This window comes from Arvicola amphibius, chromosome 7 (genome assembly GCF_903992535.2).
Source record: "Arvicola amphibius chromosome 7, mArvAmp1.2, whole genome shotgun sequence".
Classification (NCBI taxonomy): Eukaryota; Metazoa; Chordata; class Mammalia; order Rodentia; family Cricetidae; genus Arvicola; species Arvicola amphibius.
Window position 1 is genome coordinate 70,658,867 of NC_052053.1, and position 288,358 is coordinate 70,947,224.

General features: G+C 45.8%; 1 protein-coding gene and 1 pseudogene across 7 annotated transcripts; one reads left to right on the forward strand and one right to left on the reverse strand.

The window, feature by feature from the left end:
• Positions 1 to 3,211: 3,211 nt before the first annotated feature.
• Ppp2r5c (protein phosphatase 2 regulatory subunit B'gamma) lies at positions 3,212 to 130,887 on the reverse strand. Of its 7 annotated transcripts, XM_038335893.2 has the most exons (17): positions 84,840 to 85,052; positions 50,857 to 51,056; positions 40,573 to 40,683; positions 39,150 to 39,242; positions 38,939 to 39,069; positions 33,928 to 33,987; positions 32,184 to 32,292; positions 29,542 to 29,595; positions 24,899 to 25,069; positions 19,272 to 19,399; positions 18,203 to 18,304; positions 16,539 to 16,611; positions 12,473 to 12,595; position 11,937; positions 8,722 to 8,782; positions 7,344 to 7,350; positions 3,212 to 5,867 (listed from the first exon to the last, which is right to left on the reverse strand). In XM_038335893.2, the coding sequence occupies exons 1-17, from the start codon at positions 84,931 to 84,933 to the stop codon at positions 5,736 to 5,738; spliced, it is 1,650 nt and encodes a 549-aa protein (XP_038191821.1). In that variant the 5' UTR covers positions 84,934 to 85,052; the 3' UTR covers positions 3,212 to 5,735. The 7 variants fall into 7 exon arrangements, with proteins under 7 accessions (XP_038191821.1, XP_038191815.1, XP_038191814.1 ...); XM_038335887.2 differs by lacking the exons at positions 7,344 to 7,350; positions 8,722 to 8,782; position 11,937; positions 84,840 to 85,052 and adding exons at positions 106,399 to 106,570; positions 130,152 to 130,217; positions 130,779 to 130,887 and having other exon boundaries at positions 12,479 to 12,595; XM_038335886.2 differs by lacking the exons at positions 7,344 to 7,350; positions 8,722 to 8,782; position 11,937; positions 84,840 to 85,052 and adding exons at positions 106,399 to 106,573; positions 130,152 to 130,217; positions 130,779 to 130,887 and having other exon boundaries at positions 12,479 to 12,595.
• LOC119818481 lies at positions 59,712 to 60,198 on the forward strand (annotated as a pseudogene).
• Positions 130,888 to 288,358: the final 157,471 nt, after the last annotated feature.

Sequence of the window (288,358 nt, forward strand, 5' to 3'; positions counted from 1 at the left end):
TTGCAGGCCTAAGATCACTGGAAAACAGAGATATTTCATTACAAATCATAACAGTAGAAAAATTACAGTTATGAAGTGGAAACAAAAATAATTGTATGGTTGGGGTCACCATAACACGAGGAATTGTATTAAAGGTTAAGAACCACTGCTCTATGGAAAGCTGCCCCCAGTGGAAGGTGCAGAGCCCAGGGTTCCCAGGCTGCCCTAGCCCTCCACATCTGTTCCCGCCTGCTTTATGGTCAGGACCCTTGGTCTAACAGCTGGTCTGTTAGACACCACTTTCTAAAACTACAGACTGGAAAGCTCTAGCTTGGCATAGCTCGTATTTGGTCAATTTCCCACAAGCATAATACAGGCTGAGTTGGCCTTGAACTAGATAGGACCAGGAAAACAGGGAGAGAAAAAGATATGTCCTAAGTTTCTTTTGAGACGGAGCCTCCCATAGCCCAGTCAGGCCTTGAACTTCTGGTCCTCCTCCTTCACCTCCCAAGCGCTGGGATTCCAGGTTTGGGCCAGCATGCCTGCCGAATTCTCGTCGTCAGCCTAAATTTCTTCAGAGTTCACATGCTTTTGTGAAACTGGGCATGATGACCCAGGAGGCTAAGGCGGGAGGATTGCTGCAAGTTCGAAGCTAGTCTGGACTATGTAGTGAGTTCAGATCAACTTGAGCCACAGAATGAGATCCTGTCTCAAAAATAAGATTTTGTTTGTAAAGATGCTGTGAAGGAGCTGGTGAGCAGAGCTGGGGAAGGGTACCTAGCTTCCACCGGCATGGGCCAACCTCTTTACTCAGATGGGTTCCTTAAGCCAAACCCAAACAGGAAACAACACCTCCTGCCCCAAAAGCCAATGTTAAGGCTGGTGGATTTCAAACTTCTGGTAGTGGAACCCATTTCCACTGAATCGTGTAACAACATATAGATTTAATTATGAGGTGAATTCTTGATGATTTTCACAAGTTTCATGTTAGTAACAAAGACAATGAGAACAGAGTTTTGATGGCTGAAATTTGGTATAGCATGTTTGAGACTTTGCTTAAATTTACATAGAAACAATATTCCTAAAGCACCATGAGGCATGGATTGATGTCTGAGGTTCTCCTGGTTCTGCCAGGCAGGTGCCAAGTCCAGTCCACACTGTCCTATGCCCATACCTTCCCTGGATCCTGGGGGCCTCACTGAGCGTTCATGGTTACTCAGCTCTCAGTCTGGAGTATATAGACATGAATTCACACTGTTTACCTGGATGTTTCCACAGCTTACTGTCCTTGTGGTGCCTTGTTTATGGGGCCTTCCTACCTGTAATAGGTCCTGGTGCATGGGCTGAGCCCTGGCTCCACTCAGTGCTTTGACTCTGGGGCAAGTGACTTATGTCCTGGTCTCTCCACTGTGAATAGAGAGAACAGCCAACACTCTGGTTGGCCAAAGGAGCTCCCACAGCACCTCCCCCTTTTGCTTAAATAAGAGAGTTCCAAACCCAATATAAAACTATGTACGCTAGGAACAGATATCAAGTATAAAGTTAGAATTACAACCAGCATAAACAATATTAAGCAAGGAACATATCCTAATGTTTTCTTTTTTTTTTTTTTTTTTTTTTTTTTTTTTTTTTTGGTTTTTCAAGACAGTTTCTCTGCAGCTTTTTTAGAGCCTGTCCTGGACCTAGCTCTTGTAGACCAGGCTGGCCTCGAACTCACAGAGATCCGCCTGCCTCTGCCTCCCGAGTGCTGGGATTAAAGGCGTGCGCCACCACCGCCCGGCTCATATCCTAATGTTTTAACAAACATTCTATCCTAAGGAGTCTTAAGTCTTGTATTGAAAATGACTTGTCTAGATCATAAGAGGGCGGTAACTACGACTATCTAATCTTCAACCCATCAAAAGCCTGAAAAAGGAGATAATATTACTCGAGTAGGCAGGAAGTGCAATCAAGCAGCTTCCAATATGTGCAGTAGATGACAAGACAACTGGCTGCCTGAGCAGTCACCCAAAGTCTCATTTGCAATGTTGAAGCAACCAACTTTGGCTAAGGCCTAGAGTAACTGACAGGCCATTTTCAGAGGCAGGAAAATTTTCAGAACCGTCTTACCCTGTCTTAGCAAGGTTTGGCAGTCTTTTTTCTTGTGTCCTGCTTGTTCAGTCTGGACATTGTGCACTTGTCAGTGGTCGAGGCCAGTTGTGCCAAGAAGAAAACAAATGGAGATTAGCCAAAGGGTGAGAGGCATCTACAGATCAATGCCTGGGCACAACGATGGCCACCACTGCTGACTTGGTACACCAGTTTCAGGGAGGGAAACACAGAGCTTTTCCAGTTTTCCCGAGAGCCTCTTGAAGCACTGTGGCTCTGGCAGCTGTCAATCACAGCACACCTGTGCTCTGTGTGTGTGTGTGTGTGTGTGTGTGTGAGAGAGAGAGAGAGAGAGAGAGGTTACCAAACATGATATCCTTCTCCAGCTGGCTCACCACCCAGTGCTAGGAGGCAGTAATCCTAGTCATTCCCCCAGATCTAGTATCTTCTGATCTGTGAGCCGTTTCTGGTAGGAGTACTTTCCTCAGACACCTGCAGTCTCTCTGCCTGGGGTTTGGCCTCCACTGCTTAGCTCCTGCCAGAAGGGATGGAAACCCAGAGACCGTGTAATGCCCTTCCCTGCACGGATCAAGCACAGGCAGAGTGAAGCTCCTGGGCTGTTTTCACAGGCGTCAACAACACATGGCCGAGCACGGACCTAAGCTCATACCCTCAGCATGTCTACCCTCTCTGGGCACTTAGTTGGCATCAAGGTTAGAACTCCATTAGATTTCTAACTACCAGATTCGTATACACATTGCCTATTTAAAAACCAAGTGCTGTGTGTCAAAGCTGCGTCTGCCTTTTTTCTCTCCTCCTCTCTATATAACCCTGGAGTTCACTCTGTAGACCAGGCTGGCCTCGAACTCACAGACATCTGTCTGCCTTTGCCTCCTGAGTGCTGAGATCAAAGGTGTGCACCACCACTCATCTGCCTTTTCAGTCAACGAGGTAATATGGTAGCTCACAGGTTCAGCTTCTAAGAGTGGAGACGTGCTAATGGACAGTTGGCACTCAATAGGGGGACACAGGACACCTGCTCCCAGTGTCCCTGGAGTGGCTGGTCTATTATGACCTGACAGTAACAGCGTGCTGAAACCAGACTGCCCAACGCCATGGCTAAATTTAGTTTCATGATGAGCGATAAAATTCACATGTTCTTTATTTAGTCCATATAATACACCATTTTAAAGAGGTCTTTAAAATCAGATAAAAGAGCATATTAAATGGCAAGTGCATGAAGTCTTTCTTCATAAACAATGTCAAAACAAAAAAAGTTTTGAATTACAAAATGTTAAAAAATATGTTGGTACTTAACATTTCACTAAAGCATAAAGTTACAGATATTTTCTAAAGAAAAATAACTGTGCCACTTACCTATTTTTGCTGTTTCTATGAACTTTTTTAAATTCTGTACATAGGACATTTTGTACAAAATACGAAGTCTACATTTTTATTACTTATTACCATAAAACAAAGATACAATGTATGTACAATGTTCAAAGGAAGCCATACGAAGCCACATTAGAAAGACACTTGGAACTGTGACATCTCTGGCGCACAGATACATTTTGGAAAGAGTGAAGGTGCCAAACTTAGAGCCTTATGAAGAAAAACAGTCGTCCGTTTATTTTCAAGGTGGTACTTTTTTTTTTGAAACCAGTTTGGTACAGAACCAACAGTGTCTCTATAACAATATATAAGTTGAGCAATTAGCACAGGGAACTCAAGTACTAACTAGGGAAACTTTAATAGGCCAAAATATTGAGTAATACTTTTGTCAAAGAAAATTAGTTTCTCTCAAAACGCTTTTTTTCTTCCTTACTGGTGACGTTTGTCTTCAATAAAGAGCAGAAATAAAACCTAGACCAGCTGATGTTCTGTGCTGAGCTTTGAACAATCACCCGGACACTGATAGCTTGCGTTCCACGCAGGGCAAAGTCTTCCGGGACCTCTCCCCATATATGGAACACCCCACATCAGGGCCATCTGAGACTCTACCAGCTAAAGACGAGAGTTCAAACAATGGGGTTCAAAACACATAGACACTGCTTTAGACAATAAAAGCACCCTTTTTCCCTCAAAAGGAGAAGGCATCTCAACTTTTTTTTTAAATGATAATTTCATAATGGTAAAGTGGATAGATACTTGTCAAGTTTCTCAGGAAGTGTTCTTCTCACCCAAGCAACCAGCCTGTCCACCCACAGCTGGGGCCACCTTTCCGTTTTGCGTCCTGATGGCTCTCCCCTCCCTGCAGATGCCTGTCTTTCTTGCTGTGTCGAGTGAGCATCAGCAGTGAGCTAAGGAGACCCAGGACAGGTTCTGTGGCCACGTGAGAGCAATCTCTTTTTTCCCCGTGGATACCCGAGACCACAATTAAAAAAACAGATTTTAAAAGAAGCCACGTTTTACCTCTTATGCATCAAGACATTTAACACTAAGTTATTTTTATGCGGAGACACAAGAAACTAGCCACTGTTCAGAATAGCAGTACACATCTCACGTAGCTTTCAAGCAGGGTAAGTAAAATACTGGCCACCCTGAGAGAAATAAAGAACACACAAAGCGCTAAGTTTAAGGATTTTTCTCCTCGTGCTATTCCACCTAAAACAGAAGCTTAATCCATGCAGGAAGTCTGGGAAGCCTGTAGCAGCATGTGTAGATGGGCGGAAACGCAAACACTGCACTTTTCCTTATGAGTTTGGTAATGTGTGCTTTTTAACAGAAAGGCTCACCGAGGGCACCCTAACAGCACAGCCTGCAGAACGCCCAAAGGCAGATGCAGTTTGCAGTAGGCCAAGTGGCTTAATTATTGTCATGTTCTACCAATGTGGAATTCTTAGATCCGACAATTTTATCAATTCAAAAGCCTTGTTGAAGGATAATGTGTAACTAGATGAAAAACTGATTCTGCAAATGAATATGAACACATAATTCCAACACTGTGATTCTAGTCAAGGTGAACTGAGAAAGCACTTCTCAGAGCTTGCCTCTCTGAGCTTAGGTGGAACCCTGGCCTCTACCACAGACTAGGAAATATGGCTTTCGGTAGGCATTAAGGGGAGCATGACACAGTATGTATGCCATTCATCAAAGGAAAGAAACACCTTGGGAGGTCCCAGCGCTGAGGATGTTGGCCTAGTAGGCAGCTAGAACGTGAAAGAAAAGAGCCATTTCTATGAGGGTTAACCAACAAGCACTAGCTGTTGGCCCAGCAAATTGTGGAAATGTGTCAAAGGTTGTAAAGTCTTAAAAAAGGAGGCGATGCCTTCTAAAGTGTTCCTTTGATTTGAAAACCATGGTGTTACCATAGAACTACCTACTTCGTAGGCACACGGGGTCCACTTGGGTAGGACAAGAAGACAACCAGGGTGCCTTCCTACAGCCCTGACTTTGGGACACAGTCTTACTCGGGGCTAGGCTGGGGAGGTGACAACATGGTGACAATACTGTCATCAACCCCTGGCTTAGCCAGCAGGGCCAGAGAAGCCACCATTGTTTGAACTCCTAATCTCGAGCTGAGGCAGACGAGCGTTACTGCCCACAGAACGGGTCGGAGGGAGCTTTGACTTTGAGAGTAGCTGATTGGTATGGCACAAACAGTACGGCTTTTCTACAGCATCCAGAAGAGAACTGACAGGCCCAACTCGGACGTGCTGCTCCACAGGCTAGTGCCCATCCTGGGAGAGCAGCTCACTGGCTCTGCAGTGAGCCTCCAAGGCTTTCTCGGTGTGGGGGTCCTGAGGCAGCTCAGACTTGCGGCGCACAAGGGGACGGTCCTTCTTCGGGTCTTTCTGTGCCTGGAATCACAAATGCAATGCAGTTGGCTACGCACCAGGCTGACTGAGAAGGGAGTTCGCTTCTGAGTTACAAGTAAAAGGAAAGTATGAAGTAAGCAAGGATCAGAGATGTGCTGCAGCCTTGGCTGCTGCAGCCTTGGCTGGCCACAGGATATGGGCCCGTTTCTTATTCGCTCACCCCAAATATCCTAAACACTCTGTGATGAGTGTGAAGTCTGAAGAATCTCCAGTTCTTATTACCCTCCTAAGTACCCTCTCTTTTGTTTTGTTTTTTGAGACAGGGTTTCTCTGTAGCTCTGGAGCTTCTCCTGGAACTAGCTCTTGTAGACCAGGCTGGCCTCAAACTCACAGAGATCCGCCTGTCTCTGCTGGGTTTAAAGGTGTGCGCCACCACTGCCCAGCTTGTACCTTGTTTTTCACAGAACATCACCAATGTCACTTTATGATCATGCCTGTTACACACATTCCAGAAAGTAGACACTTCTTTAGGGGAAAACAGAATGAATAGTAACAAACTACATTTAAACCAGTTAAGACGACTAAAACTTCTGCAAAAAATTCTGAAAGTTTCTTACAGTAGGAATTGTTAAATGGGTCATGCAACTAGAAAAAAAAATTGTACCCAGAAGTCACTTACATAAAAGTTCCCAATATCAAGTCTAGGAAATGAAAAATTCCTTTCCATTCTTTCTGAAGTTTAGGAACTCCACGTTACCAGGAAGATTTAGACTGCGCGCGCACACACACACACACACACACACACACACGCACATATGTACCTGTTTTGAGACAGGATCTCATTATGTAGCCCAGGATGGCCTTAAATTTATTATGAAGTCCATGCTGGCCTTGACCTCATGGCAATCCTTCTGCCTTGGTCTCCCAAGTGATGGGATTATAAGCATGAGCCAGCAGGCCCGGAGATTTAGCTAACTGTATCTGCAAAGAACGGGGCCCGAGGGAAGAGCCTGCACTGAGCATCTCTCAGCTTTAGCGGAGGCTGTGGTGTTAGCATCAGCACTCTGGACATAACAGACCAGCTCAGCTGTCCACAGCAATGTGCTGCGAGAAGACTGGGGCGGCCAGCGGTGCGTTTGGACCCAAGTTCCTTAACCCCAACTGTTTTCCTTCCCATCCAGTGTCTCCAACCAAAGACACACAGCGTTAAAGACAGTAAACCTTTATGATGTAACCTAGGAAAAAAAGAACTACTGAAGCCAATTACGTGACAACAGAGAGAGCATGTATGAATGGCTGCTCTGTGTGCTGATGGCGGACTTCCATATCGTGATAAGACATGCTCCTATGCTCCGCTTGGAAACTCAAGCACCTGCAAAGCCACAAACAGAAGCCTGTATTTCACAGAGTTTGGTGTCTTAGCTGGGTTCTCTGTGGATCTGCTTATGAAAGCAGCAGTGGTAAGGGCTCTGGTGTCTTGTTTGACACCAGGATTATTGCTAGAGCTGTCACTTGAACCTTAGCACTCAACATGGTGAAGGAAGGTTTTTTGATTTGTCTGCCAAGAAACCAGTCAGCAACCTCCATACAGTCTCCTGTCCCCATACAGACTATCTCCTGTCCCCATACAGACTGTCACCTGTCCCCATACAGACTGTCTCCTGTCCCCATACAGACTGTCTCCTGTCCCCATACAGACTGTCTCCTGTTCACAGACTGTCTCCTGTCCCCATATAGACTGTCACCAGTCCCCACACAGACTGTCACCTGTCCCCATACAGACTGTCTCCTGTCCCCACACAGACTGTCACCAGTCCCCACACAGACTGTCACCTGTCCCCATACAGACTGTCTCCTGTTCACAGACTGCCTCCAGTCCCCACACAGACTGTCACCTGTCCCCATACAGACTGTCTCCTGTCCCCACACAGACTGTCACCTGTCCCCATACAGACTGTCTCCTGTCCCCATACAGACTGTCTCCTGTCCCCATACAGACTGTCTCCAGTCCCCCCATACAGGCTTTCACAAGTACACATGCTTCTAAGAGTGCATTTGTTGATTTGAATTTTGCTACAAAACCCAGGCTGGTTTCAAATCCATGATCCTCCTGCCTCAAGCTCCCAAGTGCTGAGATTTTGGGTGTGCACCACCACAGCTGGCATGTAAAGAGTGGTTTATTTCTAACCCATCAGAAATTCGGAGGTAAAATTCTACCTTGAATTTTGGGTCCATCCTAATGCAAACCAACATTTAAAAATACATGAAATATGTAATTACCTCTGACACAGGCATGCCATAGACAAGAAATGCTGTAACATACAGACCATAGTCAAGGCCTTCGAGCTGGACCCAGTGAAGGTGAACTGAGGAAAACAGAACTGACCAGAGCTTCTGGACATACACGAGGGGCCTCTCTGCTTAGCATTGCAAACAGATGCATGAAGCAGAGGATTTGACAAACTACAAGAGGAACAACGAGAGGAAAGGAGGCAGGGATGAATGAGACACCATACAGATGGTGGTGTAGCATGAGCAAGGTCTGGGGGCGAGGACGCGCTGGCAGCATGCAGGCAAGGGTGGGTGGATGAGGAAGCAGAAAGTGCTGGCGTGGGACACAGCTGCAAGCGTCCAGTGCGAGAGGCCCTGTAGAGAACATGGGTTGCGTACACAATGGAGCACACCTCCTTTATCTCGGAAAGGTGTTGAATTCAAACTTTAGAATGAAATTTGGGGTAGAAATAGTCAACGTTCTTTAGTTCTGTCTTGCCCATCACGAGGTGTGATGTTATGAGAAGGGAAAATACTTCATGCACGCCATGGTGACTCATCACGCTCTGGCAGATACAAAGCCTTAAGTACACTCTATGCATTTTCCAAGGAGTACCTGCACTGCCTGCCTTCCGTCTCTACACCTTCCTGACTTGCGTGGTAGACACTGCTTTTCTCCCGACCAACTGTTAAAAATGAAAATTGTTAATGTTTTAAACATCTCTGATATCACCGTTACTCACGTGAAGCTCACACACTTTTCAGGGGTGTGTTCTGTATAGGGTTCCACAGGTTCCACAAAGGAAATCCAAACATTATTGAATTTCTCCACCTCCCCCATCAACCACATGCCTTTCTTAGCATTAACTCTCGTTCCTTCCTAGTCTTCAGCAGAACCACCTTATTTGCCTCACCCTGTCCTGACCCAACAGTCAAACCCACTTAGAGAAACATGGAATCTTGCTGGAAAAGCAGTGAAAATAAATCTGAGGGCCACAGAAAGTGTTCACATTATCAAACCCCAGACAGTTTTTAGCTATAGCTTTGTTTGGTTTTTGAGCCAAGGTCTTCCCATGTAGACTGGAACAATCTAGCCTTGGTCTCCAGAGCACTGGCACCACAGGCATGGGCTACAACATCTGGTACTTGGCACATTCTTTTGCTGCCATAACTGAGAATTCCAAATGTTCTCAAATGAAGAAGAGATTACCATTTCACCTGGTGGTGGTGGCGCATGCCTTTAATCCCAGCCCTCTGGAGGCTGAGACAGATGGATCTCTGTGAGTTTGAGGCCAGCCCGGTAACATAGTGAGTTCCAGGAAGCCAGGGCAACACAAAGAAACCCTGTCTCAAAAAAACAGAAACAAAAACAACAAAAAAGAAGTTTATCATTTCAAATATTACCTATGAGCCTGTACCTCTCAGAAAACCTTCATCTAGACACTGAGACTCATGCAACTTCATGTACTAAAGCTCAGAGGTTTAAACCACAGACATCTTGACACTGGGCAGTGCTGTCTGTTTTCAGGGTCGCTATTCTAGGTCTTCTGAATTTCCACGGATTTTTTTTTATTCTATTTCCAAGGCAGGCTCTTTACTGTTGCCCAGACGGCTTCAAGCTTGAGAGCCTCCTTCTCTGTCTTTGCGCCATACAATTTCAGAACTGGTTGGTTTTTGAGCCTGGGTTGACCTCTGAACGTGTTATATAGCCAGGAATGACTCTGAACTTTTGATTTTCCTGCCTTCACTTCCCAAGTGCTAAGGCTCCAGGAGTGTACCACCATGAAGGGTTTATGATGTGCTGTGAACCACCCAGGCTTTTGCACACACTAGGCAAGCACTCTACCCACCGAGGTATATCTCCGCTTGTCAGTTTCTTAAGGGATTAAAAAAAAAAACCCTGCTGGGATTCTAGTGGAGAAATTAATTTGGAGAGAACAAACTTCCCTGTGCACGGTGTCTTCTGACTCAGGAGCATGAGCCACAGAACTTAAAAATAAGGTGGGGGACCGACTTTGTAAGAATGTCAATCACACAGAAAACTCAACTAGACGATGTAATTTAAAGAGTCACAGAAACAGACAGCCACAGGAGCCTCTCAGAACAACCTGCCAAGGCTGCTGAGAATGTCCAACTGCTTTTACCAAAAGGGTACCTGTCACCACAATGGATAATAGCGGGGAGGCTCCATGATCCCAGGGCTAACAATGTCAGAGACACTTTTCAAGGCATTTTTGCTTGAGGTGTAAGATGAATTTGGTGTGTTCTTGATCCAGTTGCTGATCTTGTAAAGCACACGGTGTAAGTTATAGTGAACTGTGACCAAAGCTGAAGGATGCTCCAGAAGAAAAATTCCTCTCAACTTTCAAGTACTCATTGTGCAGTAAATGGCTTACAAGCCTTCAACTTCTTCTAAATTTTATATGGCCCAAGTAGAAGCCCTGTCTCAAAAAGCCGTCCCCCCCCCCCCAAAAAAAAAAGAGAGAAAGAGGTCACCAAATCCCAGAGAACATGGGCATCTCAGATAAGCATTCAGCTGGATTGCCATTGGCAAATTCAGGGTTGCAAAATCCAAGTGAAAATAAAAAAGGTGACCTTAATTCCTTTCAAAGTTACAAAGAAATCATACAGGAAAGCTAGTGCCTACAGGTAGAACACAGAAAATACATAGGTTTTCTTCCTTTTCTAATCATCCCTCTTCCCTCTCCCTCACTCTTCCTTTTTCTCCAGGATATGAGTCTCGCTGGCTATGTGGCCCAGACTGGCCTTGAACTCTCAATTCCCCTGCCTCGTCCTCTCAAGTGCTGGGATTATGGGCTTGAGTAACTAGGCCCAGTTGAATTCTTTTTTGTTGTTGTCTGTTTGTTTTCAAGACAGGGTTTCTCGTTTATCTTTGGCTGTCCTGGAACTCACTCTGTAGACCAGGCTGGTCTAGAACTCACAGAGATCCGCCTGCCTCTGCCTCCTGAGTGCTGGGGTTAAAGGCGTGCGCCACCAAGCCTTGACCAGTTGAATTCTTGCTGAGATCTATTCATTGCCAAGAATAACCACTATAAGGAAAGTGTAGAATTCAGCTAATTCCTGAGTTTTTCCTTTACATTTTTAGTTCTTTCATGTTTGGATGAGTAGAAAGAACTATTCACTCATCTATTTAAACAAACTTTAAGTCAAGGGGCTGAGGATGAACATGGATTCCCATGACAAGTGCTAAGGCTGAGTCCTCCTTGCTCAGCACTGTGACCGGGAGCTGTGACTCCCAATCAGGCAACCAAGTCGCTATGGTGAAAAGAAATGGCCCCAGGCACCTCTGCTTATGGTATTGACATAAAAGCCACAGCCTTTCAGGGCCCCGTCACCAGTAATCATGAAGAGATGCTGCCACACCCTCTCTTCAGGCCAGGTCTTGAAGTGCTTCTGTGTGCTACCCTGGGACCACAGCCCAGTTCAGAAGGTTCCATGTCTGGTGTTCTGCAGACACGTGTGATTGGGACTGATGGAGGCTCAGCTGGCTAAGCTCACTCTTAGTAATGCCTCATCCTATCTTATCAGGTGGGGATTTACTGGAACCAAACAAAACAGATTAGAGAACCCTTCTGTTTATTTAACTGCACTCCAATAGAAATCGTGAGCAGTAAGCGGCAATAAGGTTCCCTCCTACATTCTAGAATCTGAGTGCTAATGTCTAGGGATCCTATCATTGGTCAAAGGGGGCAAAAATTTACAAGTCAGAATAATCAACACCTCTAGGCATTCAAGGCACTGTTTACACTTGCCTGGAACGAGGAGCATGCCCAGACGAATGCAGACTCTTAAGACCCGCAGAAGAACTCAGTGGATGACCCTCCTTAAGACCTTTCTGCATGTGTTCTCAGTTTGGCAGAAAGAGATCTCTGGATCAGAACTGCTCTAAATGGTTGCATGGAGTTGCAGTTACTGGAATCGCTGCTGGCACGGCCCTGGCCTGCCACAGGGGCTTTGGTTCCTGGTTGAGGCTAAGCTTCCCCATTTGGTGTCCTGGGAGGTGAGGGATGTTAACACCTGCTATGAAGAACTAAAGGAAGTGTCTCTGAGCCAGAGCAGGAGTGAGAGGGCTGCAAAGGGAAAAGTGAATGGCAGGATGCTACTGAAAAGCTTCAGATTTTGCTCATGCTCATATAACACAGAGTTAGGAGTTGGGTTTCTGTTACTAAGGTAAATGAAGCAACCAATTGCAGACATACACTTAACTGTTAACTTTTCTAGCAATCTGATCATTTAGATCTACAGATGTTTCCTAACAGGTGACTACATTTCCCTTTATAGCATTAGCTTAGCAGAACGTGACGGACCCGTCAAGCACATCTGTAGCGGGCACAGCCCTGCTGAGCTCAATGCACTTTTACCTGACGAGTCTCGTCGCTCACTGTCTTTCTCAGCATCTGCACATCTTCAAACTGAGGCCCATCTGTCTCCATTGCCACCGGAATGCTCATGGCGCTGGCTTGACTATACACTGCATACTGCAATGCAAAGTATGGAGTCACTCTCTGTTAGGTGCCGGGTCTGAACTTAGGGCCCTCATACTGCAGGGGTCGCTTGCCCACTGTCCTTCCCTGTGGCCCTCTCCCACAAGAAGCCATGTGGTAGGAGACAAGCTTGCCAACTTGTCCACTGATGAAGCCTGTTGGATGCTGGAAAGGGGCTCACCCTCCTTCAGTCTAGGCTATGGGAATGACCCTCTGCTGGCCCCAAGATGACTTCTATATCTACATCTTCCTAAGTTCACCTCAAACCAGTCAGCCCACAGCCCTCCTGCATCTCTGGAGCCAACACACTGAAGGGGGACTGCCCACGGCAAATGGCCACTTCTCACCCCGTTCTCTGCACACAGCCTGTCAAGCCCTCCCCACCCCCAGCTCTCTTCCCTTCTTCACATCCACCCTGGGGCAGCTGCCCCAAATCCTCCTTCATTCCACGTCCTCAGTATTTTCTTAATATCTCAAACCTTTCAATACATCCTGATATCCTGCTTGTCACCAAAAACTAACGCAGCCTGGATTTTTGCTGATCCCTCTAACCCGGTACCCTGTGCCCCTTGGAATCAGGCCTGCTCTGCCTTGGGGCCCTGTGCTCAACTTTCCTACCTTTCTACTTCCTTGTGTTCTGGGTGCATCAGGCAGGTTGTAATGGCAGATGGCCCCCACCCTGGCCCCAGTGACTTCAGGCTTTGTGAGCAGAGGGATGTAGCCCACAGCTTGTTAGCTGCTGGCACCTGTTCTCCCTGTGTGGTCAGCCGGGGTGGCAGGGACAGTCAGTGTCTGTTGCAGGTTGGGGGTTATGCTCAGTTCTTCCCTTGCTATGTATGTGCTGCCAAGAAGCCCAAAGCCTGGAGGATGCTGGGTCCTGTGTCCCAGCCATGGCCACCCACATACTTGGTCTCTGCCACCCCTTTGGCTAGCAGCTCTGTTCAGGCCAGTCTGGCTCCTGCTCTTTCTCTAATAAGCCACCTCCTGGACACTAACCATGTGTCTGCTTTACCCTCCAGGCCCTGTACTTGTAACCACACTTGGCACTCCAGTTTCTTCTTACAACTGCAGAGCCCTCCTGCCCTTCGTGCTACCTGTTCTGCTCAGTAGCCCCCTTCACACACTCCTCTAAGAGGCAGCCCCCTGTAGCCTGGCCCTTCTGACACACCATCCTGCTGCTGACTGAACTGCAAGTCTGCCTGGGCCACTGTGCTCCTTACATACATTTGGAAGGATAAAGGCAGATGGCCTCTGCCCTCTCTCCAGTATTATCACAGCTCCCTCAAGGCCGACCCTGGGTTCCTCTAATTCCTTCTGACTTGCCTAGGTCTTGGGCCCTTGCCTCAAATGCAGACTGTGTGACAACTGTAGAGTCAGGATTCCCTGTTACCCCCGGGCTAGACCTCATCCAGTACCAGTGCCATTTCTTTCTGAACGTCCCAACAGACACGAGCCACACCTGCCTCTGCAGTCTAGAGCAGTCCTGTCCTCGGTCGTGTGCTGTGCTCTGGCTGCACCGGCCACCTTATCACCCTATGCTTGTAGATGCCAGGCTGTATTTGGCTCTTATGTTTTTATCACTGGCAATTTCCATGATTTGATTCTGGATATACGGCACCTCGTCCTCAAGGCGCTCAGAGGCAGGTGGGGAGGAAGAGAAAGTAATGGAAGTCTACCTGACACACTACTGGGGGCCGTGCTAAAGCAGAGGCTTCATCTTGATACTCCAGGATAAAGCCAGTGTTTCCCACAGGAGTTGCACGAGCCGTGGAAAGGATTCTGTGCTCATGGGCTGTGCTGGTTCACAGCAGATGAAGCTCACTCCCAGTAGGCACAGGCAGGCTTTCCACAAAGACCATAGGAACTCAAGAGGCAGCGGCTCACGGAGGATGAGAATGCACAGGCCTCCATAGAAGGCAGAGGACCTGAGGCACGATCCCTTGCCACAGTGGCCCAGCTGCGCTCACAAGACATCCCTGCTGGGGGTGGGGGACGAGCAATAAGATGCTCTAGAGTCTATTTATTTAGGTGGTGGATTAAAAGAAACACACCATTGTTGGAAATGACCAGTGTTTTAGAATTCCACCCAAAGCATATGGCATAGAAAACACAGGGAAGAGCCACAGCTGCTAAAACAATGTCTTTTAGGCCAGTTTCCAGATTCCTTCTCCACCAGCCTGTCTAGGGCATGAGACACTTGCTTGGCTTGCAGAAACAAGGGGTTGCTTCGGGAAGCCAGTGAACACACTGAATTACTGGTAACCTTCCTTTGGATGGTGAAGCTGCATGTTCAATCTCACCAAGGTTGATATGAAAACAGCTCAAGAACCCACATATCCAACACCACACTGAACCCTGTAGTAACAAGTACAGACCGGAAATTAGTTAGTACTAACTTTTCTCAAGAGAGTGAGTTCCAAGGCTATACTTTCAGCTCTGAGGTCTTAGCACATGAAGTATTTTCCACTTTAGAAACACTGTGTCACGGGGCTGGGCATGTGGACAAGACTCTCGATGACTGTCACAGATGGCTCCACACAGAGATGGGGGTGAGGACAGTGGGAAGGGAGGTCACCAGAGCTTCAATGCCAAACCCACCACAGGTATGGTATCACCACAGACAGTTTAAAGAGCCATGAAAGGGGATAAACCAGGAATCTTTGCTGCAAGGCAGTGGTGACCCCAGGCCACATGTTGACACAACAACCAGCTCTTAGTTTGTATGAAGAAGTTTTAGGCAGTTTTTTTTCCCCAACAGATTATTTCCATATTCTAGACAAAGCACACTTTCCAAGGCTCTTCACTCCTTAGCTAAATAAAACCTTCCAAACAAATCAAGATCCTCAGGGCAATGTCAGCAGGGCTGAACCACCTAAGCCTGTCCACATATGCTTTTCCCACGTTTTACAACTATCAGTACTTCAACCTCACTTTCAAAACATAAACCTAACCCATAAACGCAGATCTCTATAAATAAGCTACAGGCCTTAGAAGAACTTCTCTGTAGCATGGACAGTAAGGCTGGGAAATGCGGGCTATTTGTCCTAGGTGGAACCACAAACCTGTAACAGACTGCCATTAAGTCTCTTTTCATTGCTGGGATGCAGGTCAGCATGTTGCTTTATAGGAAAGTACACACTGTTATCTTCATGGATCGTTTTTATTAAATGACAAAGATTAAAAAACCCACATCCAACTTATATAATAATTTATACACACTTCTCACCAAAAAGAAATACACGGTTAAGTAAAACATTTTCTTCCCTGGAGAGCTGAGAGAAGCCTGAGAGATCTTAGTGTGGAAGGTCAGACATTTCATCAAGTGACCGATAGAACCAGACATACACAGAGCAAGGAGAAACACCCCGGTATCACCGATCATTCAGTCCGGCAGACACAACACCAGGACCACGACTGCAAAGCTGTCCCAGGCTCTGGCAGCCTAAGAGCTAACATTGGATGGAGGCTGCTGACCGTTTGTGTCTCGCTTCACCTGGCGAGAGCATACGGGCATCAGCTAGGGTAGAGGAAAGGTTAGTGTGAGCAGGGCGGAAGTCAGTTAGTTTATCAGCATACTTCATCTGTTTCAGGTATGAGAATAAAAAAGAGAAATCTGGTTCAAGCGACAGCATTTATGACATTTGAGCAAGAAAGGACATTACAGTTTTAAGAGGTTACATCCTCATTTTCTTTTTACCACATCATATCTTACTTTTAAAAAGAAGAGAAAAAAGTCGATTTTGTGGTAAAAATTCTGTGTGGCAAATAAGTACTTATACAAGAGGAAGGTTACAAAGTTGGAAAGTGTTTTATTGTGGACATTTGCACATACAGTGTTAGTGACGATGGCCTCCCCTCCTGGGGTGGGGCCAGATCCTATTTCATCAAACATTCAAGCAACGCCTCAACACTCCCGTGTTACTCTCTTTTTTAGTACCTGGGGATTCGCTTTGGCTAGATTTTCTATTTTAACCCATGCTTCTTCTCGCTCTTTCATTTTTAGCTTCTCTCTGAAAAACAGTAAAACGTCATTTGTATTAGAGAAGACTTGCATTCAGGCAGGATAGGGGGTGAAAGCTTGGAGATGTTAGCCACACAACCACATTTTCCAGGGCCTTTCTGGTTTTATTCCATGTCTTTTACTGTGGCTCTCAACCCATGCGACATGAAAGAAACCAAACCTAAAAACTGGCCAAGAGTTAGAATAAAGATTTTAAAAAGTAAAAAAGTTAAATATTAAACAATAATTTAAAACACACCCTATCTCCTGCAAGTAGGTTCCTAGCCTGGCCGGCTGGCTGTTTTTATACCCACTGGCAGGTGGGTCTGCAGAAGAGCCAAGGAAGCCACAGCCAGCACCCCAGTGGTGCCAGTATCCCAAGGGAGACCAGGGTTGCTTCTGACACCATCATTAGAGGCACTGAATTTAGGCCACTGTTTTGAGGAAAAAAAAAAAAACAAAACCCTACCACAGGCAACTTCTGGAGCACTGTGACTCTCTTAGGAGTGGAGGGGACACCCGAGAGCTCTTTCTTAGACACTTACATCACACTGGCTTTAGCCATGTGCACTCTGCCCTCGAGGGCTGAGACCTGATCTGGCGCAGCCCTGCTACACTATGCTTCACTGACACGCACTCTGCATTTCACTCCACCCAGCCTGTGACGGCACGGGATTTGCTGCATTCACTACCTTATTATCAGACACCAAAACAGAGCCTGATATGCAGCCAAGACTCATACATCATCTAAGGAACAAAGAAATGGTGGTTGGCTAGACAGACACCTGTAGTTTCTCTAACTCAGTCACTTTTACGTGGCAAGCGGAACTAAAATCTGCCAACAGTTCACACTGGGTTTGGAAGGGTGATTTTATTTTACTTTTTTTCTTTTTCTTCAAAAGGACAAGGTCTCACTATATAGCTAAGGTGACCTTGAACCTTATAGTACTCTTCCTGCCTCAGCCTCCAGAATGTTGGGGTGATGGACTTGTGCTGCCACGCCTGGCCTGAAAAGTGACTTATTTAAGTAAATAAGTAAGATGCACTATTATTACTTGGGTGTGGGTAGGTACCTGCAAGCCCTGACTTGGGAAACAGACGGAGTCAGAACTATCAGCTTGTATAGAACACGGCATGAGTGTGGAGGTCAGAGGGCAATGCTGTGGAGCCCACGCTCTCCTGCTTTCATACAGGTTCTGAGCTCAAGTTATCAGACATAAGGAACCGAGCCATCCTGCCAGCCAGTCATTACAAATCAGCCACAGGACTATGTGCCCAGCCTAGGGACAGAGCACCTGGACATCTAGGCAGTCTCTGCCAAGTCCTCAGGTGCACAGAAGCAGCACCATGAAAAAGGCCAAGACGACTCAGCTAGTGGAAGGGTGAGGACCCTGGTGTTAGACACATGCTCTTTGGTAATAGGCTACCATCAACCTTTACCTTGCTTCCTAAACAAGAGCAGAACAGGGTTTCTTTTTAAAAGCTCAAAATGAAGAATAACTCTGTAGGACAAACAATGGTGGTGGCAGACAATGGTGGGATATTAAGGAGCATGGAAAACAATAAACGCCCACCCTGGAACCCGGGTGAGGAGCACTTACTTCAGTTTCTCTGCTTTGAACTGCTGGGTACAGTCATCAAAGAGTTTTTGGTTCATCTCCATGAAGAGTTTCAGGGCGTTGTATATCAAGCCGTGTATTGTCCTGCAGAGTGAGGGCCACAGTGAAATGCCAGCACGGGACCCTTCTCATCCCTCTCCTACCTCCTGCCATTTCCCCTTCCCCTCTAAACCGCCAAGTCTCCCTTATTTCTGAAGTCCTGCCCACAACAAGTTCACTAGGTTCTAATGCAATCTGCCAGCTCTTTCTCTATCTGTTTTCCCAGTCAGGGCCTGGAGGCACCTGCCCGGCCAGGAAGGTCACCTTCCTGGTAACAGCAGCCAAAGTCACTTTACCTGGAGACCAAATAGAAAAAAGAATTGCAGGTAAATTATTCAGATGGCAGCAACTGAAGACTGACTGTATTTATGGTGCTCCACAGAGGAAAGAAAAGCTCCGGGGTTCACATCTGGCTAACGCTGAGTGTGCAGCTCAGCATCCAACACATCTGGCATCCAGATGGAGCGCCTTGCAAGGCATCAAGAGCTTTCATTGGGTGAGCTAATTTTTTTGCCCTCATGAAGTGAAATGAAAGGGAGGAGACAGAACACTCCTCAGTCACATAAGCCACCTGCTCTTCTCTTTCATCCTTGGGTAATGTCCACGGCAGGGCAGCCCTGGAGTTTAACCCATGGGCTCCCGGATGTGTCGTGGGACTTAAAGGAATGACGTGCCCTACCATGTTCTGGCAGGACTGATCCTATGAAATTTGCAGTGGCATTCAAACTCCCCTGGAGGCTCTAGGAGAGGCCTGGAAGGTGCTACTGTTGAGACCAGCAGGGAACTGGGTGCAGACAAACAGGCCTCTGTACTGGTTTGGCATGGGGTAAGGAGGCCAACGACAGGCCACAGAGACAATGAACACTGCTGCTTAACTTAAAGAGTCACAAAGAAACTGATGTTCATTATGAAAGCTGATGGTGAGTTTAGATTTCAGCTCTAACTGCAGTGATAGCTATCATGGCACGTGCTACTTAAAAAAACAGGAAGCGGATGGGCTGCCGGTTCCTACTTGTTCCAGTGAGTCTTCGAGTTGCGGTACAGGGATGGAAACATGATGGGCAGGATCTTCGCTGCGTTGTCACTAATTAAACTCATGATGTACTCATTGTTCCAGTAATACAGCGCCCGCTCGGCCACCTGGAAGAAGGGGCAGAAATGTGGATCATCTGCACAAAGACAGGAGACAGACATTCTTACTGTTAAACTTGTGAGTAGAGTAAGTTATGCTGGACCAGACAATTTTCATCAATTCTAAATAGCCTAGATTGTGATGTTGTACAGTCAATGAAGAGGCAAAAGATAACTTACGTATCAAGAAGTCAACACTCTCGTTCACTTTTCCAATTACTCGATAAACATTCATATGAGACACCAGGGTGGCTGCCACACTAAGTCCAACGTGTGTGTGCATGAATGCATTAAGTCTGTAGTGTATGTGTGTGAGCACATGTGTGCGCGCACACACACACAGAAGCCACTGGGTGTCTTCCAAGTTGCTCTCCACTTTATCTTTTGAGACAGGGTCTCTCACTAAACTTGGAGCTCCCCAATTTGGCAGGGCTGGCTGGCAACACCCTCTTATTTCTAGCCCCTCAGTGCTGTGATAATAGGTGTGGTCAGATGATCCAAACTCAGGTCCTCAAGTTTGTGCAATGGGCACGTTACTGATAAGCCACCTCTGGAGGCCCATCCGTAGCCACTCACTCCAACTCGTCTCTAGTGTGCGAATCACCCACTTAGTACAGATACTGACGCAGAGCACACATTTGGCTGGGGAGTAGAAAACAGAGATGATAACTGATTTACTAGAGGTGACAAGGGTAGTCAGAGGCAAGAGGGCTGTTTGTCAGCGTGGAGGCTGTATCTAAGGCAGATCCTGTGTCAGTCAGAGGGACAGCAGCTGCCAGGGCTGCAGAGCCATATCACAGGGTCTGTGAGCCAGCTGGCCCTCATTTTGGGTAAATTGGGAAGCCAGTGTGTGTGTGTGTGTGTGTGTGTGTGTGTGTGTGTGTGTGTGTCTTTTATATTAGTTACCACTAGTTCCCATTACAGAGAGCAAGAAAGCCAGGATAAGCACCAGATATGCTGTTGTCCATGCCTCTGCCCTGACTGCTGACAAGTACACGCAAGCGCCAGACTTCACAAAGCCACCAGGGCATGTGGTCAGTGCTGTCCAGCACACAGTCCTCAGGCAGAGCTGTAACCGCTCCATAAGCTCGGCCAGAGTGCAGTGTAGTGGCCACGCTCAGACGCGCAGAGGGGAGCAGGACTACAGTTCTGCCATCAGAAGCCTTGAGTGAATGGGTGGGGCAGGAAGAGGCAGCTGTGGAGGGTTCAGGAGGAGGTGAGGAGAGGTGAGCTTTGTAAATGGGAACAAAAAGGCACATACAGAAATACAGAACACGTAAAATGGATGGGGCAGACTTGTGACCAAACTTGATGACCTTAGTTTGATGTCTGGAACCAACTCTCCCACTTACATTCTGTGGCACACACTTCTCTCCGTCTGTGCCCATAAAAAATGTAAAACATACATGTGCACGCGCATACACACAGTTTTGGGATGTCTCACTATCGCTCATGCTGAGTCTCTTGCCTGAGCCTTTGACGTGCTGGAAAAAAAGGTGCGTACGACCGTGAACGGCAGGTAATTCTTGTTTAAGACTTCAAGACCTTCTATGCTTTCATCTTTTTTTTTTTTAAACCACGTAGGTCAGGCCAAACTCAAGTTTATAAACTTCCCACCTTTGCCTCCCAAGTGTAAGGATTATAGGTGTACCATCATGTCTGACCAACACCTTACCTGTATTACTATTTTTTACAAAATTACATTTATCTATTATGTGTGTATATGTCTGTGGTATGGCATAACTGTAGCCCATAAAACAATATGGAGGGGTTGGTTATCTCCCTTCAGTATGTGGGTCCTAGGGATCAAACTGATTGTCAGGTTTGGTGGCAAGCACCTTTCCCTGCCGAGCCATCTTGCCGGCTCTGTATTTTAATTTACTGTATGTGCATTGTGCATATACACGAGAGCATGTGCTATGGTAAAGGCTAACTCTGAGTCCATTCTCTTTCCCCACTGTCACATGGGTTCTGATATTGAAGTCAGGCCACCAGGCTTGCAAGGCAAGCACCTTTACTGGAGAGGCCATCTTGCTGGCCTCAACACCTTCTTCTCTTTCTTTCCTTTATTTTTGAGATGGGGGGGTGTCTGTGCTGCCCTGATTGGCTAGGGCTCGATATAGCCCAGGCTGGCCTTGAACTCATAGAGACTAGAGAGAACACTTATCTATCAATAAATATTTTTTGATATACTATTTCAAGACTGCACATTAGAAAACAGAAGACAGGGTGCTTAAAGGCTCAAATTATAAATTCTGTTTTAGCTTTTAACACATTCTTTTTTTCTCCTTGAAAAACAGTAGTCTGGAACTTGTGACCCTCCTGCCTCAGTTCAGGGATTAACTACTGCATTTAGTTGTTTGAAACGAGCTCTGGCAGTTTGATTAAACAGAACTTTCAGTTTACTCTGCCATGTTTCCAATGATGTCAGTCTCCTGGCTCAGCAGCAGCCCATGCACACTCAGGACCTCTGCATGTCCTTCCCAGTTCAGTAGTACTGCCACCATACTGCCAGGTGCTGGCTTTTGACCAAGTGGCACAGTACTCCATTTCAGATTTCCTCAGCACAGGGCCCTTGATGGGGACGTACAACTCATTCTGTCCGGTCTACTCATCTTCAGAGTTGCTTTGTACCAACACATGTACCCACATGTACTTTTGACTTTATTGATTGTGTGTGTGTGTGGGGGGGGGGGGTGGCAGAGGTGGAGGCATGTGCATACCAGAGTGTGTGTGTGGTCAGAGGACAACTTTGAGAAGTTGGTTCTCTCTTTTCACCATGTAGAGCCCAGGTATTCAACTCAGATTATCAGGCTTGGCAACAGGCACCTTGATCTAATGAGCCATTTCACTGGCCCCTTTCTATTTTTCACAACAAGTTTGAGTGTAGAGTTGACTGACTCCAAAAATGTTGTCTCTTCTACAGCCACCATTTCCCTGCTTGAGGTGCAGGACAAACTCCACCAAGAAAAGCTACCAAGATGGCCAGGGGAGGCAAGGGGTGTGTGCGAAAAAAAAAAAATGCATAGAAAAATACATCTAAATATTAAGAACTAGCCACATGTTTCTGGAAGATTCTAGAATGTACATGGTATTGACCTGGGTCTATTAAGAAGGAAGAAATGGGGGAGGCCCCTACAAGAAAGAGCAAAGTGTCTTGGCAGTGAATGAGGGCTGCTAGGCCGGTTACCAATGGAAAATGAGGGTGGCCAAACCCTGCAATCCTTTAGTCACAATCACCAGCACAGGTGCCTGTGTATCTCTGGAGCGGACTGTCTTGGTGTTCCTAAATACTTTGCTCTTGACAGGATTGCTTATGGGAGGAATGGCCCCTGTGCACAGCTGGGGCGAGCAGGCCTGAATCACTCAACTGTGCCCCACTAAACAAAGTCAATGCCTTGCATACGACCTTCCCACCCATGGGCTTTCTTCCTACATGAAAATTTTATGGTAGCATGCACCAGTAATCTTAACACTTGGAAATCTGAGGCAGGAGGATGAATTTGAGGTCAGTTTGGGCTACAAAGTAAGAGCCTGTCTCAAAAGATTTAAAAAGATATCAATAGCATATACAAATATGTATATAAAACTTGGGGAGTCCAATCAGTGTTGCCCACATGCACACGAGTAGAAGGCTGTCCATTGTAGTAGCAATAATCTACTAGGGGATATACTCCTTGAGAAAGCTGACTCCTTTCCCTGAAGCTGTTGACTATCTGCAACTTTTAAACAGTAAGTGGGGCCTTGTGAACCACGCCTCCACCCATACGGGAATATTGGCTATATTGGCCTGGGCAGGACTTGTGTGGCAACCACAGCTTGTCCAGACACACTGTTCCAAGCAGGTGTCCCCGTCCTCTGACTCCTACATCTTCCCACTTCTTCTGTGACATTCCCTGAGCCCTGGAGGAAGGTGACACGATATGGATATGATAGCAAGCACCCCAGTCACCTATTCTCTGCACTTTGATCATTTGCGGTTTTGTGTTAGCCTCTGTCCACTGCAAAAAGCAGCTTCTTTGATGAGGGTGTGAGCTGGGATGACCTAAGGATATAAGGCTAAGTATTTAGAAGTCAGCTAAATACTATCAGTTTAGCAAAATGATAGTAGTATGTTCTACCCTATGGTCAGTGTTTTCTGGGAGAAGTATTATCTCCCTGTGTAGAGATAGTCCAGTTAAACTCTATATCCCCTGCCTCCAACACCTCTTATAAACTAGGTTTCCATATGGTTAGGCATTTTTCTGTCACTGGGGAGGTTCAGGTTCCCAAACACTCCTGGTGTCTCTGACTCTTCCTGAGGTTCTGACACCTGTACCTTGGCCAGTGGCCTGAGGTGGGGATGGGGAGATCCAGATAGTTTTAAACACTGGTGCTCCTTTGTAAAAACTGCTCACTCCAAGCTTTGGAAACAGAATTTTCCTGTTCTAGTTCAACTATAAAATGCCCGTGGATGTCTACAATAACAGTAGCTCAGCTGTGTGCAACAGGAGAGACTGTACTAGAGGTTCCTCTTCAGCAGAAGCAAACCTGGCCTTTCTGCATGGTGGCTGGTGGCTACCACACTCCCCGAGCAGATCTATCAGGCTTTCTTGTCTCAGTGTTGCTAGTCCCAATGATTCCTAACTTGGCCCTAACTCTTTCCTAACTCGGCAAAGGCTTGCATGGAAGATCCTCAATATGGAGAGAATCAGGAACCCCAGAAATCTCTCAGGACTGTTGGTCCCTTCATGAAGTCCTGAGTCCTCAGCTGCATGGTGCCTAAGTGGTTATGACTTCCAGCTTCCTGGAGCCCAAGGTTCTGCGGATTGTTACATCTTTACCATGCTGGTAATGAACATACCATACACAGCAGCTGGAAGGGGAGGAAAGCCAAGCAGCTCGGAGAACTCAAGAGTAGAAAGTGAGTGATGGACACTAGCCTCCCAGACAAGATTATGGTAGTAAGAAAAATCAGAATACTATTTTTTAAAAGATGTAACGAGATATAAACTTACATGCAAGAAAAGAAGCACGTATGAAGGGAGAGATTTTCAGAGTTGAAGGTTCTTATTGTTGAGTTATTCTCATGACTTTGACAACTCAATTATGATAAATAAGGCCCTATGAACCCGGCAGCATGTCACACCTGAATGCAGAGCTTTATAGACAATGCTGCCAATCATGCTTGCTAAGAATATACTTTCAGTGATGAGAACAGGGGTCAGAATTGAAATTACACAGAAAAATTTTTTTTGTGTGTGTGTTGGGGTGGGACAGGGTCTCTCTATAGCCCAGGCTGATCTCAACTTGTAGCAATTCTCCTGCCTTAGCTTCCCAAGTACTGGGATGACTGGAACAAGTCATCCTGCCTGGCTCAAATTTAAGCATATAATTTTGAAGTACATGTCAAGTAAAAAATTTGAATTTCACCCTTAGATCACAGCAGAACCAGGGTATACGCAGCTTCACACAGAGAACGTCATTTAACAGGAGCACCTGACCCATCACCCAAATCTGCATACACACCTGGAAGTGAGGGCTGGAAACACACTTGGCTAACTGTCGAAAAAGAGGCTCCATGATCTTCACAAATTCTGATGGTTCAATTACGTCTAGAATTTCTTCTAATTCATTTAAGAACATTACTTCTTTTGGACTGTGAGTCTTTGGCCAGTATTTGAGAAGTGCCATTACCACCTATAAAACAAGAGCGGCGAATGAAGTGATGCCCTGAGATGCCCAAGAGGAAGATGTCTGTGCTTCCATTAGATGTCCCCACTGCAAAGTAACACAGGAGACAATGCTAAGAACCAGCACTAGCATGCTTTTCTTTCATTAACAGTCTAGTTTTACACATTTTAATATCTGCTTAATGTGGCCCACTCCCCCACCGATCATCAGTGGAGACCATACAGACTGTGTTCTAGTGTGGAAATAGGCAGTTCTGACACTGTTAGCAACATTCACACATATGCACAATCCACTTCTCAAGTTAACTATTTGTGAATATGTATATGTGCATGCGCATGCACGCGCACACACACACATACACTGTTTCCAATTTTGTTAAAATATACCAAAAAAGGTTTGTCAGTGAGGCAGATGTAAGTTTGCATTCACTGTAGGTGCTGGACCTGAGCTGGGGTCATGATGCTCTGTGTGATTACCTGGAGCTTAAGAACGAGTGCTCGGTCAGAAGGAAGCACATGGCAGCCATGGCCTTGATGGGGAGCAATACTATTTAGTCTGAACCAGAGATTGAATGCTATGAGGTCACAGTGCTTTCCTAGTCTGTGGCTACTGAACATTACTCTCTTTGCCTAGGTCAGACAGCTATAGTGTCTGCTGGGAAACTTTAAAAATATCCTTTTATACTTTCAAAATGTCTTACCAGATTATACCAGCAGAAAACACTGGATTTGAGTCAATGAAGATTAACTAGTTTTAGAGTTTCGCTACTTTAGTTCGAATAAGTACAATGAATACCAGCAGGTGCATTGTCGTAAGGACACGTGTGTACATACTGTGCATGCACACACCCCTGCACATGCAACTGGACAGGTACAACTTGTCCCTCTGAAGCAGCTGTGAGGCCCTGTCTGTGAGGCAGGCTGAAAGATGAAAAACTAAAGAGACATGGGAAAGGAAGCCCTCACCCTGGGATCTGGTTTAAGTTTCCTGTTGGTTGAGGATTCAAGAAATCGCAACACAACTTGCAAAGCCAAGGCTGTGAAGAGAGCACTCCTTTTCCAAAGTAAGCATGCCTTGTTGCATGCTTTCTTGGAGTCGGGGCTTGTGGCCCAGATTTGACAGTGTTAGCATTCCCCTTTAATGCTCCAGTCTAAACAATGCACTCCATGAAGCCATCCATATATATATATATAAAAGTTCCTTTTCATCACGTTTATTTTATGTGTGAATGTCAGAAGGAAGCCTGCAGGAACTGGTTCTCCCTTTCACCATATGGGCCCCAGGAACTGAACCCATGCTGTCAATCTTAGCATCAAACACTTTATCCACCGAGCTACCTTAATGACCCACAAAAAGAAATTCTTAAAGAGAAATAAGCAAACAGTTCATACTGTTTAAAAACTTGGTTTAATTTTTAAAGTTTTAATATGTATGTATGTATGTATGTTATATTTATTCATTGGTTTTCCCGAGACAGGGTTTCTTAGGTAGTCCGGCTATCCTGGAACTTGTTCTGTAGCTCCAGGTTGTCCTGGAACTCGGAGATCCACCTGCCTCTGCCTCCTGAGTACTGGGATTTAAGGAATGCACCACCACCGCCCAGCATGTCAGTGGTTTTAAAGCCATGCAGGAGCTACACAGTACCACCAATTTGAACTGATCTGCTGGAAAACTCATAGTTCTTGAATCACCCTGGACTTTTCCTGATCTTTGGGATCTCACTACTGTGAGCAGCACCCAATCTTCTGGGCTGTATGTGGGGGGCAGGACTCTGCAGAAGGAGTGCATTCCAGGCAGTATAAGGCTAGACAACAGCAGCTTTAGGCTCCAGGTTCACGGCATGGTCCCTTCGTGGGGTGGGGGAAGCATGCCAGGAGTCCTGCCTTGAGTCCTGGGGAGCCTGTCCTTGCCTAGGAGCAAAGTACTGGCTGCCAAGACGGCGGGACATTCTATTAGCTGACGGAGACAGACAGGCAAAAAAAGACACAGTTGTATAAAATCTCCCACGAGCCTCTATCCTGGCAACGAAGTAAATAGTAAATATGTCTAATGTGCCCAGGACACGCTGGAGTACACGAAAAGTATCAATTATACAGTCAGCTAATGCCCTTCATAGGCTGCAATCTTTGAAGTGGAACATTGTGACGGGCAATTTCCACTGTCAGTTTAACTGGTTTAAGGAACACGTAAGGCATTAATGAGGCACATGAGGGTTTGTCTCTTTGGACTTTTCCAGAGGACTAACTGGAGGGAAGACTTGCCTGTGTGCTGGTGACACCACACTAGGGGCTTGGGTCCTAGACTGAGTAGCAATCGAGAAAGGAGGGCAGCTGGTTCTGGCCTTCCCTGTTTTCTGCTTCCTGACTGCCGGGACCAAGGAGTCTAAGCTACATGCTCTGCAGCCCCAGCGCTGCTGTGCTCTCATACCATGAGTCAGACTCAACCTTCCCCTAAGTCATCTTTTATTGGGAATTTGACTGCAGTAACTGACATGACTTATATTTAAAGCAGTTCCATATGGCAACCAGGAGCCCCAGGGCAGCAAAGCAGGTCTCTGTGTGCTGAGTGAACACACTCCTTCCCAGTCCACACTTGCATCTTAACAAGTGTCCACCACTAAGTCAGACACAATGGCCTTGCATTTTCATAAAATGGGCATTTCAAAGGAAGACATTTGCTAGATGAGCCCGGAGGCTTTGCATATACTGAAGACAAGCTCTGCTCTCTGTAGCTGGACAGTGATGTTCTGTCATCTCTACAGGAACTATCAAACAACAGCTCGGGTGTGTGCGATTTGTAGCTTGTCTGTGCAGGGTCCTGCCAGAGGCTGGCAGTTGATGTTGATGTGACACAGCATGTTCGCTGTCTCTCACAAAGCTGCCCATCAGTCATGACACTGCATTAGTGGGACAGAAACTTCAGAACTGTCACCTGAGTGCAGTTCTGTGCAGATGGCTGAGGAAACGGTCAGGCTGGGCTAAATACGCCTGGGGTCAGGCTGGGACAGGGTCCAGCTGGCAGAGGTGCTTTGGTGGGAGAAGCCTGTCTGTGACAAAGGTGGATTAACACTTGGTGAATTCTCTAGCTATCAAAGAATATGAGAAGCAGACACACACAAAAATCATGAGATGAAACAGTATACCTTTTCTATGTCTTTGATTTCTTACTATAAAAGGAGTAGTGACAGCAGGTGGAATTCCTTTTCTTTTAAAAGGAGTGTGTGTGTATGTGTGTGTGTGCTTGTGTGTGTGTGTTTGTGTGTGCGTGTTGGGCAAATAAACCTGAATGATAGCTCATGCATGTGAATGCCTGCAGAGACTGTGAATATAGTGTCTGATCCCCTGGAGCTGGAACCACCATCTGGGTGCTAGGAGCCTCTGAAAGAGCAACAAGTGCTATTAACGACTGAGCCATCTCTCCAGCTCCTCTTTCTCTGAAACAGGGTCTTGCTATACAGCTGAGGCTGACCCCAAACTCATGGTAATCTACCCACCTCAGTCTCCTGAGCTACCACAGCTGCCTTGAACCACATACCTTAAACAGATGAACTGCATAGGCTATAAACTGTATCTTAGCTTATTTTTAAAAAGTGAATTCAAATACTTATTCTGGCTGACATCTGACAAGACAGATTTTGTTAACCTTGGCTACATTTTTGACTGATTTTTAGTGGAGATGCTAGGAATTAAATTTTAAAAATAATTAGTAAAGATAGTTTAGCGGTGGTGGTGCACACCTTTAATCCCAGCACTCAAGAAGCAGAGGCAGGCAGATCTCTGAGTTCAAGGCCAGTCTGGTCTACAAAGCAAGATCCAGGAGAGCCAGAGCTACACATCACAGTGAAACCTCTCTCAAAAAACCCAAAAGAATAAAATAAAATATATTTTTTTTGGGGGGTGGGGTGTTTCGAGACAGAGTTTCTATATGTTGCTTTGGAGTTTGTCCTGGAACTAGTTCTTGTAGACCAGGCTGGCCTATAACTCACAGAGATCTGCCAGCCTCTGCCTCCCAAGGGCTGGGATTAAAGGTGTGAGCCATCACCACCAAGCCAAAATAAAATAAAATTTGATAAAGATAAAATACCAATTAGAAATCCAACCCAAAAGTCAGCAGCCTAGCCTTCACTTGCTGCTCAGTGATTGTAAAACAGTAACACTAACTTAGAAAAAACTTCTAGAACAGAAAGAATCCTCGAGCACAAGTGACTTAGCCTCTCACTTCAGTGCGTGTGAGTCAGGACATGTGCTGTCAAATATGGAGGACTGAACTGGGCCCAGGCTGGTGTCCACAGCTACTCAGATGCCATGTTGCCAAGCAGTAAGAGACAAGGTGGCAAGCTTGTTCCAGAAAACCATTATTGCAGTAAAGGAACTTGCAGCCAAATTACCACACTCAAACTTCCAACCCAGGAGTGAGCTCAGCCTCTGTCAGTGTCACTCACGGCATGCCGGGTGCTCAGGGCCTGGGAGAGCACTTACTGGTTCAGTGAGGGTGCTGTCCTTCTCCAAAAACTGCACAACGCAGTACGCCAGCTGGAAGGGACGGGGGAGAGAGCGTCAGCAAGCCACTTCAGCACAGAAATGCTTCTATACCAACCTCAAACACCAGCCTGGGGAGCACGACCGCCACAACTAACACCCGTAATGCTCTGAGAGGTACTTCAGGGAGGCGCCTTTGGGGCTGAGGCTCAGTGGACAGATAATTCTTTCCCTATTGACTTCTGACAGATTTTATAGCTATGCTCAGTCCCAAGAACGATAAAAATCAGAGAAAATTTTCAGACACTACCAACAAATCAAGTGGAATGAGGGATGTGTGTGCGCACATGGCATTTTTGATGATTAGAATGGACAAGTAATATAATAACTGGAAAAAATTTTATTTTGGCAACCTATCAGAAATTCCTGAGCTATTTATCCTTTATTTTCCCTTGAGATAGTTTTGCTGCAAGCCTCCTGCCTCAGTCTCAGAGTCCTGAGACTATAGGTGTGCACCACCATGGCCAGCTTTTGTTCAACAATGGATATGACAACAAGCCAACTGAACCTGCTGCCATGTGATACTTATCCCACAACAAGTGGATATTTCCTAGGAAGCCAATGCTATTCAATTAACGAAAGAACGTCCTCTCTGTAATGTATCCCATGCCACCCACTTCCAAGGAACTCTCAAGAATGAAATCTCCATTTTATTTTTAATATACATTAATTTGATATACAGCCCAGGTTGGCCTCAAACTCATGATTTTCCTGCCTCAGATTCCAGAGTGCTGAGATTATAGTTATGAACCATAAACTTTGATAAGAATCTTTGGGCTTTGTTTTCTTGCAGTGTTGGGAACAGAACCTAAGACCTTGCACGTGACAAGTACTCTCCTACTACACCCACAGCCCTTCCATGTGCTCTTCTTCTCCCTCACATGTGTGTATGTGGGGGGGGGGTGTAAAATTGTTTTATGTTTTGTTATTTTATGAGTATGTGTAACTGTGCACCATGGGCATGCAGTGTTTACAGCAGCCAGAAAAGAATCCACTGGGACAGAGATTACAGATGGTTGTTAGCTGCCTTGTGAGTGCTTGTAGGTCCATATTTCTATATGGTATAGCAGCCAGGCTCTAAAGCCATCTGAAGTATCTGAAGTGGTCACATAACCTTCCAGTCAGGCTGTTGCTACCCTAACTAAAAGGTCAGGATGTTGCCCCTTCTCTGTAATTTGGAGGATGCCTGAAAAGAGGTGCTAATTCAGCCTATATGATAGCTAGCATACAGAGCAGGAAGATGTGACAGCAAGCACAGGTAGATGTGGACGTGACTAAAAGCCATTCACCTGGTTACCTAGGAAACAGAATGCTAATGATTTTCCCACTCAGTTTATGTTTTGGTATAAAAGCTGTTTGAAGAATAAACAAGAGAAATTCTTCAGCATGTAGACTTACTCAGGATTTCATGAGGGATCATGGAGAATCTCCCTTCTGATAAAGCCATGTGAGTTGTGTCTTTACTCCTGCGCCTCCATGCCGGTCAAGAGAGATAGTTTATGTTGGGGTCCAGTCCAGAGAGAAATAACTTAGGGTCTGGGCAAGCACCGGACCCCGACAGGTGCTGGGAAACATACTCGGGCCTCTGGAAGCACAGCCAGTGCTCTTAACTGCTGAGCCAACTCTCCATCCCTCTGTCCATGTGTTCTTAACACATATGGCATCCTATTCTGTGTTCAGCCATGTGGCAGCCAAGAGTAAAGGATTATGGGCTGCAAATGAGAGTGGCCACCCTTTGAGACTCAGCATAGCTCAAATTCTGTCTATTGAAAAGCAGATTCAAATACAGACAGATAGAAACTAGTCAGGAACCAGCAACCAAGGTTCCAGCACAATTACAGTTAGATTGCTGCAGTTTAAAAAAAATCCAGTTTGTACAAGTTGTCATACGTCTTTGACATTAGGTTTAGATCATGTTGTAAGAAGCCTCTTTTCCTCTCAAAGTAGACCTCCTGTCTCGATACAATCTATATTCCAGAGATTTTCCTGAACTCCCCCCGCCCTTCTCTCTCTCTCTCTCTCTTTTTTTTTTTTTTTGAGACACGGTTTCTCTGTATAGCTTTGGAGCCTGTCCTAGAACACACAAAAATCCGCCTGCCTCTGCCTCCTGAGTGCTGGGATTAAAGGGTGTGCCACCACCACCCAGCTTCTTTCTTTTGTGTATGCATAAATCTGTGTGATGTTTGTGCATGTGCAAGGCTACAAACGTTCATGTGTATGAACACACGGAAGCCAGAAGTCGACATTGGGTGTTTTCCTCGATTCTTTCCACCTTGTATAATTGAGGCAATGCTTCTCTCACTGAACCAGGAGCTGGCTACATTGTCAGTCTAGCTAGCCAGCTTGCTCCTGGGATTCTGCCTCTACCTTCTAAAGCCGGACGCACAGGTGGCCTAGCACATCATGCTATCTGCCGTTTATGTGAGTTCTAGGGATCTTAACTCTGGTCCTCACACTTGATGGCAAACATTTATATAACTAAGCCATCTCCCTACCCCTCTCCCAGTGATACGGGAAAGGAATCACTCCCACAAATGGCTGGACCACCGCAGAGGTGTGCAGCTGTGCTCAGCTGGCCTCACCTGGGGATGGTAGACACTCAGAGATTTCACTTTGTGCAAGGGCAGCAACACCTTTAACAGGAAAATCTTGTGCTCTTCCTTTAGTGGTAAGGCAAATCCATTAATTATACTGTGAAAAGAGAATTCAGCTTGAGTATTTATACATTCTGGAATATGTAAATATGTATAGTCAGGTATCTTGTTCTTTCAGTTTTTGTTTTCAGCATGAAAAGCCAATGGGCGAAATATTTCAGAATAAAGAGGACACTGAAATGAACAAAAGCTACAACAAAGGCCTCCAGGAGCACAGCCACTTCATCTTTTTTGTATTGGGACTTAAGTTACAGCACAGGGGGAAGAAAACAGCAGGGAACTGAGCAGCCTGGGGGACGACGATGGGATCCAGGTGTTCCCACCCAGTACTTTTCTGTAAGACGTCTACATTCCTGGGGGTAATTCCAGATCATTATCCTCGTGTGACCTGGTGTGTCCCTCCACTCTCACCTCCTGTGTGCAGACTGGCTGCTGTTCATCTGCAGGAAAGGCGAGCCACTGAAGGGGCACCAAATGAACATTAACTGGCCTATCTGTGTGGTTTTGTGCTTAGACAAAGAGAACAAATGCTTCCCAGAGCCAGAGTCAGAACAATGGTAACTTGGTCCTCCAGTCATGCTGCCACCGTACCCTCCAAGGGTGATGAGCACATCTGCAGGGGAACCCTGGGTGAACCCTGTGTTAGAGGAAGGGTTGAAAAGACAGTGTGGGAAGACTTACACTTAACACAGTTCACATCACTCCTGATACATGGCAGAGGGAAACACCAGAAGGAAACTCAGCTTTCTTTCCATTTCACAGAGGGAACTTGCCCAAGGTCATATGACTGGGAAGAGGCACCCTTAGCCATACTAAGTAAGCCATGCCAGGAGGGACAGACCAACCTAGGTACAGCCATTTTTTTCAAATCACATCTTTAGCAGCAACTCGAGAGGGACAAAATCTACCAGACAACAGTTTCCTTATGTGTGTGTGTGTGTGTGTGTGTTGAGGGGGGCACACAAAGACAACAGGTTCAGAGGCTGTAGGGAACCACTAGATTCTATATATACTAGGTATCTTCACTTTAGAGCAACTCAGAACTTTAAGGTGCTAATAATGCCCATGGATTCCCCTCGAGGCACTGGAGAGAGCACTGTCCAGGTCGACCTTCCTCTTAGCTCCACTCCAAGATGAAATCTTTCGGGAAATAGTGGGTCAGGGAATCTTATACTATATTTACAGGCCATTTAAAAAAATAAGTAAAAACTTTACTCAGTTTAAGATGATAAAAAAATCGAATCATAATATATATATATATATATACATACATGAAAAGTCAACATGTTGAGACAATTTAAAATACTAGCCATTTACTCAACACCTCATGTATATAATCTATTCTTCAAATAAGCTTGTAATACCAACATTCTTCTGTAACTATTTTTAACACTACTCGAGGGAAAAAAGTTGAAATTCCATAGTTTCCATAGTAATAGATTAAGGTATATGGAGAGGGCTCTGCCTATGGAGCCACAAAGACGGAAGCTGTTGTTTGTGCACTCTGATATGTGAGTTAATCAACCTTCCTTCTCCTTACGTGAAACTCTCTTTCCGTCCTTTCAGGACCTGGCTTGAATGGCTGTGCTCTGGGAGGGGTCAAAGTCAACGAGTTAGATCATCTGGTGTCAGCTATAGCTGCAGCCATGCACTGTCAGTGACAGGAACTTACCTTCCCAGTATTTCCAGTAATTCTGCTATGCCATTGTGATGCTCTGTCTCATAAATAAACCTGGAACATATAATGTGTCATCAGCACTGAACCCTGAATAAAAGCTATAGACACTACAGCGATCTGAACAAGGAAATTCAAAGGCTACAGGAAGAACCAGCAGTGCCGTGCTGACACCTTTCAGGGACATATTCAGGTGCTTTCAGAGCCCACAAAGCTCTGAAAGCCTACAACGGAATACCCTTGAGGGCAGACAGCCTGTGTAGCCCAATTTCTTCCAACATTTTATTCTGAAAAATTTCAAGTATCCAGGAAAGCTGAAGAAGTTTCACAGCCAACACCTGTGCTCTGACCAACAGTCTCAGGCTACAGTAGTTTGCATGCTGTCTGCCTTGTGCTCACATCTATCCAGACTTCTATCCTAGCCTCTAATCCATCTTGTTTCTTTGTAGCTTTTCAACATGAGCCTCCAATCTCCAGCACACTCCCTGCCATGGCTAGAGGCTCCTCTCTGAATACCCATGTTGCCCTCCTCCCTATGAATACTGTCCCTGCTTCCCCAACACCAGTTCCAAGGGCAGTCCACTTCTCTTCTGAGCGCTCTCTGCCCATCATACCCGACACAGGCTCCTACGGGAGCTCTGGAAATATGCACCCCACTCTCTGTGCCAGCTTGTCTCCCTCCAGACAAGGACAAGGACTTCCTGTGAATGTGTTCCTGATACTAGGACCAAGCCTGGCATCTGTGTAGTTCTTAAACAGTCTGGTGAGCGAACTGAGGACAAGAATAGGGAACAGGGGAATGTCTACCAACCCCTGCCCCTCTGCAGGAGTCCCATGGAAACTGAACCCTAGCTACTTGGTTGTTGGTGGTCTACAGCAGCAGGGTAGTGCGCTTTGGACATGTGACGGTAGAAGTGGCCCCCACCCATCGGTGAGAGAGCCTCCCTCAGGTGCTGCTTAGTGAAGTGTCTGGCCCAAATATCAGTGTCCTGAGACAAACTGACTAGTAACCTTAAAGTACAGAAGAAGTAAGTAGCCAGGTAGTGGTGGTGCATGCCTTTAATCCCAGCACCTGGGAGGCAGAGGCAGGCGGATCTCTGTGAATTTGAAGTCAGCCTGGTCTACAGAGCGAGTTCCAATTCTGTATTTTCAAATGGTCAAGCCTCCCTGATGGCTCTTACTTACTAAGCCCCAAGGAAGGTACTGACAGATCCACGCAGAGGGGAGAGAAAGGGTCTGTGAATGCAGGCCAGACAGGCTGATAGCCTGGACAGCACGTCGGCAGGCTCCAAGGCCACTGGCCGCCAGACACAGAAGCATGAAGGCGTGCTTGGCTGTAATCTGAAAGTATAGCTGCGAGGGCACTGGCTGTGGTCGTGAGAATGCGCGTCACATTCGCTTCCTACCCCTGCCCCAGAGCACAGGAGACGCGTATCAGTGAGTCTGCGGGAGTCAGTGCAGGAAAGGGGTTTCCTCTTGCTTCACAGGTTTTGCCCACGGTTATAATTCTGAGCTGGTGCAGCACCCTTGCACACAGCTCACAGTGACCCTTGGGCCCTGCTGCTCAGCCTTCTTGCATATTATGGGAGGACGGTGGTCACTGCAAGCCACATGGTTTTCACATTAGTATCATTGTATGAAAGCCTCTGTCTAAGCACCTATGCTGACTGTGTAAGAGAGAGAGAGAGAAAAGGGGACTAGTTCCCAGATAAGACAGTCTGGGAAGCCGAGCAGACATCAGAGCAAGCTGGAGTGCTCCTCACTCTACAGCAAAAGCCCAGACTGATCTGAACCTGGGCTGGAACTGCTGCTCAGAGCAGTCTCTCATTGGATGTGTTCTGTACCTTGGACCAAGAGGCACGATCTACTTCCCTTCCTGTGGGGATGAACTGTCTTGTGGCTTGCCTTGACAATACCAAAGATGGAAGTAAGGGGCACTAATTTGGGGCTAATCCCTTGAGGAGACTGGGAGCTTCTCCTGACTCCCATGGAGGCAGCTGGTGCTCATAAGAGGGTGCACTGAAGCTGGAAGAGGCAGCTCATGTCTGTAATTCCAACACTGGGAAGGCAGAGGCAGCAGTATTAGTGTCAGTTCAAGGTCAATTCAGGCTACAAAAAAAAAAAAAGAATAAAAAATAAACCACAAGGCTCTAAGCATGACCAGAGAGGCCATGTGAACAGAGATGCACAGCAGTGAGAAGCCACCCAGGGCATCACTGCCCTAGATGACACCGTGGCAGCACAGCACTTCTGCTGAGCCCAGGCCAAGGACAGAACTCAGGAATCACAGGTGGTGATGTAGCCGTGGCACCGGGTGGGGCAGCAAGAGAAGGTCTGGCCGCTCTGCTGCCTGGCCAACCTCCAGTGCACCGCTTACTAAAACCAGCCCTGGGGTCACTGTTTGCTCACATTAGTAAACTGACTCACTGAGAAATTACAAGTAGGAATCGTAGCTTCTAGTAAGCTACCAAATTATTTAAAAGTGCCTTTTCTTACAAGATATAGGTGTGGATTAAGAACCTGGAATGCTCCGGAACAGCAGTATACAATATCAGGGATCATTCAGATTCACATCTGCATATGTATGAGCTATATTTTGGGCTATGATTCAAGCTAAAACCAAAAATTCAATTACTTTATGCAAATACTCTTGGAAGGTAATGCTATGTAATATTTTTAGGTTGGAGACAGGCTCTCTTTACGCTATTCAAGCTGGTATGCAAGTAACTATTAGGTGCAAATGATCCTTCTGACTCAACCTCCCGAGGAGCTGGGACAAAAAGTCACCATACCTGGCTACTCTTGCATTTTAACTATGACCCACAAGTCAAGTGTGGAATTTTCCACTGTGGCATCATGCGAGTGCTCAAAATGTCAACTGTTTTCTCTTTTTGTTTTTTCGAGATGGCTCAGCTGTTAAAGACTCACAACCAAAAGTATTCAAATTTTTAAGTGTGTGGATTTCTGGGTCAGGATACTCAACATGCACAGGACTTTCATGATCTGGGAAACTCTGAGCTGTTTGACTCTCTTCACATGAAACAATGACAAAAGAGCCAAGCCAGTTAGGGGTTCTAAGTAACATGCTTGCTTTGGAGCACACATATATAAAGATAAGTACAGAAGAGACGACCTAAGGGAGGAAACCCAAAAGTGCCAACTGCACCCTCATCCATTTGTGAGAACTGAACCGAATCGTGTGATGTATTCTGAATAAGGAGCCGAGCACCCCAGTAATCAAGGTAAGCTCTCTACAGCAGGAGACATTTCCACTTCCACACGGCAGGTGTTAACGGATTTGGGGTTCTGCTGCCTGACCAAAACCACTAGTCCTGAGGAAACAAAACACTATAGCCAAAGCCTGAATTTCAGGGCTAACAGACTGGAATTTAAGTTGCACCCATTTTGTGTAGAGAATGACATCAGCTGAGTAATGATCTTGCAAGAAAGCAGAGCACCAAGAAGTGAAACACAGGAGCTGAATATGTAGGAGCTGACATCATTCCCTCACTATAATCAGAGCAAGTCAGGGCTGGGCTGGGCTCCATTACAGAAACATTACATATTAGGAGGAACTGGAAGGGGCTCAAAGGGAAGACACATGGTGAAGGCCCCAATATCACAATGTGCCATCAGGCAAAGGATTCGACTGCAGGGATACACCAGGCCTGGAAGGACCAGAAGGACCACATAGGCTGCTCAGTCTCACTGTCTCAGCTCCCCTTTCTTGGCCACTTTCAGTCACTGTGGGGAAGAAGGACCAGGCAGGCATAAGCACGCCCTGGCCCCATAGCTAGATTGTGTGAAACTTACTTTATATCAGATGGATATCATACTGTTTCTATCACTGCTAAGATTTGCTACTTTTAGGCTTCCCTGGAATCAGATATCTGAGAGCAGAAAGTCAACCCATGAAGCCAACAATTACAAGATAACCTTAGTAAGTTTTCCTGGTACTAGGAAGAAAGCTACACAAACCAGGCTGAGCAGTGACACACACCCTTCACCTTAGCAGAAGCAGGAGGATATAGGCTAGCCAGGGCTACAGGGTGAGACTATTCCATAAAAGAGCTACACAGACTTCCACCAGCACCCACTCTGTAACACTGTGCCACTGAGGCTGTTCCTGGGGAAGAGGGGCCATGTCAGCTCAGATGAACTTTGCTTGGGGAAGCAGGTCTGAGGGCTCAAAGCAAAGCAGGGCAGACAGGACAGCCTGGAATGACACATGGCTGCACAGCCTGAGAGTGCGAAGAACCTGGAAGCACAGAGGTAGCCTAGGAAGCGGTGTTAATCAGACAGCAGCAGTGGTACAAACCATGTGAATGTAGCCCTGACTCATCTGGATCTCTATGTAGATGAGGCTGGCCTGAGCTATGGCAATCTTTCTGCCTCGACCTCCCAAGGCCTGGGATTATAGGCGTGAACCTTCACACACACCTGGGATGTTAGACCTTAAGAATCATGAGGCGTGGTCAGAGATGAGACAAGGGTGGGGGTCATAGCTATCAATATACTTGAAGGGTTTAAGATGTCCTTTCAGAGCTACAGGCTGATATAGGAAAGTTGTCCTGCTCTGTCTGCCGCCAGGGCTCTCTCCTCTCTCTGCTTGGCTGGCCCTCAAACTGCTCAACTAATTCACAGATCTTCCTAGGCAAAGGCTGACTACTTCCTTCCCTCTTCCTTCTTGTCTTCCTGTGACTGAGTAGCAATAATAAGGTAAAAAACAGGTGAATGGGTCAGGGTCAGTCCACCCACACTCAGGACAACTGGACAGTTCTACAGGAACTCAAGCAAGGGTAGTGTGTGGTAAGACATTGGGGAGGAGAAGCAAGGGTGGACTAACAGAACCAAGCAGTCAAAACTGCACAGAGGAACACAGAGGGACAAGGTACAGTGTGGTGGTGTGGTAGGGTCACCTGCACATGACTAGCATACTGCTCAGCTCCCCTCCCCTGTCTCTGACGTGACAGCATTGAGGGTGGGTAGCAACCACATGAGGACTTACCTATAAAATATATTATTTATCTGTTTCCTGATGTAAGCACGCAGACCTAAGAACTTCCCATAGATTCTGTGAAGGGTAGTTTTTAGAAAATCTCTCTCCCGAGGATCCTCGCTGTCAAAGAGTTCTAGAAGCTTTAAGAAAAACATAGCACTTAGTGACAGTGACCATCCTGCACTTAAGGCTGCTGAGGAACACCTGGCTGGAAACTTACCTGTAATACAAACTTCTGATCAATATATTTCTTTGCTATATTGGGCTGGAAATCTGGAGACTCTAAAAATCTTAAGAAAAATTCATATACAAGCTAGGAGAAAAAAAAAACAAGGAGTCAAATAACATGGCACTTCATTAGTTGGATTAAGAACACCTCAAATTCAGTCTTTATTTGCTTGAAAACACTAGACTTAAAAACACACATGCATTCAAAATTAATGCTGAATTGTGTGGCTTAGCATAATTATAACTGCAGATGGAATTATTTATTGAGAACCACAGACTATCTCTTAAATGGCACACAGTGCTTCCCATGGTGCTCAGTTGTGACACCTGGGACCATGACTAAGCTTGGGGGTGGGATCTGCAGAATGCTATCTGCAGATATGTATCATGGAGTTCTAAGGGGACAAGAACTTAAGGACTGCCTGGGAGAGGAACACAAAAACAGACACTGAACCACAGCCATTGGGTTCCCTTTGTCAGTAAACAGCACAGCTGGCTGGACAGCATGGATGGTCTGTCCTAAACTGAACTGTGTGGAAGTCAGATGCCTTAAGGGCAGAACATTTGGCTCCTCCTTTTCTTTTCTTTTTCTTTTTTTTTTTGCCTCCTCACCAAGGACATATGTAAATGCTCTGCTTGGGCTGGCCTCATAACCAGTCAACCTTGTACCTCACAGGTGTGTGGGGAACTATCTGTTAGGAATTTGGGGCTATGCTCCCAACTTAACATATCATTTGTCAGCAAGGAGCTGGGGATGCACAGGGACATTAGGTTAAACACATTCACTGCAAACTGCAAGTACACCTGGGAAATGCTCTAAAACTTGACTGAGAAAATGCCTTCGTAAGACCCGGGTGTACACAAGCCTGTAGAGCATTTTCTTAATTAGTGATTGATGAGGAAGAGCCCAGCCCATTATGGGTGGTGCCACCTCTGGGTTGGTGGTTCTGGGTGCTATAAGAAAGCAGGCTGAGCAAGCCATAATGAGCAAGCCAGTAAGAAGCTCCCCTCCACGGCTCCTGCCTCCAAGTTCCTGCCCTGCTTTGGGTTCCTGTCCTGATGTCCTTTGATGGTGAGCAGTGGTGTGGAAGCCTAAGCCAAATAAATCCTTTCCTTCCCAAGCTGCTCTAGTCATGGTGTTTCATCACAGCAGCTCTAACTAGGACAAAACCCAAATTCAATGTTATTAGAAATGCTAGAATCATCACTGAGGACAGAGAAATAAGTCTGTAGCTTGTGCAATGGGCTTTCATAAAATCAATCAATCAATCTCTTTCTTTTCTTCCACCTCTCTGCTCTGCTAAAAAGAGATCCCTTTAGGTCAGAAGCCTGTCGGTCAACAGTTACAAAGAGGCCCTGGGCCACTACCCACATGACATACACCATTCTATCAGGGCTGGTGCCAAGTCCAGTACCTGCAGATGAGGCCAGGCTGCTTCTAACGTTGGTTCATCTTCTTCTGGGTCGAATTCTGCTCCCGTAGGATTGGAGGAAGGTGGCAAGGTTCGAAACATGTTAACTGCAAACTAAAACCCACATATTCCATGATCACAACTAGGTTACTTAAGTATTATCAAGAAACATTCCAGGAAACACTAAATAATCCTAGCGATAGATGCTTCCCATTCTAAGCTGTTCTTTTTTCTTAAAATTCAGAAGAGGTACTAAAAGTGGATAGGAAGACATGGTTATGCCCCTCATATAAAGCACTTGAGCATCCTCAGATGTGCAAATCCCCTTGAATATTGAGAGCTGACTTTACTAAAGGGAGGCTGGGAGATTGGCTGCTTCAACCAAGCAGATCAGGAAAAGGCACATGGAGCCTTGAACATCAAAAGGGCCTTGCCTTGGTAATGGAAAGTTGCTATCCCTGGGCTAGTATGGCTCAGGTGCTTCCTAATGCATCTTAAAAACAAGTACCAAAAAGATGCAACTACATCCATATGACCTAATTGCATCTCCAAGTATGCCTCAAAAACATTAAAAGGAAAATCCTAACTATATAGGCCTCAATGGGACAAAATCCACAGTTGCACATAGTTAAAGATGACCAGACAGGTAGAAAAGCAGGGGAATGTGGTTTACAGAGAAAGGACAGGCTGTTTATCTGAATGGACCTGACTGATGTGAGTATCAGCAAACAATGGTGTTGAGGATGCATTGTGTCCAAAAGCTGAGGTATAGACAAGATACAAATCCACCAGAGACGATGACCACAGTGGAGAGACGAGAACTACAGGGTGGAATTAACAGATGAGAGACCACGGGAGAGACTGGGAGCCTGAAGACAGAAATGAGCAGGAAGCCTGGGAACAGCAGAGAGCAAAGAAACAGCACCAGTGAGCTCAGGACAGCTCCAAGAATCCTAACGTGACACGGATCCAAAGATGGCAGTGTCTGAGAACAGAGTACAGTGGAGTCCAGAAACAGACTACTATGGTCAGCGGATATACAACAAGGGGCAAAGCTGTTCTATGGAGACCGACAGTTTCTTTATGGATTGTTCAATGTCCATATGCTGAAAGAGCCTGCAGTTAAACAGACTGTAAACCTGTAACAAAAACATGAGAAAAACCTTTCTGAGTTCCTCCACCATGACACCACATTATTACCAATTAATGAGTCAGAACTGACTGCATATAAATGAGGAACAGAGTTTTTGGGTGCGAACATGTTCGGACCCCAGAATCCATCAACGTGCACCAAGTTTATGAACACCTGTGTGCAAAGCTCTATAAACACAGCAGCTTTATTATGGTCGAAGCTAGAAGCACACCAGCATCATCAGCTGGGTTGGGGTAAGCACTTGCATAGTGAACAGCAAGCAGGTATAGGGAATTAGGAACTCAACAACAAGATGAATCTCAAACACTTGATTAGCAACAGAAACCAGATTCCAGTGGTCACATCAGGATGGGCCCCCTTCCCTGACATTCTGGAAAAGACCATGGCACACAGGTATGTAGAGAGATTAGAGACTATCACACAGTTTTAGAAAGACACTCACTAGGCCAGCAGCTTCCCTCTCCCCAATCCCAGTCATTTAAATCTCTTCACTGTGCTCCAAGAGCAAAAGAAACACCCAACAACTCTGATGACCCGAGGGGGGTTTGCTGCGAAGACCAGACCAGCTTAAAACTTGCTGCCATTTATCTTCCTGCTTGTGCCTCTCAGCACTGGGATTGTAGGGGGAGCCATCATGATGGGTATTACCTAACAGCTCTGGAGCTTAAACATCTAGCTTTACAGAGCTGTCACTCACTATCAATTACCTATGCACATTCGACACACTGGACATGTTCCTCACAGAGTACCTGTGAGCCCACATAGGACAGATAATCATCCCCAAAGGTTCCTCAACAGTCTTCTCAAAAACAAAACAAAACACGCATGAATTATTTGGTTAGAAATGGGAGACGGACTAGGGGAAGGGTAAAGTGAAGGAAAAGCTGAGTTGTTTTTTTAATTTGCTTCATTCGTTATAAAACAATCATGTATTTCTTTTACTATTACCAGAGTTAGCTAGCCACTGTCATCCAGTCTTCTTCAACCCATGTTACTGTAAGGCTGGTAAAGTAAAAGCTATGAAGTAAAGCGGGCCACATGATTGAACGCTCACTTGAAGGAGGTTTTAAACTATCCTGGAAACTTCACTGGAGATTATCCTTTTCTTCCCAGTTCTAAATGCTTTTTCCTTTCCCACTGCAGACTCATCACCCTCACAAGTGCTCCTTTCCACTCTGAAACAGCAGAGAAGGGTGTCTGAATCAGCCATCATATGGAACACAAGGTGAGTGTCCTGGGACGTGGGTACAAAACATCACAGCTTTGTTCCAGTATATCCTGAGGAAACCTGTAAGCCAATGAGCAATCAAGTATGCAACAATGACTAAATTAGTGGGGCAAGCTCTAAAATAATAGGATGAAAATTTCACGAAAACCAAAAGGAATCCCACATAGGCAGTACCGCCATCAGGCTACACAGATGACTGCTTTTAGTTTTTTTTCTTTTTCTTTTTAATTTGTGGATTTTTGATGAAAATAAATGTGGTACATAACCGTTATCAGAATGTTTTAAAATCATCAAAATACACAGCAAACGGGAATTTCCAAGGTCACACTCTCCAAAGACAGGTATTGCTAACAGCTGGGATTGTACCCCTCTAGTTTATTTTTAGAGCCTATTAAAATAACTCAGTCTCTGGTATGAGTGACACTTTTCTGTTTATTTCGTGACTCACTTTCTCTTTGCTGTTTTGATTTCACCCTTACGAATTCATTTCTATGTCACGGACATAAAATGACACTTTACACCACGTGTTTTTAATAGCCCACTCACCACTTAAACTAATCTGACTGACTCTCTGAATAGTGTTGCAGCTTAATATTCTAAATACAAACAAGCAACAGAAAAGTTGGGCCGTGGTATGCCAGTTTGGGAATGCTTGCCTGGCATGTATGAGGCTTTAGGTCCAATCCCCAGCACTGTAAAAACAAAACAAACAAACAAAAAAAAAACCACTCACACTAAACCAAATGCCTAAAACCACAAAAATTAACCCCATTTCAAGGTATCAAATGACAATTAGAAATAAGAGAGTGTTGGCTCAGAGATTTAAGAGCACTTGTTCTTTCAAAGGACCCGGGTTCCCAGCATCCACGTGGAGACTCACCATGTGTATGGTGCACAGACATACGTGCAGATAAAAAAATGTTTTTTCTTTTAAATGTGCCTCATAACGAGAGGTGGGGAGGGAATTCATTCTCTCTCACACGTGGTCTTACAGGCACACTGTGAGGAATGTGCCTACAAAAAAAATTTGTGAATAAAATAAATATAAAACAACATTTAAAAAATTAGAAACAAAAGCTAGACTAGCTCCAAGAGAGGAAGACATGTTTCAGTGTCACCTGGAAAGTGTTCTTCAAAGCCTTGGAAAGATGGTTACTTTCTGGTCCCTTCAGAGGCCAGAGTGGAGCTGACAACTTGATCACAGTGACTATCCATCTTTCTCACACTTCCCGTGTCATCATGTGGCACAAGACTGTGAGAGCTTTCTGTATGTGGAAGTCAAAGGCCAACCTGGGTGTCATTCCTCAGATGCTGTGCAATCTTTTGGCTGTTGTTTAAAGACAGAGTCTGTCACTGGCCTGGTCACCACCTCCCCAGTTTTGCTGCTCTACCATGTCCAGGTTTTTTTTTTTTTTTTTTTTTTTTTTTTTTCATGGGTTGTGGAAGCTGAACTCAGGTCCTCCTTGCAAGGCAAGCACTTTACTGAGTTTTTTTCCCCTCTGCAGTAATTTGCACTTAAGAGAATTAAGCTATCAGCCTAAAGCAACACAATTAGTGGGTGAAAGCAACAGGCATGAGCAAGTTCCTCCCCAACTTCATCATGCTGTTTGGTGGATCATGATCATTGGACCTACTCCTTGGTTATGGTTATGGATCAAAGGCAAGCAGGAGACGTGGGCATCAGGCTAGTTGTCTGAGGGCTAGTCTTTTCTTGGAGATTGTAAGAGCCATCATCATCACGTTGCTGTGACCCATGCTTGAGCCCAGAAAAGCCAGAGAGTTTCTGTTAAACATGTGGCAAGCAGGTGTATCTGTCAGCAACCTGGATGGCAGATGAACACGGAGTGCTGCAGGGCACCCCCAGGGGTCTGCTTCTGCAGGATCCGGGGGTACCTGGGAACCTGGACCTCTGACAAACTTCTAAAGGGTATGGGAGACATGGCCTCTGATGATAGCTACTTTGTAAGGTAAGAGCTATCTTTAACTTTGTTGGAATTAGGATCCTGATAAGCTCCTAAAAATGACCATGGATCCCAAAGAGCATTTTATCATTCTATCTACTTGGGTCTGCTATGTGAGAAATTAGCCAGAAGTTAGAAGAGTAATTATGCTTAAACATAAGATGCTTATGAGAAATAGCTAGTTCTTCCCTAAACCTAAAGGGTCTGGCCAGAGGAGTGGCACTCTTTTATATTTTCAATAGTTGTCATGGCTGTTCTTGGTTGTCAACTTGACTACATCTGGAATTAACTAGAATTCAAGTGGCTAGGTATACTAAAAAGGGGAGGGGGTTTCTTAATTAAATCATTTGAAATGGGAAGCCCCACTTTAAATCTGGATCTTTTGAGGTGGGAAGATCCCCCTTAATCTGGGCCACACCTTCTGCTGGCAGCCTATGTAAAGGACATGGAAGAAGGAAGCTTGCTCTATTTGCCTGCTTGCTCTTACTGTCCTTGGCAAGTCTATTCCTCCACCGGCATTGCAGCCTACTTCTTCAGGATTCTGACATATGCTGAAGACCAGCTGAGACAGTCAGTCTCATAAATTAAACAGCCACTAGATTCTTGGACCTTTCATTGCTAGAAGGCCTAGTTGGACTAGTTGGATCACAGCCTATAGTCCCCTTCTATGTATATACACGTTCATTCTACCAGTTCAGTGCCTCTAGAGAACCATGACTAATACACTAGGTGTGGCTATACAGAAAACAGCTGGGTCATCCTGTCTCACCCACGTACGTACTGAGAGGGAGGAACATTCAGCAGACAAGTAAATGGATTTCTTTGGTACTGCAACAAGACTAGACCAGCAGTGATTTACTACAGGTGACATGTTATGGGGACAGAGACCTCATCTGGGGATGATCTGCCCCTACTTCCAGTCAAACCCAGGTGGGCCACATACTTTAAAAAAAGAGAAAGAAAGAAAAGAAAAATGCTTGCTAAATATCGAAGTCTGAATCACGGGTTTTTGTCAGTAATTTTCAGGTAAAAACAGTTTCCATGCAAATAGTGGCAAATTTTGTTCCACTCTACTGCACACCTTCTCTGAAGGCATTGGTTCAAGGCCCCTGTGCATCGTGCAAACACCACAGTCATCTTCCATAGCTCATCAGACAGCATTAAAAGATCGTGACGTAATGACATTGCACCACTACATTACATTCAGTTTCAACCAGACCTGGAGGTTTATGTTCCTCACTGTGAATGTGTGGGTACGATGAAAGCAGTAGTCAACAGGGCCACTGGCTGGCTTCTTGCTGTCAGATGTTGTACCCACTATTGCCCCTACATCATCAGCACAGTGGAAGAGTCAAAGTCTTGGTGTTACTATGAAAATGTCTGACTTTACAGAGTTTCTGAAAGGTCTTGGGAACCAGGAACCTGTGAAGCACGGATCAGGATAAAGCTTGAAGCTTTGGAAATTGTATGTAAAAACTGGGGCACAGATCCATTCTTCTTCAGATTTTAAAGGGTTCCAACTCCTCATACACTGCAGATGAAGTGGTATCACCTTTATTACTTTTGAGCATCTTAAATACACCACAACTTAGTTCTGCCACCTGCATTTTGACCGTTAGAAAATGTTCATGCTTAAAAAAACAGATTAACCAGACAATTTAACTGGAAATACATATGGCTTGGTTATGTTTAAGGTCTGAAATAAGGACACGATGGAGCTTTGCAATGCATGCCTAAGAACCAGGAGGCCGAGGGTCCTTTCTGTATCCCACTGCCCCACCCCATCCGTGGCTTGGAACTTAAAGTTCTTTAGTCTGTAAAGGGAAAGGGTCACACTAGCTGTCTGTGAAGGTCTGGTTTGTAGTGAACCAACACCTTTGGTATATGAAAACACACAGCCACACGAAAGGATGTCAGACAAGTGCAAATAAAAGTCACAGTGAGTTGCCAGGTCCCACTCACAAGGACATCTGAAACAAACAGGCAACAAAGTACTGGAGATGTGAAGAAACTCACACCCAAGACTGCAGCTGGGAGTGTGAACTAGGGTAGCCATTCAAAAATCAGCCTGGCATTTTTCCAAACTGTGAGCCACAGAGCACTGCACTGCTAGGTACACGCCCAAGAGAGACAGGTTTGCACCAGTGCTGCTTCGTAGCAGCTTACAGAAAGAGGCTCGAGCCCAAACTGGCAGGGTGATGCATGTTTGCAATCCCAGACGCAGGATGATGTCTGTGAGTTCCAGGCCAGCCTGGTCCACATACAGAATTCCAGGTCTGTTGTAGAATATTTGTATGCTGTGAAGATGTGTCCTTGCCAAGGTGCCTTCTGATTGGCTTAATAAAGAGCTGAATGGCCAATAGCTGGGCAGGAGAAGATAGGCCGGATTTTTGGGGAGAGAGAGTTAGAGAGGAGGAATCTAGAGCAGCAAATTTTACCATCACACTCAGCAAGTTGGCAGTGTGGTACTGAGGAGAGGCAGCTGGGCTACCAGAAGGTAGATTTAAAAGTATGGGTTAATTTATAAGAGCTAGTAGGACAAGCCTAAGCTAAAGGCCAAGCTTTCATATTTAAAAGTCTTCGTGCCGTTATTTGGGGGCTGGCAATCCAAGAGAGTCCCATAAGAAAGCTTGCTACACAGGTCAGCTAGCATTACAGATATAACCCTAATGCCCACCAGCTCATGAAAAAATGGACAGAGGTGGCTCAATGGTCAAGAGCACACTGGCTGCTCTTTCAGAGAACTGAGGTTTTATACCCAGCATCCACATGGCAGCTAACAATCAATCATCTGTCATTCTAGTCCCAGAGGATGTGACATCTTCTTCTGGCCTTTGAGGATACTGCACACATATGGCACACAGACATACAAGCAGGTAAAATACCCATATACATAAAATAAAAATAAAATGAGTGTATCTACATAATAGAATATTATGACAAAATTATTTGTCTAAAAAAGGGAATAAAATACAAGCATAAACTATGACATGGATTAGACTTGACCACACTCTCTGGAAATGCCTGTCATGAAAGACATGTTGTATTGGTTCATTTCATGAAATGTCCTGGACAGTCAATCTACAGAGACAGAGAGCAGGTCAAAGGTCTCTCAGTTCAGGCAGTGGTGAAGGAGCAGGACAAAATTTACTTTGGGGGGGGGGGAATGTTGCACTACTAAAAAAACTCAAATTCCCCAGGTAGTGGGTGAGCTATAAGAAAAATAATATCTTTACAGCCATTAAGCCATACAGTACTCCAATCAAACAGGCCATATTTGTACAGCTACCCTGTTGTGAACTCTTTAAAATTAGTGGAAATTAATGTCTCTAAAAACACTAGGAACAAAATCTATACATACTCCAAAAAGAAGAAACAGAGCAGCAGGTAGCAGTTAAGCATAGGCAAAGTGCTGTGTGCGTGGCCACTGGCTGAGGCAGAGGGCTGCAGAGCTTCTCATCGTGCCGGGAAGGAGGCCTTGGCGGCCTGAATTCTGCAGTTCTCTGTCTCAGAGTATCACATGCTACAGCGACATCCACCCCACCACACTCTTTCTTCACTGCACTTTTCAACATTGCTGTCTGTAAGTTTGGGTTTGAAATGTCCCCCAGCTTATGGCACTGTTTGGGGAGAGGTGGAACCTCTGAAGTGGGAGGTGTGGCCGGTAAAAATGAGTCACTGGGAGTGGGACTTTGAGGGGCACAGGGTGGCTGGAGCTCTCGACTTCTTGACTTATCAAGATGAACACACGTCATACCATGGACACACTGCCACCACCATGACCTTTCCCACAGTCAGGCAGTTTGCCATAGTGATGAGACAGTAACCAATATACCATCAGTCCATACAAATACAGCAACAAATAAAATGACACTTCACTCTCTCTCTGTTCCATTCTGCTCAGAGAGCACCAGACACAGGAGGCCAGGGAAAGCACACACAGGTATCTGGCAGTCTGAGTAGTTCATGACTCCTTTTCTCTAGATCGTCTTGGCCGCATGGGAAAAAAGCAGAAATTACACTCTCAGTCTTGCAACTGACTTGTCGTCAGGACAACATCATCTGAAACGATGCAGTACTGGTTGGCTTATTTCACTCTTGTCTCCCACCTCGGATGAAAGAAAGCTTCGGGAGGGTAGAAATATGTCCTTTCTCTGTGTCTGGCCCACAGAGGAGATTCAGGACATGTGTGTCAAATTCTTCTCACCTCAAGGGAGGGCATGATATTCAAGAGAGGGAACAAAGTTAAGACAGAAGCAGCAACTCTAGTTAGGGATCCACTACACAGGAGAAGCAATGACCAACCCAAGAAAGCAGACTCCAGAGTGCTGGGCACCCACGTGCCTCTGGTACCGCCCACTGCTCCAGCGAGACAAACACGATACTGGGTCAAGCAGCCTGAAACTTGTTCGACTCAAAAGCAGACATTTGACCCAAATGAGGCAGATGCTTCTTTCTTGGATTAAACAGTATAAATTAGGCAGTATTGGCTGCCAAGACTTCTTAAGAATAGAAATTTGCTGTGGGATAATACTCTTGTACACTGTAAAGATTTGTCACTCATATTGGTTTAATTTAATAAAATGCTAATTGGCCTGTAGTCAGGCAGAAAGTATAGGTGGGACAACCAGACTAAAGAATTCTGGGAAGAGGAAAGGCACAGGGTCAGTCACCAGCCAGACGCAGAGGAAGCAAGATGAGAATGCCTCACTGAGGAGAGGTACCAAGTCAAGTACTAAGCACAGACAAGAATTATGGGTTAATTTAAGTTCTAAGAGCTAGTTGTAATAATAAGCCTAAGCTAACAGGCCAAACAGTTTATAATTAATATAAACCTCTGTGTGTTTCTTTGGGACTGAACAGCTGCAGGACCAGGCCGGAGAGAAACTTCTGTCTATAGAAATCTTCCATACTGTAACTGACTTACTAACAAATTTAATAGGTTCCAAGAAACAGACTTAATTTTAAAAGAAAGTTGAGTTCAATATATTAATCTTAAATGAATGGAGGAAATGGATCTCAAATATCTAATATAAGAACACATTTAATAATGACAGAAGAAAATGAAGCTATACTCCTGATGTGTGCCATAAAAAATGTTTCAAGAGGACTGACTATAAGATAAACCACAAAAGCTGCAGATGATACTTGACGTGGGGGTTCCCCTCGGTATGTGTGAATATGTTTTACTATCATTGGTTAATGAAGAAGCTATTTTTGGCCTATGGCAGGGCAAAATATAGCTAGGTAGGAAAACTAAACAATGCAGGGAGAAAGAAGGCAGAGTCAGGCAGACGCCATGTAGCTGTCCAAGAAGCAACAGGTAACAAAAATGAGCCTTGTGGTAAAATATAAAATAACAGAATGGGTTAGTTTAAGATGTAAGAGTTAGTTAATAAGAAGCCTGAACTAACAGGCCAAAGAGTATGTAATTAATATTAAGCATTTGAGTGGTTATTTCCTAAGAGGCTTCGGGAACAGGCAGGTGGAGAAAACCCGGTCCTGGAGGACCTGGGATGGAGAATATTTGTAGCTATAGATACTAAATACCTCTCCTTAGGGTTCCAGACTTGAGGCCAGCTTCCACAGTGTGTGAGTGATGGCGTTAGGAAAGACCAAGAGCTCTGCACCCTACCCCGGGCATCTGCTTTCTGCTGAGTGCTAGGATTTCCCTGTACACGGATGGGCAAGATATTTACTTCTAAACTACACGAGGATACCAATACTAATGTTATATATGCTTAAAAAAATCATGCCAAAGGCTTTAGAGATGATGTCACAGCAACAGAAACCCACAAACAGCTCTCTCCCCATTACGGTCCTGGGGCATGCCCAAACCTTCAGGGAAGAGGGAGGATCCCTAAGTGTGGCTGTGTTGGGCTAGGGTCTCAATGAACCCTCCTGCAGCTCACTTCGGGGTGTGCTGTGTAAGCGCTGTCACTTACCATGTGGACGACCTCTGGGTAAATGGGTTCTGTGATCACATTCCGGTTGTGGGTGATATATTCTACCATCTCACTTAATGCAGCTCGCTTTACTTCCTTCCACTTCAGGTCACTCAGTGGGTCAGAAACAAAGTCAAAGAGGACACAACATTGACGAAGCTTCTGGATGAAAAGCTTCTCTTGATCCGCAGGAGGAACATCTGAAAGGCAAGGCACAAAGCTTCTTAACCCACAGCGCCCAGACACACTCTCAGCCTCCCATTTTTGTTTTGAATTAATAGAGGGGCAAGAAAGGAGATGGGTGAGGTGAAGAGTGGTTAAATAATCCTTAAACAGTGAAAAGGGGTGGTGGTGGGGGCACAGCTGTTTACTGCTGAGGTCACAGGTTTGGAATGATTGAGAGCACCCGTCACAACCAGCCCTTCTGAAGGCACTCAGTGACAAATACTTTCTAGTAGCAAAACTCACACGCCAGACTCTATGCTGGGCAAGACAGGGTAAGAACAAGCTGCAGACAGTAAGGCTGGGTCTGGGTGATGCTACAGAGGGAGGTGTGACAGGTACAGGATCTGGGGAGGCTTCTGGTTGCCCAAAGACCTGCAGTAAGGGTGACCCTTTGGTGTTCTCAAAGCCCCTTCCATTCTTCACTCTCTGTGATAGTGCTCATGATGACGGAAATACAGTCGCTGCAACTGTAATAGTGACTTACTTCAAGATACTGACACCTTTCATTTCATTTTTAATGAGACAACTGAGATATAAAAACAGGGTCACAGGATCACTGTCAGTCTGGTGGTGGGCAATGAAGCTAAACTGGATTCAAACACAGCTCCACATGACAGTCGAGTATTCTGAGAAGTTTAGAAAACTTTATCCACCAGTGTGAGACTGTGAGGCTGATGGCTCTGGGCTGAAGAAGAGGTCACTGGTGGGTATGATGGTGGCGCGCGCGCGCGCACACACACACACACACACACACACACACACACGACTGGTCAGATATTTTAGAGCATCTGTTACCCTCAACCAGTTAGTATTTCTCTGGTGATTAGAAATGGTTCTGCAACACTGTTCAAGAGCCAAACAATCCCTCCAAGCATGCAGACCACTGCATTTTTATGGAATAAGATGGGCCTGTAATTCATCTGTTTCAGATTATCCATGCAGATTAACCCTTTAACAAACTATTCACTTAATACATTCTGTTAAAATGGCCACAGGTCTCTCCAAGGGCCTCTCTTGAGACCACACCTTCCTACATCCAACCAAAGAATCACATGGCCATAGGCTGGTGTAGAGCAGATGCATAAAGGAGAAGCCAGTCATCCACCAGTAAACCAGACATTGCAGAGACTTCCCAAAACACAAAATCATGTCATTCTTCTCTCTAAAGTTTGTTTAGGAAAATATATCAATTTTCATAAAACTATTAACTTTTTTTCAATGTATATATAGCTTCATTACTATTTTAAAGATAGGTGCTAGGTATGCAGCCATGGTTGGCTTAGAACTTGATGTAGATCAGGCTGACCTCAAACTTGCAGTGACCCTTCTGCCTCTGCCTCTCAAGTGCTGGTGACACAGGTATGAGCCTGTAATTCATTACATTCTAAAATAATTTATAAAAACATTAAAAGTTTTCTTTTTGAGTCCCCCCCCCCCCAGTTTAATTTCAAGTGTGGTCATAATAATAGATGAACTTGCGTAAATTCTTTAGGGGAGAGTGAGGCATCCTGGGAGTACCTTCCCATACCCGCCTCCCCCAGCAAGTGTCCCTAAACACACGCTGCTCTGCTTTCCCTCTGCTCGGGCCTTTCTAGGAGCTCATCACCCTTCTCTCCATTCCTCTGTACCATTCCCACTGTCGACTTTCTCATCTGGTTCTCTACAAGGCCCTTCCTTACTTCCTAGGTGGATAGGGCAAGGCACGCTGAGCCAGTCGTCCAGCACCTGTGGAAAGGCAGCTACTCTGCTTAGCACTCCTCACTCCCCATCTGGATGCCATGCGATGGCAGGCGCCTTCTGATGACGATTTCTATTTATGTGACTCCTTAATGGCTAACATCAGAGAGAACAGGCATGCAGGCACTGCTACGTGAATTCCATAACCCACTTCAAACTGTGCAGAGATAAAAAGCGCTGAAGCAGTGAGGAGGTGGAGACATACTGCTGAAGGACACCTGCGATCCTGCGAGCCAGCACAGCCCATCACTACATACAGAGCCCGCTGACCAGCTGCACCCCCAATGCTGTCATGGAAAGGGTTTGCTTTCTGAACTATCTTCTTACAAGCCGCATTGATTTGTTCGCGTTCCAACTTGCCAGAATGCCTTAAGTGAACTTGCACTTGTCAGAGCTTGTCTATATAGATTCTGTCTGTGGCTCGTTCATTTTCTCAGCTATAGAGAACAAAGAAGTCCACAGTTACGCAGGATGGTGGTGGCACATACCTTTAATCTCAGCACTCGGGAGGCAGAGGCAGGCAGATCTCTGACTTTGAGGCAAGCCAGTCTACAGAGTGAGTTCCAGGACAACTAGGGCTACACAGAGAAATTCTGTCTTGGGGGGGGGGGGGAAAGGCCACAGTTTATCCCATGAGTTACTGGGTACCCTTATCCAAATCCTACTCATTGCCTAGCTTCTACCCAATGGTCAGTGAGGTCTCTTAAGACCTCTTTCCTGAACAGTTCTTTAAAGCCAGCAAGAAGGCTGGTCATGGTAGTGTACACTTTTAATCCTGGCAGAGGCAGGTGGATCTCTGTAAATTCTTGGTCTACATAATGAATTATGGGCAGTGAGGGCTACACGGTGAGCCATGTCTTAAAATAAAAGTTAATTAATTAAAATAGGGGCTAGAGGTTTGGCTCAGTGGTTAAGAGCACTGGCTGCTCTCGCGTAAGACCAAGGTTTGATTCCTAGCACATACATGGCAGCTTGCAACCATCTGTATCCAGTTCCAGAGCACCTGAAGGGCACAAGGAATATATGTAGTGAACATACATACATGCAGGCCAACATTCAAACACATAAAATAGCAAATAAATCTAAAAAACTTTAAAAAATGAAACATTTCATTTGGTTATTATTATTTTTAAAGAAATAGGGCTGCAAAGTTAAAATAATGTGCTTACACCCTGCCAAATATCTCCATGTTTTAAAAATGCAAGTTAACTTAGTCTTCTTGGTCAGCGTATTTTTTAAATTAAAAGGATTTTTTAAAATCCCCCTTTCTTTTTTTAAAATTAATTAATTAATTAAGTATACAGTGGTCTGCCTTCATGTATGCCTGCAGGCCAGAAGAGGGCACCAGATCTCATTTCAGGTGGTTGTGAACCACCATGTGGTTGCTGGGAGTTGAACTCAGGACCTTTGGAAGAGCAGGCAGTGCTCTTAACCACTGAGCTATCTCTCCAGCCCCTAAATCCCCCTTTCTTCTGATAGGACAGCACAAGAAGGTAGGTGGGTGGAGATGCTGAGGACCATGCTTCTTTCTTCCTGTACCTCAAACACTTCTCATGTGCATCAGTGATTTCAGCATGCCTGTTTTCATCAATTATCAATGTGAGGCAATTTCCAGTTACTGCAAGCTAAGTCGTTGATGATGCTAAGGCATGAACCATACAGCCACACACTCATACACTGTCTGTAAGGAAGGAACAGAAGATACCAGCTCTGGGCCTCAGAGACAAGGGAGATAGTGGAGTTAAAGATGATCAGTCTTCATTCTTCTGCCCCCATGGTGCCTGTGGGAAAGCTCATGGGAAAAAAAAAAAAGAAGCCTCCCTCAACAAGCCAAGTTTCAGTTAAAAGGAATCTCTTATCAGGTGAGGTCTTACCTTACCTTATGGCTGTCCTGGAACTCTCTATATAGACCAGGCTGGTCTTGAATTCAGAGATTCTTCTGCCTCTGCCTCCTGAGTGCAGGGATTAAGGGTGTGTGCCACCACACCTGACTACTCTGTGTTTCTTTTTTTTTTTTTTTAAAGATTTAAAAAAATTTTTTTTTGAATGTATTCACAACTGTATACGGTACCCTCGTATGCCAGAAGAGGGTGTTAGATTCTCTGGAATTGGAATGACAGATGGTTGTGGGTCACTGCAAAGGTACTAGTTAAATTCTGGTCTTTTGTAAGAGAAACAATTGCTCTTAACCACTAGGTCACCTCTTTAGTCCTCTATTTCATTTTTTTTTTTTTTGTTTGTCTGGTTTTTTTTTTTTTTTTTTTTTTTTTTAAAAAGGGTTTCTTTGTGTAACCACCCTGGCTATCCTGGAATTCACTTTGTAGACCAGGTTGGCCTCCAACTCACAGAGATCTGCCTGCCTCTGCCTCTGCCTCCCAAGTGCTGGGATTAAAAGTGTGCACCACCACCTCCCGGCTTCCATGCACCATCTTAATGACCATTTCTTCCAAGGTAGCACACACCAATCTCAGTATCCAAGAAGTGGAGACAGAAGGACAGAGAATCTGAGGCCAGCCTGGTCTACATGAAGAATTCCAGGCCCTAGTGTCTGTACAGACAGAACTCCCTTTTGCCAGCACTGCCCCCGCCCCGCCCCGCCTGCCCCCCAATTGTACCACTGCTGTAGTTAAGAATCCTTCACCTGTTTTCCTTCACAGCTGAACCATTCATTAACCTTTACTTGCCCATACAGGTTTGGGGACTGTGTAAGTTTTCAATATTGAGTATCCTGGTCCAGAAAATAAACTATTCCTCTAATTACTCAAGTTCTCCTTAAATTTTTTTTATTAAAATATGTTGAATGTTATTTTATTTTATTTGGTTTCTTGGGATTTGCCATGCTCTGATGCTATTGAAGATGATACTCCCTGAAAGATTAATTTCAGACTACTGTTGCAATACAGAAAAAAAGCCAAATGTAACTGGTTACCCTGTTAATGAATTCTGACCCTGTTTCTGTAAATATTCCTTCAGTGTGCAAGCCCAGGCACAGTGTTCCTCTTTCCTGTGTGTCTGTACTAGTCAGGGAGGAGAGGGGACGAGGGCATCTTGGAGAAGAACCATGGTGGAGGAGCGGCTGCTCCAGAAACAGGATGTTTTTTGTGAGGCTTCATTAGACAGCTGAACCGTGTGGGGCCACAGGGGGCAGAGATGGACCCTGGAGTCACGGCAGCACTGGACTGCAGGACAAAGGATATGTCAGCCTTTCAACACAGGACACTATGTCGGCTAGGACACAGGGTCCAAGAAATAGAGACAGAAAGAAAGAACAAGTCAGATCACATTACACTCAAAACTCAAACTGGAGGGTCACAGACATAAGATCTAATAGGCAAGAGTCTAATGCTTTTATAAAAATAATATTATGCTGGTTAATTTTTTTTTTGTCAACTTGACATAAACTTGGGTCATCTAAAAAGAGGGAATCTCAACTGAGAAAAATAGTTCCATTAGATTGGCCTGCAGGCAGCTGGGCAGCGGTGGCACACGCCTTTAATCCCAGCACTCGGGAGGCAGAGACAGGCGGATCTCTGTGAGTTTGAGGCCAGCCTGGTCTACAAAGTGAGTTCCAGGACAGGCTCCAAAGCTACAGAGAAACACTGTCTTGAAAAACAAAAAAAAAACGAGAGAGAGAGAGAGAGAGAGAGAGAGAGAGAGAGAGAGAGAGAGAGAGGGGCCTGCAGGCAAATCTGTGGGGCATTTTCTTGATTAATGGTTGATGTGGGGAGGGCTCTGCCTACTGAGGGCAGTACCAGCCCTGGGGCAGGTGGGCCTGGATTGTTGAGCAATGGGGAGCAAGCCATTAAACGACATTCTTCCATGGCTGCTGCTTCAGTTCCTGCCCGGACTTCTATGATGGACTGCCATGTGGACATGTAAGCCAAATTAATCCTTTCTTCCCCCACTTATCATAGCAAGAGAGAGAAAACTAAGACAATTATAGAAGAACAGTCAGGTGGGCCTTTATTCCTACCACCTGGGAAGCAGAGGCGATGGATCTCTGAGTTCAATGCCAGCCTGGTCTACAGAGCAAGTTCCAGGTGAGCTGAAGTTACACATGAGTTTCTGACTCAAAATTCCATCTTATTTTAATTATACTAATTAAATAATTAAAATAAGATAGAAGAGAAAGAATCAGAGGACTTTGAACACAAAACCTAGTAACCAGGAAAATAACTCATTAAGGAAGTTGCAGTAAAGCCAAAATCTTTTATCACCCCCAAGAAGCTGGGTTTCTGGTCATATGTTTGTAATCCCAGCACTCTGGAGACTCAAGACAGGAGAACCACACATTTAAAGCCAGCTTAGGCTACACAGCAAGTTTGTGGGTCACTGCAAGCAATATAGCAAGACTTTTAAAAACCAAAACAAACAAAAATACAACCAGACACTACAGCTATCCAAGAGTTGGCAGATACTCAACTGTGGGGGAGGAGCAGAGCTGTAGCCAGCATTCACACCCAGCTCACCGGGCTGCAGGGCTTTAGGCACTGATGGCTGCTGTTGAGGACATCGGTGCCCCAGGAGCCCTGACACGTAACCTCGGGATGTCAGCATCTACGTACCACAGTACACTTTAGAGAATGTCCAGCAGAGCCGTTCTAACAGCTCATGTCTAGTGGAGGATCAGACAGGCATCCTATATCCATCATTTGTACCGTTTTAGAACGATGGGAAGGCATAAAGCACAGCAGACAGATGGGGATGCATCCTAACAAAACCCTGGCACGAAAGCAGCAATGAAGGGAGTTATCTAACTTCACTTGGCACACCTGAATCTGCTAAGGAGCTGGAGAGACCTTTGGGTGTCTGGCTAGGGTTTCCGTTTTATAACTATTTACTGCAATTGTATTTTAATACACTAAGTATATATGCATTTGGGCAAAAAAATTTAAAGCATAGTAAGAATAGTGGGGGCTCAACAACTAAGAACAAGTATGTTCTTGCAGAGGACTAGAGTTCGGTTTCCAGCACCCACATCCACTGGTCACAACTGTCTGTCAAAATTCCAGTTTTGGGGATCCAATGCCTTCTTCTGGCCTCCATGGAGCACTCTATGTGGTTTCATGGAGCTTATCTTTATTGAAAAAAATTATACAATCAAGATAAAGACCCAAGTGACTTCGGATTTTTTTTTTTATTTACACATGATCTTGTTTCTCATTCTGCCCACACATATAAATGCCATATATACAAACACTAAATAAAATGGAACATTTTAAAACTGTGACTTGGGCAGGGCAGTGGTGGCACACACTTTTAATCCCAGCACTTGGGAGGCAGAAGCAGGTGGATCTCTGTGAGTTCAAAGTCAGCCTGGTTTACAAAGCTAGTTCCAAGACAGCAAGGGCTGTCATACAGAGAAACCCTGTCTCGAAAAACCAAAAATAAAATAAAATAAAATTGTGACTTGGTATGTCCACTGATCTAAAACATGTGCATGACCCAACAGTGGTATAAGAACAGAGTCTCAGCTGAGTGGTGGTGGTGCATGCCTTTAATCCCAGCACTCAGGAGGCAGAGACAGGCAGATCTCTGTGAGTTCAAGGCCAGCCTGGTCTACAGAGCGAGCTCTAGGACAGGATCCAAAGTTATAAAGAAACCCTGTCTTGGAAAATAAAATAAAATAAAGACCAGGGTCACAGGACTGGCTGCATCTTAAGGAGTGGATATAAAATGGTTCCAGGAGGAACTGAGCTATTTCAGTGGTTAAGCACTTGTCTAACATGTTGAGGACTGGGGCTCATTCTCAGCACTGTAAATAAATAAAGACTAGTAAATTCAATATGCAAATAAGGCACTGTGCTGGGACTGAAGATAGATTACAACACTCAATCTAAAAGAAAAACCACTAAACCTACGTGGGAGGTGAGGGTACTTACTACTCTGGGGACCTGAGGAAGCACCATGGGGACCCAGGGGGAAGGAAGGTGATCTACTACCTGCCGGGGTGGTGTGAACCATTTGGTTCCAGGAGGAGTGAATTCATTATGATGGAGGTGGAGGGTGATATATTAATTATGGTCCGGATATGAAGTAGCTCCTCCAAAAGCTCACCAGCTGGGGGCTTGGTCCTTTGCTGGAAACTTTAGGAGGTGGGACCTAGCTGGAAAAAGCACGCCACTGGTCCTTGTGGCATTATCTTGCCCTGGCTCATTCCTGTATGCCCCTTTCTGTTTCCTGTGTGTGTATAAAGCAACAAACATCCTCAGCACGTTCCCACCACCAGGATATTCTGCCCAAATTCACGGACCAAGCAAGCACGGACAGAGCACTGAACCTGTACCAGTCTAAACACATCCTCCCTCCAGTTGTTCGGGTCAGCTGCTGTGGCCACAGTGAGGAGAAGTAATTAATTCATGGACTACACTGCTGTCAGGAAAGAGGAATGCAGGATCAGGAGGAGCAAGAGACACAGCTGGAGGACTGTTGGAACTGTGGGGTGCTTCAGCTATGCCACATGGAGAAGACTACCTAGGTACCCACTGTTCAAAGTGCAGGACTTAAAGCTAAGGGACAAACTGGTGAGACCACTCGGAAAACCTCAACAAGACACCGTCATGACTGAAGATGATACCGACTGCAGGATACGGTTCCTGTGTTATCTACCCTGGTACTCAATGGAATGTCTTCACAGAGCGGGGACTCAGCCATCATCTTATCCCCAGGATCTACAATGGTCTCGCACACAGCTGCTGGAACAGATCAATCTGAGTGGAGCAGACTAAGGTCATTTAACTGGGAGGCATTGTACTTTCAAATGCATTTACATCACAACAACACTACATGCATCAGAGTAGAGCACAAAGTCCACATGAACCTTAAGAAAGCTGAGGGCCGCTCTTTCTCTTCCGGTCGCAGGCGCTTCGGGAGCCGCCGGTTACTGTCCAGCCATGGCCAAGTCCAAGAACCACACCACACACAACCAGTCCCGGAAATGGCACAGAAATGGCATCAAGAAACCCCAGTCACAAAGATACGAATCTCTCAAGGGGGTCGATCCCAAGTTCCTGAGGAACATGCGTTTTGCCAAGAAGCACAACAAGAAAGGCCTGAAGAAGATGCAGGCAAATAACGCAAAGGCCGCGAGTGCACGTGCGGAGGCCATCAAGGCCCTGGTGAAGCCCCAGGTGGTGAAGCCCAAAGTGCCAAAGGGCCCCAGCCGCAAACTCACCCGTCTCGCTTTTCATCGCTCACCCCAAGCTTGGGAAGCGGATTAGAAGCTACATGGCCAGGGGGCGTAGGCTCCAAAAAACAAAGCCCAAGGTTCAAGCCAAGGCAGAGGCCTCAGCTGCAGCTCAGGCTCCCAAAGGTGCCCAGGCCCCTGTGAAGGCCCCATAAGAAAGGTCTCAGTCTGCCAGTGTGAAGAGATGGACTGGTGTGGATTCTACACAGTGTCTGCAGATGGTCAGGACCTTGTGCTGTTTTTACAAATAAACTTCAGGCAAGTTCTGTTTAAAAAAAAAAAAAGAAAGCTGAGGGCCTCAGGGGACCACCTGTTCTTGACATGTGTATCCTCCCCTGGGGTCACTGTAGTCAGGGCTCTGTGTAGAAAGATATCAGAACTGTGGGAAGGCAGACTTGAACCACAGAGGCTTTGTAAGCAGAGGAATGCTGCAACTTGATCTGGGGACAAAATCTCCTTGGAAGAGACACTGAGTCAGGAGGCCAGAGCAGGAAGACATACTTTAGCAAAGAGAAGGCCAAGGCACAGCCTGTGCCCCTGGCCTCAGCAAACTCCCCATGCCTTAGCTCTGTTCCTCAGGGTGTTGGCCCGGCAGGCTGTCATCTGTGGTGACAATGATCTCTTTTGTTATTACTTTTTGAGGTTCTGGGGACACAACCAGAGGTCTTATGAAAGCTGTACCCCCAGCTTTATGAATCCAAACTTACCCTATGAAAGTATAAGCGAACATAATTTATGTACATGAAGTGACATGACCTCTTGAAACAGGCACCGAGCAGCAACTCCTCACTTGGGAGTCTCCCACACACAGAACCAAAGCCTGACAGTTGGCCTTTGCTTGGTGTCAGTCTCCTTTATTTGGGCTGAAGGTACAGAGATAAGCCATTGTCCTTAACCTTCTCTCTAGAGCCAGGTCTAGAGTCCCAGAAGAATAAAACCTCAAAAGGCAGGACTGCCAGAACCTCCACTGGAGCTGAGGGTAAACCCACAAAGGTGAACATTCGTCCTGGAGCAGAAGTGGCCATCTTGCAGAAACTATGCTGATCCCTTCAAGTGCTCACAGGGGCAGGGACTTCTTCGGACAACCTTGGAGAACCAGAAACAGACCTTGACCAGGACTTCCTGACTATACAAGTCCTCTTGCCATTTGCCCCAATTCTTCCTTTGTTTAAGCTTGATTCTCATGTCAGTACCCCTAAACACAGACACAGGGGTGACTAGATCCCTTTATTTGTTCCTCTTTCCACTGTGACCAGTTGAATATATCTCTTTGCTTTTCACCATTACTCAGTGGGACAGGCGGCCAACCCAAGCTTGGTGGGACTACTGGAGCCTAAGCTTTTGCTCTAAAAACACTGTTCACAACTTTAGCACATACAGTACTCAAAACCACTAGCCAATGATAATGATTTGTTCGAGTTTTGTTTCTCTTGCCATAAGATGACAAAAATTAATTAAGAGGAGAAAGGGTTTATTTGGTTTACAATTCTAGGTTATAATCATGGTGTAGAAGTCAGAGCATGAAATTGAGCAGCTAGCCATATCCATGTCAAGAGTAGAGAAAGAACGTGGACATGCCTATTCCTTCTAAGTCTCCTCTTTACACTTACAAAGTTCATGAAGCCCTGAATAAAGAAAGGCGCTGCCCATGTGAGCCGGGTCCTCTTTCCTCAGGTAACACTGTAAAGAAGACAACCCTGTACATAGACACACTACAGGCCAGTCTGATCCAGACAGTCCCTCACTGACACTCTTCGCAGGTGACTCTAGACTGTGTCAAGCTGACAATTAAAAATAACTACCACACGATTATTTTTGGTAGTGTTGAGGACAGAACTCAGGGCTTTGTACTTACAAGGCAAACACTCAACCCTTAGTCTCCAAGATCTAATAACTGAATTAATTCCCTCAAACTGTTAAAAATTTGATGATTTCTCAAATTCACAATAAATCTTAATTTCAAAGTGCAAGTTTCTTCTCTTTCCCATTCTAATGTGTGTATTTAACATATTAACACCCCTAAAAACATGTTACATCTTTTTCTTTATCTTTCTCTAAAAAATAATTGGAGTCTGTGTTAGCCTGACAAAATAGCTGGGTTTCACTACATGCTGCCCCATGCTGGTGTCCAAATAGGCATATTTCATTTCACTTTTTATTTCAGTTTCTATCTTTTTTAAATAATTTTTTAAAATTTTATTTGCATTGGCTTTTATCTGCATGTATGTGTGTGTAAGGGTGTCAGATCTTGGAGTTATAGACAGCTGCTAGCTGCCATGTGGGTGCTGGGAATTGAACTGGGTGCTCTAGAAGAACAGTCAGGGCTCTTTACTGAGCCATCTCCCCAGCCCTTTCAGTTTCTATCTTACTTCATGTCACCTGAACTATTTTCTCTAAGGACTGAAGTACCTACCTGGCACTAAGAAACAGGTAGGTGCTAGAGAATTATTTGTCCACCTGTGGCTAGGTTTTGCTGGGTGGTCCCAGGGGAAACCACAGCGAAGCAGCGGCCAGCCTTTGCTCTCACTAGGCCCTGACACCATCCTTCCTCTGGACTGTGGAAGCACAATTAGGGCAAAGTGCCGCCTGGCTTCCCCAGGGCTTCACTACAAGAAAACACTTGGTCGTGCAGACCGCTGCAGGTTTCTACACCACCACTCTTGTCTTACATGTTTGGACAGACAGCCTAAAGCTCCACTATGCCACTCCTCCCCAACTTCAGTCCCACGACTTCCACACTGTACTCATTATTTGTCCATAGCCTCGTCACAGGAAGAGACGCTGGTCACCTGAGTTTGTGGCTGTCCATTTCCCCCAGCCACTGCAGCCTCAAGCTACGGTGAGTGCTTTCATTTGCAGATGAAAATGGGGCACGCTCCTTCCTTATACTTTGCCACTACCGGTTCTAGTGAAATTACAATGCTATTTAATGAGGCACTCATTTCACCTAAAAGAGCAGGAGTTGAAGCCAAGTTCTAGTTCATTCATGTCCTTCCCTCCATAACAGGGAAGAGGTGGGGAGGTCAGGTGGAGATACGGTGTGGATCAGGAGAAACTGGTCTCCTAGAAAACTGTAATTCAGCTTCGTCAATTTTCTAGTGAAGATTTGAAGACACACAGAGGGGACGAGCTGATTTCTGGTCTAGACCCTGACAAGAAGGGAGCATAAGGCATGAAGTTACTGTAAGCCTCAGCAGGCTGTGTACATCCAGGGCGAGATCCCCACTTGGAGGCACAGGTAACACACAAGAGGAACCAAGAGGTCAGAATGCTCACCATTACACAGTGGGAAAGAGGGACCCAAACACTCTGCCCAAGAGAAGACTTGGTGTCTTAAACAGGAAAGTATTAAGACAAGGCACACAAACTCCTAAGAGTAAACACACAATCCGACAGAGTGGTGCCGTCTGTTGATGCAGGTCATATTCCCTAACTCAGAACCTAGGTCTAGAATGCCCGTGGGGAGCAGAGATGGATGCTGTCATTACTGCCGATTAGCAAATGCTCATCACCTATGGTAGAGCCGCGTCACTTCATCTTCCAGTCATTAAATATTAAGTTACACTGCCGCACCTGGTGGCCAGGCTCAGCAACAGGCAGCTCATTTATCTAAAGGACAAGGGCAGACAATGAATATGACCATCACAGAAGATCCCAGAACTCACAAACAGCCAACACAGGGTAGATCATTACATGGATTCTGTTTAAGGGAAAAGAGTCCGTTCTGTCAGTCTCTACTCCATTTCCTGCTTCTTTTCTCAGTATCTCAAACACACAGCACTTCCTTCTGGACACAAACTGTTGCTATAGATCCTGGGTTCTCTTCATACCCGATGGCCACTGCAGGGCTGAGAACAGGATCAATGAAGGATACAGTCACAAGGGCCTGTATACTGGCACCATGGAGCCAAGGATTCCCAAACTGGAACACTAGTCTTAAAGGGTCAGTCTGGGAATCAGGGTCACAAAACACAAGCACCAGGAAATCAAAAACGGTGCATGCTGTCATCTTTTGGGAGCTAAAGTGGACACAAAATGGCACTAGGTACTCTGGATCTTCCTTAAGAAGCCCCTCTGAGCCCACCACTGCTTTCCCTTCTAAATACAAGTGAAGTCCTGCTATAGCTGAGCGTCCCTCGAGGGTTCTTGCGGCAAAGTTCAGCCCCACAGTGAGGTGTGCAGGCGATGGAGACTTAGGACACGACACTGTTTAGAGACAGGGAGGTAATTAAAAGTAGAGAAGGCCATCAAGTGGGCACCACAAACTTGGGGTATGAGCTAAATAAACTTTTCTTTATATTACCTTGCCTCAAGTATAATATGTAAAAGAAACCTCACTCAGAACAATCATGTCAATAATTAACTTATGGTTGGTTCCAGTGTCCAATGTGCCTGGCCATCAAAGCATGGCTGCTGAGATGCTAGCCACAGCAGCAGCAATGAAGTCAGCCAGTGAAGATTTTCATATCCCATCTGAGCATGCTTCATCAGGCCCTTGGAACCTGTGATGGGGTACAGCAGTTGAGTGTTGAGAGTTGTGAGTGGGCCGCCTAAAGAGGACCAAAGACAAGATAGGGCCATGCGTGCTATGTTCTGTTCCCGCCAGCTTCTGTAGACATCCAGCTCTCTGCTCAGCGTCCACAAATAAAAGGCACTTGACAACTGTGTCATGTAAACTAATGATGCCAACACGTCCCGTGTCAATGAGCCATGCCTTCTCTTCCTGGCAGCTGCCAGTTAATGAGCTTTCTGACTGGTTATTGGGGGTTCTGAGCTCATCTGCAAAGAAACCCCTGGATGAACTCACTGTATGACAGCATCCCAGGAAAGTGGCATGAGGGAAGAGAGTGGCTGAGGCCTTGTTGGAGGAAGTAGATTTGGGGGGTACATTCCAGCATTGCCCTGGCCCCTTCCTGTATCCCTTAGTTTCCTGTCTGCCATGAGATACTCTACTTCAGTGTCTTCAATACCCAGCAGGGTTAGAGCTGTGCCCTCCTTAGATGGTCTTGGCCAAGAAGTCCACACTCCCGCAAGGCCAGGAATGGTCCAACATTCAGTGTCCCGGTTCTAGGTGATCACAGGAGTTGGAATCAGAGGTTCTGAGTCCCCAGTGGTGGCACCTTTCCTCCCTGGGAATGTGCTCTGAACACATTCCCCAGATATGGAAGCAGAGAGTCCCATCAGGACTTCATTCAATCCCTTTCCCTGAGCTTCTAGAGTCGCAAGTGAATGAAAATGTTCTGGACTGACCATGCTGTTTGGTTTAAGGTTCCTTAAAGCGTACAGTAAAGTGCCCTCTGAAGTGAACAGCGGTCACTATCAGGACGGTTTCAATTCCTCCCAGGGTCCCACAGGACCAAATATACATGCTACTGCATACAGCATCAGCATTAAGAACCTCACATGTCTCCAGCCCTTTGACAGTCCTGTGGCAGAAAGCTCAGACTTCATGTCTTTGCAATTTTAGAAGATGCAGAGGCCAGGATGACAATGGGCCTCTGAGGCTGCCCCCTCTTGTCTGCTCAGGAATGGCTGGTGTAACAGCCTCTATAATTACATTCAAATGCCAAACGGAAGGAACATCATGCTGTTTCTTTTCTTTTTTTTTTCTTCCCCTGAGCCTTGACCTTGTGCAAGCTAGGCAAGAACTCTACCACTGAGCTATATGCCTCAGCCCGATGCTCCTTCTGCGCCTTCAATTTTGAGAAAGGTTTCTACGTAGCTTGGCAGATAGATAAACTTGTTCTGGAGTCACTGTGGCTTTACACGAGGCCTCTCTGCTGCTGACGGGAGTCTAAGGTCCAGATACAACGCAACACCTGCTCAAGTTCTCAGGCGGATGCCACACTCAAGATACATCTGTCCTGATTGTACTATGTTTGGTCAAACAAAGTGAAGACCATTTAAAACTTTCAATTCGGTACTGACAGCTGGAAATGAACTCCAAGACACTGTAAAGAGAGAACTGAAGATAAAATACTTTCATGCAAGTTTGACCTTTGAGGCCATGCTGTATAAACATCATCTTGTCAGACAATCCTAGCAGTCTCCTGAGAAGACTGGACTTAACTTGGCCGCTACAGGGAGGGGTGGAACTAACTTGAGCTTACTGTGGTCTCTCCAAAGGAGCCCACAGAATCACCAAATCACATGATCAGACCAGACATTTTCAGCAATGCTGTGACCCTATAACACTTGCCAAACTTAAAGCAGAAATCTCAGCCTGTCTTCTTAAAGCCTCTGTTCCAAAGCTGGCCTAGGCAAACTGAGCAAGCCTCCTCACTACAGACAGGTCAGGCAGACACACTTGGTGGGACTGACAGAACCTGCAGTGGGCTGCAGGGGATTTATAACATCTAACTTTACATCTTGGCAGCCTGGACCACAGAACAACTCGGGGGCAATGTTGAGGCCAAGCCAAAGTCACCCTGAAAACGGTAGCTATCAGCAGTCAGTCTTTTAGTTGGAGTTCATGGCTTTAGCATGTTCTAGACCCAGGCCAAGTGCTCACATCCCTAGTCTCATTCAAGACCCACACACAGCTCTTTTCTGGGGAGACAGTGTTATTACAGTTATTTTATAGAGCACCTGAGATGTTAGGTAACTTGCTCCAGGTCATACTAGCTAAGGGTCCACGCCTCTGAGGAAAAACTCAGACTGGCAGAGAATGCACCAACACCACAGAGGCCAACTGTGCTCTACAGTCTGACCCTGCAGATCAAGGTAGCTCCTGGGAAGGGTGTCCAGGCATTGAGACCCCTGTGAGCCTAATGGAAGAGCTGGGGAGATGTCCTCAGTCTTTTCAGACTGTATCCAAGGTTTCTTGTCCCTGGAGGCCCTTGCTCCAGACACTTGCCAACTCCTCCTCTAAGACTCTTACCACAACTTTGGGGCCATGCTGTTATTTGAGTTCTGCTTTGAATGGACACATTTTTGACTAAGCCCTGTCCTAAGCAACAGTAACCCAAGAAACCATGGATTTAATGTGTTAATTATATATTTTCACATTTGTTAGTATATAATTACTAAAACAAATTAGTGTTCAACTTGGTATCTCTTTAAAATTTTCTCTGGTGTTGCCAACAGTGGTGTGTGCTGACCACACCTGGAGGCACTGGCCATCCCACAGTGCTGAGGAAGGGCCAAACAAGCCATCCTCTCTTTGCCTTCTTCAAAGATTTTAACAGCAACTACGTAGCAGATGTGCAGTTCCGGTTCCTAACTGTTCCCTGACTGAGGAGGACTTTAACCTCCATGGCTATGTTTTTCCACCTGCTGACCCTTGCCAGCTATGGCGGTTTGAATGTCCAACACAGGCTCCTATACTTGCATGCTTAGTCCCTAGCTGACAGGATAAGGAGGCATGTCCTTGTTGGAGGAGCTGTGTCATCTGGGAGTGGGCCTGGAGGTTTCGAAAGCTCATAGTAGGGCCATTCTCACTCTGTGTGTGGACTAGGAAGTAAATAAAGCTCTCAAATATCACTCCAGCACCACCATGTCTGCCTGTGTGCTGCCATACTCCCCACCACGATGAACGAACATTCTAAAACTTATAAGCAAACTACCAGTTAAATGCTTTCCTTTATAAAAAGTGTTGTGGCGGCCACGGTGTCTCTTCACAGCAACAGAGCACTAACTAAGACACCAGCTTTGGTTATAAGATGAAGGACTGAGATTCCCCAGGCCCCACTGGTTCTACAGTTTTGCCTTCAAATCTACAGCATATGATTGCTGCTTAAAGAATGTTTCTGAATAGAGGTCAACAACGGGCAAATTCTTTCACTTACTTAAGGAATACCCTACAGGACTGTGTCCTCTCTTACAATGTACTCACTGGCCCATTCCCATCAGTTGCATTCCCTACCCCCAAAACCATCAAAACTCAAAAACCTCCATTCAAAAGTTGAATCAGTTCTGTATACTGGTTTCTAGTTTCTTTCTACACTTTAATACCCTGTTGCAGAGACCAGCATGGTGGTGCATGCCTATAATCCCAGTACTTGGGAGTGAGAGGCAGGAGGCCAAGGTCATCTTTGACAACATCCTTTAGACCACCTCAGACTACCTGAGACTCTGTCACTCATCAACAGATCTGTGCAGATGTTCTGATGGCTTATGTCACATCAAATTCTTTTATAAAAGTAGCCAAAAAGTAATAAAATGCCCCATGTCCTATTAAATATTAGCTTTTTTTATACATCAAGGCATTAATATCAATGTATCATACATACTAACTAGCTTGTCCACAAAGAGCATTCCACTTATGGTAAAAGAAATAAAACTAACAAAATGAAGAAAACAAAAGTAATACACACCTTTCCCAAAGGAACTGCTCCCCTGGGTTGTGGACATCCCTGAGCAAGTTCCCTCATGCCACATGGCGCCAGTGCTGTTAACTTAAAACTTTCAATATGTACAAACGTGATCAGAGTGGCTGAGTAGTGGTGGTGCATGTCTTTAATCCCAGCGCTTGTGGGATAGGCAGGCGGATCTGTGGGTCTGAGGCCAGCCTGGTCTATAGAGCTAGTTCCAGGATAGCCAGGGATACACAGAGTAACCCTGTCTGAAAAAACCAACAAACCAAAACAAATGTGCTCAGAAATGCCTGACAAATGTACACATTTACAATAAGATCTCATCATAGCCATACACCCAACTCCCATGTTACCCACACACATACACGTCTCTCCTGGCCTCCCACCATACGCAGCTGCTGAAAGGCTGGCCATCCTACAAGGCCACCCTGAGGGCAATACTTTTCACCTGGTAATGGACAGGTGCTACGGCAGCAGGAAGAAGTGACAAAATGTGAATATGAAGGCTCTGCCCAACTGTCAGACAATGTTACAGTAACACAACATGTGTTGGAAGTTTACACCCCTCTTCTCATTTCAGGGCTGGTAGCTAGACTTAGTGGCTGCCTCTAGCATTGACAGTCACCAAGAGCAGGTCACCTCAGCTGAGTCATGAGAGAAAGTTCAATGAGATTTAGCTGAACAGGCCTTCAAAACGTCCAGTTGTACAGTGTGACAGTGTGTAAAGAGCCCTTCTGAGATGAGGTAAAGAGCTGCTTTGAGTCCTGGCTGATAGTTAAACTACAGGTCTCCTAAAGCAGAGCCTGTGTCCAACTCTGCAGGTTCTAGTGATGATGATGCTCCCAATACACACAATGTCTATGTATGTGCGCAGAGCGTTCCAGGATCCTCACCAACACATACAATGTCTACACGTGTGAGCAGAGTGCTCCCGCCACCCCACAATGTTTACATGTATAAGCTGAGTGCTCACTAGAGTCTCACCAACTCACACACATGCACACATGCATGAGCAACACACACACACACACACACACACACACACACACACAGAGTCTACGTGAATGTGGAGAATGCTCCTCAGAACCACAACATTACAATAAACACCTACCACACCTTCCAACCTCTATGTAAACTATTTGGATCTAGCATTCCACTTCATAATGATTGCAGTTCAGGGTAAAATGTTTGGTCCTGTTCAGTTGCATGGGAACCTGATCATCCAAGAAGCAGGTCATATCATTCTGGCTATATACCAGTGAATATTTTTTATTTTTTATTTTTGAGACAGGGTTTCTTTGTGTAGAGAAAGGCTCTGAACTCAGAGTTCTGCCTGCCTCTGCCTCCCAAGCGGTGGGATTAAAAGCATGTGCCACCATGCCAGGCTACCAATGAATAATTTTTAAAAGAATGTAACATTCACACAGCACAGAATATAGAACTTTTAACTCTCACAGAGCAGTGACATTTAGATTCAGAGGTTTTTTGTTTTGTTTCGTTTTGAGACAGGGTTTCTCTGTAGCTTTGGAGCCTGTCCTGGAACTAGCTCTTGTAGACCAGGCTGACCTTGAACTCACAGAGATCTGCTCCCGAGTGATGGGATTAAAGGAGTGCGCCACCACCGCGTGGCTGAGCAGTGACATTTAGTACAGTCAGTCACCCCACCTCGTTTAAGAACTTCTTCATTACTGAGAACACCCTGTACTGAGCAAGTCAGCACCTTCCATTCCTCCCTCTGTCAGCCACTGGCAACCTCAATTGCTTCAGTTTCTTCTGAATTGCTTATTCGGGATAGTTTATATAAAACATGGACTCTGAAATGGCAGAAATAATTTGAAGTATTATGTGACAACTCTGAATGTAATGTTTTTGGGTCTGTGGGCTGGAGTTGGAATTTCACAGGCTTACGACTTAAGAAAAAATAGCCCACTTTAATATTCAAAAGGACAATCTCAAAATTAAGGACAGTCCTTTATATTGGAAACCCAAACACAGTGCCCTTGTTCTTCCTCTAGACAGCACGAGTTCTGCCATGAGCTGCGCAGGGGTTGGGACATGACTGAGTCTGGTTCCTCATCTCCCGGGGAATGAATGAAACGGATTTCATCTTGATGGAAAAGGCTGGTGGGAACCAAATCTATGTCAAGATCAACAGAAAAGGACGGCAGGTTTGAAGAGGACAAAGGACCTGCGAGTCAGGTTACATTATGGCCCCACATAGACAGGGCATGTAAACTTTGTGGCTGGCCTCTGGCCTAGAGAGGTGAGAGGCAAGACAATCTTCACAATTGAGGACAGTGGTTCCTCCCCGACCCTCACTTGGGAGGATGTGAAGCCACAGGGTCATTCTACTTGCTTCCTAGATGATCAGTTTCCCATGAAGCTTACAGTCAAAGTTTTATCCTGAACTGTATGTAACCCAAAGGGGTTTTCAAGATAAATCCATTAGGTTTCAGAAGCAGAAACATCTGGGAGGTGGGCTTTCCCCTCAGACTTGGAGGTTGCTCCTAGTGAGTGTGGGTGACCCTGTCTTCACCATGAACTTCACAGAACAGGGAGACAGGGTGTGCTTACAAAACACCTGAGGAAGAAGACCAGAACTACAGGAGTCGCATGTCCTGGGTTTAGAGCTGTGCAGCAGAGCCAAAGCAGCCAAGACAGCCGGTGCGGTGCGGCAACGTGAGCACCAGCGCAATGGAACCCAGAAACAGTCTTCCCATTTATGGTCTTACTTTCAGTGGGGCGGGATACAGTTATCTACACAGTATTCATATGCAAAAGAGTGAAGGCCACCCTTCACCAACATCATAAATAAGAACCAACTCGACACTGACCAAAAAGGCCTAAATTCAAGTTGTATAATGACACGACTCTTAGAGGAAATAGCAGTAAACCTTAAGGTTCTATATGGCCTTAGATGTGACTCACAGAGCAAAGGTGACAAATGGAAGCAGTCTGTGCAGATTAGAACCGCTCTACTGCAAAACAGTGAAGACACCCACAGAACTGGAAAATACCTACGTCAGCAAGGGCTGTGCAGAGTCACACAGCCACCGGCCACACCCTTTGGGCTGTTCACTCTCACCAGTCCCGGCCCCTCCCCTCTTTGTTCTAGTTTCCCATTTATCAGTCCTGCCCTGCTGAGGCCTCCCCTCTTCAGCACCAGGAAGACCAAAGCCACAAGGGTCAACTTCCTCCTTTAAACCCCTCCCTGCCCAGAAAGCGCAGGTGCCAGCCTCTTGAGGAGTCTGTGAAGGTTGAACTTTTTCAGCAGAGCTGCTTTTGACCACCTCACCATTCACCTTGAAAAAAGAAAAAAAGAACAGGCCTACCAAGTGCACGTAGCAAGACAGTTCATTCAATTAAATGAACACAGAAATGAAAGGTCGGCTAATCCAGAGGGGCAGAGCATGAGCCAAGCCTCGCCAGGGGCTGACCTGAATGCTCCACCTGCGCTGTTGTCTTGGCAAAGGAGCACATGTAGCCAGGCAGAGCAAAAACTGAGAGGACCTGCCTGCCAGAAGGACTAGGAAAGCCAGCTTCTGGTCAGCTTCAAATCCAAAGCCAGGATGGTAGTGCTTCAATACTGCATTCTACCCAGCTACGTGGGTAAAACCACTGAATTCACCTCAGAGAGTACAAGGACAGCAATGCCTGGTGAGTCAATAATCAACCCATACCCTCGTTCTTAATGCTCTCCTTTCCATCTTTTGACTATTCACATGCTTCAGGCACACATGCGGCCATGCTCGTGCATGCCTCCCTAGTCTACTCTTCTCTTGTAGGTGTCACTTTCAGTTTCTTCTGAGTGTATGTTTCATCACAGTCACAGAAAATGCACTGGCAGCCCGGCCTTCCCTTGTCAGAGGACACAGGCACTGGACATCACTGCTCTGGATCCTGCCTCCCCCTGGCAGCCTAAGGGATGCTGCTTTGCTACCCTACTCACTACAAACCCCTTCCTGGTCTGAACGCCCATCACATCATCTCCTTTTGCTCTGGTAGCACCAATTAGCTTTGTCAGGTATCAGCTCCTGCTCTCCCCTCAGTGCCTCTGGAAGGTATAGGCACATACTTGCAGCACCTGTAACATGACCAAGTCTAGCACCGAGCAGACAGATGGTCAAGCACCATGTCAGTGATTTCTAAACACTCACCTAATGAAAGACATCACACTTTACGTGGGCACAGGCAGGAAGTCAAGACTCGGGTCTGCTGTCCTTTCATTCCATCTGGAGTGAGCTCAGCTACCTAGTTTCTGTCTGAAGTTCAAACTCATTTGGTACGGCATGCAGAGTATGAGAGTGGGGAAGGGGAAGGAGATGGGCAGGAACACAAGTTCATGACGCTTCTACAGCCATGCCAACTTCTCTTCATAGCACATATCAAGAAATGTTTGTGTCTATGACCATTTCTTCTTAAACAAATTCAAACTTGTAAGCTAAGATAGAGCTTTCAGAGGCAGACAGATGTCTCTATTCTACAACACCTTGTGCTACTTAGCCACCAAAAACAAGGAAGAGTTACCACAGTGCCAGACTCTCAGAATGACATTAAGCACTTTTACCAGGAATAAAGTCACGTTTACACTGAACTACTCTTGCCAACAGTGCTTTAACAATCCAGCTAGACAGTGGATCTCTCAGGATAGCCGAGATCCTTAACTCAAGGGGAGGCAGGTCACCATGAGCACCGGCTCCATGAAGACAGGCTACGGCCAAGTACTGGATACAGCTGCACAACCCAAAGCCTCGGTGAGTTAATTTCATCCATAACCACGGTCCCTTGGGAAAAGCCTTACCTTCATGCCCCAGGATCTGCATCTTGTGTTTTTCTAGATGACACCATCAGATTGACTAGCCTGTTTCGGTATCCTGTACTCTACATCACTGTAAACACATCAGACAGAGCTCTGTAGAGATCTCTGTGATAAAGGAACCTGCAAGAGCAGCTTCCCATGCTCATCCAGAGTATGTGAGCCCAGAACTATGAGTCAGAAAGCCCAAGGCCTCTGTCACCCACAGCTCCAAGACCTCAGGCAAGTTGGCAAACTCTCTGCTCTGAATTCCACAACTGTAAAAATGAGGCTAATAACACCTGTTTACTACCTCACAGGAAAGAGGGCGACTGCTAATGAACACTTGCAAGGAGCTTTGAAGATGAAAAAGGTTCCTGGGTGCTAATGATGGCAGTGAGGGTCACTCTACTCTCACTGGGAGACACAGACAGCACACTGGCTTCTCCCAGGACGCGACTCTTCTAAACCTTTTACTTAAACAATATGAAGAACCCTGGAGGAGATGAAAGATGGTGATGCTTGGCACACCAGGTAGTAGGAAGAAGCCCGGTGCTGATGGCTCTGCTGAGCGGCTGATGGGTAAATATTTACTCAGGCAGCCTGACTAGTTACTATGGATGCCACAGTTAAGACTATTAACTTGGCTGATGAGTCTCTGCTTCCTGCCAAAGATTTTTTTTACTGAATGTGCTTTTTAAAGCCCCCCCTTTAACATTTAAATGTGAAGTGCAAATGTCAGACATTACTTTGCTGCTCCAAGTTCAGCCCATCATCCTCACATAGGCTTTCTTCTCTTTGTAAAAAGTAAAAAGGTGAAAAGTCGAAGCCCGTGCCCACGTGCTGCACTAAATGAGGCAGTAAGGCTGCCGGGGTTCCTTTCTAGCTGGTGTTCCGACTTACTAAAACCCATGTGCACACACACATACCCCATCAGGTTGTTTTTCCAACCTAGTAAGGCGGCACAGTCCGTGTTCATTTAGTTGAATAATGATAAATCCAGCTCACACAAAAATGAAATACAAAACTTCATAATTAATATTTTAAAGCTCACACTTAAATATATATAAAACTTAAAAGTGAAAAAAAAAGCAGAATTCCTACTAGTACTATGCTATATAAGTAAGTCCCACTAGGCCCCAGAAGTTTACCTGCCTCAGGAAACCTCAGTTTCAATATGTGATGGTCTCAGCTGCACCCAGAAAATAAGTCAGAAAAATTAAAGTTGGAGTTGAGCCCTCAGGAGGCTGAGGCTAGCTAACTAGTCTCAAATTCGAGGCTAACCTCAGAAAATGGATTTTTTTTCCTTAGAGTAAAAAAGGAGGAAAGGCAACCTAAAAAAAAAAAAAAAAAAAAGTAGCTGGGCTGGGCGGTGGTGGCGCACGCCCTTAATCCCACCACTCCGAGGCAGAGGCAGGTGGTTCTCTGTGAGTCCAAGGTCAGTCTGGTCTACAGAGCAATTTCCAGGACTGGCTCCATAGCTGAGAAACCCTGTCTTGAAAAAACAAAAAACAACCAACCAAACAAAAAGAATATAAATTTAGCTTTTTGTTTTTTGCTTTTTTTTTTTTTCCTGCAGCACTAGGGACTGAACCCAAGACCTCATATATGTTAGGCAAGCAAGCACCCCAACATTGAGTTCTATATCCCTAGCCCCAATTTTGCCTATACATTTTACTGTTGTTTCTGAGTTATAAAAATGCTGTGTGTGTGTGCATGCGTGGTGCATAGACAGACTTTGTGTGTAGTGAGGAGGAAGACAGGAGGGCAATGGGTGTCTTACTCCATCACTCTCTAGCTTCCTCCTTATAGACAGGCTCTCTCACTGGCCCTGAAACTGGGCTTGCAACAAGGCAGCTCCAGGGATCCCCTTCTCTCCCTGTCTCCACCCGACAGTGCTGGGGTTATAGCCACATGCCCACGGACACACCCAGCTTCTTCCATGAGAGCTGGGTCTGAACTTAAATCTTGTGCTGCTGAGTTGTAAGTGCTCTTACCTACTCAGACATCTCTCTAGCTTCCCAAACTCTTTTCTAAAACAGTGCCATTTGTGACTGTACTGTGAAGGAAGGCTGAGCCAGATGTAATGGTACACGATTATAATCCTAGCACTCTAGAGGCTGAAGCTGAAGGGTGATGTACTTGAAGGCTGCTGGAACTAAATAACAAGGGGCTCTCTCAAGAATACCCCAAACAAACAAAAATGTATCTGAATGTATTAGACTCTGCAGAAAGCCTACTCTTGGGATGGCTGCTGGCATTGTCTCCTGGCTGGCACCTCCAGCAGGACAAAGGAGAACCCTGTGTGGTCTCACCGTGCTTCTCATCTTCAAGGATGTTACTCCGCAATTTCAAAGTTCCTTTCTTTCAGTGCCTATGAAAATAAGGACTCTGATGGAATGCATTTCTAAACAGAACATGCTTGCAGGTTTAGGACGGTACCGAGACTTAACCCAGACCCTGTAAATGAGTTGGTCCTTCATCCTAGATCTGACACTGATTCCTGGACAACCTCATCTGACAACCTAGGAAGCGTGGAGTCTGGTGGGCAGGGTCACTTAGTGAGTGTGGCCTAACATTTTAAAATTAAAATGTCCTTTAAAAGATCAGAGATGGTATCTTAGTAATATATTTTATATATAATGTAACTATATATAAATATAAATGTTACTATATATAAAATACATTACTATTCTATTATATACATAGTAACATACATATAATAGTAAAATGCGCTTAGGCTCAGGTCTGAAGAATGAAGAAACAGAAGCTCACATCTCTAGTCTGTGATGAGGGAGGGGTTGTTCTGCCCCATCTCTCCTGACATCTGTGAAATGACTGCAGAGAATGAGTGTGGGCTGTCCCCAGGCAGGTGGCAGAGCCACTATACTTGCCTCCTCCTTCCAAAGGCTTACCTAGTCCAAAAGTTTTAAACCAAATTTACAGAAAGGCATGGGAGACCGAACCAAGAGTTTATGCTCTGTAAGCATCAACAGTACAAGATGGGATTATGTGACAATAGCGCACAGCACTGCCTAACTGTTAAAAACTTGCAAAGTTTTGGTTCCTAGAATTCCCTTTATCTTACTTTTCTCCCTTCATAATTGAAGAAATAAAAATGACTAGAAACTTTCTGTGAATGAATGCATTTATACTATTTGTGTGGCTAAGTAAACATATACACAGAAAAAGGTCTGTAAGTGCACACGGCAAATTGCAGATGGCAGGCACTTTGCAATGTAGGTGTAGACTATGGAGAAGTAAGGGAGAGTTACATCAGGGAGAATTCTGGTTTTAGTTCTAAGGAAGATGCAAAGGTGGCTGTGTTCATATATGGATCGAATGAAAAGGATTTCCAAAACAGATTTCTTAAAAGACAAAAGGAAACTAAGGAGTGTGGAGTCAGTGAGCCCTGAACACTCACCCTGCATGGCCAGAGAGCCCTTTCCACAATTACGGGGTTAGATGCTTAGTTCACCGCTGTGTTGTTTGGTGGAACACAGACACTGGGAAACACTCCCAGTCCGGGCTAGAGATTCCCTGGAGTTAGGCTTTCTGATTTGTGTGGTGTCAGGACCCACTTCCCTACTTATGGTGTCAGCTTCTAGATGAAGACCCAGAAGAGCTGTGTTTAGGTGCAGTAATATATCCAGAAGCACAGGCCACATAGGAGACATTTTTAAAATGTCACCCTCTTTATTAATAGGTCTATTTTATGTCAGGACACACCTTTACTAAAATAAATTTATTTTTTAAAATTAGGGGAAATGACACTATTCTATATTTTTGTGTAGGTCTTTGACAGCAGACTTAACAGAAGGCAGGTAGATTTGCATGGTTGCTTCTGTATTCAACTTCCTGTGGTAAGTTGTTTTGGTTGAGGGGTATGGAAAACTCTCCCTCCCTCCCTCCCCCTCTCAGGCCAACAGGTACATACTTAGTTGGAAAAGGGGGGCTACTTCAACAGCTTGAGCATTTTTAATGGACTTTGATCCTACACCAAAATTTAAGAAGTAAGAGCTGCTGCTGTATTTTACTTTTGTTGTTGATTTTTTTGAAACTGCCTTCCTCTGTAGCCCAAGCAAGCCTAAAGCTCACAGTGATCCTCCTGCCTCAGTCTCCCATATGCTGGGCTTACATAAGCATGATCCACTATACCTGGCCAACAAGTGCTCATTTCTTAAATACTGGCTGCAGTGTGGAATCTGAGGCCAAACTGATGAGTTGTTTGGTTACGTGAAACTCTGCTGTGCGCAGTCCATAGTCAACGGCTCCATTGCCAGCATATGTCTTGTGGTGTTGTCATTTGTTGGTCCCTAGGAGCATACTGGTGCACTGAGTTACACTGACCCACCGTCAGTGAACAATGCCACCAATCCCAGCAGGACAGTCTTCACTGGGGAGCTGTCATACTTACAATGGCAGATACAAATTTTTCAAAATCCATACTTGGTTTAAAAGCTAGAATTTTACCAGAGGCAAAAAAAAAAAAAAAAAGTGTCATGATTGTTTGCTTTGAAATGATAAGCTCAGTTCTTGGATATCTGAGAAAATGTGCCAAATGTTTGTGTCATAAACACAGTGCAACTTTTGTTATTTCAAGTAAAAACGATGGATCCAGGAATGCAGCTAGAGCATTAAGCTTGCAACTCACTTCACCAAGATGAGGTGTTTCCTCAGGACGGCCAAGGAACTCCAGCATGCCTTTGTGTGAACTTTGCATTTCATCACACAGACTTGAGAAAGTACGCGTCAAGAGTGGGGTTTTCTAAAACTAATAGTTTCATCTTGATCAAGGATGCTCTTAGGTTAGACAGGCATGTGTATGACAATGTGCACGGTGACTACTACCTAAACATTGCTATCTTGTTCTATGAAAGTAACTGTTTACCCAAATTGCTTCACCACCAGGGCAATGTCCACACATTGATTTTCCTGTGAAGACAGCATTTCGACTCTCTGCAAGGGGCACTTGCGGACCCCTTGAGGTAGTTCTCTAACTCGGGGTCCCTGATGTGTGTGGTTTTCTATAGACAGCAGGCTGCCACAGCTACTGGGTTCCGAGTATGTGGCTCTCAAGTGTGTCTGGCTTACACCTTCTCCCACCTCTTCTCTGAGGCCTCCCAAGACTGAAGGGCCAGCAACTTCAGTGTTATGACTGTTCCCTAGAATGGTACATTATTGTTCTCAGGATTTTATAAATTAAAACACTACAATTTAGAAATAGTGTTTCTGAGTAACATAGCCAGCAGATAAAAAATTTATCATATGATAAAAGCTCTCGTATGCAGAGAGAGATGGTAAAACCCCAATCAAATGTTAACATACCAAATTCCTTTTTTTTTTTTTTTTAATTTCTCAAGACAGGATTTCTCTGTGTAGCTTTAGAGCCTATTCTGGAACTCGCCTTTGTAGACCAGGCTGGCCTTGAACTTACAGAGATCTGATGGCCTCTGCTGGGATTAAAGGTGTGCACCACCACTGCCTAGCAACATCAAATTCTACTAAATATCACAATACTAAAAATTAAAAAGAGTAAGACTTAGGCTTACAACTGAGATCTCACTTAGTTCAAATACTACCTAATTTAACAGGCAAAAGATGAAAATAATCTGGAGGGAAAACAGAATGTAAACTTCCTAATTACCCAAACCAGCATCAGCTAGGTCCAGTGCACATGCCCGTAGTCCCAGACACGTGGGAGGCTGAAAAAGGAGGGTTTAAGCCCAGGAGTTTGAGACTAGTTTGGACAACAACCCCATCTCAAGTAAAGGAAAAACAACAACAAAATCAATATAAAGAAGAATCCAACCCCAGAGCTCTAATGAGACTCCCAGAAGCCACAGCTAAAACAGACAGCAACATTTACATTCAAAACCCAAATGGGAGATGGCACTATCTGGGGTAGTCGACAATCAGCATCATTAACTTCTAAACCGACTGTTAATGCTAATGCTCTACTTCAGAACACTTAAAAAGGTAAGTGTGAGTTCTTAGTTTGGGTTTGACAGTACGGAACTAAGGAGGCTGGATCAGGGATTAACGTGTACTTGACACAGGCCATGGAGGTGGCACCTGGGATCACGCAGCAGATAATTTTATACACACGCACAGGGTACTGAAGATGCTGCTTTAGGGTGCACACGGCAAGAGATGAAAAGGCTTGAGAAGTGAGAGGCAGACCTCAACTGAGCTTCAAGAGCAAACATACAGGTGCCCCAGCTGTAACTGTGGTTAACTGCTGGGTTCCAGAAAGTAATGCAGGTGTCCCACAAAGGGGTCACCATGGTCACCACTGACGCGTGGAGAGTCTTACAACAGTCCAGGCACCAGTTAGGGCAATTGAGATACATTTACGTGTTTATCCCTCACAGACACTGGAGAGGTGAATCAGATTATTATTCTTATTTCGAGGCACAGAAGGGGTCGCATGTGTCTAGTATAACCAGTGTTTTGGTGGCCCCACCCTCACCTTTATCCTTACCCTGAAGCTCAAAGGGAACCTTGGCCAATAAGAACGCTGTCAGTATCAAACCAAGTATACACCCCAAAATACCACACAGGGAGCAGTGCAGCCACTGTTGAGTCAGCAACCAGGGAGTAAAACGGCTAACAGACCAGACAGCTGCTGGCCATTTTGGGAGCGATTTCTTCATACACGGCCTAAAGCACAGCTTTTCTAAGGTACTTCTTTCAAACATTATAAAAAACCTTAAAGCTTACGTAGAGTGAAAGGATACTGGGGTGCTTCTGTCCCTAGACCCCACAATGTTTGTATCAGCACGCCACCTGAGACTTACTATCCCCTTGACTCTCTGGGTGAGCAGCAGCGATCCTGACCGGGGAGTCTGCACTCCACCCACGGCAGTAAGTTACAACATCCTACCTTTACTGTACTCAGAGGACCGAGGAGAGCCCACAGCACCAGGGTTCTCCAACTGTCCCAAACCACAGCTACAGGTCTCACCTACAGGCATCTGTCACAATGTAGCCTCAGGCTGGCCTTGAACTCAATAAGCATCCTACACTAGTCTTGAATTTTTGATCCTTTTACATCCGTCTGTCCATCACCAGAATGACAAGTGAACACCACTCCACAGCTTGGTTTTGTAGTTATCTTACTAACATTTTAAATACGTTCCGGGCATGTGTATATGTTTGTCAGAGGTCAGAGGGCAATTTTCAGGACTCAGTTCTCTCCTTCCACCATGTAGGTCCCTGAAATGGAACTCAGATCATCAGGCTTGGAGTCCTTCCTGCTGAGCCACCAGGCCCTTGGTTTGTATTTTTCCAAACAGAAAGTTGATCTAGATTTACTCGCTGCATTTAACCATTACACTTTAGCCTGCATTCTTAAACCAGGATTTTTTGGCTTATGAATAATTCAAGGCCCTAAAATAAAACCAGGCCTCTATGTGTTGTGTCCTTGCTTGCTTTGGGCAGTGTTTTTTAAAGATTAAAAAGGCTTTAAAATTTTTTTAAAATTACATTAAAAATTCTTAGTGTGTGTGTGTACGTGTGTGTGTGTGTGTGTGTGTACACATGCGGGATGTTCCCCTTACCCTACAATCCTGTGGCAGGAGCTGTGCTGAGTTCTAACTGCCTTAGACTCCCTGCATTTCTGTGGTCCTGCAGAAGGTATTCCCTTCTCTCCAGGAAAAAAAAATGGAAATCATGATGTCTTCCAGTAGAAGGATTCCAAAGGAAAAGGGGGATAGATGGATGTGGCCTTGGTTGTGGCCCTAACAAGCACAGTCAATGCAACCTCTGCCTCTGAAGCAGTAGCCACAGACCAGGCCTCCAGGCTGGGTGACAGTGAGGATGAGACACAGCAGGGATCTGAGTGACACACACTGTAGGGCAAACACACAGTAAAGCCTGCGTGGGGTGAGGAAGCAGAAGCTGGTGCACTCCGGCTGTGCCTCTGACTTGCCACTGGTTCACCCCTCTCTCCCAGGACACTTACCCATGTTCTCTGGAGCCACGGCTGTCCTTAAGCTCACTATGTTGCCCTGGACTCTGATATCCCTGTTTTCATCTCAAGAGTGCTGGGGACTGAACCCTGGCCTTCACGGACGATAGGCAACCACTCTACCAACCGAGCAACACTCCCAGTTTCTTCTCTCACACATCTACGTGACTAACATATCTCAGGGAAGGAAATCAGTAATCCCACAGTAGGCCTTCTCTCCAAAGGCAGAAGCAATCTCTGCAAAGGTGTGCAGCCTTCACAGACACTCTCCCCCACGAGGTCACCCTCCACACCAATAGTGACACAGCAGACAACTTGACACACTGCGCAGGGAGTCACTCCTGCACCCTGCCCAGAGCCGAGCCACTCCGAGGGTGGGTGACAGATAGCAACCCAAAGACTGTTCGGAGAAGGAATCCTTACTCTCTCAAGAGTCTCTTTCCGGCAGTTTCCCTGCCTGGTTTTAAGACTGTAGGTAACTCAGCTAGGTGTGGTGACGCACGTCTTTAATCCTAGCACTTGGAAGACAGAGGCAGGTGGATCTCTGTGAGTTCAAGACCAGCCTGGTCTACCAAGATAATTCCAAGAGAGCTAAGGTTACACAGAAAAACCCTGTCATGGAAACAGCCTCCGCTCCCACAAAAAAGTGTGTAACAGTGGACCCCATTCTCAGCCCACCAGCACTCACTCACATGACGCATGCCTTGAGCGTGCCCCGAATTTGTCACCTCCCCATGTTGCACGGTTGCCCTCACTCAGCACATCAGCACATTGTCGTGCTAGGAAATGGAGAGTGAGGGCCGCCTTCTTCACCTGCTTCCTGCAGGGTTTCTCCCTCAGTTCTTAGAGACAAAGTAAACAAACATCAACCGACCCATGACCCAGCAAGACCTTGTGAGAGAGCAGCATTCCCAGGAGAAAGAACTGCATGCTCTCCAGCCCCCACCTGGCCCCCACCATCACCCAGGAAGTTCACTGGAGACTAATCAGCACAAGGTGACAGGTTGAGGCAGCAGAGGTTCTAGTCTGCCTGCCCCGCTTCCTTCTCTGGTCACTGACATCTTCCTGGCTGAGCTGTCCCTGCCTGGAAACTGGCCCTGAGGTGGGTGAGCTGAGCTTCAGGGCCAGCCATGGAGGGCAGGAGAGGCAAGGCTGCAGACTTCAGGAATCATGTCCTACTAGTCTCCACAGCAACTCAGACATGCTACAGTAGTCTAGAACAGACCAGCAGCTTGGCATCCACGAGCAAATCCAGCCTGCTGTGTGTAAATAAAGATTTGCTGGACAACAGACAACTTTCTTCTGTGGCTGTTTTCGCTCAGGGTCAAAAATATTTACAGTCTGGACTTTACTCGAGAAAGTGCCAACTCCAGACTAGACCTTTGCTGTTCAATTCAGCAACCCCTGGCTGACACTTATCTAAAAGAATTTGATTTATCAGCTGTACATTTTAAGTGCTTGATGGTCACATGTGGCCACAGGCTAATATAGTGGACGTCAATAGAGTACATTCCCATCACAGCAGGCTATTCTCTTGGACAGTGCTGCAAGCGCAGAATCTAAGTCATCAAGCTAAATTTACAGCCATGCTCTCTTCCCTTAGAGGCAGCTAGGGCTGTGCCAGGTTAAACTACATCCCTTTCACACTTGAATTTTAGGAATGGCAAATCTGACACATTAACCACTACCAGTATCAGTAGCTGCCAAACTACCTGAGACTGCAATCAGGTAAGCAGCAGTGTTTCTTGTTTACTTGATTGCCCCCATGCCAGTGCATCTGCATCTGCATGTTCCAAGTTAGGATCAGCCTGGTACATGGCATTGACAAACATGAGGCATGTAAAATGAATAAGAGGTGAACACTGGGTGTACAACTGTCATGCAGAAAAAGGGCCATTGAATTGAACAGACAACAAGAGTACTGCAGAGCAAACTGTAATCCCCTTGCAAGATAGTCTCTCACAGCTACCTTTGATTTGTGAAAGTATTTTTAAAGATTGCAAACAAAACAGCTGACTGGATTTGAACTCTAGTTCTACCATCTAAGGGCTATGCACTCTTCCGCAAGTTGTATTCCCTTTCGGGTGAAAGACCCCTCTATCTCAAAGGGCCTGTCCTTCCTTCCCAGGACCTCAAGTCTCTGTGCTCCCCACAGCTCCCTGCCCAGGAGGCATTTCTTTCTGTCCTTTCTCCATCCCTCTCTGGCAGGACTCCTGGGGAAGGGGTGCATACTAGTCATTTTAAATGATCTTTAGCACTAGGCTAATAGTAGTGCTTACAGCAAGTTTAAGACAAAAGTTAAGGTGTTTGTTTGCTTTAAGAAGTTTTTTAATGAGGAAATCAAGCGTTCTTTGAGATTTAAAATTAGAAGCTAGCCCACCTGCTTGCATTACAAGCAAGTTTTAGATTGCTACAGGTCACCTTTCCTTAAACCTCCAAGTCCCCCAGGTGCTTCACTACCTTCCTCAACAATTAGATATCAAACTAAGAGGGGGCAACTCCAAGATGGGCACAGTAAAGTTTGGAACTAACAACAGGGCCCTCACAAATTAAAGATTCTATATTATAAAATATAAAACCAAATGATGCTATTTTAGAACAAATTCATAACGCAAAGAAGAACTAGAGTATCAGTGTCTAATAAAAACCAGAAGCCTCACCAGCCAAATTTGTTGGGGTTGGAGAGATGATTCAGTTTTCCCAACACCTGTATGGTGGTTCATAACCATTCGTAACTCCAGTTCTAGAGAATCTGACCACTGTGGGTGCCAGGCATGCATGGTGCGCATGCACTGATGCAGGCAAAACACACATACATATAAAATAAAAAACAACTGTTGCCTTAAATGTGTTAACATTGGCCTTCTACACATAACCAGGCGCGTTACTGCTAACTAGCCAATGGTTCAAAATCAAAATACAAATAAATAGCCGGCTGAGTCCTGCAGCTACAGCACCTTCTGTTCTCTGTAGTCCCCTCTGCTTCTTCCTGGCGGTCTAACATTTAGTCATTGTGGAAGCCAATTGCTAAAGCATCTCAAGGTAGGGGGAGGGTGGAGAAAAAGCTACATATTTGTTTCCCACAGTCTGGGCATTCCTGTGACCTATATACACACCGAAAACTTGTTGCCCTTTTAAATCTTAAGGAAGCCTTTGTAAATGCAAAACATTTCTTAAGGCTGCTCTAAAGCTAACAGCTAACATTTAAAATCAGAAGACCAGCAGATCTTAGGATTTCAAGCCCAAGCATATTTCCCTTCGGGCTGCAGGACTAGAGTGCACATCCTCCAAAAGGAAGTTCTCTTCTGATCAATTCTGTACATTCTGCCCGAAGTTCATCCTTAATTCAAAACCCTTACAGTATTAAACAACACCGACACCAAGGTAACACAAACTCTGCGAGCGGACAACTTGGCCAGGCCGGCCGCCCCGCCTCTCCTTCCTTCCCCAGGCAGTGACTTCACATCCTTTGACATCAGCACAGCCTCGAAAGGGGGGGGATGGGAGAGCAGGCAGAAAGCAGAAAAACCAGCTTTGAACTCTGCGTGCAAGGCCTCCTGAGCCACAGGCCCTGTAAGTAATGAGCAGAATGCCCACCAATCGGTGGGGACACCCCGGTCTGCTCAGGGGCAGTCCCATCAATGTGGAGGGGGTACTGCTGGATAGACTTCCTGCTTTTCCTATCCAAAGCACAATAGCCATTTATTAACTACCCACAGAAGGTTCCGGTCAGTAGAACACACAATAACTCACCTCGAATGTGGAGAAGGGCCACGGGCTGGAAAGGCCCGTTGGAGCTGGCCGCATCCACCACCATCCCGCTGCCCGCCTTATTACATGTCAACATCTAGGCTCCAGCGGGAAGGGCGCTGTACTCCTTAAGGCAAGAAACCAGCCTCCATTTTAGTTTAAAAAAAAAAGAAGACAAACTGAAGCTCTCTGCAGCTGGAGGGAACTGGCTGCTTCGTGATGTCAGTGGGCATGGAGCTCGCTGATTGGCCAGAAACTGCAACTTAAAATGACACTGGAAAAAAAAAGCCAGCAAACGGAAAGAGCGTTCTGCTGGCTGTCGGTGTGTGCGCGAAGAGCCTGGGCATCTTCCGCTTTCTGCACTCTTCGTTTCTCACTAACTTCTAGGCAAGGATCCTAGGTCTCAGGGGACGGCACCAGAGGCCACAACCCCAGTCAAACAGTGAGAGGAACCGGAAAAAGAAAGCATATTCGTGCATGTTCTCCATGACTCTACTGTTTCCCAAACTGGTTCCCCAAATTAAGTGGCACCTTATACCCACCTGTATTGTACCCTCTTACCTCCCAGCTCTTATTTCATTCCTTTAGTATGCTTTTTTTTAATGCTAGGGGTTGAACCTAGGACCTAGTGCTCTCTAGACAAACCGGCTACTGTGTTCTACCCCCCAGCCGGAAGACTCACTTTAGGAGCATTCTGTGTCCTGGCAACCCAGTTTTAAAAAAAGTAATGGCTATGTGAATATTATAAACCCCAATGCATTAGTATTCTGCCTCCTCCTTACTACCAAAAGGGCAAATGAGGGACTTATAATCAGGACAAAAATGTTCTTCCTGAGATATTTTCACTCCCAATCTCAAATGAGGGTTAAAAAAAAAAATCTATGAAAGAACTGCTTAATCAATAGCCAAGAAGTACTATTATGAGACTTTTTCAAGGGCACAGAATGGGGGAAAAGGACATAAGTTAAAATGCTATATCTGGATCTGGTTTGGTTCATTTATTTATCGTGTGTGTGTGTGTGTGTGTGTGTGTGTGTGTGTGTATCTCCACAGCTCAGGATGAATTATAGGGAAACAGTTCTCTCTTCCCACAATATGGGTCCCAGAGAGCAAACCTGGGTCTCCAGACTTGGTGGCAAGTACCTTTACCTGCTGAGCCATCTGGCCACCTCTATTTTTGTAGTTTAAAAATGTTAATATGTTAGATTCTTCAAGTATTGCTTTCTTTACATTCAAAATTAAGTTTTTTCATTTATTTCTGTTATGCTACTATTCATATCATTTTTTATATAAAAAAGTTAATGTAAAAATCTACTCTCAGGAGAAAGACTGCTTCCAAACTGGAGCACTGTGGGCTGTCGGTGAGATGATTTCCCTACAAAAAGGATGTTACTGCTAGGTCCAAAGGGAAGCAAATATGAAAATAGAAGGGATCTCTGGCAGAACTGAAAGATGCTTCACCTCACAGAAAAAAAACATTTCTGTAAGTATGCGGTGCCATTTTATAATCTGCTCAATTCAAGAACAAGATAAATAGAGCCCTTTAAACTCCTAAACACACCTGACATGCTGGTCAGTTACTTCTATGTGTCTAGTCTGATAACTGTAGTGAATGAATGGATAAACCCATTCAGGGTGATTATCAGACCCTCCCTCACCAACGAGAACATAGATTTTACGTTTTCAGTAACTGTTAAGGTAATTCAACAGGAAAAAAAATTTAAGCCTATTCTTATCCCTATTCTCTTTCCCTCAGAGCCAAAGGGGCTGCGGGACTCTACAGCTTGGCAGAGGGGAGGATCTTGCAGGGCTAGATGGAACTGCAGCTTCAGGCACACCAGGCCAGTGAGCTGCCATGAGTCCTAGCAATCCTGGAACATGGAAGCCACCCGATGGTGTTCTCTGCACTTGCATATACAGGCTACACAAGAGATTCTGCGTGCCTACTTCTCCCCAGGAGTTTCTCAATTGACCCCACTTTGTCTCTCAAGAGAGTTTATTCCCCTTCCCCAGTCAGGCAGTGCTGAGGACTAAGCACACCTCCCTCACCTTCACCTTCTCATTCAAGGAGTGATGCCAGGTGAACTCAGACACCAAGAGCAACGGGGTCCACAAGCAAATACTTCTTGTACTCTGCCTGTCAATAAGTTACTATTTCATAGGGGGTGAGATGGGGATGTGCACACCCTATGGCTGTGCTGACGAACTGGAATAAATAAAGAAATACAGCGGAGAAGATGCCTAGAAGCTTTATATAACATAGACAGGTTCAAAGGCAAAGAAAGTGAAGACACTTTTTGATGTATTTTTCCTAATGATCTTAGATCAAAGGATTTCAAACTTTATTAGTGATTTCTCCCATACTCTTTGAAACCGTATGCATATAAAGTAGTTCTTTTAAGAACTTAGACTATAATCTGGAAATCACTGATAAAGCATACTACAGATGGGATGATGGGGCACACTGTACACCCGGCACTCAGCTGGAGCAGGAGTTTATGACAGACTAGACTATACAGTGGAACTCTATTTTTTTTTTTTTTAAAGATGGGCTGGAGAGACAGCTCAGAGGTTAAGAGCATTGGCTGCTCTTCCAGAGGTTCTGAGTTCAATTCCCAACAACTATACGGTGGCTCATAACCATCTGTAATGAGATCTGGTGCCCTCTTCTGGCATGTAGGTGTACAGGCAGAAGGAATAGGGTATACATAATAAATAAATAATAAATAAAAAAGAAAAACAAAAAGAAAAAGATGCCCCTAAACCTCTAAAAATATAAACACACAGGAGAAAGGGGAAAAATCCTAACAGTCAGGAGATGTGTTCATGAGCTGGAAGTACAGATATCTGTAAAGACGGTCGAGTTAGAGCCTGACTAAATAAATGCCTGATATTCTTTTCCACTCAAAGTCCACCTGGGTCTCTTTATTTTCCAAGATAAGTGGTAAAATCATTTTAAAATTTACCTGGAAAAAATAAAATACAGGAATGAGGACAATTCTGAAGAGACAGGTTGGTGCCACCAACTATAAAGTCACTAGACTATAACACTGTGACCAGGCAGGCACACATGAGAGGAAGAACAGGGACACAAGCAGTGACCAACCCAACAAACACACTCAGGCGACAAATAACCATGTCAGTGGACTGGAGAAGGGCGACAGCTGCTAAGTTATATGCTGGAAAAGTCAACTGAAATCTTTTCTCACACCAGAATAAACCTGGTATGAATTAATAACTAGATAAGCCACATTAATTTTTAAAATTGTTTGATTCTATTTAATATATTTAAATGCAAAAATTATACTTGACATGCAAATTGTTTTCTTTTCCCTGTAGATGAGAATTTATATTAAGAAAAATAAAATGTTTCCCACCTCAAAAAAAAAAAATCACAACTACTCCAACTCCCACAGCTTTCAGACGGTTAGAATCATTCCACAGCTAGAAAAGGATACTTACAAACACCTGACGGAGACTGCTCCAACCTGAAGCTAGTTATTTTGTATGTTTCAGAATAATTAATTTAAAAACAGAAATAACCCCAAACTTCTAGAGATCCCCCCCAAAATATAAAGACATTAATAAAATGTATTAGAAAAACATTAAGCCTTTAGGATTTAAATGATCTAGTTCATGTAAAAAGAATGGTCAGAAAGTATTTTTTATCTCTTAGGTCAACAATATTTTGTTGTTGTTGTTTTTTTTTTTTTTTTGAAACAGGGTTTCTCTGTGTAACAGCCCTAGCTGTCCTGGAACTAGCTCCTGTGGGCCAGGCTGGCCTTGAGCTCACAGAGATATTCCAGCCTCTGCCTCTCAAGTGCTGGAATTAAAATTGTGCGCCACCACCACCTGACTTGACAATAATCTTTTTACATTTATTTATTCTGTCTGTATTTATTTAGTGCACACATGTCACAGCACCAATGTGGAGGTCAGAGAAGCTTAGGGTCAGCTCTCTCTTCCCACTATGTGGGCCCCAGGGGACAGAAGCTGGGCTTGGCAGGGGCACCTCTGCTCACTGAGTCATCCCAGCTGCCCAACTCTAGTGGTACAAATGACAGTACCTGCATATGAGAAGCTCTAACAACAGAGCTATGAACTATGCTCACTGTCTTAGAAAATAAAGTTCAATTCTGGTACCAAGAAGCTTTTCTTAGTAATTTTACTTTAAGAATCAAGTCTAGAAATAAAATAACCATGAATGAAACAGTTCATTCAGAACATATTTTAAAATCATGTTAAAATATGACACCATGGAATTTATTATCTCAGCTGCTTAAAGATTACATTTACCTGTGTGTGTGTGTGTGTGTGTGTGTGTGTGTGTGTGTGTGTGTGTGTGCCCACACACATCATGGCATGCATCAGAGGACCACTTGCAGGAACCAGATCTTTCCTTCTACCTGTGGGTCTTCCCAGGATAGAACTCAGATCATCAGTCTTGGCAGCAAATACCTGTACAGCCCCATCTTAACCATTTTCACATGTACAGTTCAGAGTTCTAGATTCTTCTGGATATGTATCCTGATGTGGAATTGCAGTAGGACCACTCTAAAGTTTACACCGTGCCTCCATACTGTCTTTACAGTGCTGGCACTATTTGATGTACAATATACAACACACATTGTCAGCAATACTGGTTTTTTGTGTATGGTCTCAGTAAAATTTTCACTTGCATCATTAATGATTAGTGATGCTGAGCTTATATCCATGGGTCTATGGGTCATTTGTGTATATTCTTCTGAGAAATGTCAACTTACATCTTTTATATATTTAAATAGAGTTGTTTTGTTGTTGCTCATGTGTAGGAGTTCTTCATGTATGGTCTAGATATTAATCCGTTATTAGGTAGGTGGTTTGCAAATATTTTCCTCTATTCTACAGGTTGCCCATTCTGCTGATTGTGTGTCTCTGCATATACTGAGGTTTTCAATTTTGACATAGTCCAATTTACCTAGTTTTTTATTACACATACTTTTTAACATTGTATCCAAAAAATTCACTGCTAAATCGAGTATCATGAACTCCCCACTCCCAATTCCTTCTAAGGGTTTTTATACTTTTGGTTCACAGATTTAGGATTTTGACCCATTTTGAGTTAATTTCTGTGAGCTAAGGATTCAACTTCTGTCTTTTGCCTGTGGACTTACAGTTTCCAGTACTCACCCCTTTGAACTGGATTTACTCTTGGCTTTCCATTCTAGTCTACCGGCCTAGGGGGGTCATTATGGAAAACCACAATGTAACTGTTGTTTTAAAATCAAGATGTGGGCTGGAGAGATGGTGCAGCTGTTAAAAACACGGGCAGCTTTTCCAGAGGTCCTGAGTTCAATTCCCAGCAACCACATGGTGGCTTATAACTATCCTTTACAAAACGGCCTGCAAGCATGCAGGCAGACAGAACACTGTACACATAATAAAGAAATAAAATAAAAATAAAATCAAGATGCATAAGTCCTCTAATCATTTCCTTCTTTTTCAAGATTTGGGATCTCTTGTTTTTCCCAATAGATTTTTAAGATGAATTTTTCTATTTTCCAATAAAACATCATTCATATTTTGTTAGGCATTGCCTACATTTGTAGGTCACTAGGACAGCATTAACCCCTTAGCCACCTTATTCTTCCAAGCCAAAAGCACAGGCTGCCCCTCACTCAGTGCTGCCTTCTATCTCTGTTTTGAGTGTTTTGGAGTTTTCAATGGAGCAGTGTCTTAAATCTTTAATAAGATTATTCCTGCCAGGTGGAAAGAGTTTCTTAACTCTTTGATAAGCTTATTCCAGCACTCAGGAGGGAGAGGCAGGCGGATCTCTGTGAGTTTGAGGCCAGCCTGGTCTACAAGATCAAGTTCCAGGATAGGCTCCAAAAGCTACAGAGGAACCCTGTCTTGAAAAACCTAAAATAGCCAACCAACCAACTCTTTTGGAGAAAGGGTTTCTCTGTATAACAGTCCTGGCTGTCCTGGAATTCACTTTGTAGACCAGCTTGTCCTCAAACTCACAGAGCTCTGCTTGCCTCTGCCTCCCAAGTGCTGGGATTAAAGGCTACCACCAGCCAGCAAGAAGTTTATTCTTTGAGACTATGACATTTTATTTATGATCCCAAAACACTTACTGTAAACTACTTTAATGTCAAAGGGACTGCTATAGGTTGTTTAAGTTTACACAGCCATCAAATATATATGTATGTATGTATGTATGTATGTATGTATGTATGTATAAAAATTAGAAATGAGTGGAAAGGGCAATACAACAATTTCTCAGTGTCATGGAGGTCACTAATGGGTGACAGTTACACAGGGCTGCTCTTTTAGACTAAGACGTCTCTGTTTTCAGCACTGCTAAAGCAGTCACATCAGCTGCTGCAGAGGGGCTGCAGAGAGGACACCTGGGAAGAGGGAAGCTTCAGTGGCCCAGGAGGCTTCTTGTCTGGAAATGGAGCAACACATGCCCCAACCTGTCATAGAGAGGCCAAAATTCATAATGACTCTGCTACCCTTGCTGAGTTCAAACCCAAAGTGCAGAACCCTGGCAGGATGCCACTAAGCCCAGTCCCAACAAGGTCAAATGCAAGCAGCTGCAGCCATTGTTCCTCTCAGAACACATCTGTCCATCATCTGTAAACCAGGAAGACCCCTTGGCTGACACAGCAGAGCCACTTACAAGACTTACAAAGCCACTTAGGAGACTAAGCCTGGGGCAACCACAGGGCTTGACCAACCTGGAGGCATGGGTCTCTCTCCCAAGCTAGTGTCTGGAGGGTGCTCTCGTCAGTGTCCTGCAAGAACATGTCAACAGGCAATAGAGAGCCCCTGGCTACACTTGGTTTTATGTCTCTTCCTGGCAGTGCAAAACTAAGAGGGGCATGCTTCCGAACCGTATCAAGCACAACACTGCCCCGGCCATGAAGCAGACCCCTCTACTGCACAACACTGCCCCAGCCATGAAGCAGACCCCCTCTACTGCACAATACTGCCCCGGCCATGAAGCAGACCCCTCTACCGCTGGCAGATGCAGAGGTGTGCACCTTCCAGTCGCCATGTGTCTCCAGCGCTAGTGCCTTCTACACTGCTTCTCAAATTTTCCAGGCCTCCTAGGCTACGGCTGCACTGTGAAGGGCTGGAACTAATGCCAAGATGGTGGCTGTTAGCTCAGCACAGCAGGCCTCCTACAGGAAAAGTAGCCAGTGGAGCTGTATGTGGCTTTCTGTGTAGATTCTGGGTATAGAATCTTTGTACTACATGAAAGACCTGAAAAGACCTTAGGTGCTGTAGAAAGTCTTACAGCTAGTGGCAACCCGCCCACTGGGGCGTGGCCTCTTGTACTATATATGCTGATGCAGAGCATGCGTCTGGCCTTCCCTCCCCTCCCCCCCTTCTGTTCTGTTCTGGTTCTCCGTTCCAGCAGAGGATTCTGATTTGTGACTGTACCCCTAAATAAATAACCATCTATTTCTCAATTCTGAGCTAGTGTGGGATTTCTTTTAAGTGACCTTTTAAGGCTGTATTCCTTAGTTTTTCTGACAATGTTTTATTCTCTATTTTTAAAAAACAAAACAATTAAAAAAAACCCTGCCTATAAATACATCCCACTGATTTTATTTTTTGGTAATATTTCTGAAAGAAACTTTCAAATCTTGATTTCTAAAGTTAGTCAAAGGTTTTCTTTTTCTTTCTCAACCACTCCAATCTGGCATTTTAACCTAGAAGTCTGTGGCATTGGAATGGCAGTGTGCTGGCATCAGGCAGGCTAGTGCCATTTTTTTTAAAAACTCCTGGGAACTGTGTGAGGATGGCTACTGTGGGTCTTGTTGGGTAAGAAGCCTATAACCTAAAAACTCTGGCTTCACTTGTAGTTCAAAATAGACTTTCCTTAGACAGGTTAAAGCTCTTAGTATGCAGCTCTGCCAAGGCTGCCAGGGAAGTGCTTTGCCAGCACCAAGGACAAAGGGACATGCTCTGGTGGCCCTGTTGATTTGAGCAAGTCTCCAGTGACTGAAAAGGGCCAGGAGAACTTATGTCTGGGAAGGGAAGTAAAGCTTGCCTACTTCAGCTCCTACGTACAGATCTGGCTTACTTTAAATTCCCTTTTTAAACAAAAAGATTTATTTATTCATTGTATTTTATGTATACATACAAGTGTTCTGTCTTCACGCACACCAGAAAAATGAATCTAATCCCATTACAGACAATTGTGAGCCACCATGTGATTGCTGGGAATTGAACTCAGGACTTCTGGAAAAGCAATTAAGTGCTCTTAACCACTGAGCCATCTCCCCAGCCCTCACTTGAATGCCTCTCAGACCAGGGCAGGTGTCCACATCTTTCTTTGCTCTGAGAATACAGGAAACCATGCACTATATAGAAAGTATCCAAGCATCTCAGAATTCCTATACTAATTATTTTGTGTAGTCTGCCTCCATCCTTGCCAGTCCTATAGCAGATCAGCTAAGCAACTGATCTCATTTTCAAGAAGGATCCCAAGGCAGAAGGAGGAGAAGGAAGCCATGAGACTGATGGTACCTGGGCATCCTGGGCATCCTGAAAGGTGACATCACGCAGTCTCCCTGAATGCTAAAGGGATGGGGGAAGGACAGGCCAGAGCTACAAGAGCTCTTCCCTACAGCAAATCCACCATGAGTTTCCTAAATCTGTACTGACAGGCCCCGCCCTCATGGACACTGGGGACAATGGCCAGCATATGGTGAAGGGTAGCATGTTTGAACACTTTCTTCCTCAGCTGTCCAGAGAGGGAAGTACCCAGAACATGCAATGCAAAACATCATTTAGCCTTAGGAAGGAGGAAGGCTCTGGTAAGCCTTCAGGGCTCCTGCTAAGTGAAGTGAGCCAGATGGAGAACAGATACAGGAGGTCTCTGCATATATGACACTCCTGCAGCCATCAAACTCCAGAGACGGAGCAGAGTGGAGACTACTACAGAGGGGAATCTACTGCAGGGAAAGCTTCTGCAAGGGTGATGAGAGTCTGGGAAGATAGTAGGGATGGAGAGTTGGGAAAGCACTGCATGCTGCTGACTGCACCTGTGCTGTGGGGGGTCACATGATGAGCATGCTATGTACACTCTGCCACAGTTTTAAGATGAAGGTAAGGTCTGAGTTAGGGAAGCTCAGGAGACATTGGGCAGTAGAAATGGTGGGTCATGATCTACCTCTAGGGGAGGCAGGCCACAGTGGGAACCAGGCCTTTAGCTGGAAAGAGTGAACAGAAGGTGGATGCCACACACACACACACACACACACACACACACACTGCACACATGCATGCAGACACACACAATGCACACATGCATGTTTGATAAAGATCTGAATTTAAAGGGTTTAAAGAAATCTAGGTGAATGGTGAAGAAGGCTTAAGCAAAACAAATGAAATGTGAGGTGGTGTGGGTAGTTAGAAATCTGGGGTGTCACCTGGAAAGGCTGAGTAGCTCAAGGGAGAGATGTGGGGAGGAAGGCAGCCTGCAGAATGCAGGGGGGCTGACTGCAGGCTCAAATGTCTGTCAAGCTGCTGGCTATTACTTATGGCATGGCCAGGAGTCACCTGTGGTCACCTCTCTGCCCACTGGTTCCTATGCTCTAACCCCACAGGTAGTTAAGAATTTGCTGTGTTCTGGCACCTGCCCACCAGGGCACATAGGTCATCAAGAGAAGACACGGCACCAAAGCAGTGAGAAAATGAAGAACTGGAGCATTAGAGAAGACTCGTGAGTTTAGGGTTCCCTGCAAGAGGCCAACCCCTGGAAACATAAGCAGAAGACACTTCTAAGCAGTGAGAACATGCACTTCTACAGAAATACTTTCAACTATATTAGAATGAAGGTGGAGTGCTGAGCTTTCACAAGGGAAGGCAGCGTTTACTGCCATTCAACAGCCAGTCTGAGGAGTTCTGGAATGGAAGGGCTCTTTTCACAAAGATCCAATACTCAGCGACTCACCTACAGCTCACTGAAGGTCCACACTAACCTCCTTCTGGCTTTGTTTTTAATCTTGTTGACACTGTTTTGAGACAGGGTCTCACTATGACACTCACTGGCCTCCAACTCTGCCTGCCTCTCCCTCCTGACTTTTGGGACTAGAAGGTGTGTACCATCATACCTGGTTGACCTTTGGTTTTTAAAACACAGAAAACAGACTCAAGAAACAAGCCATGAATAACTTACTGCCCTCATAAGTCACTTAAAACAACAACAACAAACGTGTGTCTCGTTACATTTAGCACTTCTACCTTCCAGACCCAAAAATGCCAAATGAAGGGACTGACTCAGACTAATCTTTCAATGAGTAGGTCTGAGGACTGTAATCAACCTCTTAGATTAAAATGCAAAATACTCTTTCGCTCAGCAAATGACTGAAGCTTTTATATTACCCAGTGGTGAACAAGCACTATGGGACAGGCATCTCACACACACACACTGGAAGTTTTGTGGACAAAATCTGTAATGGGTTTTTGGCCATCTTCTGAAATACTACTTCTCTTTGAATTCAGCTTAAGGAATGAGCATGAACAATGACAACAACACTTTATAAACAAGTTGTTTAAGAACCCACAGGATGGAGTAACAGGTGACACCGAGAGCTGTGCCTTCCATTCCCACTAATGCTGGAACAAGGCAAGCACGGTGTCCCACATTCACCACCATCGTGGATCATTTAATGACACCGAGAAAAGACACAGGGCAGTGTAAGCATTAAACAAAGAGGGGGGGGGGTTCCGTATGTGTATTAGAGAGTTAACTAGACACCCAGACATTCCAAACAACCTAAAAAGACACTGTACAGAGTAAGGAAAGCCAGAAGAGGAGTGTGATATGAAAGCACGAATCAAAAAGCAATAGCTTCTGTAGAAGCAACGACTGTCTCTAAGACATGGAAGAGTAGGCCCGGCTTACACCACCAACAGTAGCCAACCGTCTGGGCCATCAACACACAAGAAGTGTGCCCGACCTCATGAGGGGAACCAAACCATCCCTGAAGGAGACGAACATGGTCTCAGAAAGCACGAAGGCATGGCATACACCTAAATAAGAGACTGTTAAGCACCCTACAAAGCCAACCCTCTCAAGGATACTTCCTCCCACTTCCTTCCATGTGGTGCTAAGATGGAATCCAGGGTCTTACCAAGTACCTCAACACTGAGTTGTACCTGAAACTCCATCCAACAGATATTTAAAATTTTAGTGGGATCCCAGTTCAAATGTCAAAAGTTCTTTCTACAATAAGATGAATCAATTCAAATTCTAGTCTATAATACTGTCAGTATTACTGATGCTGCAGTTGTTTTAGTAGAGAGCACAGTCACATTTATATTAAGGTGAGAAATCAAGATTTTTCCATTAATAAGGATAAAACTGAGGGCCGGGTGGTGGCGGCACATGTCTTTAATCCCAGTACTTGGGAGGCAGAGGGCTCTGAGAGTTCGAGGCCAGCCTGGTCTACAGAGTTAGTTCTAGGATAACCTAGACTACACAAAGAAACCCTGTCTCAAGAACAAAACAAAACAGAGAAAACTGAAAATCCTAGAAAACAAAACATTATATTATAAAATTTAAATAGAAAATATTAAGTGAATGTATTATTTAAAATAATATATACTTGACTTCCCTTTAACTTAAAAGTACTGTGTCCCAGTAACAACGAGCACCCCTCCCCAATCACGCACGCGGATTCTGACCTTCAATAGCGTTCTCTACTGAAAGGAACCAGGACACTGAAAAACAGCTATGGCCAGGCTTGAGACAAGAAGGTATATAATGAGCCTGGGAGGCATCTCGCCATAACAGAAACTAAGGCATCAAAAGTAAGGGGCTGGAGATGCTCAGTGGGTACAGTGCCTGCCATGCAAGTATGAAGGACTGAGTTCAAATCACCAGGACATGTAAAAATGTAATTCCAGTGGTGCTATGGAGACACGGGAGGCAGAGACAGAGAGCCCTTGGGTCACTGTATTATCAAACAAAAGACCCTGCTTCAAACAAGGTGGAAGGTGAAGGCTGATAGCTGAAGTTGCCTATGACCTCCATACATGTGCCATGATGCACACCAATGTACATATGCATACAAACACACATCTCACATACACACATGTGCACAAACACACAAATAAAAGTAAGTGAAGACATGTCCCAAGATACACAGGGTGGGCTGGAGAGACAGCTCAGAGGTTAAGGGCACTTGCTGCTCTTGCAGAGGATCTGAGTTTGATTCCTAGTACCTACATGGTGGCTCACAACCACCTGTAATTCTGGTTTCAGGAGATCTAATGCCTTCTCCTGACATCCATAGTCACCAGTCACAGACATGGTGCACATGTCTGTGCACCAATTCATGAAGCACATCATTCATACACATAAAATAAGTGACAGTAAACAAGAGGAAATTTTAAAGAGGCATACCAAGGGTTGAAATCATGCATTTTAACATTAAAAAAGCTAAAAAAAAATCAGATTCCACTGAATTCAAAGATAATAAAATAGCCACATTGATACTCATCAAAAGGTCAGAGGGAAATTGCTAACCCAAAGACAGAATAAAGCTTATTCTAGTTTTCACACATCCAGTTGGTAGGAAAAAGAATGTCTGTTAGCTGGCTCCACTACTGACTCTGAAGGGTTAGCAAGGCCTGAGCTAACAGCCTTGTACAGCTGATGGGGACTCACGCACAGGACACTAGATGTACCTCACAAATTATCCCTAGTGCTTTCTGCACTGCACAGGGGGGCGACTGCACGGCAGAGACCACTCAGCCGGCACCTTTGCTGGGGGTGCGGCCTGTCCTCACTTCTGCTTGGCTGCCACAGATGATGTGTCTCCCACAGTGAGGATGCCACCACCCGAGCTACACAGCGTCACTTGTGATGTACTCCAGCCAACACAGGCTCCATTTAGAGTAACTACAGGGGTGAGCAGGGCACTGGGTGGAGCAGCTAGCTTGGCTGACTATTTAGTAGTCAAGGGTCATGATTTAGGGAACTCCCAGACTGCAAGCACTTGGCAAAAAGTTTCTGGTTAAAGAAAAAAAAAAAAAAAACCACAAACCTCTGCTGAAGGGTTTTCATTCTAGACTTCAATTTATTTAAAATATTGAGTATGACGATTAGCACATCATAAAAAATAATGAGGCACACAGGAACAGGACATTCTGAGCAAGATGCCACAATCGCCAGTGTTGGTCTTTTCTGACATAGTCTGGAAAACACCAGTGTTTGTTCTGTTTAAAGAAATGACAAGCTTGATAGCACATGCAAGAGGGTAGCAGAATATTTTAAAATTATAAGACATTTCTTTTGGGTATGTGTGTACCTGTGTGTGTGCAATATATGCCCATGTGTACATGTGTTTGCAGTGTATGAATGTATGTACATATGCCCACACTATGCATGTGTGTACATGTGTGTATATGTGCTCTATATGCTCTCTGCTTTAGTTCCTCAACACAGAGAATATCTTTGAACCTAGAACTTTCTGTTTTCCACCCTGGTAGGTGGCCAGCTGCCCTGGTGATTCTGTCATATCCTTGACTGCTCCCAACCCTGAGCCTGGAAGCTGATCTTACGGAAAGGCATAATTATACCCAGCATTTTACATCTGAACTTGGGTCTCCATACTTGTATATCCTGCACTCTTAGCAACCAAGCCATCACTCCGGCCTACAAGGCAAATTAAAAAAAAATTTTAAAAATCAACTAGAAATTCCAGAAATGAAAAAAAAATACATATGAAATGAAAAGGTCCATAGGAGGACTGCAGATAGAGACAAATCAATGAGACAACAGAGAACAAATATTCAGAAACTTATCACAAAGAAACAGAATGATTCTGTGCCTACTAATGACAACAATGGGAATTAAGGGTGCATTTTATATTTAATTTTTATAACAGTGATGACTGTGTTTTATGATAAGATAAAAGACTCATAAGTCGGCGGTGGTGATGCACGCCTTTAATCCCAGCTCTCGGGAGGCAGAGGCAAGCAGATCCCTGTGAGTTTGAGACCAGCCTGGTCTGCAAGAGCTAGTTCCAGGACAGGGTCCAAAGCTACAGTGAAGCCCTGTCTGGGGGTGGGGAGGGGGGAGAAATAAAGGACTCATATCCAGACACAAAAAGCATTTTACATTTCAATAAGATCAAGTTAAAGACATCTAGAATGGCTGGGCACGGGGGGGGGGGGGGGGGGGGGAAGGCTGGGTGGTGCACGCCTTTAATCCCATCTCTTAGGAGGCTGAACAAGCAGATCTCTGTGAATCTGAGGTCAGCTTAGTCTACATAGTGAACTCCAGGCCAGGCAGGGCTATGTAGTGGGACCCTGTCTCAGAAGGACAACATTGCTGGGTCTCAGATTCTTGTATGCACAACACATGGTCTTTTACACATGGCTCTTCACTTGGTGTAATGCTTGTTGAGGCTTTGTTTCTTTTTAATGCTGAGTAATATTCTTTTAGATGGCTAATACCGTGTTTTATTTTTCCATTCAGCAGTGAATAGTGATTTGAGTTGCTTTTTAGCTGTCATGAATAATGTTTCTGTGACCACCCATGTAAGTCTACATGAACATATATTCTCATTTCTTTTGTGTAGATAGAGTGGGTTACAGATTTGTATGTTAAGTTTCTGTTTAGCTTTAGAAGAAATGGCCAGAGTGTTCTCCAGAAAGGACATACCACTTTATATTCCCACGGGATGTGCATTGGGGATGTCCTCATTTTCACCGCTGTTGGGATGAACCACCGTGCCCAACAGCGCTATTCTTCAGAATGATGAACTCAAGTCTCCAAGAAAAGCAAAAAACTGAGGGAATGCATTACCATTAGACATCTGGTTTCAGAACTCCTACATTGGGGAACATTAAGATAGCCACAATAATGAAAACAAAATGCTTAAATTGCCAGGCAATGGTGGTGCATGCCTTTAATCCCAGCACCCAGGAAGCAAAGGCAGGTGGATCCCTGTGAGTTCAAGGCCAGCCTGGTCTACAGAGCAAGTTCCAGGACAGCCAAAGTTACACAGAGAAACCCTGTCTTGAAAAACAAAACAAGAACAAAAAATGACTAAGTCAAATTCACTAGAAGAGCAGTTATTAAAGTATCAGTACTAAAAAGAAAAACACCAAAACATGAACAGTAAGAGATATAGAAAAAACAATGTTATGCAACCAGCTGATTAGCAGAAAGCCAAGACTGTGTTCCTACCTAACAATAATAACCTTGAATGACAATGGATTAGATTCTGCAATTATCAAAAGACATTTTAAAAAGACAAGACCAACCTACATGGTATCACCAAGAAACACACTTGCACAGGTGAAAGCAAACAGACGGAAATTCAAGGACCAGAAAACTAGATCTACACCGAAAGAGGCCAAATCATCAGGAGCTGCTACACTTACACCAGATAAAATAGAAGTGAGGTAAGAAAAGTTCTAAAAAGAGATTTAAAACATCATTATGTTATGGTGGGGGATAACTTCAATAAGAGTACATAATAATTAGACATGTTCTACATGTATGTTCTACAGCAGAATACACAAAGGCACACAGTGGCTTGATAGATCTGTAGGGACAGGTTATATTCATAATACAGTAACACTGGAGGACTTTTAACAACCCAATTTCATCCATGAATAAATGAACAAAATACAAAAAGTCACCAACAAACTTTTCTTTTGGATTTTCAAGACAGGGTTTCCTTGTGTAGTCTTGGCTGTCCTGAAACTCTCTCTGTAAAACAGGCTGACTTTGAACTCAGAGATCCACCTCATTCTGCCTCCTAAGTGCTGAGATTAAAGGCATGCGCTGCCACCACCTGGCTAAAGCTTTTTTAAAAACACTTAAAATGGGGGTTGGTGAGATGGCTCAGTGGCTAAGAACACTTGTTGGTCTTGCAGAAGACCCAGGTTTGGTTCCCAGGACCCACATGGTAGGTCACAACACCTGTAACATCTGTTTCAGAGGATTCAACACTCTCTTCTGGCCTTCCCAGATATGATATACCTAGATACATGCCTGGTGCTTGTGGAAGTAAGAAGAGGGCACTGGATCCCATGGTGGTCTGAATGAAAATGGCCCCCACAGGCTCATAGGAAATTAGGCTATTTGAAAGGATTAGGAGGTGTGGCCTTGTTGGAGGAAGGGCGTCACTGGGGGTGGGCTTTGAGGTTTCAAAGGCACAAGCCAGGCCCAGAATCTCATTCCTCTCTTCCTGCCCATGGATCTAGATATAGAACTCTCGACTCCTTCACCAGCACCATGTCTGCCTGCATGCTACCATGCTTCCCGCCATGCTGACTATGGACTAACCTCTGAAACTGTAAGCCAGCTCCAATTGAATGCTTTCCTTTATAAGAGCTGCTATAGTTTTCAGTGGTGATGGTGCACGCCTTTAATCCCAGCACTTGGGAGGCAGAGGCAGGTGGATCTCAGTGAGTCTAAGGCCAGCCTGGGCTACAATAGAGTTCCAGGACAGCCAAGACTGTTACACAGAGACATTCTGCCTTGGAAAAAAAAGAGCCATGGTGTCTCTTCACAGCAACAGCCATAGATCAATGATTAAGACAGAGTTCCTGAAACTGTCATGTCAGAGCTGGGGCATGAACCTGGATCCTTTGGAAGAGCAGTCAGTGTTTTTTACTGGCACTTCCTGAGACACCTCTCCAGTCTCTATATAGGAAAGTTTAAAGGTTCCACTAGTAAATACCTACTAAAACTGATAAATGAAAAAGATTGATATAAGAATCTAGTAATGGCGCTGGAGAGATGGCTCAGTGGTTAAGAGCATTGACTGCTCTTCCAGAGGTCCTGAGTTCAATTCCCAGCAACCATATGGTGGCTCACAACCACCTGTAATAAGATCTGGTGCCAACTTCTATCTACAGGGATAAATAAAGACAGAATATTGTATACATAATAAATAAATAAATTTAAAAAAAAGAATCTAGTAATATTGCCAAACACAAAATCAACATAAAAAACGAGTATAAGGCAGGCCTGGCACTACAAACTGTAATCTCAGCTATGCAGGAGGCCGAGGCAGGACACTAAAGATTCAGAGCCTGTTTAGACTGCAAGGTAAGTTTAAGGATAGCCTGGCCAAATTAGTGAATTTATATTGCAAAATAATAAAGAAAAAATAAGGTTGGGGATATAGCTCAGTGGCAGAGCACTTTCCTGCGATGCATAAAGTCCTTGGTTCAATCAATGATACAGTAAAAGAAAAATCAGTGTAAGCTGGTGTGATGGCACATACTTGTAGACCCAACTACTCAGGAGACATCACTTGGGCTCACAAATTCCAACCTGGGGAATACATTGAGACTACCTCAAAAACAGAAGCAAGCAATGGGACAAAAATTCTAGGGTAATTTCTACGTACTGACAACAAATCTGCAGGAAACTAAAGAAAACCCCATCCATAACAGATATAAACAATAAAGGATTTAGGCATAAACTACACCAGGAAGGTGACACAGTGAAGAAGCAGTGACAAGACAAACTGGAAGACACACCCCACGATGGAAGACCATGACCCCATGTCCCCCCCATGACCCCATGTCCATGGACTGGCTAAATGAACATTATTACACAAAAGCCTATACTAGCTAAGGTAGTCTGACCAATTCAATATAACTCTTATCAAAATACTAAATGACATTCTTCACAGAAATAGAAATAGAAAAACAAGCATAAAATCTGCACAGAACCATAAAATAGCCTTGTGGTGCTGGGGACAATCGGAGGGCTCTGTAGTCTCGATAGCACTCCACCCCTGAACTGTGCTCTTACACCACCCCAGCAACGGTGAGCAAAAAGAACAAAACGGGAAGAGTCAAAGAACCCCATTTCAAATATATACTCGAAAGCCGTACCACAGCACTGGTGTAAAACTGATACACAGACTGATAAGACTGAACTGAAAACCTATCAGTCAGTCCACAGACACCGTCAACTGAAAAATAAGCCATGGGAAAGGATAGTCTGCTAGCTAAATGGTGCCAGCAAGATGGACAGCCACACGTAGAAGCATGAGACTAGACTCCTGTCTCTTCTCATATATAAAAATTAACTTGAAATGGATCAAAGATCTAAATCTAGGTTCTGAAACCAGGAAACTACTAGAGAAGTAGAATGCTGTGTGGGTGTCATTCTCATTATTGATTCCCCAGGAGTACAAATAATCAAAGAAGTAGACAAATGGAAGCATAGCAAAGCAGGAAGCTTGAGGAAGTACACAGACAACTTTTAGATAGAACAGGTGCACTAACAAGTCATCCGACGGGACAGAATCCAGACATACATGGAACTTCACTGATAATCTCCCTCCCTAGCTCATTCAAGTGAGCGAATGATCCAAATCTAGGGAGTATGAATCAAACCACACACGGAGGTACCATTCCTCCCTGGCTGGTTGTTCAAGGAAAAAGTCCAACAAATGCTGACAAAGATGTGAAAGACGGTTAGGAATGTCAATTAGCACAGCCACTGTGGAGCTGCCCAGCAAAGCCCATTCCATGATATATCCAAAGGAGCCATGCACATGCCCATGCTCACTGCAGCACGGTTTCAGCAGCCAAGACAGGGATAATCTTTTTGTACACTGAGAAGATGCGTCTCTTGCCAAGGCACCTTCTGAATGGTTTAGTGAAAAGATGAATGGCAGGAGGTGATAGGCAGGACTTGTGGGCAGAGACAGGAACTTTGGAAAGGAGTCAGAGAGACAGGGATTCACCAGTGAGAAGTGGAGGAAGTTGGATTTATGGTATGAAGGAGAGATAATGAGCCATGTGGCAGAACATAGATTAATATAAACAGGTTAATTTAAATTATAAGAGCTAGTTGGGAACAAGCCTGAGCTAAGGCCAAGCTTTCATAATTAATAAAGCCTCGGGAGCTGGTGGGCCAAAGAAAGTTCAACTCCAGGTATCAACTGTGGTAGCCACTGAAAAAGAATGAACATTGGCAACATGGCACACACACCAAAAGGAGTCTTTATTAGTGACCCATAAAAAAATTAAATTCATTTGTGACAACACAAGGACATTGAGTAAAATACACCAGGGATAGAAAGACAAAGGCTGCATGTTCCAGTCTACTGAGAATGACAAAGTGATGCAAAAACAGCTGATCTCACAGAGCCTGAGGGAAACAGGCAGTCACTAGAGGACAGAGGTGGATAATAGGTGCCAATAGTTAGTTAGGTAAGAGCTACGTTCCAGTAGTAGTTTCTTAGGATGACTAGTTTTCACAATTTATTATATATTTCAAAATACCTACAAAGAAGAAATGACACAGGCTTAAGGAGATGGAACACTAATTGCCTTGGTTGGGTTGTTACACATTGTATAGGTATATCAAATTATCGTAAAATGAAGCAAAATACTCTTACTCCTTGAAAGGGGCTAAGGCTGACTTATCTCTTTAGAAACTGGCAAATAAAAGGATCAATCACTTTGAAAAAAATCCACATGGAACTGGAGAGATGGCTTAGTGGTCAAGGCACCGCTGCTCTTCCAGAGGTCCCGAGTCAGACTCCCAGCAACTGCACAGGCACTCATAAAACACCTGTAGGTACAGTCCCAGGGACTCTGGTGCCCCCTCCTGGCCTCCTCAGCTACTACATACAAGTGGTGCACACAAAACACCCATACAAAATAAGACGGGGTTGACAAAAAAAGACCACATATGACTTCAAATATAGAGACAGAAAGCAGAGCAGCAGCTACCTGTAGACAGGGAGGGGTAGGAGCTGAGAGAAACTGAGTGTGGAATGGCTGCACACCTGTACACTTTTATTAAAGAATTAAAACTTCTACTTATGATAGATGACCTCAGGGTATGTGAACTGTGTCCCAATGAAACTCTAAAAAAAGAGGGGGACTCTAACCTGAAGTTAAAATAACAACCCAAGAGTAGAGCTAAAGTTATTCTCAGAAGAGCACATGGCTTTATATTGTTAGAAAACTAAAAATGAGAGAACTCAGTAGTTGACTTAGTAAACAAAAGGATAAGAAATAGGATAATTAGAATAATGGTGGGGGTGAGGGAGTACTGAACAGAAAGAGAAGAAGGGAACATAATCACCACAGATATGGAAGAGAGGAAAAGATCCACGCAGAACCCCACATAGCTGTTACAGAGTGACACTGCATGGACCCACGACGAGAGGAAGACACAGAGTATCACAGAGTGCTTCGTCCAGCTGAGCCTACTTCATGAGCACACGGGTCAGCCACATTTGACTATTTCTGAAACCCAGACACATCCGTCCTTGTTATGATGGCAGGAGAGTGGAACACGGAAACCCGAGGGCTGCCTTTGGGAAAGACCCCGGAGTTCTTGAGCCAGTACATCTCGGGTCTAAGGAGAAAAGGTGGAGACAGAGGTGGAAAACAACAGGCAGAGACAGAGCAGTGGGCCAAGAGGTGCCTTGCACAGCACAGAGACTCCCTGAAACATGTAAAGCTTCTAAGATAGAAATCACAGTCCAGCCTATGCTGAGTCCTTCCTGGGCTCTGACCTGCGTGTGAACATGCTCTGATGACAGCGAGCACTAGGGACCAGCTGTGCCTTAAAGCAAGGCTCAACACAGTTATTCTGAGCTTTTCTTAACCCAGATGCCACATCTCTCTGATTCTACTGAGGCAATGCACGGAGGAGTCACACATCAGTCACTCACTGTCTCACCACCCAGACACTGAGATCCAAAGAGCAAGATGCCCCTCAGAACAGGCCCTGTGTCCAGAGGTGGTCCAATTACCTGCTAGCAAATGGAGGGAAAGCCTTTACCTTCCCCGCCCCCAGGCACATCCGCATGGAGCTCTGGGAATACAGCTCTAAAGGTCAACTTCCTGCTCTCCACATACTCAGTCAAGATTAATTATAAAAAGATGTATCATTACAATTTTCAGGTATGACAAACATCTAATAGCTACTTCACATAGTGGTCTTAGATCTCAGAGCATGTAAAGAGCATCAGAGGATCACATCTTACTATAGGTTCCTTGACCCATTTTCCTTGACAAGGTTGTAAGTACCCCAACACTGAGCCATCCTGGAGGAAAACGTAAGAGTTTAATGTTCCTCTGGTAGAAAGAGGGGGCTGTGCCACTGAAAGCAGTTCCAAGCGAAAGGTCCTACTCCCTGGCCGGTCTCAGGCAAAGGACCCAGGTGTCCACAAAAGTTTGCAAAACACTGAGCTGGTTGTCTGCCTTGACTTTTGTGATTACCTTCTGAAGGCTAGAGTCCTAAGACAAGCCGGAGAATTATAGGAAAGATAAATGGCAGGCTTACTTATAGCTAGGATTTGAAGACGTTCTCCTTATTGTCTTAGTGTAGTGTACTTCTAACATGTAGCCATTTGAGTTTTATCCCCAAAGCTCTGGAACTAAAAATATTAGTTCAGGAAAGTTAAGTGGCCTTTAAACCAAGAAAAAACTGAACCAGGAAAAACAAACAACAAACAAACACAAACCTGATCCCCAAGGAGCCAGTAAGGCTCTGGAACAGCATTCCTTCCCAGTAACCAACTTTCTACTCAGAGAAGACAAACGGGATTACCTTTTAAAGACGGGAGTTTTTGCAGTTCTCTGTTATTGCTGGCATTAAAGCGTGAAGAATTCTGCCGTTTGTCTTTCTTCACAGGGACGACAACAGGCTGAGGGACTGGGGCTTTTATTTTTGCGGATGTCGAAGACTGGACAGCCACCAGGCTGTTTTTCCTGCTGGCTATCTGCTTTTAAAACAAAAAGAAACCAAAACATAAAATGGATTGTTTAAGATGACCGCTAAATCAGCACAAGTGAAATAAAGAAAACACACGCGTGTGGGGCAGTGTCCTGCATATCCCTTAACTGGAGCTGCTGGGGGTTGAGGCTTATGTTCTGTCCTCAGTGATCCTGAACTGCAAGAGCCACAGGCTACTATGTCCCCTGCAGACCTCTGATTTCTTTGGTAGTTGCCTGTTTGGGATCAGTCTTACTCGATAGCTCAGGCTGGTGTTGAAAGTACTGTATAACAAGGCTGATCTCCAACTGGTGGTGATCCTTCTGCTTCAGCCTCTTGAGTGCTGAAATTACAAGTGTAAGCCACCTGCCTGGTTGGCTTCTAAAGTATTACCACAATGTGGTAGGCTAGGTAATGACTGCTACAAAAATGGTCACATCCTATAACCTGGGATGCGTGACTATGTCACCTTGCTTGGCAAATGAACTAAGGTCACCAGAGAGGGAAAGGATCCTTGAGTATCAAGATGGCCAAAGCCAGCAGAAAGATCCTCATGCAGGAGGTAAGATGGTGGAACAAGGGAAGGCGAGGAGATAGTGGAAGCTGAAGTCCAAGAGTCAGAGAGACACAAAGCTCACTGTGGCTTGAAGACAGAGGAGGGGCAGATACGTCACCCTGCCACACCTTCCCTTGGGTCCTGTGCTCAGTCTCTGCCCTCTAGAACTGTAAGATGTGAGAGCATCTGCTCCTACAATCATTGAACAAAAGCAAGCGAGAGAACAGAGCTAAACACTTCCTGTGACAGAAGGTTCTCCAAGTTCACTATTCTGTCTGCTGCATACAGGTGTCTTTTCTTAGCCTAGAACTATTCATCTTTGCCCCTTGGGCTCCCAGCTAACAGGCACATCTCTGATCCTCAGGGCTAGCCAACCTCCTTGAGGCCAGTTTCAACATGTCCAGTGAGATGTTCCTGAAGAATGGAGACTCTGGGAGAACACACAGCAAAGGCACTAGAGACCCTTGACATCCACACAGGTTCAGTGGATGTCTCCCCATAGGAATCCTGGGGAGCTATGTGGACTCTTGGCCCCCGGTCAGAGGAATGTCTGTGCATGACCAGCTGATGTGACACACTGTGGTTTCCTGCTACCATGTGGACAATGGTGGAGATGACAGCCATCATCTACAACAGTGAAGGGAAGATACACACAGCATGCCCGCTGCACCCTGTCTTCCCAAACAGTGGCTCGTGTCTGCACAGACGTACTTTTCAAATGGCCACTAGTGGGGTTGAAGAAATGGCATGAGGATGTCAGTTCAGATTTCCCAGAACCTGTGTAAAAGCTGTGTGTGCTATCTCTAACTCCAGTGCTGGTGGGGAACGGGGTGGAAATGGGCATACTGGATCCCTAGGGCTCACTGGCAGGCTGACCTATGTGAAGAGTAAGCTGTAGGTTCAGCGAGAGACCCTGTCTTAAAACATAAGGTGGAAAGTGATCACAAAGTCAACCTCTGGCCCACATACACACACACACACACACACGCACACGCACACGCACACACACACACACTCACACACACACTCACACACGCACACACACACTCACACACGCACACACACACACGCACACGCACACACACACTCACACACGCGCACACACACACACACATGCACAGGTAAGGACATCCATACACACATGTGTCTATCTTCCCTCCCCATACATATACATGCTGGAAAGTCAACAAGCTTCAACCTGAAGATACAAAATTCCTTAGCCCCTTCCCATTACCACACAGGGCCATGGAGACCAGCCACACCAACACAAGTCCCAACTTATCTGTTGTCCTTGAATGCACGTTTGCAAAGCATAATATGGGCCTGCTTTGTTTTTAATAAGATGCCTACAAACAGAAAGGGCGCTCCAAAATAAGACTGCCCAGAGCAGCAGCAGCAGTTCTGACCCAAGAGTGGGGACCGGGTACCCTTCCCACAGGCTAGGGTCAGCATGTACTTTCTTGGACTCTGATCTTGACGTCTGTTATAATCTGATCTTGATCCGTGGGGTGATGGTATAGAAGTGACATGGACTTTTAAAAGGTGGGGCCTAACAGGAAGTCCTATGTCACTGGGGGCTCTTTCTGCTGCAGGATTGAAATGAGGCAAGTTTTACACGCCAGCCATTGCCACTTGCTGTTCTGTCCTCACCAGAACTGAGCCACCTCCAGAGTTGGGAGTGCAATAAACATTTTCCTTTAGAAGTAGCTATGCCTGTCATTGGTTACTGAGACAAACAACTTATAAAGAATCTCTCATTCTTACCATCTGGCACAAAGAGCATGAAAAGGCCACATACAGTCTGGTGAGATGGATCAGCGGGTAAAGGTGTCTGCCACCACGCTTGATGATCCAAGTTTAATCCCCGGGGCCCACATGGTGGAAGGAGAGAACCAACTCCCACAGGTTGTCCCCTGTAACATCCCATGTATATGTGTGCACACACATGCACACACATAAGTGAATACAGTATTAAAATTAAAAAGAAAGTGCCATCTACAACTTGCCTCTTCCATGGAGCCCTCCTCCCAACTTAAAACTTATCAGCTCGCCTTTCCTGGAATGCTCCTTCAAAAGCTGGAAAGATGGCTTCGTAGTTAAAAGAACTTGCTACTCTTACACAGGACATGGGTTTGGTTTCCAGAGCATACACTGGGCAGCTCACCTAGTCTGGAATTTGAGCAGCAGGGGAACCGATGCCTTTGGCCTCCAAGAGCACCTACACTCACACTCACACACACACTGTAAAATAATAACATAATTTAAAAGCCCTAGATTTTACTCCACAGCCTCAAGGACACGCCCACAGAGTGTTCCTTGCTGTATACACTAAGCTCCCATGCACACACTACAGATTGTTATAACTTCCATCTCCCTTCACTGTCTCCAAGTCCAATGCAGGACCATATATACAAGGACCTTGACAGACACAACGGTAAAAAAACGAACACAAACAGCTCCAAGGCCACTTCATACTGCAGGGAAACAAGCTGTGCATCTTACATAACCAAGTAAAGACGAGGGGTGATCTGGTTAACCCGCAGAACAAAATCAAATCAAATCCAGAGGCCACCCTTGCTGGGAAACAAGCTGAGGGAAGGTTTCCAATGTCTGAAGAAATAAAGATGTTACAACTTCTGCAGACACCAAGCTATCAGCTCCCATCCCTTGGATGCTGCTGATTTTGCCTCCCTCTGGGCCTCTCCAGTGCTATCACCATGAGGAGGCAAAACTTCCAGAGAGAAAATCTGGCCGCTGCTCCATGTTTATCCATCGTGGCAGTTTCTTCTAGTTTCATGGTGGTTGTTACATGTCTCCTTCCAGGCCTGGCTCCACCACCGTGTCCCCTCCTGCAGCTACTCCAGGCCTTTCCCTTTGCCGTGCTGTTTACTCCCCATGGCACCTGCACAGACTCCATGCCATGTCATGTCTTGCTCTGAGCACATTGTGACTTTACACTCTGTCAACTGTAAGGGAGCACATCTTTCTCCTTGTGGAGGACAGGGCCTGTCTGCTCACTGTCAGTTTTGTGGGGTTCTTAGGAGTCGCCAGCCAGGAAGGGCTTTTCTGAAGTAAGGAGCTCACCTCCACTCCCCACCCTCTGCCATGGCCTCAGCATGGCGTCGGATCATTCACACAGAGAGGGGCAGGTACACAGAAGACTGGAAAAGCACAGGTGCCATCCAGGGAAGTGAGCAGAACAACTGCCCAGGTGAGAACTGACCTTCTGTAAGAGAACTACAAATGTGGCGAAGTGGTGTGGTGTGGCAGTGCCGGGCAGGTCTCCCTTTCTAATGGGCACTTTGGCTCTGTGGGCTCTGACCTTGGGAAGGCTTTGTCTTGAAGTATAAACAAGATATTCAGAGATTGGCTTGGGCAGGGGGCAGCAGCTAAGTGTAGACAACTAAGTATCAGACACTCTGCAAAATCACTAGGGTTGGAGGACAAGGCAAGTGTGTGGGATGGGAGTGGAGAAGAGACTCTGGGAGCTGTCTCCTTTCTGACTGAGGTAGACAGGGGAACTGAGTGGCAAGCAGCCCGTAAGACAAAGCAGTAAGTTCAATGTGACTGCACTGTCTGAGGTCCCACGTTGGGATGCAGTACACCTGGATGAACAGGCCACAGTTACATCTCCCTGCTTCTTCTATTTTCTTAAGAATAAGACTCAGCAGCTAGATTTTTTTTTCTTGTAGTCTTGGCCATTGGCTATCCATCCTACTCTGCCCATGAGACAAAATCTCACTCACCTTTCTCACTGTGTCCCGGTGCTCAGGACAATGCTGTTGGACACCCACTAGACATTTGGGAAGGCCACTGGAACTGGTCATATGATATCAGAAGTGAACAATATCTAAGTGAGTTGCTCAAGACTTGGAAATGATCACCTGGCCGAAGAAGACACCGAGGGTGCTCAGCAATAGTGGTGGAGGGGAGTGTGGCCTCACAGAAGGTCTCTAGCAGCAGCAGCAGCAGCAGCAGCAGCAGCAGCAGCAGCAGCAGCAGCAGCAGCTATGCTGGGGATGCTGGTCTCCTTGAGGAGCATGGGAGAAGTTAGCTAGAGCTAAGATGAAGCAGGGGCATGAGTAACATCATGGCGATATCTGGCTGGAGAGAAAGGAGAAAGGGCACAGGAGGCAGGAGCAGCTGTTTCCAGTGCAGAATGTCTGATTATGCTTGGTGCTGGCAGGACAGGGCCCACAGGAAGGGAGCCACAGCTGAGAGAATAGCTGGGCTGGGCTTAGACCTGCAGAAGGGGAGGGAGGATGAACTGAGGCATGGATGCCAATCAGACTACACGAGTCTATGTGGGTAAACAGTATAAGGTCTACCAGGAGTCCCTTGTAAAGGGAGATGAAGCAAGAATCAAAGTCTAAGGAGACAGGTGAGGTCAAAAGGGTCACCACAGAAAGGGCAAAAGCTTAGAACCTGGAGAAATGAAGTGGCTCTAGACAAATACTCCTCCTTAGAGACCAACCCATCTCGCTCAGTCAGTCTTGGAACAAGCGCTGCCTGAACAGAAGTGGCTGTGAAGACCCCACCCGCTCTTCTCCTGTCCTTCTCTAAGGCTTCAGTCACACCTGGCCACTGAACCCCACTTCTGGGTGATGACAGCAGTGCCTTGATCCTCCTTCCCTGCACTCTCCACTGAGCAATTCTGCCTTCTAGCACCTTCTGAAGCTCTCCCTCCCTTCAGCTTTATGATGAACTGCAAAACCTGCTGCCACTCAAGTGCTGGAGACAGCCCATTATCCTGTGACACAGTCTGAGAAGTGTTTTTTATCTCCCCCAAAGGGCCAGCATGAAGCTGGTCTGGATTTCAGTCTACCCACCAGCCCATCAGAGACAAAATGGAAAGAGGATCCACTTAACAAGCGATAGGACTGAATCTGCACAGCAGGCTGGGGTGGGGTGGGGGGAACACAGGGTGGCTACTGCAGCAAGGGGCGCAGGCAGGTAGCTCTGCTGTGGGGCTGTGCTGTGCACTGTAGGACGTTTACCCACTGGAAGACAAAAGTCCTGTTTTAGGTTGAGACAAGAATGTCACCAGCATTACTGAATGTCCCCTGGGTGGGGTAGCAGGGCAAAATCACCCTAGGTTGAGAATCACATCTTTCAAAAATATGTGACTAATTTAATTTTATTAATAGCTAAATTGTAAGGGGAAAGAGAAAAGGAACCCACATGAGCAGGAGGAAGTCGGGTGCCGTAACAACCAAGTATAGCCAGGAGCTTACCTCACCTGGACTAAAGCTAAGCACAACAGCAACCTGGGTATGTGTTCACTGCTCTTTTTCAAGGGGTGTTGATGGTAGTTTGGTTCTGCTTAAGCATCTCCGAGTACAGGAAACATGCAAAAAACTGGCAAATAGGGTCATAAGAAATAAAGTTTCTACACAGCAAAGAAAACAGAGTGAAGAGACAGCCCACAAAAAGAGAAGAAATGTCTGCCAGCTAGTCATCAGATAGAAGGTTAATATCTAGAACGCATATCAAATTAAAAACAAAACATACCAAAAGCAGGCAATGCAATTAAGAATGGGCACATGATCTGAGTAGATTCATCTCAAAAGAAACAGAAAAGGCCAAAAAGTATGTGAAGTTACTCTGTATCATTAACAAGCTACAGTCTCACCTCAGAATTGTGAACACACACGTATACACACACACGTTCGCACACATGCACACACACACATACACGCACACACACACATGCACACCTCAAAGCTAATGAGGATGTGGAGGAAAAGGAACCTGCACACTGCTGGTGGGAATGTAAGCTAGCACCATTATGTAGAACAGAACTGTGGCTCCTCACTAACCTAAAAATAGCTCTACCATATGATTCAGCTATCTCACTTCTGGTTCTATATCCAAAGGGAATCAAGTTACCTGCACACTCAGGTTCCTGCAGTGCCATCAATGACACCACGATGTAGAATCTGCCTAGGTGCTCATAAACAGATGACAGATGCACAATGGAATACTACTCACTCATAAATAAGAATAAAATTCTGCCATTTACAGCAACAAGGAGGGAACTGGAGGACCCCGTGCTCTGTGAGGTAAGTCAGACACAGTTAAGCACTGGATGGTCTCTGTCATATGTAGACGTTAAAAATGCAGTTGGCCTGAATAAAAAAGAGGGATTAGCGGAAGTGGAGGAAAGGAAGTCAAATACGATCACCACACACCATACACCATTACTGTAGCAAATATTGTGATTAGGGGGCTGACCCCCATTAATATGCTCTAGTTGTGCATGTTAGAACAAAAGAGCCCTTATTGCAAAACATACATTCGGCTCCATTCACCTCAGGACAACCTGAGAAGAGGAAGGAAAGCGCTGAAAGGAAAGCGGGCAGCATTCTGGTGATGTCACAGCCAGGTGGGAGGACTCTGGGAGACAAACTTTCCCCTCATTCTCGTGCATAGGAAAATAATTCATAACAACAATTTAAAAAATCTCAGATTTAGTCACAATACTTCTAGATGAGACTAGAGTATAAAGCCCCTCTTTTCTCTTACTGTATTCTGTTTCCAGGCTTCCCTTTCTGAGCCATAGTCCTGCCGCACAACCCTCACTTCAGGCATGCTGGTACTCTGATTCTCGCATGTCCCCTGAACTCGTGCTGTGTCAGTGCCTGTTCCCTGTATGTGACATGCCTTGTCTCCTCATCCTACTTCCACCCCAACCCAAGCTTCTCAGATACTTGACCTTGGGTACTGGTTCAGGATTGATGTTTTCTCTGCCTCCTCATGCACACGCAGGCTGCCATGCCACTACACCCTTGTACTCAGAGGTGTTTCCCGTCACGGACCACATCTGGAACCACTGTCTACAGGGATGTTCAGCTCTGCACATCAGAACAGTGTCTCATTTTGCTTCCATCTGCCACCACTCTACTTGTTGATTCTCCTCTACTGTGTGTCCACCCTCCATATAACTGCTTGTATACACAAACCGCACATGCCTGCAGGCACTCACCAACACACTCTCTCCATGTTCCAGCAATGCCAAGTGGCTTGTTTTCCCAGACTATATTTCCCAAGCTATTTTTGCATGTCTGTTAAAATATAATCTTTTATATAACATCTTTTAAAATATAATTATAAAATATAATTTTTGTTAAAATAGTATAATTTGACTGACATACTGGTAGGTTAGACAGAACTAATAGTCAAGACTATCCTGTGAACAAAAAATATAGGCAGACAATGGACAGAACTGGGGCAGCTAGACAGACACATAGGAAAGAGGAAAGACGAGTCTCCAGTCCACAGCATATGTAAAATCTAACTCAAATTACATCAAAGACACAAAATACAAGTGGTAACAGCATAAACTTGCACAAACACACAGAGAGATGCCCTTAATGTCCTGGGTTTGATAGCAAGTTGCTAACTACAATGAAACAAAACAAAACAAAAAGATAAATTAGATTTCATTAAAAATATATTTTCTTTTCTTTTCTTTTTTTTTTTGTTTTGTTTTGTTTTTCGAGACAGGGTTTCTCTGCAGCTTTTTTTTAGAGCCTGTCCTGGAACTAGCTCTTGTAGACCAGGCTGGCCTCGAACTCACAGAGATCCGCCTGCCTCTGCCTCCTGAGTGCTGGGATTAAAGGCGTGTGCCACCACCGCCCGGCTAAAAATATATTTTGATAATGCCAAAGGCACTATCAAAAAAGTAAAAGGCAACTAATAAAGACAAAATATTGTGAATTACATATATGACAACAGTCTAATAGCCAGAACACAAAACTTCCCAATAACTCAACAAGAGGAAAACAATAGACTTAAAAATAAGCAAAGGAGAGGCTACAGCCACCACCTGCCTGGGAGCGCCAGAGGCCCAAGCCACCAACCAGCCTAGGTGTGCCCACTGGAGGCTCTGCCCTGCCTGCACCTGAAGGAGCTTTCAAGGGAGACACAGCCCCCAACTACACCAACTGGAGGAAGACACGGGTAGGCAACAAGGTAAGAACACGGTCAACAACATAAAGAGCAACACAGCATCACCAGAAACTACTGGCTTTACAAGAGCAAGACCTGAACACCCCAACAGAGATGACAAAAAAAGACCTTAAAAATAACTTTATGAAAATGATTGAGGCCCTTAAAGAAGAACTGAAAAATTCCCTTAAGGAAGAGGAAAGGACAAACAAAAAGTTGGAAGAAATCAACAAATCCCTTAAAGAAAACAAAAAAAAAAAAAAAAAAAAAGCAAACAGGTGAAAAAAATCATTCAAGACTTGAAAACTAAAATAGAGACAATAAAGAAAACACAAACTGAGGAAATTCTCAAAGTGGAAAATTTGGGTAAATGATCAGGAACCACAAATGCAAGCATAAACAGCAAGATACACGAGATGGAACAGAATCTCAGGCGTTAGGATACGATAGAGAAAATAGATTCATTGGTCAAAGAAAATGTTAAATCTAACAAAAGATTAACACAAAACATCCAGGAAATCTGGGACACCATGAAAAGACCAAACCTAAGAATAATAGGGGTAGAAGAAGAAGAACTCCAGCTCAAAGGCACAGAAAATATATTCAACAAAATCATAGAAGAAACCTTTTCCAACCTAAAGGACACGTCTATGAAAATACAAGAAGCATACCAAACACCAAATAGACTGGACCAAAAAAAAAGTCCCCATGCCATATAATAACCAAAACACTATACATACAGAATAAAGAAAGAATATTAAGAGCAGCAAAGGAAAAAGGCCAAGTATCATATACAGGCAAACCTATCAGAATTACACCTGACTTCTCAATGGAAACAATGAAAGCCAGAAGGTCCCGGTCAAGCGTTATGCAGACATTAAGAAACCACAAATGCCAGCCCAGACTACTATATCCAGCAAAGCTTTCAATCACCACAGACAGAAAAAAAAAACAAAAAAACGAGATATTCCATGATGAAACCAGATTTAAAAAATACCTAAGCACAAATCCAGCCCTACGGAAAGTACTAGAAGGAAAACTTGAACCCAAGGAAATCAGCTACATCCACAAGAATACAGGCAATATGTGATCTTACAGCAGCAAATTCCAAAGAAAGGGAAAACACACATAATACCAACATCACCAACAAAAACTAGCAATCACTGGTCATTAATATCCCTTAATATAAATGGGCTCAAATTGCCTATAAGAAGACACAGGCTAACAGATTGGATATAAAAACAAAATCCATCCTTCTGCTGTATACAAGAAACACAACCAACCTCAAAAGGACAGACATTACCTCAGAGTAAAGGGTTAGTAAAAAAAAAAATTCCAATCAAATGGACCTAAGAAACAAGATGGTGTAGCTATCCTTATATCTGACAAAATAGACTTCAAACTAAAATCAACCAAAATAGATAAAGGACATTTTAGATTTATCACAGGAAAAATCTATCAAGAGGAAATCTCAAATTCTGAACATACAGGCCCCAAATGCAATATTTGTAAAAGAAACATTACTAAAGCCACACATTCAGTTCCATACACTAATAGTGGGAGACTTCGACACCCCACTCTCACTACTGGACAAGTCTTCCAGATAGAAACTTAACAGGTAGATGGACCAATGGAATTGAATTAAAGACCCTGATATTAATCCACACATCTATGAACACCTGATTTTTGACAAAGAAGCTAAAAATAGAAAACAGAAAAAAGGAAGCATCTTCAACAAATGGTGCTGGTGTAATTGGATGTCGACCTGTAGACAAATGCAAATAGATCCGTATCTACCACCATGCTCAAAACTCAAGTCTAAATAGACCAAAGAACTCAACATAAATCCAGTCACACTAAACCTCATAGAAAAGAAAGCAGAAAGTAGCCTTGAACACTCTGACACAGGAGACCTCTTCCTAAATATAACACCAGTAGCACAGACACTGAGAGCAACATAATAAATGGGACCTCCTGAAACTGAAAATCTTCTGTAAAGCAAAGGACACGGCCAACAAGACAAAACAGCAGCCTACAGAATAGGAAAAGATTTTTACCAACCCCATATCTGACAAAGGGCTTATCTCCAAAATAGACAAAGAACTCAAGAAACTAGACAATAAACTACCAAATAATCCAATTAAAAAATGGGGTACAGAGCTAAACAGAAAATTATCAACAGAAGAATCTAAAATGGCCAAAAAAAACACTTAAGGAAATGCTCAACATCTTTAGTTATCAGGGAAATGCAAATCAAAACAACTCTGAGATATCATACCATCTTACACCAATCAGAATGGCTAAGAACAAATACACTGTTGACAGCCTATGCTGGAGAGGATGTAGAGTAAGGGGTACACTCCTCCATTGCTGGTAGGAGTGCAAACTTGTACAGCTGCTATGGCAATAAGTATTGCAATTTCTCAGAAAATTAGGAATCAATCTATGTCAAGACCCAGCAATACCACTTTTGGGCATATACCCAAAGAGGTACAATCACACCACAAGGACATTTGCTCAACTATATTCATAGCAGTATTATTCCTAATAGCTAGAACCTGAAAACAACCTAGATGCCCTTCAACCAAAGAAAGAATAAAGAAAATGTGGTACATTTACACAATGGAGTACTATTCAACAGTAAAAAACAAGGACATCATAAAATATGCAGGCAAATGTATGGAACTAGAAAAAAAATCCTGAGTGAAGTAACCCAGACTCAGAAAGACAAATATAGCATGTACTCACTCATAAGTAGATATCAGACATAAAGCAAAGGATAACCAGCCTAAAGTCCACAACACCAGAGAAGCTAGACCCCTCCTCCAGAAATAGAAGGAAGCAGATACAGAGATCCACAATTAACCACTGGGCCGAGCTCCAGGCGAAGAGAGGGATGAGTGATAATACGAACAAAGGGGTCAAGATCATGATGGGGAAACCACAGAATCAGCTGATCCAAGCTAGTGGGAGATCACTGACTCCTGACTGACAACTGGGGAACCTGCATAGGACCATCTAGGCCCTCTGAATACAGGTGACATTGGTGTGGCTTGGGCAGTATAAGGTGCCACTGGCAGAGGGACAAGGATCTAACTCTAATGCATGAATTGCCTTGGTAGAGCCCATTCTCTATGTAAAGATACCTTGCTCAGCCTAGGCATGGGGGAGAGGAGATGATACAAGAACCTTGGTCCTGCCTCAACTGGGGGATAGGACAGTCTTAGTTGACTTCCCAGGAGAGGCCTTAATGTCTCTGACGAGTGGATGGGAGGTGGGGAGGAGAGGACGAAGGGGGTACTGGGATTTGTATGTAAAAAATTAATTTTAAAAGGGGGGAATAACAAAAAAGGGAAATATTTAGGGTTGAAGAAATGGCTCAGCAGTTAAAAGCATTTGATACTCTTCCAAAGGACCCCTATTCAGTTCCCAGCACTCACAATGGGTGGCTCACCATCACCTGTAACAAGTTCTAGGGGATCTGGTACCCTCCTCTGGCCTCTACAGGTACCCATATGTGGCACAGACACAGACACAGACACACATTAAATAAAAGTTAAAACTAAGTATTTTTTTTTTAAAAAGAAGCAAAGGACTTGAACATTTCTCCAAAGAAGCCATGCAAATGGCCACCAAGGGGTACAGGGAAAGGGGCTCACAGCTACCGGTATCGGCACAGGCAGGAATCTGGAGCAAATGGAAAACAGCAATAGCTGGCAAGGATGTGGGGCTCCTCAGTAAGTTAAATGTACAATTACCAGACGACCTAGCAATCCTCCTCCCTGGAAGACACCCTCCCATCAGGACTCAAATAAGGCACAGAGAGAAGCATGCTGACACATGGTTGCAGAAGTCCTGCCCACAACAGAAGGCAGAGCCAAGCTGGGCATCCTCCGCTGATGCAATAAAGCGTGTTGCAGCCTTAGGATGGAGTGTGATCCAGGCAGAAGAGGAACGGCACAGATATGAAGACAAGACAAATCTACTGAGAGCAGACTAGTGCCTGCTGGGTTTTGGGGAGAGACTGCTTGGTGTCTGTGGGCTTTCCTGGAGCTCGCTGCTGCTCTGACCTCTGGCATCCTTTACCCTTCTGGGCTTGCTGCTACGAACAGCTGTGGCTTAGTGAGTGCCAGTGTGGCTCATCACTGACGTAAAGCAGCAGGGGCTTCTACAGGCCAGGAGCTCACTCATGAAGTAAAGAGACCAGTCTTAAAACTGGCCTCTGTGGAGGAGTGTGTGCTGTTTGCTGCCTGGCTTGGGGAAGTTCTCGGAGATTTGGTTCTTCCCTCTGGCCACTGTCCTGGATTGGAGACCATAGCAGGCTTGCTTTGTTCTACTTGTCAGCTGTGTGAGAGGCCCCAAAATTTCCCTTAGCCTCCTTGCGTTTGACATACTAGTCCCAAACACAATGCTACTTATCAAATCCAAGTCAGGATAACTGATCTTTCCCATTGGAGTTCTGAGCACAAACTATGGCCACCACCTGTCTGTGAACTGAATCTCTGCATGTGAACTGCATCTGCCTGTGAACTATATCCGCCTGTGAACTACATCCGTGAACTGCATCTCTGTGAACTGCATTTGCCTGTGAACTGCATCTGCCTGTGAACTGCATCTGTGAACTGCATCCGCCTGTGAACTGCATCTCTGTGTGTGAAATGCATCTCTGCCTGTGAACTGCATCTGTCTGTGAACTGCATCTCTGCCTGTGAACTGCACCTCTGCCTGTGAACTGCATCTGTCTGTGAACTGCATCTCTGCCTGTGAACTGCATCTGTCTGTGAACCACATCCGTCTGTGAACCACATCTGTCTGTGAACCACATCTGTCTGTGAACTGCATCCATCTGTGAACCACATCTGTCTGTGAACTGCATCCATCTGTGAACCACATCTGTCTGTGAACTGCATCTGTCTGTGAACCACATCTGTCTGTGAACCGCATCTGTCTGTGAACCACATCTGTCTGTGAACCGCATCTGTCTGTGAACCGCATCTCTGCCTGTGAACCACATCTGTCTGTGAACTGCATCTCTGCCTGTGAACTGCATCTGTCTATGAACTGCATCTCTGCCTGTGAACCACATCTGTCTGTGAACTGCATCTGTCTGTGAACTACATCCGTCTGTGAACCACATCTGTCTGTGAACTGCATCTCTGCCTGTGAACTGCATCTGTCTATGAACTGCATCTCTGCCTGTGAACCACATCTGTCTGTGAACTGCATCTCTGTCTGTGAACTGCATCTCTGCCTGTGAACAGCATCTGTCTGTGAACTGCATCTCTGCCTGTGAACCACATCTGTCTGTGAACTGCATCTGTCTGTGAACCACATCTATCTGTGAACCACATCTGTCTGTGAACCACATCTGTCTGTGAACTGCATCCGTCTGTGAATCGCATCTATGGGGAACCCTGGGTGGCTGCAGGATGACCTAAGGTTTCTTGAGGAACAGAGCAGTTGTCTTCCTGACTTCCAGGGCCCAAGAGCTAGGATTCTGGAGCCATCAAGGGAAGATCTTGAGTGGAGGGAAAGCAGGACTGTCAGTCCCCATGGGGAGTTGGGGCAATAAGGTACACAGGCAGGCCCTCTGCTGACTGCTATGACCACAGTGGATAGAGAGGCAAATGGCTACTGCCCTGTGTCTTCCCAGCAGCCATTGGGAATGGTGGCACAGGCTACCATAGAGAAACAATATAGGTATCAAGAAAGGTAACAATTTCTAACCGGAGACTTCTAAAGTCTGTCACTTTCATTCCCACAAGCAACCTCCTAAATGTGGAGTGAAATAAATCAGGGCAACAGATAACATGGGTGAGTCTGCACTTCAAAACTACGCATTCAACCAAAAAAACAAACAACGGGTTTGAGACAAAGCCTCACTCCTAAGCGTCTTTCCATATAAGAGGTTGCTTTTCCTTCATTCAAACTGTGCAGTTCTAAAAATTCATAACTACATGTAAGATGTTTATTGTGCCACTGAGCAGGGCCGAGCCATTGGAACCTCAAGAAGCTCATGATGCTGAATGGAGTCAAACACAAGGATGCCGTCCGCGCTGAGCTAACCAGAGCTGGTTGCAGACGAGGGTCCTGGGATGGCAGCATAACCAACCCCTCTCACTTTCTCTAAGTGTTGCCAGTTGCTTGGATTCGCCCCTCACCCGAGAGGCAGAAAGCCATGTCCCTGAGCCACACTGCCCTACCTCACCTGCTTTGTGAGACAGTTTTATTGGAAGGTGTGTCCATTTGCTCATCATTGTCTAAGGCCGCTCTCTTCTACAATAGCACAGTAAGCAGCTGTGACAAACCGTACAAATATTTCAGGCCGAGGACAGTTATATCTGGACCGTCACAGAAAGTTTTCTTTTTCTAGGCCAACAGTTCCTGCTGAGAGGTGGAAACAGAGAGGAAGGAGGGTTTTCTGATCAGCGCCGGCCATGGCTGAGCCTAGCAAATCTGCCAGCCCTGTCCCCAGTGGTAAGGAAGGAATCACAGAGCTGTGACATCTAGGAGCAAGAATACTGAGGAGTGTATCACAGGTGCCCCTGTGGAAAGAGTTCTCTCCACAGATACAGCTTCAACCAGGAAGATCCCATGGGGCTCCATGGATCCCCAGAGGAGAGGATGTGGAACCTGTTATGCTGGAAGGCAGGAGGGAGACTTTTCCACCCCATGTTGTACATAGCCACCTTCTACTGTGTCATCTATGCAGAACACGAAAGAACTGGGTGTCCATGAAAGAAAAACACATTCTCCAGGGAAACCTAACTGTCTAGGAAACTGAGGCTGTTGGTGAAGGGCCTGGTCCCACCCAGTAGAGTCTCAAGCCAGCTCCACTGAGGTCTTGAAAACAAGTGGTCAGCGATAAGCCGCCAAGACCAGAGCCCCAGCCAGCTGTGCAGGCGTTACATCCCTGTGTGTGTATGGAGAGCACTTTCATGTCACGTCTTCCCTGTTGCACAGCAGCTCAGCAGCAAGGTCCAGTTCTGCAAACCCTGCAGTCAGTCACCCGCTCTCACTTTCTTGCTCCAAATGCCTATCACCCTTGGGATGAAGCTCCCACCTTGAATGTCAACTCCTTGGTAAGACTGTCCCTGACCACCTAAAGCAAGCTAAGTGTATAGTGAGGAGGATATACTTATGTACTATTTCAACAAAAAAAGATTTTTTTCCAGTGCTGAGAATCAAACCCAGGGTCTAGTGCACAGTAGGTATACAGGCACTTTACAGTGAACAGCCCCAGCTCTTGTATTATTTCATTTTCAACCATGAACTTTTTGACTAAAAAAAATACAGACCTATAAGAAACTGTCTGCAAGAATAACTGTGACACTGTGTAACTCCTCTTGGGTCTCTCAAGGTTCCTCGACTAGGAAATGGAGTCTTCCTCATGTGTAGATCTGGGGCCGTGGACCTAGAGGTGAACACACTCTTTCCCATCTCACCAAGGCACCATCTTTTGTGTTTCCTTAGTTTCTTTTCCTTTTTTAAACCTATTTTCTTCTCTTGCCAATTTATCTTTTCTTCATTTAAATTTTTAATATGAAACTTGATAAATTGTATTATTAAAGAGAAATAATGAGGCTAAATTTAATTACATTTACTCATGTTAGAAGTAGTTGTGTAAAATATTGTCTGGCTACAAGTCAACTCTGCCCCATGGGACTCTCTCAGATACCAGACATATTCTGCATCTGCTAACTACTAGCTACTTGTGGCTACTGAGCACCTGAAATGTGGCTAATGCACCAAGGAACTTGATTTTAAGTTTAACTTTCACCACTTCAGGTTGAAATGAAATCATTTGATGTGGCCAACTTCTGAGCTCCTCCCTGGATCAAAACTAAACTAGCATTTGTCAGCACTAAAGCCTGTAGGTGTAGAGGGTGTGTGCTAATCTATGGTTGTAACTCTTCTTAACAAAAATACAAAAAGATAAAGGAAAGACCAGTGTATCCTTGAGCTAAGGTAAGGCATTTATTCTCTTCCTTGAGTTTAAATTCTAGGACTGTTTTCTGACTCCCCCAGGTGGAGAAACAAGGACACTGTGGACTGGGAAGTGGCCCTTCTCAGGAAGGCTAAGGAAGGGCTGAGACAGTGGTGCCCACCCTGTCCTCAGGTGGGCCTCTCCCTTGTGGAAACACTCTTGGATAGTTTCTTCCCTTCACTGAAACTTTCAGAGTTGTCTTTACCTTAAGAAGACATCCTGTGCCCCGTGCCAGTGGCTGGGCAGTTAGTCGGTGAACAGCTAGCTCCTCTACAAGTCAGGAAAACAGCTGCTGTGTCCCGTGCCAGAATGCCTGCACTCCCCCTGCAGCTGCCTGTGCCTCCATGTTAGGTTATTTCTCCCACCTCTAACCCTAGCTCTGTCTCAGGGACCTGGTCCTATCTGTTTAGGTGCTAATGGCACCTGGAGCCCTTTCCCAAGGCTGCAGCTGGCTCTTCCTAGGAGATGGGCCCCAGCTAAGCCCCTCCATTCAACACCATCAAAGTGGAATTGGCTAGAAACTCCCAATCGCAGACTGTCGAGAGGCAACCGGGTCACACGTCATAGTGCAGAGCTAATGCGTAGTTCTTAACAGGTCAGGACTGCATTAGTCTTTTTATCCCCAATCCTCAACACCATGCTCATTCATACAGGACCAAAGATACCCAGGCCAGAAATCATCATTCATCCACCCATTCATGAAGTGTACTACTTTACAGTAAAAATATATTCTACTAAGAAAAAGTCCTCACCAGGAGGTGGTGGGGCATGCCTTTAATCCCAGCACTGGAGAGGCAGAGACAGACAGATCTCTGTGAGTTTGAGACCAGCCTGGTCTACAAGAGCTAGTTCCAGGACAGGCTCCAAAGCTAGAGAGAAACCCTGTCTTGGAAAACAAACAAACAAACAAACAAACAAACAAAAAAACCAAAGAAGCCGGGCGGTGGTGGGGCACGCCTTTAATCCCAGCACTCGGGAGGCAGAGGCAGGCGGATCTCTGTGAGTTCGAGACCAGCCTGGTCTACAAGAGCTAGTTCCAGGACAGGCTCCAAAGCCACAGAGAAACCCTGTCTCGAAAAACCAAAAAAAAAAAAACAAAACAAACAAACAAACAAAAAAAACAAAGAAAAAGTCCTCAAGTAAGTGTAATTAGGAACTAGAAACACATTTCAGTGGAAATTCCAAATTAAAACAGACTATATAGGCAGATAAGATATATTTACCAGTGACCTTTTTTAGTAAGGTCTGTAAAACAATTATTTTTTTTTTTTTTTTTTTTTTTTTGGTTTTTCGAGACAGGGTTTCCCTGTAGTTTCTAGAGCCTGTCCTGGAGCTAGCTCTTGTAGACCAGGCTGGCCTCGAACTCAGAGATCCGCCTGCCTCTGCCTCCCGAGTGCTGGGATTAAAGGCGTGCGCCACCACCGCCCGGCCCAATTATTCTTTTTTAAAGTAATTTTCTGTGGCTTAAAACTTTCACAAAACATCAGAAAAGTCCCAGGTGTGGTGGCATATGCCTATAATTTCAACATCAGAGTGGCTGAGGTAAGAGGCTAGCCTGGGCTACACAGTAAGACATTGTCTCAGATATAAAGATAAATAAGTAGTCCTAAGTGTTAATCATCTGAGCTAGTATAATGTTATTTACTTAATAAATAATATTGAATGGAAATTCTGCATTGAAATTCCTTTGGGTATCAAAAATAAAGTAAATAATAATTAAAAGTCATTTATATAGCTTCAAGTCTGACTGACTTGAAGCTCTCCTCTTCCTGGCACTATTTATCTAAGTGCTGAGGACTGACCACAGGGCCTTTGCACTTTCTAGGTAAGGGCTCCATGACGGGTCGAAATTCCCAACCTTCTAAGCACTTTTTAAATCCAACAACCAAATATTTCTCGACTGCTGGTCCTAACATGGAGAGCACAAAGACGAATCGCAGGTCATGTTGAACAACTGTCCTCAAGGGCCTCAGCTAGTCAGGGATGCGGGTCACAGGAAGCATGGCGGCTCAAGGCCATGTATTACAAAAGTGACAGCAAACCAAGTTTAAAAGACAAAAGAAATATGCCCCCCCCCCAAAGAAAACCTTCCCTTGAACGAAGAGATGACTGAGTTAAGAGCACCTGTCATCCTTGGAGTTCCCTCCAAGCACCCACACGGCAGCTTACAAACTCCTAGAATTATTTTGTCCTCTATGGGCACTAGGCACACACACAAATGTAGGCAAAACACTCACGGACATACATAAAAACAAATTAAAAAAAAATCAAACCTCTTAAATTTCAGAATAGATGAATTTGAGCTGTTGTTTAAAAAAATTGAAGGCTTCCGTCAACTTTTAGGAAGACGGTAAGACAGGGATTCTTTTTTGAGTTCTTTTATCTCGTGTGCATGTGTGCCAGAGGTTAGAGGACAACTTGCCTGAGTTAGTTCTCTTCTACCATGGGTCCCGGGGGCTGAATTCTGTTGTTAGGTTGGGCAGTAGGTGCCTTAACACACTGAGCCATCCTGTCAGTCTTTGGAAGGGTATTCAGAAACAGCTGTCCTTAAAGCACGTCTGCAGCTGCCACCGAGGGTCCCTTTAGATGCTTCAAGGGATCCAGGAAGCCAAACTGTCTTCATAGTAACTTAGACATAGCTTAATGACTTCTTTGAAGTCTCATGTTGTGAAAAATTTTGTGAGCTGTGCATGTGCTAACTGAATGTAGAGCCAGGCAGCTAAAGAGATTTGCAAAATCCTAGAGCAGTGCCCTTCTTCTCAGTGAATTGTTTTAAAGTTATTTTCACACAAATGCTATTTTTGTTAGCATGTAATGAGTATTATTGCTATTATTAGCTGAATTGATGAATACTTAATTTTTTTCAGTTTTAATTTCTAATATGAAAAATATGGGTAGCTAGCTGTAACCCACCTACATAAAAGCTGTTTGGGTTCCCAGCGCCTTTGAGGAGTATAAAGGGCCCTTCCTTCCCTTCTGTCTGAGCACTGCTGTTCTACATGGAAGCATAACCGGGAGAGAGCACCAGACACACTCTAGAGGCAAGTATGCACACACTGTAGAGCTCTTTTCCATGCTGTGGCTCAGCAGGGGCCAGTCCGTCCTCTGGAGATCTTAGCAATCTTTGTCCCTAGCATTTAGTGGGTGAGGCCAGGATGGATACACACAGCCTGACAACAGCCTCTAACAAAGCACCTGGCTTGATAGGGCCGATGTAGACTATGCACTGGTGGTCCATGGGGCTTCAGGGGTCCCACCTCTCAGCTTACATGTGGATGGAGTGGGAACTAGAGGAAAGGATACCTTCAGGAAGAAGCGGTTTCTGAGGCCCCAAAGGCAGGCAACCTGGAGAAGCCAACCACTAACAGGTCCCAAACGTTCCCATTTGAGGCGGCACCTGAGCACGGGGCAAGGAAGGGCCTTAGGCCTGAGAAAGGCCAATCAAGGTAAGGCTGAAGCCAACCTATGGATGGAGGCTTTGGCCCTTCCACAGAGGGTGTCAGGTAAGTCACCATGTGGCTCTTTCCAAACCACTCCCATAGTCTCTTCCAATTTATTCAAAAAAGATGCCCAATCCAGAGACATGAGCAGAAAGTCCCTGGTTAATTTTAAAAGATACTTTCCTAAGTATCTTTTATGTTTACTTTTATGTTTACACATAATTGTTCTGTTACTAAATTAATAATGTTTGTAAATTTTAGTTTTAATGTATAGAAAAACATTTTTACCAGCCAGTACAATGTGATCCCTAACAAGGCTCAGTCTCATTCTCCCTTGCTCTGGATGCCAGTGGAATGCAAAGGGGCAGAATTGTCAGAAAGGGAAACGGTGTCAGAATGAGCTATCAAGTCTGAGGGAAGATTGCTCAGGCTTCTTTCCGAGCACTGACTGTTACATAAGAGTTGCTGGAGAGACTTTCCCACAAAACTAAGCTGAGCTGGGCATAGGAAGTACACACAGAGAACCAGACTCACACTGCTTTTAATGTGCCGGAACAAATCATTTATAAAAATCTTCAACACATTTTAAAACATCAACTTTGGACAGAGTACACAGATCTTAAAAAACACAACAAGACAACACAGCAACACTATCCAACGGCCTGACCCTGCAAAATCAATGTCCAGATTCCGGTATAATTTCTTTAAGATTTTAAGTGTTCATAAAAATGTGCCCAGTCATGGTCCTCAACATCTGAATGCTAATTAGTTCTCTCTGTCCATCTCCACAACGTTTTCCAACTTCAAGAGGCCCGTGGATCAGCTGTGGCCTGTCAGTTAAAGATACCATACAAAATAAACCTGTATCTAGCACTGGACAGAAATGTTTACTTTCAGGACACATGGGAATGAGCAACAAGTCCAACTTTAACATCCTATCTGACAGAGAAAAAAAAAAGGAAAGAGAAATGTACTAACACGGCAATGACGAGATTTCCAGAACAAGGCAAGAACTAACTGTCCAGCACTCTAACGGGATCTGTCACTGTACTAACCTTTAACAGTATTTATATGTATAATAGACACATATAAAACTATACCACCTTTAACCGTGATTATATACCTGTAATATACACAGACCACCGTTAGCAGTGTTTGTCACTACACTAACAGATCTAGCCTGCCATGCATCTTACAGGGCAAAATTTCTTGGGAAGTCGGGCCTAATCTGTCGCATGTGGTGAAAACTGGCTCCCAAAATCTTTAGCTCACTAAGTTGTCTTGGAGATGAGGCAGCACGCTGCACAAGGGGAGTGAGGGCATCAATCGTGCAAGAACCAGCATTTTTGTTCTCTAACTTCCAGCTCTGCAATGTCTCTCATGCTTTCTCTCACTCTAGGACTTTCCTTCCTCATGAGAAAGCCTATGTTCTAGCCCAAAGTATCCTGGTATAAACTGCTTGATGCCTTGTGTCCTGTGTGACTGGGGGACCGCCAGCCAAGTGTCTGTAAGGACTCTCCACATACTTGACATGGTTAACTTCTTGAATCTCTGCTGTGATTATCCCCTAAGTCTCTGGCAGCTCATCCATGGTTAGGCACCTGCCCTTTTTGCCTCTCCAGGCTGTGAGGCCTGAGTGCGTTAACTGTCCAGACTCAGAGCCACCTTTGTGGGGCAATGTGAGCAACTGTTGCTTGTGGAGGGGTATGAAGTTAGAAGGGCTCAACGAGCACCACGGGAATACCAAACCTATTTTAACTGTTTAGGTTTAAGTAGTCCAATTCAGAGCAACAGGAGAAGAAAAGTGTGTGCAGCAATGACTTAATTCACTCGCTGAGTCAATCATATTCCGTAAGTGGGTGGGACTAGGAAAGAATAGGACTGAAGGCTGAGGGGAGGAAAACAGTGATCAGAAAGTAGAAGTCAACTCAGAGTTCACAGGAACTAAAGCACCTTGATTTGTATTCCTGCAAAATAATGTATGCAGGGGTCTGCCAAGTGTCATGCTTAGTATGCCACGTTGCCTCAGGTCTCCTTCCGAGGAAGGAGTGGAGTGCCCAACATTTCAGTGCTTTTCTGTGGTCATTTCAAGCTCTGTGTCTCCAGTTCTTAGACAGCTGCACTAGAAAAGATACAAAAAGACAACTGGGGCATCACACTGGACATGGCAGGCCACACTCAAGAGCCCTACTCAGCTGCCAGTAAACTCCCCAATGCACTTCACAGATTCTTTCTTACACAGCACTGGCATGGGCGTTTCTGAACTGGGATGGGTTTTTCAGCTCAAAACTCAACATTATCTGCCCTATCCTTACAGCAGGGTTCATTTCAGAGAAATGAACCACACATACTGCTATTTCTCTGCGACTCCCAAGGGGAACGGGACACAGGTATGTTTGAGCAAGGAAGGTTTGGGGACCAGTAAGAAGTTTTAGCAACAACGAAAGCGCACAGCGTATACCCCTGAAGAGCAACTACATTTCATGTAAAAATTGCTGAAGCGCTGGCTCTGGAAGGCAGTCAAACACAAGCCCTTCCACAGGAAAACATCATGGTCTGCTGTACAGAAAGGGCAGGCAAAGACTGGCACAGACACTCCTAACTACTGGTATTTCAGGAACCTTTAGGATTTCTGCTTTCAGCTCTAGGGAGGGAAACAGATTTGCTGGGATGAACCACCTGCTGCAGAGGAGGGAGGCTTAGAACACACCACATGAGAGGGGAAGACAACCTGGAACGAAAATAACCCCTGCAGATAGCGGCAGTTAACTGCGTTTCCCAGGCAGAGCTGAACTCTAAATTCTAATGCGGTTTGCAGGAAGGAGAGGCCTAACACTCACAAATTAAAAATGTCTGTGGTAAGATTTCGAAGATCCAGTTCTGGAGAATGAAGACTAATGAGCAGCTTTTAAAAAACGGAGCCAACAGAGCTCTGGGATCCTCGGCCTTGGGCACTCTAGTTCCAAGACAGACAATGAGATACAAGAGAAGGCAAAAGAAAGTGGCTGCTCTGCAAATACCCCTAAGATACATCTTTACTAAGGAACACTGATTCTCCCAAATGACCCAAGGGGGCATTCCAGCTATAGGGGAAATAAGCCAAAGCCAGGAAGCAAGGAAAGTCAGAACTCACCAATGACGATAGGGGACTGGAGAGAAAAGAAACAGAAGACTGTAAAAAGTACCCAAATTAGAGATGCCAAATAAATGCCAGCACTATGTGGTTGAAAAGGCCTCAAGGGAACAGATATCATCAGGGGAAGCCTGCCCAGGACACCAGCTAGAGAGACTGCATCAAGGAAAGCAAGGACCACCGAAGAGTCACCCAGAAAGTCACCGGATAACCAGGAAAGGCAGGAAGGGCTGACCCTAAAGCTAAAAGGAATATGAAATTGAGGTAGGGGCTCAATTTAAGACAAGTTCACATGGCAAGGCTTGCTAGATTAGAGGCACCAAATTTTTAAAATATTTTTAAAATGTCAGCTTTATGGCGTGCACTTTAATAAAAGTGGGAAAAATAAGTAACATATGAAAACACTTCAAAAAGTCTCAGACAGGCACACATTTTATGAGACTTTGTTTTTCATTACCCTGTGTGTTAGACCTTAGATTAAAAGCTGCTCAGGAAAAGCAATGAGTATGTGACACCAGTTACCTCTGACTCTGCTGTGTCTTGTCCTTCTTTTGAACCTTTTCCACTTTTCACCGGTTTTGGTGGTTCCTGGGAAACGTTACAAAAAAATCAATTAGTGGTCTCAATATGTGGACCGCTAAGCATCAGCTCAAATGCCGTTTCCAAACTGATTCATAGCACTGAGAGCTTCTGGTGGCTTTAATATGCCAGCAGCAAACTACATCATATGGAATACAGACACAGTACCAGAAGCCTTCAGATTCCGTTTCTCTTCATGTTCTTCGTCTAGGTTTGGGGGTGAAAACTCCAGGTAGGGACATATCAACTCAATCTTAGGCAGGGATCTCGGCCCATCCCTTTCTTCCCTCCCACCCTTAAACCTCACGAATGAGGGTTTCTGGGGCGAGTCTGGAAGACTCCAGCACCCCGGCCCCCGCCACGCACAGCACTGCACGGAGCATCCGCCGCCACCCAGAGCGACCGCGGCACCTCAGCGCCACCTCAGAGCCTGGGCGGCCTCCCCAGCTCCATGCAATCCTGTCAGCGCCCTGGGCCCGCCCGCGAGCCTGGACAACCTGCCGCCCCGCCCCCACCCGCCGACGCGGGGACCCCCGACCCGGTCTCGGAGACCCCCCCACCCCGACTCACTTTCTCCTTCTTGTTTTTATTCGGCATGGCTGGTGCGGGCCGCCGCCGCCGCCGCCCCTGCCGCCGCCCGCCGCCACCGCAGCAGCAGAAGCGCCCCCGGCCCAGCCGTCGCGCCGCCCCGGCCGCCGCCGCCGCCGCTGCAGCCGCCGCCCGGGGACTGAGTCGCTCGTTCGCTCTCGCTTCCCCTTTTCCAGGCTCCCAGAGGCTGCGGCAGCCGCGGCGGCGGCGGCGGCGGCGGCAGCGGCGGCGGCGTCTCTCCGCCCCTCTCCCGGCAGGCCCCGCCCCCGCGTCAGGCCCCGCCCTGCGCCGGCCCCACGCCGCCCTCTCCCCGCCCCGCCTCCCTCAACGGCGTCACTCCATTGGCCAATACGGCCTCACGTGCCCTAACGCTCCGCAGCGTCGCCCCGCCCACTGCGCGGCGGGTCCCCACCCCCTCGATGCCAGTCGGCTCGTGTGCGGATGAGTTGCCCGGGTCTGAAGGGTTTGGTGGGGCCAGCAGGAAGGAAGCTGCTGAAGAGAGGGGGGCGTGTGGATACGACCGAGGTGATAAAGGCGTAGCCGCTTAGTCTGGGCGGGGCGGAGAGCAGAGGGCAGTGAGAAGCGGAAGTACACATGTGCAACGTATGGTAACTATTCAGCAGCCGTCCAGGCACGAAAAGCACTGTCCCGTAAGCTGCATCGCGGCGACGTTTCTGTAGAGATGGGGAGGCCTGGCACCGCGCGAGCGGCGGTTTCCTTTGGCCATTAGGCCCCGCCCACGAGGGCAATGCCGCTGGCTCTAGGGTGGGATCCGCCCACCGCATGCCTCGGGGGCGGGACCCATTGAGACCCCGCCTACAGATCCCACTCCTCTCCCTTCGTTCCCGCCCACGCAGGCAAAGGCCGCTGTCTCCCGAGCAGGCTCCACCCACCACGATCCTCATAACCCCACGTGCAGAGGGTTCATGCACGACCCACCCACAAGACAACCCCCGCCTCCCCATCGTAGGCACTGCCAGTCTGACGTCTGGGCGGGGGGTGCGATAGGATCCACCGAGACAGCGCCCATTTGCTGCGCGCTAGGAGGCATCTACCTGCATGCCCCGCCCATCGGCCCGGCCCACCGGAGCCCGTGTCTTTGTCGCCTCCACTAAAACTGGGCAATCTTGCACCTTTGAAACTTATTCGCTAATTTGCAGTGGTCATAAGTCTGTGAGAAAATGCATGGACACTAGGAATCACTTCATTCTCTCCCTTGTCAGATAGCTCTTTATGAGGGAAGAAGCTTAGCTTTCTCATTCCCTACTTCTTTAGTCCTTTTTGAAGTTGCTAATGCCCCATATCCTATACTGATGGAGCTCACCAGGAAGTAGGGCTGTGGAGTGAACTGTTTCAAGTGCGAGACACATTAGATGCTCACTCGGATGATTTAGGAGCTGCCTTCGTCTAACCGAGGGCCTTGAGCATGTTAGACAAATGCCAGACCCTTCAGCTACCTCCCCAGCCTAAGGCACTGAAAAATCAGTGTGTCCTCTTAACCCTTGTTTTTTGCATTTGAAAATACCAAGCAAAGCATTTTTGGGTTGTTCTCATCAGAGCTCTGCGCGGGGAAAACAAACAAAAAAAAGATCAAAACGTGCTGTAGGAGGTTCTGAGAGTAAGTTTTGTCCGCAGGTGTCTGACTGTGCACCTAAATAAAAGTAATCTGGAGGTTGGCATGGCAGGCTGGAACAGGTATTTTTTGCAGAAGAAACCATGATTACTCTCAAGTGGACTAATAATTTCTCTAAAAAAACTAATTAATTTGGTATTTTAAAAATAAATGCAAGGAGTCTGGACTTCTTGGAGAGAAGTCAATGCCGCCAACATCCTAGTTATTACTGTGCATGGTCCATGGTTGCACATCCTTGATCCACTTGGCAGACATTTGCTGTACATCCACGTTGCAAAGCACTGCACAAAAAGTTCCTTGGTGGGCAAGGTGTCTGTCTCCCCTGTCTTCTGGTAATTTGCATGCCTGGATGGAAACAAGAAACTCTGTATCAGCCCCCAGAACATGTGACAAGTCTGCAAGGGAAGGGCGGAGATGGTCTAGCTGGGGACACAGTGAGGTACAGGATGTTTTGATGCTGGAGAGGAGATGGGAAGGACAATCTGATCTAGACAGGAGTGGCTTGGTGGGGAGCTGGACTTGTCTTCCAGTGCAGCGAGGATGCTGAAAGCATGTTTAGCTGGAAATGGACATCTCCTCATGTCCGCAAGATGGAAACATGTCGTCCTGCTGGGAAGTTCTTTAAACAGAAAGAAACTCCTGAAACTGACCCGATTCACTAGGTCCCTCCCTGCCAGAGTGAGCAATAAAAGCAAGAGTTTCCCTCAGAGGGGAGGAAGCTAAGCTGCAAAGACTCATAGGAAAGAAGACTCAAAGACCAGACTGTGCCTGGAAGAGGTTAAGATGCCCGAGGCATCTGGAAAGGACTCTCCAACCTGTTGAACTGTCTGCAGACTGTGCAGTGTGCTCCAGCGTCCCAGCTTTGTGAGCTGTCAGCTTGCCGGGATGGGCTTTGGTGATGCAGCTGTTTTTGAGTTGTTTCTGCTCCCATATGTAACCCCTCACCCATACTCCTGTAAGCAGTCCCAATAAAACTCCATGGTTCACAAAGTTGGACTTTGGACATACCTGTACTTTGATCTGTCGTGAGTTTTGGTCTGGGGTAACTAGACATATGTGTTGGATCTCCCCAGGAAAAGTTTCGTCACACAATGTAATTGACACCTGAACAGGAACAAGACAGAACCAGAGATGGGTTGGGAAGGAGTGAGTACACGGTCCTGGCTGTGGAAATCAAGGCATGCGCCTGAGGCGGAGAAGTCTGAGGGGAGCATCCACAGGAAATTCAGATGCAGGTGACGTTCCTGTATGGTGTGTTAGTACGCCTTTGTGCTATGGCGGCAGCTGCATGGCTCTTACTGTGGGAAGTGAGACAGTCTACTGAGGCTTAGCTGTCAGGATTAGGAGGGTCTGTGGCAGGAACACCAGGATGGCGGTCTTCATCTGTGTGTTTTGGGGTGGTATACCTGTTTGATGGGTTGCAGGGGGACACAATGTGAATATAGAGATTCCTTGAAAACAGTTAAAGGTTTAGAGGGAGTCTTGAAGTCTTTGAAATTAGCACAGAAGGGTTGAGACTGTAGGCAAGCAGAGGCGGAGGTTGCCTGGCCCCTCTTGGATGCAGTTAAAAATGCATCTAGGGCTAAGATGGTTGCCAACCTAGTGCTTGTTAGTGTAAAGCAAGAACTTGTTTGTACAAAGAAGCAATTGCAACAAGAAAGGTAGATATGGAGCATCCATTGTGTTAGCAAGTAAACTAGATAAATGGGAGGATGAGAAGGAGAGGTGGAGAAAGCAGAAGACACCCATCAAATGCCAGCTTTAGTAGAAAATTAGGGGAAATCTGTGGTCTAACATACAGATGGGGTCTTCACAATGGTCTGGTACAAAAAATGAAGATGATCATGAAATACTCAGCACTGGAACTAGGAAAGACTCTTAAATAGGCAGCGAAAGAAAGATCCTGTCTCAGCCTGGTGTGTGAGGCTGTGGGACATGGGAGTGACCGCTGTGGAACGGTCACACTGAGTGATATAACCACCCATCCTTCCTTAAGACCCAGCCATAACCTGAGACAATGTGAGAGAAACCGGTCCCTGATGGGCTAGCTCACAAAGCCATTAGGAACACTTGGTTATCTCCATCTGAGGTCCCCACAAATATAAAGGGGCTGGAGGACCAGAGGGAGAACTGATGTTACTGAGGAAACTGGGGATAAGAGAAGCTGTGTTTGAACCCCAGCTCACTAGGCCAGATAAAATCATGTTCACAGAGGAGTCAAAAGGTTGGCCCAGCAGGGACCTCGAGGCTGGTGTGGAGCTTTGGTGGTTTTGCTGAGTCCCATCGGTGGGGAAAGATGCTTAGAAAGTAGGAAAAGCTTTGGCCGATCTCCGTGACTTAGACTAGCATGTAAAGAGTGTCCGTAAAGTGAGAGAGCAACCTAGAGGAGACAAGAAAAGGTAAAGCAGAGGAGGAAGTCTGTCTGGGGGTCAAAGATAAATGTGGCAGGATTGTTGAGCTGGAGTTCCTAAGAAAATAATTGATAGAAAGCCAGATTGGGTACTAAGGGGCTTCTGGGGGCTTTAAAAGTCTGAGTAGCAGTTCACAGAAGACATCTGTGGTAGAATACAGGTAAAGACCACTAAGCCAGTCATAGGGGTGGATAATTACCCCCCCACACACAGCAGGTTATGCTAGAGGTAGAGATAGTTTGCCCAGCCAGGGTATGACGAGCAGGAGGCAGCTACTGCAGTGCCAACTGAAGGCCTGTCCAACCTAGGCTGCCAGCGGATACAGGAGGGGAGAGCAGGACCACATTCCCCCTTGGCCCTGGGCAGTTGGTCTGAGCAGAAGTCAGGCCCATAGTTCATCAGGTGTGGGGAGATGTAGGGAGGCTCTGTGCAAGAGCTCCAGGATATGGAAACACAATGGATCAGAGAAGATGAACAAGGATCACAAGGAACTAGGTCAGCACCTCCTCTCCATGCTTTGTACCCAGCCTCGATTGGTGGAGAAAGCAACTAATACAAATGGATGGAACCTTTCTGTGCTTCTGTTTGACTTTAGCATCTTCTTAGTTGTGAACCTCTGGGGTTGCCTGACCCCTACTGAGAACGGGTAACAACAGGCTTTCAGAGTACTTCACCAAGGCTATCTTTGATATGGGACGGCAGTTTGGGATGTTGCCTTGCCCCACCCAGCCTCTGGAGAAGGATCTGTTACACAGGTGACAGAAGGCTAACCTCTGAGTGTTTTGCAGGTTTGGAAAACTAGTGGAGAGACAAACAGGTATGCACAATGCTACTTCCACTACCCTACAATCCCACTCAGGCTAGGTTAATTGAAAGGAAAAGTGGGTTGTTAAAAGAACAGCTACAGAGTTTAAATCCAAAGCTGTACCCGACATAGGTGGAAAAGGAAGCTCTCAGAAGCCATAAGGTTATTGAATGAAAACCCCAGTGTCAGGGATGGGCTACCTCCTTGTGAGTTGTTGCTTAGGGAAGCCCTTAAGGCCCCACAAACCATGAAGGCTGTTTCTGCTCCTGTTGGTTGTTTTCCAGAACTAGACTGTAAGACACTGTTGTTGAAGACACCGTATGTGCATGATGTGACTGCTGGACATGCAGACATTAAGCTGGGACTGAACTGTAAACTCCTGTCCTGCTGCTGGCTTTCCTAGTGCCAGAAGGGGACATGCAGGCTGCTGGTGGAGACTGTCACCAACATTACCGCTTGGCTATGAACCCTGTGTGCTGAGATACTGACACGCTAGGCAGGATGTGCCTGCCTGTGTAATTGTGGCTTGGCTGTGTAGAGAAGACCAACAGCCTTCCAGCTGGATTTAAGGCCCACTTCACGAAAGAGAGTTCATGTCTAATACCGTAAGCCAGGATAAAAGCCTGTGGCTGGGGAGGTCGTAGATCTCACTGGGGAAGAAGCTTGTGTGGTTTCCTAGATGGATGTGATGGGTCTGTGTTAGACATGTGTGTTTATGCCCGTTGATCACAGTTGTTATCAGCCTCAATCCATAACCACTGGTGGAGGTTCTGAGCACAAGTGACTGCTACTGTGGCATGGTGCTCTATTTCTCAGTCATAGGTGGGTATTGGTAGTCACCCCTTCAAGGCTCAGGGATCCTTGCTGGAAGAGGTCAGGGTGGAAAAAACTTAAGAGCTAGAGAAAAGGATAGAGTAATTCTCCTCCAGAGATTGAAACATTAAGTCTCTTTAACAGGAAGGTAGCTGAAGCGTATGCAGGGTGGGAGGGGGTGAGTGGGGGTTGCACACCTTTATTCTTAGCACTTGGGAGGCAGATGCAGGTGGATCTCTGGAAGTTTGAGGCCAGCATCCTCTACAAAGTAAGTTCCAGGACAGCCAGGGCTACACAAAGAGACCCTGGGTGTTGGGCGGGGATGGACCAAAAACCAAAACAACAACAACAACAACAAACACCAAAATAAAACCCAGAAGGTAAATAACTCAAAGTAGCTTCAGGAAGTCCCTGAAGCTGACTAGATTCACTAGGTCCCTCCCTGCCAGGGTAAGCAATAAAAGCTGAGAACCCCCACCCCCACCCCAGAGGGAAGGGAGATGAGCAGCAAAGACGACATCAGACCTAGAAGAAGCAGAAAACTAACTGAGGGGCCTGGAAAGGACACGCCAACCTATTGACTGCTCCCCTTCACGCTGTGCAGTGTGCTCCAGGCTCTAAGATTTGTTAACTGTCACCCTTGCCGGGTTGGCTTTGATGCAGCCATCTGAGTCATTTCTATTCCTGTAAGTGACCCCAGTAAAAGTTTTTTGTGGGTTACAGTGGCCCACTGGGGTGGATAGATGTGTGGGTTACAGTTGCCCACTGGGGTGGAAAGACGTGTGGGTTACAGTGGCCCACTGGAGTAGATAAACATGTGGGTTACATTTTCCCAGGAAAAAGTTTTGTCACAACACTCGTTTGCATCTTAGAAGATGCCTGTGATGAGGGTGTGGAAAGGGGTGTAGGATAAGGGTCAAGGCAAGGTCAGAGGAAGGCTGGTGTGTAATTAGGGTGAGGCACCTCCGGTAACAGGCAGTAATGAGGATCACAGATGCCTCCCTGAGGTCCTGCTATGGCAGCAGGGAACCAGAATGCAGGAGTGACAAGGCAGCGGCCAGCTTGCACTTCTGTACTGTGGGCAGCGGTCAGCTTGCACTTCTGTACTGTGGGCAGCGGTCAGCTTGCACTTCTGTACTGTGGGCAGCGGCCAGCTTGCACTTCTGTACTGTGAGCAGCGGTCAGCTTGCACTTCTGTACTGTGGTGGGCAGTGGCCAGCTTGCACTTCTGTACTGTGGTGGGCAGCGGCCAGCTTGCACTTCTTTACTGTGGTGGGCAGCGGTCAGCTTGCACTTCTGTACTGTGGTGGGCAGCGGTCAGCTTGCACTTCTGTACTGTGGTGGGCAGCGGTCAGCTTGCACTTCTGTACTGTGGTGGGCAGCGGTCAGCTTGCACTTCTGTACTGTGGTGGGCAGCGGCCAGCTTGCACTTCTGCACTGTGGGCAGCGGTCAGCTTGCACTTCTGTACTGTGGTGGGCAGTGGACAAACTGAAGTCTTCGAGGCACAGGAGCCCGAGCAGCGTCAGAGTTGGCAGCTGGAAATATTACTTAGAAATATCGCCTGGAGGTCGAGTCACATGCCATGCAGAGGCACTTGATTAGATCTAAGTTTAAGGGCAAGCACAGGAACAAGATAGCAGACATGCTGCCTTCTTTCATCTGGTGACCTTGGAACCCCTGTAAGTAGTCAGGGCGCTTGGGATCAACAATACCACCCAACACACGCGTGCCTCACTGGTCATTGCTTTTTATTTGTCCACATAGAAGGATCCAGCCCATGACACAATGAGCTGACAGTCTCAGAGGAGGACACTGGGTGTTGCAATGTCCTGGGGCCATAACCTTTGTTGAATTGCTTACGATTGACCTAGTAAGATTGAGGGCAGTCTGAGCTACACAAGACCCTGTCTCAATAAAAGCGGGGTGAGGCTGGGCTGGAACGATAACTCAGTAAAGTGCTTGCCAACTGTGAGGACCTGGGTTCAACTCCCCAGAGCCCACATAGAAGTCAGGCATGGTGGCACACGTCTGAAATCCTGGCACTGGGGAGGCAGAGATAGGTGGCTTCTTGGCACTCATTGGCCGGCTGGCCTTGCTGAGTCACTGACCTCTAGGTTCAGTTAGAGACTTTGTCTTAAAAAAAAAGATAAGGTGGAGGATCAGCAGGATGGTTCAGCCAGCAAAGAGCTTGTCTCATACGCCTGACAACTGAATCTGGTCCCTGGGACTCACAGCAGTGTGGAAGGAGAGAACCAGCTCCACAGTTTCCTTCCTTAGGCACAGCGCAGCAAGCACTTGTTCAAATCTCCACACACCACGTCATGCACATACACAATAGCAATAAATAGAAAGATGAGAGAGCGATAAAGGAAGGTAGCCAACATTAGCCTCTGCTCCTCCACGTACATACCCATGCACACAGGCACACACACCAATACACACATATACGGCACACAGAGGATTTGAAATGGGCTATCAAGAGAGGATACAAAGTGTAGGTGTGTACATGTGGGAGAGCACACACAGTGTACTTAGGTGCTCGTGTCTGTGTCTGAGGGATACCTCTTCAGGGATGGCCTAGGCTATAAGCCTCCTCTGTCCTTACCATCAGCTCCTAGGTGCCTAGCCTCCCAGCTCTGGCCAGCGTTCACCTGCGTTCACCTGGTAGGACAAAAACTTCTCTTAAGGACAACGAGAAACCCACTCACAGTAGTTTCTTAACCGAATTCGGATCTGTTTCAATAAGAGTGCAGTTAGTAATAAGTTAATGAAGGGTCTATGGATACAGGCCTGCAAGGAGGAAGCATGGGTGAGGGGGCAAAGTATGCAAGTGTGCTGGCCACAGGTGCTGCCTGCTGGGTAGTGGGGGCTGCCCGGTAGGGCAGCCAGAACCCAGGTGTGGAGGACAGGCAGGGCCGGTGGGTCTCCAGCCCCTGCTGCTGGAAAACTGCTATGGCTTTGGGAGGTTTAGTGAGGTCACATCAGCTCAGTTACCCACATGTGACGAGCACTGACCAGGCACAAGCCTGGCACCAAACAAATACTTAGTAAGTTTGGTCTTCAAGTGGACAGTGGTTTGACAGGAGGTCTTGTTCAGCTACAAGCAGTCCAAGGAAAACCTCTTGTTTACATGTTTAAGGGCCAAGGGTACCCAGAGAACTCAATCAGACTGAGCAAGGCTCCTGCTGTGCAGAGAAGGGTGTTTGAGAATCCACAACCACTCTGAGACGCAGGTACAAGTTTGGGGAATAGACTCTGAAAACCAAAAGGAGGAATCCCAGTGACTCCTAAAAGCTGGGGGTTTCATAGATTGCTCCAAAAACTACCTTAATAAAGGTGTGTGAGCCGGGTGGTGGTGGCACACACCTTTAATCTCAGCACTCGGGAGGCAGAGGCAGGAGGATCTCTGTGAGTTCGAGGCCAGCCTGGTCTACAAGAGCTAGTTCCAGGACAGGCTCCAAAAGTACAGAGAAACCCTGTCTCGAAAAAAACCAAAACCAACAACAGCAAAAAAGAATAAAAATAAAGGTGTATGTTCAGGTATAAAAAATGGGAAAAAATGGGAAACAAAAATGTATATTTCTTGGTAAATGGGGTGAGATGCAATCTCTTCTTTGCCTCCTCCCAAATCCCTAAGTCCAATGGAGAAGATGAAATGGACAGAAATAACCTGAGGTGGAGAAAGAATACCTTAAGAGCATTAGTGCCCCAGATTAGAAGGCTATAGCGGTGGGGTGCCGTTCATGTGGGGGTAGCAGAGAGCTCGCTGGGGTGGAAGGAGCGCTGTGATAAAGCCAGGGTGTGCAAGGCCTGGCTTTACTTCTCATCCCAAGTTTGATGTTATTGGTTTTACAGGCAGGAAACAGATGGCACTGCCACGTGGGTTTAATTGGGACTAAGTTAATGAAGGGTCTGTGGATACAGGCCTGCCAGGTCAAATGCATGGCTGAGGAAGCAGAGGGTGCAATGCTGACAGCTACCGGTGCGGCCAACTGGACAGCGGGGGCTGCCTCTCTTGGCAGGTAGGGCAGTCAGAACCCAAGTGTGGAGGCAGGTGGGGCAAGTGGGCACACAGTAGCCCTCCCTTCTCTTTCCTGCTCCCTTTACAGGGCTTCCCTTGGTCCTAAGTTGGCTGGAGCATGAGACAGTCCAGGAGGTCCCTTCCTGAATGTCCTTGTTTAGGGCCAAAAGCATGGCAAAAAGCCTGGAACTGGGTCTCGAGGGACCTTTGGGTAGAGAGTAATTTGGGGGGTGGCAGAATGGCAGGTTTGGAATGGGCAGACTCTGTTTTGTGTGTGGACTCAGTCTAGCTCTTTAAACGAATGATTCTTAAGAAGGGTAACATTGCCCCCTGGGGGCCACTGGGCAATGTCCAGAGGCATTTTAGCTTGCCACAACTGGGGGGGGGGTGTGAGGTACTGATCCCCTTCCACGGATAGAGGCCAGGGTCACCTCACAACTTCCCAGAGTGTACAGGAGCTCCCATACCAGAAAGTGTCTTCCAGCCCCAAAGTGAGCAGTATTACAACATAGAAACTCTGATCTAAACTCAGGCAAAAGGGATATTGTAACATGACTAATAAAAACCCAGAAACTGGTATTGGGGTTCAAGCTGAAGATCCAAAAAGCAAAGCAGCCAAGTCACTAGAGAGTTCTTATCTCTACAAAATTTTCAGATTGAAAAGAGAGCGAGTTCCTGTCTCATCCCACTTTATATTCCTCTCTAGTGCTGGGATTAAAGGCCTGCACCACCACTGCCCATCCTCTATGACTCACTAGTGTGGCTGCTCTGCACCCTGATCTTCAGGCAAGCTTTATTTGTTAGATCATAAACAAAGTATTACTATATTTCCCCTTTTTGTCTAATATAAAAAGGGTTATAACTAATATAAGAAAAACTACATACAATAACTATATACAATATATGCAGTCAATAACTACATCAACATGTCTAGTCCATTTGCATTTGACAAAATTAGAGAAAATACTCCATATCTATCCTATCTTGGTGAGTTCAAAGGCTTGCACCTAATTTGCTTTCTATCTTAATTTGCATTACCATCCAAAACTATCTTTTGATATCTCTCAACCTTATGTACTTTACACTTCTTTAGTGAATTTCTTTTCTGGGTCTTGTAAACAAAGAAAGCTATAACTATCTAGTCTTCAACTACTTCAGAGACCCAAGAAGGAAATAATATTAACTGAGCAAACAGGAAGCAAAAACAAGCAACTTCCAAAAACTGTGAGAAATGCCAGAAACAGCCGGCTGCCTGGACAGTCACTCCAAGTTCCTTTGCAGCATTGGGGCATCCATCTTCAGCCTAAAGGCTTAGAATATTCAACAGACTTTTCTATGAAGCAGGATATTTGAAGGACTGTCCTGCCTTGTCTTGATAAGGTTTTATAGTCACTCTCTTTTGGGTCCTGCTTGCCCAATTAGAGCAGCATACTGTCAGTAGTGGAGGCAAGGGCATTTTCTTGCCCAGTGGCTTACTTTTGCCACAAAGAAAGTAAACTCCATATGGAATTTTTTCAATGCCCATTATCTTCTCTTGGTGAGGGACAATTGTCTATATTCTGTCAATTATGTTTTAAATAAACACTGATTGGCCAGTAGCTAGGCAGAAAGTATAGGTGGGACAACCAGACAGGAAGTAGAGGCAGGTCAATGAGAACAGAGAATTCTGGAAAGAAGAAAGCCCACTCCTCCACAGTCCTGTCCAGACACCAAAGAAGCAAGATATGACTATGCCACTGAAAGAGGTACTGAGCCATGTGGCTAACATAGATAAGAATAATGGGTTAATATAAGTTATAAGAGCTAATAAGAAGCCTGAGCTAATGGGCCAATCAGTTTATAGTTAATGTAGACCTCTGTGTGATTTCTTTGGGACCCAACGATTACAGGGACCGACAGGACAGAAACCCCGACAACATTCTCTGAAGTAGATTAGTGCTGCCAGGAGCACTAATTTCTCATTGTCATAAAAAAGAACCTATGTAATTAAAACATCTTAAATGCCATATTCTGTAGATCTCTGAAGTGTTCCAAGACAACCTGTCTATTTAAAATATATCTCTGAACCAGGTGGTGGTGGCACACACCTTTAATCCCAGCACTTGGAAGGCAGAGGCAGATAGATCCCTGTGAGTTCGAAGCTAGCCTGGTCTACAAGAGCTAGTTCCAGGCCAGGCACCAAAGCTCAGAGAAACCCTTTCTCAAAAATCCAAAAAAAGTAAAATATATCTCTGTTTGACTTTGAAAACATACCTAATATGACTACAAGTTCAATTGTAATAGGGAACTAATTACTAGCTTCCATTTCCTTATTATCCTAAACACTTGGTAATAACTTTGTTTGGCCTAATAGCTCAGGCTTCTTATTAACTCTTATAACATTTAGCCCATATTATTAACTTGTCTGTGTTAGCCACGTGGCTTGGTACCTTTTTTGAAGAGGGAGTCACATCTTGCTTGCTCTGTGTCTGGTTTTCTCTGTGTCTGGGTAATGACTGCAGACTGAAACTTCTCTCTTCCCAGAACTCTCACTGCCCTGCCTCTACTTTCTGCCTGGTCACCCCGCCTATACTTCCTGCCTGATTGCCCCACCTATACTTCCTGCCTAGCTACTGGCCAATCAGCGTTTATTTAAAATATGAGTGACAGTGTACAGACCATTATCCCACAGCAGTTGTTGTTCCTTTCTCATTAGCATTTAGAAAAGTCAAAGTTAATAAAGCATTATGCAATCTATTTCTGGGGTATTTATTTTCCCTTTCTGTTTATTTAACATATCCTTTATAGTTTGATTTAGTCTTTCTATAACTACCTACCCTTGTCAGATTGTGTGGTATACCTGTAATATGCTTTATATTATAATAAGCAAAAAAACTGTTTCATTTTCTTAGAGACATATGCTGGACTAATGTCTGTCTTTATTTGTACAGGTATACCCATGATAGCCATAACTTCTAGCAAATGTATGATTATTGAATCAGTCTTTTCCAAACTCAAAGCAGTTGCTCATTGAGGACCTGAATTAGTTATCAATTGTGTGGTGTACGTATTTTAGTTTTCCATTACAAAATGGAACACATCCAGCTGTCAGGTTTAATTCTTTGGGTTACTTCCTGCAAGTAGTGGTGTTTGGTTGTATAAAGAACAAGTAGGACATTTCCTTATAATTTCCTTGGCCTGTTGCTATGTGATGGAAAAGTCTTTTTTAAAACTTTGCTATTGACGTGATTTTTTATGAAATTCTGAGGCCTCCAGCATATTTCCAATCAATAATTGATCCATTTCTGCATTACCTTGTTCTAGAGGACCTGGTAGATCTGTATGGGATCGGATGTGTGTTATGTATATGGGATGATTCCTATTCCTGATTATATCTTGTAACTGAATAAATAATGAAGTCAATTCTGTATCATCTGGTATAAATTCAGTGGTTTTAATATGCAAAACAACTCTTTCTTAATATTGTGAATCAGTAACTATGTTGAAAGATTCCTTAAAATCTCTTAGTATCATGAGAATAGCATGTAATTCAGACTTTTGGATAGAATCATAAGGGTTTTGATCCACTTTACCTAAATTTTCTGATTTATTACCTGCCTTTCCTGATTTATTTGCATCAGTATAGAATGAAACTGTTCCAGTTATTGGTGTTTCTTGTACAATGCGGGGAAGGATCCAGTTAGCTCACTTTATAAGTTGACTTATCTTGCTTTGGGGATATTTGTTGTTAATCCCTCCCCCAAATTTTTTCTCTGTTTTTTTCTTGTAGAGAGCTATAGTAAAGAAACAATCTTTTGAATCAATAACTATAAGAGGCCATCTTTTAGGTAATAGAGAAGGCAAAGGAATGGCAGACTGTAGAGGACCCATTGGCTGAATCATCTTATTAACAGTTCTTAGATCTGTTACCATTCTCCATTTCCAGATTTCTTTTTAACAACAAATACAAGAGAATTCCCATGGCTTGTTGATTCTTCAATATGCTGAACATGTAACTGTTCCTGTACCAGCTTTTTGAAGGCTTGCAGTTTCTTTCTCTGTTGTTAGAGGTCATTGCACAACCCATATAGGTTTTCTGTCAACCACTTTAAAGGTAGGGTTGTTGGTGCCTTTGGAAGATCAGCACATTTTGTGCCCTGTTCTTGTACAACTTGATGGTCACTGACTGTCCTTTCTAATACCTTCTAATATTTTTCCCAGAAACATACATTAATTTATGGTTTATTTCTAAGATTGGGGGAATGTTAACTGAATATTCCATTGCGGTAACAAATCACATCCCAAAATTCATTGCTTTAATTTTTATCCTCTGTGTCCTTCTGTCCCTGTACATTTGGCCCACCTCATGCTCTGTTTTACCTGAGATAAAGTTCCAGTCCTTAAAAGCTGAACATTTACCTCCTAAAGAGACCATTTGGATACCAAGATTCTGGTGAAATTATTATTACATCCGTAATTTGTCCTGCCCTCAATGGTGGTCACCAAGTATCATAGACAACTATGATGTGGAAGCCAGAACCTTGGGCCAGACTTTATTTAGGAGGAGATTGTCCACCTGGATGGACCTGAAGCTGGCTGGACTTACTGCACACCTTACCTTCCTGTGTCTTGGTGGCCAATGTAATGTGGAGATCTGACTGTTCCTGGGAAAGCTGAGACCATCCCCTACTCTGGGGAACAGGGTTCCTTTCAAGGCTACTTTTGGTCTTTGGAGCCCTGAGAGGCTGCTTTGTGTAAGTTACAGCTTGTGAGGGAGAGGTAAATGAGTGGGCCTTTCCATTGTCACCATGTAGAAAAATGCACAAGATGGAATATTCGTCATCATAATCTTTGTTTCTCTTTCATTTCTGCTAAGGTGCTGTGGAGGGACATTTTTTCAGGGTGAGTTTTGTGGCTTCCCAGAGATGTGCTAATATGAGAAAATTCCAAGTAAGGAAAACAAGATGTCAGACATTCCACTAGCTCCGGCCTAGTGACCATGAGACTCTGTGGAGCATCCCTCAGTGCTGTTGAAATTAGAGCCACTTTCATCCATCCACCCATTCTTTTTCCCATCTTCATGTGTATGTGTGTTTTGCATGTGTTCTGCATGTGTATTCTGCACGTGGAGGTGCTAGACTGATGTCAATATTCATCCTCCATCACTCTTCCACCTTTTTCATTGAATCAAACTCAAAACTCACCAATTTGGTTAGTCTTGCCAGTCTAAGATTGTTAGGGGGAATCACCTATCTCTGCCTTCCAAAACTGGAACTATAGGCAGCTGCCATGCCCACCCAGCATTTATGTGGGTTCTGGGGGATCAGAATCTGGTCCCCATGCCAATGCAGCAAGTGCTTTAACCACTGAAGCATCTTCCCAGTCCTACCTGATCCTTTTTTGACTGGAGCTAGCTGGGTCTTGTTAACTTAATCACTGGGCCTCAGATTCCTCATCCATTTCCCAAGGCAGTCATGATGGAAAGGTACAGAAAAATATACTAGGCGAGGCTACCATCAAGAAGCCAGGGCCTGGGCATGTAGCCCAACAGTCAGACTCTTGGTACCCAAGTGAAGATGGATGCTAAAAAGAAATCTCACACTAGCTCAGAATTGAGCATAATAAAGGGTTATTTATTTAGGGGTACACTCACAAATCACAGTCCTCTGCTTAAACAGGGAACAGCAACCAAATCCCGCAGCTAGGAGAGAGAGAGAGAGAGAGAGAGAGAGAGAGAGAGAGAGAGAGAGAGAGAGAGAGAGAGAGAGGGCGCACTTTACATAGGCATATATAGTATAAGAGGCCATGCCCAAGTGGGCAGGTAACTTAAAGGCTACTGGTTGTAGGAATTCCTACAGCACAACCCCCTTTTGTTTAAATAAGAGAGTTCCAAGCCTAATACAAATTTATATGCAATAAGAACAAATATCAGGTATAAAAATTAGAATTACAACCAGCATAAACAATATCAAGCAAGAAACATGTGATAAATGTTTCAATAATTATCCTATCCTAAGGAGTTTAAGTCTTGTATTATAAATAACTTGGCCAAGTCATGAGAGGAAAGTAACTGTAAAATACTATGCCTGTTCTGAGTACTCTGCACTATGCTGTGCTACAGTACAGTGCTCACAAGTCTCAGGCAAGGGGCTGGAGATTTAAACACATACAGAGAGAGACACAGGGACACGGGTCATACTTGAAACAAGAATGCCCCCTTTATTGTGTTCCAGGGCAGCTTATATAGGAATCCTTAACTGATAGCCATGCCCCAGCCAAACTCACCAGAAAACTCTCCCCTGCCATCAGGAAATCCTGTGGCTCTTCTGCTCAGAGCAGCTGCAAGCATAACACATTGTTTACAGAAAATCCAGGGTCTGGTGGGCCACAGCCCCTAAAAACTCCCCCTTTTCTATATAATTAGACAAGGTTCTGGACTGGTGGTGTTGGGAGCTGTGAACCCCTAGATCCTGAATTTCTTGTAAACAACGTGTTATGCTTGCAGCTGCTCTGAGCACGAGACCCTCAGGAGTTCCTGATAGCAGGGGAGTGGTTTCTGGTGGGTTTGGCTGGGGCATGGCTATCAGTTAAGGATCCCTATCTAAGCAGCTCCTGGACACAATAAAGGAGGCATTCCTGTTTTAAGAATGACCCGTGTCTGTCTGTGTGTCTTTGTGTGTTTAAATTTTCAGGCCCTTGCCTGGCTCACGAATGGTCCTGTAGTGCAGGTGCCATAATACAGGAATAGTACCGTACTGTCATGTAGTGCAGGTGGGTGGTACAGACTGGCATGGGCATAGCACAAATATAATAGCAGTAAGTTGGAAAATGCCCTAGCAAACATGCTTATTTTCACATGAATGATATTAAATGCTGGTGCTGGCTACAAGATAGTCACAGCATCCATCTGGCTGACGATAATCCCAGCTGCCATGAAGGAGGCCACAGCAGTGGCAATAGCGGCCACCCATGGTGATCCTGAAGTCTCAGCCAAGATGGCTCGGCAGTCATCTTCAAACTCCAGAACTTCCTGCCTCTGCCTCCTTCAGCAAATCCACTGGCATGCACCACTACAACTGGCTGGGGCAGCAGATAGGCTCAGGGACCTATTTAAGTCTTTGTCACCATATAAGGTTTTGTTTAAATGAACTATTAGATCAGGTGTTATCCCAACAGCTGGTTGTAGAGGGTAATGTCTCCTAACAATCTTTGAAAGTCATTAAGAGTCTGCAATTGTTCTCTCCTAATTTTTGCCTTTTGCATACTAATTTTCTGTAAACCTATTTTACAACCTAGGTAATTGACAGAATCTCTTCTATGTATTTTTTTCAAAAGCAATTTGTAATCCTCATTTTGGAAAAACTTTCTTTACTTCTTAAAACATTATTTCTAAAGTGTTTATGTTTGAATCAGATAGCAAAATGTCATCCATGTAATGGTAAATTATATATTTAGAAAAATTTTTAAATTTATTTTTATTAGTATACAATGTTCCTCCTACATATATACCTCCATGCCAGAAGAGGGCACCAGATCTCATTACAGATGGTTATGAGCCATCATATGGTTGTTGGGAATTGAACTCAGGACCTCTGGAAGAGCAGCCAGTGCACTTAACCTCTGAGCCATCTCTCCAGCCCCTAAAATTTTTTTTTACATATTATTTCCAATGGCTGAATTACAAAGTATTGGCATAGGATGGGGCTATTGAGCATTCCCTGTGGAAGGATGGTCATTGATATCTCCTAGTAGGTTGAGAATTATTATAAGTAGGCACTGTGAAGGCAAATTTTTCTCTCTTTTTCTTATAAAGGTATAGTGAAGCCGGGCGGTGGTGGCGCACGCATTTAATCCCAGCACTCGGGAGGCAGAGGCAGGCGGATCTCTGTGAGTTCGAGACCAGCCTAATCTACAAGAGCTAGTTCCAGGACAGGCTCCAAAACCACAGAGAAACCATGTCTCGAAAAACCAAAAAAAAAAAAAAAAAGGTATAGTGAAGTAACAATCTTTCAAATCAATAACTATAAGAGGCCATCCTTTGGTAATAGAGAAAGCAGAGGAATTCCAGATTGTAGAGGGTCCATAGGTTGAATTACCTTGTTGTCAGCCCTTAGATTTGTCACCATTCTCCATTTACTAGATTTCTTTTAAACAACAAATCCAGGAGAGTTCCAAGGGCTGGTTGATTCTTCAATATGGTGAGCATCTAGTTGCTCCTGTACCATCTGTTCTAAAGCCTGCAGTTTGTCTTCTGTTAACAGCCACTGTTTAACTGTTGGTACCTCTAAAGGTTTGCTAGTTTCTTTGTGTTCTTGTACAGCCTGAATGACGAATGACCTTTCATTAGTATAGTACCTTATCATATCCTTCCCAGAATTACGAGTTTCTGGGACTGCAGGAATGTTAATCTTGGAATTCTACTGTTGCAGCAGGTCACGACCCCATAAGTTCACTGCAATATTAACCACATACAGCCCCAGCCTTCCTCTCTGTCCTTCTGTCCCTATGCATTCAATACATCTCATGCTTTATTTCACTTGAGATATGGTTCCAGTTCCTAGGTACTGAACATCTGCCTCTTGAAGAGGCCAGTTGGATGCCAAGATTCTGGAATAATAATACTCACATCTGCACCTGTGTCTATCAAATCCACAATTACAATGCCATTTATATACACTCTTAGCTTTGGTCTTTGATCATTTATAGAAGGCTGCCAGAATATATGTTTCCTATTTCCTATTGGAATTTTTGATTCATCCTTCATGTTTATTCCATCATCCAGAAAAGTATGGGTTTTTCCCCCCTCTGGATTTTTAAAATTTTATGGATGAGACGTGTCCTCCACAGTGACTGGGAATGACTGGACCACTTTTACTTGGGGGCCTGCAAGAAGTCCCCCAAAGAGTTTCCCGATGGTATCAGTTGCATTGTTTGTCTTTTGTTGATCTGCATTCATTGGTCCAATGTTGGCCTTTGCCATACCTTCTACATAATCCATAAGGTTGATACCTTTTATTTTTGCCATTCCCAGAGGAGACATTATTTCTAGGAATTCCTTGTCTACAGTCCCTTCTCAGATGTCCTATTCTACCACAATTAAGACATATAGCATTTTGGTGTCTCTTCATTCCTTTGGAAATTGCTTTTTCTACCCAAGATTCAGTATTAGAGTCAAATGTCTCAATATTCATTGTATGCAAGATCCACTCATCCATTGGTGCTGATCTAACCTTTAAAGGCCCAAGTATCTTTTTGCATTCTAAGTTGGCATTTTCAAAGGCCAGAGATTCAATAAGTACTCATCTAGCATTCGTGTCTGTCACTCCTATTTGTACAGCTTTATCTAATCTTTGTAAAAAGCCACCAAAGGGTTCTTTCTGGCCCTGTTTAACCCTGGTATATGATTCAAGTTGTTTTCCTAGTTCTTGAATCCTGATCCAAGTATTTAAGGCTGCTTTGTGGCATAGTGACAAGATTTGTTCATCATAAAGAGCTTGAGCCTGTGGGTCAGCATAAGTGCCCTAACCCATAATTTGATCTTGGGAAGTCTCAAGTCCTTTTGCTTTTCCTTGTTGTTCTAAAAATTTTGCCTCTTCCCTGAAATAACATTTCCACATCAGTTGGGGCCCATCATCCAGACTGTTGGAACTAACTGAAGATAGTCATGTGGCGTGGTCTTAGTGCCAGAAGCCCATGTCTTTGCCATCTCCCTAACAATGCGGAATGCGAGCCAGAAGTTACTACAGCTGCTTAATTCTTTTGGATTATTCATTCCTATAGGTATCCAACGCCTTCTTTGGATCCTTTTGAGCCTTAGAACTTGATGCTTTGTCAGAGTAGATTACAGGGTAGGAAGCTAAAACCCTGGATAAGTCTCTCTGACAGCTACTGGTGATGTTAAATCCTGTCCTTGTACCTTCTTTCCTGCTCATCAGCTCCAATAATGTTCCTCAATCTTTTCAGATATTTTTTACTATTGTCTTTTATAAAGCCTGAATCTCCCAGCCTGTATATATTTCTAATGATTTCACCTGAGGCACCTAGCCTCTGGTCCTCCTTCTGCACATGTGATTTCAAGGTCTGACACTTTCCTCCATGCCTCATCCTTGGACATTACTTGAATAGTGTGCAGACTGCCTTCTTGCAGAGATGCTCTATCTGCTAACATATCATAACTTTTTAAAACAAATTTTGATTGTCAAATTTAATAGTATGAATTCTTTCAGATAATTAATCAGTACCCTTTGACAGATATTCAGTTTTGTCTGTCAAATTAATGTTACCGTTTTTAATAGTATTAATTTTTCATGTAACTTTTGATTTTTGATGGTATTAATCCTGTCAGCTAGCTATTTGTTATTAGTCTGTAAAGACTGTATCATTTCTAAAAGTGCCTCATTCTTGACTCTGTTATCAAATTATTTTCCTTCTTTCTTTCTTTCTTTTCTTTTCTTTTCTTTTTTTTTTTTTTTGTTTTTCAAGACAGGGTTTCTCTGTAGCTTTGGAGCCTCTCCTGGAATTCTCTCTTGTAGACCAGGCTGGCCTCAAACTCACAGAGATCCGCCTGCCTCTGCCTACCAAGTGCTGGGATTAAAGGCGGTGCCACCACCACCACACCAGCCTAAACCATTTTCTTAAGGATATAATATGAAGAAAAAAACTGAGTTCAATATCCAATAAATGGATGTATCACAATAATCATATAAACCTGCAGAATACAATCCACAGTATTAGCAAAAGGTTACTAAAAGTATGTGTCTGGAATTATATAACTTTCAAGTTTATGATTTATAATTAATAAATATTTACCTGTGTTTTGAGGTCCAAGCAAATTGTTTTATGTTTAATAATCTTTATTGTTCAGCAGTGTCATGGTTGCTAGAATCATGACCATTGGCAGTGCAACTGGTGGTACCACAAAACAGTGCTGAGCTGCTTTGGTTTTTCGCCCTGGTGCTGGTTAAATACTGACAAAATGCTTGCTTGACAAATTAAAAACAATTAAATCAATCTGTACATGGAGCAAGGAGCCCCAGAACTCAGGAGGAGAGGAGCACAAACAGAAGCTGTGAAAATAGCTGCTGCAGCAGGTAAGATGGCAGTGTGTGTGTGTGTGGTGTGTGTGTTGGGGGGGAATGTGGTGAGCTTGGGAAATTTCTAGTTGCTGCATGCACTTAGCTTTTGCTGTGGTGGGTGGTTTACAAAAAAAAAAAAACTTTGTAGGTGAAGGCACGCCAGCGGGAGGGGGTTGGTGGCGACCTTTCTGGGCTGTGGACCGTTTAGGCCCTTTAAGTCAGTTCACCTGGTAGGTGTGGGAGTTCAGATCCACATGGGCACCAGATGAAGACAGGATGCCTAAAAAGACAATCCACACTAGCTCAGAATGAGTATAATAAAGGGTATTTATTTAGGGGTAGAACACAGATCACAGTCCTCTGCTCTAACTGAACGGCATCCAAATCCTCCAGTCAGACGAGAGAGCAGCCCCGCAAGCTTTACATCAGCATTTACAGTCTAGAGGCCACGCCCAAGAGGCTACGCCCAAGGGGTGGAAACTTAAAGGCTTCTTACTGTAGGACTCCCCTACAGCCCACCCAAGAGGGGTTAGACTTCAGAGGCTACTGTGAGGATGAAGGAGCAAAGGTGGCTCTTTATGAGTCTCAGCACCCCCCCTCCATCAGTCTCTCACCCTTGTGGGGACCTCCATCTTTACCCAGCCCAAGCCTGTGTCTGCTGTGGTCACTAACTGACAATGGGGCTGGAATGTCAGGCCCATTGTACACATTTTACATGGTGGGTCTTTCCTGCAGTCCCATGAGATCTGGGCTTCTCAGCAAGTGAGTTCTGTGTTGCCCTGGAACCTAGAAGCATGCCCCTCCGCATCTCTGAAAGGTCAGGATGCTTCAGCCAGTACTAATCCATTCCAGTTTCTGGAGAAGCTAAATAAAGTATCATGAAGGCAAAGGGGAGCATATGCCCAGGGGGTTGTCGCTGAGATGCTTGGCCTCTGAAATCTTTCACTGTGGACAGGGGACAAGGCAGTGCTGTGATTTGTGATTTCCTGTGCTACAAACCCTTCTGAGGAGCATCACACTGTGTTCACTTATTATAGAGACTATAATTTTACCTCAGCTATGTTGTCTGCTTCCCTCCACTCCCTCCCTTCCTTCCTCCCTCCCTCCCTCCCCTTCCCCCTCTTCATCCCTTCTTTCCTTGCTCCCTCTCTTTGTCCCTCCTAGTTCCTTCCTTCTCCCTTCCTTTTTGTTCCCTCCCTCACCTCTCTTTATCTCATAACAGAGTACTTCCAAAAGGCCAGTTTGGAATGATGTAATCCTCTCCCAGGCATGTATCCACATTGCTAGTCTGCATGATAAATCATTAGAGATGCCTTCTATTTGCAGTTGGCTGCACCAGAGAGTCTACCTCATCTCAAACGGTATTTCAGAGCCATGGTTTGCCCCCACGGAAGGCCGGCCAAGGCTGTGAAAGCCAGTGATAGCTGCCACCAGGACTCAGTGTCGTGTGCCCTACAGAACAGGGCAGTCTTCACAGTGGAAGACATAAGAAGCTATTTTTGACCCAAACTGTGATTAGTCTTTTTGAGTATTGCTGAAAACTAAAATATTTGTCGCCCACACGCGTGCATAGCCTTGTACACAGAAAAGCTTGCAGCTATCACAAACCCATATGAAGTCAATTCTTCAGGGACTTGCTAGACACCTACAATGTGCATACTGATTCTCTACTATCTGACATGGATGCTACTGACAGAGATATAGAGGAGAGGATGTCAGTGTCTTGGTACCCAGTCATCACTCAGGCCTGGGGCAGACACACTGCCAGTGCTCCATGATTGGTCATGAAGGACATGACCCAGTGCTCCATGATTGGTCATGAAGGACATGACCCAGTGTTCTATGTGACCGTCCCATTAAGAGACCTTAGCAGGGTGGGTGAATTTGGTCCCTGGGCTGCCATAGCTGAATCTCGACAATAGGGTATGGTTGTCTCCGGTTCTGGAGGTGTGTGTGTGGGGGGGGATGGTCCAAGAGCCAGGTGTGGGCAGACTCATTCCTTCTGGAGGCTGTGAGGCAGAGACAGTGCCAGGCTCTAAAGGCCATCTGCCCAGGTGGCTCTCATCAGCTTCCCTCTGTGACCCCCCCATCTGTTCTTTAAACAGGAACATTAACCATACCACATTTCCCTTAATTATTGTGAAGACGTGCTAGCCAAATGAAGTCACTTGTTGAGGCACTGGGACTGGGTACAGAAACAGTTCAGCTTTTTTATGTGACATTTTCCTCTGGATTGAACAGTCCTTCAGGGACGGAGAGGGGAGGCTGAAGAGGCTCATGACTAAGAAAAGTAGAAACTCAAAAAACTATAAAAAAAAATAACTACTGGGGTAGTTTCTTCAGTGGTGGTGGGGCCTACAAGTTATGCAGTGAGCTCCAGGAACAGTTTTCTTGAGTCGTCACCCGGGCTACGGTGGGCTTTTTGGTGATGCAGCTGCCTGAGAGTCATCCATATCCATGTGTGTAACCCCAATAAACTAAATGGTTCACCAAGACTAGCTTGGTCAGAATTATTTCTTTGGTCTGTTGTTACTGTCTCCATCTGGGGTAAATAGGTATTTCTTTGTCTTCCCAGGAAAAGCTTACCAGATGCGCCACACAGTGGAGGCTTCCTGTGCCAGGCACTCTGTAGTGAGAGTCCAAGGGCAAGTTGCTGGCAGGGTCTGTCCTTCTGGAGGCTCTAAGATCAGGTTCAAAAGTCACATGACCAGGACCAACTCATCTTGAATTGTAGCAGGCTTTTTTTTTTTTTTTTTGAGGTGGGGATCAATCAGCTCCCAAATCATGACACAGACTTGTTATTAATTATGAATGTTCAGCCTTATCTTAACTCGTGTTTTAATCTGTTTCTCTTTATCTATGTTTTGCCTCAGGGTTTTTAACTTTTTTCCATTCTGTATATTATTACTTTCCTGTTTCCTCTCTGGCTGGCTGGCTGGCTGGCTGGCGGCTGACTGGCTTTGGGCCCCAGGAGTCTCCCTCTCTTCTCCCTTGTTCTCTCTTCTCTCTCATTCCTTGAACCTAGATTTCTCCTCCTAATTAAGCTCTCTGTCCACCAGCCCCGCCCTATCCCTCTACTGCCCAGCTATTGGCCATTTAGCTTTTTATTAGGCCAATCAGCTGCCTTAGGCAGACAAGGTGAAAGAGCAATGCATCTACATAATTAAACAAATGCAGCACAAGCAAGTGTAACACACCTTTTCACAGGTAAAGTAATATAACACAGCTTTGCCTAGTTAAAGTAATGTTCCACAACATTGAATCTTTTGTTTGAGGAGTTTGAGTTTCCCTTTGTCCCAAAGGGCTTGTCTACACTCATGAGAGGCAGCCAGAGACAGCAAATGCCACTGGATTGCAGGACAGTGAGGAGTGAGTAGGGAGAGGCAGGGCAGGGAGAACGTACCCGGTGAGGGGAGGGGAGGGACTCTTTGGAAAGAGGTTCAAAGAATCTTCCAGATGAGTCTGTAGAAACAGAAATGGTTGGCAGATTCTTTCCCGGATGAAATTCTTTGCAGTCAGGTTCTGCGTGTCTACTTATTTATTTGTTTGCTTGTTTATTTGCTTATTTTTCACGTGTGTGCTATGCATGTGCATATGTGTTTTGTGCATGCACACTCATACCCTGGCGTGTACACGTGTTTGGGGGTGAGGAGGTCAGAGATGACATCAGGGACCCTTCCTTCTTTGCTCTCCACTTTGTTTTTCTTCCAACAAGAGCTCTCACTGAGGACAGAGCTCCCTCCAGCTGCCTGGACTTTGTGCTGGGGTTCTAGGCCACTTTACCACCGCATCCACGTTTCTTCTGGGTGCTGGGGATCCGAATTTACACTTTACAATAGGTACTTACTGGCCGAGATACCTCAGGTCAGATTCTATACTGTGTGATGTGGAGGTTGAGAGAGAGGAGCTGGGCAGCTAAAGGCGGGGAAAAGCTGGAGGGATGGAATTGCGAGTCCACAGTGCAGTAGGAGAGCAGCACAGCGAGAAAATAGGTCGCTCCCCGAAGCTCCGGAGCCAGAGTCTCGAAAAAGTTCAAAGTCGTGAATCTGGGCTGCTGGGAGGTTTCCCAAAAGTGAGAAAGTTGGAGGCAGGGGGACTTTTCAAGGGTGACGACAGCTGGGGAGGCAGCGAATCACAGGCTGCCCATCCAGGATGGTAAAGCAAGTCAAAGAGCAGCCGTCCCTGCGATCCTGCCCTCCGGCTTGGCAGCCAGCCCAGAGGACTTACTCCTGCATGAGGAGGACAATACAGAGCCTGCCTCTCCCTTCGCCTGGCAGCAGGGGACCAGGAGCGGAAGGGGATGGCAGATCACACATTTTTCCCTGTACGCCTTCTGCTCCGGATCAGGAGGCAGAACAGTTTGGATGCAGTAGTGATGTGGACCTAAACCTGACTGTGTTGCTTTCCTTCAGAAGTCCCCTTTCATAGCTGCTGTATTCATGAGGAAGAGCTGCTGCAGCTTGGCTTTCTACAAATCTAACTCATTAAAACCTGGCCTTCCCTTTCCTAGATTCCTCTGGTACCACCTCAGGCCCTCGGCTGGTTCTCCTTCACCTGGCTAGGGGTCGTGGTGTGGGGGGGTTCCCTATACTTCTGTCCTTCCCTCAGTCCTTCTTCTGCCTGTCTCACCTGCAGTGAGACCTTGTCCTCTCCTCTGAGCTGTGTGCCCAGTATCCGACTCATCTCCCTGTCCAGGCTCAGCTCAGAGCCTGCCCAAAGGCGGGCCCTTCAGTGCTGAGGATACCCAATGAGGTCAGTAGACTCCATAGACTCCAACCAAGCCCATCTGCTAAAGGACAACCCCCTAACAAATGAGTGCCACCAAGCTTCCTTTGGGGCCTTGCCACATAGACCTGTGCTGTTTGTGGGACCCCTCAGCATCACCCTGGACACGACGTGTCACCCAACAAAGCCTTTGCTTTCCTTGTATCTGATGCCGCCCTCATGTGGCGTTGAGCAGCCTGGAAGCCAAGCGTCCTGCTCCTCCTTCCTCTAAGTTGATCCTCCGCTGATCTCCTCCCCAGCAGCCCAAGGCTGCTTGCTGCCCTGCCAATCTCAGCCTCGGTCTGTTCCTCTGTGGGGAGAGAGAGAAGGGCAGAAATAAGCTGCACGTCTGGGAGGCCTCCCTGGGCAGGGACGTGGGCCGGTGCATGCTGGGTCTGAATAGCTAAAGAGCTATGCAGGGGGCGGGTGCTCTGCTCCTCTCTCCCTAACCTAGGCACTGTCTGACAGCTGAGGCACAAAATGGGGAGGCGCTTTTCCACCCTTCTCAACCTGGGTTCACAGCCTAGGCCCCTGCTAGGCGGAAGTGGAGGCCATGTGTGGGTGCTAGGCCAACACCACAGGACACAGTCCCCCAATACAGGAAGCACCAGCACAGCTGTGTGGGTGACCAGCCCAAGCCACTGATAGCAACTTGACTGCCGGTTCTGAATATTTATTGTTGTTTTAAGCTACTTTGTTTGGGGGGGGGGTGACTCATAGAGCTGCCAAAAAGTCATGGGCATCGAATAGACATGGTGCTGGTGAGACAGGAGCTGTCCAAAGGAGACAGTTTGCACGTGGCCTGCTTCCGGAACAAACTGCATACAAGATGCCCAGTTCCATCTGCCCCACTTGGCTATTGGCAGGGCCAGTAACAGAGCTGGTTAATCTCTGAGCTGGCTGGTGTAGGCTGTAGAAATTCTCGTTAATTAAGCAGATATTATTAGTTTTAGTTTTTGTTTACCTGGGAGGGACACTGAGATAACAAATCTGCCAGTTTCTCCCTTCCCCCACCCTTGCAGACTGATTTTCTTTTTACTGTTTTGATCCCAGCAATCAGTCAGAAAAGGGTAGCATGTCTAAATATTGGAGAGGTTTGCTTGCAAGGCACACAGCTGTGCTGGCAGAGGTGGTATGGCAATACGGTGAGTTTATCTCACATACGAGCATTAGTAAGAAACCAGTAACAGGGTCCCCAGTGTTACACCAGGGCTTCTAGGAACCAGACAGGGTACAGAGCCTGGTGTCTGCGTGGGTGACAACCCAGCCAGGTGGTAACCAGTGTCCTCTTATTGTAGGGGACCCTGCCTACCTTAGGAATGGAATTACTGTCTGCAGAGCTTAATGCTAAGTTTGGGGTGCTCCTGGAAGAAAAGGAATACACAGCTATGCTGTAGACAGATTGGGGCCTCTTGAGAAGTTCTGGGATTTGGTTCTTTGTCTCCTGGAGGCAAAGCTCAGGTTCTTTCTGCTGTGTGCACAAGGAGGACCCTGTGCTGCTGAGGCCCGAGGATATTTATGTCTTCAGCCTCTGTGCTGGGTGGTTTTATGTCAACTTAGCACAAGCTAGAGTTATTTGAAAGGAGAGACCTCAGCTGAGAATCTGCCTGCATAAGATCTGGCTGTAGGGTATTTTCTTAACTAGTGATTCATGGAGGAGGGCCCAGCCCACTGTGGGCAGTGCTACCCCTGGGCTGGTGCTCTTGGCTTCTTTAAGAAAACGAGCTGAGCAAACCAGGAGGAGCAAGCCAGTAAGCAGCATCCCTCCATGGCCTCTGCACCAGCTCCTGCCTCCAGGATCCTGCTGTTTGAGTTCCTGTCCTGACTTCTTTCAATGATGAACAGCAACATGGAAGTGTAAGCCAAATAAACCCTTTCCTTCCCAAGTTGCCTTTTGGTCATGGTGTTAAATTGCATCAGCAACAGAAACCCTAAGAGAGCGTCCTGCAAAGCAGACATGGAGAGGATGACGTGGGCAGGTGTTCTTCCTCTGAGCAGGCTTGCTGCGGCAGGGGGGGGCGGGGGGGAGGGGCTGGCTGTTGCTACTCATGCCTCCTCCTGGGGACCTCTGCTCCAAAGGTCACCCAACTTCCTTCAAGGCAGCTAGCTTTTTGCTTTTGGAGAGGCTAAGAGGCCCCATTCCAGCCTCTGGTTCCCATCACCCTTGAAAGCTGAGCTAGCAAGATGGGATTCCCTCCCCTTCCTGGCCCCCCCCTCTGCTATTGGCTGTGGCCAGTACTGGGGCTGAGCTTCGCCTGCCACCACACCCCACACAGAGGGTGTTGAGGTGTTGCTCCTCTGCACCCCCACCCCGCCACCTGCTGTCTATGGACTCCTGCCCACAGGCCTCCATTAAAGCAAACCTCTGGGCCTCTTATGGTTCCTTTCCGACAGAATGGAGAGTGAAAACAACTGGGACCAGGGACAGCCTTGTGTACACACACACACACACACACACACACACACACACACACACACATATATATACATTGTATATACAGATATATATATACATGATATATATTATGTATACACACATATGTATATGTATAAACACTTAGAATCCCTTCAGAAGATTGAGTTTACTAAAAAACTTTAAAATTCAGTGACCCAGCATGTTTTTTAACAACCCCCCAACCCTCTTGGATAAAGACAGGGCGACCAAGGTTATACAACCCCTAGTCTGAGCTACAGCTAAAAACATCAAAAACTGGACAAGAGCGGAGTGTGGTGGTGTATGCCTTTAACCCCAACGTTCAGGAGGCAGAGGGGAGTTTGAAGCCAGCCTGCCCTACATGTTGAGTTCAAGGACATTCAAACTAACACGAAGGACCCGGGTCCCAAAGAAAATAAAGCAAAAGAACTGAACAAGGGCCTCTTGGGTAGTCAGGCTTAGTCACTCCTTGTGGAAGCAGCAGGACTTTCCTTGGGTCTGGAGTGACATTTTTCCTCTCTCTGTGTTTTTCTGCCCTTCCCTCTGCAGCTATCGCTGGGGAGAAAAGTCTGCAGTAAGCGCCCTTGGCTTTTGAACTTTGCCCGGGACCTGCTTTCCGAAGAAGCCAGCTTGTGAGTGAACACCCTGGAGACCAGAGCCCTTCCATGTCAGTCAGTTTGCCAGGGAAGCAAGGGGCTGACTTCACTCTAGGAGCTGGAGAGGCGGAACTGTGCCTTAGAGTGTGACTGAGTGATGTCCTATGTGACCGTCTTGTGGGGATGGCTCCTTTGCCTGTCTGTGGAGGTGCCTATTGCCTTCCTATTGGACACAGTGTACACCCATCTTGCTCTCCTAGCCCCTGGTCTGTGGTGTGTCTGCCACCTTTGTGATTAGGGACAGTGATGCTCCACTGTCCCTGTCACACCTCACTGTGCAGCTGCCTTTCTCCTGCCAGACCTTCATTTGTCATCTCTAATTGGGGACAGCACTGCTGCTTATAGGCTTGTGGTGTAGATTAAATGAGTTAATCAGATGTGCAGTGTCAGGCCCGGAGCCCAGAGAGTGAGAAACGGGCTGTTTTGTTCGTGGCCGTGCTACTCTTCTGTTGACCGTACAGGGTATTGCACCTTGTGGGGCCACAGCTGTCTCTTGCGGTTTCACTGCTGTAATGATGTTTGTTTCTTTCAAGATTATGTAAATATCCACCACCATTGCTCTCTTAGTCTCATTTTAAGAAGAAAATACGTATTTGAATCTTACATCCATCTGGAATTCAGAATGTCTTTTGAATTAAAGTTCAAGGTTATGTAAAAACACATTTCTTGAGCGTGTGACATTGTTGTAGAGACCTGACTGGACCTCCCTTTTCACATTTATTTAATCTCTCTCTCTCTCTCTCTCTCTCTCTCTCTCTCTCTCTCTCTCTCTCTCTCTGTGTGTGTGTGTGTGTGTGTGTTTGTTTGTGTGTGTGTGTGCAGGATAATCCATATACACATTCATATGTGGGCGGGCATGTGTGAGTGAATACATATGCGGAGACCAGAGGTCAGTTCTGGGTTTCTCCCTTGATGGCTCTCTGGTTTTCCTTTTTTGAGACCCAGTTTCTCCCTGGAATTTATTGATTTGGAGAGTCTTTCTGGCCCTCGAAATCAGAGATCTGCCTGTCTTCATCTTCTCAGGACGGAGACTACAGGCTTGAGTTACCATGTTTGGTTTTTACATGGGTTCTGGAGATTCAAACTCAGGTCTTCACGCATTTTGAGGCTACTGAGCCAGATCTCCAAGCCCTTATTTAAACTTTGACTCCCTTCCCCTGCTGTGGAGAAGAGTCTCATTTATGCTTCACAACCAAGAATGACTTTGAACTTCCGGTTCTCTCCTTCCTCCTTGCACTAGGATGATGGGCCTGTGTTAGCATGCTACTTGATGCTTAAATCCAAGGCTTTGTGCACGCTAAGCAAGCACGCTACCAACTGCTCTACATCCTCAGCCCAAGAGCCCCCCCCCCATTAAAGACAGTTCTGTGGCTACAGCATCACTGTGAAGACAGCACTGAGACTTCCTGTCCACCCGTGTAGTTCTCGTTCCTGCAGACATACCATGCGAGCACAGCTTGCTCTGCCTAACCAGGGAACCAAGGTCACCACATATTGTCTATGCTTTATTCATATTTTCTTAGTTTCCCTTATATTCTCTTCGTACCCAGATCTTATCCAGGAGACCACATGATCTGTATTCATCATTGCTCCCAGACTGCTCTGTCTGTGATGTCTTTGAGGCCATTCTTTTTTTTTATATATACATATTTACTTATATACATCTTGTATTATTTATTTATTTATTTATTTATTTATTTTTCCATTAAAAAAATTTACACTTCCTCCCCTCCTCCCATTCCCCTCCCGCTCCCCCACTTCCCCTCCTCTCTCTCCCTCCCTGCTCGAGAGAGGGCAGGGAACCCTGCCCTGTGTGAAGTCCAAGGCCCTCCCCCTACATCCAGGCCTAGGAAGCTGTGCATCCAAACAGACTAGGGTCCCAAAAAGTCAGTACATGCAGTAAAAATAAGTCCCAGTGCCTTTATCAATGGCTTCTAAGTCAGCCCCCATTGTCCAATCATACTACAAAAGCATTTGTTCATAGCAGCATTATTTGTAATAGCCAGAACCTAGAAACAACCTAGATGCTCCTCAATGGAAGAATGGATAAAGAAAGTGTGGAATATATACCCATTAGAGTACTACTCAGCAGTAAAAACAATGACATCTTGAATTTTGCATACAAATGGATGGAAATAGAAAACACTATCCTGAGTGAGATAACCCAGACCCAAAAAGATGAATATGGTATGTACTCACTCATTAGTGGACTCTAGCCATAAACAAAGGACATTAAGCCTATAGTTCACAAGCCTAGAGAAGCCAAATAACAAGGTGAACACAAAGAAAAACATTTATGGGGGCTGGAGAGATGGCTCAGTGGTTAAAAGCATTGCTTGCTCTTCCAAAGGTCCAGAGTTCAACTCCTGGCAACGACATGGTGGCTCACAACCATCTATAAAGAGATCTGGTGCCCTCTTCTGGCCTGCAGAAATATAGACAGACAGAGTATTGTATACATAATAAATAAATAAATAAATAAATAAATAAACAAATAGAAAAACATTTATAGATCCTCTTTGAGGCCATTCTTACGTTTGCTGCCCTGGATGGTGGAAACCAGCCCAACTCCATTTTGTTCCTAGGAGCCATTGTGAGTCTGTGGCCAAGTTAAGTTTCTATTTACTATAAAACTTGAATTTCTGTTTCTCAGAACTGAGCTGCACGCTACCCCATAGAATGTACCATTAAGCCAACCTCCTGGAGTTACCAGCTCTAAGAAATGTTCTATACTCATTGTTCCATGATTGACTTTCCTTAACTGCCCTGTCTTGCTTCTGTAGCCACGCTTGCATGCAAAAAAAAAAAAAAAAATCCCCACCCTATGGTTTTGTGCTATAAAAGAAGGGCTTGAGAAATTGGCTTGGGGCTAGTCTCATGAACTCCAGCTTACGGGGAGACAGTGGCAGATTTGGCTCTAATGTGCACATGAATAAAACTTGCTCTGATTTGACCATAATTTGGGTTGGTGGTCATTTTCCTTGAGGCTGTGACATTAATAGACAGGCCTGCGCCTTTCAAGGTGCCATGACACCAGGATCTCTCTGCTGTCTTTCTCACTGTAAAGTTGGGGCTGTGCAATTTGGGAAGGTCATGTTGGGTCAAAGGTAAGTGATGTGGGATTCCCCTCTGTATGCTGCGAATATGTTTTATTTTATTTACCACTGGTTAATAAAGAAGCTGCTTTGGCCTTTGGCAGGGCAGAATATAGCCAGGCTGGAAGAGATATTAGAGAAAGAGCAGGCAGAGTCAAAGAGATGCCATGTAGCTGCAGAAGGAGAAAGATGCTGGAAGCTTACAGGTAGGCCACAACCTTGTGGTGGTACATAGATTAATAGAAATGGGTTAAAGTGTAAGAGCTAGCTAGAAATATGCCTGGGCTAATAGGTCAAACAGTGTTGTAATTACTATAGTTTCTGTGTGATTATTTGGGTCTGGGCAGCCAGAAAACCAATGTGCAGACTCCGTTTACAGGTAAGTACTGTGCATATGACTTAGCACAGTTGGCATGTCTCTCTCAAAATGACAGAGCTGCTCTCTCTAACAGCCCTGTTCCCACCCCCTTTAGATGGTTATTGTCTTAGTTAGGGTTTCTATTGCTGCTGTGACCAAACACCACGACCAAAAATAAAGTTAGGGAGGAAGGGGTTTATGAGGCTTACACTTCAGCATTGCTGTTCATCACTGAAGGAAGTCAGGACAGGAACTACAGGGTGGGAACATGGAGGCAGGATGCAGAAGCCATCAATGGGGTGCTGCTTACTGGCTTGCTCCCCCAGGCAGGCTCAACCTGCTTTCTTTAGAAGCCAGGACCACCAGCCCAGGGATGGCACCACCCACCACTGACTGGACCCTCCTCCACTGATTACTAGTTGAAAAAATGCTTTGCAGCTGGATCTCAAGGAGGCATTTCCTCAACTGAGGCTCCTTCCTCTGATGACTCTACCTTGTGTCAACACAAAACCCAGTCAGTGTACAGTTATATTCTGTTTCTTTTAATATTTTTTTATTTATCCTTTGACACTTTTATACATATATACAATGTATTTTATCCCATTTGCCCCTAATCACCCCTCCCACCTTCCTGGGTCTGTTGTTGTTACTGTTGTTTGTGCTGTTGCTATCGACTGAGTCCAGTTAGTGCTGCCTTTTGGCATGTTGACTGATTCTGTTTGCTTGATCGTGTGCAGGTTACCATAGCTACAGTGAGTCCATGAGAAAGTAGCCGTGTTGTGTCTAGATAACAGTGTCTCCCAGCACTTTCTTTATCCTCCAGCATTTACCACCCCCTCTTCCATGACGTTCCCCGAGCCTTGCCTGGGGTGTTTGCCACAGGTGCATGTTTAGGGCTCAGCACTCAATAGTCACCTGGGCCAATTAGAGGACTCTACATAACTGCTGGCCACAGGAGGAAAAGAAAAGAACCTTCAACTAGTCAGTGTTGGGGGCGGTACAAATGTATGGAGAGAAACAAGTATTTCCAAGGCAGTCTGACCAGTCTGACAATAGTAGGCTCTCCCTTAGGGCTCGTGATCTTCTGACCCATGGGCTTTAGCCTCAGTATGTAGTACCAGGCGTGAATTTGCTCCTGCGAAGCAGGCCTCAGATCCAATATAAAAACAGTTGGTCACCCTTTTGACCTCCGTGCCGCTATTGCAGCAGTGAGTACATCTTGCTTGGCAGGTCGGTTGCAGCATTCAGGACTCAGTTCTGGGTAATACTGGTCATGACCCTCCCTCCCCAAGAAGCACTACAAAAGCCAGACAGCAGGGAGGGAGTTTTCAGGTAAGTTACAGCTTGATTTCTGTGCCCTAGAAGCAAAGTGTGCCATGCTCTTAACAATGGGGTCTTACCGTCCAATTTTGGTGGGCAACCAAGAGCAGTGATAATATCCAGGGTTGTTGGAAGGGTTTGCTTCTGGGGCTCCCTAACCCATAGCTCTGGGAATATTCCACGTCTAGAATTGAGATTTTAACTTAAAGTCCCATGTTGTGGAATAGTAGTTGAAGACGTGTTACATGTGTTTATGCTGTGAAGCATTTGTTTAATGATGCAAATGGAGATACCCGTGAGAAGCAGAAAAAGTCAGATATACGGTACAGAGGAGCGGTCACTGAACCGTTGGTGAGACATAGACTAATAAAAAGCAGGTTAGCTAAGGTATAAGAGGTAGTTGAGAAAAAAACCTAAGCTAAAGGCCAAGCTTTATAATTAATATTAAGTCTCAGTGTCATTATCTGTGAGCTGGTGGCCCAAAGAAAAGTCTGGCTACCCCCCGCCTTTTTGTCAGTGTCCCCCCACTCCATCTGGCCTCTTCCCTGCCTGGATCTTACGGCCCCTTCCTAGTGTCCTGACTGTTACAAACCCTTGGACAATGCAAACCTAATAATTTGAAGCAGGGGGGGACACGTGAGAAAGAACAAGTGATGCTGTCTTTCTGGGCCTGGGCTCCTGGAGGATGTGTTTTCTATGTCGACCTACAACCCACTGCTGTGTTATCTCCTTGCTTTCTAGTCTGGCCATAAGGAGTGTGTTCTATGGGCTCCACGGTTCGTGTTAGCTCTGCAGTTTCTTGCTGATCTTCCCACATCATTCTCAGTCCCCATTTTCCATTGTGTTTGCCAGCCAGTCAGTGTGAGCAAGCCATTGCTGAGTGTCTGACTCTGCTGGCCTGCTGGGCCTGAGCTTGAGACCCATACTCTGGCCAGCTTCTCACTGTTATCACCTCATAGGGCAAAGAGATGTGGGTGGTCTCTGCATCTCTTTCTTAAGGGCACTAATTCCATTCATAAGGGCTCCACCCTCCTGATATAATCACCTCTAATATTCTCCTTGGTGTTAGGAAAAGGACTTGGATGTGGGGTTCAATGGGGACACTGGAACATACTACAAAGTCTATGAGAAGAATGCTGTGTCTAGCATGGCTTGGTCGTGAAAACATGTTTGGGGTGTGTGATGATTTCACTAAGAATGGCCCCACAGGCTCATATTTGAAGGCTTAGCCATCCGGGACTGGCACTACTTGAGAAGGATTAGGAGGTGTGGCCTTGTTGGAAGAAATGTGTCACTGGGGGTGGGCTTTGAGGTTTCAAAAGCACAATCCAGGCCCAAGGGCTTTCTCTTTCTCTGTTGCCTATGGATCTGGATGTAGAACTCTTGGCTCCTTCTCCAACACCATGTCTGCCTGCATGCGGCCATGTTTCCTGCCATGTGGATAATGGACTAAACCTGTGAACCTATAAGCAAGCCCCAATTAACTGCTTTCCTTTGTAAGAGTTGTCATGGTCATGGTGTCTCTTCACAGCACTAGAACATTGACTAAGTCAGGGCAGTGAGTACTGGAAAACTGAGAGCCACCCTCATTCCAGAGCCAGGTACCCAAGCCCACGTTCAGTGACTCAGCACCAGCAGCCATGCCATCACCACCACCAAATATGACATATTTCCACTGTCACCGTGAGTCTTTTATTCCCCCTGTGCACATGTGCTGTACCCTAAAGCCAGTGCCTTCACGGCCTGTTCTTTTTCTCCCCTGTTCTCTCAGAGGCAGTCTCTGTATACCAGCTCACCCCCAATAAAATTCTCATGTGAGGTCTGTTGCATGGTGTGATTTTGTGGCATTCCTTGGTCCCTGTCTGCTAAGGTACGCTTCTGCTGCTAAACCCTAACAGTCAGGGAACAAAGGAAGAACAGAGACAGACACACGTACAGAAAAGCTGAAATCGTCTGGAGGAAGAAGCTATGGTTGTTAGTTTTAGCACACACTGCCAACATCTATCTACACAGAGACCAGACAACAGCTTTGCCGTCCCTGAGTTCATGCCGAGCAAGACTTTGCATCTGAGTTGGACCCGAGGAAGGCTTTGCCACTTCCCATGGGTCTGAGGCATTCCTCCTTGTCAATAACACACACACTCACTTAGGATTTTATTCGTCCCTTATACATTTGCTCCGTCTTTACACAGGTGTAGTGCACCACGGCCGTCTGCGCTCTACGTGCTACCACATGGTTTGTGAACCGGGTAAGGGACTGGAGATTGAAACATACAAAGACACACAGACAGAGACACGGGTCATCCTTGAAACAGGAATGCTTCCCTTACTGTGTACCAAAGTGGCTTATATAGAGATCTTTAACTGATAGCCACGCCCTGGCCAACCCACCAGAAACCACTCCCCGGCCATCAGGAACTCCTGAGGGTCTTGTGCTCAGAGCAGCTGCAACCATAACAAGTTATTTACAAGAAATTCAGGATCTGGGGGTTCACAGCTCCCAACAACACACAGGCACATTATTAATACTATGGACAGACAGACAGACAGACAGACAGATACTAGCACGACAGAGTAAGTAACCTCTCACCCATATCCCTATAAGTAACCCCAGTAGAACTCCCTGGTTCACCGAGTTGACTTTAGTGGTGTGCCTGCTTGGGCTCTGGAATGAGTTTCCTATCTGAGGTGAGTGGTTGTGTGTGTGTTGTGTCTCCTTAGGGAAAGTTTTGTCACACAGCAGTAACCCCCTGGCACCATGGTCTGTACTCTAGGCCCACGGGGCAGGGCCCTTCTAGATGCACAAGGGTGAGTTATAGCCTTCAAACCTGCTGGGGTAGCAGCCCCACCTTTACCCAGCAGACACCTCTGCACTGTGCCTGACAGGGGCTGGGCTTTCTGCTCGCGCCTCCGCTCCTGTGGCAGTTCCCTGAGACCATTCCTCTGGGGGTCCTGTACCTAGTCATGTGTCCAAGGTACTCCAAAGGCACACTGAGCGAGTGTATCCACACTGTCTGTCTCAGAGAGGGGTTGTTTTAATTTCTGGACTTTTTGTTGTTGTTGTTCTTTTGGGGCCCTTGGTAACCTCTTCTCCTTTCTCCTTCATTGCTCTTCTTCCTCTTCTTGTTTCTTTCTCCTATTTATCCTCTCTCCCTGCCAGCCCCGCCTATCCTTTCTCCTGCCCCACTATTGGTCGTTCAGATCTTTATTAGACCATCAGGCTTTTTAGCCAGGCAAAGAATCACAGCTCCACAGTTAAACAAATGCAGCACAAACAAAAGCAACACGTCTTCACATCATTAAACAAATGTTCCAGGGCATAAACAAAAATAACACACCTTAAAATAATATTCTACAACAGGGAAGCCATCGCTGCCTGTGTATCTGCAGTGTTTGCTCAAGGCCACCCGTTCTATAGCCCTCACTGTCCCTGAGCTCACTGGGTACTTCTGGGGTCCTGTAAGACACTTTGGAGGATTTTCTGACTTTGCACCCCCTGATTCTTCCAGGCTTTGACCACCCACCCCCACTTCCAAGCTGCCTCCTCATCTTTGCAGATGTTACAGCTGCACTTTATCCCCGGATGCCAACGTTTTCCTTAAAAAGTTACTGGGAGAATTACGATTTTTGTCAGTGCAGTCAGACGGTGGTGGTGCAGGCTTTAATCCCAGCACTTGGGTGGCAAAGGCAGGTGGATCTTTGTGAGTTCAAGGCCAGTCTAGTTAAGAGAGTTTCAGGACAGTCAGAGCTGTTACATAGAGAAACCCTGTCTTGAAAAACCAAGACCAACAATCAAAAAAAAAAAAAAAAAAGATTTTGTCAGAGTGTGGAGGCCTGAAAATGAGGGCCTAGTTCCACCTGGATCAAAGGTCAGAGAGCTGGAATTCGCCTCCATCCTTCAAGGTTATTGTGTTTCCACCTCAAACGAAGGTTTGAGGATTTAGGTCAGAGCGTTCAGCTCTCTCACACAGGTGTGGCTAATAGCCAGACCTTGTATTTCAGGAATAGAGAAGTAGGTTCGCTTCTACCTCAAACAAAAGTCTAAGGATCCAGTTTCCTTAAAGAGAGCATTTGATCCCACCCAGGGAATGGTTTGCCTACAGAATATTTTGGTCTAGGGTGTGAGTGTGACTTGCTTTGTTCTAGCGACAGAATGTTTAACTATGGATGTAGCCCGCAACCTTCAGCTGGTCTGTTCATTTCCTTGTGTCACGTTGATACAGTCTTTTGTCTTACTCCTACCTTTTGGGGTCAGGGGTATTTTAAGCAATAATTGGAAATTATTGGAAATTAATTGGAATAATTGGAAATATTGGAAATAATTGGAAATTAAACGTGGGTGAATTTTCTGTACTCACTGGAATTCCCTCCTGATACTATCCTGTATGTTTCTCCATTTTATTGTTTTAATTCACGGCTTCATATTCTTTACTATATTTCTAAATCCCCACGCCTCTACCCTGGCGAGAGGTATTTTTGTCGAGGCTGGTCCCCAACATCAGAGAAACAGGGAGATGATTCAGTGGGTGAAGGGCCTGCCACACAAGCATGATCCCTGGAGCTCAAATCCCTAGCACCCACGTAAATGCTGGGTGGGTGTGGTGGTCATGCATTATCACAGCAGGCTAGATGCAGACACCCAAATTCCTGGTGCAAGCTGGCTGGCTAGACTGGCTGAGCTGGTGAGCTTGGGATCAGTTGAGAAACCTTGTCTCAGCGCGCGAGGTGGAGTGTGCTTAAGGAAGCTGGGTTATGTCAGCTTTTGTGCCCACATGTGTGTGCGCACCCCCACATGTGTGCTGCCTACACACATAAAAAATGCACGAACACTTGCAATATACACCATACTCACATATTTAAAAAAAGATTTCAACACAGGATTTTTAAGGACTCAGACATTCAGCCAAAAGGACACTCCTTCCTTTGACCATTGATATTTCTGTAAAGACTACATATATGTGTTTTATGTTCTCTCCATCAGGACAGGCCCCGAGGATGGAAATATGAAATCTGAATGCAGCTCTTAGAGGCAGGGGGATCCCCTTCACTGGCGTACCCATGCTTGGCACCCCAAATAGGGGCCAAAGCTTCAGGTGATTCGGGGAGACACCCCAGATTCTCACGTGCTAAATATTGAATGAGAAAGTTAATAACCAGATGAAATCAGCCACGACCCTTCTAGGCAGAGAAGGGTCTGTCAAAGGAGGAGGCCTTAGGATGTCTGTGCAAAGGATTGGGTCAGGGAAGGAGCCTGGCTGTGTGCGGTGGCGAGTTAGCCGGCCCCTCAGAACCCATCTCCTCTCCAGAGGGAACTGATGTTGGCCTCCCAGCCAGCTGTAAGGGCTGAGTTCCTGGGATTCCTTCAAGTAGTACACCCCAGAATTCCTGGTGTAGCTATAGGAGATAGGTGGGCTCTCCCCGCAGCTCTTCAGCTTGGGCATCTTTGCCTCTTTGGTGTTTGGAATCACTGGAGTGTTTTGTTTTGTTTTGTTTTGTTTTGTTTTTTTTTTTTTTACTGGGGAAAGGGGTCTTGGTTCCTATACCTTCTGAGCTTCCACTCTTTCTGCAACATTGCTGAACTGGTAGCTCTGAGCTCTCTGGCCACACAGGCCTCCATAGCTACAGGGTAAACCCCAGTTCTTTCCCAAAGTTCACACACGCACGCACATGCACACGCACACACACACACACACACGCACATACACGTCCCACTCAGCAAGCCCTCCTATTGTCATGACAGCTTTTTGGAACCTACCCACAGGTCCCCAGTAGCCCTGGCTGTGCCCTGCTGTCTTCTGACTGAGACCCCTCTCCCATTTCTTTCTCCTTTTCCTCCACTTGTTCCTCCCTCCCCAAGCACCTACCAGGAGCACAATGAGCAGAACACTGTGCTTCGCAAAGTTGGTGTATGGATGTGGCCCCGAGTTCCAGACAGGGTCCCCAGAGCTATCTATGTGACAGACTACGTGAGTGAATCTGGGTTTTAGGTAGCCATGCTGAAGGCTCTTCTGGTGTCATGTGACCACATCCTACCCTATGGTCCCATAGAAGCTACAGATCTGGCTCAGGACTTCAGTCACGTGGACCAAAGCGTGTGCATTTGCTGGATCTGTCCTTGGACTCAGCCCAGGCAGGACCTGCACTGCTCAGCAGCAGGTGGATGGAACATTTTAGGAAGGACACTCTCCTCTGAAATGGCCTACACAATGGCTTGGGGTGACCCAGGGTGACCTCCCTGGTGATGAGCATGAAGACAATGGGGTGATGGTGGCGGAAATAAAAGTTGGTGTTTCCCTGAAAGAATGGCCAAGATCAAAAACACTGATGACAACTCATGCTGGAGAGGTTGTGGGGAAAAGGGAACACTTCTGCATTGCTGGTGGGAATGCAAGCTGGTACAACCCCTTTGGTTGTCAGTGTGGCAATTTCTCAGAAAATTAGGAAACAACCTTTCTCAAGACCCAGTAATACCACTTTTGGGTATATATCCAGAGGATGCTCAATTGTGCCACAAGGACATGTGTTCAACTATGTTCATAGCAGCTTTGTTTGTCACAGCCAGAACCTGGAAACAACCTAAATGCCCCTCAACCAAAGAATGGATAAGAAAAATGTGGTACATTTACACAATGGAGTACTACACAGCAGAAAAAAATAATGACAGCTTGAATTTTGCAGGAAAATGGTTGGAGCTAGAAAACATCATTTTGAGTGCGGTAACCCAGATACAGAAAGACAATTATCACATATACTCACTCATAGGTGGTTTTTTAAACATAAAGCAAAGGAACCCAGCCTGCAAACCACAATCCCAGAGAACTTAGACAACAATGAGGACACTAAGAGAGACTTACATAGATCTAATCTACATGGGAAGTAGAAAGTAGAAAAAGACAAGATCTCCTGAGTAAATTGGGAGCATGGGGACCTTGGGGGAGGCATGAAGCAGGGAGGGGAGAGGCAGGGAGGGGAGCAGAGAAAATGTAGAACTCAATAAATATCATGGGAAAAAAGTTGGAGTTTCTAGCATGTTCCTCAAGAATAAAGATTTTATTCTGGGTTGCAGCTCATTCTTCTCCTGTGTTTCAAGTTAATATCTGACAGATCAGACAGCAAGCAGCAGGACTAAATGGAGACAGGGGTGGGGTCTGATCCCTCTGCTAGGTGTCTCTGCATGATTTCAAATTTCAGTCTTCATCTGTATAAAATAGCAACATCAAATCCCTCACGGGTGGCTGTGAGGATGGAGTTGACACTGTCGTCAAGCTTGTATGAACGCAGTAATGGCGTTTTCTGATCCTTGAGCGCCATCTGGTGTTCACAGTCTATCATTACATCTCAGAATACCTAATTAGGTCATTTTTTTTCTCCTTCACAGGTGGCTCCCCAGTTACCTGCCTGTGGTCCTCCTCCCCTGCCCCATTTCAGTCCCCTGTCCTTTCTGCAGGCAGCCTATGCAGGGAAGATGGGCAGGATATGTCAGCATAGGCCACTCTACTCTCACCCTGCCAAAGACCCTTGGGAACAGTCTCCCATCCCTGGTGTCCTTTAGGCTGATGAACGAGGCTTTGAGGAAGACCCAGGTCTCCTGTTTCTGGGTGGGCATTGGGGCCACGTGTTGGATTTTTCATTGTTTATGTGCACGCGCGCTCCTGTGTGTGTGTGTGTGTGTGTGTGTGTGTGTGTGTGTGGTGTGTTCACGGGTTCGTGAGCACGTGAAAGCCAGATTTGGCTGTTGGGACTCTTCCTCTAGCTAGCTTTCTCCACCTTACTCTTGGGGCCGGAGACTCTCACTGAACTTTCAATTGGTCGTTTTGGCTACAAGGACTAGCCAACCAGATCCTGGGATCCCCCTCTCCGCTCAACCACTGTTGCCTGCCCCGCCAACAACATTTGGGACCCTGAACATGGTTTCCCATGCTTGCACAACGAACACTGTCCCTACTCACTGGATGTACAAAACCCAGCGGTTGTTTTTCCTGAGATTCTTCCAGCCCCTACCCCCAGCCGGCTTCCCTCCACCCTGGTCAGCAGATATGTGTGTCAGGCCCTTGGCTGGGCACGCAGCACTTGCCAGAAGTAAGTGGCAAAGCAAATACCACCTTGAGGCATTCAGCTGTTTCTCCTTGAAAAAGATCACCCCAGCTGGGCTTGCTGTCTGTTTACTCTGCTCCTCACAGCGGGTGAAGTTACAGGAAACCCTCATCTGCTGGGTAAGGCGTTTTAGGGAGGGCCTGTTGGGAGATTGCCCGCGCCTTTTTTGTAATCCCTCACCACACCCAATAAACGCGTTGGCTCCCCAGCGTGAACTTTGGTGGATTGTGCCTTGGTTTGTGTCTGGACCGTAGGAGAGGGGAGTTTGCTTATGTCTACGCTTGGGAAGGGATTTTAGTAACGAAAAGGTAACCAAAGAGGGAGGAGCAAGAAAATAACTGGGCTGTTTTTCCCTGATTGGTGGGCTGGGGTTGGGGCAGGGCCATCCTTGTTAGGAAGTTAGTTTACAGTTTCTTTCAACTCCTTGTTTGCCTCCAGAGCCTTTCCTGTCTCACCTGCCAGAGGTTTTGTCCCGCCCAGCCTTCAACTGATGGCCTTGAAGGGCCGCTTCTTCGGTTGGTGTCTTCTGTAGAAGACGACTCAGAGAGACACAGACGGACGTTTAGCCAAATGACTGGGCATTTTGTGGCTCCATAACATCTGTACACAAAACTACTGACTACAAATGGTAACTGAAGAGACGGCTCGGTTGCTAAAGAGCTTCCTATGCAAACATGAATACTAGAGCCCCCAGCACCCACATAAAAGCTGGGCACAGCAGCACATGCCTTGGGGCTCACTAGGCAGCCAGTCTAGCCAAGTGGGTGAGCTCCACATGCAGGAGGGCGATAGAAGAGACCCAGTGTTGACCTCTGACCCCCATAAGCAGGCATATATGTATGTGTATTTATACACGCATGTGGACATACAAATACACATACAAGTGTGCACACATGCACAGAGAAAGGACAAAAGAAGGCAGTGGTGGCGCACGCCTTTAATCCCAGCTCTCAGGAGGCAGAGGCAGGTGGATCTCTGAGAGTTCGAGGCCAGTCTGGTCTACAAGAGCTAGTTCCAGGATAGGCTCCAAAGCTACGGAGAAACCCTGTCTCGAAAACCGAAGGGGGGGGGGGGGGGAGAAAGAAAGACAAACAACTGTGTTGTTACAGTGATTTACGTAATGTTGAATGCTTTCTGCATTCTTGGAGGAAGTCTGGCCACCATGGTTTCTCCCACAAAGGCTGGTTACTACGTTGTACCTTCGCATTGACTTCTGGATGTCTTGTTAAAAATTTATTTTACACTGAGCACTGGTGGCGCACGCCTTTAATCCCAGTACTTGGGAGGCAGAGGCAGGTTCAAATTCAGTCTGGTCTACAAAGCAAGTTCTAGGTAGGACAACAAGGGCTTTTACACAGAGAAACCTTATCTTTGAAAAACAACAAAACAAAACAAAGAATCCTTGCTTATTATTTTTATGTTTCCTTTCCTGGAAATGTATGCATGCTGCCTTCGTATCAGGAGCATATTGGAAATCATTCTTCTTTCTTTCTACTTTCAGAAGAAGTTGGGAAATATTGGTGTTGCTCCCCCCCTCCCGCCTCAAATGTGGCAGAATTATCAGGGGAGGCCACTCTGCTCTGAAATTTTCTTCATTAGAAAATCAGGAGAGCTGGAGAGCTGGCTCAGGGACTAAGAGCACTGGCGGCTCCTGCAGAGGACCCAAGTTGGGCGTTAACACCCTGGCTGGGCTCACAGCCACAGGTAATTCCTGCTCTAGGGGTCTGGCGCCATCTTGTGGCCTTTGTCGGTATTGCACACATGTAGCAGATTTTAAAAAGTAAAAGTAAATACATATATAATCTGTCTCTATCTAATCTATCTATCTATCTATCTATCTATCTATCTATCTATCTATCTATCTATCTATCTATCTATCATCTATCATCTATCTCTATCATCTATCTATCTATCTATCTATCTATCTATCTATCTATCTATCATCTATCTATCTATCTATCTATCTACCAACCAGGCGGTGGTGGTGCACGGCCTTTAATCTCAGCACTTGGGAGGCAGAAGTAAGGCAGATCTCTGTCTGATAGGCCAGCTTGGTCTATAGAGTAGTTCTAGGATAGCTGGGTTATATAGAGAAATCCTGTCTCAACACCCTCCCCCCAAAAAGACAATATTAAATCTCACTATTGGGCCCATCATAATTCACCTTGTAGTGTGAAGCGGCGGGGCTGCGTCCCGCCACCCGGCTAGCTTTACCCAAATAATTACCCGGAAACTGTATTCTTTTAAATACTGCCTGGCCCATAGTTTCAGCCTCTTATTGGTTAATTTTTAACATCTTTCTTTAACCCATATTTAGTAATCTGGTAGCACCACGAGGTGTGGCTTACCAGGAGAGATCTTAACCTGCGTCCATCTCGGAGAGGAGCAGATGGAGACTCCCTATGGGACGCCTGAAAGCTTCCTCCACAACTCTACTTCCTTGTTCCCACAATTCTGTTCTCTCCTACTCCTGCCTACCTAATTTTCTGTCTCTTAAAGGGCCAAGGCAGTTTTCTTTATTAATTAACCAATGAAAGAAACATAGACAGATAACTCTCCTCCATCATTTCCCCTGTTTCTGTTTAGTAAACAAAAAGAAAGGCTTCAACTTTAACATAGCAAAAATTACATATAACAAAACAGTTATCAAGCAAGTATTACAGTTACAATATTTAAATCTATTTTATCTTTTATCATAACTAAGGAAATCTATAACTATCTATTTATTCTTCAACTCATCAAAGACTCCAGAAGGATATAATATTACCTAAGTAAACAAGTCATTTGTAACTTCAACTCTAGAAATGACAGAACAACTCGCTGCCCTGGACAGTCACCCAAAGTTTCCTCTGTTACCGTTGGGGCAATCCATCTTCAGCCTTCAGGCCCATAGTGTCCAGCAGACTTTTTCATGAAGCAAGGAGAATTCCAAAGACAGTTCAGTCACTTTCTGCTGTGTCCTGCAGAACGTCTCGCAGACTCTTTCATGAATAGGAACCCCGAAAGGACCATCTCACCTTTAGGCAAGTTTCAGCAGTACTCTCTTCTCTGCGGGTTCTTTGTGTCCAGTTTATGGAACAGTCCAGCCAAGAGCAGTTTCTTGCCCAATGGCTAACAAACTCCATAAGTAGCCTCTTTGATGCCCATCTTCCTCTTGAAGTAGATTGGTGCTGCCAGGAGCAGACGTGTCTCATTGTCATGAAAAACCCTAAGTTATTAAAACATTAAATGCCATATTCTGGCAGTCTTTGAAAGATATGAAGAATGTCTATCTAACTGAAATATATCTCTACATATCTAGAAAATCGAATAACATGACTACAAGGCTTAACTATTATCAATGATTATCCCATTACAACCTATATTTTTTAATTATACATTACAGTTTTTAAAATGAACTACAATCACAATAGCTTAATCAAGATCAGAAATACATATACATATAACAAAATTGACCTCTTAAAATCTATACCAATGCAAATTCATATCTATATCATCTCCCCCTTTAAATGTCAAAGAACATTTATAAACGCAATATTTGGGAAAATGGGCGCAGTTTTTTCTCTCCAAACTGCTTCTGCTGAATGGGGGGGCGTTGTTATTTAGGTCTTTTATGGTATAACCTGTCTGCCAGTTCATCTCAGTCGGCAGTTTAGCGAAGTAAGTAATTTTTTGAAGATGTTCATAGCAAACCTTTCAGGAGGGCGTGGTTGCTATCATACCATATTGGGATAGAAGCAATCCACAGAGTCTCGTCCTCTGTGAAAACAAAAGAAGAAACTCTTTTCCAAAGCATCATGTTCTTAGATCCAAATCCTGAAGTCATACCATTAAAATGTCCATTCTGGTCTAGCCTGGCAGCCCATATAATGAAATGTCTCTCTGTATTTAGCTCCTTTACAGTCAAAAATTTCAAAGAAAACACAATAAAATACATCATCCAGACTCTCTGTGAATTTTCCATTTTTACGTGGCTTATTTTTAGTCTATCACTTACTTTATTTTGTCTCTTTAAAGACTTTAGCCTTTTTTTAGGCATTAACTTTATTTTTTATATTTTCTTCTTCTCTCTCTCTCAAGCCTACATACATTTATATGTCTGAATCTGTCCTATTGTGAATCTGTAATTTTTTAATATCCAGGAGCACTTCTTAAAAGGTTAACCACTTTTTAAAAACTTAAGTTGCGCCAGGTAGAGGTAATACGGTACCGCCTGTTTACAGCCAAGTCTAAACCTTAACTGCGCTGTTATTATGGTAATTACGATAGACCTGCCTGAGGTCAGCACAGTTTAGCATGGCGGAGCAGAGCCAGAGCTGCTACTGCCTCAGTCATTTGGTGCCCCTGAGCTGCACAAAGTTCCAGGTACACAGCAGTCCACATTGGAGCTGCACTCAGCAGTTTAATTTTGATACTGAGCGTGCAGCACAGAAACTCTCTTAATCCAAGTCACAGCCGAATCTGACGCGCAGAGCACCTCGCAGTCTGAAAACATCTCTCTCTCTATGGCGGCAGGAATCCGCAAATGCTGTCCCGCTCGCCTAAGCCTGATTCCGCCATCTGCCCAGGTGCAGGCAGGGAGCAGTGAGCCATTGGCATGGTCTCAGAGTACTTTCTTTCCGATCCCAAGCGGGCAAGGTTTTTAAGTGGATTTAGTTACCACGTTGGAGCGCCAATCTGTAGTGTGAAGCGGCGGGGCTGCGTCCCGCCACCCGGCTAGCTTTACCCGAAATAATTACATGGAAACTGTATTCTTTTAAATACTGCCTGGCCCATAGTTTCAGCCTCTTATTGGTTAATTTTTACATCTTTCTTTAACCCATATTTAGTAATCTGGGTAGCACCACGAGGTGTGGCTTACCAGGAGAGATCTTAACCTCCGTCCATCTCGGAGAGGAGCAGCATGGAGACTCCCTATGGAGACTGCCTGAAGCGTCTCCACAACTCTACTTCCTTGTTCCCACAATTCTGTTCTCTCTACTCTGCCTACCTAATTTTCTGTCTCTTAAAGGGCCAAGGCAGTTTTCTTTATTAATTAACCAATAAAAGAAACATAGACAGATAACTCTCCTCCATCACACCTTTTCCCTGTCAGGATGGTAAGTTGTGTGTCTGAAGAATGTGTGCATTTCATCGAACTCTCAGTGTTGTGGTACACTGTGCCTAAGCATCTGTTCTGCTTGACATGGAATTTTCTGGATATTCTAGAGATATCTGTTCCCTTTAGTGATGTCAACAGGTTGGCTTTTGTCTCTTTTATTTTTATTTCTTATTACTCCTGGTAGGTTTAGCATTGTATTTACTTAAAAAAAAAACCAAAAAACAAAGCTGGAGTTGCAGGCATGGGCCACCCCAACAGGTCCTGGGGCCTGAACTAGGGCTGAGCAGGAAGCCCTCTTAAATGCACAGCAATTCTTAGTCCTCCTTAAAAGTTCCATTTTATTTCATTATTTCAGTACGTGTGTGCCTGTGTGTGGGTATGTGCATATGAGAAACAAGATTCAAAATTAACTTCAAATTTACTCATTTCTTCTATTGTGTTTTCTATTTAATGTCTGCTCATATTTTATACTTCCATTTTTTTCTTATTCTAGTACCGGCCCCCCACTTTTTTGGACACAAAGTTTCCCTGTGTTCTGAATTTGCCAGGTAGACCAGGCTGGCCTCAGACTCACAGAGATCCTCCTGCCTCTGCTTCCTGAGTGTTGAGATTGGAGATGTGTATCACCATGCCTAGTCTAACATACGCACAGATTCATGTTGTTTCTGTATCTATTGATAGATACCACACAGTTTTCTTCTTTCATTTGTTATGTTGTGGATTGCTTTCTTTAAATACCGAACCAGCCTTCCATTTTGGACTAAAATCTACATGGTCGAGGAATCTTGTTGCTTTTTATATATGTCTGGAATCTGTTTGATGATTTTACAGTGTGGATTTTTTTTTTAATATTTATTTATTTATTATGTATACAATATTCTGTCTGTGTGTCTGCCTTCAGGCCAGAAGAGGGCGCCAGACCCCATTACAGATGGTTGTAAGCCACCATGTGGTTGCTGGGAATTGAACTCAGGACCTTTGGAAGAGCAGGCAATGCTCTTAACCGCTGAGCCATCTCTCCAGCCCCTACGGTGTGGATTTTTGTATTTGTATTTACAAGGGCGATTGGTTAGTTTGCCCCTGTGTGCTGATTCGGCTCCCTCCCCCTCCTCTTCCCTTTCTTCTCCCTTTCCGCTGTGTCAGATAATTACTTGCTTTCATAAAATAAATTTGAAAATGTTCCACACTTTTCTAGTTTGTAGGGAGGCTGGCTAGAACACAGTTATTTCTCTCATAGATGGAAGACAGAAATTGCCAGTGAAGATGTTTGGCTCTGGTTTTGTTGTTAGAACCGTTTGGAGTACCAACTCATTTTCTTCCGCAGATAAAAGACTCTCAAGTTGTCTACTTATTCTTAAGTGAGTTGGTAGAATCTCGTGATTTCCAGAATGGGCTGTTCATCCCCATTGTTGAATCTGTCTTGTCCTGAATTTGTGTGCTTAATCCATTATTAATGTTGCCATCATCTGTGAGGTCTTTATTAATGCCTTCCCCAATTTCTGCTGTTATTAACTCATGTCTTTTGCTTCTTTTATTTTTATAATCATCTCCTTATATTCTCGTTAGTTTGACTAACAGTGTGTCAGTTTTATTGGCCATTTTATAGAACTAGCTTTGAGGTTCCTTGATTCCTGTTTTTTATTTACTTGGTTTCTGGGATCGTAGCTGTCATTTCTTTCCTGATTGCTTTGATTCTCCCTTTCTCTTCCTGGTTCTCAAGACGGGGGCTTAGATGTCTGGGATGAGGCCATTGTTCTCTAATCTGAGGAGACAATGCTATCGATTTCCTTCTGTCTATGTTTGCTATGTCTGCATGTGTGCATGAGGTTATCTGTGTGAGTGCAGGCACATGTGTGCCATACTGTGTGTGTGAGGGTGTGTGAGAGTGTGATTATGTCTGAGTGTGTGAGTGTGCGGTGTGTGTGTGAGTGTGCGGTGTGTGTGTGTGTGTGTGTGTATGTAGGTCAGAGGACAGCCTCAGATGTTGGTCTTCCAGCTTGTTTGTGGCAGGGTTATTTGCTGTTGTGTTTCATTGCAGCAGGCTAGCTGGTCCTCGAGCTCCCGGGGAAGTTCTTGTGTCTGCCTTCCATGTGCTGTGAGAGCACGGCCTTACAGATGCGCCATGTGCTGTGAGAGCACGGCCTTACAGATGCGCCATACGCTGTGAGAGCACAGCCTTACAGACGTGCCATGTGCTGTGAGAGCACCGCGTTACAGATGTGCCATGCGCTGTGAGAGCACCGCGTTACAGACCTGCCATGCAATGCCCAGGGTTCTGTGTGTTCTAGGGATTCTCTCAGATCCTCACACCTGAGTAGCGACCCTATGGACAGGTCCAGCAGAGCCACCATACACGGCTGCTCAAGCGAGCTTCAGCGCTGTCGGGGCACACATCTCCCTCATTTCAGCCACCCAGCGTGGTGTGCTGCGGTTTCGCTTGCTTCTCGTTTGTCTGCTTCCTTTTAACATTTCAAATATTTATTTTGCAGCTTCTTTCATGCTTTTTTTTTTCCCACCAGAGAGTTATCTTTCCAATTCTGTTTTAAGTGCTAACTTTGTTTTCCTGTTTTTATTTATTGATTTCATCTGGTATCTTTCTTATTTTCATTCTTTGGTGTTTCTACTCTGAGATACGGTCTCAGTGTGGCCCAGGCTGGCCTTGAAATTGTGGTGGTCTGTGCTTCAGCTTCCCGAGGGCCAGGAGCACAGGTGTGAGCTCACCCATAACTGTCATGTTAATTATTTTTCCTTGTTCTGTAGGATTTTTTTTTTAAATCTTTGGGAAATAGACACTGAGTTCATTGACTGACAATCTTTCTTCAGCTAATATGTGCTTTGTTATGTGTATAAACCTGAAATACTGCTGTTTCAGTATTTACACATTTAGATAACATTTTTATCACAACTTTATGTTAATTTTAAAATTAAATTTGTGATTATTTTTATTTTATGTGTATGAATATTTAGACTACATATATATGCACCATATGTATGCAGTGCCCTTGAGGACAGAATAGAGTGTTGGATCCCTGGGACTGGAGTTACAGATGGTTGTGGGTCACCACATACTTGCCGGGAACTGAACCTGGGTCCTCTGGAAGAGCAGCCTGGGCTCTTAACCACTGCCCCATCTTTCTAGCCCCTTTATGCTAATTTTAAGAATTCTTTATCCATGTGTTGTTATGGTGAGACAGCTGCCCAGTCAGGAAGGACAGCCCTTGTTCTCTGTTGGGGGGTCTCGTTTTGATTGCTTGTGGGAACAGTTCTCTTTCAAACATCCAAATGCATGTCAGGTCTGACGCAGATACAAATCCTAATGTCAGGCCCTCAGTTGAAGCACTTATTTAAAAACAACTCAGAAGGAAAGGCTGGAGGAGATGGCTTAGTTAGTAACTTAACTTTTACACACACACACACATGCACACAACACACACACACACACACACACACACACACACACACACACACACACACACACACACCGGACCACAAGATGAAAAGTGTGAAAGTGTGAACCACTCAGAGTTCAAGGTCATCCCTGATCCAGGGCGGTGGTTTGAACTTGTCAGACCCGGTCTAGAGACCCAACAGCATCTTACTAGGTCACCTCTCTTGAAATCTTCACTCTTCAAACAGAACTACCATTGCCACAGTTAGCCAGAATGCAAGTTAAAAAATAAATTGCCTCCCCCGTCCGAAGCCCTCTCTTAAGCTTCTGCTAAGGAAGCCCCTGTGACGGTTTGAATAAGAATGGCCTGTGTAACCTCACACACTTGAATGCTTGGGTACCAGGGAGTGACAGAGACAAGAAAGGTTCAGGAGCATGGCCTTTTTGGAGGAAGTATGTCACTACGTGTGGGCTTTGAGGCTTCAAAAGTCCATGCCAGGTCCCTCCCCTCTCTCTACCTGCTGCATCTAGAACTTTTCCAGTCTGTTCCCTGCTGTGATGATCAGGGACTGAGACTCTGAAATGTAAGGAAGCCCCTGATTAAAGACCTGCCTTGGTCATGGCGTCTCTTCCCAGCAACAGAAGAGTGACCAAGACACCTTCCAAAGAAAGACACCCTGTTGATGTCCAACACTATAGATTAATTTTGTGTAAATACAATCTTTGGGGCTGACAAGCTGGCTCTGCAAACGAAGGTCCTGGCTGCCGAGCCTGTTTGTCCTGAGCTGCATTTCTGAGCCCATAGTGGCAGGGGGGGAGAATTGGCTTTTACAGATAGTTCACTGATTTCTACACTCATGTCATGGCTCTTACACACCTCAGTCACTCAATCAGTTAATGCAGTACAAAATAAAAAAAATTAAATCCTGCTCTAGCTACCCTGGCTTTCTCTCTCTCCTTTTGAGTTGAGGCTCATCGCATGGCTGTGTATAGCCACCTTGTTCATTGCTCTGTAATATACTGCCTGGAAGGAGCAGACCTTTGTAGACTTCCCGGGCGCTGGTGGGTGATTGCTCTGTCTGTGTTAGCAGGGCGGGCACACTCTGCTCTGAGTGTCACTCAGGCCACTAGTCTTATCGGCCTCTGGTCTTGAGCCTTTTTATACTGTTCCTGATTTTCTGTCTGCTTGTTGGTTAGTGGTAGAGTTTTACGACACCACGCTCTAGTGATGCATCTGTCTATTTCTAAAGTGGCTTCTGCCAGTTTTGGTCAGTGTGTCTCCAGACTGTGTTAGTACGTGCATCTCCACTGGGATGTGGGCAGGCTCCTGGGGGTTGAGCCTCTTTATGTGGCGGCGAAAGAGCCTTATCTCTGGGCCCAATCTTTGGGCCCCCTTTGGTGGCAGCAGAGTCCCATGTGCTCTCTTCATCTTATGCTTACCCAGTGTTCCTCTCTTTCTGCCCTTTTACTTTTTAAAAAAATGTTTGTGTGCATGTGCATGCACCTGTGTGTGCCATAGTGCCCACCTGGGGGTCAGAGGACAACATCACGTGGCATGCTGGGATTTGTAGTCCAGACCAATACAACTCCCAGGCCTGGGGACTGGGATGGATGTCAGGGGCTGGGGGCTACGCTTCCAACTTAACACTCAGAGCTGTATCTTTTCTGGGTACTGTTCCTTTGGGGGCGGGGTTTCATCCTCATGGCCTTAATGCCATTCTTGTACTCACTGATCCTTGCGTTTGTAGCGATGTAGTATCACCCAGTTGATTATCGTCTCTTCTTTGTTCTTCCAGTTTCCAGAACTCTTCCATGTTTCCCCACTTCCCTGTAAGTTACATGTTCTCTTACTGTCTTTAAAGGTTGCTTGAGAGACCCCAGCATGCACTTTCTTACTCATTAAGGTGTAGCACAGAATTTCACTTTCTTTATTTCACCAGTTCCTCTGCACTGTGGACTGTTTTAAAACTCTGTTATTATTAAAATCTATTCCCTATCTACAGATATTTTATTTTTATTATTGCATGTGTTTATTTGTTTGTTTATTGATTGATTGTGCTCTCTCTCCCTCTCCTCCCCCCTCTCTCTGTGCTTGGGTGTGTGTAGGTGCCGCTGCACACGCAGAGGTCAGAGGACGACTTGAGGGAGGCTGTTCTCTCTTTCTACCATGTGCCTCCTGGGAGTGGAGCTCAGGTTGTCAGGCTTGGTGACAAGAGCTGTTACCTGCTGAGCCATCTTGTCTACCCCTGCATTTTCAACTCGGCATTCATCTAGTTTTGCCTGGCACAGTCGATAGCTGTTTAGATCTAACGAGGTGTCCTCTCTTTGGGGTAATTTGTGGTTTCCCCTCATGGCGTGAGACGTGTGCCATTCCCACTAGGAGAGTGTCTCTGAATGTTTTGTTTTAAGGGAGATCCTGCTCCGAGCCCCTGCGAGCACGGGCCATTGGGGAGAGTTCCTTTCAATCTTTCTACTTAATTGCTTTGCTTGGTTTTCATTCCTTCCTGGTTTATCCCAGTCTGTAGTCGTCTGTGACCAGGAATCGATTCTTTGCTGGTGTGGTAATTCTTCAGAGTAATTTTTTTAATTCCGTTCTGTTGTTCTGTGTGTTAGTTGTACCATCTTCGCTCCTCACATCTCATGTTATTTGTGTCTTTTTGTCTGCTTCCTGTCCAGCTAAAGGCTGAGGAGGTGGAGGTGTTGAGAACCCCGAGTCTACCCTGTCCCAACCTCACCACCCCAACCTAAGTCTTAGCCTCATTCATTTCTTTCCCTATTGCTTTAGGTCCCCACCAGAATTTCTGTTCTTATCCTCAATTATTTCTTTCTCTGTAAGGGCACAGTCAGTTATTTTTCTAATCCTAGGAAGAGCAGTATTTGGTGGTTTTGTGCTATTGAGTTCTGTTCTGTTGTCTTTCTATTTTGTCTTGAGTTTAAAGAAAAATTCCTTTTTAATTGCTTTTTTGATCTGTCAGTTGTACAGTTTCCATTGGTTGCTTAATATCCATGTATTTGTGAATTGCTTGACATTCTTGCTGAAGCTGCCAGGTTTAATACCACTCTCCTCGTGGCCTCAGTGGCCAGGCCTGGGGCCTATGCCTACCTCTCCTCGTGGTCTCAGTGGGACAGCCCTGGGGCCTATGACTACCCTCTCCTCGTGGTCTCAGTGGCCAGGCCTAGGGCCTATGCCTACCTGTCGCTGCTCTTTGTGGCTGGAGTTTTCATCGCCTCTTCTTGCGTTACTTTAGTTGGATCAGTCTTGCTGAGAGCTGACTTCCTGTTCCTGTGGGTCTGCAGTTTCCCTGGGATTGGAAAGGTTGACTGCCTCCCCACGCCCGCCTTCTCTTCCCTGCCTCCCTCCCTGCCTCCCTCCCCCCTCCCTCCCCTCGTTTTCCTCCCTTCCTCCCTCTGTCATTTTCTCTATTTAAAAACACAATTCTCCTCTATCAGGCTCAGTGTGTTCAGATTATATTGAGGTCTTTAATTCACCTGGCGATGGATGGAGATAGAGACGGAGCCCCCCATTGGAGCACCGGACTGAGCTATCCCAAGGTCCTGATGAGGAACAGAAGGAGGGAGAACACGCGAAAGAAAAGTCAGAACCGTGAGGGATGCGTTCACCCCACTGAGACGGTGGGACAGAACTAACGGTAGATCACCAAGTCCCGTTGGAATGGGACTGATGGGAACATGAGACCAAACCAGACTCTCTGAATGTGGCTAGACGGGTGAGAGGAGGACTGAGAAGCCAAGGACAATGGCGATGGGCTTGGTTCTCTATGACAAGGGACGGGCTCTGTGTTAGCCTTGTCAGTTTGGTTTGCTCACCTATCCTGGACCTGGGGGGAGGTTTGGACGACCTTGGACTTAACATAGTGTAGGGAACCCTGATGGCTCTTTGGCCTGGATGAGGGAGGGAGTGGTGGGTAATGTGTGAAGGGGAGGGGGAGGGGGGAAGGGGGGAGGAGGAGGGTATGAGATGGGAAATTTTTAATAAAAAAAGTGAGAAAAAAAGTAAACAATCAATTCTCCAGACATTTGGGTGAAATTGGGTCTCCTTACTGAGCAAAAGAAACCTGAAGTAAATATTAAAAATGAGAGGCAGCCTTCAGCTCCTTCATGGACAGGTGTGTGTACTCTTCCACACTTCCAGCCCTCAGTTTCCTTGTATAGTCTAGGGGCCAGAAGAATGAGAGCACATTGGTTCTGGAATTATCCTACCACCGGGATAGTCCGTCCTATCCTTGTCATAGCTTATGAACACAGCCTTGCCATGGCAGAGACAATCTGGAGTATTTCCTTCTTTCTATATGTCTATGTAGTATATATGTGTGAGTGGGGCGGGGAGGGCACATAGGCATGCAGGTACAAATGCACACCGTATATGTGAGAGTGTGTGTATGTAGGTCAGAGGCCAATGTTTGGTGTCCTTCCTCCACCACTGTCCACCTTAGTTTTTGAGCAAGAGTTTGTTAATGAAGTTTGACACTTACCATTGGTCTGATGGACTGGCGGGTGAGCCGTGGGTATCCACTTCTTATCTTTTCTGCTCCTCCCTCCCTGTGGTGGTCTGCTTATAATGCTTTTGATGTAAAGCCATCAATGCCAGCTTCACTTGTGGTGTTGGGAACTACTGTGCTCCGAGGTCATGTGCTTGCCATCTCACACTTTATCAACAGAGTCCTCTCCCTAGCCCTTTCTTACCACCCTGCTATGTCCACAGTGTGGTGTTGCGTGTGCCTAAACTGTGCGTGCATGCATGGGGGTGGCACACATGCGTGTGTGTTGTGTGTGTGCGTGCATGTGTGTGCATGCGTGTGATGTGCATGCATGTGTGTGTGTATGTGTAAGAAATAAACAGCTGTGGTCCATTTTCAGTATGAGATGCACTTAGTGTCCATTAGAGATACAGATAAGAGCGGAGGTGCCGAGTCCCTCCCCTAGCTGGAGGCTCACCCATGCTTATCTTAGAGCTCTGAGAGTTACTTGGCTAAGCCCACAGCAGAGAAGGGGCAGCCTTAGGTCCAAATTACTTGTTAGATAAGCTTTACATCCCAAGCCAACAGCAGAATATGGGAAGGGGGCAAGGCCTGGCCTATGGGAAAAGAGGACAGGAATTTCTCATGGTCTGGGGGATTTAAAAAAATCTTGCTGGAATGGTGGCACTTGCCTTTAATCCTGGCACATGGGAGGCAGAGGCATGTGGGATGCTGAGAGTTGGAGGCCAGCCTGGGCTACAGACAAAGTTCCAGGACAGCCAGGACTACACAGAGAGACCCTGTCTCAAAAAAAGAAAGAAAGAAAACAAAGCAAAATTCATGATCTTGCACCAAATCAGCACACTAGCATTTTTGCCTTTTCTCTCTGTGGGCGACCCTTCTGCAGAACTGTGTGTTGACCCCTGCTTCGCTCCCGCGGCTCTCTTGAGTTTGCTGTCATCTAACTTACACCTATGGCTGTTTACGTATACAGATGTTACCGTCTGATAAAGAGCCACATTTCTGTAAGCATTTGCTCTAGTGAAGCACAGTGTGTACAACGAAGAACGGCAGCTCATTTTGGACTTCAAGTTGAAAGTAGATTGGGTATAGCATATTTCATGGATTGGAAGAAAATGGGCATTTTTGTCTTTAAATTTGTCCCTAACAACTTGATCTGAATAGTTCTGTTAAGCATTGGTGTGACGGAAGGGAAAGTAAACGCGGACCGTTTCCTATTGCTTTTGCCATTGGATGTCGTCTTACGTCACCACTGCTGTGACCAAACAGCAAGCCGGGGGCACAGGGTTTATCTGGTTTATGCTTCAGCCAGCATTGCCTTCATCCCTGAAGGAAGTCAGGACAGGAACTCAAGCAGGGCAGGAACCTGGAGGCAGGAGCTGATGAAGGGGCCGTGGAGGGGTGCTGTTTACTGGATTGCTCCTCATGACTTTCTCAGCCTGCTTTCTTATAGAACCCAAGACCACCAGTCGAGGCTCCTCGCCCCCCCCCACCCCCTGCAGTGGACCGCTATCCATCAACCACTAATTAAGAAAAATGCCCTGTATTGGATCTATGGAGGCATTTTCTCAATAAAATTTCTCAACTTTCTCAATTTCAGATACTCTGGTTTGTGTGATATAGATATGAGACTAGCCAGTAGCTTTTATACAGTCTTCAGAATATCCTGTATTAGACAGAAAAATCTTGGAATGAAGGGTTTTTTTTTTCACCATAAAAAACTGTCCCAGCAGTCAAAATTGAGACTGTCAAAATCAACATGCGAAATGCACTTTTCTGGAAACATTTTCCTTTGAACAAAGCCCAGAGCCGCACAGGCACAAGATTGAAGATGGGGTTTTGCTCTGCCAGAGCAAGCCAGACACAAATCACCAGGCAAAGTTGGCAGCTTAAACAGGGGACAAGAAGCGATGCTTGCCCACGGACAATGCCTCAGCTCTGTGGCGGGTGAGAGAGTATTCAGTTTTCATTGAACAGCAGGTTTGAATAGCGGAGGTGAGTGCACTGTCCATATGGGACGGAGCTTGTGACCTCCGAGACTGTGCTGTGCAGCATCTGCCTTCTGCAGAACTGATCCCTGGCTTGGGAGATGCTCCCCCTCTTCTTCTTTCTTTTCCCCTCCTTCCTCCTTTCCACCCTCCTCTCCTCTTCCATTCTTTTCACTTCCCCCTCCCCTCTGCCCTCTTCCTCTTCTCCTCCCTGCCTCTCCGTTCTCTTCCTTCCATTCTCTACCTCCCTCCTGCTACCATTTGCTGTATTTACCTCCCATCATCCCAGCCTCCATGGTCTCCTTCCCCACAATACTCCTGCCATTTAAGCTGGCTGTTGGAAGCTCTCCCAGATATGTCCAGTGGCCGGTGGGTTTTGTGACAGGGATAGCAACCCCTCTAAAATGTTATCTTGGGTGAGGGGAGGGGTATATGGTTGTATCTCTCTCTGGGTGTCTAAGCAGGAAGGCCTGATGGTCACTTCATGGCAGGAGATGCAGTGTCCTCCTCAGAGCAGGCTCTGGGGAGGATGATGGATCCCACTGTGTGACTCATGCCAGCCTCCTCTGTTCTTTTTGCAGCTGAGTCCCAGTGCATCAGGGGTGGCTCCTTCACAGCGGCTCGCCCCATCTTGTTCCTGAGGAGCCTTTGTTGGGTTCTTCAGCTCCTTCTCTGGGCTACTGTGGCTTGTGAATAACAATGTAGGCACGTGTGTGTATGTGCACATGAATGCGTGTGTGTACAAATGTTTCTTCTGTGTGTGGGCTAAGGCTGGCACCTCCTACTCTGCTGTCATGGTGAGCTGCAAACAGTCTTCCGCAGGCTGATGGAGTGGCACCAGAATGCCAAGGGGTAGGAATGCGTGGTCTTCCGCGGCTCTCCCCAACGATCCTTGGCTCCCTCACTTGCTTGGTGCTCTCCAACGATGAGTTCATTACTGATCTAACTTAGGGCTATCTTTGTCTGAACTAAGGACAATTCCCTCTAGAGATGATGGGTTTTACCCTTGCCAGTGGCGGATGGAAGTGCATTGGGGTCTCTCAGACCCACAGGCAGGCTTGCCATCCCTGCTGGATGAATTCTGAACTCAGTGCCCTTTCCTTGTTATTCAGAGTAGACCCAGAGCTCGGGAACAAGGCCATCATCTGTCCTGTGAGTGCCTGCTGCTCAGCCTTCAGCTCTTCTCATGCCCATTTCTAGTGCAGGCACTCTGTGCAGTGTGGTCAGTAGCTATGGGACACTCTGTGCAGGGGATAATTCTGCAATGTGGTCAGTAGCTATGGGGCACTCTGTGCAGGGGACGATTCTGCAGTGTGGTCAGTAGCTATGGGGCGCTCTGTGCAGGGGACAGTTCTGCAGTGTGGGCGCTCTGTGCAGGGTGCGATTCTGCAGTGTGGTCACTAGCTATGGGGCACTCTGTGCAGGGTACGGTTCTGCAGTGTGGTTAGTAGCTATGGGGCACTCTGTGCAGGGGACGATTCTGCAGTGTGGTCAGTAGCTATGGGGTGCTCTGTGCAGGGGACAATTCTGCAGTGTGGTCAGTAGCTATGGGACACTCTGTGCAGGGTACGGTTCTGCAGTGTGGTCAGTAGCTATGGGACACTCTGTGCAGGGTACGGTTCTGCAGTGTGGTCAGTAGCTATGGGACACTCTGTGCAGGGGACGATTCTGCAGTGTGGTCAGGAGCTATGGGGCGCTCTGTGCAGGGGACGATTCTGCAGTGTGGTCAGGAGCTATGGGGCGCTCTGTGCAGGGGACGATTCTGCAGTGCGGTCAGTAGCTATGGGGCGCTCTGTGCAGGGTACAGTTCTGCAGTGTGGTCAGTAGCTGTGCTGAGCTGTCCCCTTCCTTGATAACAATGTTCAGGGCTGGGTAAGTCATCCGTTAAGTTTAGAAAGCTTCTTCCTGCTCTCATCTCATTTAAAATTCTCCAGTTTGCCATTTTAACTGATCTTCTCCATCAATACCTTAAGAAACCTTCCTTTTTTTTTTTTTTTTTAACAGAAATTATCGGTTTTGTTTGTTTGTTTGTTCTTCCCCAGGAACTTCTTCCCAGCCTCCTGGGGTGCTTACTGAAATATCTGTCTTCATTTTTATAACACAATGATTCTATCCATCTTGGCAATGCAAAACAGATAAAATTGATTTTATGCATATAAGACTAAAATAAAACCCACAGTGGCACTGTATATAGACACACCAAAAACCTCAATGACCAGAGGCTAAGACTCCAGAAAATGCAGAGATGGCGTTCACTGAGACGATTCATAAGTAAATGCAGTGGGAGACACATTCTTGTTTTCTCGGAATGAGAACTATTTGATGAGAGTGTGGAATTAAAACAAAATAAAAATCTGTATCAGTATTTTGTTTGCGTGTATGTCTGCCCACCATGAGGTTCCCACGAAGGCCAGAGGGTGTCAGATTCCCTGGACCTGGAGTTACAAGTGGTTGTGAGTCATCATGTGGGTGCTGGGACTCGAACCTGGGGACCTCTGGAAGAGCAGCCTGCCCTCTTAACAGCTGAGCCATCTCTCTAGCTCCAATAGTGTGGATTTTTTTTTTTTTGGTTTTTCGAGACAGGGTTTCTCTGTGGCTTTGGAGCCTGTCCTGGGACTAGCTCTTGTAGACCAGGCTGGCCTCGAACTCACAGAGATCCGTCTGCCTCTGCCTCCCGAGTGCTGGGATTAAATGCGTGCGCCACCACCGCCCGGCCAATAGTGTGGATTTTTGAAGTGCATATTTGAATACACATTTTTTCATCTAAAGAAACGGAAGCAGTTCGTCTTGCTCCGCGGTGACCTGAGGAAGTTTACTGTTAGGGGTGCGTTGACATCATAGCTCAGTGCGGGGGAGCTTCCAAGGTTTTCTTGGTCTGGAATACTTCGACTAACAAATATTATCTGTAGGGCTAGAGAGATGGTTAAGAGCCCTTCCTGCCCTTGGAGAGGACCCGGGTTTGAACCCCAACACCCACATGGTGGCTCACAGTCATCTAATTCAGGGAATCTGGCTCCCCCTGCTGGCCTCGGTGGGCACTGCACCACAGGTCATCTTTACATCCACACAGGCAAAACACCCATATACACAATCAAAGGGAAACAAAAGAAATAGAAATCTTATTTGAGAGTGAGCTAGGGCTAGTTTGTAAACATCACTGGCTCAAACCATTTTACAGGGCTTTGCCGTCCTTCAGGGCATTTTAAACATTAGAAGTAATTTGAAGCTTCTGTAATCCCCAAACCTGAGTAATTCAGAACAATTTTCTCTTCAGAGACAAGAAAAGCTGGGGAATAGAAATCTACTTCAAGGTGTTGGGAGACTTAAAAGAGGCAGCGAGGAAACACAGACCTGGAATTTTGGAGCGTTCAGAAGCATGTTGGGTGCCTTTTCCAGAGAATACCTATGTCCTGTGGCGGCCTCTGAGGCAGGCCCAGTGATGCTGTCTATGTCTTTTACAGTCTGTTTTTAAAAGCAGTTTAACCTTGCTCTAGATTTTGATTTTTGGGCAGCCAGACACATATCTCTTCCACTTTTCCTGCGTATGTACGCATGTGCGCATGTGCGAGTGTAGGTCAGCGGTAAACGTTGGTATCTCAGCTCTTCATCTTATTTTTGAGACGCGGTCTCTCACTGAACCTAACCTTGGGCTGCTGTATCAGCTAGAGTGGCTGGCCAGTGAGCCCTGGGAGTCCTCCTGTCTCCATGTCTACAGGGCTGGGTTCCCAGTATATGCCGCCATGCCCAGCTTGTACACAGGCATTGGGGTTCCACACTCAGGTCCTTGAACAGTAAGCACTTTACCACCCCTTCTGTGTGCCCCCCCTAGGTTTCCTTAGTGATACACATTAAATTATGTTTTCCCAAGTATAAGTTGAAGCCCCAACCTCCAGCATGGCAGAATAGGACTATCTGAGGTCTTTATAGAAGTCAACCAGCTACCACTAGGCCATAAGAACCAGCTAACATCAGGCCATGAAGAACCAGCTAACACTAGGTCATAAGGAACCAGCTAAGGGTAGGCCATAAAGAACCAGCTAACACCAGGCCATGAAGAACCAGCTAACACCAGGCTATGAAGAACCAGTTAACATTAGGCCATGAAGAACCAGTTAACACTAGGCCATGAAGAACCAGCTAACACCAGGCCATGAAGAACCAGCTAACACTAGGCCATGAAGAACCAGCTAACACCAAGCCATGAAGAACCAGTTAACACTAGGCCATGAAGAACCAACTAACACTAGGCCATGAAGAACCAAGTAACACTACGCTGTGCCTGTCTGTTACCCCTACTCCAGGCTTCTGGCTCCAGAGCTCTGAGAGAGTGAACTCCTCTGGTTAGCCTCTAACTTGGGGTTCTTTTCTTTGCTACTGCCTGCAGAGAGAATAACTCCACCTAGAAAGCAAGTGTGGGTGGGGCTAGAGCTTCTTTTTTTCTTTTATATTTTTATTTTTTGAGACTGAGCTTCCTCTCTATATAGTCATGGCTGTCTTGGATCTCCCTTTGTTATCAGGCTGGCCCTAAGCTCACAGAAGCTCTTCCTGCGTGGGATTAAAGGAGTGCACCCCACACCCAGCTAGAGGGCCTGTCACATGTGGAGTGAACTCCAGGGACAGAGGACAGTGTGCAGGGACACAGCGCACAGCAGACAGGGCTGCCGAGAAGCTTGGCTCCCACAAATGCGTCTTTCACAGGGCTGTGGATTCAGATTGTCCATTCAGGAGGCAGAACAGGGAATCATTTCTTTACTAGTCAATGCCCAAGTCAGGTTCAAGGTTCAGCCGTGGGTATCAGTTCCCCTGTGAGAGTCTCCCCAAGAGAATGGTATGAATCCCGGGCCTTTTGTTATTCTTTTGTAATGGGAAAACCTGGGCTAGGGGGCAAGTTTGGTCCAGCGCAGGCCTGAGGTGACATGAGGTGGGTTGCACTGGAGTGGTCAGGTGACCCCCAACTAGGGCAGTTATGACAGATGAGACACACCAGGCGGCTGCTTAGAACCAAATGTGTTTCTCTGAAGTTCATACCCTGAAGCCTTAACCTATCACGGAAGGGAATTAGGTTTGGATGAAGTTGAGCGGATGGAGCTCCATCCTGTGATTAGTGCCCTTCTGGAAAGAGGCTGAGATTCACGTCCCCTCTCTCGGTGTCATGGAAGGGAGCCATTTCCAGAAAATGAGCAACCTGGCACTATGATCTGGGGCTTTTCAGCAGCCAGGAGGGTGAGGAATCAGTCTCAACCTCAGCACAGAGTGAGTATCCTGATGTGCACTGGCAAAGGACCAAGTCCTGGTGCTGGTTTACAGGTGTAGGGTTCAGCGCCACCTCTTTCTGCCCATTGGTTTCAGATCTCTGCCTAAATCCTCAGTCTTGTTTGTTATCTCTATAAACAAAGAATGCATGTTTATTTGGGATTCATAGATGATAATTTCAATATCCAAGTGCCTGTAGGATTGCTTCTCTTATGTCTGTTTCCCCACATATTTTGTCTTCGGGTGGTTACTGTCTGACAAACCTTGTGTTTCCTGTAGAAACACTTCAAGATGTAGGAGAACATCTTCCCCTAGCTGTCAGCCACACTTACCCTGCCAGCCACCAGGGGTCGTCAGAGCGCCATTGCTGGCGTCTTGCTGCCATAAACAAGAGGTTTCAAAGGTGAATTTTCTTTCTCGTTCTAACTAAACCCGTGGACAAGCTTCTGCAGCACGCCTACGCCAACATCCTGCGTCCCCACCAAGCTGCACCCTCTTGCCCTTATGTACAGAGCTGGCTTTAAACAGAAATGAAGTCAGAGGCATAGAAAATATCACTCACGATTACGTAAAGATACTTTCAGACACACAAAAAATAGAGTTTGGCTTAAGAAGAAGCGTACTAAAAAATATCAAATGTCATTGTTCACGCAAAGGGGTGAACTTGGATGAAGGCAAGAGATGCAGGAAGGAGAAAGAGTGCCGACCATGATGACGGTAGCTGTGTGCCGAGGCTGCGTGAAGATTTACATCAACAACAATGTCTTGGGTTAAGAATATGGAGAGAGAGATGAGGGTTTGGGGTGGTCTTCGCTGATGAAATGTTTGCTGCCTAAACACAAGGGTCTGAGTTTGGATACCAAGCATCTGCTTAAAGCTCTGAGTGCTTGCCTGAGGCTGGGGAAGGAGCCTTCTTGAGGCGAGTGCACTTAGTGCTCAGACAGGGCTGGGAATAGAGCCGGTCCCACTAGCTGTATTGGAACCACTCAGAGGTTCAGCCAGATCGTGGTGTAGGGTAAGAGAGCCAACCAGAGAAAACCATCCTGACTCTGAAACCAGAGCCAGTGAAAGAACCACACCCTGGTTCTAAGATCTGAGCCAGTGAAAAACATGTTTAACCCTGAACCCAGAACCAAAGAAACATGCCCTGACTCTGAAACCAGCGCCAAAGAAACACACTTTGTCCCGATAGTCAGAGTCAGTGAAAGAAATACGCCCTAGAGTAAAAAAGCTTAGAGAGGCCGGTGAAAGAAACACAGTTTGGCTCTGAAATCCGCCATTGCTGCCCTTGACCAACTAAACTAACCAATCTCTGAGCAGGGAAAAACTAACCAATCCCTCTTCTCCCTGGGAATACTCCGCCCCTAAGAAACCCTATAAAAGCCCTGCACCTGTTCAGTTTGGGGCTGCTCTTCCACCCTGGTAGAGGCAGCCACTCTCCTGGATTCTTCCCTCCCAATGAGTCTCTCGAGCAAGGTTTAGGTGAAGACCTTCTTTTGCCAGAGCAGTAAGCTGCTACGCTTACTGTGGCGCGTGCTATCGCCTGGCTCCTGACTGCCAGCACGCTCTGCTACCTGAGCTGTAACACTCAGTGTTCCCTGACTCCCGACTGCTAGGATCCCGTTCCATCTGAGCTGTGCCACTTCCACATGGGAGGAGCAGGCCTGGTCTCTATAGTGTTGGGGGTGATTATTTTATATTGAGCACTGCTGCAATCTTAAGGAAGACTCAAAAGAAGACCATAGTATTTTTATTTATTTATTTATTGGTTGTTTTGAGTCAGGTATTTATTTGTGTAGCCTTGGCTGTCCTGGAATTAGCTCTGTAGATCAGTCTGGCCTCGAACTCAAGATATCTGCCTGCCTCTGTCTCTTGAGTGCTGGGACTAAAGGTGTGCACCACCACTGCCTGGCTATTTTATTTTAATTTTAATGGATGTGTATCAATGTCTGTACAAGTGAAGGCAGTGCCTACAGAGGCCAGCAGAGGGCGTCAGATCCGCTGGTGTTAGACTTACAGGCGTTATGAGGTGTTTGACATGGACACTGGGAACTAAACTCAGGTCCTACAGAAGAGCAACAAGGGCTCTCACCCGCTGACCTATCTCTCCAGCTCTGATCCTAATATTCATGAGGACCTTCACGGAACCTTTGAAAAATCATTTCAGGTGATAGGAACTACAGAGTACCCAGTGCCCAACGAGGTAGACTCCAGAAAGCTTGTCGTCTAAGCAAGAGTTACCATACATATAAGCAGCAGAGAGATAAACATAACCTGTCATGAAGAGGAATATCAATGAACTGAAAGCAACCCAGTACTGACAAGAGGCTAGAAGTCATCATTAGAGCTGTCTCCATACGCTCGAAAGGTCAGGGAGAAGCATGGAGGATTGACGTGACAGCAAACGGGCACTAGCAGAAGCTTAGATGGAAGAGCAGAACTAGAAGACACACCGGCAGAAGCCATCTAATACGGAACATGGAGAAAGGAGGGCTGTAGCCCAGCAGGCAGTGCTGGGATTCTGTCTCCCTGCCTGCATGATAGCTGCATTGGAGCTCTGGAGCCTGGGGAAGGCTGCAGCTTCCAGAGGACAGCTTAGGTGGCAAAGGAGAATTTCAGTTTTTTTTTTTTTTTTTTTTTTTTTTTTTTTTTTCAGTTACAGCTCTGAGCATAGTGACAGTGTCTCATGTGCTCCTACTGGCAGGCAGCTGTTCATGTATGTCAAGAGTAGCTTGCATGTGGTTTGCAGTAGTGAGGGTGAACCCAGCCCCCGCCCCCCAAGTATCAAGAGACGTCCTTGGAGTCGAATACTGCTCTTGGGTCCAGAGATGCTAAGAGGTGGTAGCCACTGTCCCACACTTGCCTGCCACGTGGAAGTCTCTTTCCCTCCAGCTGAGATGCCTGACCCATTCTCTCTCTCTCTCTCTCTCTTTTTTTTTTAAAAAAATCTTTTCTCCCCAGACATCAAAGATTAAGGGATTCAAAAGTGACTGCATGGATGGAGAATATGGTGCAGTGGGCACAGATGCTGAGTGAGAGGAAGGAGAAGATGGTGCAGTGGGCACAGATGCTGAGTGGAAGGATGGAGAAGATGGTGCAGTGGGTACAGATGCTGAGTGGAAGGATGGAGAAGATGGTGCAGTGGGTACAGATGCTGAGTGAGAGGATGGAGAAGATGGTGCAGTGGGTACAGATGCTGAGTGGAAGGATGGAGAAGATGGTGCAGTGGGTACAGATGCTGAGTGAGAGGATGGAGAAGATGGTGCAGTGGGCACAGATGCTGAGTGGAAGGATGGAGAAGATGGTGCAGTGGATACAGATGCTGAGTGAGAGGATGGAGAAGATGGTGCAGTGGGTACAGATGCTGAGTGAGAGGATGGAGAAGATGGTGCAGTGGGTACAGATGCTGAGTGGAAGGATGGAGAAGATGGTGCAGTGGGTACAGATGCTGAGTGAGAGGATGGAGAAGATGGTGCAGTGGGTACAGATGCTGAGTGAGAGGATGGAGAAGATGGTGCAGTGGGTACAGATGCTGAGTGAGAGGATGGAGAAGATGGTGCAGTGGGTACAGATGCTGAGTGGAAGGATGGATAAGATGGTGCAGTGGGTACAGATGCTGAGTGAGAGGATGGAGAAGATGGTGCAGTGGGTACAGATGCTGAGTGAGAGGATGGAGATGGTGCAGTGGGTACAGATGCTGAGTGAGAGGATGGAGAATATGGTGCAGTGGGTACAGATGCTGAGTGAGAGGATGGAGAAGATGGTGCAGTGGGTACAGATGCTGAGTGAGAGGATGGAGAAGATGGTGCAGTGGGTACAGATGCTGAGTGAGAGGATGGAGAAGATGGTGCAGTGAGTACAGATGCTGAGTGAGAGGATGGAGAAGATGGTGCAGTGGGTACAGATGCTGAGTGGAAGGATGGATAAGATGGTGCAGTGGGTACAGATGCTGAGTGAGAGGATGGAGAAGATGGTGCAGTGGGTACAGATGCTGAGTGGAAGGATGGAGAAGATGGTGCAGTGGGTACAGATGCTGAGTGAGAGGATGGAGATAGTGCAGTGGGTACAGATGCTGAGTGAGAGGATGGAGAATATGGTGCAGTGGGTACAGATGCTGAGTGAGAGGATGGAGAAGATGGTGCAGTGGGTACAGATGCTGAGTGAGAGGATGGAGAAGATGGTGCAGTGGGTACAGATGCTGAGTGAGAGGATGGAGAAGATGGTGCAGTGGGTACAGATGCTGAGTGGAAGGATGGAGAAGATGGTGCAGTGGGTACAGATGCTGAGTGAGAGGATGGAGATAGTGCAGTGGGTACAGATGCTGAGTGAGAGGATGGAGAATATGGTGCAGTGGGTACAGATGCTGAGTGAGAGGATGGAGAAGATGGTGCAGTGGGTACAGATGCTGAGTGAGAGGATGGAGAAGATGGTGCAGTGGGTACAGATGCTGAGTGAGAGGATGGAGAAGATGGTGCAGTGGGTACAGATGCTGAGTGGAAGGATGGAGAAGATGGTGCAGTGGGTACAGATGCTGAGTGAGAGGATGGAGAAGATGGTGCAGTGGGTACAGATGCTGAGTGGAAGGATGGAGAAGATGGTGCAGTGGGTACAGATGCTGAGTGAGAGGATGGAGATGGTGCAGTGGGTACAGATGCTGAGTGAGAGGATGGAGAATATGGTGCAGTGGGTACAGATGCTGAGTGAGAGGATGGAGAAGATGGTGCAGTGGGTACAGATGCTGAGTGAGAGGATGGAGAAGATGGTGCAGTGGGTACAGATGCTGAGTGGAAGGATGGAGAAGATGGTGCAGTGGGTACAGATGCTGAGTGAGAGGATGGAGATAGTGCAGTGGGTACAGATGCTGAGTGAGAGGATGGAGAAGATGGTGCAGTGGGTACAGATGCTGAGTGAGAGGATGGAGAAGATGGTGCAGTGGGTACAGATGCTGAGTGAGAGGATGGAGAAGATGGTGCAGTGGGTACAGATGCTGAGTGGAAGGATGGAGAAGATGGTGCAGTGGGTACAGATGCTGAGTGAGAGGATGGAGAAGATGGTGCAGTGGGTACAGATGCTGAGTGGAAGGATGGAGAAGATGGTGCAGTGGGTACAGATGCTGAGTGAGAGGATGGAGATGGTGCAGTGGGTACAGATGCTGAGTGAGAGGATGGAGAATATGGTGCAGTGGGTACAGATGCTGAGTGAGAGGATGGATAAGATGGTGCAGTGGGTACAGATGCTGAGTGAGTGAGAGGATGGAGAAGATGGTGCAGTGGGTACAGATGCTGAGTGGAAGGATGGAGAAGATGGTGCAGTGGGTACAGATGCTGAGTGAGAGGATGGAGAAGATGGTGCAGTGGGTACAGATGCTGAGTGAGAGGATGGAGAAGATGGTGCAGTGGGTACAGATGCTGAGTGGAGTCATAGTTTCAGAAAGACCTGAGAAAATTCTGAGTCCACACCCCAGGCTGATCTTTTTTTTTTTTTTTTTTTTTTTTTTTTTTTTTTTTTTTTTTTTTTTTTTTTTTTTGGTTTTTCAAGACAGGGTTTCTCTGTGGCTTTGGAGCCTGTCCTGGAACTAGTTCTTGTAGACCAGGCTGGTCTCGAACTCACAGAGATCCACCTGCCTCTGCCTCCCGAGTGCTGGGATTAAAGGCGTGCGCCACCACCGCCTGGCCCCAGGCTGATCTTAAACACAGGGACAGTCCACACTAATTAAAAACTAAACAATTAAAAAAACTCTTTATAAAACAGAAATACACACACACAGGCACACACATGTCTCACACACTGAAGTGAGAAACATTTACAGTAACAAAGTTCAGGCTCCAGGGGAGAGGATCTGACTCTAGAACTGGCACAGCAGGAAGCTCACAGAAGTAAGAAAATGGGACCCTTTTTAGAGAAAAGAATCAGCAGATGTTCGCTGGGAAGGATTTGGTGGCAGAGCTATTAGATAAGGGCTTTAAAACTGTCAGAAATACTCTCAGACTACTAAAGGAAGATGTGGAGAAGTCAAGAAAATGGCAAGTGAACAAAACTGAAAAGAATATATAAAAACTAAAAAGAAACCAAACAGAAACTCTTCACTTGAAAAACCCAATACTTAAAATTCATAATTTGCAAAGTCTAATTTTATGACATTTTAATGTATGGAACTAATGGAATGGAGGTTTAGGGGCTGGAGAAATGGCTGAGGGGGTCAGAGCAATTGCTACTCTTGCAGAAGAGCCAGACTCAGATGACTGATAGCCATCTGTAACCCCAGTTCCTGTGTGTGTGTGTCTGTGTGAGTGTGTGTATCTTCCTCTTCTGGCCTCTGAAGGCACTGCATTCAGGTGGTACACATACACATGTGCAGACATACATTAATACATATGAAATAAAACACATAAATCTTAACAAAGGGGCTGGAGGTTTTATAAGTTCTTGAAGTTAATTTAGTACAAATTCAAGTCAGACGATATAACTTTAGGGTGTTAGTCATAGTCCCCATGGTAACCAATAAGAAGACAGCCAAAGAATACACACAATATGAAATGAGATTTTAAATGCTTCAGTACAAACAGACATCAGAAGCCACTGGTACAGGAAGAGACAGAGAAGCTACAGGCACACACAGACAATGAACAAAGCAACAGAAGGAACGCTCATTTCTCCTCCTTGGTTACTTTAAATGTAAATGAACTAAACTCCCCAGCAAAGAGACAGAGGTTGGCTTAATACGTTAAACCCCCAAGCTAAACAACCCTGATTCCTAGGGTTCACATTTCTTTCAGCATTTGCCAAATGTGGCCCTCCCTTCAGGCTCTGAGTCCTGGCTCACTGCTTCCAGATCTCTTCTTTGCCTTTAGTTTTCTCAAGTTTGGCAATGATATGTCTTGGCATTGATTTTTTCAGGTTGCTTATTTCTGGAGTTTGCTCAGCTTCTTGATTTTGTAGGCTTATGTTTTGTCAAACTTGAGAAAACACATATCATTTCTTCAAACACCTTTTTGGCACTACTGCCCTTCTCTGTTTCTTCTGGGACTTTGAAGATCAGAGTCTTAGGTCTTCTGATAGCTAAAGATAGGCTTCCAACATTCCATCAACTTTGTCCTGTTTTTATCTTTCAGATTTAATGATTTCTGTGTTTTAATCTTGGTCCCTTTGTTGTGTGATTAATTCCATTTTCAGTAAATTATTAAATTTTGGCTATTATTCCTTTTAGCTGCAGTTTCTCCATTTGTATCTTTTTATGTTTTTATTGGAGATTTTGATCAATTTCAAATGTGTCTGTAACGTTCTCTGGGTGGAACTGCTTCAGATCCTTATTATAGAATTCCGACATGTAAGACATCTTAGTGTTAGCCTTTTTATTCTAGTATCTGTGGTATAATATCCTAGATGCAAAATTCTCAATGAAATCTGAGCAAACTGAATTAAATGTCACATCAAAGATAGGATAATACCATACCCAAGTGGGGTTTGCTTTTGATATTCAAGATTGCTTTCACATATGCAAAATAATAAGTGTGAGGCAAACATTAATTAAATAAAAGATTAAAACTACTCAAATTATCTCTGTACGCAAAGAAAAAGCATTAAGAAAAGTTTAATATCCTTCCTTGATCAAAAATTAAAAAAATTGTTTTACTGATACAAAAACCATAACACTGACATCAAAGGGAATAAAAGGAAATTTGTTTTGGAACCCAACACGAGCCGTGATCACAGCTCATGAAGTGGTTTTCATGAGAATAGATGCTATAGGTTCTTAAGTTTGAATGCAAGGTCCTCAGTTGGTGGAACTGTTTGGGAAGGATTGGGAGGTGTGGCCATGTTGGAGGAGGTGTGTCACTGAGGGGGCTTTGAGGTTCCAAAAGCTGAAGCCATTCCCAATTAGCATTCTTTCCCTGCCTCGAACATTTGCAGCAAGATGTAGGTCTTTAGTTGCTGCTTCAGTGGCATGCTTGCCTTCCACTATGCTCTTCACCAAGATGATCAGGGACTCTAGTGCTCTGGAACCATGAGCCCACCAATTAAATGCCTTCTTCTCTAAGTGCATTGGTTTCATAACTAGGTCAGATGGACAGCACAGATTTTTCTGTGATCCCAAATTCCATGTTCCAACGTGGTAACAACTTAATGAGGGGTTTATAGTAACAGAGAAAAGAAAGTCATCCACCAAGTGCTTTGCAAATACATTGAGGGAAACATTAAGTAGGTGGGTGGCAGTGAAGTGGAGAAGTGTCACCTTTGGGCCTCAGAAGCTATCTGATGGCAATGCTTAGTCTTTTCTTTGGTGTAAATTAGAATTTTGTTAAGTTGATGAATCCCAAAGGTTTTGATTTTGGTAGTCATGGAATATTAAGTCAGACACAAATAAGCTCAAGGATGTATAAGAAGGGGCTAATGAAAACCCACTGTAAGTTACAGGTAAGTCCAGGACCTGCCACATTCCAACCTCATCAGAGTCTCTCAAGTTCTAATCAGCTTTGCAGAAGGTTAAGTGGAAGGTGCAATTTCTTTTTATTTTCTCCTCCTCCTCCTCCTCCTCCTCCTCCTCCTCCTCCTCCTCCTCCTCCTCCTCCTCCTCCTCCTCCTTCTCTTCTTCTCCTTCTCCTTCTTCTTCTTCCTCTTCTTCTTCTGTAACATTAGGGCCCGCTTGTTGGGGTTTCTGTCCTGCCCAGTTCCCACAGCTGGTAAGTACCAAAAAAAACCCACACAGAATTCTACATGAATAATAAATTGATTGGCCCATTAGCTCAAGCTTCTTATTAACTCTTGTAATGTATATTAACCTATTATTCTTATCTATGTTCGCCATGTGGCTTAGTACCTTTTTCAGTGGGGCAGGTCACATCCTACTTCTTCGGTGATCTGGGCAGGACTGGGAGGAATGGGCTTTCTCCTTCCTAGAATTCTCCTATTCTCATCGCCCCACCTCTACTTCCTGTCTGGTTGACCTACCTATACTTCCTGCCTGGCCAATCAGCATTTATTTAAAACATGATTGACAGAATACAGACAGTTCTGCATTCTTCTTCTTCTTTTGGAGACAGGGTTTCTTGGTGTAGCCCTGGCTAACCTGGAACTCACTATGTATGTATCAGGCTGGCCTTGCACTCACAGAGATCTGCCTGCCTCTGCCTCCCCAGTGCTGGGTTGAAGGTGTGTGCTGCGTGCCAGACACTGAAGGTGTAATTCTTGCTGGGAACTCTCCTTCATGCTCTCTATAGAACATTGATGCTCTAGCAGGTGACAGAGGCCATTTGCTAAAAGCCCAAGACTAATAAATCACCAAGGCTCAATTCTACTGGGTTGTGTCACAAAGCAAGGTTGTCATCAATGCCTCATCTATTTACACACCACTGGAAGTCCTAGCAAGAGTAACCAGACAAGAAAAAGATAAGCCATCTGCACCCAAAAAGAAGAAAGGAAATCACCTGTTTGCTGATGACCAAATGTAGCCACAAGGCTGCCACAGAACTGTTGGAACTCAAACATGAACTCAGGGAAACTGCAGGGTGCAAAGTCAGCTGGAAGAACTGGTAACATCCCTTTATACCAATAAAAGCCACTCAGATAGAAATTAATAAAGCAACCCCATTAACAATGGCTCAAAACAGCAAACCACCCATAGGAGCCAGAGAGCTTGACGTCATTGTTAAACAGGGACAGAAGGAATAAACAAAGGAGGAAAGACAGACAGCCCATGTTCATAGACTGGAAGAATCGATACCTAGTGAAATGCCCAAAGCAGCTTGCAAGTTCTATGAAATCAATATCAAAAGAGCAAATTTCTTTCTGTTTCTGTTTCTTTTTCTTTTCTCTTTCTTTCTTTCTCTCTCTCTTTTTTTTTGAGATAGGGTTTCTCTGTGTCTCTGTTGTCCCGGAACTTGCTTTGTAGACTAAGCTGGCCTTGAACTCACAGAGACCTGCCTGCCTCTGCCTCCTCAAGTGCTGGGATTAAGCCACACGGCACCACTGCCCAGCTGGAAATTTCTTACAGGACTAGAAAAAAATTATTAAATTTGTGTGGCGCTACCAGCGATCACATGTAGACAAAACTACCTTGGGAGAGCAAACAGCACTGGGAGCTCCTGATTTACAGTTCTGTTCCAGAGGAACAGTAATGAAAGCAGTTTGGGTCCAGGATTTGCTGTAGATGTCCGTGGACAGCCGAGCACTCGCAGGAGTTTATTTTTGGCAGTCAGAGAAATTATGATGCAGATAGTGGAGCAATGGGGATGGGAAAGGAGGAACTGGGGAGGTAATGTGTACACGAGGAAGCTACGTGGGGACCTATGATATGGCAACTCTGGAAAGATAAAATAGAAGAAGAAAATAGAACACATTTGGTGTGGACCAACAGGGAAGGGGCAGAATACTGGGAGCTAAAGGCTTAGATGTGCTGGGTGGTGGGAGGTGAGCGACAGGAATTGGGTTAACCAGATCTGAGAATGCATGACCCTTAGAAACTCCCCTCGCTTGTGAGCTAATTAAAGCATCTTTGCACAAGAGTTTGAACAGAGGTTCGCTGCATGGGTGAACAGCGTGGTTCCCAGACATGGTTATTAAATGAAGATCTCAGTGCCAGGCACAGGGTAGCTCCTGACAAGTTAGTCAGGGAGGCCCCAGAGGTCCCCAAGACAATACCAGCTATTGCCATTGCTCTTAGTTGCCTACCATAACTAGATGATAAGATACCAAAGCAAAAAATGTCACATGCTTCAGGTGCCGGGCACAGAGAAATCTGTCTTAGCTGACTATGAAGCTTCTGCTGGCTACTTCTCATCCTGCTGGGAGGTGTTATGGAGGTGACCGAGGGAGAAGAAAAATCCAGGGTCTTGCCTAGTGCTGCACCCTGCGTGCGACAGAACCAACTAGCCAGCCAAGATGAACCCGTTGTGCAGCAGTGGCAGGACTGTGTGTAGGGATAACCAACTGCTTTCTTCGTGCTTGGTCCTGAAAGCATGGTCAGAACTCGAGGCTAGGTAAGCCCATGGGTCCTCGGAGAGAACATAGTGACTTGTTTTTCTAAAGGTCATGTTGTCAAACTGACTCCTAAATATTTAGGTTTGTATTCATAGATTTTTGCTGCTCTTAACTTTGAGCAGAGATGTTTTTTATTGCAGAGGATAGTGGTGAGTGCTGAGTATTATTATTATTATTATTATTATTATTATTATTATTATTATTGGTTTTTCAAGACAGAGTTTCTCTGCGCAACAGCCTTGGGTATCTTGGAACTCACTTTGTAGACCAAGTGGCCTTGAATTCATAGATATCCACCTGCCTCTGCCTCCTGAGTGCTGTGATCAAGGGCGTGCGCCACCATACCTGGCAAGTATTATTTTTTTGGTTGTAGAAGTTTCACCTCATTGGCTGAGATGACTGTCTTTCTCCAGCACTATAAAATGTGATGTGCTGTGTTGGTTAATTTCCATATGCTGACCATCCTTGCATTTCAGCATTAAATCCAAAAGTTGATGCCCTCTTTAATATGCAGCGGAATGTGATGTGTTTGCTAGTATTTCTTTTAGAAACAAGAGTCTCTCTGTTTAGCTCTGGCTGTACTCACCATCTAGACCAGGTTAGCCTTGCTTGAATTCACAGAAATCTGCCTGTCTCTGCCTTCCAGTACTTGAATTAAAGGTGTGCACACCTAGCTTTGTTTGCTAGTATTTTGTTAAATTTTGCATCAGTGTGCATAAGGACATCACTGTGAGCTTTTTTTCGTATTGCTTTTTTGTACTGTCTTTGTCTGGCTTTGGTATTTGATCTGGTGACTGCACAGAATGAGTTGAAGGTTGTTCTTTCTCCCTTGTTTTTGGAAAAATATGAGAAGGGCTGGCGTTAATGCTCCTTCAAGTCTTTGTTGGATTCCACAAATCCCCAGGTCCTGGGCTTTTCTTTATCAGAAGGGGTGTGTGTGTGTGTGTGTGTGTGTGTGTGTGTATTTGTTTGTATGTGCTGCTGAGGATTGAACCTATGGTTCATGCATCCTAGGCAAGCACTCTACTCCAGATCTACATCCCCTAGCAAGGTTAGGGGAGATGTTTTAAATTTAAAAACTGTCTATCTCCCTTCTTTCCTCCCTACCTCCCTGCCTTCCTCTCTCCCTCCCTCACTATATAATCTCCCTATCTATCTATCTATCTATCTATCTATCTATCTATCTATCTATCTATCTATCTATCTATCTATCATCTGTCTGTCTGTCTGTCTGTCTCTCTATCTCAAGCTCACACACATGTCTGTGTGAGGTATGAGCACAGGAGTGCAGGTACTCCCAGAGACCAGAAGAGGGTGTCAGATCCCCTGGAGCTGGAGTTACAGGAGACTGTGACTATGGCTGCTGAAAACAGAGCTTGGATCCTCTGCAAGAACAGGACTCACTCTTACCCACTGAGCCATCTCTCTAGCCCCTGTCAGGAGACTCTGGCTGTTGTTTCACCCCCTCACATATACAGGCTGTTCAGATTTTCTTTCCTCACAGTTTAGTCTAAGCCAACGTACTAGTTGCTCTCCTCATTGCTCTGATAAAATCAACCCAAGGAAGGGAAGGTTTGCTTTGCCTTGTGGCTTAAGAAGGCCTATAATCTCTTCAGCTGTGGTGGCGGGAGTGTGAGGCAGATAGCCACATTAGATCTGCAGACAGGCAGCAGGCAGGCAGATGCATGCTGGTGCCCAGCTCCCAATCTCCTCTGTAGCAGTAGCGCAGACCGCATCTCATGTGCTGAGGCCACCTGCATTCAGGGTGGCCCTGTTCTCAGCTAACCTGCCCAGAGACCCCATGCAGACACACCCAGGAGTCCCCTCTTCCCACAATGTCATCACAACAGTGTGCAGTTGCTGGGGACTAGTTCATTGTCTCTACTTGTCAAATTCACTGGCGAAGAGGTGCGGCACACACTCCTAGTCCTTCTTATTTGGATAGAATTTGTAGAACAATTCCCTCCTTCCTTTCTGAGTTAGATAATTTTTTTGTCAGCCCACATAGCTAAGGATATATCAGTTTTGCTGATGTTTTTGAAGAGTCAACATTTAGTTTCATTGTTTTATTTCAAGTCCTGGGACTTGAACCCTGGACCTTCTCCATACGAAGCAAGTGTTTCTCCACTGAGCTAACATCCTGGACCTTATTGATTTTCCCTGATAGTGTTCTATTTTGTTTGTCTCTGTTTTAATCTTTATTGTTTCCTTCCTTCAGATAGTTTTGAGTTAATTCTTTCTCTAGTTCCTTAAAATCTAAAGTTGGAGTTTTGAAAGATTTCTTGTTTCCTAATATGTGTGTCACTAGGTATAAATGTCCTTAGCCCAGGCATGGTGACACACATCTGTAATCTGTAATCCCAGTAGCTGGGAGGTCAGGGCAAGAATATCAGAGGTTCAAGGCCAGCCTAAGCTCTATAAGACTCCATCTTAAAACAAAACAAACCTCTTTCTTCACACCGCTTTGCTATGCCCCATAAGTCTTGACAGTTTGTGGGATTGTTTTCATTTCTTTCTAAGTACTTTTTTTTCCTTTTCTTTTTTTCTTTCTTGGTTTTTCAAGACAGGGTTTCTCTGTGTAACAGTCTTGGCTATCCTGGAATTCACTATAGACCAAGTTGGCCTTGAACACACAGAGATCCACCTGCCTCTGCCTCCTGAGTGCTGGGATTAAAGGTGTGTGCCACCACAGCCTGTTTCTCCTTGTCTTTTTTTTTGTGGATGAATCAGGGAAATTAAAAATATTCAAGAGTGGCTTAGGCACAGTGGCACATGGTCCTAGTGGGGCAGAGGCAGGCAGATCTCTGTGAGTTCAAGGCTAGCCTGGTCTACATAGTGAATTCCAGGACAGCCAGGGCTTCATAGTGAGATTGTCTTGAAATGCCCCTTCCCCCCAAAGTCAAGGGTTTGACTTTCATAATCATTTTAATTGGTTTCTCTTTTATTGGCTGTTTTGAGCTATTTATCCTATTTCCATACTTTTGTGTGTGTGAAAATGGACTGTTTAAACTTTTATTTGTTGGATTCAGTTTTGGTAACTTGTACTTTCCTAAGAAATCACCCATTTCACCTCAATTTCCACACTGGTTTGTATAGAGTTGTGCAGCATGGTCTCGTAGGATTCTGGAAACTTCTTCCACCATGTTGCCTCTTCTGCTGGGGTTGCTATGTCCACTTTTCCACACTCACTGAAGACTTTGCTCATTCTTCTCAGAACAGCGGACTCTCTATCAGTTGGTTCTGTGACTTTTCATTTTTCCGCCTCTTATTTTTTTTCTAAGTTGGGGTGAGAAGATTCAAATACAAAACATCGCCCCTCTAGGAGTGTGCGTTGAATGCCTGTCCCTGGGCTGTTGGTTCTGGGAACTTTAGATGGAGCCTGGCTGCAGGAAGCCAGCCGAGGCAAGGCTCACGTGCGAGGCTTCTGTTCCCATCTCCCAGGAGGCAAAACAATGTCTTAGCCAAGGGCTTCTTCTGCCATGACTCTCTGCTGAGTGCATGAGGCCAGGCAGCTTTGGACTGAACCCCTGAACCCCTGAAACGGAGTCAGAACGCGTCTTCCTCCTTTAGGCTGCTCTGTGAGGTGTTTTGTCCGGTGACAAGAAAGTCGGAGTACTACAAGATACAGCTCACATAACATACAATTAACCTTTTCACAGTAAAAGTCAGCGCTATCTACTGCATTCGCAACGCCGGGAAGACACCACGTGCTCCAGTTTAAGCTCTTACCGCTCCGTGGAAACACCTCACACGCATTGAGGAATTATTTCCCGCTGCTCATTAGCCCTTCCCTCAGCCTCCTCCGAGCTGTTTTCTGCCTCCAAGGGTTCTGTTCTGTATAATCATAGAGAAGAATCGTGGACTAGGTGACCTTTTGTGTCTGCTTATTTTCACCGGGAAAACTGGTTTTGAGGGACATCCCAGCTGTAGCCTGCTGTCAGTACCTTGTTTTTTGTGATGCTGAGCCAGGCTTCACCGTGTGCGTCACCCACATCTGCTTCATTCATCCTCTGTTGATGGACAGCGGCTGCTTCTGCCGTTTGGCCCCTAGGAATCATTCATGTGGCCTTTTTGGGTGATACACCTTCACTACTTTTGTGCTGATACCTTGACGTGGTGTAGCTGGGATTGTGCTCATTCTCTCTGTTTAGCTTTTTGAGGAACTGTGTGCCTGTCATTATAAAACTATGGCTGCATTATTTTATATTTGCATTATTTATTAATTTCTGCCTAAATCTCTATTCGTTCCTTATTGTGTTTTTTGTTTGGATTCTTGCTTATCTAGAGTTTTCTTTGCAGTGTTGGATAACCCAGGGTCTTGCATGTGCCAGGTAAACACTGCACAAATGAGCTACACCCCAGAGCCATCTATCTTTTTTTTTTGAGTCTAGAATTGTGATGTTTGATCTTTTTAAAAAAGACTTATTTATTTTTATTTTATGTGTATTGGTGTCTTGCCTGCATGTATGTCAGTGTGCCATGTTCATGCAGTATCTGCAGAGACTGGAAGATGGCATCAGATTCCTCTAGAACAAGGATTACAGACTGTGTGAACCCTTCATGTGAGTGCTGGGACTTGAACCCACATCCTCAGGAAGAGCAGTCAGTGGTCTTAATTGCTAAGCCATCTGTCCAGGCCATGAAGCTTGCTTTTAATCAACTTTATTGGTATGAGAACTAGATGGCAGATCAGCAGAGCCCACGTCTGTGTGTCTGTGATGCTATTTCCTTGGACAGGCAGACCTTAAGGGCTATGACACCATCAATGGACTAATCACGTGATGGCGATATTGGGAGCCGGTGGAAAGGAGGAGACAGTGCCTACGTGAGGCTGTGTCCTAGGCCAGGCGCTTGTCCCAGAGTCTTCCTGACTCTGGCCTTTTCTTTGCTTCCTGCCACCATGATGTTCTTGCCACTTGCATGGGCCAAGTGACCAGGGACTGAACTCTCCCATCCTGGAAGCAAAATACATTGTTTTTGTCCTTGGGTTGTGTCTGCCGGGGAATTGGTGACAGTGCTGTCAGAATAACTAGCAGTGGCTTACTGCATGCATTTTCATTAATTCTTGTGCTGAGACAAGCATTTGAGTGTGATGTTTTTCTCGGATAACTAGCTGGTCCCGTCCCCAGATGCTGGCGCACAGCCTTGTTATTTGTAAGAGCGTTCTGCCATTTTATATTTCAATTTGTATTTTGCTTTCCCTTCGAGAGAATTTAAAATTTCAGACAAAACCTGTTTTTTCTTTGAGCCTTTAATTCCATATTTTAATTCATTATAATCAATGAAAGGCTATTTCTACAATTGCTAGTTTTTGGAAAGTTCTGGGTTAAGGCTGTCACTCTGTGGTAGAGTCCTTGCCTAGCATATGCAAGGCCCTGGGGCCAATCCTCAGCACTACAAACAATGAATTATGACTTAAGGTATGCTCCATGTATGTTTGAGAATACTACATGCTTTTAATTATTTTTAATATGTATTATATAACATATCATAAAAATATATAGTATATTATATAACATATTAAAACAATAAAAGCATGTAGTATTCAATATATATTTTACATGTTGAATGTATATTAACATATGTTAATATATTACACATAAAATATACATTAATGTATATTTTATACATTAAAATAACAATATATATGTTATTTTGGGGATTAGGAACTGAACTCAGAAGTTTCAGTGTTAAACTTGTATTCTATGCTGAGCTGCCTCCCCAGACACGGTATAAAATTTCCATCCAATGGTGACATCTCCTTAATTGATCAGAATACTTATTCTCCGGCCTGCCTTCTTTTGCTCACTTGACCAAGCACAGTGGATAAGTGTACTTTGGCGGGGTGTTTGTGTTCCATAGCGGCGGCTTTACGAGACGTCTCCTTCGTAGGCATTCAGGCCTGTTAAATTTCCATCGACCTAATAGCTTCGCACCTTTCCCGCTCCGGATGCTTTTGGCCTGAGTTCCACCTTGTCTGATAGTGGAATCAAATCCATTTGCCTGCCTTTTCCATCCTTCTAAATTGCTCTGCTTAGAGAGGTGGCTTTGCTCTCTGAGCCAATTTGTAGATCTTTCCCTCCTAATCTGCACGTTAAGCCTGTTCCCAGGCATTGCTCCGCCTGAGCTTGCTCTCCGGCCCGCTAGGCTGATACTCAGAGTATCAGCTGGACGTGCACACTGCAGGGCGATTTCCCTTTCCCCTTCGGCTCTGTTTTCTTTCTTCTTCAAAAGCTTTCTTTATATTTGTTTTGTCACTTAAAGCAAACAAACAAAGCCGGCTTCATTGTGATGTATCTCCACCCCCCTCGCTTTATACGATGCAGTTCGGCGGTTTGTGATTGCTGTGTTATTGATTTTTTAAAACCTGGTAAAACTTACATTATATGAAATTTATCACTTTAGCCCATTTTCTAGTTCCATTCCGGGACACTAGGGGCACTCGCAAGACTGCAGCCATCACTGCTATTTCCAAAAACTTTCACTGCCAGGAAAAAATTGTTCTCATCAGCAAGCACCCCCTGCCTGTCCCCTGGCCCATGCTAACCTCCATCTTGTTTCCCACCTCTGTGAGACTGCACGTCCTCCTGTCTTTCTTGTGGAAGCCGGTTTATATGGCATTTGTCCTTCTGGGTCTGGCTGAGTTCCCTGAGCGCCATGTTTTCAAGATTCATCCCGATGATGGCATGTTTTTGTTTTTCCGTTTCATTTGCGATTTCTCAAAGTTTGTGTTTTCGTCTGAGTGACTGTCTTCATTCTAATGCTTAATTAGCTCGAGCAACACAGAACCAGCACTTTTTGTACGTAAATGATGATCAGATATGAGCAATTTCAGATGGTGCTGTCGGATGAGGTCTGGTCGGTCAGCTTGAAGCGTCAATCCTTTGTTCCCCACCTGCTAATTTCTGTGACAATCAGCAGGTTTATTGTTTCCAGTCTCCTTCTCGCTGCTCCTCCTACTTGGAGGTGCACTATTTCTGTTCTGACAGAGCGCTCGGCACTGTTTATCCTTCCGTCCAGTTAGCCATGGATCCATAATTAAGCATATTTAATACTCACCACTGGCTTTCCAGTAGATTCCTGGGGAAGGGCTTCTGAATATATTTCCCGGATTCCTGCACATTTGAAAGTGCTTTTCACAGTCTGCGTAGTTGAAGGACAGCCTGGCCTGATGGTCCTTGCAATTTCCAATTAAGTTCATTCAGGTGTCAAAGGTGTCAAGCTAAGTACACCGTTTTTTGAAACCGAGTGCAGCGTACTAAGTGAGAATCATTTTCACATTTCTGCCTCCATTTCATCGCTTAGCTCTTAAACTCAACAAATCTCCTTTGGATGGCCACTCTGGCAGGGTGCAGCCAGGCACGTGGGGTGTCATTTTTGCACATCACGTTGAAGCAGGCTGTGCTGTCACAGTATGGGTTTTATGAGACGCACCCATGCGATCCTATTATTTGATGGGGATGTCAGATTGCCACGCAAAGGTTCTACACCAGTAGCTGTGAATAATACTGCATATTACATGCATCTCAGGGTTTTCTAGAACAGTCTTAATGGAGGAGAGCTGTTACACTTTCCATTATTGGGTCTCATCTGCACGGGACACCGTGGGGCCTCTGTCATGAGCTATGCATCACCAAGTATTAACTTACCAGTCTCAATGCTTCATGCCTGTGATTTGTTTTGGGATTGCCTTAAAGAGCAAGTAACATCCTTCTTGCTCCTTCCTTTAGGGGTTCTGATCTCTGCTATTAATGGAGCCCAATTAGAAATGTATTAATGCATAGATGCATCGATCTACAAATGAAAACTTCTTGGGGGGGGGTGGTTAATAAACCCTTGGAATGGCATCTTCTTTGTCATCTGACGTGTAGTCAATTCGTTTACTAATAATATTATCGGAAAATGTCACCTTTTCCATTTCCCTTGCTTCGTTAGTCTTAGACACACTGTCGACAGTTTCCAATCAGGCTGTTAAAACGAGCGATTCTGCAATTACGCGAGTCATTTCTGCTTTAGCTCGTAATTGCTGGACCTTGTGAGCAGCTCCTTGGGCTTCAACGGGTACCGGGCAGATCGATCTCAGTAAGGAACTTTGCCTCTCAATTCGTGCTTGTGGGTACTTAGAAAAGGTCACGGAGCACACGTGGCCTGGCGCTGGGGTGGAACCGAGTGGCTGCTGCCCTTGCCTGCTTGGATGACTCTTTTATCCGAATAAGGTCTGCAGCCTGACTGCGGGGCTGATTGTCGGGCCACATGAATCCCAACGTTCAACAATTCTCATTATGTTGCCTAATTAACAACTTAGGCTTTTTTTTGGGGGGGGGGAGATTACTGCTTGTCTTGTGACTCTGATAACTTTCCAGCTTTAATTAAAATGTTGTCAATTATAGAGGGAATAAAAATATCTGTAGAATTACATCCATTTAGACAAGAAATACTTCATTAGACCTGAGGCTTTTAGAGCCTCTGAAAAATAACAACTTTTAAGAGTTTAAAAAATGCCTGCATTATTAAATGACTAAAAATGTAAATAATTTTAAAAGCTTTAAGTGTGGAGCGAGATAGGATGCAGGAAGATGTTGGTTGGCATTTTGTTCAGGAATTAAATATTTGAAAACTTCCCAAGATATAACCATCCCCTCTACATATGGGTATTAGACAACATATCCTGAGAAAAAACAATGGATTTCTTGAGGTTGTCATTCCCCATAATACCTTAAAGGGTGGATTTGTTTGAAGTATATTAGATTTTTTTTGTAGTAAAAATAAGACTTTTAGTTTATAAAACAGCTTTTAATTTCTATGATTCATTATGAAATTTTGTTAAGAATCAAACTTTGGCCAATTGTGATACAAATGTAAAAATCTACATATCTATAGCTTGGGATGTAGCTCAGTTGACAGTGCTTCCCTGAGCACAAAGCATGCCTGAAGCTCCAGGAACCATCCCCTACCCGGCAGGAGTAAGCCCAGCACTCAGGAAGTGGAGGCGAGAGAATCAAGAGGTCAGAGTCCTTTTCAGCTTCTTAGTGAGTTCAGGGCCAGCCTGAGATGGGTGACCCCCCTGGTACCTCCCCACCTCCCATGAATCAGGAAGTGACAGTGAGGACAACTAATACAATCAATTATTCTTTACTTGAAAACCGATCCAAAGTTGCTCTACAGTGGGGACCAAACAAAATGTAGCGCTTGGAGGATAGAACGGCAGGTTGTGGAAGCCATAAACTGACCAGGAAGAGAAGGACCTTTTTCACTCCTTGCAAAATAAAGAACTAGGCTGGCAAACAGTGGTCCCGGAACTCATCCGACTGTGGTTGGGAAGCCAGCACTAGGCGCTGGCTACAGCTTTCCGAGGTGCCAAGTGGGCAGGCTCCCCATGCGGTCTCAGGCCCAGGAAGAAGGACTGTGTTGAGGACAGGCTCCTGTCACAGGAGGGTCTATAGCCTAGAAGCCGCCATCTTGGCTTCAGGTTGCGGGCAGCACCAAGGCTGAGACGGAGAGACAGCGACTGTTTCCAGCTCTATGACAAAGTACCAGGGACTAAGTCACCAAGGACAGAGGTTAATTTAGCTCTTGGTTCTGGAGGCTACAAGTCCAAGAGTACCAGGATCTGGTGAGAGCCGTGGTTGAATCAAAACATACTGGAGGTTATTACATAGCAAACAGGGCCAGCAAGCCAGCTCAGATCTCTCTAAAGACAGGTTCCCTCTATGTAGCCCTGGCTAGCTTGGGACTTGCTATGTAGATCAGGCTGGCCTCAAGCTCAGGGATCTGAACGCTGGGATTAAAGGTGTATGCCACCACGTCTGGTTGTTTTCTTTTTCTTTGGGACCATCAATGCCACCCTGTATGTTCTGTCTGTGTGACCTCATCTAGTCCTAATGATGTTCCAAAAGTCCCATGTTGGGACACCATCAACATATGACTTCGGGGATGAAGTTTCCAACACCTGACCTGTTAAAAAATATTCATTTTCTTGAGACATCTATTTTATTCATCATATGTGCATGATCAAGTCAGAGCTCCTGCATTTCTAACAGTAACCATGTTATGTGCTGGGACTCACACAGGCATTTCCTAGTCATTTTGAGATGTATTCTTGATGGTTTTCACCAATAGTTAGCCCGCTGTGCCGAGGAAGAGCCGTGGGTGACTCCTGTATTCTGTGGGTTTGAACTTCATTTGTACTCCTGTCCTCTCCCTTCTCAGTCTTCACCCTTCTTCTGTACCACCAACAAATGAGGGAGAACATGTGGTAGTCATCTGGCTTGTGTTGCTTAACACAGTGACCTCTATGTCTTTCCATGTGACTGTACGTAGCAGGATTTCATTCTTTATGTGGCTGAGTAGACGGTCTCCTGGGTAGATACATCATATTTTCTTTATCCATGAACTGAAGGTTACTTGTGTGTGTGGAATGAGTCTATATTTTGCCTTTTGTGATACTCTTGCCTTAAACATGGCAATGGAGCATGCCTTTACTATGTTATTTACCTTTTAAATGTAACTATATTATTTCTCCCCTTTCTTCTGCTCTCTCCAGTTCCTCTCATGTCCCCCTCTTTGTTCCCCCTCAAATTCATGGCCTTTTCCCCTTTACTTGCCATTCTTTCTCTCTCTCTCCCTCCTCTCTCTCACACACATGCATAAGTATACACGAATACAGCTTGCTCAGCCCCTTTACAGTTACGTGTGTGTATATGATTTCAGGGCTGACCACTTGCTGTTGGCTAAATGATTAGGGGACTCATCCGTGGGGAAGACTGATTCAACCTCCGCCACCCTCTTTAGCTGCCTGTGGTTCTCTGCGGAGGGTGGGGCCCTGGGAGATGTTCCCCTTCTGTATTAGTATGTCTACTGATGTTCTTCTTCAGGTCTTGTTTGGGCAGCTGTATTATTGAGTTACCACGGGTAAATTTCCTTGTTATTTCTAGCAGACACAATCTCACAGCAGATTTTCTGATCTTCTGGCGATTGCAATCTTTCTATTTCCTCTTTTGTAATGTTCCCTGAGCCTCGAGTGAAGGAATTGTAGATGTAGCAGTTAGGGCCAGGTCCTCTGATCACATGATCTCTGCATTTTCACCGGATGTGGTCTTCTGTAATAGTCACTTTGTTGTAAAGAGGAGCGTATATGTCTTTTGGTGTTATGAATTCATTTCCTTGCGGTTTCTGGCTTCTATGGCAGTTCTGTGTATCATGGTTTGAGTCTATATATCTAGTTCTTCCATAATGGCTGTTCATTTATGCTCTCACCAACAGACAAGCACATGAACTTTTGGGACCAAGCTGTGATAGGGGCCACAGTGGTACATTGCAGACAAGAATACAGGGCAGGGAAGTCAACCCTTGGGGTGAACACAACTGTTGAGTCAGTCTGTCTTGGAATGTACTCTACATCTGAGCTTCCTGCTGTATGAAATAACACCCATAGGTACCTTGCTTGCTTGGATTAGCTTGGCTTCTCTTCTCTAGTGAGCCTCTCGGGATGTGATCCTCCCTGATCTATTGCTGCAGAGATGGGTGGGAAGATGGACAAGGGGCTTAAGAAGGGATTGGGATCAAAGTGGTATGTGCAGAAAGCTGAGGCCTGGTGGGGGTACCGGGGCCTGGGGTTGGCATTCAACATCAGGCAGGGCAGGACGCGCTCTGTTTTCCCAGTCAGAGCCGGAGGGAACCAGTCTTGCAAAGCTGCTCTGTGATGACTCAGAAGGGAGGACAGTGTCTTGTGGGGGCGGAGGCAGAGTGAGTGATCGCTTTCCCTGCAGACAGGCTTCATCTTCAGAACATTCGATCAGATGTGAGTGATCGTGGGCGTTAAATGCTCACCTTTAAAGGTCAACACGGCAGACAGCCGGCCTCGTGGCCCAGACGTGTGCCTTGGGTAACCGCGGTGGAATTCATTAACTTGTCACCGCAGCTGTGGAGCTGTCAGATGGCCTTTCTTAGGAAATGTTTTATCCCCATCCACCCCCTCGCCGGCCAGCCTGAAACAGCAAGTCACACTGCCCAGGGAGCAGGCAACTGGTCCCTGTCTGAAACTCTGGGTAAGCAGCTAGAGGATGCATGTCTTGAGTGCTCCTGTATGCCATGCCCCACCAGGAAGTACTGATACTTAGTCCTACACAAAGAAAGGGAGTCCTGGAAAAATTGGGGTTGTCTCCTGACCACCCAGATGCTGTGCTCTTTCTTAATGGTCCACTAAACAGCATCAACCCCCCAGGGGACATTACGTGGGGTCCTGGGGCACTAACAGCTAGTGTGACAGAGTCTTGCATTTTGCCAGTGGGAGTCACCTTCCCTGAGTGGGCCGGCTTCTGGGGGTTTTAAGCAAGTGCTGGAACGTGGGGTAGCCAGAGCTAGGCCTGTGTATTCCTAAGGTAGGGTAGGTGACAGGGGTACCTTGAGACTGCTCTGGAGAGCTAATATCAGAGCCCGCCAGCCCTGTGTCTACTCCTGAGCCTCTGCTATTGAGTTGGCACCTGACACCTACCGAGAAGAACTCCAGCTGGTAATCACGGTCTCTGACTCCCATATGGATACCAGTTCGCAGTGTGAACCGTGGGCAGTGTGAAGCGTCCTCCGACTCCAGTTTCTCCTTTCTGTCCTGTTTCCCACACAGTTCACTTCCCTAAATATTTATTGAGTGCCTACTATGTCCCGGTACTGTCCCTTCCCAGCACCGGTCAATTTCTGCCTTCCATGTACACAGTCCTAAAAAGAGATGGGAGGGATGTTGCAAGGGGGCAGAGCTGCCTGGCTGGAGGGCTGGGAACCATGAAGGGACAGTCGGGAAAGGACAGATTTGAATGACAAGAGTGAAGCACCCTGACAGCCTACAGCTCTACTGAGGCCTGCCAGAATTCAGAGGTACCCAAGGGCCTGGGCCTGTGTAGGGGCATCAACATGTGAGGGGTCTCAGCCTACAGGAACACGCAGCCAGGCCACCCAAGTCCCTGGCTTCCATCTGTGGGATGTCTCTGTGCAGAGCAATGACCACATGGTCCCCTTGTAGGTGGCCTTCTGGATGGCATAGCCTCTGGGACTTTCTAGTATGCCCCCAGTTTCACAGGTAACCCCAGATTTGACCCGTCTATACCACAGACCATTCTTCCCAAGTGTGGAGACCCACTTTCTGAAGGTCCCAGGGTGCTGGGGTCTGGTGCGGGGTGCCTTCCTAGGGTGGCCTGCCTTTTCTGCTTGGCTCTCCACCCACTGTAACCATACAGGAAGACTCCAGCCTTCTCCGCACACAGTGTAGACACGGGGTTTCAACTCAGTGCACTCTGATCACTGCCCTGCTTGAAGCCGTTCAGTGCCATGCTTTCTATACTCTTAAGAAAATGATCAAAACCCTCAACAAGGGTCCCCTTAAAGCGCTTGCACAGCATCACCCCAACTGTATGAATTAATCACTGCTCCCAACCACAGCGGATTAATCGGTTGTGAGTGCTGGCTTTAATCTTCTCTCCACTGGAGTCTAGCTGGCGCTGTGATATCCCTAGAGCAGTACAGTGACATGTTTATATGTAGAAAATTAAGCAAATAATAAAAACAGCTGGCACTGGGGTGTTATTATCTTTGAGTCCAGAAGCTGAACATTTTGCATACATTAACTTTAACCCCCCACACAGGCCGAGACAGCTGCTGTTGGCATTGTCCAGGTGAGAAACTAGAAGCCCAGAGGTCAGGTGATTTGTCCTCAGGCACACAGGAAGGACTGGATCCAAGCAGCCCGTGGCAGCCACAGAAAGAGAGATGCATTGCTGCTTCATTCTGGGAGGCATCAAAAATGCAGAGAATTTTTAAAAAGCCAAGGAACTCACCCAGAAATGAGTACCATTAGCATTTTATGCGTTTCTTCCGATGCTTGTCCCTAGGCACACATTAGATACAGGTTTACACATCCCCATGTTTCTGGAACCCCATGAAATTTAGATCATAATGCTTTGCTATCTGCTGTGGTCACTGACTGCCTTGTGAGACATTTTTTGCAGGGTTATTGTTTTTATTTTATGTGCATGAATGTTTTGTGTTCATGTATGTCTGTACACCATGTGTAAGCAGTGCCTGAGGAGGCCAGAAGAGGGCTGGGATCCCCTGGAACTGGAATTGCAGGTGGTTGCAAGCTATTATGTGGGAGCTGGGAATTGAACCTGGGTCCTTTGGAAGAGCAGTTGGTGTTCTCACCCCAGAGCTATCTCCGTATTTATCTGTAGTCTAGAGTAAGGCTGAAGTACAGATTGCTCACGTTAACCCCTCTTGCCCTTTCTGTTTTGCCCACGTTCAACATCAAAGCAATTATCAGGCTAGGGAATCATCCTTTATTCCCACCGTTGATTCCCAGAAGTACGTCCTGGGTCAAAGTTCATGCAGGGCGAGGCAGGTTGGCTCTGAGGAAGTGAGAGGGAGGTGCTCGCTCCAGTGCAGGTGCTGCCCAAATCAGTCATTTCTTCTGTCCTTTCTTCAAGCCTGGACAATTCTGCAGCCACTGTTGGGATCCTTTCTTTCTCTCTCTTTTTTTTTTAAAACGTATGAATGCCCAGCCTTAGCTTCATTTATTTCCAGCCAGCTTTTTAAAAATTATCCCATCTATCTTTTGCCTCTGGGCTTTTACCTTTCTCTATTCTATATGTCTTTTCTTTACTGCTTTAAAAAATCTTTTAAATGTATTTATTTTTTATGTGCACTGGTATTTTGCTGCATGTATGTCTGTGTGAGGGTGCAGGGTCTCCTGGAACTGGAGTTACAGAAGGCTGTGATCTGCCATGTGGGTGCTGGGAATTGAACCCAGGTCCTCTGGAAGAGCAGCCAGCGCTCTTAACCACTGAGTCATCACTCCAGACCCCCACTGTTGGGATTCTTAAGAAAATACCAAAGTGTTTTCTTTTTAAGGAGAAGACAGCGAGCTTATTAAAGATAAGGTTTATAAGGCCCCGGTTACCAGGAACTGAGCAGTGGTCATGAAAGTAGGCCCAGCATGCAGGCTTAGTGTGAGCCAAGTGTCACAGGGAGGAATGCAGGAAGAGGAGGGCTAAGCTCCACCCACAGGGCTAAGTCTCCACCCACAGGGCTAAGCCTCCACCCACAGGGCTACGCCTCCACCCACAGGGCTAAGTCTCCACCCACAGGGCTAAGTCTCCACCCACAGGGCTAAGTCTCCACCCACAGGGCTAAGCCTCCACCCACAGGGCTAAGTCTCCACCCACAGGGCTAAGCTGAGCTTGAGAGCCTGCTCAAGACCCTGGACCACAAAATTAGAGGCTGGCTGTTCATGACCTTTAGATCCTGTATGTATTACCTGTCCAGCCGCTTGCTTAGCCTAAACTAAGGGGGATCACTCTCTGCCCCCACTGCTACTCCTGTAGATCTGCAGAAGAGCGCAGGGGTTGCCTCAGGAGCTGGCTGGTGACATCTGTCAGGAAGAACAAAGCCTTGAAAGCCTGGGCACAAAGCTTGCCTAGGTGGAAGGCTTACCAGGCCACACCTAATGCCCAGTTAATCCCAGCAGGAGGCCTGCCAAGAAGGCTTCGCCATCTGCACTGTGCCAAAGAGGATGCAGATGTCAGAGAGGTGAAGCAACGTGCTTAGGCTCACTGAAGTAGGATGGGGCAGAAAGGCAATCTGCCTAAACCCATCTCCTCATGCTGCCTCCACACCCTGAGATCAGACAAGCCAGGGGAAAGCCAGCGGTTATGCACAGAGGGACTCCCTGGGGCCTGGGCTTTGAGAGGATCATCAGCCAGGTGCAGGCCTGTGGACCTCACCCTCTAATTGCCAGGACTGGAGAACAGAACCCTCCTCTGGGAGGAGGTCCTTTCTGATAGGCTGGGAGGGGGCCGTGGGCACAGCTGCCCTTTATTGAGCACCTATTGTGTGCCAGGCGCTTCACAAACATTGCCTCTTTTGTATACCAACAGCTGGCGAACAAAGTGCCATGTTTCTCTGCCCTACGGCTTTGGATGCGGAGACTCCGAGCAGTGGGAAAGCCTGCCTGAGGTCTCATTGGCAGTTCCCGCTAAAGTCAGCCCACTAGGTTGTAAATGTCGCTCAAAACCCGAGTGCTTGTCAATCTGGGCAGACAGTGGGCTGTGGAGAGGTACGTGGAGGTGGGAAGTAGCAGAATAAGTGTGGCCTGGCACATAGTTCCAGCTGTCCACAGCCCCTGTACCCAGCAGAAAGGGCATGCAAAAGTGACAAGCTGGTCTGACCTCTTTTCTTACCTGCAAGAAAAAGAAAAAAAAAGTGCCGCTGGTGTGTTGTAGTTGCTCTGGGAGAACTACAGGTGGCGCTCAGGGTGCTGCAGACTCTGGGAGCCTGATCATCTCTGGCCTGGCAGCACCTGGAGGTGGGGGGGGGGGGGGGGGGAGATACTTTGTTTTGCTGCTGGATTTAGGAAGAGCTGAGCCTGGTGCAACTTCTCCAACGCAGGGCGGGGCAGGGGGCGCCCTACTCTTTGCAGCCACTGTCTGACCACCCGGACAATGGTTAGAATGAGAGCACCTCTTAAACTTTTTGTTTCCTAATACCGAGTCAATTTAGCTGGAAGGCAGGGACAGCCCAAGCTACAGCAAGGCACCATGCTGCACGAGCTAAGGTTTAGACCAGAACAATTGCAGATCAATGTTTTTGTTCTAGAAACAAATGGTGCAAGTGTGTACAATCTAAACTCCCCTGCCCCACGGGGGGATACTCTCCAGTTTCTGTCCCCCAGAGCCCCAGGCTCATCTGTATGAAGGTCCTGGTCTGCAGTGACCTGCCCTGCAGCAACAGCCCCAGCTGAACTGCACCTGGCTGGAGCCTCCCACAAAAACATGCGGAGCATCCTGGTGGGGGAGCTGCTGATCTTTGTCAGGGCTGGACCACAGATGACCGGCAGGGGGCTTATGTCCCTCATTCTCTCCTCACAGAATTTGTGATCTTGTTTTTTGTTGTCAACCTGGAGGTTGAAACAGGTACCCTAGCTTAAAACGCACACACACACACACACACACACACACACACACACACACACACACACACTTTTCTTTAAAAAGTAACAATGCACATTAATTATTTTGAAACACAAGAGCAAGAAATGAGCTGGGCGCACAGTGGGTGCACAAGGGGCTCCTCCCCTCCCACAGCCGCCGCTTGTTTTGCGTTCCTGCTAACCCTGCAGACAGGTTTTAAAATCTCGTTTCCTTTCCCCGTCGACATAAGTGCCTCTCTCAGTTTAAACCCCTCTGCGATATGCTCACACGTGTGTGAAGTGCAGTTTATTTGAATCGTCCATTACTGTACTTTTAGTCTGTTTTAATTTTTCTCCGAGAAGCCATGCGGCTGATGCCTTTACGCAGGGAAGTGCTTCCATATTTCAGCTTATTTCCTGAGGAGAGACAAAGTAGTCAGAAGAAAGATTAACTTGGTCAAAGGTTTTAAAATCTGATTTCATATTTCTTAAGAGGGAGGCACCTTATGAGACAACTTCATAATCTGTTGAAAAAACCTGGTTATGTTCTTTTTTAATATTGTTTTTCAAAATGACTCGTTCTGAGCAATATCCTGTGCCTTTCAGGAGACAGCCACGATATGAAAGGAGATTTGTTCCCGGGTGCTCTTAGGGGGCGATCTGGCTCAGGAAGCAGACTCATCGGTCCCCAGGAGTATCTGATGGTTGCTATGGCAACAAGTCATTTAACGCAACACCCTACGAAAGCACTGATCAATAAGGGAGGGGGCGCGATTGAAACAAATTAGCTGGTGTCTGAGTGGCCCTGAGCGAGAGCAGCAATAATAGCCTTGTCAGCCCCTCCTGGGGCAGGACCCAGACAGGAGGCAGACGCACAAGCCTCATTCTGGCGCCCGTTGCACAGCGACGCTGCTGGCCCTATCTGACCTGGAGCTGGGACCTGGGCACAGCCCCTCCCGACTTCCGGACAGTTCCACCGAGTTTCACTGAGGCACCTTGCAGCATCCTATTGCATAGGTGGAACATCCGGGCCCACAGGAAAGCTGGGACAAATTCACAGCACAATCTCCAGCCTGCGCCCCCCCCCCCCCAAAAAAAAAGCAGTGACTGTCTCCGAATCTTTCTTTCCTTCACCGACCATCCTCCTGTAGGGGCAGGTGTCAGAGGGACAGGCGGGACCCAAGGGAAGCAAACTGTGGCTCCATCTACGCTATGAAAACGATATAGGGTCTGTAAGCCAGGTTTGCTGCGTGTTCATAGGTTGCGACTGATCTGAGGAAGGGAAAGTGCCGGGGTGAAGGAGAGGGGCTTTCTGGGTAGCAAGTGCCCACTTAGACGGACCAAGGCAGGCAGCCCGGGACAGAGACCACACACAGATAAAGAGCAAAGCAAGAGGCCCAAGGGCACCCCCACCCCCGTTGTGCTGCTAACCTCTGATCCCATAGCAAGTCCAGGACTTGCGTAGAAAAACAACGGAGAAAATGTCAGGAACCAGGGTTGTTTGTGAGCTGGACTTCCTGTCCCACCAGCAGGGCTAACTAACTCCGGAGTGCTACCCTCTTCTGTTTGGGGTGGGCCCGGGAGCTCCTTCCAGGAAGTCTCTCTCCCCCTGGGTGTCAGGTATTTTTCCTGGGACCTTTACCACCTGGCACTGGGGCTTCAGCGGTTCAGTTCCTGAAATCTCTTAAAGAATAAACTGGAGACCCCAGAGTTTGGCCATAGCCCCTTGTGTGACAGCTACCCAACCTGGTCCCCACACTGCGCTTGAAACATGGACAAAGACTCGTGTGATTTGAGCTTAGTGCTCCTCTAAGGCAAAGGTCCTGTCGTGTGTGTGTGTGTGTGTGTGTGTGTGTGTGTGTGTGTTATACACAGGGTAGTGGGCACACCAGGAGTGGGCAGGGGAATTGTCCACTGCTCCCGGAATAATCGGGTCTGAGTTTGGAGTGATCAGGAATGGAGTCTGGGTTGGAATGGAGTACTGGTTGTGGCTGCTGCAGCCTCTGTGCCTCAGTTTGCTCATCTTGGAAATGGGTTTGGGCACGTGCCCACCTTATTGGGTAGCTATGGGCACTAGATAACTTGGAATTTGTATTTAGTCCTCTGGGAAGAACTTCTGTGGCTCCTTATACAGGTGCCTTTTATGGGCTCTGGCAGGGGGCAGTCTGGGACCCCAGTTCCTCAGAGATCAACAGCAGCACAAGACGGTCGCAGGCTGGCACTTTGGGCTGGGCACAGCTGTAATGTATCCCCAACCCTCCATCTGCTGGCTGTGTAACTTCAGCTAGTCACTAAGAATCTCTGTGTTTCAAGTGCACGGATATTAGTAGTACAAATGTACCGGGAGCCATGGTTTAGGCTGCAGCGGGTAAGGGCAGCGATTTTCTCCAAGGGAGCACACATTTCCAAGCCAGACAGCCCTCCCCTAGCTGGTCTGCGCAGCAAAATTCATGCGGGACGCGAGCGCAGGCGCCTGACAGCCAGTGGCGTAGCTGCTTTTGGAAGGATCCAGAAGAACCCAGTCTGGCGCTGGGTGGATGGGGCGCTCGGGGCCGCTGCACTCCCGCTGCTTGCCGGCAGAGGGCAGGCTGGGTCCACGAGCCGCAATGTCCTCGGCTCACCCCGGCCCTGCGGCTTGTCCCGGGCCATGCGGCGGCGCGCCTCTGCGCAGCCAGCTAGCTAGCTGCCCCCCTCCCCCGGGAGCCTCTCCATCATCCGCGGGCCTAATAATTTACATTTAATTTGTTAGCGGTTTAATGTTTAATTTAAAAAACTGAATGATTCATTGCCATATTAATAAATAATAACATTTATTATTCTCCTAATGAGTGTCCAAAATACAAAAGCAATTACATGTCTTATGTATTCTCTCATAAACTGAGACAGCAGAGCGTTCATTACAGAATTCTGTTGGGGTCTTGATCCCGTCTTCGTGCCTGGCCTTGCCCTCGGGGATGTTGAGGGAGTTGTTCGTCTTTAAAGCAGCTAGCTATCAGTTTGGCTCTGTTTTGGCTTCTCAGGACCTGGGGGCCCCAGGAGAACCGGCTCCTGCCTTTCACAGGGTTCCCCCTTCCCAAAGCACATTGTTTCTTTCTTCCACAGATGCGCACTGGTCCGAGGGGTGGGGTGTGATTATGCCCCCTTCTCAGGTGGGGAAACTGAGTCTGGAAGGGGAGACTTTGAGAGGCAGAGCCATTAGTCCGGCTTTGCTCAGCTGGTTGATTCCAAGCATTGTTTTTTTTTTTTTTTTTTTTTTTTTTTTTTTTTTTTTTTTTTTTTTTTTTTTTTTTTTTTTTTTTTTTTTTTTGTGTGTGTGTGTGTGTGTGTGTGTATTCCAGAGCAGGCTGCCGCAAGCCCTGAACAGGAGGGAATAGGGGGGAGCGGGCGGGCGGGGCGGGGTGCTGGGGGAGGTAGGGTCTGGACGAATCCCCAGCCAGCCAACGCCCTTGCTTGTTTCGCTTCTCTGCTTCTTGCAGATGATGTGGAAGGTTAAACAGAAACGGGGTAGTCAGCAAAGCGAGCTCACCGGTAAGACTCTCTCATCAGCTTTCCAGGGGCGGTAGGCGGGACTAGGAATGTGGAAACAGCAGGAAGAGGTGGGGGCTCTGGCTTTAGGGACCAACTTTTGGGAGGGGGCTGGTGGTGGAGCTACCTGCTTAGGTTGCAGGCAAGGAGGGTCAAAGTCAGGCCTGCTGAGGTGTGTAACCCAGAATGTAACATGGGTAACACTGAATATTATTAGGAATAATTTAAAAAAATAGGAAACCTAGGGATTGGCAGGAAGGTCAGGGCCCTTCTGGGGCATTTCCAAACGAATGTCCAAATAGCGTCCTCACCAAGGACGTGGCATACAATTGTTCTTACCTTATCCTGTTTCTACTGACAATGTCTCGCATGCCATCAGTCATTCTGAGAAACTCTGGTGCCCACAGCTGCATAGTATTCCACAGAGGCCTCCCTGACGTGGCACTGGCTTTGGGCTATTGCCTGACCATCCTGGCCGTTGGCTTGGCTCCGCAAGAATCCTTGATTACCTCCTTAGCCTTGGTTCCTAGAAGTGAACAACTGGGTCAGAGGGCAGGAGTGCCTGGGAGGTTCTGGCTCCTTGCTCCTGTAGCCCTGCCAACCTGGGTGTACCCACACACACTCTCAGAGCATGCCTGGTCGGGCCTGCCTTCTGCTGTGCCCTTGGCAGCTCCTGCTGTGCCCTTGGCAGCCCTGGCAGGGCTGGCATGATCTTCTGACATACTGAACTTGCCCTTTTCGAGGTGGTGTTGTGCTCATCCTTGCTTGTGGTCACCCCACCATCCTGAAACACAGACAGGCCTACTCCCATTGTCTGAAATGGGGGACACTGAGGTTCATGAGGGTGGCATGCATCCAGCTCAGATTTTAGAGCCGGTCTCTCCCGCAGACTGAAGGTTGACCTTAGGCCCTGTGTGTGCCAGGCAAGTGCTCAGGGTTGAGCTACAGTCTCCAGGCTCATCGGAGTGTCATGGATCTCAGGAATTTGATTGAAAACATGTCCCCTGTAGTCTCAGGGGTTTGACCATTTGATCCCCAGGTGGTGGTGCTCTTTAGGGAGGTCATGGAACCTTTAGGGCATGGGGCCTTGCTGGAGGAAGAACCTCACGGCAGTCAGACTAGGAGAGTTCATAGCCTTGCCCTACTTCCCCCTGCTTCTGGTGTGCCAATGAGCTGTGATCTCTCAGCCTTCTGCTCTTGCCGCCTGCTACCATGCCTCCCCTGTAGTCATGGCCTTTCCTCTGGCCTGTAAATGACAATAAACTCTCCCTTTTGTAAGCTGCCTTGGTCATGGTGTTTTAGCTCAGCAACAAGGGTAAAGTAGTACACGGACCAGGGAAATGCCTTCGTGTTTCAGACTGGAGAAGCCTAGTGATGAGACCCAAGGAGAGGTCTGTCTTTGCGAAGACACTCACCCAGAAACATCTCCATATGCCTCTTCTCTTGAGACCCAGCTGCCAACTCAGCCGCTCTACCACTTACCCAAGGACTCAGCCGCCCAGCCGAAGACCCAGTGGCTTACCCATTCACCCAGGAGTCCACACGTGCACTCACCCACTCATTGCCCTCATCAGTGAATGCCCCTAAGGTTCCTATGGAGCCACCCACAACTCTGAATAGCCAAAGCAAGCTTGAGCAAGACGGGTAGAGCTGGAGGCCCGGAGGAGCCAGCACAGCACGGTGCTGGATACATAGCCTGATTCACGTAACAGGATCAGCTCTTAAGATACATATTGAGATCCTGTCTCAAAACAGCAATAACCAGTGAGCATATAGAGCATTAGAACAGAGTCCAGAAAGGATCCACACATGCACTGTTGCCCCCAGCTCCACAGAGATGCAGCATGCACCAGAGGAAAGATACCCTCTTTGATAAACGGTGCTGGGGACATTGCAAAGCCATATGCAAAAGGCTGGAACTTGACTTCAAAATTCATCAAGGTCTTAAACTGCATATTGAACCTATGGACATTTAGAAGAAAACTTGGGGAGAAATGCTTGAAGACACTGGTATAGGCAATGATGCTTCAGGATGAGTCCCTGAAAGCACAGGGGATGGACAGAGGAGGCCGGAGAGATAACTCAGCAGTTAAGAGTATGGTTCTGTCCTTGTAGAAGACCAGAGTCTGATTCCCAGCATCCACGTCTGTCAACTCACAACTGCCTGTACTCTACCTCCAGGGAATCTGATGCCCTCTTCTGGTCTCCTTATGTAATTACACTCACATACCCACACAGATATACACACAGACATGTAACTGTAAAAAAAAATCTTAAAGACAGACAAGTAGGATTAGATCAAATTGAGAAGCTCTTGCAAGCAAGGGAAACAATCATGAGGTGAGAATCTGTCCTCCAGAAAGGGAGGAATTAGTTTTTGTCAAGTATTCTGAAAAAAATTAATATCCAGAATATATGAACAGCTCAAGAGAAACTGAACAACAAAATGCAAATAATCTAGTTAACACCAGCAAATGATTTAAACAGAAATTTCTCAGTTCAGACAGCCAACAAGGCAACAAGCTCATGAAAGCATGCTTAGCATCATTAGCTTCTGGGGAAATGCAACCCGAAGTCACAGGAAGAACCATTTCACAGGGGTTTGTGTGACTGAAATGAACAAGACAAAAACTACAGTTTAGGTGTGGTGGCCTATACCTGGGACCCCAGGATTCAGGAGGCTGAGAGTCAGAAGGTTTCCAGTTTGAGGCCACCCTGGGCTAAATAATGAGATCCTGCTTCAAAAATAAAACAAGGGGCTGAGAGATGGCGCAGAGGTTAAGAGTGTGTACTGCTCCTTCAGAGGACCAAATCTGATTCCGAGCACCCATGTCAGGCAGCTCTCAACCACTTGCAACTCCAGTTCGAGGGGACCGAACCCCTCTGGGATTCACAATAGAAAAGATTCAGACATAGAAGGCCTTTAAATGGCTCACGTAGGCTTAAAAGAGAGAAAAAGAAAATATAGAGAATAAAGTTAATGCCTTAAAAAAAAAAAAGGTTAAAGTCTTTTAAGAGACAGAGTACAGATAGTTATAGATTAAAAGAAGTAAAGTGATAGAGTAAAAATAAGCCACGTAAAAATGGAAAATTCACAGAGAGTCTGGATTATGTATTTTGTTGTGTTTTCTTTGATTTTTTTGACTGTAAAGGAGCTAAGTACAGAGAGACATTTCATTATATGGGCTGCCAGGCTAGACCAGAATGGACATCTTAACGGTATGACTTCAGGATTTGGATCTAAGAACATGATGCTTTGGAAAAGAGTTTCTTCTTTTGTTTTCACAGAGGACGAGACTCTGTGGATTGCTTCTATCCCAATATGGTATGATAGACCACGCCCTCCTGAAAGGTTGCTGTGAACATCTTCAAAAAATTACTTCACTCAACTGCCAACTGAGAGGAACCTAGCACACAGGTTACACCATGAAAGACCTAAATAACAGCGCCCCCATTCAGCAGGAAGCAGTTTGGAGAGAAAAAACTGCGCCCATTTTCCCAAATATTGCTTATAAATGTTCTTTTACATTTAAAGGGGGATATGATATAGATATGATATAGAGATGAATAATTTGCAATGGTATGGATTTTAAGGTCAATTTGTTATATGTATATGTATTTCTGATCTTGATTAAGCTATTGTGATTGTAGTTCATTTTAAAGAATGTAATGTATAATTAGGAAATATAGGTTGTTAATGGATAATCATTGATAATAGTCAAGCTTATAGTCATGTTAATTAGATTTTCTAGATATGTAGAGATATATTTCAGTTAGATAGACATTCTTCATATCTTTCAAAGACTGCAGAATATGGCATTTAATGTTTTAATAACTTAGGGTTTTTCATGACAATGAGACACGTCTGCTCCTGGCAGCACCAATCTACTTCAAGAGGAAGATGGGCATCGAAGAGGCTACTTATGGAGTTTGTTAGCCATTTGGGCAAGAAACTGCTCTTGGCTGGACTGTTCCATAAACTGGACACAAAGAACCCGCAGAGAGAGGACTGCTGAACTTGCCTAAAGGTGAGATGGTCTCTCGGGGTTCCTGATTCGTGAAAGAGTCTGCGAGACGTTCTGCAGGACACAGCAGAAAGTGACTGAACTGTCTTTGGAATTTTTCTGCTTCATGGAAATGTCTGCTGGATACTGTGGGCCTGAAGCCCGAAGATGGATGCCCCAACGGTACAGAGGAACTTTGGGTGACTGTCCAGGCAGCGAGTTGTCTCTCATTTCTAGAGTTTTATAAGTTACTTATTTCTTGTTTACTTAGGTAGCATTATATCCTTCTGGAGTCTTTGATGGAGTTGAAGAATAAATAGATAGTTATAGCTTTCCTTAGTTATGATAAAAGATAAAATAGATTTAAATATTGTAACTGTAATACTTGCTTGTTAACTGTTTTGTTATATGTAATTTTGCTATGTTAAAGTTGAAGCCTTTCTTTTTTGTTTAAACAGAAAAAGGGGAAATGATGGAGGAGAGTTATCTGTCTATGTTTCTTTCATTGGTTAATTAATAAAGAAAACTGCCTTGGCCCTTTAAGAACAGAAAATTAGGTAGGTGGAGTAGACAGAACAGAATTGTGGGAACAAGGAAGTAGAGTTGGGGAGACGCTTCAGGCAGTCGCGTGGTGAGTCTCCATGCTGCTCCTCTCCGAGATGGATGCAGGTTAAGATCTCTCCTGGTAAGCCACACCTCGTGGTGCTACCCAAATTACTAAATATGGGTTAAAGGAAGATGTGAGAGTTAACCAATAAGAGGCTGAAACTATGGGCCAGGCAGTGTTTTAAAAGAATACAGTTTCCGTGTAATTATTTTGGGTAAAGCTAGCCGGGTGGCGGGACACAGCCCCGCCGCTTCACACAACACCTCCCCCACCTCCACACACCTAAAATTAAAAGAAACCTTAGAGGAGCAGGTAAGAGGGCTTAGTGGATAAGGATACTTGCCCTCAAGTCCACCGACTTGAATTTGATCCCTGGATTGAATGTGGACGGAGAGCCCCAACCTCCACACATATGCAGTGGAGTATGTGTCTACCTCCACAATCCAAACCACAATAAACAAATATGAAAATATAAAAATAAGATAGTTAAAAAAATAAAACAGAACAGATCTGCTGGTGAGGGTAGGAAGAAAAAGGAATAACTCTTCTTCCAAAGGATTTATTTTATTTTGATGTATGTGCCTGTGAGTGCATCTGAGCACAGGTGTGCTGGTGCCCGAGGAGAAGGTGTCGGATCCCTTGGAGCCTGGGTCATTGTGAGCTGCTGGACGTGGGCTCTGGGAACTGAACCTCAGTCCTCCACAAGAGCAGCAAGAACGCTTAGCTGCTGAGACATCTCTCCAGCCTCTTGAAAATGGAGTCCCAAACCTTTTTGGTGGGAAGGGAGGACAGTAAGGAGTTTTCTCAAAAATCTATATGTGAGCCTGTCAGATAATCCCCAGATCCCATTTCTAACAATATATTAGAAATGAAAGTGTGTCAGGAAGATGGCTGTACATCCCATGACTATTGTGGCGCTGCATGTGATGGCCAAGGTGTGGATCAACCCAGATGCCCGCTGACAGATGAGTGAATCAAGTCAAGGGAATACTATTTAGCCACGAATGGAAGGTAGCAAAATGGATGGAGTTAAATTGGCTTAAGTGAAATCGGCCAGACACAGTGAGGCAAACGCTCCATGTCCTTTCTTGTATGTGAAGCTGAGAGAAAGCCAGCGAGAATGTGGGTCCCCAGAGGCTGGAAGTAGGGGAGAGAGGGTAGAGGAGGTTGGCTAACAGGTACCCAAGCTGGTCAGATAGTGAGAGTAAGGGCTGGTGTGGAACAGAATCACTAGGGTTTGGTGTGGAACAGAATCACTAAGGGCTGGTGTGGAACAGAATCACTAAGGTCTGGTGTGGAACAGAATCACTAAGGGCTGGTGTGGAACAGAATCACTAAGGTCTAGTGTGGAATAGCATCATGAAGACACTGCTGTTCAAAGAGCTGAAGGGAAGAGCTCAAAGCTTGAGACAGAGTAAAGGGGGCTAGGGGACGGAGAGGCTAATTACCATGACTTAATCACCAGTATATTGTATAACTGTATTGAATCACCACACACTGAGTAGATCATATGACAGATATGTATAATCAATAACAACTTCCTCCAAGCAAAAATTTAATCAAAGACATAAAATCTATGGAAATACTAGAAGAAAAAGTGGGAAGACTTCATGACATTGAACTGGGAACGGACTGTGGCTGCACAAGCTGAAAAGCTTCGGTACAGCAAAGGCGATGACTGCAGAACACATACAGTAAAGGGATATTTAATAGCACACTTCTAACAAGGGTTGATAGCTAGGACTTATGAGGAACTCAAACAAGTCAGTAAAAACTCTCATAATCCCCTTTAAAAACAAGTAAGAGATCTCAATAGACATCAAGAGAAGATGTGCAGCTGTCCGGTAGTCCACAGGAAGTTCTCACTGTCGTCAGTTGCTAGGGAAAGGCAAATCAGACCACAAGGACATAGCTCACTTGGGTTAGACTGGCTACTAGCAAAAAGACAACAAAGGGGGTAGCGTGGCAGATTGGATCCATTCCAAAGAGAGAAAGAGCAAAGAGCACCACAAATCACAAGGGGCAACAGGACGGCTGAGAAGTCTAGGGAAACAGAAGGGGCACTGAAAATATGGGTGGCCCAGGGCCTGGCTGTGGAAGCTTCATCGGCATGGGTGGTTCTCAGCCTGCAGGTTGGGACCCCTTTGAAGGTCCCAGAGCAGATATCCTGCCTGCCTACCAGATATGTACATTACAACTCATAATAGTAGCAAAACTACAGTTACCAAGTAGCAACAAAGTAATTTTATGGTTGGGGGTCACCACGACAGGAGGAACTAGACTGAAGGGTCGGAGCACTGGGAAGGTTGAGAACCACTGATTTACATGGTAAGCCATGCAGCCCTGCTGAAAAGAGATTGACAGTTCTATCTACAGGGCAAGCGCTGTTCTTTAAGACTCTGCCAGGTCGGAGGTTTTGGTGAGACTGCGACTCCTCTGTGACAGGCCAGCAGTTGGACAGAGACCCATTTGGTCACTTGTCACAGGTCAGGGGGCTGTGTGACTGGCTTAGCTGACAGGAGCTTATTTAAGACTGATCTCCCGCTAGGGTCTGATAATGAGAGATGATCATAAGCCAGAGCCTGGGGCCAATGGCCACAGCCCTAGAGTGATGTGGCAAGAGTAGAGACTAAATAAAAAAGGCAACATCAAGATTGACATATGGTGGGATGGAGAGATGGCTCAGTGACTAAGAGCACTGGCTGCTCTTCCAGAGGACCGGGGTTCGATTCCCAGGACCCACATGGCTACACACACCGGGACACAACTCCAGTTCCAGGGGCTCTGACTCCCTTTTGTGGTCTCCGCAGGAACAGCCAGGTGGCAGAGAGAGACTGGATGCCTGTTCCCACCAGGACTTCCTACATTCAATGAAATGTGTATGAGAAAAGCCCAAGGTAAACAAGCGTGGAAGGGGTGGGTGTTCTGAGTGTCTGATAAACAGTCACACGCCTCATGGCTCAGCACTTTTTGGACCTTTTCCTCCGCTCACGCCCATTCTCAGGAGCGCTTTCCTTTACATAATGAATTGTTTTGATTTCTATTTCTATCCGTCTGTCTTCAGTCCAGCTTACTGCCCTTGGACACAAGAAACTGGGGATTTCAACAGATGTCCGTGGGACACTTGGGTGGCTGCCCTGGGACTCAGATCCATGCCCATTACATCAGTGAGAAGCAGTGATGGGGAGGAGGAGGCTGAAAGCTGCTGACATGTTTATACAGCAGAGACTGGGCCTGCTCAGTGAACAGTACAGTGCTCAGTAGACTGGTCTATGGGGCTAGGAGATGACTTTGTCACCTGAAGTCAGTAGGTGACCTCTGGATCTACCCTTCTGCCACATAGTTTACAGACTCAGAACTCTGAAGCTTCCTCAAGCACTGGACTTCCATGGCCTCAGCCTTCTCCCAGGGCGTTGACTGCACTGTGGGTTTTGAAGCATGAAGACCCGGTCTGAGCGGATCTGAGTGTTTCTCTTGCTTCCTCTACCGCTCAGCACGCCAAGGTTATGTCCCTTGGTTAGCACATGGGCCACTCTAGTGTGAACGAGCTGGTAAGTCTCAGTGTGGGAGAATCTGTCTTGCCCGCAGGCTGCAAAACTAAATTTGAGCGACAGAACCTCCTCGTGTTACCAGGCCCTGGAGGTCCTGCTGCCTGGTGCTTCTGAGGGCAGGGTCTTGGGGGCAAAGAAAGCAAGAGACAGACATTGGTGGTAATATGGTAAGTCCAGGTTTGGGAAAATGAAGTAGAGACTTTCACAGAAGAACATCTCCCATTTTCAGGAGGAAAGAACACCTCAGGGGTGACGGAAAATTTCCAGGCATGGAGAACTTCTTTGCAGGATTTGGAGGTGGAGATTTGGTAGAGCTTTCTCTTTGAAATTCAACTTTAGACCAAGTCCTTGTTAACACACTCATTTTACAAGTGGATTAAAAAGAATAGGCCTCAAGCAATGGAAAAAGGAATAAATAACAAAGGATTGGGGAAAAGAGGGAGGGAGGCTGACCGGGCATCAGCCAAGGAAAGGCGAATCCTTTCTGGTATCACGTGGTTTCTTTTTTATAAATTTATTTTTACGCTCCCTCTGTAACTTTCAATCTGCTCTGCTACACTGGCATCCAAAGAAAGAATGTTCTCAAACAAAGACGTCTGACACCTGACCAGTCTGGGTTCAGTATCAGGCTAAACGCAGTCTGTTTCCCCCTCCCTGAGTGGTACTGGGAAATGAGCGTCCAAGAGTAGACTCTCCCTAAGAAGAGTCTCCAAATAAAGCTGGGAGAGCTATCCAAACCAACAGTCCCTCACATTGCAAACCAAGAAACACTAAACAACAAGGCAACACAACACCTCCAAAATATCACAACTCCTAAGTGGTTGAGATGATAGACAGAGAATTCAAAAGTCTGTTTACAAAAATGACCAATGACTTCAAAGAGGAAAGAAGCCAATGAAAGACACAGGGTAAGTTCAGGATATGGGTAAGAAAGTTTGTAAGAGAAAGAAGAGATTGGCAACTTGGTGAGGAGTTCATCGGTGAAATTAAGATTTTGACAAACATACTGAAAAAAAATGTTGGAAACAAAAACAAAAACATGATCAAATGAGAACCAGTAAAAATATCACCCGTAGATGATGAGGTCGGGGAGAAAAAAGAGTATCAGGAATGAAGACAAGTTTGAGAAAATACTGCCTGTCTGTCTGTCCGTCCATCCGTCCGTCCGTCCACCCACCCACCCACCCACCCACCCACCCACCCACCCACCCACCCACCCATCCATCCATCCATCCATCCATCCATCCATCTATCTATCTATCTATCTATCTATCTATCTATCTATCTATCTATCTATCTTTCTTTCTATCTATCTATCTATCTATCTATCTATCTATCTATCTATCTATCTATCTATCTATCACTTACAGAATAAATTAAAAATTAAGCATGACCACAACTCCCATTAACTATGGGACATGGTCAGAAACCACACTGAAGCACCCATGGAGTAGAGAAGGAGCTGAGATAGTGGAGACGGGAGAAAGGAGGGCTCCTTAGGGAGCAGAGGTTAATACAGAAGAAGGTGGAGGAAGGTAGAGGAAAATAACAGGATTCAATTGATCTGAAAGGGAAAATGGAGGATCTTTTGCAAAAGAAGAGGGAGATAAATATAGAAGAACAGAAGTAGATAAAACAACAAAAAGCCACAAGGAATCATACTATTGACTATTTAACCCCAAAACCTACAATGCAAGCAATTCAGTATATAAATATACATATATATAGGTTAAATAAATTTTCATCTGGGCTTATGGTATTCCCTCCTAACAAGACACGAGAAGCCTTCTTTTGAATGTTGGTTAGGGTTATCTAAGAGGCTCCCAAAACATGGGGTCTACTTTTGTTGCTCTTGATTATCCCCCAGATGTGGAATGTAAATCCCTTTTCCTGAAGATACCATGCACTCCAGAGGCAGAGCTAGAACTGACCTGAGTGCCCACCCTGTGAACTAGTTCTCCTGGCACCAGAAGGAACCATGCCAGCTCCCACAGGGGGAGGTAACTAGCAGTTCTACACAGCTGTGATGTTTATGAACTACATCGGTGGGTAGCATGGAATGACCTACTGGGTGTTGTAGTAGCATACATACCTGGTGGTAACCAACAGCGCTCTAATTGGATTTAAGATTGGCTCAATAAGAAGGAGACCATTGGAAACCTAGAAAACTTCTCAGTGCTAGTAAAATCCTGGTTATTGAAGGAGAAGCTATAACCACTCATGTACTAAACAAGCATAATCCCTAAAACCAATCAATAGAACATTTATACTTATAACTATAGTAAGGTAGTTTCTACCCTTCATCAAGGATACTTCTTTTTTTTTTTTTTGGTTTTTCGAGACAGGGTTTCTCTGTGTCTTTGGAGCCTGTCCTGGAACTAGCTCTTGTAGACCAGGCTGGTCTCGAACTCACAGAGATCCGCCTGCCTCTGCCTCCCGAGTGCTGGGATTAAAGGCATGCGCCACCACCGCCCGGCAAGGATACTTCTTTTTGCAACAGATGGAGATCACTACAGATAATCACAATCAATCAATATGTAGATTTGGGGTGCATAGTCCCAATGGATACACTTAAAAATCATTGCCACACCTAAGGCTTATGGAACATGGTGGAAGAGGGAGAGATTGTAAGAGCCACAGCAGCAGGGACTTTGCTGTGACATTGTCTCCACGACATCAGAAGCGACACCTACAAGGTCTCACTAACATGACTGCCTAAAAACAAGCCCGACAAGGAGGACACCAACAAACATGCCAAACTGCATAGGAAAAGCCCACAAGCACGCAAGCTTTCTCAAAGATCTACAGGCAACAGAGTAAAGCTGGGCGTAGAAGTAGCCTTCTCTGTAGCAAGAATTTTAATTGGTCTTAATAATAAAAACCCAGAGTTAGCTATCGGGGCGAAAGCTGAAGAAGCAGAGAAGCAGAGCAGCCAGCCACTGGAGACTTCTTACCTCTACCCATGCTCTGACCGAAGGAGCCATCCTGTCTCTATGAATCCTTAGACTGACTGGTTGCTGTCTCTACAAAACCTGAGACTGCATCCATCTCTATGAATCTCAGACTGCAATGAGCTCCTGTCTCCTCCCGCCTTATCTTCCTTTTCCCACCCAGCCATATCGCTCCTGTCTCCACTCTCCCTAGTGCTGGAATTAAAGGCATAGGATCTCAAGTGCTGGGATCACCTTCATGTGAGCTCTCTTTCTCTTTTAGACAGAGTCAATCTCTTGTAGCCCAGGGTGGCCTTGAACTCACAGAGATCTGTCTGCCTTTGTCTCCTGAGCCCTGGGATTAAAGGGCACATACCTTTAATATATATATATATATATATATATATATATATATATATATATATATATATATATATATATATATAGAGAGAGAGAGAGAGAGAGAGAGACTTCAAGTCAAAGTTTTGGGACATCTGTTTCATAGAACAAACACTTACTGGATATAGATAGTCAAGTCCAAAACCAATAATCGTAGATGACTTCAATTCTCTGCTCATTAATAGCTACATCATTCAGACAAAAAATATTCTACAGAATTAATTATTACCACAGATAAGATGGGCTTGACAGATATTTATCCAAATTTTGTATAACAGCTACAGAATGCACAATATTCTCAGAAACCTATAAGATATTCTCTAAAACAGACCACATTTTATGCCTTAAAACAAGTCTAACAGATGAGAAGAAAATCAAAATAATTTCTTATAGTCTCTCATATTGTTGTAGAATAAAACTAAAAATCAATAGCAAGATAAACAACAGAAGTTATGGAAACATATGGAGCTTGAACAATATACCCTTGAAGAGTTGATGTATTTTTGAAGAAATCAGGGAGGAGGTTAAAAAAAAAATCCTCAAATCAAATAGAATGAAAGTAGAACTTGCCAGAACCTTTGGGATACAGCGAAGGTAGTTCTAAGAGGGATGTTTATTGTTGTGAGTGCCTGTGCTAAAATAATAGAGACATCAAATGATGTAGTGGCGCATCGTAAGATCTCAGTGATGCAACAGCATGCTAAAACTGCAAACCAGTAGATTGAAAGAAGAAATCAAAGGAGATGAAAAAGAATACAAAGAACTAGTGGAAGAAAAGCTGATTCTTTGAAAAATAAATATGACTGACAAGTCCTAGCCAAACTAATCCAGAGAAAGGGAAGACCCAAATTTATAATATTAGCAATAGAAAAGAGATATTAAAATAGATAGCAATGAACTTCAGAAGATCTTAGAGAATGTTTTGAAAATCTATATTCCAATAAATTGGAATCTCTAAAAGAGGTGGATAACTTCCTACTGAAGCTGAAATAAGAGCATGTGAACAGTTTAGACAGATTTATTTGAAATGAACAAACAAGATGAGAGCAGTAATGAGGAGTCTCCCAAAGAGGAGCCCGAGAGCAGGCGGAGTCATGCTGGATCCTATCCAATATTGAAAGCGGAGCTAACAGTCAGTGCTCCCCAAGCTAGGTGAAAAGCGAAGGAGTGAAGCTAGCATCATCTTATAAAGCCACTATTGTCTTGATATCAAAACTAAGCAAGGACACAAGAAAGAAAGGAAATTATAGGCCAATTTCCCTAACGAATGTAGATGAAAACATCTTTACAAAATACTTGAAAATTGAACGCAACAGCACACTAAAAAAGTACATTGTGATCAAGTTGGCTGTATTTCAGGCATGCAAGGATGGGTCAACACAAGCTGACTAACAAATAGCTAGATATAATGGCAGAAATGTATGAATCATCTCAGTGCACGGAGAAGTCAACATCCCTTCATGGTGAAAGACCTGAAGAAATCATGAACATCAATATAATGAAGCTATCCAGGACAAAACCCCAAGCAACATGGAAAGACTGAAAGCAACCCCTCTAAAACCAGGATCTCTATGCTCTCTGCTCTCAATGTAAGGACTGGAGTCTCAGTCAGAGCTATGGACCGTATTTGTTCCTTTTCTGCTGCTGAGGTAAAACACCATGACCAAGGCAGCGTATAGAAGAAAGGCTGCTGCTTTGGGATATTTGATCACAACCATGAAACCTGACACTACATTAATAAAACCAACCTTGGACGACAGGGTAACTGGTTGGCAGAAATTATCCATAGAGAGTATGGAGTACCCAGGGAGACCCATAGAGAGACACACAGGGAGGTGTAGGGAGGGACTTGGAGTTTGATGGTCTTCTTGGGTTGCGATGGCTGGAGAGACGCTCTCTTGCTGTGTCAGGCCAAAAAGGAAGGTCAGCTGGTTGCTTCTTGGCTCCTCTGAGGTAGCAGATTTTCACCCCAACATCTGACTCCCAAGGCTTTATTGGTAAATAGAACGATACTTAGTTAAAATCTACATTTGGTGGCAATGACAGAGCTGGTGCTGGTGGGGCTGGAAATCCCACCAGGCTGCATCTGGACATGGACTGTGGGGGCCTAAGTGGCAGGGCGCTTGCTGTGGGACTATGGGGTCTCAGTAGATTCAAAGGTCACCCAAAATTCCGTGCTTTGACGTGGTAATAGCTTGATGAAGTTTGTATAGTAAGAGAACAAGAAGGTAATAAATCAAGGCACTTTTCAAACACTTTGCTGGAAACATAAGGAAGGCGGGTTACAGCTACTATAGTTCTGAGATGTGTGTGGTGTTTAACTGGCTGGGAACCAGGGGTCTGTGTCTACAGTCTAAAGAATTTACCAAATGGTCACAAACACATTAAGTCACATACAGAGGGGAGCAATAAATGTCTTTTAAAATAGGCTACAGATGTCCTGAGATAACTTGGCTGTGGACGTGCCACATTCCAGCCTTTCTAACTGATTGACTCGCTGGTTGGCTCTGCAGAAGGTTCAGTGGGTGACGAGGGTCGGTCCTTTCAGGAATTCCCTTCACAGTTTCCCCAATGACCAAGCATGTTATTGTTTGCAAAGAGCCCAGATATTAACTTTCTCTCACTGCTAGGAATGCCCATTCCTAGGGTCTGTTACAGATGAGGCTGAGCAGCAGGCAGGAGAGCAGTCCTCATGAGAGGGGGACAGCGGGTGAAGCCGAAGGGGCTTGTGGGCCAGATTAAAATCCTAGACACTGTTTTAGTTATCTGTATTTGACATAACATGTGACGTGAAAGAGGAGTTTTATACCTAAAACTGAAACAGCCAAGCACACTGTCTGGCCTAACAAGGGGAGTGGGCTCAGAGGAAGGAAATGGATAATGGATGACTTAAACAGTTTATATATTTGAATATATGAAATTTATTTAAAACTAGATTGACTATGCATTTTCCCTGTGTTTATGGTTATTTGTACTCTATGAGCTATATATTTTTATTTACCTATTACCTTCTAATGTTTTCCTTTTGGCCATGGTCTTATAACTATAATCTTTTCTTTAACCTTATCTACACATAACTCTTATATGGAGTGGCTAACTTTAATTCTTGTGAAAGATTTTTTTTTGAGACAGGATTTCTCTGTGTAGCTCTGGCTATCCTGGAACCTGCTCTGTAGACCAGGCTGATCTTGAACTCAGGTCTGCCTGACTCTGCCTCCCAAGGGCTGGGATTAAGGGTGTGCACCACTAGTGCCAGCTAGGAAAGACTGGCTTTTAATATTTAAATTACCTTACGTCTTATTTGGATACTGACTTGTTCTGCTTTATTATTTTGGTATTTAACCAGATTTGAGTTGGAGAAGCAAGTGAATAGTTATATTATGGAAGAGACTGGATAGGAGCATGGAATTCTTTTTTTTCTTTTTAATGTGTGCAGATGTTTTGCCTGCATGTACGTCTGTGCATCACCCGTGTGCCTGCTGCCCAAGGGGCACAGAAGAAGGTATTGGTTCCCTTGGAACCAGAGTTACAGATGATTGTGGGTGCTCAGAATTGAACCTGGATCCCCGGGAAGAACAGCCAGTGCTCTTAGCCCCTAAGCCACCTCTCCAGCCCCAATATAGCATTCTTTAAAAACACTTTTTGCCAGGGTTGTCTTTTCCTAATGTACTGAAAATTATTATTAATAATGGTGTAGAAAACAGGAGGTCAGATCTGTTAGAAACTGAGTTTTATATTTCTTATAGGAATAACCAAATCTTATTCTTTTAAGCATAAGACTCATTTTATTGTTTTTTGTTCATGTGTATATGTGTGCCTGGGTAAATATATACCACCTGTGCCATATGGTATGACCAGGGAATCCAGAGGAGGGCATCAGATCTCTCGAAGCTGGACTTCGGGTGGCTGTGAGTCCGAGTCTGAACTCAGATCTGCCTCCAGAGCAGCCGGAGCTCCTCACCACTGAGCCATCTGCTCCAGCCCTCAAATTTTATTTCTTATTTTTAGTGGTTAGAAATGGAAACAGGACTCTAGTAGGAGTTACTTTAGTGTTACGCATCTCCTTTTTAGTAGCACAATGCAAATTGGTTTAATTATTTTTAAAATCCCAGCTAGCTATACTATGGGATATCTTAAATATTCATTTAATTAAGAAACATCATGTTTTAAGGTATAAAATATGATTTTTGTTATTTTTAGAGATTGATATCTTTTGTATAATTTGAATAGAAACAGTTACCCCAAATCCAGCCAGAAAGAAGTTCCTTAGGCACAAGCGCTTTGGATTTAAGATATAGCTCCCCCACCCGTGAATTCTTCTGGAAGATTAGAAGTAGTTTTTGTAAATTTGAAAAATTAGAATAAAAAATTCAAATTCTACTGAAATATGAGATTTTTTTTTTACAAAGATGGTGAAAACACTTGAATATTTTAAACATGAAAACGAGATTTGAGGAAGGTAGTGTTCTGGGTCAGGGAAACAGCCGTCCCAAGTCAGGACGAAAAAAAGGACACACTGTATCGTCACCCGAAACCACAATTAGCACTGTTTTATCACGTATGAGCACATGAGATTATATGCTAAATATTACAAGCAGTTAAAAATATCTAAAGATAAAAGGATTCAAGGGCCGTAGAGACGGCATGGTGGTTAAGAGCCCTGGTTGCTCTTCCAGAGGACCTGGGTTTGGGTTCCCAGCATCCACACGGCGGCTCCCAACCACCTGTATCCAATCCCAGGGAACCTGATGTCCTCTTCTGACTTCCACAAACAGCAGGCCTGCATGTGGTGCAGGCAAAACAGTCACACATGTAAAATAAATTAAACAAACCTAAAACATACTGTTTTGGAAGCATTTGAGAGACATACAAGGCGGGAGAAATGTTTGGTGACTTGGCACCCCCACCTGTCAAGGGCACCGGATACAAGCAGCGCACACAGTGTTTGAAGTCCGCTGGGGCTGTTCTCAGTGAAGCTGGAACACGTTTGCTATGAGGCTGTGGATCTAGAAGTTCATCTCCTGGGGCTTGCAGTCAGTGGTAGGTTCGGAGTACCGAGAGCCCTCTTCCTGCAGGCAGGATGGAGCCTTTGATGCCATGTCCTTTATTCTTCTAGTTGATGAAATCATCGGTTGCTTTTTTTTAATCTTTTGAGGAAGACTCTGTAACTAATTCTGAATTTTTGGTTATTATATTTAAAGTCCTTTGTAATAGTATGGTTTTTTTGATGGCTTGTGTCATTCTCAATTCTTTTAGAGGGAGCAGAGGACTTATTTTATAAGGAGATGGTGGATGTTGTCAAAAATGGGTGAATCTTTGAAGAAAGTCAAAGCGTTAGTCAGTTTTGACAATGTATTAGTGTCATCTGTTTATCGAACAGGCCAGATTTTAAAGGTAGATTTAAGCATTTGTCCATGAAAACGCTCTCCGTCGTCACTATGTATTCAGCAGGAATGCCCCAAGTAGGAATTGTTTCTTTTTTTAAATGATTTACTTTTAATGGTGTGTGTGTGTGCACATGTGCGTGCACACGTGGGTGCATGCGTGTGTGTGTGTGTGTGTGTGTGTGTGTGTGTGTGTGTATGTGTGTGTGCAGGGAGGTCAGGTCCCCTGAGCTGGAGATGTGAGTCAGCTGACATGATGCTAGTACTAAATCCAGCTATCTGTAAGAGAAATACATAATCTTAGCCACTGAGCTGTCCGGCAGCCCAACGGGAATTTTGCTGTCGAGGCAGTGGTCACCTCACAAGCCCAAAGCTTTGTTTGGTGGGAAAGAGTAAACGTGAAGAATACAATCTAGGGTTTTTTTTTTAAAAGTTAGGATAAGAACTTTGAAAACTTAGATTTTGGGGCAACTGGGTGGGGCACATACCTATAAACCCCGCATTTGGGAGGCAGGGGCAGGAGGATCTCTGTGAGTTCCATGCAGTGAGATCTACATAGTGAGACCCTGTCTAAAAGCCAAAAAATTAGACTGTGAATGTCCCTTTACTATTCGGGTTGCGTCCCTTGTAATCTCCTTGTGGAAAGGAAACAACACAAAGATCTTTGGCAAACAAATAAAAATTTATATTTAACAATTTTGTATTAAGAACATTGCCAGAAAAGAAATTAATGATTTTTTATGTTACCCATGACTGTTACACAAATAAAATAAAATTTTAATTTATATTTACATATATTTATTTTTATATCTTTTATTTATATATAATTTGGAACCCGATTACAGCATTGAATTTTATAACTTACTGAACCTTTTATTCCGTGACTCCAGTGAATGCTAGTTTTCATGAACAAATGGCATTTTAGAGGCTATGAAACACTTAATACACCCAAAGATATCATTTGAATAGATTGAAGAAGTTTAAAGTTTAGGAAACACTTAATAGACCCTAACTTACCATTTGACAGGTTTTTAAGATGTTTAGAGTTCCCAGTTTACAAGGCAGTATTTATCAGGCCTGTTAATATATCACCGAGCAACACATTTATAAATATGCTCATGTGCGTTTTAATTGGACATGAAAAGACAAAATAAAAAATAATAAAAATTAATAAAAAAATGAATCAACGTGGAAGTAGCCACAAATCTGTTACACCATTCTTTGTTCAATAATCTTAAGATGTCTCCCCACTGTATGTAAGTACACCCAGGTGTGTGCAATGCCTGCGGGAATCAGGAGGCTGTTGGATCCCAGAGAACTGGAGTTACAGAACTCTGTGTGTGTGTGTGTGTGTGTGTGTGTGTGTGTGTGTGTTAAGAACAGAACCCCGGTCCTCTGGAAGGGCTGCCAGTATTCCAAACTTCTGAACCATCTCTTTAGCCCTGAAGTTTATATTTTTATCTCCTTGAGATGTAATGAGTTTCAGTAGCATAAGAGCTAGAGGCAGAGTTTTTCATGGACTTAAGGCACTACATTTTCCTCTTAAGAGATAAAGAGCAGAGGAAGAAAAATGTCTTTTTTTTTTTTGAGGCATGAGCCACCACTGTGCAGTGAGAAATATCTTTCTTTCTGTTACTTTAGACCCAAACTTTTATTTCGTTAGTTTATGGTGATAATTTAATATTCCCCATGCCTTCTTGTGTGTCTAACAGAAAGGGAAAGAAACAAAGGGGCACTGACTCTTGGGTCAGGCATCAGGCCTCTGCAGTCTGGGGTACAGGCTCCTTCCTCTGGCAATGTCAGCTCTTCTCTTCCTTTGTTCCAGGTAGCAGGCGCCTGCCCAACAGAGCCTTTTGCCCACATTTGGTCATTGTCAAGGCTCAGGTGGCCTGTGTTTTCTCTGGTATCTTACAGCAGCTCACAATCTTTTCCTTGGTAGAGAGTTTTGCTCTGTTAGGAGATTAAGAAGGATGAAGGAAGGTCAGAGAAAGAGACGGGAGGGGAGTTAATCCCAGGATTTATCTCTAGTTTTGATGGCGCCTCTAATTAATTTCTTATTTATTTGCGACATTCTTTTTTAACTCACATATAGTCTTCAGAGCTCTTACTGTTTCTTTTGTAAAGGACCTATTTTATTATTTCTTTTTAAGATGATTTTAAATCCCAATTAAAGCAGGCTGCTTGTTTGTGATTTAAAAATTTTTATTGCCTAGGACTTTTAGTTAAGCATGCAAAATAAACCAATTTGGAGATAATAAATGTTGCCCATTGAGGGAAGCTGAAGCCAACTTCTCTTCAGTTGGAGTTTCCCATTTTTTAAATACTTACACATTGAATTAACACACTAAACATAAAACCAGCGGCAGTACCGAACATCTATTTGTTTTTCTCCAGACATTGTCTCCTTCCTTAAATTAGACACGGGAGGCGGGGCTGGAGGAACAAGAGAGCCGGCTAGCGACCATAGCAAACCAGATGCCAACAAACAGAAAAATAAACCGACTCTCAAAACCGAAACAATTTCAAAACAGGAAAGATGCCTCAGATCAAATGCCTTGAATGCAAACCTCAACAAGGCATCTGCCAAACAGGGTCCTAAGAAGCCGCTCTGAATAAATAACAAATGCCCTAGTGAGGACCAGAAAGCAAGCACCAAACTCCATCAGGTAGCTAGCCCCTGTGGAGGCTGTGGACACAAGGGATCTGTGTTGTAGAGATGTCCCTTCCACCTGGGTGATCATTCTTGGAGTGCCTCATTCGGGCACCATTACTGTCTGGATAAAAACCAACTCTTGTCTCTGGAGCCAAATATGAGTGACTGTGGCCCCAGGGACACAGAGTTTGTTTCCCCCAGATTCCATGTTCCCGAGTGAAAGCAGTTTCATAAAACTTCTGTAGTAAGAGGACATAGAAAGTCATAAATCAAGGCTTTTAAGAATAGCCAACAACATCAGGCAGTCCCGCTCTGCTAGGCAGCAGACCAGTGGAAGGTGCATCTCTTTTTAGGAACTTTCCTTCTTATATACAAATGAACGCTCGCTGAGGACGAAACCCCGGGGCCTTCCATTTGCTGGGCAAGTGATCTACCACTGGGCTAAATCTCCACACCCCAAGACACACAACCGAAAATGATCTACAGACTCAGTGCATTGTCTACCAAAACTCTGATGATATTCACAGATCTAGAAAAAGAATGGTAACATCCATGTGGAAGCACAAAAGACCCTGGTAGCTAGAGCAAACATAAGAAGAAAGCCATGCCAGAGGTGTCAGAGTGTCTATAACAAAAGCCTAGGATCAGACACCAGACCAGGGCTTACAGCAGACCCAGAAACAGGCCCACGCAGCTACAACAGCCTGCCTTTTGACCACTGCGCTAAACACATACGTGGAAGAAAAGAGCCTCTTCAACCAACGGTGCTCAGGAAGCTGGATAGCCACACACAGAAGAATGGCGTGAGATCTCCTCTCTTGCCTTGTACAGAAATCAATTCAGAAGGGATCAAAGAGGAGAGCAAAGCAAAACCACTTCAAGATGAGGTGCAGTCAAAGATTTTCTGGTTAGAACTCCAATAGCTCAGGGGACAATAGGGAAAGTCGACAAAAGCTATTGTGCCTGATGACAAAGGTCTTGCACAGCGAAGGAAAGGATTGCTGGAGTGAAGGGAGGGAAATCCTGGCCAGCTGCGTCTGTGAGAAGTTAGAATTCATAAAGGTTTCAAAAAACCTAACAGCAAAACCCACAAACAATCAAATCAACAAATGAGCAAATGCACCGAACAGACAGTTCTCTAAAGGATTCAGACAAATGGCCAACAACCATTTGGGAAAAATTGACAATCTTTCCCATCATCCTCCCCTCATCCTGGAAGCCTCTGGAACTGCTCTCTGAACTGTGAACTTGCCTAGTCCATGAGGGACTGTATCCTGGGTTGATGAGGCTCTGACAGCTTGCTTGGTGGGGTGTGTGCAGGCCCCCAACCCTGGCCTCTCTTATTCAAGACTCCCATCCCCAGGTTTAAAGGGCCCAGAGTCTCCGTTTCCTCTCTGTGCTCCCCTTTGAGGGAATCCCTAGTCCTGGGATCTGCATAGCAGTGCAAAACACACAGACTGAAGCCTGCCCGTCCGTGCAAGGCAGCTTACTTGGGTCTCTGTCTTTGGCTCCCTGTCCAGGGTTCCCAAGGAATATGCGTTTAAAGTGGGACCTGCCTCGCCTTATTTCCCCCAGAATGCCAAGGCCCAGGTACTATACACACCGAAGGAGACCTTCTGTGGAAGGAGCATACCTGGTAGGCAGGCCTAGGTGCCATGAGGCCTTCCTAGTGTGGCCTGTGCCATCTCCTACCTGTATATATTTAAACGATATATATGTGCCTATACCCAGACTTCTGTGTGCTATAGGTGATCTAGGTGGATAGTTAGTAGTGAGTTGCCTTGTGACTTTTTCTGATGATCTCACTGCTACTTTACCCTCCGCCCTCCTCTGCGTTTGGCCCCCTCCCCTCCCTAATTAGAGCCCCCATTTCACCCATGTCCCCCTTCAGGTTTCCCGTTCTCTGTCATTTCCCCCTTGCTCTCTGTCCTCCACCTTGGCAATGGTCCCGTTTCAGGCTTTTGTAATAGAGCAGGTATGACAGGTATGAGATCTCTGATTCCTTTTGGTCTCCAAACGTCCTTATTTCACCCATGTTGTTTGTGGGGGAGGGACTGGGACCCATGCCTTGCACATCTCAGCATCCCGGTGTTCTCCCACGGAGCTGCATCCTCGGTCCTCTTTACTGTTTCTTCTTGAGACGCGATCTCACCAGTTCATTCCAGTCTGGCTTTAGACTCCTCTGTAGCCTACGTGGCCTCGGAACTTGTGATCTTTTCGTAGCACGAATTCTAATTGTTCTTAATAATAAAAACCCAGAGTTCTGAGTGTCCCTCCCCATTTTAGGGACCTGACTACTGTGTGTAGGAGTGTGTCTTTGTGAGGGTTTCTGTTTCTGTGATGAAACACTATGACCATAAGCAGCCCCGGGAGGAAGGTTCCACAGCACACCTCTCACTGAGGGAAGCCAGGGCAGGAAGCTGGAGCAGGGCCAGAAGCAGAGGCCATGGGGGAATGCTGCTTACTGACTTGCTCCTCCTGGCTTTCTCGGTTTGTTTTCTTACCCCCTCCAGGACCATCTGCCCATGGGAGGCACTGTTAACAGTGGTCTGTGTCTTCCCACATCAATCACATGTCTAGAAAATGCCCTCCAGACTGCAGGCAGACCTTTTCTGTCCTACCAGCCTGCTCTCAAATACCCACACAAAGACTTATTTTTAATTGTGAAAGCTTTGCAGATAGCTTAGACTTGTTTCTAACTCTCCTTATAACTTAAACCACATTTTTATTAATCTACATTCTACCGTGTGTCTTTTACCTCTATTCTGTTTCGTGTATCTGACTCATTCCGCATCTGGCTGACTTCTCACCCCTTCTTCTTAGCATTCTTTCTGCCCTGGAAATCCCACCTAGCTACCGGCAGTTCAGCTTTAAACTAAGCCAGTCCGAGTGACACATATTCACAGTGCACAAAAAGATTATTCCACAACACCAGCCCTGCCGGTCCTCCAGGCCAGCCCTCTGGGGGTGTTTTCTCCAGCAGACTCTTCTTTCCCAGATCACTCTAGCCTGGAGAGTTTTTACTTTAACTCAGTTCTGTGTAAGGTCTGCTCCTGGAATTTTCATTTTTTTGGCTTTTTACCACATCTAGGAAATGAGTTTGGTGCTATTTCTCCCCTCCTTCTGCATCTGTGTCTGACCTCGTCATATCTGTGCAGGCCCGGGCTCCATTCACTTCTTCCTCTTCCTGCTCTCTACGCTGCAGGTTCAATAGTTTTTATTGACTGGTTTGGAAGCTCACTGACTCTTCTCTAATTCTGTTACAATTAACGGACCAATATCGATGCAGCGTCATTAGCCACGTTCTGCAGTTCATCCAGACGTCATTAGCCCTCCTCCCTCCTCCCCCCTCCCCGTGTTGTCTTCCATTCAGCAGTTTATTCTTCCTTTATCTCTCTCAGCCTTCCCTTGTTTGTGATGACTGTGACTTCCGTGGGTGTGGCCAAGCCTAGAATGTCCCTAGGCTGGGAAGGAAGCCCGCAGAGGTGAAGTGTGCCTGGCTCATCTTGACCTACTTCCAACATAAATGACTGCTGCTGGAGCTTATGGGATGCCGCCATCATAAAGTGGCTCCTTTATCCACCTTCCCACTGAGCCATCTGCAAAGTCATCACCACACACATGCCAAACTGATGGAGTGGGAGTCTGCTCCTTCAGTATGAATGTGTAGTTCTCACACACATGGTTTGGCATTCTCTTGCAAGAGAGAGTTATTATCCATCCATCCATCATTTATCTATCTATCTATCTATCTATCTATCTATCTATCTATCTCTCTATTTATCTTATATCTCTATCTAATATATCTTATCTATTCATCCACCCATCTCTATCTAATATATCTGATCTATCTATCTATCTCTATCTATCTATCTATCTATCTATCTATCTATCTATCTATCTATCTATCATCATCATCATCATCCATCTATCTATCATCTGTCTGTCTGTCTGTCTCTCTATCTCATGCACGCACACATGTCTGTGTGAGATATGAGCACATGTGTGCAGGTACTCCCAGAGACCAGAAGAGGGTGTCAGATCCCCTGGAGCTGGAGTTACAGGAGACTGTGACTATGGCTGCTGAGAACAGAGCTTGGATCCTCTGCCAGGGCAGTGCGCTTTCCTATTGACTGAACCACCCCCCAGCTGAGAAGTTTTGAATTTCAATCAAGTTTATTTGGTCAATGAATCCAGTTTTTCATGAATCCAGCTTACATTGTTGTGTCCAAAAATTCATCCCTGGAATTTCTGTTACTTTCTTCTAGAAGTTTGGCAGCTTTGTATTTTGGCTTATAATCCATTTTGAATTAGTTGTTGTGAAAGATATGAGATCTTTTCTTAGCTGATGCCTCCTCCTCCTCCTCTTCTTCATCCCCCCAACTTCTTTTCAGCCCTCAAGACTTGGTCCTGGACCCGGACTAGATGTAGAAGGGATAAGTAATGAGAGACATAGAAAAGCTGAACTCAGGTGAGCTGTGCACACTCTGATGAAGCAGAGCTGATTGCTATCACAACCCAGAACCCACAGCTCCCTGTGACTCTTGGGTACAATGCCAGGGTGGGGAGTTTATCGGAGTCTCTGTAGGGGGTCTCTGTAGGGAGCATTCTCAGCTCTCACATTCCCAGGAAGACGGAACCTTGCAGTTGCTAGTTGTGTTGCCCACACTGATCAATCCTTATAGGAACTTGTACTTGGACCAGAAGAGGGTTTTACATTTCTGAATTTGATTCATATATGGGAGGCTTTGTCAACTTCCTATGGTTCCTTTGCTAATTTCCATGGTTCCTTTGCTAATTTCCCATGCATCCAAGGCTTTGGTCCTTGACATGGCAAGTTTCATGTCCAAGAACACACATTCGCTTAGTTACCATCCACTCCTTACTCATTCACTCAGGGTTTCCTCCTCTCCTCTTCCTCCTCTTCCAGCTCACCCTCTTCTGGCTCCTCCTTGTCTCCACGCCTCCTTCCTTCTTCAAGAGTAGGTCCCAGATTCTCCAGTTCCCTCGGATGGATCAGTCCACGCCCTCCAGTGAGCGGCATTTGTTCCTGTGGAAGATCAGCTGATGCATTTGTGGGGTCTCATGCTTTGCACTCCCTTCTGCTCTATTGATCTGTTTGCTTCTTCCTTTCCCAATGCCGGACAGCCGTGTCTGCTGTAGCTTTCTAGTAAATCTTAGTGTCACATAGTGTCATTCCTTTGTCAGCTTCTCTTCCAGAATTGCTTTGGTTCTTGCGGCCTTTTGTCTTTCAATCAACTTCAGAATTAGTTTGTCGATAGCAGCACAACAGCTTGCTGAGATATTGTTTGCAGTTGTACTGAATCTGTGGGTAAACTGAAAAGAATATTGAGTATCTGTGAGCACAGAAGAGGTCTCCATTTACTTGGATATTCTTTAGTTTGATCTTTTTTATTAAAGAATTGTAGTTTTCTGTATATAGATCCTGAGTGTATTTTGTCAGATTTATAGCTAAGCATTTCATTCTTGGTGCTATCATTTTTGACATTCTGCTTAAAAATTTTAAATTCCAGTAGTTCGTTGTTGTCTCGGAGAAAAGCCACTGGCTTTTGTGTCTGAATGCTGCCCCCTCGACCCTGCTGTGATTGCCTGTAGCTCTGCAAGATTTTGTCTGTGCACGTATGTGGATTTGTTGGAATTTTCTTTATAGATAATCACGTCAACTGTGGGTGAAGACGATTTTATTCCCTGCCTTAGAGTATGTGTATTTTGTGTTTCTTTTTCTTATTGCACTATCTAAGGCTGCCAGCGTGCTGTTGACTGGGGGCAGTGAAGGGGGTGTCCTTGCCTTCATCTTGGTCTCCCATGGAGCCATCCGGTGTCACATTTCTCAAGTGTAATATCAACTGTAGGGTTTTTCAGGTGCTTTAAAATGAACTTGAGGAAGTTCCTTCTCTTTCTGTTTTGCTGAGAATTAAAATAAAGAGGAATAAACGTAGATTTTTTTTCTAAAATGCTTTTTCTGTAGTAGATATGATTGTATGTTTTGCTCTTTATGCTGCTATTGTGGTAAATTACATAATTGGTTTTCAAACGTTAATTCAGTCTTGGGTTCTTTAAAAAAATATTGCATTTATTGGATGTGTGTGTGTGTATACATGCCTGAGTGTATATATGTATGTGCATGTGTATTCATGCTCCCGTGTGTGTACGTGTGTATGCATGTGTGTGTTTGTGCATGTGTGTGTGTGTGCACAATCATAGCACATTTGGAATTCAGAAAGCAATTTTTGGAAGTTGGTTCTCTCCTTCCTCCATATGGGTTCTAGGGATTGAACTCAGGCTGGGTGACAGTGTTTTTACACTGAATCATCTTGCCAGCCCCAGTCTTGCATTCTGAAACAAATCAGCCGTAGACATGCTATATAGCATGTTTCTTATGATTAAATTTAACTTATTCATAAATGATGGAAGACCGCACAGAGGACACAGGGGTAACAACTTTCTCCACTTACAATGTCGCATCTGGTTTTGGTGCTGAGGTCATGGTGGGCTTGTAGAATGAGTCAGAGCATGCGCCTTCTGTTTCTGTTTCCTGGAGGTGTGATAGAGAGCTGATTGACAGCATTTCTTTCTTAACTCTTTAACTAGCTGGGATTGGTACTTTCTTTTTTGAAAGGTTGTTAATTACCGATTCAACTTCCTCCCTCCCTCCCTCCCTCCCTCCCTCCCTCCCTCCCTCCCTCCCTCCCTTCCTCTCTTCCTCCATTCCTTCCTTCCTTCCTTTCTTTTTTTTTGTGTGTGTGCATGCACACATGTAGCCATGCGTGTGCCACAGCATATGTGTGTAGGTCACAAAGCAGCTCCCAGGACTTGGTTTTCCTCTGTCACTTTTTGGGATCTATGTTGAACTTAGGCCCTCAGGCCTATATGCAAGCCCCTCTCTCCACTAAGCCATCTCTCTCTCTAACTCTCTATTCAGTTTCCCTAATGGATGGGCTTATGGTGAAGTTGAGATTGTTTGGTTCTCCTGGTGTGAATTATGGTACAATGTGTCTCTCACAGAATTGGCACATTTTACGTAAGACTTTAAAGTGATTGGTATGGAATTGTGGGTAGTTCCTTTATTGGTCTCTCATCAACCATGGCCTCAATGTTACTTAGCTCTTATTTCTGATGTCAATAGTTTATATCTTCTCTCATCTTTTCCTTGGCTAGCTGTGTGAGAGTTTTTAATCCATTTATTGATCTCTTTTCAAAAGACTATCTTTTGCTGGTTTTTCTACTGTAATGCTATTTGACTCCATTAATTTTTGCTCAATTTATGATTATTTCTCTGAGCTTACTATAGACTTGAGTTGCTCTCTTTCATTTCAACTTTCCTAAGATACACGTGTAGATTATGGATTTTAGGTTTCTCTTTTATTTTGAAAGTAATTTATTTTAATTGATTAAATTGCATTTATGTTGTGCAATACACAGTTTGGAAGTATGTATACACTGTGGATTAGCTAAATAGAGCTGATTAACACTTGCCTTATTTCACATACATATCATTTATTCATGGTGAGAACAGCTAAAACCTATTGTTATCACCTGAATACAAAACACTGCTATTATCTGCAGTCATATGTTCGCAAGTCATCCCAATGGCTGAGAGGTCAAGAGCGCAGCGGCCACATTATGTTTGGAAACCAACGTTCTAAAACCGTGCCCCACTTCCTCCAGCTCTTACATCCTTTCCGCCCTTTCTTCTGTCGTGTTCTCTGAGCGTCCGAGGGTGTGCGCATGTGTGTGCGTGTGTGACATGGATGTCCCATTCATGACTGAGCCCTTGTCACTTACTCTCAGCACTTTGGCCAGCTACAAAGCCCTGCCGTTGTAAAGATAAGAAATACTTCATGAATTTGCACGCCGTCTTTGCACATGGTTGGGTCTTGGTAACATTACAGTTTCAGCTGCTCAAGTGAGCACCCCACTACAGTTTTGATTTGCAGAGCCCTGCAGACGAGGATGCTGGACCTTTTTCTTCATGAGTTGGCCATCGACCCTTGTTCTTGAGAAGTGTGTTTATTTTCCCATTTGCTTATTGCATTCTTTGTTCTACTGGTTTAGTAACTCTTAGTTCTTTGAGTACTCTGGATTTTAACCCCACCACATGAAGAGCTGGCAAAGGTTTCTCTCCCACTCTGTAAGCTGTCGCTTCACTCTGGTAATTGCTTCCTATGTTTTAAATTGGATTCAATTCCATTTGTCAACCCTTGCTGCTATTTCCTGAGCTACTGCAGCTCCTTGCAGAAAGCTCTTGTCTGAGAGCCTTTTCTCCCCAACTCTCAAAGTTTGAAGTCTTACATAAAAGTCATTGATCCATGTTGAATTGATTTTTGTACGGGGTGAGCGACAGGGATCTGGTCTTATTCTTCTATGTGTAGGTCTCTGGTTTCCTCAGAACCAGCAGAAGCTTCCTTTTCTCCAACATCCATTTTGATTTCTTTGTTGAGAGTCAGGTGTTGTAATGCAGGTTTATTTCTGGGTCCTCTATTGTATTCCATTTGTCTACATGTCTTTTTTATTGTTCTAGAATTTCATACATGCGCATGTTTTAGTCCCCTCCTTAGTTCTAACCCTCTGATTCTTTGCCACCACTTTCCCCTCCCACCTTCACATTGTCTCCCTTTTTAAAAGCCTCGTGAATCCACTTCATGCTGTGGGCATGTGCCTAGGTGTGCGTCATCTACCGAGGGTAGCTACTCAGGGACCACATTCCTGAAGAAAGCAGACTTTCCTTCTTCCAGCAGCTGTCACTGCCAATCGCTCCTCAGCTAGGAGTGGGACCTCGTGCCGCCTGACCCCATCTGTGCTCGGATGCAAATGGTATCAGAAGGCAAAGTTGCACACCTGTGTGTCTTGTGCACAGTCTCTGGTCAAACATGACTAAGTTAAATCTAATCACATCTGAAAATATCAGAATGAGGGGCTGGAGAGATGGCTCAGTGGTTAAGAGCATTGCCTGCTCTTCCAAAGGTCCTGAGTTCAATTCCCGGCAACCACATGGTGGCTCACAACCATCTGTAATGAGGTCTGGTGCCCGCTTCTGGCCTGCAGACATACACACAGACAGAATACTGTATACATAATAAATAAATAAATATTTAAAAAAAATATCAGGGGCTGGAGAGATGGCTCAGAGGTTAAGAGCATTGCCTGCTCTTCCAAAGGTCCTGAGTTCAATTCCCAGCAACCACATGGTGGCTCACAACCATCTGTAATGAGGTCTGGTGCTCTCTTCTGGCCAGCAGGCATACACATAGACAGAATATTGTATACATAATAAATAAATATTAAAAAAATATCAGACTGAGCCTTGCGGGGAGAGAGTGTGATCTAGGTGTCCCATTTAGGACTTGACTCCACAGTACCTTACTTTTGCATTGACCAGTTATGGGCTTCTGTGTTAGTCTTCATCTACAGCAAAAAAAAAGCTTATTTGATGAGAGTTGAGAAATGCACTATTGTATTGGTATAAAGATAAGAGCCCTGGGGCAGTTCAATACTGTGTCTGTTTAGCAGAATAATAGTAATACATTCTCTCCATGGGCCTGGGACATGGCCAGCCACGGGTCCTTGGCTCACTTCACGGTACCAGGCATGCTGTGTGGTTAAGGCTGGTGCAACAGTCTTTAAATCTAGTCACAAAATGGTTCATTGCTCCCGTAATACTTGTGCCACTGTTACGCCAGTGGATGCCCTTTGCCAGGCCAGTCAGTATCGTAATGCCTAAGGCTCACACTGGGTAAGATTGTGGAATTCCTTTTTCCATTCAACAGCATGCTATTAATGTTATCAGGGTAGCATAAGTAGTGGCTCCCAGAGCTATGGAAGCCACTGAGAAGGTATGAAGCCTCGAGGTCAGCACCCACTTGATGTTCCATGTCCTATGACTCAAGGGTCACCCTCTGCAGCAGGGCCTTACTATCAAGTTCTGGAGGGTCAGCAGGAGTAGTGGCGACAGCCTGTGTCTTAGCTACTTTTCTATTGCTGTGATAGAGCAATTATAAAAGATAGGATTTAATTTGGCTTATGATTCCAGAAGGGTAGAGTCCTTGATTTAGGAGTGAAGGCATAGTGTCAGGAACACCCGAGAGCTCACATCTCAAAGAGCAAGCAGAAGGCAGAGAGACTCTGGGAATAGCAGGAAACCTTTTGAACCTCAAGCTCTGCCCCAGTGACAAACTTCCCCTGGCAGGGCCATATCTCTTAATCCTTCCCAACAGCCACCAACTACTGCAGAATTTCCTCAATATTTACATATAGAAAAAGAGTTTAAATGGAGTTACTCTATAAGGAGTGGGACAATACCCCAACAAGACACCACAGACTAGCAAATGGTGGTGACGAGCGCCAAAGACTCATAATTGGTCCATGTACAAAGAATAAGAGATGACAGAGTGCTCAGCCCTAAATGGGGCATATCTATCACAGCCTTCTCCGTAAGACTGGGGGATCTTTGTGAAGAGGGCCCAAGAAGATCGGGAGAGCCGGAGGTGGGGAGGACTTCAAGGGGACACCATTGTTCTTTTCTCCGGACCCAGCAAGGAAGAGGTACATTGGAACTCACAGCAGCTATGACAACACACACAAGACCCGTGCCAGCTCATGCCAGCCAAATTCCAGCATGTGGGGTGGGTGGGCATGAAGTCCCACCCCTAGCTGAGGAATGATTGGCTGTGGATAGGTGCTGGGAAACGGTCGATTTGTAAGGGCGTGCGCCTGGTAGATTGGCATGGTCAGTGGGAAGCCACACACCCAACAGTACATGAGCAGCACAAATTGTACTTGGTGGTTGCCTTTTTTTTTTTTAAGAGGACTTAAAATTTTGGTTAGGTATAGAGGTAGGGTGGATTTGTGAGGACTTTTGGGAGGGGTTGAATAAGAACACAATACAGTGTAGAAATTTCTAAAGAGCTAATAAAAATAAGAGGAAAAAAGAAGTAGGAAGAAGATGGTCGTTACAGGCTTGGGTAAGTAACTCAGCTCCACTCACTGCTGGGTTTGGATCTCAGTGCTCAGAGCAGGACCACTGTCCCTGGCTCACTGGCCAGTAGCCCAATGACATACTTGAGTAAAGAAGCAAGGGCTCATTGGGCCTGGGCATAAAAGTAAGGGCTCAGGGGGGGCATGGGCTCTACATCCACTCAGTCCACAAAGCCTTCCCCACAACTGCCCATACCCTTCCACACACCTTCCAATCCTCTGGTCTTCCAGGCATGGGCGCAGACGGCCAGCAGGAAGGCCCTTTTCCTTGTGACAGATAAGGGCAGTACAGGACCCATTGTATCCCCATGTCACAGCTGGCAGAACTGGAGATCAGGGCTGAGGGCCTCCCCAGGCCTCTAACTGGAGGGAGCAGCTCTGTGGGGGAGGGTATGAGTTCTCCTCTAAGGCTCCTCCCAGGCAGGGTCAGGGGTCGGTGACAGCCTGGCTCCCAAAGGCTTCCTTTATTGGACCTCCCAGGCATCTTCTGCCCACCACTGGCTCTTTGGGTCTCCAAGGAGAGAGTACTTGGCTTGAAGGGGCCAAGGATGTTGACAGCCATTGTTTCTGCACGATGCCCTTGGGAGGGCTGCAGGTGTGTCTACAGGAGAGTGAGACCTCTGAAAAGTGTCCCAGTCAGTCACAAAATGTGACTTTGATGGGGAAGGAAAGAAAGGTAGCGAGATATCAAGATTAGCAGGTGCATAGGGCTTGGTAGTGCACACCCCTCTCCAAATCTTTGTCCAGGAATCTCAGCCTGGAACTCCTTCCTGGGCTCCAACAGTGACCTGGAACCCTGAAAACAGATCGCCCTTCCTGAGTGTTCTTTCAGTTGTCAACTTAGGTACAACATGATATCACTCTCTGAGGCTGTCTTGAGGTGACTGAATTATTTAGGAGGGATAACATGGCCCACGAGGGACAAACTCCACGTGTAGAGATGAGGATTCAAAAGGCTGGAGCTCAGCTCTTGACACTTCCTGGGTTCCATCCTGGGAGATGATGGGAGAGAGACCAGTTGAGATTTTCCTTATTTGGCATAGCAGTTGGAATCTGACATGGGGCAGACTCAGAATGACAATGGATTAATCACAGTATGCCTGTATCAGGCTGCTGTGCTGAAAATACACCAGGGACCCAAGTTCCAGCACCTCGGCATGCTTTATTGGGTTCCTGGTTCAGGGTAGCTACCCCTAGGTGGATCCCATTTCAGAGGAAGAGCAGGGCAAAGAGATGAGGCACCAGGTTCCTCTGCCCTTTAAGAATGTGGCCTGGAAGTGGAATATGACACTTCTGCTCACATGCTATTGGTCTGAATTTAGTCATGTGGTCATCCCCAACCACAGTGAAATCTGGAAAATGTAGCCTCTGAGTGTATGTGCATGCATGCATGTGTATGTGTGTGTGTGTGTTTGTGCACATGTGAAGCTTTGAGGAAACTCTGTGTGAGTCAGTTCTCTCCTTCAAACACGTGGTTCCTAGGAAATGAATTCAGCTCATCAGACTTGGCAGCAGACACCTTTGTCTTCTCGACCATCTTGCTGCCCTTCTGTAGATTTTGAGATAGGATGTCTCCTTGGACATGAAACTCACCAATTAGCTAGGCTGGCTGGTCAGCTGTCCCCAGGGGTCCCCATCTTTGCCGCTCCAACACTATGCTATAGACCTGAGCACCACACTCGACATTCCCAGGTGGTTGCTGGGACCAAACCCAGGTCCTCATGCTTGCCTTGCAAACAATTTACCAACTATCTCCTCAGCTCTGGAAATGTAGCTTTTATTCCAGCTGACCACGTGCCCAGCCACACCAGGATTCTGTTACCATAGGAGAAAGGAAAAGAAACCTGTGTCAGAGATGGGGCCATTGGAAGGGGCTAACTGGACTGGAGAGGAGATGGTGCGTGTTTAGTCTGGGTCAGCAAACATCTGGCAAGAAGTTGCTTTATTCCCAAGAACTCCAAGGCTAGAAGGCTGCCTAACCTTTCACACACACAAACTCCTGCACCCTTGTTAGCTGTGCCACATCTAAAGCCTGGAATCTCCAGACAGATACCAGGCTTTGCGTCAGCGTCCACATTGCTGTCACTGTGACAATGTCCCAATGCAGGAATCCCTGACCTGTGGGGGGGGGTTTACACCCTGGTAACCGATTATAGGTGGATCGATACATTTAGGGCACTTGGCCTCCCAAGGGCCCTAGTTAGTCACCTGCACTATGCCAGGTCTTTCCTCTTGGGACATTGGGGCAGATTAGCTGTGGCTTGTGGTTTGTTACTATCCCCTAATATCAGGAGAGGCCATTACACCCATGTCCCTAGCTCAGAAAAATTTATAAATTTTTAGTATTCATAGTGCATTTCATACCATTGTGTGACCAGAACTCAGAGGCTGAGCAAGTCAAGTGCCTGGTCACCTGTGGCGAGCAATGCTGTTGTCCCCAATCTGTGGCCATCTGCAGGCCGTTTCCTGGGGGCAGAGGCTTCAAACAGGAAACTCAGTGGCTGCCTTATTCCCCAGAGCCCCCAGAATCCCGCTTCCAGGGACACTGACTGGAATCTCAGCAGAACTCTCTTCCTTTTCCCTAACTCAGAAATGCAGCTGACTGACAGAACCTTGCCCGAGGAGGCACAGAAGAAAGGTCTGAATTTGATGTGCTTTCCTGGCACTGAGCCTGGCAGTGCAGGGACTTGACAAATGCAGGTGGCTCTGGAAAACTTGCTGTATGTTCTTCCTTCTCCTGTCCCTGGCTTGGCAGGGGTCATAGGCAAGTTCTAAGCTCCTTGTCTCCTGAAATGCTGACATGGCTGGCCCCATTATTTGGACAGACTAAATCTTTTTTTTTTTTTTTTTTTTTTTTTTTTTTTTTTTGGTTTTTCGAGACAGGGTTTCTCTGTGGCTTTTAAAGCCTGTCCTGGAACTAGCTCTTGTAGACCAGGCTGGTCTCAAACTCTCAGAGATCCGGCTGCCTCTGCCTCCCGAGTGCTGGGATTAAAGGCGTGCGCCACCACTGCCCGGCTGGACAGACTAAATCTTATAATAGAGCATGGCTCTGTTTTTGCTTTGACTGCTAGGGAACTCAGCGCTTAAGCCAAAGCTTGATTTTAGGAATTGTATTCATTGCTTTTCCCTGTTGTTATTTTGGGTCTTTCTTCTAATTTTACTGTTTCTGACCTCATCAGTGAGTGGGGTCATGGTAAAAAATTTGCTTATTTTCTTTTTTGACTTTTCGAGATACGGTTTCTCTGTAGCTTTGGAGCCTGTCCTGGAATTTGCTTTTTAGACCAGGCTGGCTTCGAACTCACAGCGATCTGCCAGCCTCTACCGCCCAAGTGCTGGGATTAAAGGCGTGCGCCACCACTGTCTGGTGCTTACATTTGCTTATTTTCAAGATAAGAAAGAATTTCAGGCCCTTGTAGGTTCTCCTGGTGATCCAAAGAAGGAGGGGCCTGGGCAGGAGAGACTGGTGGGTGGGCGCTGCAGACGGTAGATGTTGTGGACAGTGGGTGCCATAGACAGTGGGCGCCGCAGATGGTGAGTGCCACAGATGGTGTGGCAGAGCCACCACTAGCCTGTGTGTCTTGTTGGCTCTCCATTGTATTCCTTGGTGATGTTTAGAAACGGAACCAGGGATTCTACCTGGAAGTATTGGGCTTAGCAGACATGCGTTTGGACTCCCTTCACTCTGAGGGATAGCCTAGGTTACCTCACAGTACACATGGAGACAGTCTTCTTCCACATTCTTCTCGGCCCCTATGCTTCATCTTTATTGTCAACTTGATCGAATCTAGAATCAGCCTACAGACACACCTCTGGGAAATCTGTGGGGCGTTTCCAGGGAGGATTAGGGGTGTGTGGGACCCTCCCTCAGAGTGAGTGGCACCTTCACTTGGCTGGTGTTTGTGATGGTCAGCTCTAATTGTCAACTTGATATAACTCAAAGTCATCTGGGAAAGGAATCTCAGTGAGGGATTGTCTCTATTGGACTGGCCCATGGGAGAGTATCTTGATTAACTGATACAGGAAGACCCAGTCTCTTGTGAGCTATGCTGTTCTCTAGCTAGAGGTCCTGACCTGTAGAGGAGTGGAAAAATACAGCCCAGTGCAAGCAGGAGAACACGCATGCATTTATCTAAAATTGAGTTTTCTGAATTCATTCATTTTATGTATATGAGTATTTTGCCCTCATGCGTGTATACATGTATGTAAGTATGTGTACCAGGTGTGTGCCTGGTGCACACAGAGGCCAGAAGAGGGCGTCTGATTCCCTACAACCATAGTTATGAGCGGTTGCAGACGGCCATGTTGGACTTGCAATTGAACCTTGGTCCTCTGCAAGAGCAACAAGTACTCTAAACTGTTGGGCTGTCTCTCCAGTCCCTTTTATTTTTATTTTATGTGTATGAGGGTTTCGCCAGCACATGCAGTACCTGTGGAGGTTAGAAGAGGCTGTCAGATTCCCTGGAACTGGAGTGCATGCTGGGAGTTGGACCCAGGTCCTCTGGAAGAGCAACCAGTGCTCCTAACCACTGGCCATCCCTGTGGTCTCACATGCATTCACTTATCTTGATGGTGGACATGACGTGACTAGTTGTTTGAAGTTCCTGCCTGCACTGCCCTACATGGTAGACCATGGCCTGGAATTGTAAGCTGAATCAGCTTCGCTTCTCTTCTCCTCTGTCACTTCTTGTCAGAGTATTTTATCACAACAGAAATGAGACTATTCTGTTTGCTGCTGCTGCTATGAGAGCCCGACTTCTTCTAGGGTGGTCTGAAGACCCTCCAGAATCCTCCAGGCCTTCAGCACTAGATTTGACTGCAGAGGCATCCAGTATCATGAACTGAACAGCTACCCGTTCTCATCTTCCGGTGTGAAGATGGCCATACATGCCCGGACTGTATCGTATATGCCAGACTAATAAATCTCATTTAAGACTGTTTCTTTTAAAATGATGTGCATATGTGTGTGTGGCTACACGTGTGTGAGTGAAGGTGGCTGCAGAATCCTGAAGGGGGGATCTGCTCTTTTGGAGAAGGAGGTATTGGGGGGGTGACTGGCCTGAGGTGGGTGCAAGGAAGTGAGTGATGGTCCTCTTCAGGAGTAGTGTGTGCTCTCAGCTGCTGAATCACACCTCAGCTCCATATATATATGAATCTGGATCTTCCTCAGATGTGTGTGTGTGTGTGTGTGTGTGTGTGTGTGTGTGTGTGAGTGTGTCTTATTTCTTCTACAGAAACCTAATACACCACCACCACAGGGTGCTCCTCACTGACAGTGTACCTGAGACCCCAGTCAAGGTCCCCTGAGAGGTGAGTATCTACGCTTGAGGCACCTGCCCTCTGAACAGCTACTTCTGGGCTGCCGGGCAGGAGTACTTCTCTGTGTGGGCTCTGGGGGTCCTGGGAAGGAAAGCGACCCACGTTTCTATAAATGTCCTGGAAGTTGAGTGGTGGTAAGTTCTCCTGCCCCTCAGTGGGCTTTCTAAGATGCAGACCCTCTCCTGTCACCTCCCCTACTCAGTCATTGCTTGGGGCCAGCAGCCCGCAGGTGGTATTGGGGTGGAGCTGCCAGGTCCCATGGCTCCTTGGGGGGCACCTGCCTTGTTGGAGGGAGCATGTTCCCTGCTGGGTGATGTTACTACCTAACCCTTAACCCAAGGCTAGCGGCCAGGAGAAGGTGGGCTCTGGCTTCCTCTCTTGGGAGGCCCTCTGCTGTCTTGGGAAGAACTCACCACAGGCCCTGAGAGGCTCATGTGCCGGAAGTGGAAATTTCCCAAAGCCTCTGCGTCCACGTCCCCTGTTAGGGTCCTGACGTAGCAGCCTCAGGGTAAATAGACCCTCCCTGGTTGTACTTCACATCCTTTGAGTTTTTGCCATTGAGATGATTGGGTCTTGGCCTTAGGGCTCTCTGACCTGCTCTTGTAGGAGAAGAGAGCTTCAAAGAAGCCCCTGGGTTTGACATTGGCTTCAAGTGCTGGTTAATAATAGCCTTTACTGTAACCTATCTATAGAGCATCGGGATGCCAGGCTACAGACACCAGTCCCAATCATAGCAATCTTTTCCTTGTCCGGTCACCTATGCATCCCAGGTGTACTATCCATGACACACATGACATTCCCTCTAGTTTATCATGGGGGGGGGACACTATAACACCTAGGGTGTCACACTGTGCCTGTCCTGTGCCATACCCACCACCCACAGTGGGGCCTCCGTGCCATCTCTTGACCTGCCCTTTTGGCCCACTCTCAGTGTTGGTTTGTTTGGAAGCAGGTGTAGAGATGGCTTTGGAGTGACAGGTTCTGGTTAGGGTCACCCCTGTTGAAAGAAGGGGGCAAGGTAGGTCAGTGGAAGAAAGTGACTTGCTGCAGGGCCATGGCAGAATCGCAGGCAACTTCCACACACCTGCCCTGGATAAGGACCATGGTCCTAGAGGGGAAGCTGGCTTTCATCCACCTGTTTGGTTGGCATGAACTCTACAAGACAGGGGTTGGGAGATCCGCTTGGACCATGATGGCAGCACCCTGATCGCTTACATGGTTAACCCCCCACAAGGCACTTCAGAAATTGGCTGTTTTAGTTTCGTTTCTGTTGCTTTGATAAAATTCCCTGTCTGAAAGTGACTTGGGGGCAGGGGAGGGCTTATTTTATCTCACAATTCCAGGCTACAGCCTACCGCAGAGAAGTCGAGGCAGGATCTTGAAGCAGCTCTCACATCACATCCATAGTCAAAAGCAGAGAGAAGGAATGAAGGCGTGCATGCTGCTACTAGCTACCCCTTCTCTACTCTTCTAAAAGAGTTGTTTCTTTTTAATAGTGAGGATACTGTTCTAGTTTGCGCTCTCTGTTGCTGTGATAAACACCATGACCCAAAGACATGTGGGAAGGAAAGTGTTCATTTGGTTCACATTCCCATATCACGGTCCATCATCAGGGCAAGCCAGGGCAGGGACTCAAGTAGGGACCCACAGGTAGGAACTGAAGCAGAAACAATGGAGGAACCTTCGGTACTGGCTTGTTTCTCATGGCTTGCTCAGTGCGTTAGTCATTGTTCTATTGCTGTGAAGAGACACCGTGACCATGGCAACTCTCATGAAAGAGAGCAATCAACTGAGGCTTGCGTACAGTTTCAGAAGTTAAGTTCATTGTCATGATGGCGGGATGGCGCAGTCACCCGACAGAGCAGTAGCTCCATCTAGATCTGGTCTACAGGAAGGAGGGAGAGAGAGAAAGGGCCTGGTGTGGGCTTCTGAAACCTCAAAGCTCACCCCCAGTGACACATTTCCTCCAACAAGTTCATACCTACTAATCCTTTTAATCCTTTCAAATATCGCCACTCCCTGGTGATTCAAATATGAGCCTGTGGGGATCCTTCTTATTCAAACCATCCACTACACTCAGTTACCTTTCCCATACAACCCAGGACCACCTGTCCAGGGGTGGCACCACCCCCAGTGGACTGGACATTAGTCATCAATCACAAAGTCAATGCCCCATAGACATGCCCGGGCAGCGATCTGACAGAGGGAATTTCTCACCTGGGTTTCCCTTTACTCAGACACTTCTAGTTTGTGTCAAGTTGACAAAAACCAACCAGCATATGTGTGTGCCTGTGGGGGGGGGTCTATGCATGTGTCAGTGCAGGTGCCTATGGGATTCAGAAGAGGGTATCAGAGCCCCCGGAGTGGGAGTTCAAGGCAGTTGTGAGCCATCCATTGTAGGAACTGGGAACCAAACCTGGCTCCTCTGCAGTAGCAGTATGTGTTCTTACTTGCTAAGCCATCTCTGCAGGTGCTTTTTCTCTACCCTTATACAGTCCAGACCCAAACTCATAGTGGGCTGGGTCTTTCCATACCAGTCAACTTAAGACAATCTTCTATAACTATGTCCAACCTGATCTGGGCAGTCCTTCCTTTAACCTGTGTTTCCAGGAGAGTCTGCATTGTGTTGTGACAGTCAAAGCCTACATTGAGTCAAGTTGACAATCAAAGCCTACATTGTGTCAAGGTGACAGTCAAAGCCTACATTGTGTCAAGTTGACAATCAAAGTCTACATTGTGTCAAGGTGACAGTCAAAGCCTACATTGTGTCAAGGTGACAGTCAAAGCCTACATTGTGTCAAGTTGACAATCAAAGTCTACATTGTGTCAAGGTGACAGTCAAAGCCTACATTGTGTCAAGGTGACAGTCAAAGCCTACATTGTGTCAAGGTGACAGTCAAAGCCTTCATTGTGTCAAGGTGACAGTCAAAGCCTACATTGTGTCAAGGTGACAGTCAAAGCCTACATTGTGTCAAGGTGACAGTCAAAGCTAACCAGCTCAGTGATTCTTTTCCAGAAGGCCTTCTGTTTTTACATGAAAGTCTTGCATATGAGTGTCCAGTTTTGAAAAAAGATTTATCACTTTTTATTTTATGTTTATGTGTGAGTTTCTGCATGTATGTATGTGCACTCTGTGTGCTGGTGCCTATAGAGGTCAGAGGAGGGCTTTGGGCTTCTTGGAACTCAAGTTACAGGCAGTTATGAGCATGGGTGTGCCTTCTGACATCTGAACACAGATTCTCCGCAAGAGCAGCAAGCGCTCTTAGCCACTGTGCCATCTCTCCAGTCATCAGAGCGCCCTTAGCCACTATGCTGTCTCTCCAGTCATCAGTTTCTAACTTTATGCCCTGGAGCTTTCAGTGTCTGAACTCTCATCCTCAAGACATCTTTCCTATTGTCCCAGTGCAAAATGCATGGCCGTGCTTTGGTGGCACGACTTCTTTAACAACTACGCTGTTCTGTCCACATTCTCCTTGTTTGCAACTTTAAATATGTTCAAGCCCCTTCCTGCACAGTTTTCAAACATTTTGATATGCTTCTTGCTGCCAATTCTCATTGTAAACGTGGCTAAGAACAGTGAACAATACTTATGCCATGGCTTAAATGCTATACTGTCCAGAGATTTCCTCTGCTAATTCATCAGTCCATTCTTTTAAAAACTTAACATCATCAGATTTGGGGGTCAGGTCCAGAATGTGAACTCTTTTTTCCCCTCACAGAAAATGTGACACAAATTTCCCAAATCCCAATTTCAAGTCAAGTCCCTGTCCCCACTTGAAGCTCCAGGAACACAGTTTTTCCTCTATGCTGATCTTCCAGAAGCCCATCAAGCTCTGCTTAGGGCTTTGTAGGACTTTTTTGACCTTTCCAGACTCCCCCTGCAAGCCAGTTCCAAAGGCCTGAGCACTGCACGGTCATGTTTAGTCATAGCTACAATCCCACTTCTCTGGTGCCGGTTCTCTGTATTGGTTACCTGTGGGCACCCTGGCAAAACACCTGACATAATCAACCTAAAGGAGGAAAGGCCTCGTTTTATTTTACTTTAATTATTGTTCATTATTATCTCATGTATTCTAGTTCAGCTTCACACTCCTCGTGAAGCCAAGTGTGACCCTGAACTTTGATCCTTCTGCCTCCAGCTCCCGAGTGCTGAGATCACAGGCACATGCTACCATTCCCAGTTCCTTGGGAGACTTATTTTGCCTCCAGGCCATCCCCAGGGAGCTGCTCAGTCCGTGGCCACGTGAGTGTGTCAGAAGTTGTTCAAATGCAGTGGATTAGGAGGCAGCGGATGCATCTGGACCTGGGGACCAGGCATGGCCTTCAAACACCAACCTCTAGTGACCTACACTTACCAGACAGGTCCACCTACCAAAAACTCTGCTGCTCCCACAAACAGCACCTTCATCTTCAGAATAAGCAAGTGTTAGAGCATGAGCCGGTGGAGACAGGTGAGTGACAGATTCTAAGCATAAACCTTTGAAAGAAGAAAGAAGGGTTTGCAGCAGGGAGGCTGGTTTCCACAGTGGGGTAATGCCTGCCTTGCCTTGAGGGGAGCCTGCTAGGAAGGCTGAGGTCCTGCTTCAGGGCCTTACTCTGGCAAGCTAAGAGGAGAACTTTCTAGGTTATAGAATGCACCTGTCACAGGCCTGTGAGGGGGTGGCAGAAGCACCTGTGGCTGAGGCAGGAAAGCCAATGATGCCAGAGTCCTGAATGTGGGGAAACTCCCCCAGCATGGCCTTGGTGAATATCCCTTTGTCCTGGGGCCTTGTGGTCTGTGACTTGAGAGCCCAGGAATGTGAGCAGAGTAGATTGGGGGGTCCTGGACAAAGCCCTTCTTACTCATGTGAACTTTAATTTTATTGACTTGAGATTTCTTTAACCACATCTCCAACTTTATCTGACACAGTGAGATAGAAGAGCACATAACCAGCATTAAGGGCACTCTTGTTAAAATGGTGCCTGCTGTTTTTGCATAAAGACCAGCGTTGTAAGGACCTGAAACACAGGAGCTCTCTGGTCTGCTGGGCGTGAAGTTTGCTATGGTCACTATGTAGGGATGCAATGTGTATCTTCCTGGTTCGAGCCCAGGCCCTTAGACCAGCACATCTGGTTCAGGGTAAATAAATGGGGGTGCTTTTGATGGGAGAGGTCAGTGAGCACAGCATTCTGCAACTGATAGCCAAGGAGCAAAGCAAAGGAGAGAAGAGAAACGATGAAAGAGAGGGAGGAGGGCGAGTGTGGAGTCAAGGATGCCACACCGGCACCTGGAGCAGAACAGCGGAGGTCCAGAGGACTCTGCTGGCCTCTTACGGGTCTCTTTCTCTGTGTGTCTACCCATTTTATGGAAGCAGCAGGTGAAGCCCACAGGGGATGTGGGCAGGGTGACCCAAGAGTATCCCTCAGGCATGTGTCCCCTGGGGGTTGTTCACAAGGCAGGTGCAGTGAGACTTATAGAGAGCGGGTTTATGGAGAACCCAGCACCGAGAGTGGCCACAGCACCCAGCACAGCTCCCCAGCTTTATTCTGAAGCACACCTGAACCTCTCCAAGTTCACCTCACCTTGGGACTCCTGTTGCTCTTCCTGGAGGCAGGTGCCTCTGCAGTCTGTCTCCCTGTCTTCCCCTCCTCTGCACTTGCAGGTCGCAGGCCTGGGTTCCCATTCCTTCTCCAGTGCTACTCTCATTTGCTTTCTGGGTCCACTGGGGCACTGCACCTTAGACAGGATTTCTCCAGCACCTGTTCCTCCACCTGTCACAGGCAGCACCTGGCTGCGATGGGCTGAAGCTCTGACCCTTTTCCAGGCTAGGACTGTTCTAGGGTCAGGAGAGGCTTTGTTTCTCTCCCTGCCTTTCTCTGAACTCCTTCCTCTTTGGCATAGGCAAGTGTCAAGCAGTCACCAATGACATTCATCAACATAGCTGATGATAAAGGAATGATAGCATAACATTCCTTTCCTAGTGAAATATGTTTTGAGGCTGTTGCCAAATGGAGTGTACACTGTGTGGTTCCTCCTGGGACCTGGGGCGCCCAGGGATATCTAAGGGTTAGGGCTACCATGGCATTGGCGTAGGTAGTAGGTCTGTGGCAGAACTGAAGTCTGAGTGAGCTTCACTCCGAGGCCTCCCTGGAGCTATGGTGTGATGAGGGGAGGGAGAGGGAAGGCATCTGCCCTGTTGTCACCACCACCTGACTCACAGGCCCACAGGAAGCTGAGCTGTGGCGTGAGATCATCTGTCCCCATGTCTAGGAGCTGTGTCCTTTGTCCTGCTGTGAACAGGGTTTGCCCCTAGGGTGGGAATGGTTAGCGGTGTCGACTTGGCAGAACCTAGAATCAGCTGGGAGCTGGGCCTCTGTGCATGCCGGTGGGGATTATCTGAGCAGGACCAAGAGGGCCTGGGGTGCCTTTTAATTTACTACTAAATAAATAACTTGGTTTGTCGTAGGAAATTTAGGAAATGCAGAAAAATATACAAATGAAAATAGAAGCTAGCCTTTAGTTCCATTTGTCTGTGGCAATTGCAGTCAACACTTGTGTTTCCTTCTGCTCTTTCTTCACGGCATCTGAACAGGGCACACGCAGTCCTGTGTCGTCGTCTGCAGCTGAGACCGTGCACATTTTTGGAGTGAGGATGGGTCTTCTGAAACTTTGTTCTTCCTGTTTTTTGGTCTTCTTTCTCTTTGCTTGTTCTGGATGACTTGCACTTGGCTTCCTGGCATACTTCTGGATCATCCACTTGTGACTCTCCTTGCTGGACAGTCCTCCAGAGAAGCCGTGACCTTTGTTCACCGAGTCAGGCTTTCCCACGCTAGCTCATGTCTGCCCTTTACCCTGTTGGACTTTGGACCCATGGAGGCTCCTGGCTGCAGCAGATCAGTGAGCAAATATATGAAAAGTGTCAAGAATAGTTCTTGGCTCAGACTGTTTCCAGAACTGCTTGCTTCTTGTGATGCAGGAGGTGAAGTGGGTCTTGCTCATTACTACATCTTGGTGCCCAGCATGCACGTAGGCATATATCAGGCAGCTGGGTAGACAGGCTTCATTGCAAACAGCAGAAACACAAATCATACTAGTTAAAGGGAAAATTCACTTCCCACAGTAGGAAATTGTAGCACAAATAATAAAAACCCAGAGACAGATATTGGGGTTCAACCTGAAAATCAGAAAAGTAAAGCAACCAACCAGCCACTGGTTCTTGCCTCTACCTCAGACTGAAACTGGCGATCCTGCCTCCACTAGTCCTCAGAATGAGACTGAACTGAGAACTGTCTCCTCCCATCTTATATGCCTCTCTAGTTCTGGGCTTAAATGTGTGCACCACTACCCTCCGGCCTCTATGGCTAACTAGTGTGGCTTCTGGGATTAAAGGTGTGTGCCACCCCTGCCTGGCCTCTCTGGTTGACTAGTGTTACTGTTTTCTGTTCTGGTCTTCAGGCAAGCTTTATTTATTAAAATACAAATGAAATGTCACTGTAGGAAATCCAAGGGTATCTCTGGCTTCAAGTATAGCTGCAATGCCTGTGATGGTTGATGTTGATGGTCAAGTAGAATATGCCTAGACAAGGCTCTGGGTATATCTGAGAGGGATTATTTAGGTTATGCTAGCTCTGACCACGCTTGTGACAGGGTTATGGTGATTATGTTGAGATGGGAGAGCCCTACCCTAAACATGGGTGGCACCCTTCCCTAGGCTTGGATCCCGGACTGTGTAGAAAGGAGGGAGCTAGCTGAGCACCCTCATTTGCTCCTCTCTGCTTCTTGACCGTGAATGTGCTGTGACTACAAGCTGCTTCACGTTGCCACCCCTGTGTCTTCCTCACTGTGGCAGTCTGAACACTCAGACTGTGGGGCAGAACAAACCTCCCTTAGGTTGTGCCTGTCAGAGTATTTCATCATGGCCACAGTAAATGTAAACTTATCTGTCAAGGACCGGCCTTGACGAAAATACTTCTTATCAGGATAGGGGCGTGGGAATTGAAGAAATATAAGTAAAGGATATGAAGAACATAAAAATAATAAGACAGAAAAACATAGAAAGTATCAGGAGGGCATTCCAGTGGCTGAAATCCTGAAATACACCTGCGTCTATTTTTCCACAGCTTCTATACCCAACATAAACAGGGGAGAAGGTAGCAAAAGACTTTATTAACATGACACAAAAGGACAACTCACACGGTCAACGGCGTTATCACTCTGAGACATCAAAACATTAGCATTCTGTCGTCCAGGTAACCAAGGTGCTCTAAGTCACTTATGCTGAAGACCACCCTTCCCTAGGTGACCTCATAGTTACAACAGAAGGAGCAGGAGTGCATTTGCATATTCTGTCCACCTATCAGGATGGCATTGAACTAACTTAATTTCAAAAGAACCAAGCAATCACCTCCTGAGTTACTCCATGCAACTATACTTGTCAAATCTCCAAGCTCTCTGACTGTCAGACAAGGTGGAAATGGGTCTGCACTTTTCGGCCTCCACAATTTCTCCCTTTTTATTAATTTTAACAGAGCACAGGCTTCTGTAACAGGACAGATGATTAAGTCTGTCTTAGGTGAACACTTCCCCATTTCCCATACTTACCTGTCTTTGGAACATGCATTCGAACTATTCAAGTCCATGTCTTAAGTGCCTGGGGGGGAGAAGGGATCAAACCCATCACTGATTACTGACCTCTGTAAACATAGGATTAAAGGAGAAAAATACTTTTGGGCTCTGTGTCTCTGAGCCAATTTTTTTGTCAAGAGAGTTCATCTGCAATTAGACAATGTTTTGTGAATAATCATACTCCTAATGGCTACAGTCTCCTAGTTAAAGGAGAGGCAGATCTCCAGGGTTGGGAATGTCCTCTTCAGATGGTTTAAAGTGCTTCTTAACTATTTTTTTTTACTGTATCAAAATCTAAATTTTATCAAGTACGTTAATTCCAAGTACTCATAGTAAATGTCAAACTTTTCTTAACGTCTTATAGTAAAATACAGCACTTATAAACATTACCAGGTCAACACCATAATACTAGAAGGGAAATTAACAATAAATCCACAGTCTGTCATATCACAATTCTCTTAAAGCTATTCTAATCAAAAGACAAGAAAAGGTTTTTCTAGTGGGTGAGAGAGTTCAACCACAATGTTGCTTTTAAATAATTGTCCCAGTTTCTGAGCAGCAGCGAAAACCCTTAGGCTACCTTCCTCATCTGTGAAGAGGGACTTCACACTCCCTGTAATGAGTCCCTTTTACCCTGAGGGGAAAGTTTAGGTCTCAGTTCTCAGGTCCTATATTTCAACAGCAGATTGAATACCGTACTGTCAGAATGAGTTTTCTGTCCCAAAGAGTAAAACAGTCAAATGTTTAGTCTGCGTGTCTGGTCCGGCTCCAAGGTAAACAGGACTCAGGAGGTCTGGAGGTCTGTGTAGCAAGTCCATCCAGAGGCCGGAAATCACCAGTCGTCACCATGATCTTCTTTCCCTTGTCAGACTGCAGCAAGCTGCTGTCAGTCAGGAACGTTGGTTCGGGTTCCCCTTTCCTTCACCTGCAGCACATGGTGGTACGAAAAAAGTCAGAATCATCAATAGCTGTGATGTCATCAGGGCGGGTACTCCTCTGTGGGGTGTTAGCAGCTGTGATGTCATCAGGCCGGTACTCCTCTGTGGGGTGTTAGCAGCTGTGATGTCATCAGGCCGGTACTCCTCTGTGGGGTGTTAGCAGCTGTGATGTCATCAGGCCGGTACTCCTCTGTGGGGTGTTAGCAGCTGTGATGTCATCAGGCCGGTACTCCTTTGCTGTATATGCAGTCATCTCATCCAGATTTATTTTCTTCCTGTTTAAAAAGCATAAACATATCTTCTACCAGAAATTAATACAGGGTCAGGTCTTTCCATGATCGAGCGCAAGGGCTTTTTCACCTTGCTGGAGCAAAGGTTGTCCTGGTGCCATCATGCCAAAATCTGTCCACAGCAGATTGCTCACGGGCAGACATCCATAAAAGGTGCATGACTTAAGGCATTGGGTGGTGATTTTTAATTCTCCTGTTTTTATCCTTTTAAGTTGTTTTCAAGGAGCTATGAGCATACTCCACAATTCCTTTTCACCATTAACAAGATATGCAGGAACCACCTGTAAAATTTAGCATAGCATCCTTTAAGGGAGCTTTAGCTACAACTTCAGGAAAAATAAATAAAGGGATGTAGTTGTACGAATTGCATCAATGGATTAACTGGGAAAAGATTATTAATCTGGCCTTCAAATTGAGCAAACACAATTGCCCAAGAATCACTGTTTTGAAATAATCAATTAATTTGTTGCTTAGTATAAGGAACTTTGATCATAGACAGTTCCCTGTCAAAATAACTCCTAGATTCCATCCTGCTCTTCTGGGTTGGGTAAGCTACTGCTTCAAAATAAGGTCTAATACCTTAATTGGTGGAAACTGGAAGGTGCAGCCATAGAAGCAAAGTGTTTTGCCATAAAAGTACTGTAGGAGTAAGTTTTGTAGGTAATATACATGCCTGTTAAGGGTGATCATAATTAATATAATGTACTTACTGTTTCTGTATAACATACTCAACCTGGGTACCTGTCTGGCAGCTTCTGTAAGCTGTCTAGTAGAACTCAGATCCCTGCTCCCTTTAAGAATCTTACTTAGTGGCTCAGGGTCTCCCATGGGAATTTTTTTTTTTTTTTTGGTTTTTCGAGACAGGGTTTCTCTGTAGCTTTGAAGCCTATCCTGGAACTAGCTCTTGTAGACCAGGCTGGTCTCGAACTCACAGAGATCCGCCTGCCTCTGCCTCCCGAGTGCTGGGATTAAAGGCGTGCGCCACCACCGCCCAGCTTCCCATGGGAAATTTTAATTAAGCTTTTAGCCATTGTATGTCTTATTAAAATTTTGTAAGTTATCCTTCTAAGCTAAGTTTCAAGTCTGCCTAGCTTATGAAAAATGGAAACAAGCAAGCATATTCAACAAATGGTACCGGCATAATTGGATATCAACATGTAGAAGAATGAAAATAGATTAATAGTATTGCATTGCACAAAACTCAAGTCTAAATGGATCAAAGACCTCAACATAAAACCAACCACACTGAAACCCATAGAAGAGAAAGTAGGAAGCACACTTGAATGCATTGACACAGGAGACTACATCCTAAATATAACACCAATAGCAGAGACAATGAGAGAAGCAATTAATAAAAGGGATCTCCTGAAATTTAGAAGCTTTTGTAAAGCAAAGGACATGGTCAACAAGACAAAACGACAGACTACAGAATGGGAAAAGATCTTCACCAACTCCATATTAGACAGAGGGCTGATCTCCAAAATATATAAAGAACTCAAGAAACTGGTCATCAAAAGAACAAATAATCAAATAAAAATGGGGTACAGACCTAAACGAAGAACTTTCAACAGATGAACCTAAAATGACTGAAAGACACTTAAGAAATATTCAACATCCTTAGCCATCAGAGAAAGGCAAACCAAAATAACTCTGAGATGCCCTCTTATACCTGTAAGAATGGCCAAGATCAAAAACACTGATGACAACTTATGCTGGAAAGGATGTGGGGTAAAGAGAACACTCCTTCATTGCTGATGGGAGTGCAAACTGGCACAGCCACTTTGGATACCACTATGGCGATTTCTTAGAAAACTAGGCAACAACCTACATCAAGACCCAGAAATACCACTTTTGGGTATATACCCAAAGGAGCACAATCATATCACAAGGACATGTGCTCAACTATGTTCACAGCTGCATTATTTGTCATAGCTAGAATCTGGAAATAACCTAAATTTTCCTCTTTTACACAGATGATAAATGGGCTGATAAAGAAATCAGAGAAACATCACCTTTACAATAGCCACAAATAAAATAAAATATCTTGGAGTAACTCTAACCAAACAGGTGGAAGACCTGTACAACAAGAACTTTAAATCTTTGAAGAAAGAAATTGAAGAAGACACCAAAAAAAGGAAAGATCTCCCATGCTCTTGGGTAGAGAGAATTAATATAGCAAAAGGGCAATTTTGCCAAAAGCAATCTATGGATTCAATGCAATGTCCATCAAATTTTCAGAAAAATTCTTCACAGACCTCGAAAAAACAATACTCAACTTTATATGGAAAAACAACAACCAACAACAACAACAACAACAAAAACCAGGATAGCCCAAAGAATCCTGTACAATAAAGGATCTTCTGGAGACATCACAAACCCTGACTTTAAACTCCACTAGAGAGCTACAATACTAAAAACACCCTGATATAGGCATAAAAACAGATAAGAGGACCAGTGGAACCAAATTGAAGACCTGGATATCAATCCACACACCTATGAACAAATGGAAAATGGAAAAAAGAAAGCACATTCAACCTGCTTCTCTACATTTTCACAGACACTTGGCTGGCCTGGAGCCGCAGTTCCCTGAGGCTATCTTTTGGCAGCTTGGCTGTCAGGTCGGGCTAGGCTCTTAGCTGAAGCTGGGCCACACTACAGGGTATGAGCCATGTCCCCTCTGCCCCTTGGCTGTCCTGCCTGGGTACTAGGGACCAGGAGGTGCCCATCCCTCATTGCTTGCTGTGCCTGGGCACAGGCCACACTTTTTATGTTTAACAGTCCCATCAGAGGCCAGGGTTAGAGGTGGTTGATAAATTTACAGACTCTCTCAGGTGTCGTCCGCCATTGTAGCGACTCTGAGACTACAACATTAGACCACAACTTAGGTTTACTCTCCTTGCTCTTTTATTTTAAATTTTGTAATCATAAAATTTGGAGAATTCCTGAGTCCTCTCCTCTGATAAAAGCCGTAGATTAGCCTCTGGATGCTGACTGTAGGAGGTACACATAGCCCTTTAAACTTCTTTGTCTCCTGCCTTTCCTGGCTGCACGCATAGCGCGGATCAGACTCAGCTGGCCACAGCGTGTGCGCGGACTGCCACAATCTCAGCGGTAACCGAGGCCATTGCTAGGCCAAATGCCCCATTTCCTTCACTCTTCCCATCGGGTCAGTAGCAACAGAGGCTGCAGCTTGGTGACCACAGCACCGCCAGCAGGGGTGAAGGCGGGGTCTTACTTTGGCCTCTCTGAGACCCGAAACAGCCCGAAGGCGGCAGCACAGATGCCTCGGCACAGGGGCGGGAATAAAATATCTACAAGCTCTAAATACCTCTGCCTTTGGTTCTGCTCCATTTTTGCCCCTCTAGCTATGAAAACCCACCCAAGCAACTGCACCAATAGATGTTCAAGCCATTTCCTTGTCCCGTGTTTACAACTATTTACAGTTTTACTTCCGATTTCCCCCATCTTTCTCTTTCCTTTTTTAAAATTATCTACTATTTATTTTTGAGTGCTCATTACTCTCCTCTTCACCTGTGGTGCAGTTTTCTCATGGGGTTCCTCACCTTCTCCCTTGTATGCATGGCCACACTTCCATGCATTTGGGGGTTCTCAGGCTAGTCCCATGTTGGGCGCCATATGTTGAGGACTGGCCTGGACAAAAATACTTCTTACCAGTGTAGGGGCATGGGAATTGAAGAAATATAAGTAAAGAATATGAAGACCATTAAAATAATAGGACAGAAAACATAGAAAGTCTTGGGAGGGCATTCCAGTGACTGAAATCCTGAAATATACCTGTGTTTATTTTTCCACAACTTTTATACCCAACTTAAACAGGGGAGAAGGTAGCAAAAGACTTTATTAACATGACACAAAAGGACAACTCACACAGTTGATGGCTTTATCACTCAGAGACATCGAAACATTAGCATTCTGTCATCTAGGTAACTAAGGTGCTCTAAGTCACTTATGATGAAGACCACCCTTCCCTAGGTGACCTCATAGTTACAACAGAAGGAGCAGAAGTTTTACAAATCCTGACGACACATCAGGATGGTATGGAGCTATCTTAATTTCAAAGGAACCAGGCCATCACCTCCTGAGTTAGGACTTGCAACTATGCTTGTCAAATCTCCAAAGTCTCTGACTGTCAGACGAGGTGGAAATGGGCCTGCGTTTTTTGGCCTCCACACTTACCCAGCACCAACAGGGCTTCCCCTTCCTCCTAGTTCCCTGCTCTCCTTAGTTCTGCCTTGGCTTTTCTACATGGAGGGAACAAGAGGATCTTTAAAAAACCAGTCTATGATTACATTATCCCCCTTAAACTGGCTGAGTGTGCTAGTGTAGTGCAGGAAACTCTTGTTGCGAGGAAGGGAAGGGTGAAGGGTGTTGGACAAAATAGAAAACACTGCAGTAAAATGTCCAGTGTGGGGCAAATTATGAACGGAATAGCGGCAGATTCCTCTTATGCATCTGGAATGCCAAAGCCTGCCCACCTGCCACAAATCCAAGTGAATCATCTTCATCTTAACCCCACAAGACAGAGGGCTTCCTGGGCTCTCAAGGCAGTTTTTTTTGTCAACTTGATACAAGCTCAAGTCATCTGGGATGAGGGAACCTCAATTGAGAAAATGCCTCCATCAGACTGGCCTGTGGGCAAGTCTACCAGGCATTTTTTGATTACTTGTTGATATGGGAGGATCTGTTCACTATGGGTCTTATCACGGCTGGGCAGGTGGTCCTGGGTTATATAGGGAAGGAAGCAGCAGCGCAAGCCATGGGAAACAAGTCGGTAAGCAAGATTCTGCCAGTGCCTCTGCCTCGGTTCCTGCCTCCAGATTCCTTCCTGCAACGGCTTCCCCCAGTGACGGACTCTGATATGAAGTATAAGCCAAATAAACGCTTTTCTCCTAAGTGGCGTTTGGTTGTGGTGTTTACCAGAGCTACAGAAATTATGCCAGTACACCTGAAAGTGAAGCCTCCTCTCTCTCTCTCTCTCTCTCTCTCTCTCTCTCTCTCTCTCTCTCTGAGTGTATGAGTGCACATGTATATATGTTTGTGTGTGGGACAGAGATCAACCATGTCACGTCATACCCTAGGATGTGTGGAAAAGGGTCTCTCAGAGGTACCTAACGCTCTCCTAATAGGCTAGATTGGCTGGCAGCAAGCCCCAGAGATCTGCCAGAATGGGGAATACAAGTGCCCGACTCTACACCAAGCCTCTTTACATGTGTGCTGGGGGTGGAACTTGGGTGCTTGCCCACAAGCACGTTACCGGCTGAGCCATCTCCCTTTGCCCTAAGATGCCTTCCTCCTATGTCTCTGGCAGGGCTTCAGCCTCCTGCCCCTGTGGCAATGCCACCACCTCGAGGCTGAGTGAGGGCAGGGAGAGAGCAGGTGGGCTTCTCTAGGACTGCCCGCCTGCCCTACCGTAGCCCCAGCACCCACCAGGAAACCCCACCGGGAGCAGTCAGCTGTGCCTCGAGGCAGAAACACCCTAATTGATAACAGCTGTCATGTTTTCTGTGACACCATAGAGAGCCGAGACTTGCGATTCACAATTTACTAGCTGAGTTCAGGAGCTTTTGACAGCTCGGTCGGATTTACAGAAGTTGTAAAAACGTGTTTCCTTTGGAGAGAAGACTGCTCCTGGACCTGCCCCCCCCACCCCGCACACCCTAGCCTTGCCCCCAACTGTATGACTGTGTGTAGAAATGGTTTGGCCCCAAGGGTGGGGGTCCCTGGAATGTGTAAACTATGTAAAAGGAACCCCGTATCTGTGTGAGCTTCTCCTGGAATCTCACAGATGCTCAAGTCAACACACAAATGGAGTCTTATTCGAGAGTGGCTCGGAATTCCTTAGCCTAGGTGACAATCAGGATGTGGGGGGTTGTGTAGAGGGACTTACCACACATTTTAAGTAATTATCTGAGTCTCAGGGATTGGTCCAGAGCAAGGTTTCTGTTACACTGGTTGACTGCCTCCCATGGCAACTGACTGGATTTTGAGTTGGGCAGGTGGACAGGGGTTTAGATGCACAGGTGAGCAGGTGTGTGGTAGGTGGGGATGGGAGAGATGATGGGTGGAGTTTCCAGAGCTGTGCTGATTGATCTGGGAGATGAATGATTGAGGCAGCTCTGTCTGGGTGTCCCAAGAGCCTCACCTCTAGTCAAGAAAGGCATGTCGCCTTCCTTAAGCTCCCCAGAGAGGGGTAGGTGAGCATTTCTTTTGCTCACTGGTGGGTCAACAACCTCTGCCAGATCCCCCAGGCTGTGTTCCAAAAGGCTGGGGAGAGAAAGGGAAGGAAGACAGGAGTGGAGTGAGTGTGTGGCTGGGGCTTTGTGTGAACCTGTGTCGGTTCAGCTTCTAAGTGTGTGGCATGAACGTCTGTGTGTGAGTGCCTGAGGGTATGTGAGTGAACATGTGTGCCTGGATCTCTGTGTGTTTGGTATGTGTGTGTGGTGAATGGGTCTCTCTCTCTCTCTCTCTCTCTCTCTCTCTCTCTCTCTCTCTCTGTGCGTGCGTGCGTGCGTGCGTGCATGCGTGTGTGTGTGTGTGTGTGTGTGTGTGTGTGTGTGTGTGTGTGTAGTGAGAATACCTTCCCTGCGGAGACGTAGGCAACATCTACCTTCTCCTCATAAGGTTCAACAACAAACCAAATCATGGGTTCACCTGAGGAACCAGTGAGCTTGTTGAGCTTACTTACAGAGCATGGGTGAAGGCTTACAGACAGGAGCATGGGTGGTCCTGTAGCAGCTACACTGGAAAGTCTTCTGTTAGCACTAATGATGGCTTCCCCATGGCTGCACAGAGGGAGCCCCCTTCCCTCAACCTTCACCAGCCTATATACTCCAGCAACTCCTGAAGCCATATGTAATTAAAACAGAACTGCAGACAAGTGTCTGAGGAAAGTGACTAGAGTCTCAAGTGAGGGTCCACTGGCCCTTGTCACCCCTCTTCTGTGAGAATGTCAGCTGTCCACAGTCCCAATTGTGGCAGCCTCTTAGAAGCAAGCACAGCTGAGTTCAGGAAGATGGTAGCTGTTTTGCTCAGAGGCCCTCATGCTGCAACAGTAAATGGGAAGAGCACAGGGGTCAAGTGTGCCTAGGGCCAGGGGACATGCCCCCCTCTCCAGTCTTCCTTCAGGGAATCCACTCAGTATTAATGCAAACTCTTTTTTTATTTATTACTGAAGTTTTTTTTAAATGATTTTTATTGAGTTCTACATTTTTCTCTGCTCCCCTACCTGCCTCTCCCCTCCCCTTCAACCCTCTCCCAAAGTCCCCATGCTCCCAATTTACTCAGGAGATCTTGTCTTTTTCTACTTCCCATGTAGATTAGATCTATCTAAGTCTCTCTTAGTGTCCTTATTGTTGTCCAGGTTCTCTGGGATTGTGGTTTGTAGGCTGGTTTTCTTTGTTTTATGGTTAAAAACCACTTATGAGTGAGTACATATGATAATTGTCTTTCTGGGTCTGGGTTACCTCACTCAAAATGATGTTTTCTAGCTCCACCCATTTCCTGCAAATTTCAAGATGTCATTATTTTTTTCTGCTGTGTAGTACTCCATTGTGTAAATGTACCACATTTTCTTTATCCATTCTTCGGTCGAGGGGCATTTAGGTTCTTTCCAGGTTCTGGCTATGACAAACAAAGCTGCTGTGAACATAGTTAAGCACATGTCCTTGTGGTATGGTTGAGCATCCTTTGGATATATACCCAAAAGTGTTATTGCTTGGTCTTCAGGAAGGTTGTTTCCTAATTTTCTGAGAAAGCGTCACACTGACATCCAAAGGGGCTGTACCAGCTTGCATTCCAGCAATGCAGGAGTGTTCCCTTTACCCCACAACCTCTCCAGCATAAGTTGTCATCAGTATTTTTGATCTTGGCCATTCTTAGAGGTGTAAGATGGAATCTCAGAGTTGTTTTGATTTGCATTTCTCTGATGACTAAGGATGTTGAGCATTTCCTTAAGTGTCTTTCAGCTATTGAAAACTCTTGTCAAGGTTCTGAACTCCACATCTCAGATCCACTTCCACTGAAAACCAGAATGTTTTTCATGCAACATGCACTCAGGAGCTGGTCTGGACATCTTGCAAGCCAGAAGCATACAACCTAAAGATCCTCCAGTGTGGTAGTTTGAATGTAATTGGCCCTCATAATCCTATAGTTCCATAACCTCATAGGGAGTGGCAGCATTAGGAAATGTGGCTTTGTTGGAGGAAGTGTGTCATGGTGGGGGTGGGCTTTGAGGTTTCATATACTCAGGATACCGCCTAGTCAGTCAGTTGATTTCCTGTTGTCTGCAAGATATGGCATTCTTGGCTCCAGCACTTCTGCCTGCATGCCGTCATGCTCCCCGCCATGACAATAACTGACTGAACCTCTAAAACTGTAAGCGAGCCCCCTCAATTAAGTGTTTTCTTTGTAAGAGTTGCCATGGTCTTGTGTAGTGGGTATTTGCTCCACCCATGGCTGTGGGCTCTCTGGTCCCAATAGAGGTGGTGCTTCTCGGGACCTCTTAAAAGGAAAGAGGGAGGAGGTTGCCCTCTCTTGTTTGGGTGGCGAAGACCAGGTCAGGTGGCTTGAAGCAGTCTCTTCAAAGCAATGAAAACCCAAACAGACATCCCACTAGAGTGGAAGGCTGTTGAGGGTGGGCTGATGACCAGTCAGGTTTGCGGTAGAGATGGATCCCCAGCTCCAAGTACCACTTGAGGGCCCAGCAGCACCCTTCTGAGTGTTCGTTCAAGGGTAGTAGCAAGCTGATCCTTCTGTTTTAGGTACCTGGGGATTTATTTCCCTGTCCCCCTTGACCCTGTAAATCTCTATTTTCCATGGTTCTCTTGGTGTCCTGGCATTCCTGCATCCAGTTTCCCTCATATTCCCAGTGGCTTTGGTGTCTCAACCTAGTGAAGACACACGGGCTTCCCAGGTCCCTACCCATCAGTGCTCCCACGAGTACTAAGATATCCCTTGACAGACAGGAGAGCTAGGCATGAGCCTTGGGCTCACAGCTCATTGGGAGTGGAGCAATGGCAATCTAGCCCTGGCACGTGTGTGCAGGATGACTGGGTGTCTGTCCTTTCTTTCTGCAAAGGGGAAGGGGCTCAGATTTGGTGTTCTAGTTAGTCTCAGCAGCTGCCTGGTGGGTCTCTGTGAGCATCTGTCACAGGCACAGAGGGAGGCCTGGTCAGGGCCACTCACAGTTTGTCTTTGATGCCATGGTAGAGATCAGAGTGGGGGTGGGAGGTGGCCTCTGAGACAATTGTGTCTTTGAGGATCCCAGCTGAAGAAGGTCAGGGCCTTCCAGTTCATGCAGGTCAGGGCAGCTCCTCTGGCTGCGGGTAGTACCACCTTGAGGTCTGAGGAAGGAATATGCCCACTATGCTGATAGACAGCCTGTGGCCACAGCAGTCACAACAGCTGTGCTTCACCCTCACCAGCCAGGCCTCATCACTCCTTAGTGGTGATTTGTGTGGTTACAGCCACCATTTGCTGTACCCTGGGACATTACAGGCACCAGCTCTCTCTGCCCTCACTCAGCTAGGGGCAGGGAATTCTGTGCCCACTGCAGAGTAAACACCTGTCTCTGGCCCTTTTTGCTGGGAGCCTGCGTGGCATGTTTGCATAGAGCTAAGTGTCAGGCTGCACTTTGCCTCCCACCCTACCTCAGCTTCGATAATCCCGGTAGGTCATCCTGGCTGTGGCAGGAGTCTTGACCCGAAGTCTTAACCCTTGGGTTGACGGGGCTGGCTTTATCTGCACAGGGTATAGACTGGAGCCATGGTACCCATCACATGACTTGAGGATTGATAGTGATCCACATGGCTTCAGAGAAGTGGTTTCAAAGCCCTCTTTGTGGGTATCTGGTACAAGCTAATGCAAGAGCGGGGTGCTCTGGGTGTTGATGGAAGCAGCCTACGTAGAGTGCGTAGGGTGGTCTCAAGAGCATTGCAAAGCCCCTTACCATGTTTTTTTTTAACTTGCTAGGGCATCATTGCAGAAACCTAGCATCTAGTTTAGGGATCCCGGGCTTGTTGAGGGTTGCACATATGCTAACAAGGAAAAAAACATCAAGCATCCAGGGCTACGGATGGCACACCTTGGCCCAGTGTGAGACAGTGTGCAGAGCCAGTATTGAGAAGTTGGGATAATCAGAACAGAGTCCTCTTACCTTGAATTCTGGCTCTACTTTCAGTTGGCTAAATGGTGGACTCTTCTGCGCCTCAGTTTCCCCACCTTTTCCTGAGCATCCCTGTGAGGGTTACTCTGGGGAACCCATGTGGACAGCTACACAGCTGTATTGGCCCTGGAGGCACCTAGAGTCACCCCGTGTGACCTTCTTCAGTCTGCCTACCTGGGCCCCACTCCTGGGTGCTCTCCTGGGTCGGGGAGGACTAAGGTCTTAGGGGCTGTTGGATGTGTCTTCTTGAGCAACCTCACAGTTTGGCAATAGTTGGATGGGAGGAGTCCTCTGAGGAGCGTGGCTGAGGCCTCTGGGTTGGGGGAGGTGGAGTGGGGGAGGGAGGATGAATGGGTTCTATTTCTTACGGTAAATTGTGAACCATTCCAAACATAAAGAGCCCACACCCACACCCACTGCTCAGATTCTTCACAGAGTGACGCTACTTTTTGGTTTTACAGCATGAAATAAACACAAGATCTGGCTGGGCTCCCTGGTCCTCGTTCAAACTTCCTCTCCCCCCACTCCAGGAGGGGGCACCTGTGGAGTGGCTTTCCGTCTGTCCTTCATGGTGTCCACAAGTGCAGGGTAATGCATGCATTCACAAACACAGGAGGACTTTGCGCACCTGCTTTGTACTTTGACTCTCGGCTTCACGTGCCTTCCTTGATTGAGGAGACAGTCACTCGAAGTAGCGCAGCTGTTTGAAGCTGCTCCGAGAGGCGCTTGGCCCCAGGCCCTCCTCTAGCAGCCACCAAGTGCCTAATGTTCACAGGATTCTCCTCTGCCAGGCATACAGTATAGGGTCACTGCCACTTATGTGTCTGCAGAACCCACAAGCGTGACCAGTTGATCCAGGCTAGCCACAGGGTTGCTGGAAGGGGTCCCAGGTTACATTGAGCCCCCAGAGCACAATGCCAGGTTTCACTTTTTTGGGGGAGCCTTTTTCCCTTCTCCCAACTCCCCTAGAATGGGTGGAGAATTGCAGAACAGACCACCCAGAGGTGAGTGTTGAGACAGCTACCTGATTAATTCTCTTCCCTCTGTGGCTGAATGGTCTCAGCTGGGTGGTTTTTCTGCTTGCTATAGTTCTCAACCTTCCTATTGCTGTGGTCACTTAACACAGTTCCTTAGGTTATGGTGACCCCCTAACCATAAAATTATTTCTTTGCTACTTCATAACTGTAATTTTGCTACTGTAATGAATCTCCATGTAAATATCTGAAATGCAGGATAGCCAATATGTGACCCCAAATGTGTCATGACCCTCAGGTTGAGAACCTCTGGCTTCGGCCATCTCTTGTAAGAAGACAAGATGCAAAGGTGGCCAGGCCTCTCTGCTTCTCTACATGGCCACTACAGTAAAGTAGCTAGCCCTTTACATTGTGGCCCTAACCCCCAAAGCAGGAAAGTGAAGCAGCCGGAACCTCTTAAGTCACAGACCCAGATGCCTATCTATATCTCTCCCGGTGAGGTGAGTTAAGGGCCTACTCACAGCTGGTGTGGGTGGGGCACACATCAGAGTATGGCCACAGGGGCTGTGGTTGAGCACAGCCCTGAGAGCGGGTTACAGGTCTTGGTATCTTTGCTGATGTATGGGTGCGTGTCTGCTTCCTGGGGTACTGTCAAGGCTGCGTCCAGACATCTTCTGGTGAGTGCCCCCAGCGAATCAGAGCGCCCATGTGTGAATCCCGAGTTCCCATCAGTGCAGAATCCCACAGTGAGGGGCCACAGATGTCATTCCCTTCTGAAGGTGGTAAGTTCTGAAATCACTGGGGCAGCAAATGAGCTGAGCCTGCTGGCCTCAAACAAGGCCAAGGGCTTCTTCAGTTCTGGTGGCCCTGAGTCTGGCTGCCCCCCTGGCTGCCCCCCCCCCCCCGGGCTGAGAGGCCCTTGAAGACTCTGGTAGAGAGAACTTTCTGTCCACCTATCTCTTCCAGCCTCTAGAGACTGTTGCTCCCTGGACTGACAGTTCCTTCCTCCATCCAGAGAGCCAGTCCCATACTCTGACCCCTGCTTCCCTCCCATGAGGGCCTTCCTTTCTGGACAATCCAGAGTCAACTCCTCACCATACCTGCAAGTACCCTCTGCCGTGAGATGTTAGAATCATTTATAGCCCCTGGGAATCAAGCATGGGCATTTCTGATGTGGGGGCAGGATAGCTTTGCAGCCATGGAAGATAAATGGCTCGTCATGTTTGTCACCCCCTCTCTGTATTGGGGAGTTTCCGGCTTAGCTGTTCATATCTATGATGCCGTGTAGGCTCCATGCATACTCTTGGCTCTGGGGTTACAATGCTCCCCTGCAGTGCCGTCCTTCTGGTCATTGTTTTGTTTTGTTTGTTTTATTGGAGACAAGATCTTACCCAACAGTTCAGGCTGCACTTGTAACTTGTGATCCTCCTGCTTCAGCCTCTTGAGTGCTGGGATTATAAATATTGTTATTGTGCCTGGTTTCTTTGTCCTGTTTTATCCAGCAGGTGACAGAATGTGGCATCTCCAGCTGGGTGTGGGAAGGAGGCAAACGATGGGACTGTTAGCAAAGGAGGAGACCACTGGGCAGGCCTAGTGTCCAGACTGATGACCCTCGGGAGCCCATGCCTCCCCAGGCATCCAGGAATAAGAAAGGAGGTACAGAGCAGGGTGGAGGAAGAGCTGCCTGGCACAGTGGCTTAGGCACACAGTGGCTGCAGCCACTGATGGGGAACAAATTGCATCTCTTCTTCCTGCCTCCTACCCTCTCCCTGACCTCCTGCTGTCCAGTTCCATCCTCAGAGGACACCAAGGGCAGCCTGTGGTGGGGGCTCCACTCTCAGGGCAGGGAGTGAGCTGTCTCAGCCTACCACACCCAGGAGAAACAGGGACAAGAGGCAGCAGGTATCCTAAGGACAATTCTGCTGGAGAGAATGCCCATACCTTCTTTTTGGTTTTTGCGTTTTGTGTTTTAGATGCGGTGTTTCCCCTCATCCTAAGACTGTAGAGATACACTTCTAAAAACTGTGTGTAGCTGGGAAAGAGTGTGTATGGACATGAGAACAGAAATGCCAAACAACACAATCTATATAGGTATGAAACTTTACAATAAACATTCTTGTACATGACATGATACATATGATATAATATAGACATCATAAGATTCACCTGTTTGTTTTTGAGATGGGTCTTATGTAGCCCAGCCTGGCCTGGAAATTTGCTCTGCCTGCCTCTACTTCTCAAGTGCTGAGGTTATAGTCCCCCTCCCCCCACTCGGTTTCCCATTGTGGATACATATTTGAACTCAGTGGTCAGAGGGCAGCCTGGTGTCCTGGTGTTGGCCCCCACCTTCTTCCTTGTTCCCTGCTCTGTCTGCCAGGTTAGCTGGCCCATGAGCTTCTAGGGCCTCTTCTGCCTCAGACTCCCACCTGCATTTCCTGTAGGAGGGTTGGCATTCCAGATACTCAAGCTGGACGGACATGCAGGCTCTAGGGTGCAAATACAGGTTCTCATGCTCGCCCTGCAGTGTTTTCACCCACGGACATGTCCCCAGCTCCTGCTTTCCTAGGTCCAAGCGCAGAAATCCACAGGGCCAGGCGCATTCACATTGCTGTATAATTGGTCTCCAGGAGGCTTCATGAAGGCGTCACCTTCCACATCCTGCTTGATCACACTCCCTAGGGCTGTTTCCAGCATCAGACTTGAACTGTGGCAGAAGTGCCTGAATGTGTCTGTCCTGACCTGGGCTTCCTTGAAGAGAGTAGGCCAGGTTCTAAGACTGTGCACCCTAAGCAAACCGATGTGTGGTGGTTTTGTGGTAGAATCTAGAAGTTATACTGTACCTCTCCTGTATACGGGGCATGTCTAGCCCATCCCAGAGGAAAGCTTGTCTCCTCGTAGAGGGCACAAACTTGAACATTTGACAGAAGGAATGAAAAGCCTATACTATGGGAAAAACACGGGCTCTTCCAAAAGGAGACCTTTGGCCTATTCAGCAGCGATTCCTGTCTTGTTCAGGAACACATCATTCTCCTTTCTGAGGATCTGATGACTTTGAGAACCTTGCGTCAATGAGATCAGACAGCATCTGCCCTCCATGCCTGGTTTGTAACACTCAACATTGTACCCTCAAGGTCCATTTGTGATGTGGCAAATGGTGGGTATTCCTTCCTTTCAAGGCTGAATAACATTTCATTGGCCCTGCTGGTGGTACCTGTGGGTACCCACTCTCAAACCTGTGAGAGACAGTGACCTAACTCCCAGCTTCTGCCGTTCCCATAGCATCTTCTTAGTGTTCATTTGGGTTCCTTATCTTCATTATAGGAACCTCCGTGTAATCCACTGACTTCTGAGCTTTGGCTTCTCAGGCATTTTGAATTTCTTTGCCTTGTAAATCCTTTGTAGTCATTCTGTAACCTAAACACACACATACACACACACACACACACCTTGTTGCATTACGTGTACTATGTTATCTGAGACTTAATATTAGTAATTAAGAATAAAAGAACCCATGTTGCCCTGGCAAGAATTACCAAGCACAGAGGGAGTACCCAGCAAATTGCTGCTATTGAGACTGCTGTGCTATGTGAATTTGTTGTTATTTAATAAATACTGACATTTAAAAAATATGCAAATGTGTTTGTCTAAGGTTCTAACATAGTGTGCTCACAACGTCCCCGTGGAGCAGGATTCAGGACTGGCACGGTTCAGACCAGGAACAAACACGGTCTAAGGAAGGAGTGGCTGCAAGGATGGGGCCACCCACACCTCAGACCTTTCCTCTCCCATTTTCTTCTTCCAATGGACAAGGGCTGAGCTTGTTGACAACCCCTGGGAATTGCATGGAATGTGCAGAAGGAGCTGAGGAGATGGAAAAACTTTCAGATCTTCAACCAGGAGATCTTACCTGTGCTGGCATTGCCCCTTGTATTCCTTACTGTGTGGGTCATGGGCTGTGGGTCTGTGTCACCTCAGAAGAGGGACAGCTGTGGGTGTGGGGCTGCATCCCAGGCAGAAGGTAGTTGGAGCTCTTTCTCTTGGGGAGGTTAAGGCAGCCAGAGTGGTAGTGGCTCATGCACAGGAGCTGGGTCTGGGGCAGCTTCTCAGAGCAGCTCCCTGGTACAGCTACCTGGGGTGGTTCTCCCTGCTGTGCCCAACCCTGAGCCCTGTAGAGGTCAGGGTGACTGGGCATAGCTGTCTCAAAGAAGAAGAGGAAGTTCAGGTCAGAGGGAATGGGGTTGTGGTTCGGATGGAACTGGAAGCCAACACTTCTCTCCAGTCTATTAGCCACCAGCGTGTAAGGAAGCCACTAGGAAGCATTAGGTAGGGCTAGTCCACCACACCTCTGCTCAACTCATAACACCTTCCTGTACCTCCCAGAATCTTCTAGGATTAGCTTGAGTATGGGCTAGCCGCCCTTGCCTTTCATCCCAGGGGCTTCCTCAAGGACTTCCGTGCACTGACTAGAATTGCCAGGATGCTGCTCCCTGCTGCCAAGGCTCCACCCACAGCCTTCTCTCATTTACATGGTGGACCTCGAGGAAGCCCTCCTGGGTCCTCACTGCTTTCCTTCTCCCAGGCATCCTACTTCTTTGGTTGTATTTTCACTTGCTGGGTGTCAGAGACTCACTGGGAGTATGGAGGGGGAAATCATAGGCTTAGGCACACACATGCATATATATACAAGCACACACACACATTGCCTAGGTTCACACATGCACATGAGTGGACAGATATGCATCTCTCTGTTTCTCTTTCTCGTCTCTCTTTCACACACACACACACACACACACACACACACACACATATTACCTAGGTTCATACATGCATATGAGTGTACAGATATGCATCTCTCTGTTTCTCTTTCTTGTCTCTCTTTTACACACCACACACACACACACACACACACACACACACACAAGCATCCTGTATCCAGCTGGTGACAGGTTTCACAACTCTTTCTTCCCATTTCTTCCCAATGCCTTCCTTTGCCCATCCAAGCTCTGACTCTGGTTTGGTCCCCTGGTTTGGGTTGGAATCCATGTGCACTGTGGTGGCTGTGGCTGTGTGTCATTTTTGTTTTCACAGAATCTGGCTGATGAGCAGTCTGAGGTGTAGAAGAAGCTGTTCCCTGAGAGGCCACTGAACACAAACAAAAGTCTGGGTCACATGGAGTCTGATGGCATGATGTAGTGAGCTGAGTGCAGGTGAGCTGAGTGTGCAGGTGAGCTGAGTGCAGGTGATCTGTGTGCAGGTGAGCTGAGTGCAGGTGAGCTGAGTGCAGGTGAGCTGAGTGCAGGTGAGCTGAGTGCAGGTGATCTGTGTGCAGGTGAGCTGAGTGCAGGTGATCTGTGTGCAGGTGAGCTGAGTGCAGGTGAGCTGAGTGCAGGTGAGCTGAGTGCAGGTGAGCTGAGTGCAGGTGAGCTGAGTGCAGGTGATCTGTGTGCAGGTGAGCTGAGTGCAGGTGATCTGTGTGCAGGTGAGCTGAGTGCAGGTGAGCTGAGTGTGCAGGGAGCTGAGTGCAGGTGAGCTGAGTGCAGGTGAGCTGTGTGCAGGTGAGCTGAGTGCAGGTGAGCTGAGTGCAGGTGAGCTGAGTGCAGGTGAGCTGTGTGCAGGTGAGCTGAGTGCAGGTGAGCTGTGTGCAGGTGAGCTGTGTGCAGGTGAGCTGAGTGCAGGTGAGCTGAGTGTGCGGGTGAGCTGAGTGTGCGGGTGAGCTGAGTGCAGGTGAGCTGAGTGCAGGTGAGCTGAGTGCAGGTGAGCTGAGTGTGCAGGTGAGCAGTGGGCACCAGGGTCATTCTATTGTCTACTCTATAAAGAGTGGTAAAGAGGATTAGAAGGGAAAAGCGGAGGCTCTCTTCAGTCTTCTCATTCACCTGCTCACAGAACACAATGTGTGGGAACCAAAGGTGCCACAAACACTGTCACATCTCAGCTGTGTTGTCAAGAATAAAATACACAGGGGAGCCCAGATCCAAAATAAGTGGTTTCATTTGGGTGACCCTACATATAGCTAAATGTGAGGATTTTGTCTTTATGACTGGAGAGATGAATGAAGGGCGCATGCCAGCACTCTGATGGTTACTTCTGTGTCCACAGAGTGTTCCCACAAACATTATCCATGGATGTGTCTTGGAGAAGGTTTCTGGACAGGCTCTCTCCTGTTTGACTTCCTAGGCTTACTGAAACAGATATCCTCCCCTGAGTGGCCTCACCCAGCCGCCTGTGGGCTGAGCAAGGAAATGCTCCTCCTTGGCCAGGACATCAGTTCTTGTCAGGGCTACAAAGTATCTGACAAAAGCAACTTAAAGAAAGAAAGCAAGGTTAATTCTGGTTCCGTTTGAGGGTGTGGTCCATCCTGGGGGTGGATTGGTGGTGGCAGGCTCTGAGGCGGAAAGCTGCATCTCATCTGCAATCCGGAAGCAGAGGGCAATGTACGCTAGTGTTCAGTTCACTCCTCTTTGTTCAGTGCGGGACCTCAGCCCTTGGGACGCTGCTGCTCACATGGAGAGTGTGATTTTCCTCTGCTAGCAAACCTCTCCTTCTCCGGAAACACCCTCATAGCTACTCAGAGGTTTGTCTCCTGGTGACTCCAGATGCCAGACCAAGCAGGGGACTGGACTTGCCTGGGAGCCCACAGGTTCACATCTCAGGGTCTCCAGCTTGTGGGAAACAGATCTTTGCCTTTTAAAGCCAACTAGTCGTCCTTCTTCAGTGCTTTCTTTTTAATATTTTAAAAAGATTTTTCTATATATTATGATTTTCAATTTTTTGTACTATTCTGGTTTGTTTTTTTATTTTATCTTATTTTATTATTAGATGCCTGTTTATTTTCTAATGAGAAAGAGAGGGTGGGAATTTGGGAGGGCAAGGAAGTAAGGAGGATCTGGGAGGAGTTGAGGTATTATTTATAATCACAATATATTGTATAAAAGACATACCTATTTTCAATAAAAAGTTACATTGTGTATATGCGTGTCTGCACATGTGGCTGCCCCCCTCTGTATTTGTAGGTCATTAGGCAGCTGGTTGCAGTCAATTTTCATAATGTGGATCCCAGGGATGGAACTCAGGTGGCCAGGGGTCTTGGTCACCTCTGTTGCTGTGAAGAGACACCATGATCATGGCAAATCTCACAAAAGAAAGCACTTAATTGGGACTTGCTAACAGTTTCAGAGGCTTAGTGGGAGCATAGTGGCAGACATGGTGCTGGAGAAGTAGTTGAGAGCTACATCCTGATCCACAGGCAGGCAGGTATGTGTGTGTGTGTCTGTGTGTGTGTGTCTGTGTGTGTGTGTGTGTGTGTGTGTGTGTGTAGCAAGTACACCTAGCATGTGCTTTTAAAACCTCAAAGCCCACCTCCAGTGACATACTTCCTCCCACAAGGCCATACCCATATAATCCTATAGGGGCCATTTTATTCGAACCACCACACCAGGCTTGGTGCAAGCACCCTTGCCCATTGAGCCATCTTGTCAGCCCAAGATGGTGTGTTCTTCCAGCATTTACCCAGGGATGGATCCCTAGATTGACCTATACCTCAGGTACTGTGACCAGCGCTGCTGCAATGCACTTAGTGAGTTTGCACCAAGAAC

Excerpts from the sequence above, each read along its gene's own strand:
- Ppp2r5c (XM_038335886.2), bottom strand. The coding sequence starts at position 130,805 with ATGCCGAATAAAAACAAGAAGGAGAAA. Across the intron at positions 130,218-130,778 it reads ATAAAAACAAGAAGGAGAAA|GAACCACCAAAACCGGTGAA; the intron begins GTGAGTCGGGGT and ends AACGTTTCCCAG. Across the intron at positions 25,070-29,541 it reads ACAGCACCCTCACTGAACCA|GTGGTAATGGCACTTCTCAA; the intron begins GTAAGTGCTCTC and ends CTTGTTTTATAG.